At 42.5% G+C, this 218,576-nt stretch overlaps 4 protein-coding genes across 13 annotated transcripts; all 4 read right to left on the bottom strand.

The window, feature by feature from the left end:
* Positions 1–25,125: 25,125 nt before the first annotated feature.
* LOC139564196 (ETS translocation variant 1-like) lies at positions 25,126–43,639 on the bottom strand. Of its 6 annotated transcripts, XM_071383476.1 has the most exons (15): positions 43,482–43,614; positions 43,297–43,357; positions 42,983–43,103; positions 42,461–42,551; positions 42,085–42,132; positions 41,386–41,451; positions 37,315–37,368; positions 32,509–32,638; positions 31,274–31,456; positions 30,737–30,984; positions 28,777–28,848; positions 28,606–28,674; positions 28,301–28,470; positions 27,066–27,167; positions 25,126–26,894 (listed from the first exon to the last, which is right to left on the bottom strand). In XM_071383476.1, exons 3-15 carry the CDS (start codon positions 43,025–43,027, stop codon positions 26,667–26,669), a joined length of 1,506 nt encoding a protein of 501 aa, XP_071239577.1. In that variant the 5' UTR covers positions 43,028–43,103; positions 43,297–43,357; positions 43,482–43,614; the 3' UTR covers positions 25,126–26,666. The 6 variants fall into 6 exon arrangements, with proteins under 6 accessions (XP_071239577.1, XP_071239578.1, XP_071239576.1 ...); XM_071383477.1 differs by lacking the exon at positions 43,297–43,357 and having other exon boundaries at positions 28,777–28,845; positions 43,482–43,639; XM_071383475.1 differs by lacking the exon at positions 43,297–43,357 and having other exon boundaries at positions 43,482–43,639.
* Positions 43,640–47,483: 3,844 nt separating this feature from the next.
* Positions 47,484–108,580, bottom strand: LOC139564666 (diacylglycerol kinase beta-like). 4 transcript variants are annotated; one of them, XM_071384388.1, is made up of 25 exons: positions 108,459–108,580; positions 103,041–103,166; positions 98,290–98,366; positions 97,902–97,922; positions 97,645–97,792; positions 96,827–96,976; positions 95,040–95,089; positions 90,553–90,627; positions 90,244–90,363; positions 86,168–86,285; positions 85,857–85,945; positions 85,479–85,595; positions 84,915–85,013; positions 84,630–84,734; positions 83,612–83,685; positions 82,757–82,831; positions 81,067–81,152; positions 79,772–79,861; positions 79,281–79,441; positions 74,410–74,474; positions 60,447–60,537; positions 59,240–59,435; positions 51,732–51,852; positions 51,491–51,551; positions 47,484–49,708 (listed from the first exon to the last, which is right to left on the bottom strand). In XM_071384388.1, exons 2-25 carry the CDS (start codon positions 103,108–103,110, stop codon positions 49,601–49,603), a joined length of 2,367 nt encoding a protein of 788 aa, XP_071240489.1. In that variant the 5' UTR covers positions 103,111–103,166; positions 108,459–108,580; the 3' UTR covers positions 47,484–49,600. The 4 variants fall into 4 exon arrangements, with proteins under 4 accessions (XP_071240489.1, XP_071240488.1, XP_071240490.1 ...); XM_071384387.1 differs by lacking the exon at positions 108,459–108,580 and adding an exon at positions 107,983–108,437; XM_071384389.1 differs by lacking the exons at positions 97,902–97,922; positions 108,459–108,580 and adding an exon at positions 107,983–108,437.
* Positions 108,581–127,272: 18,692 nt separating this feature from the next.
* LOC139563913 (alkylglycerol monooxygenase-like) lies at positions 127,273–181,448 on the bottom strand. 2 transcript variants are annotated; one of them, XM_071382924.1, is made up of 13 exons: positions 181,220–181,448; positions 178,124–178,254; positions 177,675–177,826; positions 162,351–162,454; positions 161,347–161,442; positions 159,902–159,968; positions 159,721–159,786; positions 159,559–159,638; positions 158,860–158,994; positions 157,506–157,622; positions 153,202–153,284; positions 152,817–152,919; positions 127,273–127,887 (listed from the first exon to the last, which is right to left on the bottom strand). In XM_071382924.1, the coding sequence occupies exons 1-13, from the start codon at positions 181,337–181,339 to the stop codon at positions 127,807–127,809; spliced, it is 1,335 nt and encodes a 444-aa protein (XP_071239025.1). In that variant the 5' UTR covers positions 181,340–181,448; the 3' UTR covers positions 127,273–127,806. The 2 variants fall into 2 exon arrangements, with proteins under 2 accessions (XP_071239025.1, XP_071239026.1); XM_071382925.1 differs by lacking the exons at positions 177,675–177,826; positions 178,124–178,254; positions 181,220–181,448 and adding an exon at positions 174,763–175,086.
* Positions 181,449–183,378: 1,930 nt separating this feature from the next.
* LOC139563914 (homeobox protein MOX-2-like) lies at positions 183,379–193,032 on the bottom strand. The gene is made up of 3 exons (XM_071382926.1): positions 192,106–193,032; positions 186,775–186,947; positions 183,379–184,239 (listed from the first exon to the last, which is right to left on the bottom strand). The coding sequence occupies exons 1-3, from the start codon at positions 192,650–192,652 to the stop codon at positions 184,021–184,023; spliced, it is 939 nt and encodes a 312-aa protein (XP_071239027.1). The 5' UTR covers positions 192,653–193,032; the 3' UTR covers positions 183,379–184,020.
* Between the last annotated feature and the right edge of the window lie 25,544 nt (positions 193,033–218,576).

Here is a 218,576-nt window from a genome sequence, read left to right on the forward strand (position 1 = left end):
TGGTAAGAATAAGATCACAATTGCATTTAAAGCCCAGAGAGGGAATGAGAGGGAGAGAGAGAGGAAGCCTATGAACCCTAATTGCCAGATGGCGAATATTTTCGCTCCCTTTCAACGGCGCATTAATTGCAGGGCTGCCCGGGGGTTGAGACGCACTGATCAGTGTGGTAGAGGATCCTGACCCTGATTATCCCCCGTTGAAGGAGGGAGGTAGGGAGGGCGAGGGGGGTTGCAACAGATATTCACCCAATCATTTGCCTATCGAGCCACCTGGGCCTTGACACTAGGGGTGGCGAGTGTGGAAGGGGGGACTTGGAGGGTCTGTGGGGGCAAGGGGAAGGCTGGTGGGGTGGTACGGCTGCGGTTTAGGAGGTTTGAGGGGTTGTTTCAACATTCCGTGAACCCCCCATCCAACACAAACTCCCTCTACCTACCTAACCCTCCTTACAAATCCCTCTTACCCCACCACCACCCTAAGGCCCCCTCTGCGACTCGTTTACATATCTCCCAAAGATGTAATTGAATTAAATGAAGCTTTCTTGGGGGCAGCTGCCACAGCTGCTGTTTGTGGCATGTCAAAAGGGCCGCCACTTTAAGAGCACTTACATATGATCCAAATTAGCAGGTCAGATAGGCAGGCGCTCGATGACAGGGCTGAGGCTGCCAGCGCTACGAGGGGCCCACAGCTGGGAGCATTTCATTGGGAGTGAGGGGCCTTTTCAGTTTAGACCCCTGATTATGAAGGGTGAGAGATATACACACACACACACACACAGATGTACGTACGTATGCACGCACGCATGCAAAAGCACACACACACACACACACACACACACACACACACACACACACACACACACACACACACACACACACACACACACACACACACACACACACACACACACACACACACACACACACACACACACACACACACACACACACACACACACAGGTCACTGGGGTAATTAGGGAGCATTAGTTAACTGTCCCATTAGTTGCTCATAAACACAGAAGAGCAGGGGTCAGAGGATGAGCTCTCTAACCAATCAGCTGTGATTACTGTAGGACAGGAAGTGATGCATTGGTAAAACTCCCCCTCTAAAATATACATTGAGGTAAAATGATTAAAAAAAACACACATTTTGAATTCATTCCATTACATACAGTGTTTTTCTGAGGATTATCAAATGTATTTATAGCTGAAATCCGAAATAGGCGCAACAGCGCCACTGTCCGCCCCAGGCGCATTTATTATTGTTTTGAGGAAATGAGCATCTAGCATCGTGGTAAAAAACATCGCTGTTCTATCTCACGTGCAATGATGTCGGACGTTAGTTGTTTGAAGTAACGTCTTTGGTGTTTTAATATCGCAAACGGACATGGCAGTTTACTGCTATGGATTCCAGCATAAAGGATGATGTTATTTCGAACCAATATCTCAATATATGTCCCAACATTAACTGCATTGTTTGTCATTGCTCATTGTGTTGTCAAGTTATTTCAAATGTATACTTTAGTAAAGTCACTGCTTATTATAGTGTTAATAGTTTGCATTAGTTGCGCATCCAGGGGATACGTTTATATTCCAGTAATGCCTGTCATACTAATCAGCTTTCGCAAACAATTATCTAATGACTTGTCACTCAAAATCCGTCTGGCAATTATGTTTATTTTTACTGCATGGCAGCGTGGTGTTTATGACAAATGAACCATTATGTAATTGCACCTCTGTTTTCTTTAAGAGGTGTGCTGTATGATTAGCTAGCAGTAGGATTGACATAATTAGACAAATTAGCCTTAAAGTTAACACGAACATTGCCAACCTTATGTAAACAACCTTGCACTTATAAAGTGGTCATCAAACATGTGATGACAACGTGTGAAAATGTAAAAAAAAATGGTGTCACACCGCTATGAAAATGTGTTAAATTATATATCTAAACTATTAGATAAGTGCTTTAAAGTGTATGTATAATTACAGCGAAGCTATAGGTCATGATTCCCACTGTATGTTAAAACTCATGCCATTTATTATCTAGTTCATTCAAGCCTCGTTGCATTGGTGTATATTGAAGAGTTTATTTCCAAAACGCTATATCCGTACTCTATCTTACAGTAAGTGCATTCATCTTAAAGCTATCTTAAGATGAATCCACTTACTGTTAAGTCTTTCTTGATAAGAGCATCTGCTAAATGACTAAAATGTTAAATGTAAATGTTTTACATACAGATATTACTTGATTTAATTATTTGTTGAAAAAAATATAGAATATTGATGTCACATGTATCATTGTACAGTTCTTTATTAAACATAGTTATTTGTTACATTTAAATGTGTAAAACCTAGCAGTACTACTTATTTCTCTGAGCGTGAGGAGGATATATAGCATTTTGCAAAAAAACATGATTATTTGTCTCTCTGTAATGAAACCATCAAGTGATTGATTTTAAAACAAATACATGCAATGTCATTGAACAACCCCATGCCATGATTAGATCATGAAAAAACACACCAATCTCTTTCATAGTTTATTTCAACAATAAAAGCTAATTTACCAACATTTCAACATAGTGTTTTGGAATGAAACTATTTATCTGCCTTTATCAGACTTATCATCTATGAGTTCTACCTGTCCCCTCCAAAGCCTATCATATTTCCTAGCTTCTACCAAAGCTAGGAAACACCACTACTAACCAAGAGTATGAGGAATGAAGTTGAGGTATCGTTACCCATTTTTGTATTTTTTTGTCTTATTATTTTTCTATTACTTTTTTTTTTCTCTCTGCATTTTTGGGAAGGGCCTGTAAGTAAGCATTTCACTGTTAGTCTCTAAACCTGTTGTTTTACGAAGCATGTGACAAATAACATTTGATTTGAATCTAAGGCGGTTTTGTTTTTTCCCGTCCTGTGGCGAGCAGAAAGCCTGTGACTCAGCTGTTTCCATGTTGCATTATAGAAAATGAATGTGAAGGCACACCAAACAGGCCCTTTAAAAATGCATGAGCGCTCCCCAAACCTCCCTCTCCCTCCTTCCAATAGAGCTATCACTGGGGCCTGTTATCTCCCGAACCCCCAGGTAGAAAATGGTAATGATACCACTTAACATCGCTGCACATATGGAGGGAAAATGGAAATGCCAACAGCACCTCAACTATAAAGCAAATCAAATTGAAATATTAATCCACTGATTAATATAACATTATGAGAGCCCATTCTCTTTGTTGTTTAACAACAAAGGGTTGCAAAATAAGCAACTGCCTAAGAGGTAAGGGGTTTAAAAGAGTCCCACAGAGGTGCTAAAGTCCCTTTCAAACATCATTACTGTGCATAATGTATTCACTTCCACAGTGCTGAGATTTGAAATTGATGTTTACTCATTTATTTTTTAATTCATGTTCGTTGTTAATGAATTCTTTGATGAGAGGCATTTTGTAAAGCATTATCCAAGGAAGAGAAAAAAGGGGTGCAGCATTTCTCGGCCGTTGAACTGGGAATAACAATGCTAGGTGTAAGGAGAAAAAGTTGATGAAAAGTGGGGTCATTGTCAACAAAAAAATCCCCAGCGATACATTTTTTTGTTGTGGGTTTGTGATGGCAACTTCAATCCACGCGGGGATGTGTGTTGAGAAGTCAACTGGGAGTTGCACGGGAGTGTTGAGCGAGTGAGATACTTAGCTAATTAAATGAATCTTACTCAGGGCTCCAAGAGGAGGAGATACAGGTTGGTTTCTCCACAGAGCCTTTGGTGGAGCCCTGTCCTTCCCCTCATCTATATTGATCACTGGGGATCTTATGGAGGACAGAAAGTGAGCAGGGAAAACAGGAAGTAAAGTGAAACCACCACCGCTCAGCATCAGCAAGAGATGGTTGAACAAACTGTTTACTCTGAGTTTTACCAACACCTCTTGTATTATTGGTGAAGTACTGTAATGTATGTGCCTCAGTTACCACCAAAGAAAGATTGTCCTATGGCCTTGGATGATACTGAATCTGTGGAACAGTAGGCGGTTTGTACCATTTGGCCATTGGTGAGTCTCGAGTCCCCTACCCATTTGGAGACCGCTTTGAGGAAGCAGAAACCTGGACCTCGTTAGACAGCTCTTGGCAAGGCCAGTGCTGTCTCTCTACAGATACTGTACGAGGCTGTTTAAGGCTCTAATCCTACCAAACAATTAATTGAGTAATTGGATCAATTAGGCATCCCAATTGGTCACACTGATCTGCCCCAGTTGCATTCTGGTTTATAAATTCATGGAAAACTTTAACGCAATATAACAACACGTTCCATTCTGCTACTATTCTCCTACATAAAAAAGAAAATCCGCCAAACGTTTACTCAAAAATGTTGAAAAAGATTGTATGAAGTGTCTCTAAAGTGGAATTTGAATTAATCCTTGATCCTTTCTAGGTCTTAGGCAACACTTGCAGTTTTGTATTTAGTAGGCTTTGGTCTGTATCACAAACATTTTAATTCCATTTCAATCATGAAAGCACTTTTGAAGTTGACATGTCTTGTCATATTGCAGTATATGTTTTTGAGACAGAGGGACAATCTTTGTGACTTATTGTGTTTGCAATATCTCAATGTTCATACAGCTTCTTTTCTTTCTATCCTTCCAGCCAGTCTCAAATGGAGCCCAGCCACACCGCTTTAACGGCACATTTATCAAAATGTAAAAGCGAGCATGGTGCAGATGTTACGCGTGTCGTAAATGATTGCTCCCACTTTCCCCAAAAAATGTCGCAACTAGAATTACGGCTTTTCATCAGCCGATATATTTCACTTGTGATTAATTGCAACACTCACATTCGGATCATTTCTGCACAAGAGAGAGCATTTCTGCTTTGTGAAATTGATATAAAAGAAATGCAAATCGATGGTGTTCTTGGCACCAAACATATGCTGCCACAATGCCAACAAGCCTGCCCCTGTCAACCCCAGCTGGGGGCTTGTAAGACTTGCTCTTGGCAAAAGACGTTTTTTTTTTCAGCCGCTTTGCAAATGAACACCAATTAATACGAACAGCATCCAATTCTAGTGCTGCACCTGGTTAAGTCTCTGAGATTCTCCAAATCTATTACATGCTAAGGATCCAATGGATTGAAATTCCATAAAGATCATCATTGTCTTGGTGAGTATGTGAAATCCTCCTGAAATCCAAACCGAGACAAATGACTCTGGCCCACCATCTCAGTTCAGTTTTTTTCTTGATCATCAGGTACAATGTAGCATTTTTGTCCTGTCCTTTATAGCTCACCACTAACCTAGTTGCCTCTCAGCAAATGCATAGACATCTCGACTAGTCAGTTTCCCATTGACCAAATTCTGAGCTGCTGTGGTAACATCCTTCTCTCTCTCTCTCTCTCTCTCTCTCTCTCTCTCTCTCTCTCTCTCTCTCTCTCTCTCTCTCTCTCTCTCTCTCTCTCTCTCTCTCTCTCTCTCTCTCTCTCTCTCTCTCTCTCTCTCTCTCTCTCTCTCTCTCTCTCTCTCTCAAACTGATAGTCACCATATGACTTATGATGGATAGGAAGCTTTAATGAGCTCTTACAAGCAATTAAGTAATCAGGGAACCCCGCTGCTCGGCGCTGGAGCTAGCAAGAGTGGTGACAAATGGAGGCCCATCAGTACTGTAATCAACACAGGACAAGTTCCTCTCCTCCGCTCACCACTCCCAAACAATGACACGCAAGGACAGCGATGGGGCAACCAGCATGGACCAATCTCATGTTGTTGTTGTGTCTCCAAATAGGATCTGAACCGTTGGACATTCCAATGTACTCTTTTAAAATTGTACGCACATTAGACGTTACTTGCAATACCTACATGACAGGTTATAGGCACTGAGTGGAAATAAGCGCAATGTCCATGCTATGTGATGATTTTTCTGCATTCTGATCAACACAAACATATTGCTATGCACGATTCCTATCAATGATATCAGTGTACAGTTACATTACCACTTCAGTGGGTTCCAGATGTACAGGTTTACATCTCAACATGTTGTGACAAGGAAAATGGAATCTAATTGCAAGACTTGGCCTGCTCAGCTCCCAGTCCGCCTGGGGCTACAGTATGTATGTAGTGAGGCTCTACGTTCTCAGTTTCACATTCTCACCCACCCAAAGCATGGTGTGCACCCCAGGGTGGTATGACACCTCTCCCACACTCCTGATCTTCCCTGAATAATTCAACTCTTACCATACGTCTGATGTCGCCGTGTTGGATATCAGATCAGAGTTGGAGCCCGACACAATACGTTGCATGTTGAAAATCAAATATGTTGCTTATTAACAGGGTGGCTTTGGCGAACGCTACCTGGAGAAATGCCTAAGGGAGGCTGAGAGAAGTGCGCCCATAGGGTAATGCTCTCTCATGTGAGTGAGGGAAACAGCTGAGGGTGCAGATTTGACATTACTGAAACTGGCACAGTGAACACACACCCACACACACACACACAAACGTGCAAACACGCACTGTATGGAAATCAGAGAGTTAGGCCAGCCATGCATGACAAAGTGTGTGTGTGTGTGTGTGTGTGTGTGTGTGTGTGTGTGTGTGTGTGTGTGTGTGTGTGTGTGTGTGTGTGTGTGTGTGTGTGTGTGTGTGTGTGTGTGTGTGTGTGTGTGTGTGTGTGTGTGTGTGTGTGTGTGTGTGTGTGTGTGTGTGTGAGAGAGAGAGAGAGAGCGAGAGAGCCCTGTTTATACCTGGTGCTAACATGGGTCCTTTGTCCTGATCTTGTCTACATTCTGATTGTGCCCACATTTCCAGAAATGTGTCTACACATTTAAATTAAAATGTGTCTGTTATCCACTGTGTCCAGATTTCCTGGTCCCTTCCTTTATGCAAATTATTTCACAGCTATTCTTTAAAAAAAATAAAGTATTTATTGTAAGACACATATTGATATAATCAGGCAATGGTGCCACCTTTCAATGATTTTAGATGTCAGAATAATGATGATTTAAATGGTTTCTCTGTCCAGATCTATCTACACATGTAAGATATCCAGACACTATGCATGTCTGACTACCCTCCGGTGGTGGGCAAGATGATCTAATCACAATCAGATCACAATGTGTCTTTTGAATGCCTACACCTGTCTAAAAATGTAGGCACAATCAGAATGTGGACAAGATCGGGACAAAGGATGCGAGTTAGGGAGAGGTAGAGAGAGGGAGGGAGAGAGAGAGATAGGGAGAGAGAGAGAGCTGGGGGACAAAGAAAAAGGCAAGCTGGCAGGAAGTGAGTCCAACCCTCAATTGACCTCTGCTTTGAGTCAACGCTGAGGGACAACACTATGACAGCACACAATCAAAACAAGGTTTGATGTTTTGGGTGGTTGCAGAATCACAATAAAGCACCGGACCAGTTATGTTTTGGTTAGCTACCATCTGGCCCGGTGCCACATGGATTGTGTTCCTTCCAATTCAAATTGGCTCGGTGAAGGACTCATGTCCTTTCATATACTGCTCATTACATTAGCCACCAAACTGAAGGTATAATAATTACCCCATCCACTGCAATCATTTCTTCACATTTTTCACTTTAAGTCATTGTGTAAGCAACAATGTTACTGATGTCTGTGGGTCCTTACAGTGAATGTACACACTGAAGAGTGAGCTCTGTTGCGCTGCTAACTTGGCGTCATTTCCTCAGATTCCGTACAGATTGCACCAGCTAATTATGATCTAATAACTGGCAGACTGTCTGTCTCAATATTATTACAGGAAGAGTAGGTTAAATTAATAGCTCATCATCTGCCCTCAGTATCAGTCATGTTGTTTTAATGATCATAATTCCACCATTAAATCTTAATAATATGTCAAGATCTTAAGGGAAGTATGTCAATTTGCTGCTTCAATTGGAATTAACCCAAGGATTGCTCAAGTTAGGTCTGTTTTTCCAAGGAGGCTTATTTTGTTAGCTATGTACACAGCACGCGAACAGACGCAGAGTCATATCATTCTTCAATCAGAGACACAAAAATGTATGTCCATTCCTTTATTAATCTGTTGATGTAACACAAGATACAGACAAACCAAGGGTTTTCTCCTTTGATTATTTGGGCACTGGCATGTGCAAATACTCAACCATTGAAATGTTGGAAAAATTAACTCTGTTTTAAAGAGCTCCGTGTGGTTTCCATTTGGATATGCATCCCTAAATGAACTGATTTTCAGAATAAATGTGCATCTCTGATTTATAAAACAACCATAAAGACTCAAAGGACCCATGGCGCTTTTGGCTGGACTTTCAGAATCTCTAAAAACACTGCTTTGAGGTGTAAATCTGTAAGATAACTGGTTTTCTCCCCAAGGCGTTCTATTTGTGACGGAGACAGACACTGCAAACAGCTTCCAGCTAAGAATCGCTGTAGGAGACAGAGAGAACAAGAGAGCAAGAAACAGAAGGGAAAAAATAATAAGAGAAAAGAGAGGGAGAGGACGTGGGAGGGAGAGAGAAAGAAAGAAAAGAGAGGGAGAGAGAGAAACAGAAGAGGGAGAGAAATAGAAAGAGAGAGAAAGAGTGCAAAGGCGTCTGATATAGTAAACATCATCACTGCCATCCGGTAGTGTCTAAGTCTGTCTAGCTCCGCGCTATACATGTCACTAGAACACTAGAGGGGCGGTGGAGCACCAGCAAGACATCTAAATCAATCGGTGGGGAGGAGGGTGGGCGGGTGGTAACAGGGTGTACACAGCCCCAGGCCCAGGGGTCACCACGGGCATGGGAGGGAGACCAAGGGAGAGGGTGAATGGTGCACAGTGTCAATCGCCCTATTGAGGAATAGCATGAAGAGACAGTGCTAATGAGAAGAGCACAGTGTAAAACTTACATTAGTGTTGTATTGTGCAGTAGATAAGAGGGGGAGAGACTGTTTTATAGACTGCTGTGTTTAGCAGCTTTAACTTTATGGTAGTCATAGCCATCATGTCCATGTTACAGTCTTATAATAAGTTGCTGTTTGACTTAGCGAGAGTGGGCTCATGATCTCTGTCATTACACTGTGAAGACAGATATGTGGTAATAGGTCATCGATGAACCTATGATGAACCTACATACTGTACATACAGTACTTCAGTCAAAACAGTGGAAATACTATTTTTCCATTCCTCTGAAATGCCATGAATAGAAAGGTGAAATATAGACTACATGGTAAAAATAAAAATGTTTCCTAACATGAGATTTACCACACTCAAAGGCAGAGCCCATTAGAGCAACAAAGTCTCACGAACTGAGAAACACAGTTATCTCTGAACCACCCCCCCCCCCTCCACCAGATCCTCACCTGCTAAACAACATCCCCCCAAAACGAGGTGAACGCTTGCTAAAAATAACCATAAGCCATTACACCACCAACACCAATTGATCAATTGTAATTACCTACCTGTGGATTAGCCTAGCGCTGCTAGTGCTGCTTCTTAGGCCCCTGGGGCCGGTTCTATAGACAGACCTGGAGCCTGAGAGCCAGTCACAGGTAGAACTCCATAGGAAGGAGGGTAGAAGGAGCTTTTAATTGCTTTGTGCACTGTGTGTAATTGAAGGTTGAAGTGTGTTTGCCATGAGGAGTGTGACTTCACTTGGCCCTGTCTAATTAATCCTGTCACATGAGCCTTCTGCCTTCAATTTTCACTTTGCCGCTCAGCATCGCGAGGTGAGAATACAACTGGAAATATAGGTTGGCAACTGTATATCGCTCACTGGGCCAGATGCAGCACAAAAACAGCTCTGTCGCATGCTGGGTATGTACATAGTCAATGGTAGGCTCTGAGGGGAATCCTATGGTAGGTACACCTATAGCTCATCTCTTTGCAGTAGTACTGTAGACTACTTTATCACTGACCTCAACCCAGAGTCTCTCAGAGCGTTCACAGTCAGCCCACTGACACCCCTATCGGATCACAGCAAAATCACAGCCTACTTGAACAGAGCAATTGTCAATCATGAGGCATCAAAGCCAAAGGAACTGAGTAATATTAAGAAATGCTATAGCTGGAAGGAATTTAGTGTGGAAACCTACCAAAAAACAATTATGCAACAACAAATTCAATCCTTTTTAGGCAACTTCCTGGACAAAAGGTTCCACTGTAATAGTGAAGGTGTAAATTCTCCAATTACCTTGAATGAACTACAGGATAAAATAAAAACCCTCCAACCCAAAAAGGCCTGTGTTGTTGATGGTATCCTCAATGAAATTATAAAATATACAGACAACAAATTCCAATTACTAAAACTCTTTAACATCATCCTTAGCTCTGGCATCTTCCCCAATATTTGGAACCAAGGACTGATCACCGCAATACACAAAAGTGGAGACAAATTTGACCCCAATAACTACCGTGGGATATGCGTCAACAGCAACCTTGGGAAAATCCTCTGCGTTATCATTAACAGCAGACTCGTACATTTCCTCAGTGAAAACAATGTACTGAGCAAATGTCAAATTGACTTTTTACCAAATTATCGTACAACAGACCACGTATTCACCCTGTACACCCTAATTGACAAACAAACCGAAACAAAGACAAAGGCTAAGTTTGTTGACTTCAAACAGCCTTTGACTCAATTTGGCATGAGGGTCTGCTATACAAATTGATAGAAAGTGGTGTTGGGGGAAAAACATACGACATTATATAATCCATGTACACAAACAACAAGTGTGCGGTTAAAATAGGCAAAAAACACACACATTTCTTCCCACAGGGCCGTGGAGGGAGACAGGGATGCAGCTTAAGCCCCACTCTCTTCAACATATATATCAATGAATTGGTGAGGGCACTAGAACAGTCTGCGGCACCCAGCCTCACCCTACTAGAATCTGAAGTCAAATGTCTACTGTTTGCTGATGAGCTGGGGCTTCTGTCACCAACCAAGGAGGGCCTACAACAGCACCTAGATATTCCGCACAGATTCTGCCAGACCTGGGCCCTAACAGTAAATCTCAGTAAGATCAAAATAATGGTGTTTCAAAAAAGGTCCAGTCGCCAGGACTACAAATAATAATTCCATCTAGACACCGTTGCCCTAGAGCACACACAAAACTATACATACCTTGGCCTAAACAACAGCGCCACAGGTAACTTCCACAACGCTGTGAATGATCTGAGAGAATGTCACATGAGTTGACGCTGGAGAGACGAAGCAGGTATGGGGAGTAAAACATTTAATAAAGACGGACATTGAATGAGACAGGAACAGCATCAGCAAACTAATATTAAAGACAATAAATATATAATGCAGCAGCGGCGAACAAAGCTGGGGAACTGACAAATATAGGGGAGGAAATAAACAGGTGATAAGTGAGTCCAGGTGAGTCCAATAACGCTGATGCGCGTGACGAGGGAAGGCAGGTGTGCATGATGGATGGCAGGAGTGCGTGATGGAGGGCAACATGGCGCCCTCAAGCGTCAGGGAAGGGGAGGGAAGAGCGGGAGCAGACGTGACAGTGCCTCCCCCTCTTGGGGCGTCACCCGGCGTCCCACCCGGCGTCCCACCTGGGCGAACCGGCCGAGACATGGGCGCTGGGAAAGCCGGTTGGGGAGTGGAAGCCCGACGAACCGGCAGGAGTGTGAGAGCCTGATCTGGTGGAGAGTGACGTAGGATGGGAAGTCGCCGAGCCAACCGAGGCAAGGAAACCTCTCGAGCCAGCCAGGGCGTGGAAGCCCGACGGGCTGGCTTAGGCACCCCCGGTTTCATCGGCGGCGGAATCCACCCCGACGTCACCAACAAAACAAAAAACAAAAGAAACTCCTGGACCGGCTGGGCGAACAAGAACTGACGATCCGGCTGAGGCTCGACGTGGGATGGGCACCATCCAAGCCAACCGGGGCAAGGAAACCTCTCGAGCCAGCTAGGGCATGGAAGCCCAATGAGCTGGCTAGGCACCCCCGGTTCCATCGGTGGCAACCCAGAGCCTCTGTCACCATACCAACCGGAATGCCAGTACTCCCCAATGCTTCGTATGATGGCTGCTGCATTCTGTCACATGAGTTGACGCTGGAGAGACGAAGCAGGTACGGGGAGTAAAACATTTAATAAAGACAGATATTGAACGAGACAGGAACAGCGTAAGCAAACTAATATTAAAGACAAAAACTATACAATGCAGGAGCGGGGAACAGAGCAGGGGAACTGACAAATATAGGGGAGGAAATAAACAGGTGATAAGTGAGTCCAGGTGAGTCCAATAACGCTGATACGCGTGACGAGGGAAGGCAGGTGTGGTAGGAGTGCGTGATGGATGGTAGGAGTGCGTGATGCAGGGCAACCTGGCGGCCCCAAGCGTCGGAGGAAGGGAAGAGCGGGGGCAGACGTGACAGAGACAAGGCAAGAAGGGCATTCTATGCCATCAAAAGGAACATAACATTTGACATATCAATTAGGATCTGGCAAAAAATACTTAAAACAGTTATAGAACCCATTTCCCTTTATGGTTGTGAGGTCTGGGGTCCGCTCACCAACCAAGAATTCACAAAATGGGACAATGGGACCAAATTGAGACTGCACGCAGAATTCTGCAAAAATATCCTCAGTGTACAACGTAAAACACCAAATAATGCATGCAGAGCAGAATCAGGGCGATACCCGCAAATGATCAAAATCCAGAAAAAGACGTTAAATTCTACAGCCACCTAAAAGGAAGCGATTCCCAAACCTTCCATAACAAAGCCATCACCTACAGAGAGATGAACCTGGAGAAGAGTCCCCTAAGCAAGCTGGTCCTGGGGCTCTGTTCACAAACACAAACAGACCCCACAGAGCCCCAGGACAGCAACACAATTAGACCCAACCAAGTCATGAGAAAACAAAAAGATAATTACCTGACACATTGGAAAGAATTAACAAAAGAACAGAGCAAACTAGAATGCGATTTGACCCTAAACAGAAAGTACACAGTGGCAGAATACCTGACCACTGTGACTGACCCAAACTTAACGAAAGCTTTGACTATGTACAGACTCAGTGAACATTGCCTTGCTTTTGAGAAAGGCCACCGTAGGCAGACCTGGCTCTCAAGAGAAGACAGGCTATGTGCACACTGCCAACAAAATGAGGTGGAAACTGAGCTGCACTTCCTAACCTCCTGCCAAATGTATGACCATATTAGAGACACATATTTCCCTCAGATTACACAGATCCACAAAGAATTCGAAAACAAACCCATAACTCCCATATCTCCTGGGTAAAATACTACAGTGTGCCAACACAGCAGCAAGATTTGTGACCTGTTGCCACAAGAAATGGGCAAACGGTGAAGAACAAACACCATTGAAAATACAACCCAAATGTATGTTTATTTATTTTCCCTTTTGTACTTTAACCATTTGCACATCGTTACAACACTGTATATATACATAATACGACATTTGTATTGTCTTTATTCTTTTGGAACTTCTGTGAGTGTAATGTTTACTGTTCATTTTTATTGTTTATTTCACTTTTGTATATTATCTACTTCACTTGCTTTGGCAATGTTAACATATGTTTTCCATGCCAATAAAGCCCCTTGAATTGAAATGGAATTGAATTGAATTGAGAGAGACTCTGTTTTTCTCAATGTGGGGGGAACACATATTGGGAGATGTTTGATTCAATCAAGCTTTAGTGAAGCAACTGTCCCAGTACACACATTTGATGCCAGTTTTTTTTGTTGCTATTGGACCAATACTGTAGGTTCAAGTGTATCAATTTAATTCATTAGCATAGAGATTAATTACGTTTTTAATGAGTGAAATCTCAAATAAGATGAAGATGACTCATTCATAGCGTCTGGCTTGAACATGTAGAGTTGAAGTCTGAAGTTTACATACACTTAGGTTGGAGTCATTAAAACTCGTTTTTCAACCACTCCACAAATTTCTTGTTAACAAACTATGGTTTTGGCAAGTCGGTTAGGACATCTACTTTGTGCATGACACAAGTAATTTTTCCAACAATTGTTTACAGACAGATTATTTCACTTATAGTTCACTGTATCACAATTCCAGTAGTTGACTGTGCCTTTAAACAGCTTGGAAAATTCCAGAAAATTATGTCATGGCTTTAGAAGCTTCTGATAGGCTAATTGACATAATTTGAGTCAATTGTAGGTGTACCTGTGTGCATCTTTGCTTGACATCATGGGAAAATCAAAAGAAATCAGCCAAGACCTCAGAAAAAAAATTGGAGACCTCCACAAGTCTGGTTCATCCTTGGGAGCAATTTCCAAACGCCTGAAGGTACCACGTTCATCTGTACATACAATAGAATGCAAGTATAAACACCATGGGACCACACAGCCATCATACCGCTCAGGAAGGAGACGCATTCTGTCTCCTAGAGATGAACGTACTTTGGTGCGAAAAGTGCAAATCAATCCCAGAACAACAGCAAAGGAAAATGCTGGAGGAAACAGGTACAAAAGTATCTATATCCACAGTAAAACAAGTCCTATATTGACATAACCTGAAAGGCCGCTCAGCAAGGAAGAAGCCACTGCTCCAAAACCGCCATAAAAAAGCCTGACTACGGTTTGCAACTGCACATGGGGACAAAGATCATACTTTTTGGAGAAATGTCCTTTGGTCTGATGAACCAAAAATAGAACTGTTTGGCCATAATGACCATCATTATGTTTGGAGGAAAAAGGGGGAGGCTTGCAAGCCGAAGAACACCCTCCCAACCGTGAAGCACGGGGGTGGCAGCATCATGTTGTGGGGGTGCTTTGCTGGTCGCAAATGGGTCTTTCCAAATGGACAATGACCCCAAGCATACTTCCAAAGTTGTGGCAAATGGCTTAAGGACAACAAAGTCAAGGTATTGGAGTGGCCATCACAAAGCCCTGACCTCAATCCAATAGAAAAGTTATGGGCAGAACTGAAAAAGCGTGTGTGAGCAAGGAGGCCTACAAACCTGACTGAGTTACACCAGCTCTGTCAAGAAGAATGGGCCAAAATTCACCCAACTTATTATGGGAAGCTTGTGGAAGGCTACCCGAAACGTTTGACCCAAGTTAAACAATTTAAAGGCAATGTTACCATATACTAATTGAGTGTATGTAAACTTCTGACCCACTGGGAATGTGATGAAAGAAATAAAAGCTGAAATAAATAATTCTCTCTACTATTATTCTGACATTTCGCATTCTTAAAATAAAGTGGTGATCCTCACTGACCTAAGACAGGGAATTTTTACTAGGTTTAAATGTCAGGAATTGTGAAAAATTGAGTTTAAATGTATTTGGCTAAGGTGTATATAAACTTCCGACTTCAACTGTATATATCTTTCTTATATGATGAAATCTTATCTAAAGATAAGACGTTTACAGATGTAAGATCTTAATTTAACCTATATTGTCACAGCAAAATCAGGATTTGAACGTTTAGTCCATAATGTTGCTTGATCAGCGTTAGGCTATTAGCTGGCCAAAAGTAGGCTACATGAAAAGTGCAATACTGTTAATATAAGCATGTTGTGTTCAGTGTTCAGTGAATTTATGTAAATCATGAAGCTCATCTGCATTTCCTGCAAAGAAAATTCTCAGCAACAAAAGAGTAATCAAATTAAGATCCTACATCTGTAGATAAATACTTGACTTACTTCTCACTACACTAGAAAATAAACACATACACATAAAGTAATCACACATCATACCCTCTCCAGCCTACAGACACTGAAGGGCAGAGCCAGAGACAAAACAAACAACCTCCTTGCCTCCCAACAGACTTAATGCTGACATGTTTGGCCCACATTCTGCACAAAGTGTTGTGATCATCATCACTTTTTACAATTTTTTCCCCATTTCCACTGTTTTCCCTGCCTGGACTTGCAGGAGGAGTGAAGATGAGCCGTTGCCCACAGTGAGTCCCCCTGGCACAGATAGACATGGGATGTCCGTGCAACAGTATGTACAGCCTGCCTTCCTTCTGTTAGCAGTGCATCTGAAGATAGCAAACTGCACTGTTGCTCGCACTCCCCGATCCTGTTGTTGGCGTTGGCCAGCAGCCACCACTATAGCGAGCCAACTGAGTTAACAGACACTTCCGCTCGGCACATAAGGAACCATCTGTTTAAAGGCAAAAAATAAATAAATAAAGAGCCTCTCTATACCACCCGTTTCCTCCCTCCTCCCATCCTTCTATGACCATGCTACAGTAAACAGTGTTTTACAACAGGGCTACTCCTCATACTTCACTGAATAGCCAATGAAATAGCGTTAAAAGTGACTACTGTGCCTATTGTCTCTATCTTAACGGAATGACTTAACAAGTACTCCTCGACACCTAGATGGCATTGATTCAGGACTCTCCTCGCTGTTTAATAGGCTTTATTTAACCTCCCATATTTTTTTTGATTCTCTTTTTCTGTCCGCAACATTATTCATTGGTTGACTTCACACAATACGTGTTGTTGTCTCTTGTCTCATTGTCATGTTACTTACTATGGCAGAAATGACAGACTCCTGCCAGAGTCTTTGAGCAGTAGATTACTGTGGTCAATGTCAAGTAGGGTTTTGAAGCCTGATGATCCTAATGTCTTGTTGTGTTTAAACCATGGTTCCACAGTAGCCTTGGCTCTGTAAATCTCTTCAGACATGCCAGCTTGTAGCTAAATAAATATTGGCTGAGGGGCATTTGAAAAAACATATTGTCCTGGCTCGGCATCCATTCCCTCGGCCCTCTGTTGCCAAAACAAGACGATGGGGGTCAACAGCAGAATTGATCCTCACATGAGTGGGTTTGTAATGGTCAACTCAAACTCACTGCCATGGCTGTCTCTCAGGCTTTGTTCAGGTTTTGTGTATATATCATATACTGTATATGCCATATATAGGCATATATTACAGTGTCATATATATATGACGTTACATCATGTAAGCTTGTGGAGGAGCCTGGGTGTGCCAGTTACAATATCACACAACGCCTTTGTTGTTCCCAATATGGTTGACGAGAAGAGGAGGGTTCTTGGTCTTCTGTCTTCTGTTTACACCTTGAAAGAAACACATTAAGAAATATATTTGTCTCCCTTGTTTATGACATGTATTTTGAGATGGTGTTCCAAATCTGACAGGCACCACATTTGGGTTTATTTTTCATCTTTAGATATCATTGGCCAGGGTCTGTGTAGGCCTCCGCAGACAATTGTTTGCTTGTGCCATTTCATATGTACACTATTTGGAGCATTTTGTTAAGCTTAAAATCATAGTGTTTCTATTTTTGTTTTCGCTTACTTTATTGACTCTGTTAGGTTCAAATATCTGCACATTTTTAGAATCTAGCAAGATCCTGGATTTAGCTAACAATCCAAAGCAAACTTTTCTCTGCCTACCTTATTTAACATTAGGGAAACTTTAATATTGAGCTACAAAAGAATAAGATAACTTTAAGAGAGTTATGACTAGAATACTACCACCTGTACTCAATCTCACAGGTGAATGTCCCATAAATTCTCATCATAAAGAAATGAAGGTGTATTTTAATAGGTGCATTATTTAGTAGATTTGATATGGCTGCCATGTATTAGCACAGCGACTGCGTCTGTAAAAACTCCACAGAGAAAGAAACTGATCATTTTCTCTGAACCTATTTCTAGTTCTCCTCTTAAGTCTATTTTAAGAGCATTAGGTCGTTATAAATGTGAGGTGGTCTACATTTAGCCATGCAACATCTATCATCATCTGACTACATTAGTGTACTTTCCAGGCTCTGCACTGACTAAACTCTCTCTAGGAGTTAAATTAGTGGATTCCCTGACTCTTATATTAAGACTTATTTTTATTTAAAAAATGTTTACTTCTCCCAGATACATTTTTCTTAGCGTTGTCATTATTATTATTTACGCTACTGTCTATATGGCAGAAAATATTTGTTAAACGGCTGAGGAAAGGCATTTAAATGGTTGAAAAATGAATTATGTATGTATACACTGAAAAGCAGCCTTATGGGAATTATGTAGCTAGGACTCCATTTTGTGCCTATTAAGAGCCCCTCTGAGGTACACTCGCTGTATGTAGCAGAGCTAATGGTCCAGGGGAGGGGAAACTGTGCGTGAGTAGGTTGGGCCCTATACTGTTAAGGTCTCTGGGCCCGGCGACAGATGGTTGGCCACCACACTGACACTGGGTGGCTTTGTGTACTAGGGTCTGTCGTGAGACTGATCTGTGGTGTTGGCGTGGCAGAGATCAAACGACATTGTGGAAGGTGAAGAGACGGGTCGAGCGCCAGGCCAACAGTGTGACACCCGGAGAAGGAGATGCGAGACGAGGCGCCGTCGTGGCAACCCTGCCTCGACTGTTGGTTTTGACAGCCTTCCGTTTGTGTGTACAAAACGTCTCCGGAGTCGAGCGTTGGCTGGCAGGGAATGTGGCACACCACATGGCGTGTTGGGGCTGTCGTGTGAGAGTGTTAACCCTCACCACTCGTAGTGCAGGTAGGAGACAAAAAAAAGTAGCCACACTAACAATAAGTACAACAACAAATGATCACCATCATCATCATCATCATCATCCTCATCCTCATCACTAAACACAAAAACAATTTGCAGATGCAGGCAGTAATCATGACTTCAAAGCTATGTGAACAATAGATGCCATGCTGCCATACAATCACAGATCATCATCAAGACACAAACACAGTGTCAGTAAGGGGTTGTTTAAACACATCACCCATTTTGACAAAGGATATTGTGTAAACGGTAATAAAGATAGGCCTACATATTGAGAATAGACTTTGAATGGCAAAGTACGTTTGTTTTCATTTAATGGTAGTAGACAAAATGAGATGATTGTGAGAAGTCCCCATTGAAAATAAGCAGGGCATCCATTCTACAACAGATCCACCCTCTGGATAAAGGATAGGACTGTCAAGCGATTATTACCCCGTCTTACATTCCCAATGATCCGATCATCTTGTGCCCACAGTCTAGTCAGAAACTACTTCGACCCGACGCTCCCACCTAAAAGCATCTCAATATCCGATTTCACAGCTTTCTAAACATGGATCACACCCCTATTTATTACTGCCATGATTTTGGTGTCAGTTTCTGTCAGTCAGTCTGCTAGTTTGTGTTTCATCTGCTCCAGAAAAGGAAGATGGCAACCAGATCAACAGGGGGAACAGTGTAATGAGTGTGGATGGAACCACCGGCGATGCCTAGATCTGAGAGGGCTCCTCGTAAATTACAGACGACGCTGTTCGTCTCAGGAGTCAGCAGCTTCTCTGAAACCTTTGAACCATTCGCTGTGAGTGAGTGGCTACTGGAGAAAACAATTACGTCAGCCTATACAGTACACGACCTGGATGGGCTCGATGCAATTGATGAAACTGTTGTAGATGTAGACCCACCTACATTGTACATTGAAGGGCCAATGTGTATTTCTGAAAATGAATGTTTTCATGTTTTACTTTCATTCTATTCCCCATGATCAGTGGATGAAATATGATTGGTGTGTAAAAAAAAATATATATATATATACAGTACCAGTAAAAAGTTTGGACACACCTACTCATTCAAGGGTTTTTATTTATTTTACTATTTTCTACATATTAGAACAATAGTGAAAACATCAAAACTATGAAATAACACATATGGAATCCTGTAGTACCCAAAAACTGTTAAACATATCAAAATATATTTTAGATTTGAGATTCTTCAAAGTAGCCACCCTTTGCCTTGATGACAGCTTTGCACACTCTTGGCATTCTCTCAACCAGCTTCACCTGGAATTCTTTTCCAACAGTTTTCAATGAGTTCCCACATATGCTGAGCACTTGTTGGCTGCTTTTCCTTCACTCTGCAGTCCAACACATCCCAAACCATCTCAATTGGGTTGAGGTCGGGTGATTGTGGAAGCCAAGTCATTTGATGCAGGACTTCATCACTCTCCTTCTTGGTCAAATAGGCCTTACACAGCTTGGATGTGTGTTTGGTCATTGTCCTGTTGAAAAATAAATGATAGTCCCACTAAGTGCAAACCAGATGGGATGGCGTATTGCTGCAGAATGCTGTGGTAGCCATGCTGGTTAAGTGTGCCTTTAATTCTAAATATGGCACTGACAGTGTCACCAGCAAAAGCACCCCCACACCATCTCACCTCCTCATCCATGCTTCACGGTGGGAACCACACATGCGAAGATCATCCGTTCACATACTCTGCATTTCCTAAAGGCACGGTGGTTGGAAACAAAAATTCTCCAATTTGGACTCATCAGACCAAAGGACAGATTTCCACCGGTCTAATGTCCATTGCTCGTGTTTCTTGGCCCAAGCAAGTCTTTTCTTCTTATTGGTGTCCTTCAGTAGAGGTTTCTTTACAGCAATTCGGCCATGAAGGCCTGATTCACATAGTCTCCAATGAACAGTTGATGTTGAGATGTGTCTGTTACTTGAACTCTGTGAAGCATTTATTTGGGCTGCAATTTCTAAGGCTGGTAACTCTAATGAACTTACCCTCTGCAGCAGAGGTAACTCTGGGTCTTCATTTCCTGTGGCGGTCCTCGTGAGAGCCAGTTTCATCTTGATGGCTTGATGGTTTTTGCGACTGCACTTGAAGAAACTTTCAAAGTTCTTGAAATTTTCTGTATTGATTAATGATGGACTGTCATTTCTCTTTTCTTTTTTTTCTTTTCTTTTTTTTACCCCATTTTCGTGGTATCCAATTGTTAGTAGTTACTGTCTTGTCTCGTCACTACAAAGCCCGTACGGGCTCGGGAGAGACGAAGGTCGAGAGCCATGCGTCCTCCGAAACACAACCCAACCAAGCCGCACTGCTTCTTAACACAGCGCGCATCCAACCCGGAAGCCAGCCGCACCAATGTGTCAGAGGAAACACCATACACCTATATCTCTACCGGCCAAACCCTCCCTAACCCGGACGACGCCAGGCCAATTGTGCGTCACCCCATGGACCTCCCGGTCGCGGCCGGCTGCGACAGAGCCTGGGCTCAAACCCAGAGTCTGGTGGCACAGCTAGCACTGCGATGCAGTACCTTAGACCACTGCACCACCCGGGAGGCCTCCTCTTTTCTTTTTTAAGCTGGTCTTGCCATAATAAGGACTTGGTCTTTCACCAAATAGGGCTATCTTCTGTATACCACCCCTACCTTGTCACAACACTGATAGGCTCAACACTGATAGGCTCAAATGCATTAAGAAGGAAATACATTTGTCAAATTAACTTTTAACAAGGCACACCTGTTAATTGAAATGCATTCCAGGTGACTACGTCATGAAGCTGGTTGAGAGAATGCAAAGAGTGTGCAAAGCTGTCATCAAGGCAAAGGGTGGCTACTTTGAAGAATCTCAAATATAAAATATATTTTGATTTGTTTAGCACTTTTTTCGTTAATACATGATTCCATATGTGTTATTTCATTGTTTTGATGTCTTCACTACAATGTAGAAAATTGTTAAAATAAAGAAAAATCCTTGAATGAGTAGGTGTGTCCAAACTTTTGACTGGTACTGTATATGGAACCCGTTCAGGGAACAGAACAAAAAACTGGCAAAGAATGACATTTTTCAAGGAACAGAAATGGAACCTGGAACGAAAGTGATCCATACTGTTTCGGAACAGAATCGTTATTTTAAAAGCATAGGAATCAGATAATAATGTTATTTTATGTTCCAAGCATTTTTTTTATATTCCCACAACAAAACACAACAAAGCACCTATGTAAAGCCCTCACTCTGTCAATCAGAAACTTATTCTAGTGTCTGCCTGCAAGCTGAAAATCTTTGCCTGTGCGTGTTTAGGCTACCTGCCCCTCCCCCCTCCGAAGCATAGGCTAATGTAGCTATTGACGTTGCAAGCATGATTCAGAGATTATGGAGAGAGATTTTTTATAAACTAGAGAAGAATGGATTAACTTTTTCAATGTTAGTTAAGGATACTATAGGTCAAGTTATCACTTTTAACGTTGGATTTATTAACTACGAAAGGTAAGATGTGTTTTTAATTCTGGTGGCGCTCTGAACACACAAGCTTTCTAGCTAGCTAGCTCAAACTTGTTAGCTAGCTGACTCAAAGGACATTCAAAGTTCCTCTATAGAAGTGGCTTCTCCTAGGTATAATTCTGTAGACCTAGTTCATATAATGCATGTCATAGCAAGATGCCAAGCACTTCAAGCCTCCTCCTCAACCCTCCCACGCTATTAAATATATATTTTTGAATCAGCAGACAGTGCCTTTAACTGTACCAAAAGCTGTAATGGGCCGCTATTACAGAGGCTTTATTATCTCCCTGCTTTTCCTTGTAAAACTACTGTTGTTCCTCTGATTTACCCCTGAAGGATTTATGCTCACTGGTCTGGTCACTGATGGACCCTGGCAGGAACGACACCCTGGCAGGAAAGATAGAAACACACTTAGGGGCTTTCTCATGGGTAAACACACCATATTAAAAGCACACTTGTTTCGAAAGCCCAAACACATTTGCTACATGGGGGTGGCCCAATGTCATTTCACTTGTCAAATACCACAGTGTCAGAGCCAATCAGGCGACTCGGCTGGCAACACAAGCCATTTAACCTGAGCAAACACGGCGTGTCATGAAGCCCAAAGAGAACTTACAGCCTCTGCAAACACCGGCGAGGTATAGCGAGGACCATTGGGCACGAATCAAGGCAGCCACGGTGAACACGAGTCACTCCCGTAATGGGTTTGTGATGACTCAAGAACCAAGGGCCATCTGCTTGCTCCAGTGGGGGAGGACAGAATGGACAGAATCACAGTTCAGAGACACACGAATCATCCCATATTAGCATGACTGGTAGTAAAGGGGAAAATGTAGCTACTGTCACACAATGCATAAGGTTTAAAAAAAATGAAAATCTTAAAGTGATAGTTTAGTGATTTGACATATTAAGATACGCGTTCTCTTTGAAAAGCAGTATATGGACAATGACAGAAATATGATAAATTAGCTGAACTATCCCTTTAAGCCATGTTCTATGTATTGTAACCAGATAACAGGATTAGCATGGTGATTTTCAGCTCCTATACATGAAGCCTAGAGGACTTCACAAAATTAACTCCTTTCTCTGAAACCTATTTATTTCTTGGTGAAATAAAATGTTATAGGATCTCTATAATCTCTCTTGCTTAGTGCTCTTTTGTAGGGCATTCAATTTCCCTGATGACATGAACGCTCACCACGTATTTAAAACACAGAGGTTTGCATGGGATTTCAATGTGGAACTTTGAATAAACCACAGTCATTTGTGTTCGCTCTGGAACCGTGAAGTTCATTTCAACAGCCAAAGTCAACCACAGCCTTGGACACACACAACTGAGATGAGGCACCAAAACTAAAAGTATTTTCTCCGGAAGCACAAGTTTGACTATACGGTCGGTCCACGAAAAAAGTGCCTTTTACGTTCTTTTGATATTTTAAGTAGAAATTGTGAATCAATATTTAATTTTAAAAGCCTGTTATATTATATGAAATTACCTTTAATATAGACCATATAATCACATTTGTAATATGAACAGAGGCTTGCTAAAGTGAAAAAAAGTCCACGTTTCGTCATCATTGCAAAGCCCTAGTTATTTTGTTGCTTTGATAAAGTCATTTCTGAAGACTATTATTTATTTAATGTGATTAGTGACTCTGTCCCTCATTTTAAGGTCAACCCTGTTACATGTACTGAACACTCATTTTAATATGGTGAAACTATTCCTTTGAAAAAAAAATTCCAAAGAAACATTGAACATCCAATAGTAAAATCATAGTGTCAAATCAAAAGAGCTGGGTCGACAATTTTTTGGCCACTTTCTGATGTTTTGTGGTGAAAAACTGAGCGGGTTGAGCATATCACGTTAACCCTGTTACCCATAGATAGACAGGCTAGAAATATTTTAGCAATTAAATTGCCACTCCCTGTTGCACACAACAAGCTTCCATTCCTCCTGTCACGAGGGGATTTATGGCTGATTTAAGATGAAATCTCCAACCCTGTTACGGTCAACCTAGTTTTTTATGTATACTGAACAAAAAGGAGTATTTCTGTTTGTAATAAAGCCCTTTGTGGGGAAAAACTCATTCTGATTGGCTGCGCCCATGTGAAATCCATAGATTAGGGCCTAATGAATTTATTTCTGTTGACTGATTTCCTTTTATGAACTGTAACTCAGTAAAATCGTTGAAATTGTTACATGTTGCGTTTATATTTTTGTTCAGTGTATTTGAACATCTGTTCTTTATGACAGAATGTAAAAATTATGTCAAATCAACTGTTTTTTACCAAGTTACACTTCTCAAAGCACTGAATTGGTGGAACGACCATGTAATCAAATAATATGTAATTCATCATATTAAAAGTTAGGTGTTAGTAAATGCTTCAAAAAAGCAATCAGATGGATAAAGTTAAAGGGGCAATACATTGCACTATAGGCAATCAATAAAAACATCTAAGACTAGGACCTATAATAGGGTTTGCCTGTAACCTGGCCTGACAAATTAAGCCAAACTGTGCTTTTTCATTACCTACACATCCGTTTTCATTTTTCCCCCAGTGAAACCAATTAAACAATGCTTCCTTAAATTAGCCATTGATTTTTTGCAAGTGACACTTTACAAGAGGCAATAATAACTTTAAGGCAGTGTTACTTTTTCATTACTGACACTCCAGCTTTTAAGAGTAGGAACAAAAGACACCAACAATTGTCCAACATGAAAAAAATACTGTCTTAAATTAGACATTGATTTTTCTTTGGGTGTCACTTTTGGCTAAATGCTTTGCGGTAGAGAGTATCCCCACCAACCTGGAAATTGCCGAGTTACTTTTCTCCATTGCACTTCTCTACACCAACCCACTCATGCTTGGTTGAACTGCTCTAAATTTGTCTATGCCTGTCAGTAAATCTATGAACTACAACTTCTTATCCTTACTGAGTAATGTGGTTTTGAAACCTTACAGAATATTTGTGTTTTATGCAACACGAGGTTTTGTGGTAAGATTGGCTGTGGAAATGACAACAAAAATGATATGTTCTATTTCAGTAGTTGCCATAGATAGCTCACCAAGATCCCATACTTCAATTCTCTTTAAAAATGTTTACTTGCTAATAAATCTGAAAATATTGTATTCATGGTAAAGAAATATGTATATATTTTCATGGGTGACAATCACGCATATACCAGTTTTTCAGCACTATTTTATTACAGAATTTTGGCTATTGCTAATTCCATCCCAACCTGTATACTTTTTACAGAACTTCATCGTGGTGACTTAATTTTTTTCCTTTTTGAAGAATATAAAACAAAACATATGACTAAACAAAACACATAAACATTGAACGCAGAATTGCAGATTGCAGTTGCCATTATTTTTAGACTATAAATAGACAGTTACAATTAGAAGCAGCAACCAATGTGCATTTACCTGATTATACATGGAAACCCTATTTCAGATATAACATGGATCTTTATAATACTATAAAATAAAAAATATTTCTGATACCTTTTTATTAAAATGCAACCCCCGTATGCAACACGTACATAATTTGTCTACAAACAAAAAGGAAAAAGTTAGATATGATTTGAATTCAGTTAGCATGTTTTTCTCTTTTTTGTATGCATTCCTCACATTACATTTGATTTTAAAAGGGGACGGCAACATCGTGTGATAGGATTTAAAATGAATGTTTGTTTTGTACAATTCCCACATTGTGGCCTTGAAATATCGGATAACTAGTGTTATGGCTGAATTAATACACATCATTAACATAAAAAACATTTGTGTCATATAATGTAGGACAAATCAGAATTAAATGTTTGTTATAAATATGTAATTCATTAAGTTGACCGCTGGTGTGATATACACAACAATGCAAAGACTAAATAAGGTACAGTCTCTGCTTCATTTGTCTTTTAAATACAGGTCATTTGCATTACATATAATAAAGTATGTTTAGGGTGAATTTGATTGCATCTGACCGTTCGTGTCGAATTCCTACAGGTCTACACAGTCAATGCAGTTTTGAAAAGGAACCCAAAACTCAGTCATATCATGATGCACTGTGGGTCAGTCAGTACTGGCAAAGGGGCACATTTAAAACTGGTAGCAAGGCAGCATGTAGATGTCAACTAAGATTGTTATAATTACATTACTGTTTCAAGTCTAGAATTATGTCACTTCACCATAAAAGTATCTTAAAAGCATGTCATTACAATACATTGCATTAATCACTTACATGAGTAAGAAAGTACACATGATGGAGATGAAAGGGCAATTGAACAAAAAGAGGAATGAAAGAAATAATTGAGGATGCTTCCTGTAGCTGTCAAAAAGATCAGGAGGATTTTTTTTCCTTCAAGCTCTGAGGATTCACCTGCCTAGACTGCAGGAATATGTCCATATGTGACCTTTGGCTTTTGAGTCCTGTCTCATACGAATACGGCATGCTCGGGGGGGGGGGGGGAATCCCTCCTTTAATATCAACATAAACACCTGAAACGACCCAATTACATAGCTAGCCCCCGCAGGTTCACACACTGTCAGTCAGTCCATAAAGTGCACTCTCCATCCTGCAGCACAGCTTGGACGTAAAAAAAAAATGGAAGAAAAAAGGTGGAGTTTGTGAGAGAGGGTGACTCGGGGTCCTCTGAATGACAAAGTCTTTCCCCCCCGTTCGTAGCGACTGTGAAGTACACCAGTTCGGCGTCTTGGGGATTTACGTTAATAAACGTAGCCCTCGCTGTACGGGTGTGGCGGGTTGCAGTAGGGCCCCGCCTCCTGCACATAGGCCATGTTCTCGTCAAAGTGTGACAGCGGCACCGTGTCCTCCTCGTTGATCTGCCGCTCCATGTCCGTCTTCAGCACGGGCCGCTGATTGTCAGGGAAGGCCATGGAGAACAGAGCCTCGGGGTCGCACACAAATTTGTACACGTATCTCTCCCCTGCCACCTGGAGATAAGATAAGATTAGATAAGATAAAATGAGATTAACTTTATTGTCCCCAAAGGGACAGTTGTCAGAGCCCATGGTTGACTATGGAGAAGAAGGTATTACAGCTAATCAAACGCAGAACCATCGTCATATGTCTCTTGTCAGGGTGCAGCCTTAGGCCTCTTTTACCTTCTGCATAATGCCTTTTTCGTAGTAATAGCGTAACGATCGGCTGAGTTTGTCGTAGTTCATAGCAGGTCGATTCTTCTGGATTCCCCATCGACGTGCAACCTTTGTTACACACATCCATGAACAGACAGACACACATAAACAAAGGGGAAATGGTTATGGTGAAATGAATAGAACCAGAATGTCATAGAAAGATCACATTGTACAGATTAGTGACTTCAGTCTTGTAACATATTCTTTGTGCATAATAAGAGGTGAGAACATAACACACCCCCTGTTGCACAACTTCCCGGTAAGAATGAAATGACGTTGTCTAAATGTCAAAGCTTACTAATCCATATTTCCTAATAGCAATTAGAGTGGAACCAGACTCCACAGCCCTTGACAGGGATGTGTTCATTAGGAACTTGTCACCCAGTGGAGCAGGCAGCAGATGTTACAGCACCTGTCTACCAGACCACACAACCTCCCATCCTCCATTCTAAAGCCCTACTCCCACTGTCTCTGTATACCACTCTCTCTCTCTCTCTCTCTAACCCTGTCTCTCTTTCACTCTCTCTCTCTCTCTTTCTAACCCTGTATCTCTCTCTCTCCCTCTCTGCCTGGACCCAACACTAAAAACGTTGCACCCCCTTTCATGTCCTCATGCTCATTCATGTGTTACACCTGCCCGGGCCAAATGCAGAATTTACGGCCACCCAAAGCCCAAAGTTAGCGCGTTTGGTCACCTGATGGTATGAATGCCCCCCCTGTTCGCTGCAGCTGGCTGGTTCCACTGAGTTGGGCCATGTGGACCGATGCCAAGTTACCCCCCCAACACACACATACACACACTCCTCTAACCATTACCCTACCAACACACCGGACACTGACTGTGCCTCTCTGTCTGTAATGTGAGCGCACAAACCCAGACCTGTTCCATTTCAAAGGGCAGAACCGTCAACACCGTTTATATTTTTAGGAACAGGTTCATTGAAATATTTAGTAGGCCACTCTCTGGTTGACAGTGTTTGATTTGATCAGATTTCATACTTTTAGCACGGGGTGAGGCAATAAAAAAGGAACGTCAGTACGGTACATTGCCTCGTTCAAACGTTTCCTAAAACATTATTCTGACCGTTTGAAGAACAGATTTCACCTCAAACTCACTTCAATGATCAGAATAATCTGGTCACTGTTGCTTGAAGGGACTAAGATACTCCATGTGGAATATGATGAGACAGACATGCTCTCACCTCCTCTGGCTCGATGAGTTTGAACTCCATGCCCCGGCCGGTCCAGGCGATAAAGTGAGAGTTGGACGGGTCGTCCAGGAGAGCCACCAGGAACTGCCAGAGCTGCAGTGAGCCTCGGCGCTGGTAGGTTGGACCTTCACGGTACAGACCTGACTCCTGCTTTATGTCACCTAGAGGGGGGATGGAGGGACAGGGGGATGGAGGGAGGGAAGGGAGGAGGTTGTTATTTCACGTTTCAATTAATATCTTTGATTGAAATTACAAGTGAAAGCAGCAGTTTATGTGCCGACTCTTGGACATCTCACCTTCGACCTTTTCGGGGACCACGCAAGTGTCGTCGTAGAAATGTCTTGCGACTTTATCGAACATGCAGCCTGAGAGACGAGACAGTGTTGAGAAATCACGTTAGGAAAACGGCAACTTGGACGGGATGAATAACCCAACCAACATACATGTCTCCGAGCGTCATCCCTCACCTTCAGTCCTGCTGCTGTGAGCCAGATAGCCGTCTTGCCTCAGGTAGACAGAATGGCAGCTAGGCACTTCTGCTGGAGACAGGGAAGAATGGGTGTTAGAAGCCCTTAGGACAGTGGAGCATTAGGACAGTATCAGCTATCTGAGAGCAGTCAGTTACTGCTCACTCACTGCACCACTGCCCCTGATTAAAGAACATGTCTTCTAGCATGACACTGGATCTCAGCCAACACTAAAGCGCACAATATGACACTAGTACTGAACAGTGCAGTGTCGTAGTCTAGGCTAAGCTCAAAATAACCTATTAGCAGCATTGGAGTAAATGTAGCATAAAATGTTGGGCATGTTTTCTGCTTGTTCTGTTTCTTCAGCAGTGAAGCATGATGGCTGTGATGACTTTGTTTCACTGCCGACAACTTCACCGGTACTATTTACAACAGTATAATATTGCACTGTATATGTCTGGCCCTCCTATAACATTACAGCTGCTGGTTACAATCAAAGGGCCAAAACAGTTACAAAGTGAATGGTCAATAAAATGACTAACCCCGTTAATTTAGGGCCATCAACATTTCTCTGAACTTCATCAAAGTAATGGGCTTGTAGAGGAAATTACTGCTAATGAAATTACCAGGCTCCCCTCCCATCCTCTCAACAGGCCTGGTCTAGTAAACAAGCTGCAGAATGACTGCTAATAAATTCCCCTAAATGGTCAATCTGGGATATAAAACATGCTGGAAAAGGGCTCCCTCTGTTCATCCACACCATCGAGATACTTGGAAACCTGTGTAAATGTTTGCAGGGTAGTGTTCATTAGGCACCAAACTGAAGATAACAGACCCATCCAGTGTGGCTCAGTTGGTAGAGCATGGTGCTTGCAACACAAGGTTTGTGGGTTCTACTCCACGGGGGAGCAGTATGAAAATGTATGCGCTCACTACTGTAAGTCATTCTGGATAAGAGAGTCTGCTGAATAACTCAAATGTAAATAGTGAGGACTACCGGGATATAGAAACGTTTGTTTTCTGTTGCAAATGTTTTCTGTAGCGCTCTCTTATGAACATGTCCCTGTTGAAAAGGGCTCATGTTACAGAGAGAAGGCCAACTCAAAGGGAGCTCAGTGCTGTTTATATTGAAATCTTTCTCTGCATGAGGCAGCAGAGTGGACGCCACATTCCACCCTGACTGGGCACACTATTACACCACTCCACAGTAATCTCTCCTTGGCTCTAGCTTATGAATGAAGCCAGCAGGATTAGAACACCCCACCACCCCTTCTGTGGGGGCGGACTGTGACCAGGCACAGACATTAGAGCACCACAGGAAATGGAGCCCGGCACAGACACCCAAACCAGAACCCCCTGCACTAATAATGGGTTAATCCAATCAACAGGCCCATTCCTCAAATGACAACTATCTGGTCTGATTAAAAAGAGGGTGACTTGATGCTGTGGTGGGTCCAAATGCTCAAGTATTTGGTTATATTATTGAGTGAAATTTGTGTTTTTTGGTCGAATTTGTCATATTTCTCTAATGATGGACACTAAAATATAAATATACAGTAGGCTACATTTTTCTATAGCTCTTACCCAGGTTATAGATTCAATGGTCGTAAAGATGAGGAGAGGTCTGTCCGTAATAAAGAGATGCTTTTTTGACACCACACTCCACAAAGCAAGTCCTGCAGGCTGTATGTATAGATACGTAGGCTATGTGTGTCGTTTTTAAATGTATGTAGTTCTGTCCTTGAGCGGTTCTTGTCTATTAATGTTCTGTATTATCTCATGTTTCTTGTTCTGTGTGGACCCCAGGAAGAGTAGCTGCTGCTTTCGCAACAGCTAATGGGAATCCTAATAAAACACCAAAGACCAAAGACCACAATATTAAATACAACATATTTTACTGTATCTCTATTACCACCACCTCCTCCCCAAAAAAGAAGAGGACAACACACCCACTCACCTGAGTCATAGGTGAAATCCCTGGGCTCCTGTTTGATCATCATGGACGGGGGGTACGTGGGGGGAATGGGCGCCCCCACCATGGCAGGGTGCTCAAACAAGGGGTCGGGGTACTCCTGCTTGAAGCCTTGTGGGGGGAACAGGATGTTGGGCTCAGACATCTGTCTGTGGTACATGGGCCTTCCGTCCCGAGACATCGACGGTGGGGAGGGGAACGAGTGGCAGGGCTCCGACAGCTGACGTCGAAATCTGAAAAGGCAAAAAAATTACATTTTCACAAATTTTCATGATAACCGATTGAGACAGATAGACTGACATCAATACACATTTTTATACCTAAAGCTTGACAATTTATACAACCCATTGTGTATAATTAGAATGGTACATCTAGATTCTGGTAAGCTGTACTGAATGTACTAAAATGATCAAATAAACTTAAAACGTGCACTTGAAACTATGTCGATAATGTTTTGTTAGTGCCAGTTTAAAGATGATGTAGTGGTAGCCTACAGTATACAGTAGCTGTGTAGTACAGTACCTGTGGTCCATGGAGTAGGTGCTGTCCGGGAGGGGCTGGAGGTGGGGGTACGTCCTGTCTGGTTTGGGGGTGGGGACGGCCGTGGGGGAGCCATTATGAAGGGGGGACACGGGGGTGCTGCAGGGGGGCGTCGCTGGGCTGGAGGGCTTCATGCCTGTTGGGTGTTTGTGCTGCTGGTAGGCACTGAGAGACACACGGGGTGGAGGGATCAGTCTGTTGTTGTTTTTACATTATGTCGACGCATGCCGTTTGACAGAAGCCATTGTACCCCCCCTCCGTGCTTCTACACCTGCATTGCTTGCTGTTTGGGGTTTTAGGCTGGGTTTCTGTACAGCACTTTGAGATATCAGCTGATGTAAGAAGGGCTATATAAATCAATTTGATTTGATTAGTGTGGCCTAGTATTTGAACGCTATCCTTTTACATATCCAATCGTCTTTTATGTTATAGTTATTGTCAAAATGACAGTTTAAAAACTTTTTGCACCAAATTTTGAATTTGAATTTTGACACATTTTCCTTCTTTAAGAAAATATAGATATTTTAGCGTATGTTTAGGGTTTAAAATACTTTTGTGTTTCCTCTTCTAGAATACATCTTCAAGATGACCCTTGACGTACACGGCACTGTAATATCGCAAGCATATACCACAATGCCATATATCACAAGTCAAATCAATTCAAGATTTGACGTAACTAGGCAATTATTGTGCCATCGGCATTTTGGTTCATTTGAAAAAGCACCTTAGGTAGACAGTATATTATCCTAGATCTATTCCCCAAGTCAAGTGCATCCCACTTGAAACATTTAGCACAGCACCTGGCCTTTTGTTTCATAGGGAATGGCTGCAATTCCAATGTCTTGAATTCTCAAAATGGAAGTAATACAACTTTGAAAACAGGGTGGGAAGCCAGTAGTACTGTAGTTTATCAAGCAATCATAATGAAGCAGTCATTATCCATCTAACAGCGTGGAGATATATTGGACTTGTGGAGATGAAAAAATACTGTACAAAATGTGATTCATTTTAATTTTCATCAAACCACATTTACCTGCAGAATCCTTGTGAGATTTCGCTACAGGTAAAATAAATACTACTTCAATATCCCACAGGATATTTTACAAACCACCAAAACCTATGATGTTCATTTTTGGGTGTTAGTCTATTTCTTTGTATGCAATCTGGCTCTGTTGGTTCCAGATAGGGGAAAGTGACTGGTGCTGTGGCTTACCTACCTGATGTTGTACAGGCACTTCTCCCCATAGTGGAGTTTGAAGGGCCGCTCCTGGCCACAGGTGGAGCCCAGCTCGGCGCAGGGGCTGTGGGGCTCCTTCTTGATCTTCAGCTGCAGTCCGTGGAATGCCACTATGACATGTATGGGAGGGAGGGAGGGAGGGAGGGAGGGAGGGAGGGAGGGAGGGAGGGAGGGAGGGAGGGAGGGGAGACATTAGATTGGTGACGTTGAAACATTTATTCAGTAACTAATTCATTATTTATCAGTACGCTATATGTCCAAATGTACAATAGTCATATAGTCCCCATGAAAAGTAAACCTAGTTTAAAGGCCCTTCCACCACATACAAAATCCTTATTCAACATTTGGGTAATAGGTATACATGTCCAGTACTTCATCTTACTCCACTGCTATCCCTAAGGACAGGGCTGGGAATATCTATGCAGACTATTTCTATTTCTAAGTCCAGAATCCCAGTCTTCATCACTCACTGTAACTCACTTCTCGCAGTTACACAATGGGAGTCTCTTCCTTCCTGAAATATGACAATCTCAAAGCAGGGCTAGACTCCACTAAATCCCTATCACGTTTCAGCTAACTGCCAATACTGTCCAGACAACACTAACAAGGCCCATTGATTTGAACCCACTCTCTGTACCTATGCCCAGTTTCCCACAGTGGCCTGTGCATTTAAGAAGCTGTTAAGTGCCAAATCAGTCCTGATTAACATCCCATCATCTTGAGTCATGATCAACACTAATTCAATTGGCCACGGTGATGAAAACCCAGTCAGTCAGGATCAAGTCAGTCCTGGGTACCTGGAGAGCTAGCGTGTCACCGCTAATAAACACACGTAGGCTACGTACGTGCACAAACATGCACACGCGGTTGCACCAGGCACATGCACAACTACTGAGGAGAGTATAAACTCAAAGTGCTTTACTTATGCAGAGAATAGGGCAAAATCATTTCCTCGTTACCATTGAAAGGAAGAGGTTTGTCAATCTTCATGTTAAAATCCGCATCAGACACACTGTGACGTCAAAACAAAGTAGATACCGATCATGAAGGGAAGTGAAAATCAATCAAACTAGACAAAAAACTAAAATTGCTTGTCTTTTCTCTGGTTATTTAGGGCTAGAACCATGCTCAACTGTCTACCTGGGGGATTGCCGGGCCAGTGTATGTTTTTCTAGAATGGGCCTTAAAAAACAAGTCCTTTCCAGGGCTGATGACTGAAGAAGTAGTTTAGGGGTTGAGGAGCTGAGAGAAGCGGATGTTTTGAGTTTCTCACTGCTGACTGACAGCTTGGCCTGTGTGACAGTGTCACAGTCTCTCTGTGTGGAGGAGGCGATCTGTCAACACCCCATCTGACGCCTGGGTCCCAGGGGACTGATGCACGGGGCATGTTGGGGCAAAGCACAGGGGATGTTCACAGGTCTCGCTGGCCTCGGCGGGGCGCGACCTTTACGGGTCATCGATCGGTGGTCAAAGTGGTACCTCCTGAGGGGAGACCTTTGACGAGGTCGAACGGCGTCACAGGCGTCGCAGACACAGAGGCTGCAGCCTTATCTGGCTAATTAAAGGCTTACGGCAAGAGGGACAATAAGTAACAGAGACGTATTGTTTACTGTTTTGTGATGTACATGTATTTATCAATGGACATACACTGAATAAAAATATAAACGCAGCATGTAAAGTGTTGGCCCCATGTTTCATGAGCTGAAATAAAAAATCCCAGACATCCCAGACAACACAAAAAGCTTATTTCTCTCCACCTGACAGGTGTGGCATATCAAGAAGCTGATTAAACAGCATGATCATTACAAAGGTCCACCTTGTGCTGGGGACAATAAAAGGCCACTTTAAGATGTGCAGTTTTGTCACGCAACACAATGCCTCAGATATCTCAAGTTTTGAGGGAGCGTGCAATTGGCATGCTGACTGAAGGAATGTCCACCAGAGCTGTTGCCAGAGAATTTAATGTTCATTTATCTACCATAAGCTGCCTCCAACATCATTTTAGAGAATTTGACGTCCAACCGGACTCACAACCGCAGACCACGTGTAACCACGCCAGCCCTGGACCTCCAAATCCGGCTTCTTCACCTGTGGGATCGTCTGAGGGGGGTGGGGTTGGGGGTGCTGAGGAGTATTTATATCTTTAATAAAGCCCTTTTGTGGGGAAAAACTCATTCTTATTGGCTGGGCCTGGCTCCCCAGTGGGTGGGCCTGGTATGCCCTCCAAGGCCGACCCATGGCTGCATCCCTGCCTAGTCATGTGAAATCCATAGATTGGGCCCTAATTTATTTATTTCAGGTGACTGATTTCCTTATATGAACTGTAACTCAGTAAAATCTTTTAAATTGTTGCATGTTGCATTTATACTTTTGTTCACTATAATTATGGTTTATGAAATTATGTTTTTGTTATACAACACAGTAGGTTAATATGCAAATGAACTGAATGAACTACAATGTTAAGAACAGCTCATGCGCTCTAAGAGAGGCACCTAAAATAGAGATGGAAATGTCACAATAGATTTATCAGTGGGGTGCCAAGGTACACCAATCAATATGGAAGACATCACCTGTAACGAGAACAGATAAACCTTTTTGAATGTCAGGTCCATCAATGTTAAATTGCTGTGATTATCTACAGATTGATTTATCTAAATGACTGTGTTTTTTAAGAACAAGCATTTCTGACAGTTAATTACATAATTTTGAATGCTTTCATTTGAATTTCTCAAATATTCTGTCAACTTCTTTGGCTGGTTTTCTGCACAAAATTAACATGTGTTATGCTTGCCGACATTAATTGCATTTTAATATTTTGATAACAAATTACTATTGTTTGTTTGGCCCTATTCCTTATTTAGAAACCAAACCATACATTTGATTCAAAACAACACTTTGATCATTGATTTTTATAAATACAGATTTGAGTGTATTTGCATTTTGTCTGACTTTACGCTTTGCAGTGCACACAATCTCTTTCCTTGATTATTTTGGTTCCCTTATTTAAATCATATCTGAAATACTCCCCAACCAGCTATGCCGTTCACAGTGAATTTTCTCAATACAGCCACTATATTAGCTGCAAGCTAAGAAATGTCATTTTGGTGCCAATCATTCCTAATTACCACAAAACCCCCTTGAGGGCAACAGTTGTGTGCATTGGGTTACAAACTGTGTATTTTGGCATTTAGAGTGAAGTCTACTTTTGGCAGATATTTCTCCAGTCCATTCATAAAATATCAGTCTTTTGGCAACAGGGGGAAAAAACGTCAATTTTCACACAGTGTAAGTGCTTGCCATTACTGTTAATGTTAGTAGCCCCTATCCGCTGATTACATGTGGTCTCATTTTACACCATCTACAGTACTTCTTCATACCCTGCTAAGTTATGCTAATGAGAGCTTGGAAACCACTAAATTTGAAGGTATTAGACAAAGAACATGTCTCCTCCATGTGCAAAGCCTTAAGATTCAATGTCTGGAAGTTTCCCCTTCAAATGTGATGTTAAGTATGGTTGATGAACATGGAAAAATTGTCTACAAGTGAGGTGATAAAGTGAGGACATGAATGCTTCTCTATGTCAAAAATATCAGCAGTGATCTCAAAGTCTATTTCCATGTTTCCACCTGTTCTCTATGTCTATTTCCTCATACTGTAAGAATGAATTGACTGTACATGTCATACACCTCGTTTTACCTCTATTGACCTCTAAACAATCCCACCATCCTCTCTCTCTCTCTCTCCTTGGTGAAACCCATATTGGAGTCCTGCAGGCTGGGACGCCTGCTCGAGAGCCCAACCACAGTGCCCTCGCCCTCCCACCCACCATCTGTTTGTGCCTCTCCAGTCTGCTCCAGCATGCCAACAGGACATTTCCTATGGTCAGCAGTCTCCTACTACAATGGACACGATGGGCCCTGGATGGCTTTGAAGGACATGGGGACCTCAAGACCTTATGGATGTTACTGTGCAACCATTTTGGATCCTATAGTGGATATGTACCATACTGTACATCTACAGAGCTCAGAAAAACTGGTAAGAGGTTCCTCAAAGGCAAACAGTTTCTTGAGACAAATGTAGAAATAAAAGTATTAAAATTAATAAAATATTCTGAGGTGAATATCAAACATGTGAGTGATAAATGGGGGGTAATGGTCATTACAGACACAGTTTCCTGCTTTCTCACTGTTGCACAGGCCTTTTGGCTCATCTAAAAGACATGTGCTAGCACTGGATCCCACTGAGCTCCACTCACTCCATGTCTGTCTCCATGCTGGCTGACTTCCTTCATAACCACACTGTGCCAACAACAGCCTCGTCTCCACTCACTTTAAATGCTCATTGTACTGTGCCACCAAGTGCATTATAATGTATAGCGCATTTATGTCAAGATATATTGGATTTCTTCCAGTATAACCACCACAACAAATACTGACAGTTACAGAGGATAAAATACTGTTGGAAAATATTGAGTTTGAGATTATTAATATATATATATATAAAAACACTATCTGATTATTATCACTCATTGCAAATGACTCAAAATATTTGGATGTTTTCCTACATAAATAAACCCCAGTGCTATAATATCATAGCTCCCTCTTCCACCCCCTCTCTTCTGCACCTGTCTGCCAACCTGCAAGACTAGCTCTCCGGAGACCACATGTGAGAGTGAAGGTGGGGGTACTGAGAGACATGGAAAAACACACACACACACTCACACACAAACACATAGACTCACACATACATACACAAATACAATAACATTGTGGCATCATATACTCACAGTTTTCAGTCTGGTAGTCTGGGACAAACTGCTCGTCATTGTCGGGAACTTGAGCTAGAGAAAGAAGCAGAAAGGAAAGGAAAAAGTGATTTTCATGCCGATGGACAACACCAGACTCATAATATCCAGTCTAACCGTCTCAATCCTTTCTTTTGGCAAAAATCCTCTAAAGACATAAAAAATCCCTTTATGGACATGTATCTATTCATGAACAAAGCTATGTAAATGCAGAATCCTCCCAATGTTTATCCAAGTTATAATGCACCAACGTACAAATAGAATGCAAATGGAACAGCTAAAAGCTAAAATAACGGTCTCTAGGGAGAACGAATATATTGTTCATCCCCTCTTTCTCTTGATTGCATATGTCCTGAGGTTGTCTAGTCCGTTTTTTGATTATGCTGTAGCTTCAGGAGTTTGCTATCTCCACGCCGATAGCAATAACACCCATTGTTAACAGTAGCTAATTGGGTTCTTCCCCACTGCTGAATCCACCTGTACCTGCCGAGTTATCTCTGCTCCAATCCAGAGTGTTTCACCTATCATTCACACTCCTGTGCTTTCGGCTAATGCTAAGACAATGAAGGCTCTGCACAGGGTCCAATTAGGCATGTATATATTTATATCACACATATTTGCACTTTTTAGGTCCCTGAAGTTTGACGAGTTTGGAGAATTGTGGCAAACGGCAATATGAGAGATTTAAATGTGTCATTAGCACGTCTATTTTTACGCACAAAGAGGTGGATTCTCATTATCACTGAATCAGTATCATGTCGAGGCAGGTCTGTATCACATGATCAAGTTTTGTATTTTCACCTTTCAAAATGAGAGAAAAGGAACGATCCAACAAAATAGAAAAAGAAAAACCTATTTTCTCACAATATACGTGGTGTAAAAACAAGTGAAAAACTATTAGGTCAAGCCTTGTGTGAACTAATGTTCACTGTAAAACAAGTGTCAATACAGTAGACTGTTCTGATACACACATGGAAAGATGAATTATATTGTATGGTGCAATACTGTATAGTGATAAAGATCAACATAACAGCAACTGAAGTATAATTGTAAAACCCTGTGCACCTGCTGACTTCAATTCTTTGTGCCAGCCAAGCCCCCTCTTGCAGTGGGATTGTGGTGTGCACTGTGATTTCTGCATCAATATGGCCATTGTAAGAACTACAAAGCACCTTTTCGTGCAAAATAATGTCATACCTTGCCACTACAAATAATTACAGACCAGAACATTCTCTCAATTCAAAATACTGGCTCCACCACAAAACCATGACTGGAAAACATTCATCCAGTGCAAGCCTGACCACTCAAAGAAAAGGAAACAATGTCTCCACCACAACCGTGTACAACTTCTTTCTACCTCAAGTTCGCTAGCACTGTGTAACACACACGCACTGCAGGCATCACAAAGACGCAAGGTTCAAAGCGAGAGGGGAAGAAGGATGGAGACGGACAGGCGGAAACGAAAGGAGAGGGGAGAAAGTGATGTTGCAGCCGGATGTATGAGTCACTGGACCCAGTCTGTGAATGGGCCAGCTGATCCCTGCAACAATTCCCGGGGAGAGCACCAAAATTAGAACTCTGCCGCCATTCACAAAAAGAGAGAGAGAAAGAGAGAGGGAGAGAGAGAGAGAGAAAATAAGAGAGAAAAGAAAAACAGCCAAGCCCCATACACAGGCTCTGAGTAGTAGTGGCACATCCTTTGTCTTTTCCTCAGCCCGTTCTTTTCATCCCAGCCCAACACCATTAGGCTCCTGTACCTACAAGTGCTGTGTGTCTGATGGTGTTGGGTTTCAAACAAATCTAGCTAGCGCACCAACAACAGGGCTGAGATGAAAAGAACGGGTTGAGGAAAAGATTTACTGTCTCCTTTTAAAACTTTGAATTCAATAGACCAGACTGCATCGGCTATCATTTTCACATTTGTGTCAACATTTTATTTTAAAAAATTACAGTACTCTAAAATTGTGGCAACCTCACCAAATAGATCTCAAAGTGAAATTGATACTTGAAGAACTCCCAAAAAGAGAGAGAGAAAAAGCCTTGGCCAAAATGGCCAGGTTAAGAACCTTAAGAACCCTTCAACCTCTCGGTTTGTGATGTCGGAAATTCAGTCTGTCTCCCATAATTCCTCCTCTTATTTCCAATTACCTGAATGAATAAATCTTTGAAATAGGTAGGTAGGTAGGTATTCCTTTTTATCTTAATGGACAGGAAGTCATTTATTAAATCTACTTCAATCTTGAAACGTACATCACAATGATCCACGACATGCAGAACTGTACTCCTTACAGTAATATCTATATCAGGAACCAAGGCCTTTTTCCCCCACTTAAATACTAAAATATTAAAACGACATCTTATTCTTTTACAAGCCCTGCGGTATATACTTCATAATCTAACTGGCAGAGAGTAGCTGGTAAAGTATTCCAATATCTATTTCAAAGCATACTTTTCATTTTTAAAACCCCTAAATTACACTGCAAGCATTTTTAAATGTATTAAAGAATAGATGAATCTCATCAATGATTAAGTTGCCTATCCACCTGTGCAAAGCAGGGAGAAATATTTTTCTACCTCTTTGGAAAATGTAATAAGATAACCTCAAAAAACTTACCAGAAAAACATCACAGTTGATAGAGTATAATAAAAATGTATATTATTGGTTAAGGATCTACACTTTAGACCTTAACATTACGACTAGAATTATCTGCCAGTAGAGACTAAGGCCTACTGGATAAAGAAACAGGTTGTCTTGTTCAATACTAATATACTGCAACAGTAGAGCTGAAGAAAATATCAATTTACCATAAGTACACATTTTTCTAGATGAATTTCAAATATGTGCTCTGAATATAAATCATCAAAAGTTCAATCTGTCATCAAATGTCGATTCCCCTCAAAGCTTGAGAGACCAACAAAGAACAAAAGCCCTGACACTGACATAGATTGAACAACAAAAGAATGATGGCATTATTGATACCAAATGTAGCCTAATTCTAATCCAAACGATATTTGTATTAAATAGTTAGCTGACACAAGATGTTGGCATGTTTTTGTCTTCCATAATGCAGTCCACATAAATCAATGATGTGTAGTGCATATAAGGAGAAAAGTAAATATGCAGTGCATTGGGGCGGCAGGTACCCTACTGGTTAGAGCATTGGGCCGGTATCCGAAAGGTTGCTGGATCGAATTCCTGAGATGACAAGGTAAAAATCTGTCGTTCTGCCCCTGAACAAGGCAGTTAACCCACTGTTCCCTGGTAGGCTGTCATTGTAAATAAGAATTTGTTCTTAACTGACCTGACTAGTTAAATAAAGGATACATTTATTACATTTTTTTTGAGAAAGATGTCCCACATACAGAGATAAACTTTGTTATATTATGTGTAGAAAGGGAACTCATGGTGCATTTACAAGATGAGTTAAGATGATGGGACCAAATTATACAGCACATAATGTTGTGGGCTTGTTTTGTCCCTAAGCAAGCGGCAAGTACAAACTTCAAGATTTGTCATGCATGCATACAATCATATTGACATGGGAAATTAAAATGATTAAAAAGTAATGTAGATGACTTTTATAGAAGCTACAAAGAACTCACACGTTGAATCCACATCCTACTTCATATTTACACCCCTATTTACTCAGTCAGAAACTTTGTGATTTCATTTTTTAAAACCTAATGCCAATAACATAGATTGGACATACTGCATATTATAATTTATAGGTCACTCTAAATGTAATCAAAGCAATAATAACATCCAGAAATGTAGTAACAAAAGTTTTAAAGAATAAAAGGCCATGTTTTTCTGTTAATGCATATTGCAGCTTATTAGCAATCAATTGTAAAGAAGAAACATTGCAAACTAATGCAAATGTCCCATGCAAAGAAAAGCATTTTCAATATGTAAATGATATTCAAGAGAAGAAGATCAAATGTAGATACAAACAGCAGACTAATAGATTTACAAACTTAGACATGCACAAACACATGAAACATGCATCTTACGAAAATGGTACAGGCACAATATGATCAATATTCTTTACTAACCAAAACTTCTGTGCTGCAAACAGGGCGGAAAGAAGACACCCGCGCTTAAATCCTGAAGCATCACGTCTGAGTTATACCACACAGAGCAAGTCTTGCCATTAGAAAAAATTATTAAATAAACAAAAACAAAAAATAAACTCTCAACAAAAAACAAGTAAATCCGTTATTTTTCTTCCAAAAGAAAAATAAAGAAACGGAGAAGACAGCTGATACTACAGCTATGGAGTATGATCTTTAGAGAGATGCGCTGAGAGGAAAAGAAAGAGAATGAGTGAGGGAGTGTGAGAGAGAGAGAGAGAGAGAGAGCGATAGAGAGTGAGTGAGAGAGAGGAGATGGTAGAGGACCGGTGGAGGTGGTGCGGTGGTGGCGGCTTGCGTGCGTTAGCTCTTGCCAAAAGCAGAAGAGACAGTGAGCAGCGGAGAGCTTTCTCCTGGTAATTTGTGATGACACTCTGGGTAGAGCCTCCTCAGTCTCCCTCAAGACCACGCTCATCACAGTCTCTAATGTATGCATGACACACAAGGTGCCTCTTCCACACAAGCTTTAATTGGACTGCACGTTAGTAGGAATGGAACTTGAGGCCAATTTTTTCTACATCTCTACCTTTCCCTTTCCCTTTCTCCAATTCTCTTACTCTGTCTTTTAAACCAAGTGAGCTTGTTGAGCTTTGACACTACAGTAAATGTGTAAACACTTACCTTCCGCCAGCCAGGTCTCTTGCAGCTGACTGAGGTCCTGGAAGAGTTCTAGGAGAATAAAACAATGGAGGACAATCATCGAGGGGAAGAAAAAACATGACAAAAAAGCTTCAGAAACAATTCCCCCCACTATGACAGGCTAATAGGCTTAGAGTGCCATTGGAGGCTTGGCCAGATGATTCAGAGGCACGTGTGTAACTAATAACAACTCAATTTGGGTCTGTAGCCACTGACAGATGCTACTTGCAATCTTCACAGGTGAATGTGTTGTAATTGAGATTTTGCTTACGAGTGCAGGTGGCCACAAACCAATTGAATTTTGCCAAATGTTAAGAAGCCGTGAAATTAACTTTTCCCTCCCCTCTGCTCTACCTACCTTCAGTGTCCAGGGCCAGGTCAGAGTTAATTAATTTTCTTTTTCTGTCATTTGCTGGTCTCTCGCTGCAAGACGTCTTCCCTTGTGGCCTCTAAACGGGAGGAAACAAATCAATGTTTCCCACTGGAGTGATTCTGTTGTGTACTAGCACAGATGACAGCTGAGAGAGCAATAGATGGCCATCAATCACACATCTCACACACTTTTAAACTTGCCCCTGTCCCTTTTCTTTACCTATAACTACAGAGGGAATGCAACACTTTAGTACTAGTAATAACGTTATTACAATATTTCTTAGAATATATAACATCATGTATTACACAGTAATAGTTCAAATATTATGCTATCCGTACATACATCTGCACATGGAGGAGGTGACTGAGCGACCAACTGAGTGACCAGCTTGCAGGTTTTACATCAACTTAATAACACAGTAATGAATAACAATTTCCTGATATCTAAGTGCTGTTTATTTGTTATTTGGTCTCGGGTTATACGTAAAAAAACGTGTCTCTCACTCACATTGGATTTAATATAAGGCACTTGTTGGTCTTGAATCCCATCCATTCTCCAACGCTAATGCTCTACTTTAATTGATAAGCAATTAGCCAGAATTGTCCGCGGAGCGTGCCGTCCGACCACCCTATATCAAGATGGATTGGGGGAAGAATAAAATGAATGGACCGTCTAAACTTGCCGAGGTAGTCGACCTGAAACAGTTTAATTCATAAAGGTACAAACACCTCCGCAGTGAACTTGCACTACGATTATCCCACTACAAACGTAAATAATTGATATATTAGCTGCATAGCTCACAATGAGTTGTGTTCACTCACCTTTGTAAAGAGGTAGGCTATGCATAAGGTTGTTTACAAACGGTCCACTTCTAGCTATAGGCTGTGCGCAAGGATGGCGATAAATATAGAGAACAACCACCTAACGTGACCAAAAGCTGTACTAAATAATACTCTAAAGCATATCGTAAACACAAAACAGAAAATAAAAGAATAGGGACACTCACCTAATTAATATGCGCCGCATTCATTCACGGGTTTCTGTCTTTATTTAGTAAGAAACAAAAGTCAGCGATGTGAAGCCCGCTGCTGAATCTGACGGCTGAAGCTCGCGCTCACTCAGCTCTAGTGTTGCTTTCGCGCGGCTTGGCTTCGCCTCCTGGGGCCTCCCATGAAAAAAGAAGGCGCTCCGTTTCCTATTGGTTGTCAGTCTTTCACTGGATCCGATTTCCACCCTTCAATCAGGCACATTTTTAATCATGTGTGTTTAACTTCTAAAGAGAACAACTTGTGATGAACAGTGTCACAACTGTGTGTGTGTCTGTCTGTCTGTGTGTGTGTGTGTGAGTGTGTGTTTGTGCTTGCTTGCGCATGTCTGTTTTAAACTTTTGTCACTTTGCACAATGTTTCTCAAAAATTGGACTTTTAAAAAGCCACTTATTATACTTTTACTTTATGCTACATTTAAAGAAGGAAATAAAGTGGGGCAAAAAAGTATTTAGTTAGCCACCAATTGTGCAAGTTCTCCCACTTAAAAAGATGAGAGAGGCCTGTAATTGTCATCATAGGTACACTTCAACTATGACAGACAAAATGAGAAAAAAAAATCCAGAAAATCACATTGTAGGATTTTTAATGAATTTATTTGCAAATTATGGTGGAAAATAAGTATTTGGTCACCTACAAACAAGCAAGATTTCTGGCTCTCACAGACCTGTAACTTCTTCTTTAAGAGGCTCCCCTGTCCTCCACTCGTTACCTGTATTAATGGCACCTGTTTGAACTTGTTATCAGTATAAAAGACACCTGTCCACAACCTCAAACAGTCACACTCCAAACTCCACTATGGCCAAGACCAAAGAGCTGTCTCAAAGGACACCAGAAACAAAATTGTAGACCTGCACCAGGCTGGGAAGACTGAATCTGCAATAGGTAAGCAGCTTGGTTTGAAGAAATCAACTGTGGGAGCAATTATTAGGAAATGGAAGACATACAAGACCACTGATAATCTCCCTCGATTTGGGGCTCCACGCGAGATCTCATCCCGTGGGATCAAAATGATCACAAGAACGGTGAGAAAAAATCCCAGAACCACGCGGGGGGACCTAGTGAATGACCTGCAGAGAGCTGGGACCAAAGTAACAAAGCCTACCATCAGTAACACACTACGCCGCCAGGGACTCAAATCCTGCAGTGCCAGACGTGTCCCCCTGCCTAAGCCAGTACATGTCCAGGCCCGTCTGAAGTTTGCTAGAGAGCATTTGGATGATCCAGAAGAAGATTGGGAGAATGTCATATGGTCAGATGAAACCAAAATAGAACTTCTTGGTAAAAACTCAACTCGTCGTGTTTGGAGGACAAAGAATGCTGAGTTGCATCCAAAGAACACCATACCTACTGTGAAGCATGGGGGTGGAAACATCATGCTTTGGGGCTGTTTTTCTGCAAAGGGACCAGGACGACTGATCCGTGTAAAGGAAAGAATGAATGGGGCCATGTATCGTGAGATTTTGAGTGAAAACCTCCTTTCATCAGCAAGGGCATTGAAGATGAAACGTGGCTGGGTCTTTCAGCATGACAATGATCCCAAACACACCGCCCGGGCAACGAAGGAGTGGCTTCGTAAGAAGCATTTCAAGGTCCTGGAGTGGCCTAGCCAGTCTCCAGATCTCAACCCCATAGAAAATCTTTGGAGGGAGTTGAAAGTCCGTGTTGCCCAGCAACAGCCCCAAAACATCACTGCTCTAGAGGAGATCTGCATGGAGGAATGGGCCAAAATACCAGCAACAGTGTGTGAAAACCTTGTGAAGACTTACAGAAAATGTTTGACCTCTGTCATTGCCAACAAAGGGTATATAACAAAGTATTGAGATAAACTTTTGTTATTGACCAACTACTTATTTTCCACCATAATTTGCAAATAAATTCATAAAAAATCCTACAATGTGATTGTCTGGATTTGTTTTTCTCATTTTGTCTGTCATAGTTGAAGTGTACCTATGATGAAAATTACAGGCCTCTCTCATCTTTTTAAGTGGGAGAACTTGCACAATTGGTGGCTGACTAAATACATTACTTTTTTGCCCCACTGTAGGCTACCTGTGTACAGAACCTGTTTTGTTTTGTTTGAGAACATGTTTTCTCAGAGCACGTTCTTGATCAAACACACACACACACACACACACACACACACACACACACACACACACACACACACACACACACACACACACACACACACACACACACACGCACACACACGCACGCACCTTATGTTCTTCTATTTTACCTAACCTCTAACACTAAACCTAACCACTAACCCCTTATCCTAACCCTAATTGTAACCCTAACCCTAAACCTAACCCCTAACCTTAACCCTAAACCCCGTATAAATAGCATTTGACCTTGTGGGTACCAACGAAATGTCCCCGGTTGGTCAAATTTTGGTCCCAACAAGTATAGTTAAACACACACACACACACACACACACACACACACACACACACACACACACACACACACACACACACACACACACACACACACACACACACGCTCCCTCTGTCCTTCTTTCTCATTGAGGCAACACACTCAGATGTGAGCACACACACTTTGTGACCATGGAAACAGCATTTTGAAGTGTTTCCAGAGGGACTTGCTAAAGCTGCAGCTATCCCCTAATGTAAGGGATGCATTGTTGTGTGCCTCAGACCTGCAGAAGGCACTGACCTGTAAGTAAATCACAGGTCACTGGGCAACTGAGGACAGGTTTGCATCACAGTCAATAGGACACTAACACACAGTGAGAGCAGTCTGGTGCTTTACAAAAGAAAGATATCACTAACACTTACACCTGACCCCCCCCCCCCCCCCCCTTACTAGCTCTGACTTTGCTGATAGCTACTTTATTGAGGAAACATGTACTTACTATGACTATGATGTGTGGTTGTCCTAGCTAGCTATAAATACACAAAATGAATGCACTAACTCTAAGTTGCTCTGGATAAGCTGTCTGCTAAATTACTAAAATGTTAATGTCAAATATAAAAATCTAATGATTTGGAGGAAATTCTAAACAGTTATTCTAATATTATACAAATTGGTTATTACATGAATCAAAACACTTGCATGGCTGATGAAAATATCACAGAAACACATGTAATGTTCAGTTGAAAGGGTGTTATGTGTCAGTAGAAATCTTGAAGCCGTCCTATGGCCATTATTACATTTTAAAAATATATGTGGTATTGATACACACAATGGAAGACATTGATGGGGATAGGAAGTGAATTATCTTGTCACTCCTGTGGAACCCCCCGGAGGCCTGAGAAACACAGGTCAAGCGTAGGTGTCCTGTCCATCTGACACCAAGCGAAGAGGTAAACACTAGTGCAACACTCATTTGCCTCATCCCTAGAGAGTTAGGAAAACAAGCATTAGCTATGTGTTCCAGTTGATATTTTACATTGTATTGAATTAGTAGCAACACCATGTAGTTACTTTGTGCAGAAAGCATTCATTGTTTTATGTATAACATAAGCCTACAGTAAAGATATACATGAGATCATAATGAATGAGGAGTTAAGAATGAAATTATGTAATATAATCACAATTATTTTCATTATTTTAAAAGTAATATAGGCTAAAGGAAATGATTAGATTTGGTAAGGGACATTTATATTAAGACTAATCATATATTGATTTAGTTGACTCAAGCAACAAGACAAAAGCATGTTACAGGGTCATTGAAGGGTCATCGCAGGATCAGGGTGCAAACTGTACACAGCACTGTCAAGTGTGACATACTATGAGCCATAAGAAAGTTTGACAGGCATCTCTCATGACTTGAGTGTATCCACTGTATAAATAGCTTTAGAGCAGGTGTAAAAACACTAACAGGATCGTGAGTCCCCTGTCGGTGACAGTCAACCCGTCTCAGGTGACATTGTGCCATTGAGTGCATTAGGTGTCAACAGGGTCAAAGGTAAAAACACATGTCGGTGAGCATGTCAAACGACAACAACATTTAATTGTTTTCATCTTCTGTTCAGTTTTTGAACAGAACTACACATTGGCGTGATTTACAGAGAAGAGCAATGCTTTATGCAGAAAAATAACATTGTGTACAAAAATACAACTTCACTGTACAAAGCAAACACTGCACATACAAAGCAAAGTAATGGAAAAGTTGGCGGAACCAAATCTTCCATAAGCAGGATGGCACTTTGAACAGAGACAGAAATCCAATACAGTATTCTTCTATCATTGAATTGTACTTAGAAAACATGCAGGAATGCATTTCAGTTGAAAACTTGTACCTATTCATGTACTGTTTGGGTGTCATTCATGTGTAACAGATTTGAAGAATTTCAGATAGTGTATGGATCTGATCTGAATATGTGATCTGAATATGGCCTTCGTTCTGTTTATCTTTGGTAGTATATTATATTGAGGTATGGGTCAGTGGTTTTGGTGAAAACTGGAGGAATGATGTCAATATAGTAAAAAGTCACTATAGATTTCTGAAATTAAAAATACAAAATACTGTTCAGGTTAACAATATCAGGACATTCTTATGGTTAGTCTTACTTATATGCACATCATGTGCAAGACTAAATAGCCTCTGCAGATATCTAGAGGGAGAATACAGAGCTTCTTCTTGTCTCTGAATAACCCAGTCATGCAAATTGATTAGACTGATTCTCAAGATTGATTCTTCAATTCCAGCTCAAGTATGTCAATAGTAATTTCACATTTGGACTTGAGTTCTAATTGGTTAATGTATGCATGTATGAGTGATGTATTGTAAACATGCTCAATGGCAAACAGCTGAAAAAGACTGAACAAATCAATAACCTAAAGAGGTCAAAACCTGCTCTGGAGTCTTGACTGTGATAATTGTACTACATGATGTACTCAATTCTATTCTTTGAAAGGTTTTTCTATAATAATACTTAAGTGTATAAACCTTTGAGCAATATTATATCTTAACAATACCTGAGTACCTGCCCTTGAAAAACAGGACTCCCTGACCACAAAAGGTTGATTTCAGGTTGATATGATTTCATATAGTGGGAGAGAAAGGCAGTAGTTGAACCCTGACAAAGTGCTTTACTTCCAAAATGAACAACACAGTGCAATTCCACGTTCAAAAATAGATCTTGGTTATCCATGCAACTCAAGATATGCACAGCACAATTAGAAGAAATTGTCTGTATATCCCGTGCAATATAGAATATAAAATTGTATATGTCATGTGACATGTGCATGCATTTGTTACCAATTCATTTTCCTTAATTGGTCTATGAGCCTTAATGGAAATAGTTTCTATGATCCAGCTGCAAGACATTTGAGCAATAACCTGTCAAACATGTTTTGTGGGAAACCTAACAGAGCCTTTGAGATTCTTAAATCCATTCTCTGATGAAGTCAACATTGAAGAGATAGTCAGTGCCCGAAGAAATGCGAAGCAAATAACCTGAAACTTTACTTTAGACCAAATGCTATTAGTATATGTTAACTCAATGTCATCACTGTCCTTATGCACCCTGAAAGATATGTTCACCTCATAAACAGTAATCCAATGTCCATCATGCATTGGGGTGTTCAAACGCAAACACATTCAAAACATTGATGCAGCATAAATCAATACCTTATCATACAAATGATTTTCAATGATTGACAGAAATGTGTCGCTTCCTTCAAAGGACTTGATCCACATGGCACATTGCACTAGACCACTATAAAAATGACATTTTGAAAAAAACATGCCATTGTAACAGTATAAAGTTGAAATCTGGAAAGGTAAACAACTGTTCCAGAGGGACAATACCACTGTGTTGGCATTGTGGAGTGGCACCGCATCATGAACCAAAGCCTCTGTCCTTGTAGTTCCTCACTCTAAATAAGTAAGGGGGCACTGACATTTCCGTGGCAGAAGTAGCATGCGCAGCTATAGTATGTTATTGAACGGAGCTAGGCTAACAAATTGGAATCCTAGCATCATAACCTAGCAACCCAAATGGAGCTAGGCTAGCAAATTAGCATTCTGGCATCAAACCTAGCAACCTCCATGGGTAAGACGGCTTGATTCTCTGGAGAAGAGGCCGGAGGCTAAGTCTCTCTCTCAGTCTTTGCTCTCGCTGCATGTTCGTCGAATCACAGAGGAGAAGAAGCTGTTGCCTTGTGGGGGACCCATCAACATCGGGGCCTGGTTCTTATGCACTATTTCAATCTGGTGTGGACAGAGAGTGAGGGAAACAGGACAGAGTTACATGGTGGTATGCTACGGTTGGGTGAATGCTTTCATAACATGGAGCACATGGACCCACTGAACATACCTGTACACTGTACAGCAAGGGAGGTCATGGCCTGTGTAATAATGTAATCTTGCCATTCCAATAAGCGACCACAGAGAAAAGCTTGATGCTTGAATTCTATGAGTATTAGACGCTATTAGTATTTCAGAAGAAGAAAAAGTGAAACTACCACAGATCAATGAAAAGGTAAATATCAACCATCAAGGTATGCCCTGACCTGGACGTAGCTCATTATACTATAGCCCTTGCAGTATAAACAAGAATAATGAGCAAGGTGAACAGTATCATCAGCATAAAATAAACCCTTCTACTTCAAAGAGAAGCATGCCATTCATCGTTCATGAACTCTAACACTGTAGTGGTCGCTATTGTGCGTGGGCTTGATGTCCAAATCATATTCAACATGACTGAACTGAATGTTACTGGAGTATCATTTAATTGACAAATTAACCTTTCCATGAGAAGTGAGGTCAAAAAAAGGTTCAGCACAAAATAAGGACTTGAAAGAGAAGCTGACCGTGTTTGAAAGCTTAAAAGGCTATAAGAGTTTGTATTTTATGGTAAAGAAATTGACACTAATTTTCAAATAGATTAATTAAAGGGGCAATCTGCAAAGCATAACAAAGTGGCTACCCTACCACTGTTTTGGTAAATAGCTGAGGGATGGGGCTGGAGAACGTAACCAAACAAAGCTATCAATACTGGGACTGACCATCCATTAGATCAAAATGATCGTTTTAACCATGTTTTAAAGCTACACAGTCAGTGTTTGTTTACAATTGAATGGTTTACAAACAATGGAGTAAAACAAACGTATATTTTGGGTTCTGATGGTGTACAACAGTTAAACTAAGACAATTAAGGAATATATAAGTTATAGTCGTCAATAATCAATGATTATATATACTTTCAAAAAATGTATGGACCTTTAAAGGTTATTCCAGTGTACAATAGAGATGTAGTAATACATGTTATAAGTGCAAATTAATGGGGTTAATTATCTTATGCATGCAAGACATGATTTGCATAACTGTTGTTGTTAATAATTAGTTGGATAACATCCCATTTTAATGAACTTTTAACAGGTTGACTGATTCAAAATTCAGCATCGAGACGTCTGTAACTCACCATGGAAATCATCCAACACACAATTATGTATTGTCAGAGCCTAACTTTGATTTGTGGAGTTTTGCCAACAGACACAAGTGCACTTATAAACTACTTGTTTTGTCATGCACTAGATTCTCCCATAATGACTGAAAGATCTGTATGTAAATTCTGGCTCCACTTCATCTGTGATGCTGTCAGAGGAGTCACATTGTAATTAAAAGGAAACACTGGATTAATCAGCACAAATTGAGCCATTTCATTTTGAAAAGTGAACAAAACGTAAAACAAAACAAACACTTGTACTTGTGCAGGGGAGTAGTTTGAGGGACCAGGTGAACACATTCAAAGAAAGGGTTGTGTTATTACATATTAGTTCTGATAAATTACAAATATTTCAAACAATGCAACTTCCCTCTCAAGAACTTCTGCCGGGGTACTTTAAAGCGTTCATATCTTATGTGGGAGCATAGAGACAATTAGATTATGAACTTTCTATTATGAACTTTCTCTTTCTCTGAACTTTCTATATGAACCACCGGTGTGCAGCACATTAAAACCACAATACACGGGACATTGACATGACTTACAGTACAGGGAGTCTGCATCCAGGGCTCTCCATCAATCTGCATGGGGAGGGCTTTGGTGGTCCTGACAACGACAAACAAAAATCCCTCTTAAAACATTATTCTTGACTTCTGTTATGTCTTCCATCTAGATTGTTTTTATGTTGTTAACAGTGTTCAAAAAGGCAGAATGTTGAATGGATGGGATTAAAGAAGGGGACTGTGGTCAGACAGTGATCAGTGGTTGTGGTCAAGGGGTACTGACCTGATGGTGACCGAGGAGCACTGGGCCAGGCGTCTTCCTGCGCTCCTCAGGCCGATGTGGATCTGTCCCATCTCCATGGCTCCCTCCAGACCCACCACTTCTAACAGCTGGTCTGACGGGTCTACAGACACAGAGACATGAACACAGCTATACATAGAACTCAGACCATCTCTCGACCATCCTGTTGATCTGAGCATTACAGTTTGAATTGATCCTAAATCAAGCCATTGGTTAACTCCGGAATCCATGCATCTTGAGTAAGAAGAAGAAGGAGAAGAAGAAGAAGGAGAAGAAGAAAGATGGTGAGAACAGGAGGGATAAAAGAGGCAAAAGGGAAGTGTGCTTCTTTTTCAAGGTGCACAGTTTGCCTTCCGCTCTCTGAAGTCTGAATATTCACTGTTGAAAGGAAAAAAGAAGCAACAAGAACAACAACCAGCAGCCATAAACAAAACACCTATTAATTAGATTGCGCCGGCAATGCAAAGCAATCTTGTCTTCCTATAATTATTAATTTATTTTCTGTTTTGAAGTTATGAGCATTGATTTTGCCCCTGCTGGAAGCCCAGTGTCGCGCTGAGCCCATCTGTTTCAGCGGGCCTGTTACTCCTCCTACTCTCAGACTACTCACCCCTCCGCAAATTAAGCCCTGTTGGGAGTGCAGAGAGACACTAATTGAAACTAAGACCCATTTTAGGGACTTGGTGGGTAAGGTAGAACAAACTAGCATGCTGTCATTGATCATGCAACTGTATGGTGCTGTTGCTAATGCTAGGTTGCTGCTGCTAGGGCCAGGCTGATGTTCAGGGCTTCTAAGATGTTTGAGTGATGCCTTAGATACAGTATATGAATCAACCACATTTGCATTTCTATGGATGTTACTGTTGAGGGGTAGTGTCCAGCTGTCACTATAGCAACAGGCTGGGTTGTGTTGTGAATTGTGAATGGAGAGCTTGCCCTGGCATGAGAGCTAAAAAGAGAGTCTGTGTGCGTTCGCACGTGCGTGCTTGTGTGTGAATACGTGTGTTCACACCTGTGTGTGTATGTGTGTGTTTATGCCTTCATGCCTGTGTGTGTGTGTACACAATGTGCTAGCCCCCTGATACTGGGCCCTCCCTCCCAGCATGCCTTCTCACGTTAGCGCTGCTGGCTCACAGAGCCCCTGGCTGACACGTATGATGGACAGCGTCACCACGGCGATGGATAAACGTGTGGAGATTCCTGGTTGCCCGGGGCTACACACAGGTCATATAGTATACCCCAGAGTGCTTACTGTGGGCAAGGCCAGGAGCGTGCTCTGCTCTCAGCAACCAAGGTCAGGGCAGGGAGATCGTCAATGGACATAAGGCTTCATAAGGCTTTGAATTTGCCTATTTTTGAAAATAACAAATGATTGGTATATGATTATCATAAACAGTGGTGGTTGTATTAGTATTTTCATGAGGCTACTTCAGTTGTTTAAGTATATGCCGTTGGGGGAGGGGTGGGGGACTAAGCTAACATTTGGAATTATTTTAAGATGGCCATACCATGGATCATTTAGCTATTTGATTTAGAATTGAATCCCCCAAAAATAAAATAAAATAATTTGAGAAAATATTGAATATGGCCTTTACTACTATAGTCCATAGAAATGCATGAATAACACATTCATGAATTTGCTAAATATTTAACTATATTTTTTGTGGCACAAAACTACCTCCATACTTCCATTAGTTTGTACTTCAGATGAGTCCCGTGACACTTGTGGAGGTCGTAGAGCAAAATGAGGAACATCGCGTTTGCGAGAGTCTTCCTTTTCCATAGTGGGGTCATAGTAGTTTGTAGTTCAAACTGTTCAGGACACTACAGATGTTTTCTTGAAAAGACCGATTTTCAGGATGTCTCATGGTCTGACAAACACCTCTGTAGCTCTGCCACCTTCCAAGGCCGACATAGGCGGATGAGGTGGATTGAGACACAGCCCGTGCAAAAAAAACTGAAATCTCTAGCTTAAACTGACGGATTTTAATGGGGATTTTATTATTATGTTACTTAGATTGAGTCAAAGGTGAGTCAATAGACACTTAAGGATGAATGAATGCCTGTATAATACTATCTTACAACCAGTGCAGTGCTCAATTAATAATAATAGTGATGGATGCATAACTATAGCCTGGTCTGAAGTCTATACTCATGGAAGAAAGAACAGACTCCAGTTTTCCCAGATTTCAAAAGGGTGGGCTCAGAGGCACTGGTTGCACGTGTCAGACGAGAGAGACCGATTAAAGATTTATTTTTCTTTCTTCTTTTCAAGTGATTTTTTTTAAAGGGCAACACTAGTTACACCAGCACTTCCGTACAGGTTTCCCTAACTCAGAGCCATGTAAATATATGGCTCTGCTCTCACTTATCTGTCTACTGCATTCTGGTCAAGTGTTATTGGTTGAGAGTTGGTCATAGCGGAGAGGTTTTGGAACAAATCATCAAGGGCTGTACTCTGGGAGAAGACCGTCATCCACTCATCATGCAGTGTTGAAACGGGCAAAAGGTGGAGGGTGAAGTGGAAACATAGATCTTGCAAAAATAAAAACTTGTTGGTGTAGAGCGATTAGTGATTTTTGAGGTCGGTTCAGTTTCTGTTCAATTACAAAAAAATAATTGGTTTAGATGTATTTTTTTAAACATGAAATGCATTATGAAATAATGACATTCAAATGATTTTAGAGCTTTTTAGTGGAAATTCCAAAGCCAAAAACAGTGATCATTCAATCGCCAAAACATTGAAAATATTCCATTGTCTCTGTTAGGTCCACACTGGGTAGACATCAATAGAAACATAGACATTTACTATGAAATAATACAACATTTCAGTTGTGTATATTACGTAATTTTTATTTGATGGCTTTATTATTTTTCATTCCTTAAAGTCATCATCTCATCTCTGCTCTGGCAGTAGAAGCCATACTGTACTGTCTGTAGCCATCCTATTTAGCTAGGCTACCCTGCATAAGTATGCTGCAGAGCTGTCTGAAGAATTCATTTTACGAGTTCTTCAAAGTAGATAAGGCATACTTTCACAAACTGTCTCTATCTCTATCACTCGTAGTAGTGTTGTGTACATTTCTCTCTCGTGTGGTTTATGTGGTCTCTGTGTATCTAAGCTAATGTAGCAGGCATAAAAGTCAATCCATCTCTGTCTGAGCCAGAAAGAACAGGCGCAATAGATTATGGTCATTGTAGTTGTAGAACAGGGCTCCGGGCAGCCGAGCGGAAATGGAGGAAAACTCGCCTCCCTGCGGACCTGGCATCCTTTCACTCCCTCCTCTCTACATTCTCCTCTTCTGTCTCTGCTGCTAAAGCCAATTTCTACCACTCTAAATTCCAAGCATCTGCCTCTAACCCTAGGAAGCTCTTTGCCACCTTCTCCTCCCTCCTGAATCCTCCTCCCCCTCCTCCCCCCTCCTCCCTCTCTGCTGATGACTTTGTCAACCATTTTGAAAAGAAGGTCGACGACATCCGATCCTCGTTTGCTAAGTTCAAACGACACCGCTGGTTCTGCTCACACTGCCCTACCCTGTGCTTTGACCTCTTTCTCCCCTCTCTCTCCAGATGAAATCTCGCGTCTTGTGACGGCCGGCCGCCCAACAACCTGCCCGCTTGACCCTATCCCCTCCTCTCTTCTCCAGACCATTTCCGGAGACCTTCTCCCTTACCTCACCTCGCTCATCAACTCATCCTTGACCGCTGGCTACGTCCCTTCCGTCTTCAAGAGAGCGAGAGTTGCACCCCTTCTGAAAAAACCTACACTCGATCCCTCCGATGTCAACAACTACAGACCAGTATCCCTTCTTTCTTTTCTCTCCAAAACTCTTGAACGTGCCGTCCTTAGCCAGCTCTCCTGCTATCTCTCTCAGAATGACCTTCTTGATCCAAATCAGTCAGGTTTCAAGACTAGTCATTCAACTGAGACTGCTCTTCTCTGTGTCACGGAGGCGCTCCGCACTGCTAAAGCTAACTCTCTCTCCTCTGCTCTCATCCTTCTAGACCTATCGGCTGCCTTTGATACTGTGAACCATCAGATCCTCCTCTCCACCCTCTCCGAGCTGGGCATCTCCGGCGCGGCCCACGCTTGGATTGCGTCCTACCTGACAGGTCGCTCCTACCAGGTGGCGTGGCGAGAATCTGTCTCCGCACCACGTGCTCTCACCACTGGTGTCCCCCAGGGCTCTGTTCTAGGCCCTCTCCTATTCTCGCTATACACCAAGTCACTTGGCTCTGTCATATCCTCACATGGTCTCTCCTATCATTGCTATGCAGACGACACACAATTAATCTTCTCCTTTCCCCCCTCTGATAACCAGGTGGTGAATCGCATCTCTGCATGTCTGGCAGACATATCAGTGTGGATGACGGATCACCACCTCAAGCTGAACCTCGGCAAGACGGAGCTGCTCTTCCTCCCGGGGAAGGACTGCCCGTTCCATGATCTCGCCATCACGGTTGACAACTCCATTGTGTCCTCCTCCCAGAGTGCTAAGAACCTTGGCGTGATCCTGGACAACACCCTGTCGTTCTCAACTAACATCAAGGCGGTGACCCGTTCCTGTAGGTTCATGCTCTACAACATTCGCAGAGTACGACCCTGCCTCACGCAGGAAGCGGCGCAGGTCCTAATCCAGGCACTTGTCATCTCCCGTCTGGATTACTGCAACTCGCTGTTGGCTGGGCTCCCTGCCTGTGCCATGGGTTTTACACTCATAGTGGTTTCAAAACAATCTGTTTTAAAAGAGGGGACCAAATAAAGACCAAATCGTTCCTGATCGCACATCAACATCACTTATCTCAGATAGAAGACAAGACTGAGTCACAGAGATGTTACAGTGGCTTACACACACAGCCAAGTCCTATATTAGGCAGCCCACGCCTCATAATCGAGTTGTCACAGTGCACGATTAGTCCCAGCATCCTTGTCATTGTCAAATACCTGTCCAGGGCAGTCTCTACTCCACTGACAACATGCAGAGTGACAGAGAGGGAGTGGGTGAACGACGTTGAGACCACCTTTAGAATCTCCATGGTACATGTCTCAGGGCATCAGTCCCCCCCCTCCCCCATTACCACTCCCCTCTGTCCCCGTTCTAAATAATTCACCCATAGCCATTCCCTTCCACCTGAGGGGCTTGTCTCCTGGCGTCAACAGCGGGATGACTTAACAGCTCCAGAAAGGTCAGTCGTTTTTTCCCCAGTTTGATCCGCACTTCGCACTCTGTGCTCTGGGTACCTTGTACAGCCCCCAGCCCACACGACCCCCAGCCCCACCACAGCCCCCCAGGCTAATGCACTCGGTGTTTATGGGCCCCTCTAATAATCCATTCTCTGATCTGACAAGTTGGGCCTCTCATCTTGAGCACACCTTCAGCAAGGGCAACCAGCCCTCACTCACTGGCCACTAAGTGCCTTTTCAGGTTCAGGGTTAGGATAAAACAAAAAAAATCCTTTGCACCAAATCAAATGATTTTTGGCTGAATTAATGGAAGGGAGGGACTACTGTAGTGTATCGATGGGGTGTTAATTGATCATCTCCGACCACCACTACCATCTTAACCCCCCTTGCCAAAGCTGTCATTTCTAGGGCTCTGTCCATTGCCTTTCTCCCAGTCTATAAGAGTAGAACTCAGTGAAATGGATGATGCCCTATGTTATTAGAAAGAACATGCATGATCCAAATGGGTGCATTCATCAGTGCTTGACTCGTATTGACTGAAATTAAAGAGCAGGGGGAATCTCCTCGATACACCACTGTTGGCGAAGCACACAGGCAGATAATGGATTTGGTACTTTGATTTTAACTGAGGAGGATACATCCCAGAATATGTAGTTAATGGGTTGCCTATTTTACAGTGCAGTGTACATCGCAGTGGTACTAATTCATGAAAACATCCTTGGTATGATTGCACATTTGACAATGAAAAATTGTCACATACCCGGTCTTGTGTTATTTGACTTTCACTATGCACTGTATGAATCTGATTTGGTTGATCTATGATCTAATCAAGCCTGGACATAATACACCAGCAAAATACTACCACATTCTACAGAGGTAGAATCTTAATTTGATCACTCTTTTGTTGCTGAGAATCTTCCTGCGGTGCAGGAAAGGCAGATTAGTTTAGTGATTTACATAAATCCACTGAAAACCCGCACTAAAACACGGTTGTATTAACAGTATAGCACTTTTCATGTGGCCTACTTTTGTCCAACTAATAGCCTAACCACCAATCAAGCAACATTATGGACTAAGCGTTTAAATCCTGTTTTCTATTATTTTGCTACAACAATGCTGGTCAAATTAAGATCATATATGTGTACAATGCCCTTGCAATAAAATACTGTACACCTTCGTATACAAACACCTTGATTACAACTACAGCATCATTGCGCAAAATTGTACGTAGCATTATCTGGACATGTGTGCAACAAAAGTTTAACACTCACCATTTCTGTCAAGCGGTCTACGCATACAATTTGATGATATGTTTGATAAATCCAAAGTATGCACCTCACAGAACTCACTGCAACTGCCTCTGCAATGGAATGCTGCAAAGCAAACGCAGCGTTCCATTGGAAATGAATGTACTTCTGGTGTACCAAAACGCAATGACGCTGTCGCTGTGATCAAGGTGTAAGCGGTAGCCCTAGTCCACTGTGAATTGCACTTCCCTACATTATGCTGCTCCATGTGAGGACAACCCTCTACATAGTATTGCCTAAGAAGGTTATAAATGCGTGTTTACAGTAACTTAACCAGTGACTAAGGTGATCATCCGCAAACTAGACATGAGAAGACAATTTACCAGTTTACCGGCTGACCTTAACTCCTCCTAAACAATAATCTGTGTTAATTCATAGATTCTCCTTGATGAGCTCCCATCTGACATATTTATGTGTTCAGTGCCCATAAAGGCAGCAGAATTGACACTGAGCTCCCTCAGTCTGCTCCTATTAGGCCAGGTTGTCCACTTCTACCTACACAAGCCATTACCAGTCAAGTGACATTGCGAAACAGTGACATTAAACCGCACCCCTTCATCATAAAAAACCCAATCTAAGCACTGTGATTCAACTTGTCATTGGTGAAATATTCATACCAGCGCCAGGGAAAACGTTGTCCCAAAGTTTGTCTCTGATCTGTCTAATGTGAGCTTGGACAAGGTCTTGCCTCTTAGTGTCACAGGTTATTAGGAGAAAGTGTCTTCTATGCTAACAAATCTATACACAAAATGGCAGCCGATCAGCCATTGAGTTGTAGCATTTCAAGCCTGTTATCCTGTGTATGTTTGGTTGTAGTACTGATCTGTAAGAGGCATACCTGAATATGAGCAAGCCTTTGACATTTTAAAAGACCTTAAAGGACCTATGTAAAATACCCCATGTAAAATAAATGTGACAACGTGAACAATGTTTCCTCAAAGTTGGAATTGCAATAAATACATTTCAAATTCACCAGTATCCATCGTTACGATAGCTACCTTGGACAGCAAATTGAAGCTCTTTGGGGTCCAGCACTGTTGTCCTCTTATCCTGGGTCTTCTTCCCTCCCCGGCGGTTGCTCCGCCTTTTCCTGCTCTCACCCCACAGGTTGGAGCCGCCATGCATGCTGGGAATGTTTAAAATGGCGATGCCTTCCAAAGAGATGCTGTCTAGGTCCAGAGTGATGCCATCGCACTTTACAAAGGACAAGGGTCAGGAAAGAAAGCGAGAGAGAGAGAGGGAAAATGGAGGGAGCAAGAGAGAGAGTGATTACACCATATCAATAATCAAAGTGTTCCTCTTGAAACATTTGTGTAGCAATAAAATAACGTTAGGTAGATCATGCCAATTTTGCTTGAGCCAGAGCTTCTCAGTTATCGCTCATCTGACAGCGTTCACTGCTGAGTGATGATTAACAGTTTATGTCGAAACCATTTGATCTGTGACAAGCTGGAAATGTCCACCAGAAGGGGACCTGCCACCAGCCATGACTCCTAACAACCTTATACTATTACGGCATACAGTTGCCAGCTGTATAATAACAGGCCACTTCTCTGTCCTCTCTCAGTGGAGTTTAAAACATGGCCTGTATTCCACACCGAACCTGCTCCCCTTCAGTACCATACTAAGTAGCCATCCCCGGCTAATTAATGAAGACCTCTGCCACCGCTGATGGCTCTGAGGAGGGGGAGATGGATCAGATAGACACCACCTTCATTATCCCTCAATATCACACACAGCAGGGCCGTGCCGGGATAATTACCTGTGTGTTGGGCTGAGTATCCGTTAGGGGAGTGGGAGGGGTAGAGGGGAGGCCTCCCTCCCTCCTCAACACTTCCAGAGTGAAATTGGTACAAATGGAAGGCTATTTGTGGATCAGGAGGTGGCTGGTGCTCAGTGTCTTAAAATGGTGTGCACTAGATTAGAGGCATTATTCTTTCTCCCTGGGAGATTGTACCTAGGTGTTTGACTTTTTGCCTCTTGTTCTCACTGCATTGTGTCTGCTTTCAAAAGACTTCATTTTGCATGTTAATAACAGTAGGTGTTATTGTTGCAGAGAACAGTACAAGTGAGAGTAGTGTATGTTGAATTATTACATATTCATTACACAGTAGTGCAATTCAAAAGTGACAAGTCATAGCATTAAATGGCATAAAAATACTTAGTCCCAATCTCCCAAAATTGAAAGCAGGCAGCTGTATTTACCTCAACCTCCAGAAAGTCGTGGAGCTTCTTGCATGTGGCCGAGAAGGTCTCAGAAGTGCCAAACTCAAAGTACCACAGCTTATTCTTTGTTCTGAAAAACAAGACAACAAGAAGTGTAAGGGGACTAGGAGGAAACAAAAATCTATCTCTCCCCACATCAAAATCTACTGCCATGCAGTCAGCAATACAAAGAGTGGATGAAGCGATTTCCCTCTCTCTCTTCCTCTCTTTTAGTTAGTCTGGGTTTTATGGAATAGCTCTCTGTCTATAATAGCTTTAATTCATGTACAGTTTGTATTTAAATGTATTTATTTCAGACTTTTCACAATTGACTTGGAAGTATTCTCCACCATTGTGTATCAACAACAAAAATTATCTAATAATAAAATACGTTTTATCGTCACATACACAGGAGAGGTGCAGTGAAATGTGTTGTTTTACAGGGTCAGCCATAGTAGTACGGCGCCCATGGAGCAAATTAGGGTTAAAGGCCTTGCTCAAGGGCACATCGACAGATTTTTCACCTTGTTGGCTTGGGTATTCAAACCAGCAACCTTTCGGTTACTGGCCCAACACTAAAACCACTAGGCTACCTGCTGCCCTATAACCCGCTACAGTGAATACCATCCACTATTGTTTGAGAATTTAAAATACATTTGATATTGGATTTAAAACATATTCACAAAATCCAATCTCCAAAAACATACGTCATTCATTAATCATAATGCCTCACACACGTAGAAGCCCAAAGACTAACGTAAAGCCGATTAACCACTAGAGTATGTGGGGTGGATACCTTGCATTAAAACACAGCAAGGGGTGAGAGAGGGTAATCTAACTGGCCCTTCAATTAACTGAGGACTGGGGTGCTGCTCCCCTGGTTCCTAGGGACACATGATCCCAGTGCTAAGCCTGATGATCAATGACCCTGCTAGTTAGAGTCACCATCTGTCTTTATAACAGCGTGATACTCTGTATAGAGCCTGTATGCTTTTACTTTACTGAGCCGGCTTGTATTTATTAAGCGTCTCAGAGTAGGAGTGCAGATCTAGGATCTGGTCCCCACTGTCCATTCATTACAATCTAAAAGGTCAAACTGATCCTAGACCAACTCTCCTACTCTGAGATGCTTTATGAATACAGTCCCAGACGTTAATCTGAAGATTGATGCAGAATGTAGGCTACATCTTAAGACAGAGCAAGCTGTAAAACAAAGGAAATAGAAACTCTGAAATAATCCACGTGGACCGCTGAGTGAGAATGGATAACTGTAGGCCTAATACCCAAAGGGAAATGATCATACAGAAAAGAGAACAAAAATCTCTATGAAGACAGGATTTCTTATAGACTCTCCAGGCTTAAAACGCCTACAAGGTGAATCAATATTACTAAACGCTCTGGTAGCCACAGTTTGGCCAGCAAAGATTACTTGTCTCAACTTATTGCACTCTGCCCATAGAGTTAGTGAGCCTTGAAAAATTCATAATAACTCACAGCTCATCCCCCTTTGAGCAAGAATTAAGTGGGGAAAGAAGATATCTATCAACATGTGTTAAGAAAGATGTTCAAACCTCCTTCGCCTGGCAAAAACAGATGGAGCAGTCTTTGAATGAGGAATATTAGCTACTCTTTGTAGATTCTGTACTGTACATGTAGTACACATTGGAGTTCAGTTTAATAAGTGAATTTAATGAGGCATTAATCAAACTCAGGAGGCTGAAGAAATTTGTCTTGTCACCTAAAAACCTCACAATTTTTTACAGATGCACAATTGAGAGCATCCTGTCAGGCTGTATCACCGTCTTGTAAGGCAACTGCACCACCCACAACCTCAGTGTTCTCCAGAGGGTTGTGTGGTCTGCACAACGCATCACCGGGGGCAAAATACCTGCCCTCCAGGACACCTACAGCACCCGATGTCACAGGAAAGCCAAAAAGATCATCAAGGACAACAACCCCCCGAGCCACTGCCTGTTCACACCGCTACCATCCAGAAGGCACGGTCAGTACAGGTGCATCAAAGCTGGGACCGAGAGACTGAAAAACAGCTTCTATCTCAAGGCCATCAGACTGTTAAACAGCCATCACTAGCACAGAGAGGCTGCTGCCTACATACAGACTTGAAATCATTGGCCACTTTAATAAATGGAACCCTAGTCACTTTAATAATGCCACTTTAATACTGTTTACATATCTTGCATTACTCATCTCAAATGTATATACTGTATTCCATACTATCTATTGCATCTTAGCCTATGTCGCTTTGTCATTGCTCATTCATATATTTACAGTTGAAGTCAGAAGTTTACATACACTTAGGTAGGAGTCATTAAAACTCGTTTTTCAACCACTCCACAAATTTCTTGTTAACAAACTACAGTTTTGGCAAGTCGGTTAGGACATCTACTTTGTGCATGACACAAGTCATTTTTCCAAAAATTGGTAACAGACAGATCACTTCATTTATAATTCAATGTATCACAATTCCAGTGGGTCAGAAGTTTACATACACTAAGTTGACTGTGCCTTTAAACAGCTAGGACAATTCCAGAAAATTATGTCATGGCTTTAGAAGCTTGTGATAGGCAAATTGACATAATTTGAGTCAATTGGAGGTGTACCTGTGGACATATCTCAAGGCCTACCTTCAAACTCAGTGCCTCTTTGCTTGACATCATGGGAAAATCAAAAGAAATCAGCCAAGACCTCAGATTCTTTTTTTTTAGACCTCCACAAGTCTGATTCATCCTTGGGAGCAATTTCCAAACACCTGAAGGTACCATGTTCATCTGTACAAACAATAGTACGCAAGTATAAACACCATGGGACCACGCAGCCGCCATACCGCTCAGGAAGGAGACGCGTTCTGTCTCCTAGAGATGAACGCACTTTGGTGCGAAAAGTGCAAATCAATCCCAGAACAACAGCAAAGGACCTTGTGAAGATGCTGGAGGAAACAGGTACAAAAGTATCCATATCCACAGTAAAACGAGTCCTATATCAACATAACCTGAAAGGCCGCTCAGCAAGGAAGAAGCCACTGCTCCAAAACCGCCATAAAAAAGCCAGACTACGGTTTGCAACTGCACATGGCGACAAAGATTGTACTTTTTGGAGGAATGTCCTCTGGCCTGATTAAACAAAAATAAAACTGTTTGGCCATAATAACCATTGTTCTGTTTGGAGGAAAAAGGGGGAGGCTTGCAAGCAGAAGAACACCATCCCAACCGTGAAGCTCGGTGGTGGCAGTATCATGTTGTGGGGGTGCTTTGCTGCAGGAGGGACTGGTGCACTTCACAAAATAGATGGCATCATGAGGAGGAAAATGATGTGAATATATTGAAGCAACATCTCAAGACATCAGTCAGGAAGTTAAAGCTTGGTCGCAAATGGGTCTTCCAAATGGACAATGACCCCAAGCATACTTCCAAAGTTGTGTCAAAATGGCTTAAGTACAACAAAGGCAAGGTATTGGAGTGGCCGTCACAAAGCCCTGACCTCAATCCTATAGAAAATTAAACAATTTAAAGGCAATGTTACCAAATACTAATTGAGTGTATGTAAACGTCTGACCCACTGGGATTGTGATGAAAGAAATAAAAGCTGAAATAAATAATTCTCTCTACTATTATTCTGACATTTCACATTCTTAAAATAAAGTGGTGATCCTAACAGAACTAAGACAGAGGATTTTTACTAAGATTAAATAGGAATTGTGAAAAACTGAATTTAAATGTATTAGGCTAAGGTGTATGTAAACTTCCGACTTCACCTTTATATATTCTCATTCCATTCCATTCCTTATTCCATTAGGTAGTTGTTGTGGAATTGTTAGATATTACTTGTTAGATATTGCTTCACTGTCGGAACTAGAAGCACAAGCATTTCGCTACACTCGCATCTACATCTACTAACCATGTATGTGGTATGTGACCAATAACATCTGATTTAATTTGATGGTGGACTGAATGCTGCTCTAACATTCATAGCATCACATCAAATCCATATCGAGAAAGTTTATGAGCACCAATGTCTCTTTACAGCTAAATGCTTGACTTTCTTTAGAGATTTCTTTGAAAGAACACCTCACAGCCATTGGTTAATTTAGCCAGAGACTCCAACAGATGATTTATCATCATGGGGGATTTTGCGAGAGAGAGAGAGAAAAACAACCTTACAACAGTGCTGACATGCAGAACTGAATGCAATAAAAAATGTTCTTCTTTTCGCTGGAATCAAAGCCTTACTAGCGGGATGTATTAGTGTAAGCAGAGTAACAATCACTAAATTATTGATTTCCTCATTAGGAGTTTTGTCAGGACCATTTAGCCGCTTTATAAATTAGCTTTCATTAGCCACTTGCAGGATAGCCCGGCTCGATGTTGATTTATAATGTGCAAGATGGTCAATAGGTGCGGGAAGAGAGGAGTAAAGGAGAGAAAGGGAGAGCAAAAGAGAGAGCGAAAGAGAGAGACAGTGGAGGGAGACATGGGGCATGCTGAGAGGGCCTACTACACAATAACACATCTAGCATCTCTCAAACATGACTCCCAACAGCTGCCCTGGGCTCCATGTGCAAACCTCACCATAAATATGTGTGCTTAGCAGACCTAGGTTCAAATATTATTTGAAATCATTTAAAATACTAAAATTGTGCTTGATTGAACTTGCCTGTTGAAATGTACTAATAGAAAAGTCCCAAAAGTGCACAAACCCCACCCTCCTCCCCCTCCCGACCTAGGCTAAAGCAGGCTAAAGCAAATGCGCAATGTAGGCTATTTCAAATACTATTTGAATCCAGGTCTGGTTCCTTCTCTTGAGAAACTTGTCTATGGCAGCCGAGAATGAAAACACACTCCTGTCGTAGACAAAACACAAATACAGACGTGAGCATAATTTGCAAGCAAACAAATGCGGTGGCCTATTCACGAGTCTATTCAAAAACAAAGCAACTTGTGGTGTGACTGAAACTAAACGATGTGCAGTCTTTACACCTGCAGTGAGCTGTTGGACTAATAATTTTTCTTGGTTTGTTTTTGTTATTTTCAAGAGGCTCTCGCACATCTGAAGCACTGCGACCTTTAAGACACAGGGGAACTACCCAGGTCTCCAAGCAGCTGTATTATTTGGTTGCCAGGCGGAAAGTTTCTCTCTGTTTACATGAGAGACAAACTCAAGAGGCTATTATTCTCCTCTGACATACACTACATTTTTGTACAGTGCACCCCATATCATCACAGTAATAGGCTTAATACAGCATGTCTAAAACACATAACATACAGTACACACAGCACATACAGTTCAATATAACCAAAACCAAACACAGCACTTTCTAGACAGTCTCAAGTCGACTTTGTAGTAGTTAAAAATGGGAATAGATAGCTGATATCTGAATGTCCTGTTTGTTCCCTCCACTTAACATAGGATGTCTAAAACACTTGTAAAACATACAGTGGTTTATACAGCAAATTCACTCTTACAGTACAATATCAAGGTTATATTTTACTGTAACCAAAACCAAAACGCAGCACTTTGTCGTCCTCAAGTCTACTGAATGTAGCTAAACAAGGGAATAGATAAAGTCAAAATCAACATATACTACTACACATTGACTTCTTTACAGTACAATATAACCAAAACCAAAACGCAGCACTTTGGCGTCTACAACTTTGTGTAGTAGTTAAACATGGGAATAAATGGAATTGATAGAGTCGACATCTGACTGTCCTGTCGATTCCCTCCACTTAACCTAACAAGAGAGCCATGGCAACAAATCACGGCCTTATCTCCCTGCTCATTAGATAATTAGGAGCATCCCACTGGCCCCATCGGATTCCCATCCTTTATGTGCTGATAGACTGGCGCTCAGCACCATGATCTGAAACACAGCTAGAACAGGGAGAAGCTCCCTGGCCATTGAGGATCAATGGAGAATCAACTGAAAATTATCGTCTGAACAGGTTGATACTTTTACTGTGGGTCAAGAGGTTTGACTTTGCAATAAAAGTGAATATAAAGGGGTTTCATTAACCAGAGTGTGTCCATAATATCATAACTTATAATATATCGCAAATGTAAGTTCATTTTGAAGATCAGATAAACAAAGAAAGGTACTTTTTCCACCACTGAGTGCACGAGAGACAATTTGTAGCTACAACTGCAATGTCAAAGACAACACTGTCTCAGGTTTCACCAACCACTGAAGCAAGCAGCTCCCTGCGCAGACTTAACACAGTATTATGCCCCTGTTCTCTCCTCATCAGTCAACTCATCTACTTTATAAACCCCTGTCTTGTCACTGTATTAAAAAGTGTCAAAGGCAAACAGGCTTCAGTGTAGCATGGCTAGGCTATCCCCAGGCCACAGCACCTTGTAATACTCTTTAATGCTCTTTCTACTGTCCACTGTTAGCATGAGGCACAGAGCCATTGATTTTCCCCTCTGACACTTAATCTAAGCCCCCGTGATCTATGACCTTATTTTCACACTAATTTATTTTTGATCAGAGGTGATAAATATCACATTGACATAACCAACTCTTTGTGCATTGCATCAATGCACTGTTTTGTTTAACATGACACCGCCCCGAGTGCTACAACTCTGACTGGCAGCTTGAGAAATGGCCTGTGTTGTGTTGTCTCGCCTTTCTTAAAGAGATATTCCAAATAAAACAGCACAATGAATGTTTTTTTTTGAACTACAAGAAAATGATCCCTGGGTGTATTTATAATATCAGTATCATCCCAGCAAACCAAAATTGTTCTCATAACACAAAAACTGTTCAGTCTTGCTAATGATTATACAATGTTTGTATAAAACATTCGCCTGATGTTGCAAGATCGTTCCCAGAACACATTTAGTCTGTTCTTTAAAGGTTCCCGGAATGTTTCATTAGATTGTGGGAACATTGTGGATATATGACAAGGTTCCCAAAACATTAAAACTGTCCAGTTGTGCTGACATTCAGATAATGTTTGTATCAGGGTGCAAGAATGTTGACAGAGCAGTGTGTGAGTTCTTTAAAGGTTCCCAGAACATTTAATTAGGTTATGGGAACAGTGTGGGTACATGATATGATCAGTTGTGATGACGTTCATACAATGTTTAAGTTAGGTTGCACACGACATTCCCTTAATGTTTTAAGAATGTTGACAAAACACCTGGTAAATTTTTTTTAAAGTTTCCCAGAACATTTAATTACGTTATGGGAGTTGTCTGGGATGTTGCAAGAATATTCTTGTGATTCTCACATACTGTACTTAAAAGGCTGCACAGAACATAACCAATGTTGCACACTGTTCCACAATTTCCAAATGAGTCTGTTTTTATAATTTTTATTTGTTTTAGGTTTAGCATACTATTCCATTGATGTTCACAGAAGATATATTTTACCTTGTCTTGGAGGTACCCTGATGAAGACAGCTTGTCTTTCGAAACATTGGTTATTACATTTTTGCATCTGAACTCCTAGAGTGTGCGGCTCTCCTTATCTTTTTCAAGTGTTCTACTCCGCTAGCCAGCACCTCGCCTAAACAGCTGTGAGTTTCTTTCGCCTCCAGATTAACATTGTCTTGGAAGCCCTCAGAACATTTCAAGAACATTTAGAAAATGTTATATTAAAGTTTTACCTAATATTATCACAACATTCTCAGCATACATATTTCTAGTTTCTTGAAGCATAAGAAAGCAGATTGGAATACAACCCAATTATGTTTCCCTATAGATTTAATGGCAATTTACATTTGAAGATTGTATTGTAGGCCAACAACAAAGTGATATAGACACACAGCATTTAATTTAATTATTTTAATGAAATGTTATCAAAAACATTATTTTCACGTCACCCCGCTCCTCCGCTCTCTCCACTGGCTTCCAGTTGAAGCTCGCATCCGCTACAAGACCATGGTGCTTGCCTACGGAGCTGTGAGGGGAACGGCACCTCCGTACCTTCAGGCTCTGATCAGGCCCTACACCCAAACAAGGGCACTGCGTTCATCCACCTCTGGCCTGCTCGCCTCCCTACCTCTGAGGAAGTACAGCTCCCGCTCAGCCCAGTCAAAACTGTTCGCTGCTCTGGCACCCCAATGGTGGAACAAACTCCCCCACGACGCCAGGTCAGCGGAATCAATCACCACCTTCCGGAGACACCTGAAACCCCACCTCTTTAAGGAATACCTAGGATAGGATAAAGTAATCCTTCTAACCCCCCCCCCCCCCCTTAGAGTTAGATGCACTATTGTAAAGTGGTTGTTCCACTGGACATCATAAGGTGAATGCACCAACTTGTAAGTCGCTCTGGATAAGAGCGTCTGCTAAATGACTTAAATGTAAATGTAATTATTTTAATGTTTTGGGGATGTTATCATCATAATGTTAATAAAACCCTAACTAGAACTTAATGGGAATCTTAGCTAATGTTCTGGGAATGTTCCCGGTTTGCTGGGATAGCTCTAATCATTTTATCTGTGTTTATAAAAAAATGTCCTTGTCATTGGAACTTTTCTGTTACAAAGCTCAGCTCATACTAAACTCAGCAAAAAAAGAAACGTCCTCTCACTGTCAACTGCGTTTATTTTCAGCAAACTTAACATGTGTAAATATTTGTATGAACATAACAAGATTCAACAACTGAGACATAAACTGAACAAGTTCCACAGACAGAAATTGAATAACATGTCCCTGAACAAAAGGGGGGTCAAAATCAAAAGCAACAGTCAGTATCTGGTGTGGCCAACAGCTGCATTAAGTACTGCAGTGCATCTTCTCCTCATGGACTGCACCATATTTGCCAGTGACTTGCTGTGAGATGTTACCCCAATCTTCCATCAAGGCACCTGCAAGTTCCCGGACATTTCTGGGGGGGAATGGCCCTAGTACTCAACCTCCGATCCAACAGGTCCCAGACGTGCTCAATGGGATTGAGATACGGGCTCTTGGCAGAACACTGACAGAACACTGACATTCCTGTCTTGCAGGAAATCACGCACAGAACGAGCAGTATGGCTGGTGGCATTGTCATGCTGGAGGGTCATGTCAGGATGAGTCTGCAGGAAGGGTACCACATGAGGGAGGAGGATGTCTTCCCTGTAACGCACAGCATTGAGATTGCCTGCAATGACAACAAGCTCAGTCCGATGATGCTGTAACACACCACTACAGACCATGACGATCCCGCTCCAGAGTACAGGCCTCGGTGTAACGCTCATTCCTTCGTCGATAAACACGAATCCGACCATCACCCCTGGTGAGACAAAACCGCGACTCGTCAGTGAAAAGCACTTTTTGCCAGTCCTGTCTGGTCTTTGTGCCCACAGGCAACGTTGTTTCCGGTGATGTCTGGTGAGGACCTGCCTTACAACAGGCTTACAAGCCCTCAGTCCAGCCTCTCTCAGCCTATTGCGGACAGTCTGAGCACTGATGGAGGGATTGTGCATTCCTGGTGTAACTCGGGCAGTTGTTGTTGCCATCCTGCACCTGTCCCGCAGGTGTGATGTTCGGATGTACCGATCCTGTGCAGGTGTTGTCATATGTGGTCTGCCACTGCAGGGACGATCAGCTGTCTTAAGCGTCTAATAGTACGGACATTGCAAATTATGCCTCCTTGCAGCATGCCTAAGGCACGTTCACGCAGATGAGCAGGGACCCTGGGCATCTTTCTTTTGGTGTTTTTCAGAGTCAGTAGAAAGGCCTCTTCAGTGTCCTAAGTTTTCATAACTGTGACCTTAATTGCCTACCGTCTGTAAGCTGTTAGTGTCTTAACGACCGTTCCACAGGTGCATGTTTATTAATTGTTTATGGGTCATTGAACAAGCATGGGAAACAGTGTTTAAACCCTTTACAATGAAGATCTATGAAGTTTTTTGAATTTGTACGGAATTATCTTTGAAAGACAGTCCTGAAAAAGGGATGTTTCTTTTTTTGCTGAGTTTATAAAGAGGGGTCTTGTTTTTTTTAATCCAATATTGAAATACAAATAATCCTAGATTCATCACAATAAATATACTGAAGTAACAGAATGGCTTGTAAGGGATATGGTCCTATCAATTGTTATAATATAGGGACTACAATAATCAGACACATAAAATCTAAAAACTATCTATTTATTTAATGTACATTATTTTCTGTCTGTTATCTCTCACCCTAGACGTGAACATACTGCTGGTGGGAAGGTGTGAGAAGGGAACCGTGTAGCCAGCTGGTGGCTCTGCAGGGGCTATGAGGGCTCGACAGAGGATGGGGGACACAACAGGGACTAGGAGACTTTTGTAGGAGTGATGGGGAGTCAATATGTGGTTGGGGTCTTGGACAGTAAGAGCTGCTGCTACAATGTGAGAAATCAGAGGGCATTGAGACTACTATAGGGCTTTCATCTACAATCTTAGAACAAAAGGGTTCTACGGATGTCCCTATAGGAGAACCCTTTATGGTTCTAGGTAGAACCCTTTTTGGTTCCATGTATCACCCTCTGTGGAAATGGTTCGACATGGAACCCCAAAAGGTGATATCTGGAACCCAAAAGGGTTCTACACCTTTTCTTTCTAAGCCTGTTTAGAAGTATCATATGAAATATTACATACCAACCATTGAATTAGAGTTTATGGAATTTACTGAAGAAGACTGGTGGCTCACTTCTGAGGTCCAGACAAGTGTGAAACTATGTTTATATAGGATACGGCTGTGTGTGTGTGTATGTCCATGCATTAGTGAGTGTGTGCGTTTGTTTATCTTTGTGTGTACAGTATATGTATGCGCTCACTTGCCTGCGTATGCGCATGTGTGTGACTGTGTGTACATTCACGCTGGGCTGGGGACAGGGCCACAGGTGAGATCTCTCTAAATTACACTCACAAGTGGCCATTAATTATAGATGACATCCTGGTCAGACAAACGATTTCATCCTCAAATGAGGTCCGAGGGCGGCCCTTAACCGGGTCCACAGGGGCCCTGCGGGGAAGCAGAATGGGAGTGTGTGTGGCAGTGTGCGAGTGGATCCAGTGGGCCCTGCGCACACGGCAGGCTTTGATGAACACACTCATTATGCTAAAGAGCGCTCCATGCCTGGGCTTCCCTGTGCCTCCAGGAAAGGTTAACGCCGGAGTGGTTCAACAGAACAGCCACAGGCTACATAAGGGAGAGTGGTAATAGAACCCGTGCTTAAAGACAGTAGTAGTAATAGTAATAGACTGCCATACATCATATACAATACCTCAGGCTTAGAACACAGACCCGTGTCGGTGGCCATTGAACTGTTGCTAACAGATTATTGAAAATGGCTGAAAGTGTAACTGCTTTTGAGGGTACAAAGGCAAAGACGACGACAGAATCTATCTCGCTATAATCATGTATTTTTCTTTCTTTCCATCTCTCTCTCTTTCTCCCCCCCCCTCCCTTAGTTTCTCTCTCTCTTTCTGAGGCAGAGATTAGTGTGTAATTACATGGGGGATCAGTAACAAGAGAGAGAAAAAGGAGCAGTATGTTTTAACTAGGCAGAGGGAGGTAGTGTGTGGCGTCGTCACGGGTCGACTGATTGTCTTACTTTTAATCCTCGACCTCATTATCACCTCTTGGTCAGGCTGCAGTCAGTAAATGAATCTATCTGCCGACGTGTCAAATCTTCACACATTCTCCCTCATAATCACCCAGAGGTGCCAAAACAGAGAGGGAGTCACCCCCGGCCCGGCCCCAGCATTCATTACATTCATCAACCAAATCCCCTCATTCCATAATTTAAAAAACAATATGCCATTATTTTGTTGCTAATTAAACCTGATCAAATATGTATGTCTTCTTTAAGGTCAACCTGATGACAAATGTAAATGACATGCTCTGAAGAAAGAGAGAAAGACTGAGAGAAAGAAATGAAGAAAGTAGTGCAGAGTCGGTTGTGATTTCGATGGGGGAAGAAGGGAGGAAGTGAGTGGGGAATGCTTCTTCCACTCATTGGACGGCTGCTGAAAGACTCTAATACAGTAACTGAGAGATGGTGAATATATCTGATTTGGAAGAGTCCTACATTTATGTGCAGTTCAACTGTGACATGTGGGAATGTGTGTCAGGCTGTGTTTTTGAGTCGGGACTGCTGTAAACTTTTAATGTGTCTTGGGGTTGGCTTTACACAGGCCTAAATGTTCTATCCCGTACAGACAGTGTTCTCTGCCTTACACCCGCCATTGAACACTGTTCATACACTCGGAAGGAAATGGCTCCATGATAAGTTGCATTCTACTTGCAATGGACATGAGCCCCTTGGACAAATCCAACAAAATATACGCTACCTTGAAAAACTATAATCATGCATTATTCAATTGGCAAGGATAGTGTGTAATAGAGAGATCCTAAACCCATTCCCTCCTGTAAATTATTCATTGAATTCAAATAACAGATGGTACAATTTTCTTTAAATATCTCAATCATTTTTCACATGGGCTTAAAATGGTATAAAACAATATCTTTGATGTCTTTGTATACATTTTTTTTGTCCTGTGTATTAATATGTACAGACATATCGTGTTACTGAACAGTTTGTGAATTGAGATGTAACCCAATTCAAAAATATACATTGTGGCTAAACCTGTACCTTCAATGTATGGCAACAGTAGCATTGGAATATGCCTAAAACACACATACTGTTCAGAAAAAACACAAACTGCAATGTAAGGAAAATTTGAGTTCTCTCCCATATATCTCTTTGCACTGCAGCAACCCTTGCAGATCACGTAGCCTAAACAAACCTTTGGATAATAGTTTGCTGAATGTTGAACTAAAGTCAGAGTAAACATGATAAATGAGTACAAATGGGATTATTAGGAGACTGTGTGTCATCACTCCGGCAGAAGCATGATGTCAAACTACCCAAGCAAATTCAATTACCCACGCCATTACTCCCTACTGCTAGTGGAGACGTATTGGTCGTGTTAAATATTGATGGGAACATAGATGCCACATTTGTTCATCTCCAAAGGTGAACACATCTATTTAAGGTAATCACAGATGCTAAATATGAGGCAAGTCCATTTACTGTATCAAGTGACTACTGAAAAAAGAAGAAGAAGAGTCTATTGCAATGAGGGTTCCGGCCATGTTTTTAGAGCTTTCTGACTTGGTGAGTATTTCTGTTCATAGATGTCACACTACCAGAGGTTTTGAATGCCACTTTTTTCCCATATTGCTAAATGAATGATCAACTTCAGAACCAACCATGTTTGAACTACATACTTTTTATTATTATTATTATACTTTCTCTCCCCAATTTCATGGTATCCAATTGTTAGTAGTTACTGTCTTGTCTCGTCGCTACAACTCCCGTACGGGCTCGGGAGAGATAAAGGTCGAGAGCCATGCGTCCTCCGAAACACAACCCAACCAAGCCACACTGCTTCTTAACACAGCGCGCATCCAACCCGGAAGCCAGCCGCACCAATGTGTCGGAGGAAACACAGTACACCTAGCGACCTGGTCAGTGTGCACTGCGCCCGGCCCGCCACAGGAGTCGCTAGTGCGTGATGAGACAAGGATAACCCTACCGGCCAAACCCTCCTTAACCCGGACGACACTAGGCCAATTGTGTGTCGCCCCATGGACCTCTCGGTCGCGGCCGGCTGCGACAGAACCTGGGCTCGAACCCAGAGTCTCTGGTGGCACAGCCTTAGACCACTGCGCCACCCGGGAGGCCCTGAACTATATACTTTGACGGAACCCACTGTATACATTGACCAATCAAACAATCTAAAAGTCCCCCTTGTACCAATGCAAAATCCTCTTGACTCATACATATATTTGTTGTAAACAAAATAAATTCAGTAAGATATGGGCTAAAGTATGAGGAGAGAGAGAGGGAGGAAATACCAGTGCTAACCATATACCAGTTAGAAGTGGCAGCTTCACAGGTGCTGACAGTCAACAGGGGGGGAGGAGTTAACATGCGGTGTTGGTGAAGTGTTGGTTAAAACCCAACAACACATACCTGCTGTTAAAGCGTTCAGGGTGTCTCTCCCTCATCATGTGGAACCGATGTGCAATGGAAGCATCCTAAATAAGGGAGAGAAAATAACATGGATTCAGCAATGACTTTTACTTAGATACTCATTTATACAGTGGAAAAGGCCTATTAGCCAATGGACACCAATGGACACACCTACTCATTCCATTTCTTTTACTTATTTGGTTGCTACATGATTCCATATGTGTTATTTCATAGTTTTGATGTCTTCACTATTATTCTACAATGTAGAAAATAGTAAAAATAAAGAAAAACCCTGGAATGAGTAGGTGTGTCCAAACTTTTGACTGGTACTGTATATTAGGGGTATAAACCTATATAAATATTTTCATTTTGAAATAAGCTACACAACTGAAATAGTTTAAATTTCTGTGGGATATTGTTATTTCAATTAATGAATTGATGAGATATAAAGATCGCAAAATACAGGCAAGATGTTGGTACTAAAATCAATACGATGGGTTTTTAACACCAATTAAAGTCAAGTTCTTCCCCTCTGCTGATAAGCATCTCAGCCAACTGTCTATTGCACCCAAAAAACGACACATATGCCCGATGCATATTGATATGCCTAAACAGAACCAGGGTGTTTTTGAATTCCTGGCCAACTGGAAGGCGGGCGGTGGTTGAGGTTTGAGCCAGGGATGAGGGTATTGACAGAGAGCTTGACGAACAGCACGCCGTCTTTCCACACAGGCTAATTAATTAAACACACATTGCTAGTAATCACAGCTCCCAACGTACAGGATGCTGCCGGCTCCCCTGGCAACCAACTTGTTCTCTCTCTCTCTCTTACTCTCTCCCGCTCTCTCTTTCTCGCTCGCTCTCTCTCTCTCTTTCTCTGACCCGGGGCTAGAAGTGCACCACATTGGTAGACTCACTGGCATTGTTGAGTGTGAGTGTGTGTGTGTGTGTTTGCGTGCAGGCATGTGTGATGAGAATGACAGACTGTGAGATTGACAGCTACTCTATTAATCAAGAGAATCTAAGGAAAGTAAATCTGTGCCTGTTTGTTGAAAAATCTGTGTGTTCTATGAAATGCTACCAAAAAGTATACTACCCCTGGGCCATTTGAAGATGAAACCTCACTAGAATTTACCATGGTCTTTGTGAGTCACGATGATTGCCAAGTAAAAACAACAACTGACGAATAGTCTTCAACCACAAAAAGGGGGGAAAACTTCAGGAAACTTTTCGGGTTTGTTCCTATCCCCCCACTTGAGCAATCTGTTTTGACCCGCTCCATGTTGAGTGGCTCTATTGAAACACCAGCCACAGGGAGGACCCCCTGCTAGCTCTCAGTACAACATGTAGGAGAAACCCAAAAAATCAATGCCGTTTTCTTGATGTCTTTTCAAGACGCTGTTAAATAAAGACCAAAGAATTTCCAAGATCCCCGCAGACTCTATTTATCTTCAACATGAGCCCGAAAAGGTGAGATGATGGATATATCTGGAAGATTGTAACTTGATTTTCTTACAAACAGGACAATAACTGAAAACGAGAGAGCGAAAGGAAGGAGGAGTTGTTTGAAAATATACTGTAGCTCAGAAAGCAGGGAGGATCCACTTCAAGTAACCTCCAAATTGAAGAAGGTACACTATAACCCTGTATACAGTATGTTAAATCAAATCAAAGCAAATTTTATTGGTCGCGTACACATATTTTGCAGATGTTAACGCTGGTGTAGCGAAACACTTATGTTCCTAGCTCCAGCAGTGCAAAACAATACACGCTAATACAAAAAATACAAATAAAGGAATTAAGAACGAGCAATGTTAGAGTCCGGTGTGTATAGACATTGGTGTGTACAGACATTTTAGACAGTATATGAATGGAAAATGTGTGCACAGTAGTAGTTATATAGGATGAGCCTTGACTAGAATACAGTATATACATAAGAAGTAGATAAAACTGTATGTAAACATTATTAAAGTGACCAGTTTTCACTGACTATGTACATAGGGCAGCAGTCTTGAGTACCGCGTGTTAGCCGGCTAGTAACAGTGACTAAAGTTCAAGACAGGGTACTGGGCAGAGGCCAGCTAGTAGTGACTATTTAACAGTCTGATGGCCTGGAGATAGAAGCTGTTTCTCTGTCCCAGCTTTGATGCACTTGTACTGTCTCCACCTTCTAGATGGTGGCGGGGTGAACAGGCCGTGGCTCGGGTGGCTGAGGTCCTCGATGATCTTCTTGGCCTTCCTGTGACACCAGGTGCTCTAGATGCCAGCACCCTCTGGAAAGCCCTGCAGTCCCGGACGGTGCAGTTCCAGGCGGTGATACAGCCCGACAGAGTGCTCTCAATGGTGCGCCTGTAGAAGTTCCTATACTTCCTGTAGAAGTTCCCGTCAGTCTCGAACTGTAACTAGATGGACTGCTACTGCAACTACATTCCACTAAAGCTACTTTGTCCCTTAGGGCCAATGTAATGTAGAGCAAGTTCATATGTACATTAAGAGGACATTAACAGCAGATCATCTGAACTGATGATACAAACATCTTCAACCTCAATCCCCAAACAGCAGTAGGACAATGAAGTCTCTCTCTCACGCTCCCTCTCACTCATCTTGGGGCCGCCTTCAAATAATTACCATTGTAAAACTCTGGCACCCAAATTAATACAGTACATGTGTAATGTAATATGCCCTCATAGCTCAAAGTTTAGTCCAATTATGAGTGGTGCTCAGGCAGCTGATGACTCTCCTTCACGGGGAGAGTAATGACTTTGACATGCGAGCCTGGGTCATTAGACGAACTGACTGCATCATCTTAGGACCTCCTCTGTGATTAGGTCTGTCCCTCAGCACACTAAGCCCTGATTGAGATCATTACACTTCACGTCACTTTAACGTCCTCATAAAGGGATGACGCCATTAATTCCATTCAACTGGACGGAATGGCTAGATTGGAAGGATAGGAAACAGGAGGTGTGCTAAAATAGTTGACGATGTGGTCGGATGATGGTCTATTGGGAAGATTTTATGACTTGAGTTTGGTGTAAATCTTGTAAAAATGGAATAGGAAGTTGTAGGTGATCCTAGTACTTTGTGAAGTTTGACAGGAATGGTACGTTTTGAAATATACTCTCCCCATCCAACACTTTTACCCATTCATTCACCAACCCCTGGGCTTGTACAAGTTCAAACAGACGCCTTTCGGTTTGTGCAATGCCCTAGCCACCTTCAATGACTGATGCAATGGCAGGTTGATGCTTATTGTCATGAATCTTGCCCTGGAGGCAGAAATTAGCCATTTCCACTAGATGGGCCAGCTGCAAAGTCAAAATTGGCTATATTGTAAAAATTCAGGCCAACATAAATTATATTTTTGGTCTTAATTTAAGGTTAGGTTTAAAATCAGATTTTATGACTTTGTGGCTGTGCCAGCCAGTAACCATTCTGCAGAGCTGCCTCTAATGCAATAATGACAATAAATGCCAAACTGTGATGCAATGCTTAGAATTTCTAAGATGAAAAAAATGTGCACGCTGTACATAAAATGTTTGAAATCCAAGAATAAGATGCTTATGATTACACTTATCTGTGGCTCGACATAGTGAAACCTTTTGGTTACGACGGATCCTCAGAGTTTGACTCTACAGAAATGTCATTACAGAAACAATCTTTCTTCATCTGCATAATCTCTGAGGTAATTATTAGCTTGACTTGTTTTGTAATCTTTATTGTATTCAGTGTTTTTCTTCCAACGGAAAGCAAAATTTGATGTGAAATGTGACACAAAATATATCACACTCAATTCCATCGAGAGCTCAGAATCTTCCTAATCCTGGGCAAACAACTCAATTTGTCAACACGTTCGTTAGATATTAATCCCACTGTTAGAAGGCCATGAAAATAGTGTTATAACAATGAAGTCGATTGGTTGCAATGGCTTAAAGTAATACTTCTGCTAAGGCTACTACTGTTGTTTGGTAGAAGGGTATTGCAATATCTGTACATACATTCCGAAAACATGTTTTGCCTCAAGCCATGACGAATATTGAGGAATTATGAGAGAAATGATTCCAACGCTTACAGCCCCTTCGTCTGTTAAGTGGACCTACCTTCGTCAATACGGGACAAAGCCAAGGCATTTATTTGACTAACATTTGTAAGGACATGCATCACTCATTTCCCCGTCATGTTCGAATGTCACAACACCAAGATGCCAGCGTCTCCCAACCTGCAAATGTCAATTACCATATTTCCCCTGACATTTATCAGTAATGACCCACATGAGCAGGGTGTAATCAGTGTCATTATGTTGAAGATGGACAGAGATGGGCCTGACTCTGCTGTAGATGAGTTTAAAGGTGCGTAACACCACGCAGATGCACAAAATACTACATATTCTTCAATCAGAGGTGGTTTAAGCTTAAGCACATCTCAATAAAGGCTTATTAACTAGCATTTGATCAAAATGAGTAAGATTACTCAGAAGAACATATGATTACGTTGCTGCTTTAAATTCGGTATACAGTGTTCTCCAATTGAGGACTTTATATAGATTATTCGATTGAAATGGATGATCCACGATAAGCATGAAGTTGTCAGTCTTGTTGTTTTAGGTGCGAGCCTTAGATCAAACATGGCCCTCTCCTATTGACTAGTCCAGTTTGTTGACCCACTCTTCTTGCTTAAAGGGCTAAGTTTTAGATATTTAGACATGTGTTTACTTATCTTGAAAGCCGTCTATGGACATGGAGCGACTGCAATCCACACTTTCGTTTTGTTAAAACAGCCACAGCCAAGATTTGCTAGTATTAGGAAACACATTTTTCAAACCGCTAAACTATGCCTTTATAATGCTCTGTATATTAGTGTAGGTAACTCACCACCCCAATAGAGAAATAGTTGTTGACGATGCTGTAAGGCACAGGGTCTCCCCTCTCTTCTTTGTCCGTGGGTGTGACGTCAATCTTCCAGCGGTCCAACATCACCTCAGAGCTGTTCTCTATGTCCCTCAGGATGTTCAGAATGCTCTCTCCCTCATAACCTAATACACAAACAACATAGGATAGCTTATGTTGTAGATAATACCCCAGAACATAAGCTAAAACATATTATAGTATAGGCCATAAGTATTTTAATATAACATTATTCTCTGGAATTTTAGCTATTCTAACTATTTACTTATACTGATTTATTCCTACATGAAAACATAGGCAAAATAAAATATAGTCAAATCTAAATTCAATATCATGAATCATGTACTTGGACAAAAAATAGAGGCCACACATTTATGTTTCCTTAATTTAAGAGGAATAATATAATTCATTAAACATTTTTTGCACACTTTGGGTCATTAAATTGCTATTAAACATACCTCCTCCCCATCGCAGACACCTTGCCAGGTCATTTCCTGTTCCAAGGGGAAGTACACACACAGGGGGGTTCCTGTCCAGGTTGGCCTTATCTACACAAGAGGTACAACAAAAACATCATACTTTATTATTACTACTATGCCATTTAGCAGACACTTTTATCCAGAGCAACTTACAGTCATGCAGGGCTCCCGAGTGGCGCAGCAGTCTAAGGCACCACATCTCAGTGCTAGAGTCTCACTACAGGCCCTGGTTCGATTCCAGGCTGTATCACAACCGGCTGTGATTGGGAGTCCAAATAGGGCGGCGCACAATTGGGCCAGCATCGTCCGGGTTTGGCCGGGGTAGGCCGTCATTGTAAATAAGAATTTGTTCTTAACTGACTTGCCCAGTTAAATAAAGCATTTTACGTACAGGTGGTCCTGGGAATCAAATCTACTATCGTGGCGTTGCAAGCTCCATGTTCTACCAACTGAGCTACAGAGGACCACACCCCCACATTCTGACCACAACAACAAAACTGAACACGAATCCACTTTAATATACTGTATTTTTAAAAATGTGATTTAACTTTGATTTGCCCAGGTCTCTGAGTAAAGAAAAGAAATCTCAGTCAGTGCAGCACGGTTATCTGACCATCATTCAAATCTAAAATCTGTGCAACAACAGATAGACCTTGACTCGACGTGAATGTCCAGTCTCACAGGCTATTTCAGGAGTACTGTACCATTCATTCTGTCCATGTTATTACTTCTCTTTGTTTTGATTGATAAAAAATTGAGGCAATTTTTAAAGGCAGAACCAGGAATATGTCTTCAAGAAAAAATTGACTTCAGGCAGGCTGTTTCTCAAATGACGACTAATATGCCGATTTTGAACTCACATAATCACCCTATTTTACCTCCCTTGAATACGCAGGCTTGGACGATAATGAAAATATTTATATACAAATCATAAAAGTATATTTGATGATTTCTTGCAAAATAACGAGAGCACTGTTTATTTCACCAAAGTAATACAACATTATAATAATCAAAACGCACAAAAGATTTCACTGTACAGCACAAGGTTCTGAAGAGAGCACAATGAAATGTTAAGGAAAGGGGAAAACTGTTATAATGCAAAAGTTATATTTAGAATGTAAATACAATTTTTATTATGAAATTGTGAGGACCAAATTCATACTTAGGCCTAGTTCCATTCATCCCACTAGTATACTAACTAGTATATACCAGGATGTGTTCACCAGTCTGTTCACCGGTGTAACACTGGTGTGGCAGTGGAAGTGCACACTCACCTATGAAATCCAGAATCCAACCGACTGTCCCATCCCCACCACAAGCTAACACTCTGAAATCTGGAATCTCTCGGAAGAAATTCAACCTTGAACACAACCAAAAAAATCATATACACAATACCAGTCATGTAATGCATGAAATAATCCCCTTTCAGAGAGAAACATATTTTCTTTATCTACTATAAAGTCATTCAAACCTTTAGACATTCTGCCCTGAAAGAATGTACTATTATGTCCAATAGTAAATTTAACTCAAGGCTACCTTATTCAAAGGTACTGTAAGTGTTTTATCTCCATACTTATCCCTATTTTATCTCACATCTATATTGTAACTCTGCTGCACTGGAGCGGCTCTGCAAAGGCCGCCATAATCTCACAAAATAACACAGATCACATTGACAATTATTCCTTCAGCCAGCTAGTCTGTTCAGAGGCTAATCGGATCAAGATGGCCAATGTTCAGTCCAACTTCTTCCGTTCCTTCACAATAACAAAGCCCTAACTGAATGAGGGAGCCTCCAAGCCTCATATGGCGGATAAATTATTCGCTCAATTACTCTCCAACTGGGACTGCAAACCGTATTAGGTGCAAAACAGACGGCCGCGAACATGAAAGGCAACTTTGGGGATATTTAAATACCAAGAAACAAACACTTAATTTGGGCTAATTGCGTTAGCACTAGTGCTAATTGACAGCAGTGTGTGCGGCTGCCTCAGCCTGCTAGTGGCCACGGTGACCAGTCACCTTGTTAATGCCAACCGCATTACATACACTTCACCAAATATTAACATGGTTACAGCCGGGGCAAGGTCATCTGGAATGTTCCCAGCTAAAGATAGAGAGGGGCTTCTTCTGAGTGCAACACGTCTCTAAGAGCCTCGTCAATAAACATGGCCTTCCCAGCCAACAAAGCTCCAAACACAGAGAATCAACAGCGAAGACACAACATGGCCGACAAGGTCAATTTCAAATCTTACGACCGTGTAAGATAGATCTATGGAGTAAAGCCATTATTTTGCCCCTCTGGACCACTGTAATTATGAGCACAAACTAAACCATCTACAAAAGTTTATATTGGACTTTTCCTCTTCGCAAACCATTTACATTCTGCTTTCAAAACCTAATCAAAATCCAGCAACATTAGAGCACGGCAGCGATGTGTTCCTGCATTTTAGAATGCTCCGAAAGTGATGTGTCTAAAACAAAAGGGGCAGAACCTTGTGCATTGAAATGATCTGCTCATCTTCTTAATCACAGACACGGATAGTCCAACAGCCCCAGACCCATGCCTGTGCAGCCTACAGCGGTATGCGTGATCACACATCAGCATGCCTCGCATCACTCACAATATATCGCTATTCCCACCCACTGTAACCAATACTAGACTCAAGCACAGTGTTGTTGTCTCACTGCTTGTGATCTCTGATCTCACCTTTCAATCACGTCTGCATATGAATCCTGATTGAGTGAGAGGCTCAAATTGAGAGGCCTCTCTTGCATGAGATGTTAGATATTATGACTGGGCAACAGCGGAATACATTAGGGCTTTGTAAACAGTCGCTCATCCACCACTCTGATTCCACATGTAACTTGGGGATAATAATGATAGTTGAATCATGACTGTAGAGTGTTCTGTGCACTTTAGGTGATGTTGCAGAGTCTATGTGAGATGATTAGAGCAGAACTTACCCAGGCATGGGTCCATTCTTGGCCAGGTTGTATACCTGCCGAGGGTTTAAGAGGTACTGGAATTTTCTGTAGATCCTGGAGGAGAGGAGAGGAGAGGAGAGGAGAGGAGAGGAGAGGAGAGGAGAGGAGAGGAGAGGAGAGGAGAGGAGGAGAGGAGAGGAGAGGAGAGGAGAGGAGGAAAGGGGAAAAAGAGAAACAAGGAAAGGAAGAAAGAAGAGGATGAAATTGTGACAACCAGCAATGCAGTGTTGAGTTGACCCACAGAAACCTAATGAAACATCTCCCCCTTACAGCTAACACAGAACATCTGGATTTTGAAGAAAAGTCCAAATGCAAACTTACTGAAATATGATCAACTGAACCCCTGTACATTGTCTGTATGCTGTTTTGCTACAGTATGATTGACAGCTCCAATGCCCTATCCCAGTGTCATTGTCAGCAACTGGGAGGGCTATAGGAAGAAGTCATTAGAAAGACTAATTCATTTTAATTTCCATTTCATTATATCAACTGGCTCAAGTCATATTTTGATCTCATCATTTAAACAAATGAGGACTGGATTAATAAGGATTAGAATGAATATGTTCAGTAATAACCCAATTAGGCCCTGGGTTAAAGAAGAAGGTCTAACCTATACACTGACAACCAGGGATGTGACAGTCAACGACAGCGCCATTGAAGAACCTCTGCTGAATCATGCAGGAGTCCGTAGGTAAATGTTATTGTGTTTCTATTTGACTAACTAAGCCTTGAGCACTCCGTGTGCAGCCGGGCTACGCAGCTCTTTGATTGAAGAGCAGTTCTGAGAATCCCTTTTTTACAGAGAGGTAGAGCGTGGGGAGAGAGTGTGCTTACCTGTCACCTTGCTTCCCTCCACTCTTTGGATTCACAAACACTAGCAGAGGATGACTTCCCTCTATTGTTGTGATCTATAGGAAAATATATCAAAACAGAAAGCCATTTCAGTCTAATTGCTTATAATGTAGTAGGCTGATCTTACGTTAAAGTATAGCGTAAAATCATTATTATAAACTGTGAATAAAAAATATTTATATATATATTCTAGTTACTGGTATCGACAATTAAAAGTTCAAACATTTCTCAGGGAAACAACAGACAATACCCAACAAAATCCCAGGAAATCAACTGAACAATACCCCTCCTAATTCAAGTTATAACCATCACCATCTCCTGATTGGGAGAAGCAGTTTGAGTCTTGAGTGACACGGGGGCTATCCTTAGAGACAAGCCTCTCTATCGCTACCTCTGGTAGAGCAGTGGCTAGAGAGAAGCAGTAGGCCTCTACCACGCTGGAGGCAGCCAGGGCTGAGGCGAGGCATAAACAAAACAAGCACTAATCGCAGGCTGTAGCCTACGAGTTGGCCTTCCTGCCGCTCAGTGGCGGGCGGCGGTGACAGTGCGCCCGTGCAGCTCCCTGACACAGATGAAGCTCTTAACTCTCCCTGTCTGCTATCCCAGCAGGCCGAGCGGTGGATTAATGAGCTCCCTGTCCAGCCAGGAGTGATCCATTACTTCCTCTAATTATAAATAATAATCCTGATTATTATGCTGGTTAGCCGGAGAGGGCAGAGATGGATGTGGCGGGGAGATGGTTCAGGTTGATTGTCACCGGTTGTCTGTCTGTTAGATATTAGGGAGGATTTGGATGGAGCTGATTCTTGTTTTGTTCACCAGTAGAAACTAATCTCATATTAATCCTAACAGAGTCATTTTATATTATCCTGCGCCCATCAAAGTTTAAATTGTGGTTAGATTCGAAATTTCAATTTAAAGTACACATTTTTCACAAAATTCTACAAAATGTTATCCTGATGCTTCTATAGAAGAAAAATAAAAAGGTTTGGATTGTCACCTGTAGTCCTTGGCCATCCACTGTGACTGAGTTGGCTCTCTGCATCTTCCCTCTGCCTCCTGATTGGCTGGATCTGGAATCTTTCCTCACCGTAGACTGTCTTTCCTGGGGGTCAAAGTGCAGACAGTAGAAATGGGCATCTTGAAAACAATCTAATACACGTTATCAAAAATATGGGAAACTGTGATCTATGTATGAGGAAATATACATATCTTTTCATAAAGCTATTCTGTGGTAAATTTGTATATAAGCAGAATATGGTATCGTTTTGAAAGTTAAATTCACCAGTATGACAGGACAGATTGTGTTGGGGGGCAGGACATGGTCCTTCAGTGGTCCACAGTCACACTCAGGTTTCACATGGGAGGCACACTTATTATGAAGCTGGATGAGGGGAATCAATTACAACCATATTAGTATTAGGGTGACATTCAAGATCATAACATATTATTCAATGTTACCTTTCATTTGATTGTCATTTGTAATTTGATATTAGAGTTCAGTTCCTTTAAAATGTATGGGGGCCATAAAATATAAAATTCAGTTATAGCTATGTAGAATTGTTTTTAGCTAAACACCAAGTGCTGTTGAGTAAAAAGCAAGAGCATGTTGTGTAATTTACAAAAACACAACTCCTAACATTGGGTTTATTTTAAAAAGACTGATATCAAAACACATTTTAACTGTGGTTTATTTTCCATTAGCAGAATACTGGAAATAACTGTTACTTGGTGTAAATTGGTAAAGTGAGAGGCCTTGGATAAAAGGTGCAAAAACTAAATCATAAACAGCAAGAAACTGTGGAAAATAATGAGGAGGTGGCTGATTCTCCTCGGGGGGGAGGGGTACCGTGATTTGGCACCACACACAGTGAAGCCCAGTCAGACCCTGGTAACACTTAATGGTTTTGTGACACTTGTCACACTTGGTCGGGCAGTTTCCCTCCACCCAGAAATGGTGCATCACCTGTGGAGCGAGAAACAGAGAGAAACAGAGGAGAAAAGCAGAACAGCAAACAAGTGAGAAATCCATAATAGTAAGAAATATGTAACAATGTTGTTTGTGTATTGGGCATGTATTTAAACCAGACTAAATATTGTAATTAGCTATGCTTAATATCAGAATGACTTGTTTATTCCATTAGTGAGGAAGGGGCCCTGGATCTAAGCTCCGTGGAGCATCACTGATCCGAGCGTGCCGATTAGTAAACACTCCAATTGGACGCACCTCTGTGTTTTTCTTGCTCTTCACGTAGGTTTTGATGCACGACGGAGGAGCACGGGCCACACAGCGCTCATGGACAGTGTACTTGCAGACTGGGAGAGGTGGAACACACATTTTGACAACAACAAAAAAATCACAAAAACAAGTAAAAATAGCAAACATTAAATTGAGGTTGGAGATCCACATTTTCGAAGGGTGATTTGGATCACAAAAATGCCTTCTTAATGATGAAAAAGTGCATGGAATAAACCTTTTATGATTGGTAAAAATTAGAGTAGACATGAGGAAACAACTGTTACTGTTACCATACTCACATGAGCAGCACAGCCCTTGCTTGCCCAGGCCTATAAGCATGTTCAGACACAGGTTACAGTAGGCCGGCTTGTTGAAGTGCTTCAGTCTCCACACGTGCTGCCCATCGTCTTTCACATTCTGAAGGAAAGATGATTGATTGGTTTGATTGGTTAATTATTGACTGGTTGATAGTTGGGCTATTCGTTATATGGCAGATATAAATAGGCCATGTAAAACAAACATGCCTCTCTGACATGTACAATAAGGAATCACATCGGCTCTATTCGTGGCATTTTGATCTGCAGTGTTCGACAACGTTTGGCAACTGAATGTGGCCCATGTGAAAGATTTAGCTAATTTTTAACTGTTCTCCAAAGCCATCAACTTTAGTGGGGAGGATTGCCTGGGTTCTTCCCTTTAATCCTGTGTCATTAATCATGTCATCTATTATGTCAATCACAGCAAAATGACAGTCTGACGTCACTGTAAGATACTGTCTCATTAGCCTGTGATAAGTGATGACTTGTTCAAGATCATTGAAATCAAAGGCAGCAAAAAAATGAAAAGATGACTCCATCTAGTGGACAAAGAGAGCTAGGACATCAGTGGTGCCATCTGACGAAGCAATTGACTAGTTAGGCAGTGGTGGGAATGTCCAGACCTTGTACCTGATTCACACAATAGGGCCCACCCCAACCATGCTGTGCTGGCTCAAATATTGTTTTCCCACATTGTCCTTTCCAGCACGGTTCCAGCAACTATGGTGGATGAGGAATCAGGCTGGCCTAATACAGCTGGCTTTGACTCGGTTTGGCCAGCCCCGTCGCGGACCAGGATGTCTTGCTCCCAGACAGACTAAACAACTTCTTTGCTCGCTTTGAGGACAATACAGTGCCACTGACATGGCCCACTACCAAAACCTGCGGACTCTCCTTCACTGCAGCCGACGTGAGTAAAACATTTAAACGTGTTAACCCTCGCAAGGCTACAGGCCCAGACGGCATCCCCAGCCGCGTCCTCAGAGCATGCGCAGACCAGCTGGCTGGTGTGTTTACGGACATATTCAATCAATCTTTATCCCAGTCTGCTGTTCCCACATGCTTCAAGAGGGCCACCATTGTTCCTGTTCCCAAGAAAGCTAAGGTAACTGAGCTAAACGACTACCGCACCGTAGCACTCACTTCCGTCATCATGAAGTGCTTTGAGACACTAAACATCAACAAAACAAAGGAGATGATCGTGGACTTCAGGAAACAGCAGAGGGAGCACCCCCCTATCCACATCGACGGGACAGTAGTGGAGAGGGTAGAAAGTTTTAAGTTCCTCGGCGTACACATCACGGACAAACTGAATTGGTCCACCGACACAGACAGCGTGGTGAAGAAGGCGCAGCAGCGCCTCTTCAACCTCAGGAGGCTGAAGAAATTCGGCTTGTCACCAAAAAGATGCACAAGATGCACCATCGAGAGCCTCCTGTCGGGCTGTATCACCGCCTGGTACGGCAACTGCTCCGCCCACAACCGTGAGGTCTGCACAACGCATCTCCGGGGGCAAACTACCTGCCCTCCAGGACACCTACACAACCCGATGTCACAGGAAGGCCATAAAGATCATCAAGGACAACAACCACCCGAGCCACTGCCTGTTCACCCCGCTATCATCCAGAAGGCGAGGTCAGTACAGGTGCATCAAAGCAGGGACCGAGAGACTGAAAAACAGCTTCCATCTCAAGGCCATCAGACTGTTAAACAGCCATCACTAACATTGAGTGGCTGCTGCCAACATACTGACTCAACTCCAGCCACTTCAATAATGGAAAAATTGATGTAAAAAATGTATCACTAGCCACTTTAAACAATGCCACTTAATATAATGTTTACATACCCTACATTACTCATCTCATATGTATATACTGCACTCTATACCATCTACTGCATCTTGCCTATGCCGTTCTGTACCATCACTCATTCATATATTTTTATGTACATATTCTTCATCCCTTTACACTTGTGTGTATAAGGTAGTTGTTGTGAAATTGTTACGTTAGATTACTCGTTGGTTATTACTGCATTGTCAGAACTAGAAGCATAAGCATTTCGCTACACTCGCATTAACATCTGCTAACCATGTGCATGTGACAAATAAAATTTGATTTTATTTCTAGCCTGGGTTGATGTGTTATGTCCGACCAGCTCCGTTTTCTACCACAAAACACCAGAAAATAGCCAAAAAGAGTAGAACCAGCTCACCTGCTTGTACACTATGATCTGACTATTTGATGTTCAATGTTTCTTTAGAAAAAAATATTTTCAAAGGAGTAGTTTCACCATATTGAAACAAGAGTTCAGTTCACGCAACAGGTTTCTCCTGAAAATGAGGGACATACGTAAATGAATCACTAATCACATGAAAGAAAAATCATCATCTTCAGAGATTACTTTGTCAAAGCAACAAAAATAACTAGGGCTTTACAATAATGATACTTTGATAAATTTTTTGGATTAAGTAGATTGAAATCTTCATAGAAGTGACACAGGGTTGATGGAGGGACATGTGAAAATGCTGAATTTTGGCACTTTAGCAAGCCTTTATTCATATAAAAAATGAAATGAGATTCATATAAAAACGATTTATTGAATTCCTCATGTGGTTTATATTAAAAGGCACTTCATTTAATATAACATGCTTTTAAAATTCAATATTGGTGCACAATTCCTACATAAAATATTAAAGGGATGCAAAAGGCACCCATTTTGTGTAACGTCCCAGTTGCTGGTTGAAAATGCAATCTACACAGGATCTTCTAATCAGCAGTTTTTGCATGAATGGCAGTAAATAAGTTAATAGACCAATAACAAAGAGAGTTCCAAACCTGCCTGCCAATAACAGCTGGTTTTCAGTTTCCCTTCAGACCACTACCAGACAGTCCTAGCTAAATTCTTGCTTGAGAAATAGCTTTTGCAGTAAGGTACTTAATTGTTTCCCAGATATGATATTGATATAAAAATGGCTGCATTGGCCCTGTAACTCAAATCAAATCAAATCAATCATCAATCAAATGTATTTATATAGCCCTTCTTACATCAGCTGATATCTCAAAGTGCTGTACAGAAACCCAGCCTAAAACCCCAAACAGCAAGCAATGCAGGTGTAAAAGCACGGTGGCTAGGAAAAACTCCCTAGAAAGGCCAAAACCTAGGAAGAAACCTAGAGAGGAACCAGGCTATGAGGGGTGGCCAGTCCTCTTCTGGCTGTGCAGGGTGGAGATTATAACAGAACATGGCCAAGATGTTCAAATGTTCATAAATGACCAGCATGGTCAAATAATAATAATCACAGTAGTTGTCGAGGGTGCAGCAAGTCAGCACCTCAGGAGTAAATGTCAGTTGGCTTTTCATAGCCGATCATTAAGAGTATGTCTACCGCTCCTGCGGTCTCTAGAGAGTTGAAAACAGCAGGTCTGGGACAGGTAGCACGTCGGGTGAACAGGTCAGGGTTCCATAGCCGCAGGCAGAACAGTTGAAACTGGAGCAGCAGCACGGCCAGGTGGACTGGGGACAGCAAGGAGTCATCATGCCAGGTAGTCTGAGCTTGAACTAAATCAGTTTACCAGGTAAACTGAGCTTGAACTAAATCCTGCACACACTCTGGCCATCCAGGCAGTGGCGGTTCTAAACCATTTCAACTGGGGGGGCCAAGCTGGGGCCAGTTGTACTGTTAGAGGGGCCAGTTACATTAGACGTTATTGTTGTCATATCGTTTTCTTCACTGCATTGCAGGCATTAGCAGGCAAAAGACCATGTTCAATATCATCATCGTTGCAACTGTCTAATAACGGATGTAAAAAAAGAACGATAGCAAAAATGTGTTATGTAAAAAATATTTCATACTCCACATTTAGGGGGGCCACAAGGGGGTCCAAAATTGTTGTCACAGGGGCACTGCCCATACCCCCCCCCCCCCCCCCTGAACCACTAGTGCATCCAGGACCAGAACTGAATACTTCAGAGCCATACATAGAGAATCGCTTGGCTCCGGTCTAGAAAATCTGCCATTGAAAGTAAAAACAGTGATGATGTTTAGGTAAAACACTCACCGTCTCTAGGCCCAGTAGTACCAACAGGGGGATGGTCGTACTGCCTCCCTGGATCCACTCCTCCAGAGACACTGTGCCGTCATGGTCATAGTCAATCTCCTGCATCATCTCCTGCAGAATCTACTCACAACCAATCAGAGACAGTACAGTGGGATCTGTCAACACAGATTATATATGACACCCTCATTCAAGCTATACAAAAAAAAATAAAAAGAATATTGTTCATATATCTGAAACTAGGGGGCCCTAGAGCTTTATGTCTATGGATCTGCAGTATATTAAATGTTTATGAAAAAATATGTATTTTACCGGCTTCAGTTCTGTCACATCCCATTCCAAGTACTCAGCAACATGCATCATTTGAGAGATGATGTGCTCCAGTTCCTAGAAGTGGAAAACAAATCTTGCGTCAAAATATATCTATGGTACAATAGCCATTCTTCAATTGATGGTTTTAGACTGATGAACAGCATGTAATGGTCAGTTGGTACAATCTTCTCTCTCCAAAAGAGAGTGGTACAATGCACAGCAAAAGCAGCTTGAAAACTGATACAGGCTTGATGACTTTAATTACAATGGTTGCCCTACGGGAGGGCAATTATCGTCTAGTGGAGAGTCATCACATGCAGACCAGAGCAATGAACATGAGACATTTACCCGCCTGCTCCTCCGTAACAAGCCCAAGCTTTTTAGAGGGCTTGTGTAATGTTACTCTAGATTATATTGTACAAGATATTCTACATTTCCATATGTCAGTGTCATGGTTAGAATGAGATTAAGGTAAAATTCAGATTTCCAGAAGGTCCTCTACTGCAGAATTGTATTTATAGAACATTAGGTAGCTATCATGTACCATTGTACCCAGCGTGGTCTCATAGACTAGACGTAACATAGTAAAATAAATCTGGGACACTCAAATTAGTATGATATGTTATGTTTGGTATAGTTACATAAGACAGAAGGTTACTTAAGGCAAAAACGAAAGCAGGGTGGTTGGTTGGGTTGGATGGGTAGACTTATAACACGAACGTCTAGCAACCCAAAAGGATTGCGTGTTAGAATCTCATCACAGACAACTTTAGCATTTTAGCTAATCAGCAAATTTACAACTAATGTTACTTGCTACTTTTTAGCTACTTTGCAACTACAAGCATGTTAGCTAACCCTTCCCCTAACCCTAACCTTAACCTGACTCTTAACTCTAACCTTAACTCCTGCTCGCTATAGCAGCTTCATTCACTCTTCTTCTTCTTCTTGCTAGCGCTTGTTTTGGAGAAAACTGTTGTGGAAAACTCAGCCAGAAACTAGCAAGTGTCATATGAATCCACAACATCACCACAAACGTCTTTTCAAGCCAGGTAAGTTACAATCGTTTGAGATACTACCTAGTGATGTAATAATGTCACATTTTATTATATAGATAGATGATCTGCTCTATACGGTTTTAAATAGGTTATGCTAGCTAACGTTAGCTATGTAGACTAAGTTAGCTAGTTAGGTTAGGTAACTACTGGTAGCTAGGTTTTAAAAGATTCACATGTAAACATGCAGTGGACGGGCTATTTTGATAAGATAATTAAGATAATGCACCATGAATTATTAGAATATTTATTTGTTGATTACAATTTTAATGGTTTGCATTATAATAAGTATTGTGAAAATATATTTAGACATTTTCATGGACAACATTAGCATAATGTTTTCTGTTAGAGAGTGGAGAGGAAGGAGAGGAGGAAGACTGGATAGGAAGAAGAGTGAAGGAGACAGAGGAGGAAAGGTAAATATATGGTTACAGAGCCTGCCAATGTATTATTCCAAACAATGTTTTTAAGATAAAATACAAAAATGAGGCAAGCAATGGGAATCTGTTAACCAAAGTATTTGATCTAATAGTGTACTATTTATTATTAAAGATTGGAGAGGAAGGAGAAGAGAGTGAGAATGAAAAATGAAGGGAGTAAAAAGAGTGAAGCGAGGAGAGTGTAGAAGAGTGAGGTGGAAAGGTAAAGAGAAGGAAAGGAAGAAAGATAAGGAAGACGAGTGAAGAAAAGAGGAGGAGAAAGATTGGAGTAGAAGAAAAATTTAAGAGAGTAAGAAGAGTGACACAAGGAGAGTGAAGAAGAGCAGACAGAGGAGGTACAATGACTGTTTCCAAGAAACGGAAATGTCATTTTAATGACAACATGATGAGATAATTTCCATTTATACGCTCAGGTCAAGACGATAGAATGGTTCACTGCACCCTTTGTAATTCCTCTCTTTCAATTGGCAGCGGGGGAAGAACGGCAGTGGTAGAACATCAACAGACGAAAAAGAATAAGGCCTCTCTGATTGCCTGTGCCTTCTGTCACCACATTCTTCAAGAAGGTAGAACCTTCCCAAGAAGAATATGATTTAGTTGTGCAGGAGGGTGTCTTTGCATACCACACTATGTGACACAATCATAGTTACAGATCTATGGACTGCACAGCACAACTGACACGGAAGCTTTATGAGTCAAAGTTTACATGTGCTAGGACAAAATGTGAAGCCATAGTGAGTAACGTGTTAGCACCATGGGCAACTACTTTGGTAACACAGGACCTAGACCAGGTTGAATTTGTGTCCCTGTCCATTGATGCGTCCAATCATGGACATGTAAAGCTGCTGCTAATAGTAGTCAGATATTGTAAGATATATGATGGCAGCACATCTGTGGTAACAAAACTGCTTGGTTTTGTTGAATTGAAAGGGGAACAGCAGAGGAAATTGCAGTTGAGGTCCTAGTGGTCATCCCAATTTTTTACCTGGAAAACAAAGTCGTGGCATTCTCTGCCGACAACACAAATACCAACTTTGGAGGACTGAATAGGCTGGGGAGGGTCAATGTCCATATCGGAAGTTAAAAATGCTCTGCTGCGGGAGGTGATTGGTTTAGGTTGTCCTGCCCACATCATTCATAACACGGCCAGAACAGCTTTGGATATGATTCCCCTTGATGTTGAGTACCTGCTCACAAAGATATTTTCATATTTTCACCGTCAGAGTAGAAAGACTGAAGAGCTTTTGTGAGTTTGTTGGCCAGGAGTACCATAACATTTTAGGACACAGCAATGTTCGCTGGCTGTCCATGCTCCCTGCTCTAGAAAGAGTGCTGAAAATGTATGTGCCATTGAAATCCTTTTTTCTTTCTGAAGACAAATGCCCTGTTGTCCTGCGAACAATGTTCGAAGATCCACTGACTGAACTTTGCCTGGCCTTTGCCCATGGAAACCTGACCGTATTCAGTGACACGATCAAGATGCTTGGAGGCCAGGACCGCTGTGTTGTGGAGTCAGCTGCAATCCTGAGAAACGTTGAGGCAAAATTGACTGCAAGATGTGATGAGAACTTCATTCCAGTTTTGGTCAGAGGACTTCTGAGAGAGCTAGAGGAAAATTAAGCAAAGTCTAAGGAGAGCTTTCTCAAAACATCCCAATCGTTCTTCACTACGGCTGTGAACTACTTGCAAGGATGGGGAAAGCACACAGATAACCTAAAAGATGTACATTGTCTCCTGTTAAAAAGGCAACCTCAGCATGAAGAGATCCAGAAGGCAGCAGGCACACTGCAGGAAAAATGCCCCAATGTGACCATCAATGAGGATGCATTGTTTGACGAGGTTACTGGCCTGCAAGAGTTCATAAAGGGGGGATCTCTTGAAGAATGGAAAACATCTGAGACACTTCTTAGTCAGAGATGGAGCACGGTGGTTACCCACTTCAAAGAGAATGACATCCCACACACTAACCTGGCTGATTAGCATCTGTTGTCATGTGCTTACCTGGAAGTAATGCACCAGTCGAGAGAGTGTTCTCCCAAATGAATGGTATATGGACAGCAGCAAGAAATAGGTTCACTGTTCCTACCATCAAGGCCATGCTTATTGTGAAGACAAACTTCAACCTCCCCTGCGCCAGGAGTTCATGGAGAAGCTGGCCAAAGACAGAGCAATCCTGAAGAAAATACCTTCTTCTGAGAAATATACAGATTAGGTTGGTATAAGTATATTATGTAGTTACCAATCTCATCATCATTTTATTTCTTTATTATGTTGTTAAGTATTTCACATATACTATTGTCTGTTTTTTCAATTTTGCTCATGTTTTCTTCTGCTCGTATTCTACCCAGACTACCAGGACCAGGAATGGCTGTTCAGATCGGACAGTTCTGTCTTGTCTGTAGTGTTTCTGTAATATAGTTGTTTTCTCTATCACAGTGTGCCTGTTAGACTAAATACATGAAACCGGAATTGTCCCCCTTTTTAATTTCATAGATAATAACATTGGATATTTTAATGATATATTGACTGTCGAACTGGAAATGTCCCCGGTTTTTATTTCAGAAATCTGGTCACCCTAACCCCGAGCCTAGCTAATGGTAGCCACCTAGCTAAAGTTAGCGTTAGCCACCTAGCTAATGGTAACCACAACAAATTGGAATTCGTAACATATCACACGTTTTGCAAATGTGTAACATATCATGCAAAATGGATGACATACATCCACAAATTAATACGTACCATACCATACGTAACATATCATTCTAATTGGAGTGTCACGGATTTCCATTTACTATGTTAAATCTACCCTTGAGTTCAGGTTGCAGCAGCAATCATTTTTCAGTACAGTAAATAACATGGCGTGTATAGGACAGAACCAAACATGGCTCTGGTATAGGCTTTAGCAAATAACAAAGATGATGTTTCATGTAAGGCTGTGTTCAAACAATTTGTTTGGCATTTTTTTGAATATGTATGAAGAGGGAAAAATGATTACCGAACTATCCAGAGACCCATTCCCATCTGTATCATAGAGACGAAACATAACTGTGAAGAAAGAGATCAAACATTTATGAGTATCAATTGGTGTTTGAGATGCAATAGATGTCATTGAGACACATTTTTACTACCAATTTAGTTTCATGGATGCACTTTACTATGTTGAAGAACTAAAACTTCCTTTAGTTTAAGGGTACAATCAGCTATTGCACTCCCATCAATTCAAAGCAATGTTTCCCCATATAAAAGTGTTCTTAGCATCTCAGTGTTGAAGTCTGATTGGTTCCTCCACTAGCCCCCAGCCACCACTCAACACCATCACCATGGAAACAGACAGCTCCCTCACCAGAACAGTGATTGGCTATCCAATACAAGAGTGACTGACAGAGATACACACACACACACCAGTTCTATAGTAATATAATCATGACAACACTCTCCTCTGCCCCAAGTAATTTACATACTAATGGCTGTTCCCAATACGTGGAAAAGTGTTTTTAGCCCAGTCTCAGCAAGACGCTACCCCCTCCCCCAATATCAGTAGTGGTGCGGCTCGTGACAAACCCAGCTGGATTGAGGAGGGTGAGCCGGTGAGTTCACTAAGGACTCGAAGAGGGGGGTTGTTCATTTCATATGGGGTTGACGTCAAGCTGCTGTTTGTCAGACACTAATTAGGAGCTAATTGACAGCTTCCTGCTGTGGTGCGGTCAGGAGGAAGGGGAAGTGAGGTAGATGCCTGGAGGATTGGGAACTCTGCTGGAGCTGGGAAGGTGTTTGTGGTGGTAATCCAACGTGGCCACAGGAAGGTGATGGTGTGTAGAGAGATGGGAGGAATAGCATACAGTCGAGTCACTCAAAAAAAAAGCATAGAGCTAAGTTGTCTAACCATATGAACCTACAGTATAAAGACTGTTCTCTGTCGTTGTCCTCACCTGCTCTTCAAAGCTGAACTAGTACTAGTTGCAGTAACTTTTACTGAATCCACTGTAGTGACATAAGGTATATTTCCTCAGTCATACAGAACCTAGGGAATTTAGCTTGCTGCTGATGATGATCAATACTCACTTTTTCGATGTTTCTCTTTTTGCCATGCATTCCCTGACTTTGCGCAACGTATGTAGACCTACAGATATAGCAGCTAAAGTGAATGCACTGTAAGTTTAAATTGAAACCAGTCATTCTTAGAAGAACCAGCAGAGGGCCCTGTTTAGCACCCCAAAACATCAGCGAGGCTAGACGGAAGGAGGGGTAGAGTGGGATTCTCTACAAGGAGAGATACTGTAGCATCCAAGGCTAAACCAATGATGTGCTCCCTGGGCCAGACCTGCTAAATTATTAAAACACTTAATTTTTAATGAACGGCTCTGCTCTTCAATTATTCAGCAGTTGGATGAGAATTATAAGAACACATAAAAAGTCTGATGTTCAATTATCTAATATAATGTCATAAATAAATAAGTACACATCTAAAGTTTAAGTAGAATAAAGAGATACCATGGCAACGCTAATAAGGGCTTTCAGTAAACATAATGATTCAAGTAGACTACAGTGAAAAGGGTAACCTGCTGCTCCTGCTTAGGTAATGGGAAATGTATAGCAGTGTATTGGGATGAAGCTCTAACTTGTTTGGCTATGAGTGTTTGTATTTACGGTACACAAATGTCATTATTCTCATGGGTAAACCCCAAAATAATATTATTTTTCTGTAAATCCCAATTCTGCTTTATAGCCAAAGGAGCTGCAGTATATTCCCCTTTCAGAGGAAAAATAATAATTAGTCCTCACACTCCAGTTTGTCCTCGGGTCGGCCACCCTCCAGCAGTGAGAGGTAGCAGACGATGTCCTTCAGTTGAACCATGCCTAGAGGTCTGGGCAGAGTCCTGGGTAGAGGGGGCACCTTCAGAGGGGTCGAGTTCCCTTTGATCAACTTGAGGCCTGCAGAGAGAAGAAGGCCGGAGAAGAAGGTCAAAATGTAGGCCGGTTATGATCATTGCTGAGCTTATGCCTCTAATGTCAACCTCAAACTGTCTACCAATAAATCGAAATTCATGTTGTGAAATTGATTGCAGATGATATATAGGTGTAGTTTTTGCCAATATTACGGTAGTAAATGTTGACTAGACAGCAAAGTTTTAGTTTGTGAAGATTGTAGTTAGTACCTCAGGACACGTACAGTTTGGACATTTTGTGAAAAAGTACAAGCTGATGCTACAAATGCTGCACTCAATGACTTGCCTGTAAGCTACAGTCCACGACAACAAGGCAATCTGGGGTGGTCTGACGACAGAGTTAACAATACTGAACCAATTACAACAGTATCACCCAGTGACACTGCTCTTTGTGGTAGGAGTACAAACTAAAGCAGACCTAAACAACTTTAGGCTTTTATTTGATGTTAGAAAGATTGTTTGTCTGCTGCTGAGGTCATAGTTTCTATGCCTTCTTGATCTGTTGCTTTGTTTGTGTCTGAAGTGAAGGTGCGGTGGTCCTTAAGGGGCAAAGTAGCTTTAGAAATTCAGTAACAGCGCACACAGACAATATAAAAGCTACTTTGCCTCTTAGGGACATCATCTGAAGGTTATAGCTGAAGTGCAGGGTCTTACCAGTAACTCTGGGCTTGTCTATGGAAGAGGGGCTGGGTTTTGGTCCCTTGTTACTGAATGATAAGAAGAGGTGTTGACAGAACTCCTCCGCCAGCTCGCTCTCCAGAAACGTCTGCATGAAGACCTTGAAGCCTTCAAAGTCAATCTCCTGAAACAAGACACAGAACATGATCCTGGTTGGTATAATTCCCATGAGGGGAGATTTAATAACCATATCATTACCATATCATGCCTGGGAGAACAAGGAATTACATTACCTGATTGAGTATGTCTTGCTTCTATGCAGCATTGAATAAAGACATTGGGCATCTCAATAAATCAAACTTTTAAAAAGTCAGTTACTCATATCCTGAAAAGCTGGTGTGACATTTTCAGCATCCCCTCTATAACCAAAGTAAGTAGTGCCTCTTCATTTCAAATGCCAAAACGTACAAAGATATTGGTTTGAGGTGAATATAGACTGATAACATTGTTGAATGTTGTTGATATCAAAATGACCAAGAATTGGTAGCAAGTCTGAAGTGATGGTAGTGTTCTACATTACGAAGAAGCCTCACAGTAGTTCTGCAATGGTTCATGCAATGCTAATGATGCCACATCACTACCAGAACAGTCAGAACAGTGTCTTATGGAAAGAAAGACTACCTCCTCTGGGTTATATTTCGCCAACACTCCATCTCCATGGAACTCCTGCAGCACATCTTTCAGCTTCTTGGTTGAGTCTAAAAGAAAAACATTCCGCACATGTTATAACCATAAAGACTTCCCATTAAATAGCAATTGATATCATCATGTCCGTGAAGGGAGATCCCACTGCGAGATCTCATCTAAGAGTCTTTAAAAAGGTTCAGTCTACAACTCAGGAGAAATCAGATCTGACACCCACCAGACCGCATCAAAATCACAGGGGGAATCACCAGACTTTGGAACGGGTAGCAGGTTAGACTCCTCTGCCTTGTCCGTTTGGTCTGGTTCCTGTCAAGATCTCTTCCTGTATTTTCAAACTATGGGAGTTTAGCCCCAGGAGTGTCCTGGCAGGACTGGTCCATTTGGGCCCCTGGTGTAGACATTGTTTTATTATATTATTCTAGCTCTTCCATTATGGTATTTGTAGTGGATAATGGTGTGTGTATATAGATTGTGTATAGGCTTGTCAACCGTATGAATCTTCTCTTTGTGTCAGACTGGGTTCAAGTGACTTCTGTTTCTTTTTTTTCTGTATTTATTTGTCTGAATATGGTATGTACAGTTGAAGTCGGAAGTTTACATACACTTAGGTTGGAATCATTAAAACTTGTTTTTCAACCACTCCACAAACTTCTTGTAAACAAACTCCAGTTTTGGCAAGTCAGTTAGGACATCTACTTTGTTGATGACACAAGTAATATTTCCCAAAATTGTTTACAGACAGAATATTTCACTTATAACTCACTGTATCACAATTCCAGTGGGTCAGAAGTTTACTTCACTAAATTGACTGTGCCTTTAAACAGCCTTGGAAATTCCAGAAAATTATGTCATGGCTTTAGAAGTTTCAGATAGACTAATTGACATAACTTGAGTCAATTGGAGGTGTACCTGTGGATGTATTTCAAGGCCTACCTTCAAACTCAGTGCCTCTTTGCTTGACATCATGGGAAAATCAAATGATATCAGCCAAGACCTCAGAAAAAAAATTGTAGACCTCCACAAGTCTGGTTCATCCTTGGGAGCAATTACCAAACGCCTGAAGGTACCACATTCATCTGTACAAACAACAGTATGCAAGTATAAACACCATGGGACCATGCAGCCGTCATACCGCTCAGGAAGGAGACGCGTTCTGTCTCCTAGAGATGAACGTACTTTGGTGCGAAAAGTGCAAATCAATCCCAGAACAACAGCAAAGGACTTTGTGAAGATGCTGAAGGAAACAGGTACAAAAGTATCTATATCCACAGTAAAATGAGTCCTATATCGACATAACCTGAAAGGTCGCACAGCAAGGAAGAAGCCACTGCTCCAAAACCGCCATAAAAAAGCCAGACTACGGTTTGCAACTGCACATGGGGACAAAGATTGTACTTTTTGGAGAAATGTCCTCTGGTCGGATGAAACAAAAATAGAACTGTTTGGCCATAATGACCATCGTTATGTTTGGAGGAAAAAGGGTGAGGCTTGCAAGCTGAAGAACACCATCCCAACCGTGAAGCATGGGGGTGGCAGCATCATGTTGTGGGGGTGCTTTGCTGCAGGAGAGACTGGTGCTCTTCACAAAATAGATGGTATCATGAGGATGGAAAATTATGTTGATATATTGAAGCAACATCTCAAGACATCAGTCAGGAAGTTAAAGCTTGGTCGCAAATGGGTCTTCCAAATGGACAATGACCCCAAGCATACTTCCAAAGTTGTGGAAAATGGCTTAAAGACAACAAAGTCAAGGTATTGGAGTGGCCATCACAAAGCCCTGACCTCAACGCTATAGAAACTTTGTGGGCAGAACTGAAAAAGCGTGCGCGAGCAAGGAGGCCTACAAACCTGACTCAGTTACACCAGCTCTGTCAGGAGGAATGGGCCAAAATTCACCCAACTTATTGTGGGAAGCTTGTGGAAGGCTACACGAAACGTTTGACCCAAGTTAAACAATTTAAAGGCAATGCTACCAAATATTAATTGAGCGTATGTAAACTTCTGACCCACTGGGAATGTGATGAAAGAAATAAAAGCTGAAATAAATCATTCTCTCTACTATTATTCTGACATTTCACATTTTTTTAATAAAGTGGTGATCCGTAACTGACCTAAGACAGGGAATTTTTACTAAGATTAAATGTCAGGAATTGTGAAAAATACTTTAAATGTATTTGACTAAGGTGTATGTAAACTTCTGACTTCAACTGTATGTATGTATGTATGTATGTATGTATGTATGTATGTAGGCATATATGCAGTGTGTATGTATGTATGTATATATTATTGTATATTATCTTACTGCTCTATGGATATAATTATTCTTTGGATTACCTTATTTACTATTATTTATTAATTTACTTTTTAAAATGTTTCTTTCATTCTTTATGTGATGTGCATACGGAGAACGCCAGAAGAATAATTAACATTTAATTAACACAGTGAATTATTGTAATGTTTGTTTATGTGTCAATTAATCCCATAAGGGACGGGTTGCCAATTGGAGATTTGACACAAAAATAAAATGTCATTAATTCATTCATTTCATTCATTGTAGCTTCTGGAGCAACAAGACTAGATTTGGAAGGATGACCACGTGAAACCATGAAATGTGTGACTGGGTGCCTGTGTGATAAACCCACCAAAAATAAATTAAAAAGTATTAACTCGTGCACTGTTTTCTTATCACTCCTCTACATGGTCAAAAAACTGTCAAGTTGTCATCCTAATGCTAACACATAAAAGGAAATTACTTAGCGTAGGTTACTTTAGGCCAAAATGCATGTCACATCAATGTTCTTTTACACAGCACCTGGGAAAATACACACCGCAATATCACTGAGCAAAAAAATCCATTCTAATAATCGTCTCTGATTATGAAATCATAACTGCAGTGAAGTAGACTGTAGAGTATTGGTGCTCATGCAGTATGTGAAGTGAGGAAAGTGTGCAATAGAGCTCATTTCACCTTTTAATGAGAAGAGGGGGGGCTAAAGTGAGCTGGAGGGACTGAAAAGGAGGGAGGGAGAAGTGGAAAGGTCCATTGTTGCACCTCGGAGAATGGGATATTTTATAACCTTTCGCTGCACAGGGAGCATAATGACTAGCTGTGAGCCAATTTGAAACACGATTATCCAAATCTCTCTATCACACACTGTCCCTCACTCTTTCTCATTTACCCCCGGTCCCGTACCCTGTCTCTTCTCAGACTTTCGACATTATAGTGGAGCTGGATTTTTTTTAGGTGGTAGATCAGCTTTAATATTGCAGATAGATTGTGGCTTCCATCAATGTAATTGTCTGCATCATTTCCAATCCCCATATATTTTTTGGGTAAATATATATATACATTTATGGAAAATATTTACAAAAAATACATGGGGGATTGGAAATGATGCAGGCAATTACATTGATGGAAGCCACAATCTATCTGCAATATTAAAGCTGATCTTATGTCCCCCCCACTTCTAAAACCAAAGTTGCGCCCCTGGTAAACATTTCAGAAGAAGAAAAATCGATCCCAATCAGAGACAGTAAAGGCTGGAGAGCTGCTTACAGTTGGCGAAACAATGTTGTCAAGACGTGTAGAGCAATTAACGAGAGAGATGTCATGGCCAAGTGAAACCCTTTGCCTGCAGAAGAGATCTCAAGCAAAAAGCATTAATTATTTAGATTTGGACTGAGGTCTGTGAATATCTAATAAAATAACCTCCAGTCAAGACGCTATATAGATTTAGGGTCCTTATTGCTGCTCAAACTAGCTCTGTTGTTTTAGTCTTCTCTAACACACTGAGATGAAGTTCTTATTGTTGTGGATATGTGGGAAGTCTTTTGAGAATCCTTCCTTTTCCGAAAACCATTTTAAAACCAAAATATAATAAATATAGAAAATAGTAATGATACTAAACCTAATTGTTATCCTGGAAACAACCAATGCAAGAAAAGTTTCAGTGTTTCTCACTATTCCCACTGAAGGCAAGAAAAAACATCTCTCAAAACATGCACAGTCAAATTTTTCATTTCCCGAAAACCTGAATACTTGCAGTAACATTCTTGAAAATAACTTCAAGACGTTCATAACGCTCTTTGGCCTGCAGGGGATGCTTTTGTGTTATGATTGATCATGTTTTAACATAAACAGCACCAGAGCACCAGACAGATGTAATGCTTGAGCTGGTATTTCTGCAAAATCAGCAAGGGGCTCCAATAACAGATTACAGACATATGGATGATTCCAAGTCATCAGAGAAAGAGGGGGTTTTGTACTGTTTGAGCTTTACACCAAATCAAGTTGGATTAGGCTGGGTTTCGTAACGCAGTGCCAGTGCATGGAGACATTCTCTGCTCTTAAGCAGTCACCATTACAGTAACTGGGCTCTGTTATCCTGCCATAGTCAAGCAGTAGGTAAAATCTCTCTCTGTATGAGGTGGATCAGGACATACTCCTGAGATGGGATCAACAGCAGTTTACTAATCCAGTGTCACATTTTATACCTGACTAGATTCAATTTTCAATGAAGTTTAAACTTGATTGCGAGCGTAAAGTGGCGGTGTACACGTGCACACACACGCGCACGCACGCGCACGCACGCACGCACGCACGCACACACACACACACACACACACACACACACACACACACACACACACACACACACACACACACACACACACACACACAAACGCTCACACACTCACACCCACTGTCAGAGACACAGACTTACATTGAGCGTACTCCTGCAGAAGGGAGAATTCAGCTGGGGTCAGAGTGACCCACTTGTCCTGGTTGGTCATTGTGATGAGTCCTCTTCTCCCTCACATCCCCAAACTATCAGCCAACAGTCCACTCTCTGGAACAGAACATAGAAAAAGTTGTTAGGCCTCTTTCATTATAGTCTCTTGTGGCAGGCTGTTAACAGAAAGATATTTGGTTTGGGTTCTGACATTCATTCCATCATCACTGGTCATAAAATTGCATAACATTATTGTATATTGATCCTCACATCATTACATTGCTATAGTATAGTATAGTATAGTATAGTTTAGTTTAGGAGAAACCAAGAAATGCTTATGTCCATCTGTAACCAAAAAGTATATCAGTCAGTCTGTCAGTCAATTAGAGACTGAGGCTAGGGACTTGTTTGATTCATAATACTTACTGAATCCCCTAATCAATCATTTTTCATGCTATCATAAGTATTACATCAGACAAGTACATTAATCTTGGTATGACTGACAGCCAAGCTAATGCAACCATGTCCTATCCAGCAATATGTGCTATAGCTAGCTAGTAATTTTCTAACTGGCATGTCAATGTCCAACATGAACTCACCAACTCACTGCATTATTTGACATATGTCTTACTTACAGATGTAGGAGCTTAATTTGATCACCCTGTTGCAGGAGAGCTTTCCTGCAATGCAGGACATTTAAAACATGTATTGTAATTGAGGTTTAAAAATGCTGAAATTTCAGACTTTGTTTTCCCTTATAAGAAATATATCAACCCCTACAAAAATGTCCATTAATTATAATTCACATTTCCTGTTGCCTGCTTTAGCAAACTGGCTCAAATTAAGATCCTACAGCTGTACCTAGGACAACATTTAGTTTATGTGTAAAGAAGCATTTATGACAGACAGTATAAGGGACATGTAAGAGTTTAAGTCATGATTGTCCAGGACTGCTGCGTGTCCTGTTGACAACAACAGAATGATGGGCTGGCTGCCAGGGGACAGCCAGCTGGCATCACTGATTATGGACAATGCCATGGTGACAGAAGATTGGACAGTGTCAGAAAAGAGGGGATGTTATGCCACTTTTCCCTTGCTGTAGAGCCCCCCCACCAACACACACACACACACACACACACACACACACACACACACACACACACACACACACACACACACACACACACACACACACACACACACACACACACACACAAAAAAAACAAGATATGCTTACTGTAAACTTAATCCGTTCTACATTGTAACTACTGTAACTACTGAGAAGGGTTCAAAAAGCATTACACATTCATGTAAGGGAATTAAAAAAATGTGTGAGTGTGTGTGTGCATGAGTATTTTGGGGTAGTCGGTTGCTACAGTATATAGCCTAGAGTATTGTGTTCTGTGGACTACTGAAGCTGAATGTTCCACTGCTCCCTGCTCTCTTAATGCACCTGTGTTAGTCTCAGAGCCAGCTTCCTTCCTTTATGACCCAATTCCCTCTGACCAATTATAAAACTTCACAGCAACAAGTGCATGTGACAGTATTTCCCCCCCTCAGTTCACAACTATTTCCTAATGAAAGAGCTGGCATGGAATCATCCGTGTGTGTACTAGTATGAGTGCATGCGTGTGTGCGTGCATGTGTGTGTCTGCGCATATATGTGTATCTGTGTACGGGCATAGTTTGTATGTGGATGTCCTGAACATACCCATAGTAAACGCACATGTCTAACCTTAAGGAACCCCTGAGACACTTGAATATGCATGGACACGTACGGTGCATTCGGAAAGTATTCAGAACCCTTCCCTTTTTCCACATTTTGTTACGTTACAGCCTTATTCTAAAATGAGTAAATTATAATTTTTCTCATCAATGTATACCCCATAATGACAAAATTAAAACAGGTTTTTATGATAAATAAGGCATGTATTCAGACCCTTTGCTATGAGACTCGAAATAAAGCTCAGGTGCATCCTGTTTCCATTGATCATCCTTGAGATGTTTCCATAACTTGATTTGAGTCCACCTGTGGTAAATTCAGTTGATTGGACATGATTTGGAAAGGCATACACCTGTCTATATAAAGGTCCCACAGTTGATAGTGCATGTCAGAGCAAAAACCAAGCCATGAGGTTGAAGGAATTGTCCGTAGAGCTCAGAGACAAGATTGTGTCGAGGCACAGATCTGGGGAAGGGTACCAAAAAATGTCTGCAGCATTGAAGGTCCCCAAGAACACAGTGGCCTCCATCATTTCTTAAAAGGAAGAAGTTTGGAACCAAGACTATTCCTAGAGCTGGCCGCCCGGCCAAACTGAGCAATCAGGGGAGAAGGACCTTGGTCAGAGAGGTGACCAAGAACCCGATGGTAACTTTGACAGAGCTCCAGAGTTCCTCTGTGGAGAAGGGAGAACCTTCCAGAAGGTCAATAATCTCTCCAGCATTCCACCAATCAGTCCTTTATGGTAGAGTGGCCAGACGGAAGCCACTCCTCAGTAAAAGGCACATGACAGCATGCTTGGAGTTTGCAAAAAGGCACCTAAAGGACTCTCAGACCATGAGAAACAAGATTCTCTGGTCTGATGAAACCAAGATTGAAATCTTTGGCCTCAATGTTAAGCGTCACGTTTGGAGGAAACCTGGCACCATCCAGGTATGGTGGCAGCATCATGCAGTGGGGATGTTTTTCAGCGGCAGGGACTGGAAGACTAGTCAGCATCGAGGGAAAGATGGACGATGTCCTTGATGAAAACCTGCTCCAGAGCTCTCAGGACCTCAGACTGGGGCGAAGGTTCACCTTTCAACAGGATAACGACCCTAAGCACAGAGCCAAGACGAGTGGCTTCGGGACAAGTCTCTGAATGTCCTTGACTGGCCCAGCCAGAGCCCGGATTTGAACCCGATCTAAGATCTCTGGAGAGACCTGAAAATAGCTGTGCAGCGACGCTCCCCATCCAACCTGACAAGGCTTTAGAGGATCTGCAGAGAAAAATGGGAGAAACTCCCCAAATACAGGTGTGCCAAGCTTGTAGTGTCATACCCAATTAGACTTGAGGCTAGGTGCTTCAAATCAAATCAAATCAAATGTGATTGGTCACATACAAGTGATTAGCAGATGTCATTGTGGGTGTAGCGAAATGCTTGTGCTTCTAGCTCCGACAGTGCAGTAATATCTAACAAGTAATATCTAACCAATTTCACAACATATACCCAATACACACAAATCCAAGTAGTAATGAATTAAAACTATATACATACAGACGAGCGATGTCAGAGTGGAACGGACTAAGATACAGTAGAATAGTATAGAAAACAGTATATACATATGAGATGAGTAATGCAAGATATGTAAACATTAAGTGACTAAGATACCGTGAATAGTATAGAATACAGTATATATATATGAGATGAGTAATGCAAGATATGTAAACATTATTAAGTGAATAAGATGCCGTAGAATAGTAGAGAATACCGTATATACATATGAGATGAGTAATACCAGATAGGTAAACATTATTAAAGTGCCTAGTGTTCCATTCCTTAAAGTGGCCAGTGATTTCTAGTCTATGCCTATAGGCAGCAGCCTCTCTGTGCTAGTGATGGCTGTTTAACAGTCTGATGGCCTTGAGATAGAAGCTGTTTTTCAGTCTCTCGGTCCCAGCTTTGGCGCACCTGTACTGACCTCGCCTTCTGGATGATAGCGAATGATAGCTTTGCTTCAACAAAGTACTGAGTAAAGGATCTGAATACTTATGTAAATGTGATATTTCAATTGTTTTATTTTTTATAAATGTGCAAAAATTTCCATTATGGGTTATTGTGTGTAAATCAATTTTAGAATAAGGCTGTAGTGTAATAAAATGTGGGAAAAGTAAAGGGGTCTGAATACTTTCCGAATGCACTCTATATACATTATCGATGCAATTGTACAGTATAGACAGATGACTGAAGAAGAATATACTGTATATCTCTGAAATACATTCAGCATCTGTGGCTAAATAGACTATAATGTGGTGCCATGTATGCATTATTATGCTATTTAGACTGCGAAAAATCACAGTAGTCAATCGAATCGCTATAGGCATTGTACTCCCTCCCATAATCTTTGATCTATTGCTTGTGTGACAAATACATATCGCTACTCTGCAATCCCTCTCTAGGACTTATACTTATTGCTATGATAAATACTAGTTGTTATATTTGTCTTGTAATTCACATTTACAATCCATTCCCTATATGAGTGTTAGATACACAGAAAAGAAACATTCTCAAAATGATTCTCATTCTCTATTGTTTATAATCCGTTTACATCAGTGGAGGCTGGTGGGAGGAGCTATAGGAGGACGGGCTCAACGTAATGGCTGGAATGGAATAAATGGAACGGTATCAAACACATAAAACATATGGAAACCACGTTTGACTCCCTTCCATTTAGACCATTCCATTCCATTACAATGAGCCCGTCCTCCTATAGCTCCTCCCACCAGCCTCCACTGATATACATACAGTATAATGCACATATCCTCATCATAATGTCCATAGAACTGCAACGACATTAGCACAGCAGTATTTCAACCCTATAGCACATTTCTCAATGCTGCGAGTCTAATTCCACGAGCAGTGTACAGTATCTATAGTAGCAGCACTGTGATACTGATAGGCTTGATTCATTTCCAGTGGTGCAACAGTAGGTTATCAAACACTGTTGCTGTCCTCCTCTCTCTTAATCTCAGTATCTATCAATGAATTCATTGGTTATATCACGCCCGGTAGAGGATTCTACTGCAAGAGACACGAGCGATACAACTAGAGAGTAGCTTACACTACACATTAACAAATACACCCACTACATTACACACACACACTATATACACACTCACATACAGTCAATGAACGGACAAAGAATAGAATGCAGTATCAAGATGATACTCACCTGCTGGATAGCCAAGGCAAACTGCCGGGAGCAGGGAGTAGTCTTCCAGACAGATGTTTACAGATGACGCTTACACACTCTCACACACACGCATCTTGCTCTTTCTCACACGCTCACATACAAATACACACACTCACTCACATCATGTCCCCGCTGAATGTACTGGAGGAGAGCGTAGAGGGTTTGTCATCAGATGGTGTGTGTGTGTGTGTGTGTGTGTGTGTTTGTGTGTGTTTGTGTGTGTGTGTGTTAGACCCCCCCTCTCTGCTGTGTGTGTAAGAGTATCTGTGTGTGGCTGTGTTTGTGTGTGTTTGTGTGTCTAAGTGTGTGCTTGTTCAGAAGCAGGATAGAGGATAGAAACTCCAATAGAAAAAGGGTGAGTGTGTGTGTGTGAGTGAGAGAGAGAGGGAGAGAGTGATAAAAAGCACAGAACGATCTACCGCTTGTCCGCAATGATAATCAGTTCTCATACTCACTGCTTACGTCACCCTTATCCCTCCTCTCCTCCTCTTTCTGCTCCCCCTCTATTCCCTGGTGAGGCTGATGTCCTGAGCTCCCGCTCTCTCTCTCCCGCTCTCTCTCTCTCTCTCTCCCACTCTCCCACTCTCTCTCTCCCTCCCTCTCTCTCTTCCTCACTCTCTCTCCCACTCTCTCATGCTTTCCCTCTCCCTCACTTTCTTTCTTTCGGTCTCTCTCTCCCGTTGCCGTGGCGCGTGTCGCCATTAGCATTCAGCAGGCAGGTGGTAACCGCGGCGACCTGTGGGAATACCTCTTGATTGAACTGATGGGATGTGAAAGGGGCAGGGGCCGGGGGTCTAGGGGAGGGGGTGTCGTGTTCAACAGACATGAATCAGGAGTAATATTCTCTCATCACTGTGGTGCTGCAGCTGTGGAGGGCTATTTAACAGCAGCCCAAGGCCAATTACATTCAGAATCAATAGGAAAAAGGATAGGCAGGGCCCTTGACATTTTAGATACCTCAAATACAGTACATGTTTTCTATGGCTGTAGCTGAAATGCAAAGGGAAAAGACTGGAGAGCCACAATATATTATAGTTTGACGACATGTGTTCACCAAGGAAGCACACAACATATGAATACAATAATAGCTATTGCTGAAAAGCAGCGACATTATTTCTACTCATACAGAATGAACAACTTGCTGGTGTTATATACCAGCCTTACAAAAGAGAGAACATGTCGGACAAAACACTATGCCTCCCAGCAGTCTACTCTGCTATTTGGACCAAAGCTAATACCCACCAATTCATTTAACAGCCTCGGATTACACGTAGTCAGCTATCTATCGCCCCCACACCTTTCACACAACCTTCCAAATAATGGCTGTCTCATTTGACACTAAGGTCTCAGTGTATTGAATTGAATATCAGATCCCTGAAACGATGAGTGAAAATAGAGGCGAAATCATTGACCAATGTGCCAAATCTGCCAATACCGTTTATGTTTTCAGAAACACTTACAGGCTCTCTCTCAGTCTTTAGCCGACCGAGGCCAAGGGTATTTGTGTTGTTTGCCAGTGGGCCTGGCTCCAGTCTAGGTATTGACATTTTCTCCCATGTGACAGTCGGGGGTTGGGAGAATGCGCATCACATTGACGTAGAGAACATACCATTCCCTAGCAGTTGTTTATCACATTTTATCAGCAATAAAGAACATGTACTTGTCACATTCCACTCCAGGTTTCAAATTGAATATGGATTTACTATACAGGGTATGTCAGTGCTAACCCATGACTGTGCAATTATTGTATATAAACTCAGCAAAAAAAGAAATGTCCTCTCACTGTCAACTGCATATATTTTCAGCAAACTTAACATGTGTAAATATTTGTATGATCATAACAAGATTCAACAACTGAAACATAAACTGAACAAGTTCCAGACATGTGACTAACAGAAATTGAATAATGTGTCCAGGAAACAAAGAGGGGGTCAAAATCAAAAGTAACAGTCAGTATCTGGTGTGGCCACCAGCTGCATTAAGTACTGCAGTGCATCTCCTCCTCATGGACTGCACCAGATTTGCCAGTTCTTGCTGTGAGATGTTACCTCACTCTTCCACCAAGGCACCTGCAAGTTCCCAGACATTTCTGGGGGGAATGGCCCTAGCCCTCACCCTCCGATCCAACAGGTCCCAGACGTGCTCAATGGGATTGAGATCCGGGCTCTTCGCTGGCCATGGCAGAACACTGATATTCCTGTCTTTCAGGAAATCACGCAGAGAACGAGCAGTACGGCTGATGGCATTGTCATGCTGGAGGGTCATGTCAGGATGAGTCTGCAGGAAGGGTACCACATGAGGGAGGAGGATGTCTTCCCTGTAACGCACAGCGTTGAGATTGCCCGCAATGACAACAAGCTCAGTCCGATGATGCTTTGACACACCGCCCCAGACCATGACGGACCCTCCACCTCCAAATTGATCCCACTCCAGAGTACAGGCCTCAGTGTAACGCTCATTCCTTCGTCGAAAAACGCGAATCCGATCATCCCCCCTGGTGAGACAAAAACGCGACTCGTCAGTGAAGAGCACTTTTTGCCAGTCCTGTCTGGTCCAGCGACGGTGGGTTTGTGCCCATAGGCGGCGTTGTTGCCAGTGATGTCTGGTGAGGATTTGCTTTACAACAGGCCTACAAGCTCTCAGTCCAGCCTCTCTCAGCCTATTGCGGACAGTCTGAGCACTGATGGAGGGATTGTGCGTTCCTGGTGTAACTTGGGCAGTTGTTGTTGCCATCCTGTACCTGTCCCGCAGGTGTGATGTTTGGATGTACCGATCCTGTGCAGGTGTTGTTACACATAGTCTGCCACTGTGAGGATGATCAGCTGTCCGTCCTGTCTCCCTGTAGCGCTGTCTTAGGTGTCTCACAGTACGGACATCGCAATTTGCCCTGGCCACATCTGCAGTCCTCATGCCTCCTCGCAACATGCCTAAGGCACGTTCACGCAGATGAACAGGGACCCTGGGCATCTTTCTTTTGGTGTTTTTCAGAGTCAGTAGAAAGGCCTCTTTAGTGTCCTAAGTCTTCATAACTGTGACCATAATTGCCTACCATCTGTAAGCTGTTAGTGTCCACAGGTGCATGTTCATTAATTGTTTATGGTTCATTGAACAAGCATGGGAAACCATTTACAATGTGAAGTTATTTTGATTTTTATGAATTATCTCTGAAAGACAGGGTCCTGAAAAAGGGACGTTTCTTTTTTTGCTGAGTTTAGTAGGGTGGTAGTGGCTGGCTTCTTTTTGGAGGGAGCATCCACGCACACGCATCACCCATCCATGCTATGTCTGGATCCAGTGACGCAGACCAAAACAATGGCGGCTGAACGACATAAAAGCCCCACTACGTAACTGCTAATAAAATTGCATACGATCAACATGCCGTGCTTACGTCATCCCAACTATGAATGAAAACAGTCAGTCGCCGTGGTGATGAATAGTCACTCAAGCAAAGTATGAGCCAGGGCATAGACTAGACCTACGTCATTCCACTTCCTGACACAATCGTTATTGATCTTAGCATCACTATAATTGAGTTTTGTCTTCCGTAGATCATCCACCACACAGATGAGGCTTTAGCCTGTGGGCTTAGTAATCAATATTATTACTTAGCAAATATAGAGCAATATGATAAAGCTATAAACTATACAGTTGAAGTCGGAAGTTTACATACATTTAGGTTGGTGTCATTAAAACTCGATTTTCAACCACTCCACAAATTTCTTGTTAACAAACTATAGTTTTGGCAAGTCGGTTAGGACATCTACTTTGTGCATGACACAGGTAATTTTTCCAACAATTGTTTACAGACAGATTATTTCACTTATAATTCACTGTATCACAATTCCAGTGGGTCAGAAGTTTACATACACTAAGTTGACTGTGCCTTTAAACAGCTTGGAAAATTCCAGAAAATGATGTCATAGCTTTAGAAGCTTGTGATAATATAATTGACATCATTTGAGTCAATTGGAGGTGGATGTATTTCAAGGCCTACCTTCAAACTCAGTGCCTCTTTGCTTGACATCATGGGGAAATCAAAAGAAATCAGCCAAGACCTCCACAAATCTGGTTCTTCCTTGGGAGCAATTTCCAAACGCCTGAAGGTACCACGTTCATCTGTACAAACAATAGTATGCAAGTATTAACACCATGGGACCACGCAGCCGTCATACCGCTCAGGAAGGAGACGCGTTCTGTCTCCTAGAGATGAACGTACTTTGGTGCGAAAAGTGCAAATCAATCCCAGAACAACAGCAAAGGACCTTGTGAATATGCTGGAGGAAACAGGTACAAAAATATCTATATCCACAGTATAACAATTCCTATATCAACATAACCTGAAAGGCCACTCAGCAAGGAAGAAGCCAGTGCTCCAAAACCGCCATAAAAAAGCCAGACTACGGTTTGCAACTGCACATGGGGACAAAGATCGTACTTTTTGGAGAAATGTCCTCTGGTCGTATTAAACAAAAATAGAACTGTTTGGCCATAATGATCATTGTTATGTTTGGAGGAAAAAGGGGGAGGCTTGCAGGCTGAAGAACACCATCCCAACCGTAAAGCACGGGGGTGGCAGCATCATGTTGTGGGGTTGCTTTGCTGCAGGAGAGACTGCTGCTCTTCACAAAATAGATGGCATCATGAGGCAGGAAAATTATTTGGATATATTGAAGCAACATCTCATGACATCAGTCAGAAAGTTAAAGCTTAGTCGCAAATGGGTCTTCCAAATTGACAATGACCCCAAGCATACTTCCAAAGTTGTGGCAAAATGGCTTAAAGACAACAAAGTCAAGGTTTTGGAGTGGCCATCACAAAGCCCTGACCTCAATCCTATAGAAACTTTGTGGGCAGAACTGAAAAAACGGGTGCGAGCAAAGAGGCCTACAAACCTGACTCAGTTACACCAGCTCTGTCAGGAGGAATGGGCCAACATTCACCCAACTTATTGTGGGAAGCTTGTGGAAGGCTACCCGAAACGTTCGACCCAAGTTCAACTATTTAAAGGCAATGCTACAAAATACAAATTGAGTGTATGTAAACTTCTGACCCACTGGGAATGTGATGAAAGAAATAAAATCAAAATCATTCTCTCTACAATTATTCTGACATTTCACATTCTTAAAGTAAAGTTGTGATCCTAACTGACCTAAGACATGGGATTTTTACTAGGATTACATGTCAGGAATTGTGAAAAACTGAGTTTAAATGTATTTGGCTAAGCTGTATGTAAACTTCTGACTTCAACTGTATATAAGCCGTATACTGTAAACACATTATATAAGGTATATATAAAGTAACTGTTCAGTGTTTCCAGATTTCTATGAAATATGACCTGTAATTAATTACAATATGAGTGAAATAGTTTCCCTTTCTAATTATTTTTAATTAAATATGTTAAAAATAAGCTTTTCTCTGTTGGAATGGTGTAGGCGTACTCCAACAAACAGAATGGTGTGGGCGTATACCGGTCATTAAACATATTCATGTGAGTAGACCGCTGATTGGCGATCTAGTATGGCTGGCTGGCTGTGTATAATAATAGGATATTACATAAGTGCCATCCCCAGTATACTCCAGCAACTACAATACGGGTCCCTAGTGGCTGGCGGTCTGTTTTGATAGTTACCTATTGGACAGTTGGGCCTCACACTGTGTAAATGCCCACAGAGAGGTGCATGGGAGCATGAACTTTGAAGGGATTGACAGTTGTTCTCCACAGACCTCCTCCACACTGTCCTCATGTCATCACTCGTTCCAAATAGGCCTCTATATTCTCTCAACTTCTTCATCTCACCATCCATCACTCAATTCTACAGTATAAGACAGGGCACAAGAGCACAAGACAAGACAGAGTTATGGTTTGGAGAGATTGAAGATGGATGGGATGGGGTAGTGGAGCTTTGTCTGATCGATGTGTCCTATCGAATGTGTGTGTGTGTGTGTGTGTGTGTGTGTGTGTGTGTGTGTGTGTGTGTGTGTGTGTGTGTGTGTGTGTGTGTGTGTGTGTGTGTGTGTGTGTGTGTGTGTGTGTGTGTGTGTGTGTGTGTGTGTGTGTGTGTGTGTGTGTGTGGTATGTGTACTACTCCTTCCAGTGCCATGCTGACAGTTGGTAGCACAAGGCTATAACCATAACATGAGTCACTAGAACATTTTATGGCAGTGGGAGAAGAAAAATCACATTTGCTCTGTCCATCTGTTGGCTGGTGCCGTAGAAGAAGAAAACCCCAGAAAAAGAACACATCTATTAGATATCCATAATTATATCATATCCCCAAATTACATTTACATTTACATTTAAGTCATTTAGCAGACGCTCTTATCCAGAGCGACTTACAAATTGGTGCATTCACCTTATGATATCCAGTGGAACAACCACTTTACAATAGTGCATCTAACTCTTTTAAGGGGGGGGGGGGGGTTAGAAGGATTACTTTATCCTATCCTAGGTATTCCTTAAAGAGGTGGGGTTTCAGGTGTCTCCGGAAGGTGGTGATTGACTCCGCTGACCTGGCGTCGTGAGGGAGTTTGTTCCACCATTGGGGTGCCAGAGCAGCGAACAGTTTTGACTGGGCTGAGCGGGAACTGTACTTCCTCAGAGGTAGGGAGGCGAGCAGGCCAGAGGTGGATGAACGCAGTGCCCTTGTTTGGGTGTAGGGCCTGATCAGAGCCTGAAGGTACGGAGGTGCCGTTCCCCTCACAGCTCCGTAGGCAAGCACCATGGTCTTGTAGCGGATGCGAGCTTCAACTGGAAGCCGGTGGAGAGAGCGGAGGAGCGGGGTGACGTGAGAGAACTTGGGAAGGTTGAACACCAGACGGGCTGCGGCGTTCTGGATGAGTTGTAGGGGTTTAATGGCACAGGCAGGGAGCCCAGCCAACAGCGAGTTGCAGTAATCCAGACGGGAGATGACAAGTGCCTGGATTAGGACCTGCGCCGCTTCCTGTGTGAGGCAGGGTCGTACTCTGCGAATGTTGTAGAGCATGAACCTACAGGAACGGGTCACCGCCTTGATGTTAGTTGAGAACGACAGGGTGTTGTCCAGGATCACGCCAAGGTTCTTAGCACTCTGGGAGGAGGACACAATGGAGTTGTCAACCGTGATGGCGAGATCATGGAACGGGCAGTCCTTCCCCGGGAGGAAGAGCAGCTCCGTCTTGCCGAGGTTCAGCTTGAGGTGGTGATCCGTCATCCACACTGATATGTCTGCCAGACATGCAGAGATGCGATTCGCCACCTGGTTATCAGAAGGGGGAAAGGAGAAGATTAATTGTGTGTCGTCTGCATATCAATGATAGGAGAGACCATGTGAGGATATGACAGAGCCAAGTGACTTGGTGTATAGCGAGAATAGGAGAGGGCCTAGAACAGAGCCCTGGGGGACACCAGTGGTGAGAGCACGTGGTGCGGAGACAGATTCTCACCACGCCACCTGGTAGGAGCGACCTGTCAGGTAGGACGCAATCCAAGCGTGGGCCGCGCCGGAGATGCCCAACTCGGAGAGGGTGGAGAGGAGGATCTGATGGTTCACAGTATCAAAGGCAGCCGATAGGTCTAAAAGGATGAGAGCAGAGGAGAGAGAGTTAGCTGATGTTGTTTTAGTTTCTTACTATATGGCTATCGATGTTGGAAAGGTGTTACGGCTATTTCAGACAGCATATCCTGCAATTACTGACATGTCAGATGTGAGAGATACTGAAATGCATTGCACAGGGGAATGCCACAGTGTGTTTCAGCTGACTGCTAACGTGAGTTAGTGTTGGTCGACTGAGCGGAACACTCTTAGACTCACACAAGTGCTTTGATGATATCACACTGGCATAATGTTATCTTCATAGAGAGTCAGTGATGTAGGAAGAAAATGCAGTGTCTGTAATTCATCTCCTAATGCTGAGAGCAGGGAAGCAATGGAGGGGAGATTAAGCTACAGAACACTACATGACCAAAAGTGTGTGGACACCTGCTCGTCGAACATCTCATTCCAAAGTCAAGGGCATTAATATGGAGTTGGTCCCCTCTTTGCTGCTATAACAGCCTCCAGTCTTCTGGGAAGGCTTTCCACTACATGTTGGAACATTGCTGCAGGGACTTGCTTCCAGTCAGCCACACGAGCATTAGTGAGGTCGGGCATTGATGTTGGGAGTACGCAGTTGGCGTTCCAATTCATCCTAAATGTGTTCAATGGGGTTGAGGTCAGGGCTCTGTGCAGGCCAGTCAAGTTCTTCCACACCGATCTCGACAAACCATTTCTGTATGGACTTTGATTTGGGAATGGGAATTGATGGAAATTATGTAAAAATGTACCACTAGCCACTTTAAACAATGCCACTTAATATAATGTTTACATACCCTACATTACTCATCTCATATGTATATGTATATACTGTACTCTATATCATCTACTGCATCTTGCCATCTTTATGTAATACATGTATCACTAGCCACTTTAAACTATGCCACTTTATGTTTACATACCCTACATTACTCATCTCATATGTATATACTGTACTCTATACCATCTACTGCATCTTGCCTATGCCGTTCTGTACCATCACTCATTCATATATCTTTATGTACATATTCTTTATCCCTCTACACTTGTGTGTATAAGGTAGTAGTTGTGGAATTGTTAGGTTAGATTACTTGTTGGTTATTACTGCATTGTCGGAACTAGAAGCACAAGCATTTCGCTACACTCGCATTAACATCTGCTAACCATGTGTATGTGACAAATAAAATTTGATTTGATTTGATTTGATTTGTGCACGGGGGAATTGTCATGCTGGAACAGGAAAGGGCTTTCCCCAAACTGTTGCCACAAAGTTGGAAGCACAGAATCATCTAGAATGTCATTGTATGATGTAGCATTAAGCTTTCCATTCACTGGAACTAATGGGACTAGCCCGAAACATGAAAAATAGCCCTAGAGCATTATTCTTCCTCCACCTAACCTTACAGTTGGCACTATGCATTCAGGCAGGTAGCATTCTCCTAGCATCCGCTAAATGTCGGACTGCCAGATGGTGAGGCGTGATTCATTACTCCAGAGAATGTGTTTCCACTGCTCCAGAGTCCAATGGCAGCGTGTTTTACACCACTCCAGCCGACGCTTGGCATTGTGCATGGTGATCTTAGACTTTAGTGCAGCTGCTCAACCATGGAAACTCATTTCATGAAGATCCTGACAAACAGTTCTTGTGCTGACGTTGCTTCCAGAGACAGTTTGAAACTCGGTAGTGAGTGTTGCAACCGAGGACAGACGATTTTTACACGCTACGCGCTTCAGAACTTGGCGGTCCCATTCTGTGAGCTTGTGTGGCCTACCACTTCGCGGCTGAGCCGTTGTTGCTCCTAGACATTTCCACTTCACATTAACGGCACTTACAGTTGACCAGGGCATCTCTAGCAGGGCAATTATTTGACTTGTTGGAAAGGTGGAAAGGTGGCACGTTAAAAGTCACTGAGCTCTTCAGTAAGGGCCATTCTACTGCCTATGTTTGTCTATGGAGATTACACGGCTGTGTGCTCGATTTTATACACCTGTCAGCAACGAGTGTGGCTGAAATAGCCAGATCCACTCATTTGAAGGGGTGTCCACATACTTTTGTTTATATAGTGTATATTACAATCCACTGTGCCATTCTTGTCCATACTATAGGCGTTTACTCAGAATTATTATTATTCAGTGGGGGACGTTTAAGACAAGAATAGACCAGAGATTGAATCAAGCTTCCCGACGAAGAAGCTTTCAGTCTTGGAAGACACTATGACAGTAAATAGCATTCGTGTCTATGCATATTCTTATTGATGTCTGTCTGTTATAAATTCACAAGAAGGTGATGAAAAACACATTTTTATATTTATTTAACTAGGCAAGTCAGTTAAGAACAAATTATTATTTTCAATGACGGCCTAGGAACAGTGGGTTAACTGCCGTGTTCAGGGGCAGAACGACAGATTTTTATCTTTTCAGCTCGGGGATTCAATCTTGCAACCTTTCGGTTACTTGTCCAACGCTCTAACCACTAGGCTACCCTGGTTAGAACAACATATCTGAGTTAGAAAATGGCTTCAGCAGAATGTTGTTTGCTACTGACGCAGGTCATGTCACAGCTGACATCTTGTGTTGAAGGCTTGGTGTTCCCCGCGGGAGATGCAGAGATGCTTTACTCACCCACTAATTCTGTCTGCGAGTGATAAACGGGGGCCTGTGGAAGACCTTCATTTGTTGGATGTTATCGTGGAGCTGTTTGGATCGTTTTAGACTGAGATGGAGAGGAAACAATGTTTTCTTTAGTCAGAGAAAAAAAAGGCTTTTGTAAATTTCGATCATAAACGTGCGACAACTGACAAAATGACGCTGTCGTAACACAAAACATTGATGTGTTGAAATCAGCTACAGGTATAACATGCTGTCTCTCACTGCAGCTACTGAAGAGGGCAAAACAAAACAATTCAGGTACAATACAATTACTGTGTAACATCTCATACAGGAAATCTCACAAATAGTGGTGTCGTGTAATAGGTTTGACACCAATGGGCATCCTTAATGTGTGATGTCACTACTTGATACATAGTATTCTTGGACTAGGGAACAGATGCACACGGTGTGCCATGCAGTAAAGTGGACATTCATGCAGTCATGCGGTCTGAGTCTTATTGCATTCATTTACGATTTAGTTCAGTCCGTCTAATTTTTATTTATTTTTTATTTAACCTTTATTTAACCAGGTAGGCAAATTGAGAACACGTTCTCATTTACAATTGCGACCTGGCCAAGATAAAGCAAAGCAGTTCGACACATACAACAACACATAGTTACACATGGAGTAAAACAAACATATAGTCAATAATACAGTGAAAAAAAAAAATAATAAGTCTATATACAATGTGAGCAAGTGAGGTGAGATAAGGGAGGTGAAGGCAAACAAATATATGTATAAATAAATAAAAATATAAAAGGCCATGGAGGCGAAGTGAGTACAACACAGCAAGTAAAATAAAAACTAAAAAAACAATGGAATGGTTGGTTTGCAGTGGAAGAAAGTGCAAAGTAGAGACAGAAATAATGGGGTGCAAAGGAGCAAAATAAATTAATAAATAAATACAGTAGGTAAAGAGGTAGTTGTTTGGGCTAAATTGTAGATGGGTTATATACAGGTGCAGTAATCTATGAGCTGCTCTGACAGCTGGTGCTTAAAGCTAGTGAGGGAGATAGGTGTTTCCAGTTTCAGAGATTTTTGTAGTTCGTTCCAGTCATTGGCAGCAGAGAACTGGAAGGAGAGGCGTCCAAAGGAAGAATTGGTTTTGGGGGTGACTAGAGAGATATACCTGCTGGAGCGCGTGCTACAGGTAGGTGCTGCTATGGTGACCAGCGAGCTGAGATAAGGGGGGACTTTACCTAGCAGGGTCTTGTAGATGACCTGGAACCAGTGGGTTTGGCGACGAGTATGAAGCGAGGGCCAGCCAACGAGAGTGTACAGGTCGCAGTGGTGGGTAGTATATGGGGCTTTGGTGACAAAACGGATGGCACTGTGATAGACTGCATCCAATTTATTGAGTAGGGTTTTGGAGGCTATTTTGTAAATGACATCACCGAAGTCGAGGATTGGTAGGATGGTCAGTTTTACAAGGGTATGTTTGGCAGCATGAGTAAAGGATGCTTTGTTGCGGAATAGGAAGCCAATTCTAGATTTGACTTTGGATTGGAGATGTTTGATGTGAGTCTGGAAGGAGAGTTTACAGTCTAACCAGACACCTAGGTATTTGTAGGTGTCCACATATTCTAAGTCAGAGCCGTCCAAAGTAGTGATGTTGGACAGGCGGGCAGGAGCAGGCAGCGATCGGTTGAAGAGCATGCATTTGGTTTTACTTGTATTTAAGAGCAGTTGGAGGCCACGGAAGGAGAGTTGTATGGCATTGAAGCTCGCCTGGAGGGTTGTTAACACAGTGTCAAAAGAAGGGCCAGAAGTATACAGAATAGTGTCGTCTGCGTAGAGGTGGATCAGAGAATCACCAGCAGCAAGAGCGACATCATTGATGTAAACAGAGAAGAGAGTCGGTCCAAGAATTGAACCCTGTGGCACCCCCATAGAGACTGCCAGAGGCCCGGACAACAGACCCTCCGATTTGACACACTGAACTCGATCAGAGAAGTAGTTGGTGAACCAGGCGAGGCAATCATTAGAGAAACCAAGGCTGTCGAGTCTGCCAATGAGGATGTGGTGATTGACAGAGTCAAAGGCCTTGGCCAGGTCAATGAATACGGCTGCACAGTATTGTTTCCTATCGATGGCGGTTACGATATCGTTTATGACCTTGAGCGTGGCTGAGGTGCACCCATGACCAGCTCTGAAACCAGATTGCATTGCGGAGAAGGTGATGAAGTATTAAGTCGCAGACAGAACAAGTGGAAGTGGAGGAAAACATATACAGAGGTTTCATTGAGGTGTCATTATGTTTGTAGGCGAAAATGACTGTTCCTAATTGCATTGTGTTTCCTTTGGCACAAGGGTGAGAGCTTATTCTTATTGTCTTTCCTTTTTCATTAGGGTAAACCTAGGGGGAGAATTCTCCCACAGCCGTATAACTAACAAAGCTTTGTGTAGAGATGCAACAAGCCCAATTCTACTACCTATAGTTAGGATTCTATTTCAGATATACATGATAGACCGATACACAGAAAACACGCTTAATTGACATTTAAAGACAAACAGTACACATCTAGAAGCAGCATAACCACCAGCCTCGCAAATGTATGTAGCCTACACGCTCTGTACATAACGTAGAACGAATTGCAACACTTCTTCTATTGACACATTATATTCAAACATTGAGTCTGGCATTTGTATGCCTTTATTTCCCAATAGAGCCTCCGAAAGGTGAGAAATTCTTAGAAATGAGACGGTATGCTTTGGCTCGTCTCAATCATGAAGTGATGATAGGTGGAGTGAGTTGGAGAAGTAATCCTGTCAAATGGGATTCTGAAGCCTATGGTTGTAGCTTAATTTCTATCTAAAAGAGACATTGATCGGTGTCACAGAGCTTGTGCCCTACTCATTTAAAGGTTACGCTACTGCAACAGAGTTAATAGCGTATCGTAACATCACTCCACAGCGAGCTTTTGTATAGCTCAAACGACTCGTACGTTGTCAAGCGGGTGGTCATGTGTATTGGCGAGTTAGAGGACCTTGGTTCAAGTTCAGGGAGGAAGCTCTACATGGTAAGCCAGCACACTGACACCGGTTATACTACTTTTGGACTCTTAAATTAATTATATGTACCAATTGATTCTTGAAGAATATAACTTAGAAATGCTTCATGGGTTTAGTTCAATTTTTGTAAATGTTTGTAAATGTAAACAAAACACCATATAGCCTTAAAACTATCCTTTTGATATCTCGGATGGTTACATTTCTGCTGCCTGCTTTGCTGACTATCCTTTGTTGTTTAACGCAACGTTCTACATGACATTCCAAAATGGCTGCTGTGGCTTCTGCTACCTAGCATGAGGATGAAAAATGCAGTTGAATTAAAAACGAACAGTATTTAAATCATCTAAATTTGTCAACTGGGATAAGCAGCAGTACAGCGACATCTTCCATCCCTGGATTGAGGTACGTTGTCGAGCCATATCCAGCCCCAGCTCTGGGACATGCTTCAGAAGTTTAAAGTTAGGGGAGTTAGTGTCTTTGCCTGTTTTTAAGACTCTGATCGACAACACTGTTTGTGATAACTGCAGTTGTTTCTAATCTTCAATTGTATCTTTAACTTGTGACACTTTGTCTTTTGTGTGTATTCTGTATTTTTCTGTAATGTTTTATGTACACGCTGCTATTTGCCTGTTTTGCCTTCTTGCCAGGTCACCCTCGCAAAATAGTTTTTTAACCTCAATGGGTTTTACCTGGTTAAATAAAGGTACAAAAAAAATAAAAAAATAAATAAGACTAAATTGAAAGAATTTGAAAAATAAAATACAATTTTGGCAGCCAAGCGTTCTGACCTGTAGGGAAAAATGTAGGCCTACTTACTGCGACCCTCAGGCCAGAACTCTTCTGGTTTTGTTTCAACTGATGTTGTTGTTTCAACTGATGATTGCTGATAAATGAGACATTTATTACAACTGTTCATTGGATATGAGAAAGGCATTTACTTATTGTATAATGTCCGATATTATCCCGAAGTTGCATATTGTTGATCCCCTGTGAAAAGAGAAGAAATGAATGTTTGTGGTCGGAACGCCGGCAATAGGATTGTTACCAAACAACATTCTGCACGTCCCCCAGTACAAATAGGTTACCCTTCCTGTTCATGCATTTTATGATCTAATGTTGCTACCAAAACGGATCATGTTTATCAATTAAAACGCACATAGTTAAGCTAAAGTAATGTTAATGCTTAATTGTTTTTCCACTTAATTATAGAGAGAGGTCCTTCATGTTTTCTGGTCAGAGATTGTGACAGGCAAGCCGGCTTTGTGGGAAGATGGTAATTGGGGAACATTAGGCTAATGGCATGTTCCAAAGCGAAATGCATTGTGGGTAAAATCTGTTCAAACGGTAGATGCTAAGAGAGATCCTTGGGACGACCTTACCCTAAACCCTATCCTTAACCTCATCCCCTACCCTGACCTGCATGTTTAGGTAAAACCAAAAATAATGTCCCATTTGGAACACTGACAAGTAGAGCATTAAAAAAAATATAATAATGTTTTTTTGTTGCTAAATCTGATTGGGTGGGCCTGGCTCCCCAGTGGGTGGGCCCGGGTCCATCCGTGCCTACGTGGCTGTTTCAAGTACCTATATGCTGGAGGGGGAGAGGTCTGATGCTGCCCAAATGCTCTGTCTAAACGTTGATACTTTCATATCGACGAGAAATCATTTTCAAAAAACAAAATGTTAAATTATTGCACACCTTTATATGGTTAGGTCCCCACATGGCCAAATGTCCACATTACAGCGCTTGTTTACGAAAGCAGAGACGACCAGCTGTTCTTAAGAGATATCTAGCGTCTCTGAACACCTGTGTGTAATGGAAGGATGTCAAAAAAGTTTTGTAACTGAAAAACACTGTTAAAACAGTGTTAAACTGTATATTTTGCATTTTTGAAATTATTTTGATTTGATATGAAAGTACAGGGCTTTATGTTTCTAGAACCGTATCTCAATGAAAATCAATTCACATTTAGATGTAGTATTTGGCTGTTTTGGCTGCCAGAGCCAGTTTACCTCTGAACATAAGTCAAGGGCCCTGTGTTTTGGTTGATCATGTCACCTGACCTGGATCAGATGGTCCAGCACCATCCTATGACAATTGCTTCATTTTTTTGTGTAATTATCATTTCTGTAAAAGGCTTAAAATAAAGGTTAAAATCCAGGTCAAGTGACAGGATCAACCAAACACAGAGCTAAAATGTACATAACAAATAAAGTCCTTGGAGGTAAAAAGGAGTAGGCTTGCCTATTAACTGTGTATCTCCAAATAACAGTGCATGTGATATCCTTTCATACACCAAAACAACCTGCAGTAAATACTACTGACTGAGTTGAACACATCTTTTATTTAGCTTTATTTGGCATATGCTGTGTAAAATACTGGCATTTTGAAAAGCAACAGTGCAATATCAAACAGTGCTGAGGGAATATGTGAGACAGAAGCCGTCTGACAGTTTACTATCCTGTATGTTTTGGAATAATTCACAGTGTTTTCACACAACAACAAAACAAACAGTAGCATCAGAGGACCAGGGATCAGCTGCTGATTCTAGTGGCTCTGATACACTTCTATACCAACCAGAGACATTGTTTCAAGTGTCATTAGTTGTATGTACGGGATACGAACGCAACAACAAGAAATAATAAAATATAAGAATACGTACAGTAAATAGCTCAGTAGATTTTTTTTTTGTGCATAAGTATAATACAGGAATGCACAATGTATAGTCCAATATTTACACGTGTTTGGGAGAAGTGGGGATTGGGGGGAAAGTGTTTAAATTGTGCAGTATTCAGCAGTCATAGTAAGAGTATGGTAGCAGCGGTTGTGATGTGTGTATAGCATGAATGTATATGTGTGTGTCTGTGTGGATATACACTGCTCAAAAAAATAAAGGGAACACTTAAACAACACAATGTAACTCCAAGTCAATCACACTTCTGTGAAATCAAAATGTCCACTTAGGAAGCAACACTGATTGACAATAAATTTCACATGCTGTTGTGCAAATGGAATAGACAACAGGTGGAAATTATAGGCCATTAGCAAGACACCCCCAATAAAGGAGTGGTTCTGCAGGTGGTGACCACAGACCACTTCTCAGTTCCTATGCTTCCTGGCTGATGTTTTGGTCACTTTTGAATGCTGGCGAAGCTTTCACTCTAGTGGTAGCATGAGACGGAGTCTACAACCCACACAAGTGGCTCAATGCGAGCTGTGGCAAGAAGGTTTGCTGTGTCTGTCAGCGTAGTGTCCAGAGCATGGAGGCGCTACCAGGAGACAGGCCAGTACATCAGGAGACGTGGAGGAGGCTGTAGGAGGGCAACAACCCAGCAGCAGGACCACTACCTCCGCCTTTGTGCAAGGAGGAGCAGGAGGAGCACTGCCAGAGCCCTGCAAAATGACCTCCAGCAGGCCACAAATGTGCATGTGTCTGCTCAAACGGTCAGAAACAGACTCCATGAGGGTGGTATGAGGGCCCGACGACCACAGGTGGGGGTTGTTCTTACAGCCCAACACCGTGCAGGACGTTTGGCATTTGCCAGAGAACACCAAGATTGGAAAATTCGCCACTGGCGCCCTGTGCTCTTCACAGATGAAAGCAGGTTCACACTGAGCACATGTGACAGACGTGACAGAGTCTGGAGACTCCGTGGAGAACGTTCTGCTGCCTGCAACATCCTCCAGCATGACCGGTTTGGGGGTGGGTCAGTCATGGTGTGGGGTGGCATTTCTTTGGGGGGCCGCACAGCCCTCCATGTGCTCGCCAGAGGTAGCCTGACTGCCATTAGGTACCGAGATGAGATCCTCGGTTGGTGCGGTTGGCCCTGGGTTCCTCCTAATGCAAGACAATGCTAGACCTCATGTGGCTGGAGTGTGTCAGCAGTTCCTGCAAGAGGAAGGCATTGCTGCTATGGACTGGCCCGCCCGTTCCCCAGACCTGAATCCAATTGAGCACATCTGGGACATCATGTCTCGCTCCATCCACCAACGCCACGTTGCACCACAGACTGTCCAGGAGTTGGCGGATGCTTTAGTCCAGGTCTGGGAGGAGATCCCTCAGGAGACCATCCGCCACCTCATCAGGAGCATGCCCAGGCGTAGGGAGGTCATACAGGCACGTGGAGGCCACACACACTACTGAGCCTCATTTTGACTTGTTTTAAGTACATTACATCAAAGTTGGATCAGCCTGTAGTGTGGTTTTCCACTTTAATTTTGAGTGTGACTCCAAATCCAGACCTCCATGGGTTGATAAATTTGATTTCCATTGATAATTTTTGTGTGATTTTGTTGTCAGCACATTCAACTATGTAAAGAAAAAAGTATTTAATAAGAATATTTCATTCATTCAGATCTAGGATGTGTTATTTTAGTGTTCCCTTTATTTTTTTGAGCAGTGTATGTACACTGAATATACTGTACCAAACATTAGGAACACCTTCGTAATATTGAATTGCCCCCACCCCTCCTCCACCCCAACCCACAAGGTCTCAAAAGTGTTTGACAGGGATGCTGATCCATGTTGACTCCAATGTTTCCCACAGTTGTCAAGTTGGCTGGATGTCCTTTGGGTGGTGGACCATTCTTGATACATACGGGAAACTGTTGAGCTTGAAAACCCCAGCAGCGTTGCAGTTTTTGGCACCTACAATCATAGCCGGTTCAAAGGCACTTAAATATTTTGTCTTGCCCATTCACCCTCTGAATGGCACACATACACAATCCATGTCTCAATTGTCTCAAGGCTAAAATATCTTTCTTGAACCTGTTTCCTCCCCTTCATCTACTCTGATTGAAGTGGATTTAGTGACATCAATAAGGGATCATAGCTTTCATCTGGATTCACCTGGTCAGTCTATGCCATGGAAAGAGCAAGTGTTTTCTAAATGTTTTGTACACAAAGTGTATGTCTGTGTGGATGTATGTGTGCTAAGGTGAGGAGAATCAGAGCAGGTGGCCAGTCCAGTTCAAGTGTTCAGCAGTCTGATGGCTTGTAGGTAGAAACTGTCTCTGAGCCTATAGGTATCAGACCTCATACTCCGATACCGTATGCCCGATGGTAAGTAAGTGAACAGCTCATTGGACATTGAATAACAGGCACCAGAGATATGTACCCTAGGCCTACGAGTCTACTCACGTGTTTCTGCAGTTTGACTAGGCTTCTATTGGGTAGGGTACCAACATTTTTTTTTTTTTTTTTTTTAATTCTATGACCAGGCCAGCTGCCCACAGTGTGATGTACAGGTAACTACCAAAATAAAGGAAACACCAACATGAAGTGCCTTAATAGGGCGTTGGGCCACCACGAGCCAGAACAGCTTCAATGCACCTTGGCATATATTCTGGAACTCTGTTGGAGGGATGCGACACCATTCTTCCATGAGAAATGCCATCATTTGGTGTTTTGTTGATGGTGGTGGAAAACACTCTCTGGTATCGCCCCCACAACCGCTCCAGTGACAACTCTTGCCCTGTGGATGGAGGCATTGTCATCCTATGGGGACATAGGCATGGAAGCCAAAATAATGGTCAGCCCAGCTTTTTTATACAAGACCCTAAGCATGATGGGATGTTAATTGCTTAATTAACTCAGGAACCACACCTGTGTGGAAGCACCTGTTTTCAATATACTTTGAATCCCTTGTTTACTCAAGCGTTTCTATTATTTTGTCAGTTACCTGTATTAGGCAACCCCAGGTACAGATCTTCCTCCTCCAATCCATACCTTAACTATTATTTGGGAAAATACAAAACTGATCCAAGATCAGAGTCTAGGGGCAACCTTATCTATAAAATGAATGCAGTCTTAAGGCAACAATAGTGCCACCTGGTGCAGAATCCTGAAACTATTTTCCAGCCCATGGTAGTGAAGTAGAGAAGGCTTCTACTATAGTGTTACTTATTCAGATGCCCTAATACGAACTAATCACAGTTTCAGTTATATAAAATACATGAATATCTAATACAGCATTTTCCCCCAGAAATGTGTCTAATTTAGTCGAGCATGCTGTACTGCTGGCCTACAGACCAGCTAAAATGATGAGTGAGACTGGTAACAGAAAACTGTTTAGTCAAAAATGGAACTGAAAAATATAGAGTTAAGAAGTATTACATGTCATGAAAAAAGGGATCCTAGGAAAAGTTACCCTGCAGTTTTAGGAGGTATTTGTTGTACAGGTAAAGGTGTAGGTGAATACAGTTTTAAAAGTCATTCATAATATTCTCAATGGCTCACTAAACAGGAATGTATTACATTGATTGTAATCAATCAATCACTGAATAGCACCATATAATAGTACAATTTGAACAAAATCAGAAAAGCTACCTTCCATAAGAAGCGTAGAAACACTAAGCGTGGCCATAAAGGTATAGTGCCTATGGCCATTCATACATACTATGCTTGTCCGATTAAAAACATAAACAAATATTATTATGAGGCAAGATATGCACATTATATATAATATTTGATTCATAGAAGCTTGTATGTTGGTTAATATGTGGGAAAGTGTAGCTACATAAAGTCATGGCTAAAGTCCTTCAAACATTTGATGGAGCCAGGTACAGTAAGCCAATGGGACCTGACAAGCTCATGTTGTCTTCTTCTTGACTGCAATCAATTGGCTGAATGTCTGCAGGCCCCAGTACAGCAGGGAGATGGAGACAAAGGCCTACAGAGAGAGAGAGAGAGAGGGAGAGGCGTTAGGCCAATTTGTTCTTTACTTTATTAGGTGTCTGTGAGTAATGACTGACTCATTTTACACCTACATCTTGTTGGGACTAGATGCTGTTCGTGAGCACTTACCCCAAACAAACGTTACATTTTTTTACGTATGTTTCCAAAATACTCTGGATTGCTTCAAAGTAGATTTGATTTGCTTCATTCTCTTACCCTCATTTTTGGTGTACCATTGTATGCATTCATTCATGTGCACTGGACATGATGGTCAGACTGACAGATCTAGATACATAGGATAGTAAGGAAGGATCGATATTATATCCGCCCCACAATTGATAAAGGAGAAGAATAACACAGCATCATCTTTCACTTCATACATGATTGAAAGAAGAACTGCGAGCCAGACATATTAGCACGGGACACATAAGGAACGGCAAAGGTTAAGGAGTAGGGCAAAGTCATCTCCCATGATGCTCTCATGTTGGGGTCAAGAAGTCGAACGCCACGGGGGAATATGCCAGAAAATTCTGCCAAAAGCTGTCCTGTGGCGCCTGTCCCTCCTCCCCCGACCCCCTTTCCCTCTGTGATCTGGCCCATAAACTGCATCCTACCTCGCAGAGCAAGCCAAACCAGGCCCCTGTCCATCACAGGCAACGGCTTGATGGGAAAAAAGCAGCGTTTCCTCTGGACGCCACAGCTGTTTTCCTCCGAGAGGGAGAGTGGGAGGGAGTGAGAGAGCACAACAGGGCCTGGAATGTCCCACCGCTTTTCCGCCCCTCACTACCTGTCCTGGCAACAGGTTCCCCACTGAGGGAAGGAGAGGACGGAGGGAGGGAGGGAGGGAGGGAGGAGGGGGGATTGAAGAAAAGAGAAAAGAAGGAGAGGGAGGCAACCTGGGCCTGAGACCAAAGCCTCAACGTCTAGGGCGGACATACCTTTTTACACTGCAGCACTTTACAGAGACATGACGTTGTGATGTGAGCTGTACCCATCCTGGAGATGGGTTGGGATCAAAAGTGAAGCAAGGCCTCAGGAGTACCCCACAAATCACATAACAGGCCGAGCTGTCTGTTGGATCGACCGGGGGTGCTGTGTTGGTTCTACTCCCATCTCTCTGTTGGCCGTACTAAGCTACATTTTAATAGACTTCTCTGGGAAAATACTGCATGTGGGATAGATTACATGCGGAAGCGGGGGTTTGATCGTCTGCAAATAAGCACTACGAACAGAGAACACTGGTTCACCAAGTAGGAATCTCAACAAATCCACTCTCACTCACTTTGTTTTGATTTCAAGAGAGGGTAGTTCGTTAGAGCACCAATGAGTCAAACAAATGGGCTCAGAGCAGGACAAATAGAAATGCATGTGGTAGATCTTCATTTCTGAGTAGTTTCTGTTTTCTTGGGTCCAAATCAAGATACGGAACATACTGTTCTACGTTTCTGAGCAAGGAGGATACACTTCTACAGTATTGTCGAGACTGCATTGACTATTCTGCCATCATGTGATAAATAAAGTGATATATTGAATAGTCAAGAAAGCCACTACCAGGTGAGAGGGTAGCCTTTCCTCTCATACCTTTGACTCCCAACCTCCCTACATTGGGGTACCTGTGGCAGTCGTGGGCAGTAGGGGGTTAACATGGTGGCGCCCTGAGTTCTCCCATGCAGCTGCACTCATGATTGAAATGAAAACAGCGCAGAATGGGTGCTGTCAGGAGTGTGATATATGACTTGTAATGAGATGTTTCCAGAGCTCCCCTCCCGTCCATATGACTAGCCTGCCTGCCTACAGTACACATTAGGAGAGAGAGGGAGGGAGAGAGAGAGAGATGCAATACTCAAACATCTGCATAACAGGGCTAGGAGATTCTTAGACACAAACACATACTCCCTCAATCGCAGGCAGGGATACACACGAGTGCACACACACGCATGTGTAAGTATGTATGCATGCATGCATGCATGCAGTGCATTCAGAAAGTATTCAGACCCCTTGACTTTTTCCCAAAACGTTAAATCCTTATTCTAAAATGTATTAAAACACATTTTTCCCTCATCAATCTACACACAATACCCCATAATGACAAAGCGAAAATGTATTCAATATAAAAAACAGAAATACTTTATTTACATAAGTATTCAGACCTTTTGCTATGAGACTCGAAATTGAGCTCAGGTGCATCCTGTTTCCATTGATCATCCTTGAGATGTTTCGACAACTTGATTTGAGTCCACCTGTGGTAAATTAAATTGATTGGACATGATTTGGAAAGGTACACACCTGTCTATATAAGGTCCCATTGTTGACAGTGCATGTCAGAGCAAAAACCAAGCCATGAGGTTGAAGGAATTGTCCGTAGAGCTCCGAGACAGGATTGTGTCGAGGCACAGATCTGGGGAAGTGTACCAAAACATTGATGCTGCATTGAAGGTCCCCAAGAGCCCAGTGGCCTCCATCATTCTTAAATGGAAGAAGTTTGGAACCACCAAGACTCTTCCTGAGCCATCGGGGGAGATGGGTCTTGATCAGGGATGTGACCAAAGACCCGATGATCACTCTGATATAGCTCCAGAGTTCCTCTGTGAAGATGGGAGAACCTTGCAGAAGGACAACCGTCTCTGCAGCGCTCCACCAATCAGGCCTTTATAGTAGAGTGGCCAGACGGAAGCCACTCCTTACTAAAAGACACATGAAAGCCCACTTAGAGTTTGCCAAAAGGCACCTAAAGACTCTCAGACCATGAGAAGCAAGATTCACTGGTCTGATGAAACCAAGATTGAACTCTTTGTCCTGAATGCCAAGCGTCACGTCTGGAGGAAACCTGGTACCTACGGTGAAGCATGGGGGTGGCAGCATCATGCTTTGGTGATGTTTTTCAGCGGCAGTGACTGGGAGACTAGTCAGGATCAAGGGAAAGATGAACGGAACAAAGTACAGAGAGATCCACGACGAAGTCCGGAGTGCTCTGGAGCAGGTTCTCAGACTGGTGCGAAGGTTCACCTTCCAACAGGACAACAGCCCTAAGCACACAGCCAAGACAACGCACGAGTGGCTTCGGGACAAATCTCTGAATGTCCTTGAGTGGCCAAGCAAGAGCCCTGGCTTGAACCGGATCGAACATCTCTGGAGAGACCTGAAAATAACTGTGCAGCGACGCTCCCCATCCAACCTGACAGAGATTGAGAGGTTCCGCAGAGAAGAATGGGAGAAACTCCCCAAATCAAAAATCAAATCAAATTGTATTAGTCACATGCGCCGAATACAACAGCGTAATGCTTACTAAAAGTAACAAGTAATTAAAGAACTGCAGTAAAATAACAATAGCGAGACTACATACAGCGGGGTACCGGTACAGAGTCAATGTGCGGGGGCACCGGTTAGTTGAGGTAATATGTACATGTAGGTAGAGTTATTAAAGTGACTATGCATAGATGATAACAACAGAGAGTAGCAGTGTTGTAAAAGAGGGGGGGATGCAAATAGTCTGGGTAGCCAATACTGTACAGGTGTGCCAAACTTGTAGCATCATACCAAAGAATACTCAAGGCTGTAATCGCTGCCAAAGGTGCTTCAACAAAGTACTTAGTAAATGGTCTGAATAGTTATGTAAATGTGATGTTTCAGTTTAAATTTTTTATTAAATTTGCTAAAATATCTAAAAACCTGTTTTTGCTTTGTCATTACGGGGAATTGTGTGTAGATTGATGAGGGGGGGAAATTATTAGTCTATTATAGAATAAGGCTGTAACTTAACAAAATGTGGAAAAACTCAAGGGAGTCTGAATACTTTCCGAATGTACTGTATATGCACTCAAATACACACACATGCTCGAAGGTAGGTACATGTACATATATGTAGCAAACACACACACGCTCCTCTCCTGCTTGCTCTAGTTCCTCCCTCTTCACTATAAGCAGACACACTTGACTTCTGTCTTTGAACCCAGTCAACAGAGAGATGCTGAGCAGGTTAATGTCTCTCCAGAGAGGCTACTCTGTCTGGGGCTTAACAACTGTACAAGAGCCATGGGAAACACTACCCAACACACACATACAGAAACACAGATAAACGGACACACACACACAAATGCACGTATGCACGCATGCGCAGACACCCACATAACACACATATTGCTTGTGCAGTAGTAACGTAGCAAAATAGTCATGATTAAGTCACAAAGGGACTCCTTCCGTGTCTCAGTCTACTCTTTCCACTCTTATTATCAGCACTATTTTCTCCAAGGATGTCAGAGGACAGATCCAAGGTCACTACAAACCTATACGGTCCATGAGGCCTTTCCCCTTTCTACTGTTCTGGGGTCAGCGAAAGTGAAGAATAATTCACCATCCCGACCTCCTGGCTGTGTGTGTCTACACACTATTACACTGTCATTACTGCAGAAGCCATAGGCTTGGCACATTCTAAAGCCTCGGCCATGGAAGTTTAGGGCCATGTCTCAAATGGCACCCTGTTTCCTTGATAGTGCACTACTTTTGAGCATAAGGCCATAGGGCTCTGGTCAAAAGTAGTGCACTTTATAGGGAATAGGATACCATTTGGGATACACATTGTAAGCCTCAGCCATGAAAGTCTCGATCTTACTAATACCCATAATGCTCTGGGTGGCTCCAGCGGTGAGGCGGCCCACTCCGGAGAGCGCAGGCGGAAAGTTGGCAGCCGCGGCGCGACGGGAGCGGGTCCAGAAATAAGGGATGAAAAAACAAAGGAGCGAGACAGAGAGAGAGAGAGAGGGGGAGACTTCTGCCTTGCAAAATCAAGCCTGGTGTGCTTTGATGGAGCAATCAGGCCAAGGCAAAGCCCTGGAACTAGAGTCTCAGCGGACGTTCTGTAAATCAGTTCAATGGGATTCCACAGAGAAGGGCGAAGATGGATGGAACCCCAGGGGCTTGTAAGAGAGGGAAAGAACAATCCTTCCCTCCCTCCTTCCCTTCTTTCGCTCCACCTCCACCTCTGTCTTCTCCTCCCTCTCATCCTCTACTCTGTCAGCGTACTGTAGGAACCTGGAGCATGATCACATTCAAACATCCTGGCTAGTGGCTAGTAGTTGCCGGGGACTTTAATGCATGGACATTTAAATCAGTTTTACCTCATTTCTACCAGCATGTTAAATGTGCAACCAGAGGAAAAATAACTCTAGACCACCTTTACTCCACACACAGAGATGCGTACATACAACGCTCTCCCCCGCCCTCCATTTGGCAAATCTGACCATAATTCTATCGTCCTGATTCCTGCTTACAAGCAAAAAATAAATCACCAGTGACTCTGGTTCGATTCCAGGTTGTATCACAACCGGCCGTGATTGGGAGTCCCATAGGGCGGCACACAATTGGCCCAGCGTCGTCTGAGTTAGGGTTTGGCCGGGGTAGGCCGTCATTGTAAATAAGAATTTGTTCTTAACTGACTTGCCTAGTTAAATAAAGGTTACAATTCTTCCGATGGCATTGAGGAGTACACCACATCAGTCACTGGCTTCATCAAAACAATCGATGACGTCATCCCCACAGTGACCGTACGTACATACCCCAACCAGAAGCCATGGATTACAGCAACATCCCCACTGAGCTAAATGGAAGAGCTGCCGCTTTCAAGGAGCGGAACTCTAACCCGGATGCTTATAAGAAATCCTGCTATGCCCTCAGACGAACCTAAAAAAACGCAAAGCGTCAATACAGGACTAAGATTGAATCGTACTACACCGGCTCCGATGCTCGTCGGATGTGGCAGGGCTTGCAAACTATTACAGACTACAAAGGGAAGCACAGCCGCGAGCTGCCCAGTGACACGAGCCTACCAGACAAGCTAAATTATTGGCAAGCAACACTGAAGCACGCATGAGAGCATCAGCTGTTCCGGACGACTATGTGATCACGCTCTCCGTAGTCGATGTGAGTAAGACCTTTAAACAGGTCAACATTCATAATGTCACGCCCTGACCTTAGAGAGCCTTTTTATGTCTCTATTTGGTTTGGTCAGGGTGTGATTTGGGTGGGCATTCTATGTTCTTTATTTCTAGTTTTTGTGTTTCTATGTTTTGGCCGGGTATGGTTCTCAATCAGGGACAGCTGTCTTTCGTTGTCTCTGATTGGGAATCATACTTAGGCAGCTTATTTTGCCACATTAGGTTGTGGGATGTTGTTTTTTGTTAGCTCTGCGTAGCCTACGGAACGTGACGTTCGTTGTTCTTTTGTTGTTTTGTTTAGTGTTCTGATGTAATAAAATATCATGAACACGTACTAAGCTGCACCTTGGTCTCATCCTTCCGACGAGCTTAACACATAAGGCCACAGGGCCAGACGGATTACCAGGACATGCACTCCGAGCATGCGCTGACTAACTGGCAAGTGTCTTCACTGACATTTTCAGTGGTTAGGGTAGGTAACAACACATTCTACTTTTGAGAATGTGGGAATGGTTCATGGACACTTAAGGGACAGTTATGACGAATATGTTTCATTTGGGGATCTCATGAAGGACAGGAAACACACTAAATGGTATCTCTTAAAGTGTACATTTCCCATTTCTAAAATATTGTGAAATGTATGTGATTAAACATGAAACTATTTGTGAAAAGATGTAATGAAATATTAACCTTCTACATGAGAGTATGGATTTTCATATAAAGATTAACTAGTCAGTGGCCACACCCCCATGAGCCCAGACATCACATTAGGCGTCATAGAACCACCCCTTCTTCGACAGCGTATAAAACCCACTCCTGAAGAAATTCACACCAGACTAGAAAACATGCAGCTGACACGACATGTTTAAATAGTTGGCACTACAACTCTACCAAAGGACAAGACCATACCACGTGGAGCATTGGCTACACGGCTGGAAATAAACTCTGAGACTATCGATCACTACAGAATAAGAGCAAATCTTAGACGTATAATTACTAGTCGAGCTAGAAGTTACGTAAATCTAGAACAAGAATACCGACAACCGCCGAAGCATCTATTCCATGACAACATTTCTGAATGATACTCTGAAGTATCCATCCTAACCACTTACAACCACGAAAGACATTGTGACTTCTGGGAAAGTTAACCAGAGACTCTGATGAACCCTACAGGACGATCGAGGATTCCAACAGAGAAGACAACAACGACATACGGGCGTAAATATATATACATTGCAATTATTCTCGAATGAGCGGACGTTCACGTGCAAAGGATTAGCATTTCAATGTATATAATTATAGACTGTGTGTAGTGAATCCATTTTGTCTTTCCCGCTCTCTCAGTCCCCACCCCTTTCCTTTGACTACCAAGCCATCATATCGGCTTAGCCCACTAGGGACTTTTCTGTCATTGCTAGTAACCAATATCTACTGTTTGTTTGTGATGTATTTCTGTGATTATTTAGTTAGTAAATAAATAATTAAGCCAATTTGTATATTTCTGATTCATTATGGAAACTAGGGTTCGTGCAGATAACCAAGTATTTTACGAAGTTCAGATGAGACTGATAGAAGGTAAAGAATAATTCACGACTGATTGATGACTGAAATGTAAGAGATTTTTAGATCTCTAAGAGTTCATTCGGAAGACGGAACTCCTAAAATAAACTTCTCCGTGGTGCCCCAGGTTATTAATGAGTTCATTGTTGCATGATTTAATTAAATCACTTAATCAATTAAATGTTAGTTATCAATTTGATAAAATAGCATGTCATCACATTAATGATAGTCACAGACACAACAACCGACAATGGACCTCCTCCTATAGGGAGGAGTTCAGAGACCTGGCCGTGTTGTGCCATGATAACAACCTCTCCCTCAACGTGATCAAGACAAAGGAGATGATTGTGGACTACAGGAAAAGGAGGACCGAGCACGCCCCCATTCTCATCAACGGGACTGTAATGGAGCAGGTTGCTTGGTGTCCATATCACCAACAAACTAGCATGGTCCACACACACCAAGACAGTTGTGAAGAGGGAACGACAAAGCCTATTCCCCCTCAGGAGACTGAAATTATTTGGCATGGGTCCTCAGAAAGTTCTACAGCTGCACCATTGAGAGCATCTTGATTGGTTGCATTACTGTCTGGTATGGCAACTTCTCGGCCTCCAACCGCAAGGCACAACAGAAGGTAGTGCGTACGGCCCAGTACATCACTGGGGCCAAGATTCCTGCCATCCAGGACCTCTATACCAGGCAGTGTCAGAGGAAGGCCCTAGAAATTGACAAAGACTCCAGCCACCCTAGTCATAGACTGTTCTCTCTGCTACCGCATGGCAAGCGGTACCGGAGCGCCAAGTCTAGGTCCAAAAGGCTTCTTAACAGCTTCTACCCCCAAGCCATAAGACTCCTGAACAGCGAATCAAATGACTACGCAGACTATTTCTTACTTATCTATTTTTTACCTAACACTTATTTTTCTTAAAACTGCATTGTTGGTTAAGAACTTGTAAGTAAACATTTCACTGTATGGTCTACACCTGTTGTATTCGGCGCATGTGACAAATAACATTTGATTTGATTTAGTACTGGGGTTTGTGGTCCTCCTTTACTCCTCGTCATCCTCTTTTTCCTCATCTACCTCCTCATGAGTCAATGACAAAACATCTGTGACGAATTCCCAAGAACAACATAAGGAGAAAGTTACAGAGCACAAATATACCCCCCCAGAAATGCTAATCTCCCCTGTTATTGTAATGGTGAGAGTTTAGCATGTCTTCGGGGTATGAATTTGTGCATCTCTAACATTCTCAATTCCAAAGTGCTGGAGTAGAGAGTCAAAATAATGTAAAAAATTGTCACTGTCCCAATATTTTTGGAGCTCACTGTATATGTTATTACATTGATTAGATTAGAAAGTGAGTATGTGTGTTTGCATGTGTGCATGTCTGTTTTTCTGTTTCTTTTGGGGGGGGGGGGGGGGGGGGTAAGCTCCCCTGCAACAAAGATTGCCTTGCATTATATGATTCACTGTGATCAAGGATCTCTACACTTAAAAAAAAGCGGTCCAAAAGGGTCTTTGGCTATCCCCATAGGAGAACCCTTTTTGGGTTCCATGTAAAAACCTTCTGGGGAAAGGGTTCTACCTGGATTCAAATAGGATTCTACCTGGAACCAAAAAGGGTTCTTTAAAGGGTTCTCCTATGGGGACAGCCAAAGAAACCTTTTAGGTTCTAAACAGCACCTTTTTTTCTAAGAGTGTCGGCCTTAGAAATAAACACTTCTATCCCCAGTGTCTGTCTGTATCTATGGCTTCAGTTTATTATATTGTGACTAATACATACAGAACTTGTTCTGAGAGCGTTGTTGTTGTCTCGGCATGGTTTTTGGACCAGTGAGACAACAGCTGGATTTCAAGGAGAAATGGCGTCTGAGTCTGTAAGTACATAAGTGTTTCTTTGGATTGTAAATTTACCATCTAGTCATGTTGTATATTGTTGGTAATGGTTTTGTATTTCATTGATTAATCATTTACGATTAAGGGTCAATTAATTATTTAAACTCTTAAGACAACAATTATGGTGTGCTTTGGTTTTTGAGGATATCAAGTCAGAGCCATTATTCATAAAGTGTCTTAGAGTAGGAGTGCTGATCTAGGATGAATTTTGCCTTTAGATCAGAATTAATCATATTATATGGACGGGGCGCCTGATCCTAGATCAGCACTCCTACTCAGAAATGGCTTTCAAGAATTACCACAAAAAACAAGCAATCTATTTAGATTTCCATGGCCTTACCTGGCATGAGCCTTGACAACACATTTCTTACTGTTGAGTGACATGAACCCCAGCACATTGACTGATACTATTTCACACAGGCAGTAGTTTGGACTGTTTACTTGGAGAAAACACTATTAGCCCATACTTCTTTCAAATCCCTTCATTTTTGCCAAAGAGGAGATTTGCTTTCCATCCCTGGGAGCATTCAGATGATGTCATTCTCTCAGACTTTCCATAGCCCAAAATGATCCCTTAACCTCAGGCGTTTCAGTGTGTTTCTGCTACCAGGCATTCTCTCTCAAAGGGCTCTAACGCTAACCTCTCACACCTGAAAATGAGCTAGTAGAAGCAGATCTCTCAGATAACAGTGAATTTTCACTGATTGCTGTCTTATCTTTCATTCAGGGTTGGGGTGTCAACAATGGGTGGAACTATGGGTTTATGGGACATGTTGTTTTTGTAGATGGGTCAGGTGTTGGGCTAGATAAGAGCTGCCATGAGCTGAGGTGAGCTTTGGTGTTCACGTGAACTTGATAATATTGTTCTGACTCAATGGAACATTTTTTCCCCCTCACAAATGTTGAGAAAATCTAAATAAGTGTTACACAAAATAGAAGAAGAGATCAAATATGATGAATTAATAAGTTATGATGATTTCTGGCATACTTGTGGATTCAGTTACAGTGGGGAGAACAAGTATTTGATACACTGCCGATTTTGCAGGTTTTCCTACTTACAAAGCATGTAGAGGTCTGTCATTTTTATCATAGGTACACTTCAACTGTGAGAGACGGAATCTAAAACAAAAATCCAGAAAATCACATTGTATGATTTTTAAATAATTAATTTGCATTTTATTGCATGACATAAGTATTTGATCACCTACCAACCAGTAAGAATTCCGGCTCTCACAGACCTGTTAGTTTTTCTTTAAGAAGCCCTCCTGTTCTCCACTCATTACCTGTATTAACTGCACCTGTTTGAACTCGTTACCTGTATAAAAGACACCTGTCCACACACTCAATCAAACAGATTCCAACCTCTCCACAATGGCCAAGACCAGAGAGCTGTGTAAGGACATCAGGGATAAAATTGTAGACCTGCACAAGGCTGGGATGGGCTACAGGACAATAGGCAAGCAGCTTGGTGAGAAGGAAACAACTGTTGGCGCAATTATTAGAAAATGGAAGAAGTTCAAGATGACGGTCAATCACCCTCGGTCTGGGGCTCCATGCAAGATTTCACCTCGTGGGGCATCAATGATCATGAGGAAGGTGAGGGATCAGCCCAGAACTACACGGCAGGACCTGGTCAATGACCTGAAGAGAGCTGGGACCACAGTCTCAAAGAAAACCATTAGTAACACACTACGCCGTCATGGATTAAAATCCTGCAGCGCACGCAAGGTCCCCCTGCTTAAGCCAGTGCATGTCCAGGCCCGTCTGAAGTTTGCCAATGACCATCTGGATGATCCAGAGGAGGAATGGGAGAAGGTCATGTGGTCTGATGAGACAAAAATAGAGCTTTTTGGTCTAACTCCACTCGCCGTGTTTGGAGGAAGAAGAAGTATGAGTACAACCCCAAGAACACCATCCCAACCGTGAAGCATGGAGGTGGAAACATCATTCTTTGGGGATGCTTTTCTGCAAAGGGGACAGGACGACTGCACCGTATTGAGGGGAGGATGGATGGGGCCATGTATCGCGAGATCTTGGCCAACAACCTCCTTCCCTCAGTAAGAGCATTGAAGATGGGTCGTGGCTGGGTCTTCCAGCATGACAACGACACGAAGCACACAGCCATGGCAACTAAGGAGTGGCTCCGTAAGAAGCATCTCACGGTCCTGGAGTGGCCTAGCCAGTCTCCAGACCTGAACCCAATAGAAAATCTTTGGAGGGAGCTGAAAGTCCGTATTGCCCAGCGACAGCCCCGAAACCTGAAGGATCTGGAGAAGATCTGTAGGGAGGAGTGGGCCAAAATCCCTGCTGCAGTGTGTGCAAACCTAGTCAAGAACTACAGGAAACGTATGATCTCTGTAATTGCAAACAAAGGTTTCTGTACCAAATATTAAGTTCTGCTTTTCTGATGTATCAAATACTTATGTCATGCAATAAAATGCTAATTAATTACTTAAAAATCATACAATGTGATTTTCTGGATTTTTGTTTTAGATTCCGTCTCTCATAGTTGAAGTGTACCTATGATAAAAATTACAGACCTCTACATGCTTTGTAAGTAGGAAAACCTGCAAAATCGGCAGTGTATCAAATACTTGTTCTCCCCACTGTATATACTGTTATATGAGCCCTGCTCACAGCGAAAAGTGCCAACTGCAAACAGACCCTCATTGGCAAAGTAGCCTGCTCATGATACTGAATCCGACTACAGACAACAACTCTTTTCTCATTGATAGTGCAGTGAGTGACGCATTTTGAATACAAAGTGATTCATCATTCTCACAGCAGGGCTGAGAAGAGCCCATCAGAGGTTCCTTCTCCAATGCACCGGTCCACGGGAGGACAGGTGTATTTTTATTAGCTCTCTTAAATTGCTATGACATCACTAGTCAGGGAGTTAACCTGTTGGAAGAGTATCTCCTTAATGACTGTGGTACAGAGTCCAACCGGGCTCTACAGCACATTCCCTTACGCCTTCAAGCCTTCAGGCAGACAGACCATGAGCCTAAAAACCATATGTTACATCATTACAGGCCAGTCCTCCCAAGTCTCAACGCCCAGCCCCTAATCATAACCACACATGGATACATGTACGCACAAACACACACACATGCGGTGTACACGCACGGGCATACACACGCAAGCATGCAGGCACACGCATACGCACACACACACATACATACATACAGTATACACACACATATATATATATATATATTCTCTCTCTCACACACACACAAACACACATTTATATACACACACAAACACATACAGTATATACAAATATAAATACAGTTGAAGTCGGAGGTTTACATACACCTTAGCCAAATACATTTAAACTCAGTTTTCACAATTCCTGACATTTACTCCTAGTAAAAATTCCCTGTCTTAGGTCAGTTAGGATCACCACTTTACTTTAAGAATGTGAAATGTCAGGATAAGAGTAGAGAGAATGATTTATTTCAGATTTTATTTCTTTCATCAAATTCCCAGTGGGCCAGAAGTTTACACACACTCAATTAGTATTTTGTAGCATTGCCTTAAACAATTTAAACTTGGGTCAAACGTTTCGGATAGCCTTCCACAAGCTTCCCACAATAAGTTGGGTGAATTTTGGCCCATTCCTCCCACAGAGCTGGTTTAACTGAGTCAGGTTTGTAGGCCTCCTTGCTCGCACACGCTTTTTCAGTTCTGCCCACACATTTTCTATAGGGTTGAGGTCAGGGCTTTGTGATGGCCACTCCAATACCTTGACTTTGTTGTCCTTAAGCCATTTTGCCACAACTTTGGAAGTATGCTTGGGGTCATTGTCCATTTGGAAGACTCATTTGCGACCAAGCTTTAACTTCCTGACATGTCTTGAGATGTTGCTTCAATATATAGACATAATTTTCCTTCCTCATGAAGCCATCTATTTTGTGAAGTGCACCAGTCCCTCCTGCAGCAAAGCACCCCCACAACATGATGCTGCCACCCCCGTGCTTCACGGTTGGGATGGTGTTCTTCGGCTTGCAAGCATCCCCCTTTTTCCTCCAAACATAACGATGGTCATTATGGCCAAATAGTTCTATTTTTGTTTCATCAGACCAGAGGACATTTCTCCAAAAAGTACGATCTTCGTCTTCATGTGCAGTTGCAAACGTTTTACTGTGGATATAGATACTGTTGTAGGTCCTTTGCTGTTGTTCTGGAATTGATTTGCACTTTTCGCACCAAAGTACGTTCATCTCTAGGAGACAGAACGCTCTCCTTCTTGAGCGGTATGACGGCTTGTGTGGTCCCATGGTGTTTATACTTGCGTACTATTGTTTGTACAGATGAACGTGGTACCTTCAGGCGTTTGGATATTGCTTCCAAGGATGAACCAGACTTGTGGAGGTCTACAATTTTTTCTGAGGTCTTGGCTGATTTCATTTGATTTCCCCATGATGTCAAGCAAAGAGGCACTGAGTTTGAAGGTAGGCCTTGAAATACATCCACAGGTACACCTCCAATTGACTCAAATTATGTCAATTAGTCTATCAGAAACTTCTAAAGCCATGACATAATTTTCTGGAATTGTCAAAGCTGTTTAAAGGCACAGTCAACTTAGTGTATGTAAACTTCTGACCCACTGGAATTATGATACAGTGAATTATATGTGAAATAATCTCTCTGTAAACAATTGTTGGAAAAGGTACTTGTGTCATCCACAAAGTAGATGTCCTAACCGACTTGCCAAAACTATAGTTTGTTAACAAGAAATTTGTGGAGTGGTTGAAAAACGAGTTTTAATGACTCCAACGTAAGTGTATGTAAACTTCCGACTTCAACTGTATATATATATATATATATATATATATATATATATATATATATATATATATATATATATATATCTTACAATTCCAAGATGGCGTAGCAGTCGGACGTGTGTTTTGTCTTGTCCCGTGTAAATAATCGTTTTCCTCGTTTTTTCCGTTTATATTTTAATCTCACTTTCCATCTACGGACTGAATATACTCTCCTGCAACCCCCAACACCCAATGTGGTACGGATCTGCTATTTTTATACTTTAGAACCGGAACCCCCATCAGAAGCTAGCCAGCTAACTAACTACTAGCTAGTTATCAGTTAGTCACTGCTAGTGGTCTTTACCGTTAACTCGGACACCAGCCAGCCTCAGCTTGGTCAATACATGCCAGTCTGCACAGCGCGATATCAACCCAGAGAATATCGGACTGCTTTTTCTCTACCAAATCTCCAGATTACTACCGCAAGCTCTGGACCTTTACACCGGATCAGATAGCTAGCTGCAATCTGAGTGGCTACTCCTGGCTAACGTCTCTGTCCCGAAGCAAGCAACAGTTAGCCTTGAGCTAGCCTCGAGCTAGGCCAATCTCCCGGCTAGCCGAAGAGGTCCTCCGGCTAATTCTTGTGCTACAATACATATTTTGCCAATTGGCCTGGACCTTTTTTTGCCGACACAGAGCCCTGCCAATCCATCACAACTGGTCTAAATCAGCTACAAGCTAATTTAGCCATTTTTTGCCGCTGCTAGCAGCTTTTACCTTCTGCACAGACACCAGCCCTGTTATTAGCCTGGATATTACTCACCAATTTACCAGCATCGGACTGTCTCTCGACAACAACGCCGGATTCCTGCCGTAATCCCTGAGCCACTACTTCTGATCCTCACAGCTAGCTTGCAGCTAGCGCAGCTAGCGCCACTGCCACGAAGCTAGCACCAGTTAGCAAACACAATTCTACAATTCACAACCTCTCTTTCGCCATCGCCATCCGGCTTGGATTCTCTGTCGACACGACCACGTCTGGTCTGCAGACGAGTGCCCCACCCGCTTTGCCCTCAACCGGCCTCCGTCTGAGCAGACCCCCTCCGTCTGAGCAGACCACCCCCCGGGCTACTAACTTTAAACGCCGCGTGCTAGCTTAGTGGAGGCCTCCCTGCTCCATCTACGGCTGCCCCCTGGACACTATGATCACTTGGCTACATAGCTGATGCCTGCTTGACTGTCCATTAATTCACGGTACTCCATTCTGTTTATTTGTGTTTTATCTGTCGGCTCTGTGCTTTAACTCAGGATCTGTGTGTAGTTAATCCGACCCTCTCTGCCTAGTCGTCGCCATTTTTACCTGTTGTTGCTGTGTTAGACTAGCACCCTGTTATTGCTGCTGTTATCTTACCTGTTGTTTTAGCTAGCTCTCCCAATCAAGACCTGCAATCACTTTATGCCTTATTGTATGTCTCTCTCAAATATCAATATGCCTTGCATACTGTTGTTCAGGCTAGTTATCATTATCATTGTTTTGGTTTGCAATGGACCCCGTAGTTCCACTCTCCGTACCTCTGATACCTCCTTTGTCCCACCCCCCACACATGCGGTGACCTCACCCATTGAGACCAGCATGTCCAGAGATACAACCTCTCTTATCATCACCCAGTGCCTGGGCTTGCCTCCGCTGTACCCGTGCCCCACCATACCCCTGTCTGCACATTATGCCCAGAATCTATTCTACCACGCCCATAAATCTGCTCCTTTTATTCTTTGTCCCCAACGCTCTAGGCGACCAGTTTTGATAGCCTTTAGCCGCACCCTCATCCTACTACTCCTCTGTTCCTCGGGTGATGTGGAGGTAAACCCAGGCCCTGCATGTCCCCAGTCACCCTCATTTGTTGACTTCTGTGATCGAAAAAGCCTCGGCCTCATGCATGTCAACATCAGAAGCCTCCTCCCTAAGTTTGCCTTACTCACCGCTTTAGCACACTCTGCCAACCCTGATGTCCTTGCCGTGTCCGAATCCTGGCTTAGGAAGGCCACCAAAAATTCTGGGATTTCCATACCCAACTATAACACTTTCCGTCAAGATAGAACTGCCAAAGGGGGAGGAGTTGCAATCTACTGCAGAGATAGCCTGCAAAGTTCTGTCATACTTTCCAGGTCTATGCCCAAACAGTTCGAACTTCTAATTTTAAAAATTAATCTCTCCAGAAATAAGTCTCTCACTGTTGCCGCCTGCTACCGACCCCCCTCAGCTCCCAGCTGTGCCCTGGACACCATCTGTGAATTGATCGCTCCCCATCTAGCTTCAGAGTTTGTTCTGTTAGGTGACCTAAACTGGGATATGCTTAACACCCCGGCAGTCCTACAATCCAAGCTTGATGCCCTCAATCTCACACAAATCATCAAGGAACCCACCAGGTACAACCCTAAATCCGTAAACATGGGCACCCTAATAGACATTATCCTGACCAACCTGCCCTCCAAATACACCTCTGCTGTCTTCAATCAAGATCTCAGCGATCACTGCCTCATTGCCTGTATCCGCCACGGGTCCGCGGTCAAACGACCACCCCTCATCACTGTCAAACGCTCCCTAAAACACTTCTGCGAGCAGGCCTTTCTAATCGACCTGGCCCGGGTACCCTGGAAGGATATTGACCTCATCCCGTCAGTTGAGGATGCCTGGTCATTCTTTAAAAGTTACTTCCTCACCATATTAGACAAGCATGCTCCGTTCAAAAAATGCAGAACCAAGAACAGATATAGCCCTTGGTTCACTCCAGACCTGACTGCCCTCGACCAGCACAAAAACATCCTGTGGCGAACTGCAATAGCATCGAAGAGCCCCCGCGATATGCAACTGTTCAGGGAAGTCAGGAACCAATACACGCAGTCAGTCAGGAAAGCAAAGGCCAGCTTTTTCAAGCAGAAATTTGCATCCTGTAGCTCTAACTCCAAAAAGTTCTGGGATACTGTAAAGTCCATGGAAAACAAGAGCACCTCCTCCCAGCTGCCCACTGCACTGAGGCTAGGTAACACGGTCACCACTGATAAGTCCGTGATAATCGAAAACTTCAACAAACATTTCTCAATGGCTGGCCATGCCTTCCTCCTGGCGACTCCAACCTTGGCCAACAGCCCCGCCCCCCCCCGCTGCTACTCGCCCAAGCCTCCCCAGCTTCTCCTTTACCCATATCCAGATAGCAGATGTTCTGAAAGAGCTGGAAAACCTGGACCCATACAAATCAGCTGGGCTTGACAATCTGGACCCCCTATTTCTGAAACTGTCCGCCGCCATTGTCGCACCCCCTATTACCAGCCTGTTCAACCTCTCCTTCGTATCATCTGAGATCCCCAAGGATTGGAAAGCTGCCGCGGTCATCCCCCTCTTCAAAGGGGGAGACACCCTGGACCCAAACTGTTACAGACCTATATCCATCCTGCCCTGCCTATCTAAGGTCTTCGAAAGCCAAGTCAACAAACAGATCACTGACCATCTCGAATCCCACCGTACCTTCTCCGCTGTGCAATCCGGTTTCCGAGCCGGTCACGGGTGCACCTCAGCCACGCTCAAGGTACTAAACGATATCATAACCGCCATCGATAAAAGACATTACTGTGCAGCCGTCTTCATCGACCTGGCCAAGGCTTTCGACTCTGTCAATCACCATATTCTTATCGGCAGACTCAGTAGCCTCGGTTTTTCTAATGACTGCCTTGCCTGGTTCACCAACTACTTTGCAGACAGAGTTCAGTGTGTCAAATCGGAGGGCATGTTGTCCGGTCCTCTGGCAGTCTCTATGGGGGTACCACAGGGTTCAATTCTCGGGCCGACTCTTTTCTCTGTATACATCAATGATGTTGCTCTTGCTGCGGGCGATTCCCTGATCCACCTCTACGCAGACGACACCATTCTATATACTTCCGGCCCTTCCTTGGACACTGTGCTATCTAACCTCCAAACGAGCTTCAATGCCATACAACACTCCTTCCGTGGCCTCCAACTGCTCTTAAGGGCTAGTAAAACCAAATGCATGCTTTTCAACCGTTCGCTGCCTGCACCCGCACGCCCGACTAGCATCACCACCCTGGACGGTTCCGACCTAGAATATGTGGACATCTATAAGTACCTAGGTGTCTGGCTAGACTGCAAACTCTCCTTCCAGACTCATATCAAACATCTCCAATCCAAAATCAAATCAAGAATCGGCTTTCTATTCCGCAACAAAGCCTCCTTCACTCACGCCGCCAAACTTACCCTAGTAAAACTGACTATCCTACCGATCCTCGACTTCGGCGATGTCATCTACAAAATAGCTTCCAATACTCTACTCAGCAAACTGGATGCAGTTTATCACAGTGCCATTCGTTTTGTTACTAAAGCACCTTATACGACCCACCACTGCGACCTGTATGCCCTAGTCGGCTGGCCCTCGCTACATATTCGTCGTCAGACCCACTGGCTCCAGGTCATCTACAAGGCTATGCTAGGTAAAGTGCCGCCTTATCTCAGTTCACTGGTCACGATGGCTACACCCACCCGCAGCACGCGCTCCAGCAGGTGTATCTCACTGATCATCCCTAAAGCCAAAACCTCATTTGGACGCCTTTCCTTCCAGTTCTCTGCTGCCTGCGACTGGAACGAATTGCAAAAATCTCTGAAGTTGGAGACTTTTATCTCCCTCAACAACTTTAAAAATCTGCTATCCGAGCAGCTAACCGATCGCTGCAGCTGTACATAGTCCATCTGTAAACTACCCACCCAATTTACTTACCTCACCCCCCATACTGCTTTTATTTATTTACTTTTCTGCTCTTTTGCACACCAGTATCTCTTACATTTACATTTAAGTCATTTAGCAGACGCTCTTATCCAGAGCGACTTACAAATTGGTGCATTCACCTTATGATATCCAGTGGAACAACCACTTTACAATAGTGCATCTAACTCTTTTAAGGGGGGGGGGGGGGGGGGTTAGAAGGATTACTTTATCCTATCCTAGGTATTCCTTAAAGAGGTGGGGTTTCAGGTGTCTCCGGAAGGTGGTGATTGACTCCGCTGACCTGGCGTCGTGAGGGAGTTTGTTCCACCATTGGGGTGCCAGAGCAGCGAACAGTTTTGACTGGGCTGAGCGGGAACTGTACTTCCTCAGAGGTAGGGAGGCGAGCAGGCCAGAGGTGGATGAACGCAGTGCCCTTGTTTGGGTGTAGGGCCTGATCAGAGCCTGAAGGTACGGAGGTGCCGTTCCCCTCACAGCTCCGTAGGCAAGCACCATGGTCTTGTAGCGGATGCGAGCTTCAACTGGAAGCCAGTGGAGAGAGCGGAGGAGCGGGGTGACGTGAGAGAACTTGGGAAAGTTGAACACCAGACGGGCTGCGGCGTTCTGGATGAGTTGTAGGGGTTTAATGGCACAGGCAGGGAGCCCAGCCAACAGCGAGTTGCAGTAATCCAGACGGGAGATGACAAGTGCCTGGATTAGGACCTGCGCCGCTTCCTGCGTGAGGCAGGGTCGTACTCTGCGAATGTTGTAGAGCATGAACCTACAGGAACGGGTCACCGCCTTGATGTTAGTTGAGAACGACAGGGTGTTGTCCAGGATCACGCCAAGGTTCTTAGCACTCTGGGAGGAGGACACAATGGAGTTGTCAACCGTGATGGCGAGATCATGGAACGGGCAGTCCTTCCCCGGGAGGAAGAGCAGCTCCGTCTTGCCGAGGTTCAGCTTGAGGTGGTGATCCGTCATCCACACTGATATGTCTGCCAGACATGCAGAGATGCGATTCACCACCTGGTTATCAGAGGGGGGAAAGGAGAAGATTAATTGTGTGTCGTCTGCATAGCAATGATAGGAGAGACCATGTGAGGATATGACAGAGCCAAGTGACTTGGTGTATAGCGAGAATAGGAGAGGGCCTAGAACAGAGCCCTGGGGGACACCAGTGGTGAGAGCACGTGGTGCGGAGACAGATTCTCGCCACGCCACCTGGTAGGAGCGACCTGTCAGGTAGGACGCAATCCAAGCGTGGGCCGCGCCGGAGATGCCCAGCTCGGAGAGGGTGGAGAGGAGGATCTGATGGTTCACAGTATCAAAGGCAGCCGATAGGTCTAGAAGGATGAGAGCAGAGGAGAGAGAGTTAGCTTTAGCAGTGCGGAGCGCCTCCGTGACACAGAGAAGAGCAGTCTCAGTTGAATGACTAGTCTTGAAACCTGACTGATTTGGATCAAGAAGGTCATTCTGAGAGAGATAGCAGGAGAGCTGGCCAAGGACGGCACGTTCAAGAGTTTTGGAGAGAAAAGAAAGAAGGGATACTGGTCTGTAGTTGTTGACATCGGAGGGATCGAGTGTAGGTTTTTTCAGAAGGGGTGCAACTCTCGCTCTCTTGAAGACGGAAGGGACGTAGCCAGCGGTCAAGGATGAGTTGATGAGCGAGGTGAGGTAAGGGAGAAGGTCTCCGGAAATGGTCTGGAGAAGAGAGGAGGGGATAGGGTCAAGCGGGCAGGTTGTTGGGCGGCCGGCCGTCACAAGACGCGAGATTTCATCTGGAGAGAGAGGGGAGAAAGAGGTCAAAGCACAGGGTAGGGCAGTGTGAGCAGAACCAGCGGTGTCGTTTGACTTAGCAAACGAGGATCGGATGTCGTCGACCTTCTTTTCAAAATGGTTGACGAAGTCATCAGCAGAGAGGGAGGAGGGGGGAGGAGGGGGAGGAGGATTCAGGAGGGAGGAGAAGGTGGCAAAGAGCTTCCTAGGGTTAGAGGCAGATGCTTGGAATTTAGAGTGGTAGAAATTGGCTTTAGCAGCAGAGACAGAAGAGGAGAATGTAGAGAGGAGGGAGTGAAAGGATGCCAGGTCCGCAGGGAGGCGAGTTTTCCTCCATTTCCGCTCGGCTGCCCGGAGCCCTGTTCTGTGAGCTCGCAATGAGTCGTCGAGCCACGGAGCAGGAGGGGAGGACCGAGCCGGCCTGGAGGATAGGGGACATAGAGAGTCAAAGGATGCAGAAAGGGAGGAGAGGAGGGTTGAGGAGGCAGAATCAGGAGATAGGTTGGAGAAGGTTTGAGCAGAGGGAAGAGATGATAGGATGGAAGAGGAGAGAGTAGCGGGGGAGAGAGAGCGAAGGTTGGGACGGCGCGATACCATCCGAGTAGGGGCAGTGTGGGAAGTGTTGGATGAGAGCGAGAGGGAAAAGGATACAAGGTAGTGGTCGGAGACTTGGAGGGGAGTTGCAATGAGATTAGTGGAAGAACAGCATCTAGTAAAGATGAGGTCAAGCGTATTGCCTGCCTTGTGAGTAGGGGGGGAAGGTGAGAGGGTGAGGTCAAGAGGAGAGGAGTGGAAAGGAGGAGGCAGAGAGGAATGAGTCAAAGGTAGACGTGGGGAGGTTAAAGTCACCCAGAACTGTGAGAGGTGAGCCATCCTCAGGAAAGGAACTTATCAGGGCGTCAAGCTCATTGATGAACTCTCCAAGGGAACCTGGAGGGCGATAAATGATAAGGATGTTAAGCTTGAAAGGGCTGGTAACTGTGACAGCATGGAATTCAAAGGAGGCGATAGACAGATGGGTCAGGGGAGAAAGAGAGAATGTCCACTTGGGAGAGATGAGGATCCCAGTGCCACCACCCCGCTGACCAGAAGCTCTCGGGGTGTGCGAGAACACGTGGGCAGACGAGGAGAGAAAGGTATATAAGCTCTTCTTGCACATGATCATCTGATGATTTATCACTCCAGTGTTAATCTGCTAAATTGTAATTATTCGATTTATTGCCTACCTCATGCCTTTTGCACACATTGTATATAGATTCTCTTTTTTTTTTTTTTTACCATGTTATTGACTTGTTTATTGTTTACTCCATGTGTAACTCTGTGTTGTCTGTTCACACTGCTATGCTTTATCTTGGCCAGGTCGCAGTTGCAAATGAGAACTTGTTCTCAACTAGCCTACCTGGTTAAATAAAGGTGAAATAAAAAAAAAATATATATATATATATACACCAACGTTCAAAAGTTTGGGGTCACTTAGAAATGCCCTTGTTTTTGAAAGGAAAGCACATTTCTTGTCCATTAAAATAGCATAAATTGATCAGAAGTACAGTGTAGACATTGTTAACTTTGTAAATGACTATTGTAGCTGGAAACAGCTGATTTTTAATGCAATCTCTACATACAGAGGTCCATTATCAGCAACCATCACTCCTGTGTTCCAATGGCACGTTGTGTTAGCTAATCCCATGTTAATCATTTTAAAAGGCTAAAGAAGGCCAGTTTTATTGCTTCTTTAATCAGAACAACAGTTTTCAACTGTGCTAACATAATTGCAAAAGGGTTTTCTAATGATCAATTAGCCTTTTAAAATGATAAACATGGGACTAGCAAACACAATGTGCCGTTGGAACACAGAAGTGACGGTTGCTGATAATGGACCTCTGTACGCCTATGTAGAGATTGCATTAAAAATCTGCCTTTCCAGCCACAATAGTCATTTACAGCATTAACAATGTCTACACTGTATTTTTGATCAATTTGATGTTATTTTAATGGACTTTTTTTTTTTTTGCTTTTCTTTCAAAAACAACAAAAACAGACATTTCTAAGTGACCCCAAACTTTTGAACGGTAGTGTATACACACACACACGCACACGCACACGCACACGCACACACATTTATTCTCTCTCACACACACACACACTACGCCCGCCCACACATCACCAATCTACCTAATACAGCCTGGCTCCATGTGTGCCACTCAGACAGTGAGTGTGGGTGGGGAAGGGAGGGTGAGAGGTACCCCAGCCTCCGCTTACAGGTCAAGCCTGCAGCTTTACAAGGGAAATCTCCAGAGCCACTATAAATACCACAGTGAGCTTTAAGGGTGCTGTATATCACGCCAGTGGGCTTTAAGTGCTTCAACTCAACCTATTTTTTTGTAGTTATTTTTTAATAGTGGAATCGAATGAGTGATTACTTTCAGTCCCCAGCATTAATTGATCGGTGCGACTTCAAAACGCCTCCCGCCAGCAACTGAGTTGGCCGTTCACCTCACACTTCAGGACAATATATCATTACTGTACCTCGGTTTCTTTGCTGCCTCACTTGTAGTAACGGGGAACAAGGTACAAAGTCAGGAAACGTTTCATGAAAATCGTAATGCTTTTCAATGGGCACCACTTGCATAGGCGACATTTATTACGCTCCAACTGAAATACTGAGACATCGAATAGGACCTAATGACTCATTCGCAGAAAGAGTACATAAAACAAAGATGTCATGGAGAAAATACTGCCATGTAGCATGTAGTGAATAAATCACAATGAAAAGGTTTTTCAAGTTTTTTTATTTGTTTTTATCATCTTGAAAAAAAAGTGTCTGGGAAAAAACTCCAGTCTCCTTTTTGAACACCTGAGTGTGCAGATGTGGAGTCACGCAATAAAAGTAGCGATTCAGCCGCAGCGCTCACGTGCGAATCTCATCAGCCAGCTTTGGTTAGCGGCAGACTAGACTAATTGGTTCCAGAAGTGTTGCAGTTCGCACTGCCTGGGATGGCAGGGGACAAGGGAGTGTGAGTGAGAGAAAGTGTGAGAGCGTGAGAGAGAGAGAGAGAGAGGCCAGTAATGAAAGGTCAGCCATGATCTAGAACTCCGCCGCAAGTGTCATACATCACAGTTAAATGTGGGGCCAGTGACGGTTCACTCTCTCTCACACACACACACACACACACACACACACACACACACACACACACACACACACACACACACACACACACACACACACACACACACACACACACACACACACACACACACACACACACACACACACACACACACACACAAACACACACAAACACACACAAACACTACTGTTTTGGCCTACTGTTACACCTAAACACAGTGCATCTTTATCCACAGAGCATGGCTGGCTACAGGAAGGGCCAATGCTCAAACTAGACCTAATGGCCCCTAAAGACTCTCTCTCTCACACACACGCTAACGCACAAACACAATGAGGCACACTGGACACATACAGGGACACACAAACACTACTGTTTTGGCCTACTGTTACACCTAAACACAGTGCATCTTTATCCACAGAGCATGGCTGGCTACAGGAAGGGCCAATGCTCAAACTAGACCTAATGGCCCCTAAAGACTCTCTCTCTCACACACACGCTAACGCACAAACACAATGAGGCACACTGGACACATACAGGGACACACAAACACTACTGTTTTGGCCTACTGTTACACCTAAACACAGTGCATCTTTATCCACAGAGCATGGCTGGCTACAGGAAGGGCCAATGCTCTAACTAGACCTAATGGCCCCTAAAGACTGGCTGTCGACTCCGCTTATCATCAAGTGGCAACTCCCCCCACACACCACGCCCCACCCATCCCACCATCGCCTGGAGGGCATTCTGCTAGGTGCACTATTTTCTGACACTCTTTGACATGGTCGTCGTTAAAAACAACATTCTTATTGATTGGTTAATAGGGTTGTATTCCACTAATTGTTACCTCTGAAAGTATGTTTCGGTCTCCTTGTCACGTACTGTATTTTCTAGTAAAATGTTTGGGACAATGAAATGGTGTAGATAAATGCCTACTTATATCTCTAGCTTTCCATTACAGTAGGATACCGTTATCACACCTCTATGCCCTCAGACGAGGGCATAAATGTTCGATTAGCACATCGTATCATTCTCTAAAAGGGGTTTCTACAATGTTTTGTGGTAGCAGCACGTTCAGTCTCCTACCTCAATGGGCACAGCCAGTGGTGCTGGTGCCGTCATGTAGCCATATCGCAGCAGCATCACCATCAGAACACAGCGCAGCAACTCCAACATGGATGCCGTTGGCCTGCATAGGGAAAGAACGTAACAACCGCCAATAAGGAACTGGTTGAAGTGGCATTTCGACTCAATTGATTCAAGTCATTTCAGTCATGGTATTGAAATCCAATAGATATGAGAGAATCTATTGATCATTCATTATTGAAGTGTTTTCCATGTCAATTTTCTAAATTGTTAGATTGGGTTGGCCCACATAACCTTGAAGTGGACCAATCTGTGTGTGCAAATTCCAAGCTATTTACAGTGATAGATAACATTACAGTAACAGTGATATGTGACAGTACAGTACCGTTGGTCGATGATGAAGCCAATCGATGTCAGACTGAGTAGAATGTAGCCAGTCATCATCAGAACAGTCAGCTGGGAAAGCATCTATAACATAGACACACAAATAATGCTTATCATGAGAAAAGGTTATGGGAAAAATACATAAACATCAAGTACAGATGTAGGATCTTAATTTGAAAACCCTGTTGCAGGAGAACTTTCATGCAATGCAAGAAATATAAAACTTAGTGTATTCCAGGTTTAAAAATGCTTCTGATGTTTGTCTTTCCTCGTTGAAATTTCAGACTTGATTTTCCCTACAAAAATGTCCATAAATTATAATCAACATAATAATTCACATTTCCTCTTGCTGTAGGATTCTTTTTCTGTTGAAGCAAACTGGCTCAAATTAAGATCCTGCATCTGTATGGTGAATTATGGGCACAGGAGATTTGACTACGAGTGAAGTCATGAACCATGTCCCTTTTAATAGCCCAGACTACACATCTATACACAGTAAGCTATTATATTACATCTAGGTCCTCTACACAATGTAGTGTAGAGTCTTGCCAGTAGCTGTGACTCACACAATTAAAGCAGCCCCAGCACCTCTCTGATTCAGAAGGGTTGGGTGGAATGCGGAAGACACGTTTCGGTTGAAGGCATTCAGTTGTGCAACTGACTAGGTATCCCCTTTCCCTTTCTCACGCTCAATATAATAGGGATATTACCTCTGACCATGTCTGTTGAGTCCCGCTAAGGGACTTGACCAGAGTGGAAGACGTGGCGGTACATAGCTCTCAGTACCGCTACACATCAAGCCAAAGCAAACACTATGAAGAACACTAGTCCTATACTGTACACATTGACATTGACCTTGGTGAGCTGTTTGTGTTTTGTTCGCACACAACCCCAACCTGTGGATGGATACATGAGTGGTGAAAATACATGGCCTTAAGTTCCTAACCTAAAAGACAGCTGTAAGACTAGCTTCTCCTAAGGGACTAGATTGGTCTGCCAGAGCAGGGGTTGGATCTTCAACACTCCACCCAGAGGCCCTGACATGCAAACCTCACTGGTCTCCTTCCATGCAGTGCATAGACAACAATGTACATTCCCAACAGGCCATATATGGCATCAACATATCAACAGGAAGCAATAAAGTAGTATTTCTTCATGTTTATATGGTACAGGCCCTATAATCGTTATACCCCATATTCCCCTAACCCACACGTGGGAAAGTATAGGCAGGGCGCTACTATATGTATTCAATTGAGGCAAATAAGAGGTTATGAATCAACTATACTAAACCGTTTCCATTACATGGATTCCAAAGACACACAGTAAACTTAACCATCACTAGAGTCAGTAACGCTTAAGGCGAGGTCTAAATTGGCAGTAATACAGTAACTACACAGTTATTGTAAGCTAATTACCAATCTATTCAGAATTGTATTATTTGGTAATTGTATTTTATTTATTTATTACACTTTATTAGGTTATTATGCTGTCTTGCACCCACTGGTACTGTTACCCAGGAGACAATGCAGGTCAGTTAGGTTACATGATCTTTACTTTGGCTATCTCTACCCTGGGGGAATGGACCCTAGACACAACTTCAATGATTGGATTTTCATGCCGGCTCAGTGCGCACATTTTTGATTTTGTCCCATATCATATTTCAACAATAACAGTGAGTGAAAATAAATGAAATTCACCATCTGTTGGTGCTTCAGTGACTCCAGCACTGGACTGATAATGTTATTGTTTCTATATCCCCAGAGACCTGGAGATTAACTTGTTATTATTATGGTTATCATCACTACCATTATTCTTTTCAGGACAAGAGATAGGTTGGTCAATTTACCTGTCTGTTCTCATCGTAAAATTACCCAACCTGAAATAAACTTGTAGCGACACGAGGGCCGTGCATCTTGTAGCGACACGATGGCCCTGCATCTTGTAGCGACACGATGGCCGTGCATCTTGTAGCGACACGATGGCCGTGCATCTTGTAGCGACACGATGGCCGTGCATCTTGTAGCGACACGAGGGCCGTGCATCTTGTAGCGACACGAGGGCCGTGCATCTTGTAGCGACACGAGGGCCGTGCATCTTGTAGCGACACGATGGCCGTGCATCTTGTAGCGACACGATGGCCGTGCATCTTGTAGCGACACGATGGCCGTGCATCTTGTAGCGACACGATGGCCTTGCATCTTGTAGCGACACGATGGCCGCGCATCTTGTAGCGACACGAGGGCCGCGCATCTTGTAGCGACACGAGGGCCGCGCATCTTGTAGCGACACGATGGCCGCGCATCTTGTAGCGACACGATGGCCGTGCATCTTGTAGCGACACGAGGGCCGTGCATCTTGTAGCGACACGATGGCCGTGCGTCTTGTAGCGACACGAGGGCCGTGCGTCTTGTAGCGACACGAGGGCCGTGCGTCTTGTAGCGTCACGATGGTCGTGCGTCTTGTAGCGACACGAGGGCCGTGCATCTTGTAGCGACACGAGGGCCGTGCATCTTGTAGCGACACGAGGGCCGTGCATCTTGTAGCGACACGATGGCAGTGCATCTTGTAGCGACACGAGGGCCGTGCATCTTGTAGCGACACGATGGCAGTGCATCTTGTAGCGACACGAGGGCCGTGCATCTTGTAGCGACACGATGGCCGTGCATCTTGTAGCGACACGAGGGCCGTGCATCTTGTAGCGACACGATGGCCGCGCATCTTGTAGCGACACGAGGGCCGCGCATCTTGTAGCGACACGATGGCCGCGCATCTTGTAGCGACACGAGGGCCGTGCATCTTGTAGCGACACGAGGGCCGTGCATCTTGTAGCGACACGATGGCAGTGCATCTTGTAGCGACACGAGGGCCGTGCATCTTGTAGCGACACGATGGTCGTGCGTCTTGTAGCGACACGAGGGCCGTGCATCTTGTAGCTGTCAGGACCCGGTGCGAGAAACAGTCACTAATAATCGTCAGAACCCAGAAGATGAGGCAGACACAGCAGTACTAGCGATAGTGGTTTAATAAAGAACAAAATCTCCAGGCAAAGAAACTAAAACCACAATGTCCAAAAATCAAGCCAAAAGGCACAAAAAAAAAAAAAAACCTCAAAAGACTACTCAAATAATACACAAAACTAAACCAGAGAACCTCTGGAAAATCCAACAAGAGAAAACACTGAATAAAACAAGGCTTGGGCTGGGGCTGGGTGCTAACTTACAAACACAGAGCAAGGAACTAAGGAACACACAGGGATTAAATACTAACAAGGGAATGACCTACAGGTGCAAACAATAATTGGAGCAAGAAAAACAAAAGGTACAAAAAAGGTGCAATGGGGACATCTAGTGACCAAAAACCCGAACAGTCTTGGCCAAAACCTGACAGTAGCGACACGAGGGCCGTGCATCTTGTAGCGACACGATGGCCGTGCATCTTGTAGCGACACGGGGGCTGTGCATCTATACCCATGATGTAATTAAAGGCTAACTTCATTTGTTTGAAATTTTTTAATATCTTTGAATTAACACTAAGATCCTGAGTTGTGCTACACTGCATCATCAATAGTCACGGTAAATACGTGCCTAGTGAACATGGAGGTATACATACATACATGGACATTGTTACTAACTTTGTTATTTTCCCTGGAAATCCTGATTACAGCATCCTAAAGGCTATTTAGGTTGGGAAATGTTTGGGAAATGGTTGACTTGGCAATTAAGGCGTTTGTGTTCACTGTTAGACCACCAGCTGCTATGCTGCTGTTTCATGCGCTGGTGGCCAATAAGAGGAGGGAACTCTTTGACTGTGGGCCTATGTGGAGGGAGGACCACAACTAAGGGAACACCATGGAGGTAGGAATCACATGAAGACAGGCCATTTTGTCTCAGTTTGAAGGGCTGGGTGGGACAGCACATTTTGGCTAACCAAAACTATGCCTGGGGAAAAAAGCAGTCCAAAGATAACTACTGAGGAAACCTGACTTTCATTTTTTTGAAAGAGGAGGGGGGGGATTTTGGCTCTGAGAGTGGAAAATAATAGACAAAGGTTATTTTAAAGAGGACTGACAGTGAGTCATTCTGACTTGATGGTAGCCGAGTCACTATTTTTCTGGGTAAATACTGTAGAAAAACAACCCAATTAAGAATGTCATAAGCTAAAATAAACAGAATGTTTGTGACTTCGTTCCTTCGAAGAAAATGAAAATGACATTATTTCAAATGGCTAAAATAAGATAGAGCCCATGTTTTCTCAATCCCAGTTGATTATCTATGACTGGTAACTCTTGGGATTGACAATACATACCAGCCTTGACTCAAACAGATCCTGGTAAACACCCAACAACATTAGACCGTGTATGCACACATAGACTTTCAGAGCCAGAGGCCAACTGGGATTGTATGGCAGCTCTTCTCCAGTAACCTGTCAATGACATAATAAAAAAATATTAAAACAGCAATATAATACAGCTATACAAAAAGATGAGACAATATAACATCATTCCTGAATGTTGCGATTTTTTAATGGGCCATATTATCATGGCTTATCTATACGCAGATAATAAGATACTTTGAAATTATTCACTACAGAACATCTATACTGTTTGTACCTTAAACTTTGTTTAAAACACCAAATTGTAGAGAACTACATGTTGAATTGGTACAGGTTTCTTGCAGGGGGTCTTGGGTGAGATTTCCTTCACATTACTTCCCTTGTAGGTGTTCCAGCCCACAGCTCTGCTTAGCCTCAAAAGCCAACACATTCGACCCCGACTCTCTCTCTCACTCTCTCTCTTTCTCTCTCCTTAGAAAATATCAACGCACCCGTCTAGGCCTACAATGGCAAGCCTTTCAAGATATTTCAGTCAAATTCCAGCACCCTCCACATGTTTAGAATCACCATGCAAGAGTTTAGGGGCCAATTTAATCATAAAGTCGAGGGGTGGAGTTTTTTTTAAGTGTGAAGGGCCTAAATACGTGCCACCATCAGCGCTATTTCAAAGCCAACCGCCGGGGCTCCTGATTGGCACTATAGTAACACACACACACACACACACACACACACACACCCTTTTGATCCCTAGCAGGGTACCCACAGACTTACTATTTAAAGTGAAAATTAGCTTATTGTGTTCCCCCCTTTTGGGGTGGCAGGTAGCCTAGTGGTTACAGCGTTGGGCCAGATCAAATCCCTGAGCTGACAAGGTAAAAATATGTTGTTCTGCCCCTGAACAAGGCAGTTAACCCACTGTTCCTAGGCCGTCATTGTCAATAAGAATTTGTTCTTAACTGACTTGCCTAGTTAAATAAAGGTTAAATACAAAAATGTAAAATAAAAAAAATATGTATTTGGTGTGGTGTTTCCATGTAAAGGCTGTGTAAAATGTGAATCTTTCATGTGAGAACACTGTGAGTCACTTGGATAGTAAGGATAGTGTTTTTCTTTACGTCATAGTGATAGTTAATGAAGTATGAAAGTGTCAAATGTGTCCCTTTTGGGAATGTAGATACACCAAAAATGCTAGAACACTGTCTTCAACTCCCTCTTCACACTCTCTTCTCTCCATGATTCCCCACGTCTTACTCTCTCATCTATCACTCTCTCGTTTTCTCTCCCCCTCTAATGACAAAACGTGTTTTCATTTTGAATGTGGCAGTACCTCGGGTACCTCTGCGTGATCACCCAGCCTTGGTTTGCCAGGTTTCCAACTTGGTCCTTTCCAGAGGACGCCCAATTTATTGAAGATTTTCTTGTATCTGTTGAACCTCCTCCACAAGTATTTATAGTAATGGAACTAAAGGAAAAATATAAAAGATATACCATCACATTACAGTCACATTATATTACATAAGCAGTTTTACTATAAAAGCCCTGATATTACTACATATTCATGGTTGTCAATGCTAATCTGTGCGTTAGTTAATACTGTGTGGAGAATGGTCCTCCATTTGGAAGGGATTGCTCATGCACTAAGTTGCCAGCGGTAAGGGCAGTGAAAATAATCAAACACAACTTCTAGTATTTCATTTTATTGGATTCTTTCACCTCTGCTGGGCGGTTTGTTTAAGGTTGCGTAATAATGTTATGGTTAGAGCATGACTGTTCCAGTGGTAACATTTACTCGTACAAAGTGATTGAGAGTAACTGCTCTACAAATGGTTTGATTCCACTGATGTAATACAGAGACAATCAGACAGTTTGCATGCAGTGTCAGCTCAGTCTAAACACTGTGACAATTTGCTCTTTGATAGCTTGTATATGCATTTATAGTCTAGTAGTTTATATCTTACAGTGTGCAAAATAAAATACAGCAAATAAGAAAATGATCTTGTATTTCGTATTTTCTCTTGGGACTAACCTGAATCTGGAGGATTTCATATGTGTTTATTTTGTGTACGAGACCGTAGACAACTTTATCGCCCTCTGGAGCAAAGGTACCTGATAAATCAATATAAGAGAATGTAGTTATAACGACAATGCCATATTACAACAAGCACTCACCCTGTGAACCTTTACTTACCGAATAGTCTGTCCCATATTATCAGAGCTCCCCCGTAATTCTTATCAATGCAATACTCATTTCGCCCTGCCAATGAAATGCAACACATCATTTTCCTTTTTTGCCACTGCACTGATCAGCTCACGTCAAATATGGTAAGAATATGTGTGTTTGAGAGAGAAGAAGAGGCTTTCTTTCTTACCGTGGTGAACTCTGTGGTGACTGGGGGTGTTTAGGACCCACTCCAGAGGTCCCATATCTCTGATCACCTGAAAGACAGAGAATGTACATACATTAAACAAAAAATAATACAAAAATGTATAGCCTAGCTGCCACAATTTGGGTTGGTTTCCCGGACGTAGATTAAACCTAGTCCTGGATTAAAAAACTATTTTAATAGAGGTTTCTCGCAAATGTATGTTTTAACTGGTAGTGCACTCCTTGGGTCTTTGTTTGGCAATTTGGTTAACATACAGTAGCAACTAAATGTATCTGGCTAGAAACCTTTTTTATAAGACTAAAGCATTTTCTTATTTGATGAGTTAGGTCTAATGACAGAAATCGTGAGGTGGCCAAATTCCCAGATGGAAAAAACAATATTTATAAAATGGAAGTATAAGCAACACTAGGATGGAGAGCGGTGCCAAGACCAAAACGCAGTTGACACTGTTGATAATGCTCTTACATACACTTGAACACACACACATGCATACACGCATGCTTGTAATAGTAGCTACTAGCTAATATGAACGCACACACTTCCTTCCAGACAAACAAATGAATGCATGCACAAGCATTCCAAAACAATATCTCAGTCATTCATAATCAAACACGTATGGCTGTTCAATCACTCTATTAAGCAGACACACACACACACACACACACACACACACACAGAAAATTCTTACAGATCATGCCATAAGGCACATATTTCAGAAGAATCTGATTTTTCTTTGGGTGCAACTTTTACAGACATTTTGATGTTAAAGTCTACCACTGATCGTACAGTCAGTCTGGGAAATTATTTTTAAATGATTCATTATTTCCATGTAATGAGTGGTCTGGCAACAGCCAGAGTTTAATCATGAATGAAAAACTTTCATTCCCAGATCAGGTCTGGGAATCGCGTGCCAATAAATTATTCAACATCAAAAAAGTCTATAACGAAATCATAAATTATACCCCCCAGAAAATTGTGATTTTATGACTGTTTTCACTAATAGTGTACTAAAAGATGGAAGTGATTCCAATTCCATTCATTCCCCTAACGATTGGGGATTGTAAAAATGATACTACCAATCACTTTAAAGGAGAATGATTGGTCTTGCTTCTGTTTGGAATATTTCATCAAATCTCATTATTTTTTATTAAACACAGGTTTGACTTGAGCTCCCCTTAACAGCAGTTAGTATAGGGACTAGAGTGAGATAACTTTTAGCCAAAGTAGCTTTATCTCTGAATTATTTTACAGTTTACGCTATTACAGTAATTGGGAAATATGCACAATGAATCTTGTAGAATATTGACTACATGAATAATCATCATTAAACAGGGACGCATTCACTAGGCATGAAAATAAGCAAACGGGCCGAAATGAGGAGAGATAATGGTAACCTGAGACTGGGTGGTACTGTGGGCTGCATCTACCTCAGTGTGGATCCAGAACTGGTAGAGCAGGTTGAATTGGATGTGAACAGCGAACACAGAGGGTGGCACTGCCAACGCCATGGGGAGATAGAACACCTGAGGACAGACACAATGAATATCCTTAAAAGTACACAATAAGATGATCATTGTGGATAGTCAGATTAATATAATAGTTCCATTTAATCATTTAGATGCTTTGCAAGAAAAACTATTTCTCTAATAATCCTGTGGACACATCCCGAAATCACCAATCAAAATAAACATTCTACCACAGCGACAATGTTATTTTTGAGAAGCCTATTTGATTCTGACATATAAAGTTTGTATGTGAAACTACTTCAAAGATGCATACTTTCAGTTGTTCTGAATACACTTCACTCGCGCTAAAGAGAGAGGCACGCTTGGCTGGTGCTAGCACATGCGCATATCAAATACACCACTGGAACTACGATTAAGGTGTTTACATGTCCTAATAATTCAAAAGATTGCGTATACTTATTACCGTACGCCGATTAAGGCAAGCAGAGTCATGTCAAACTCAGCCTACTGCCATAATCAGTTAATCAGTTTAATATCAAATTATTAGTGTACATGTAAACATACTCAATGACTATGGATAAAGAACAGTATACCATACGTTGTGCATAACACAGCATACATTGTGGTGAAGGAGCAAATGTTGGACTTATCTGCATTTCTAATGCGGCAGGTAGCCCAGCGTTTAGAGCGCTGGGCCAGTAACTGAAAGGTTGCTGGTTTGAATACCCGAGCCGTCAAGGTGAAAAATCGGTCGATGTGTCCTTGAGCAAGGCACTTAACCCTAATTTGCACTATGGCTGAACCTGTAAAACAACACATTTCACTGCATCTATCCGGTGTGTGACAATAAAACCTGTTTTTCTTCATCAACCTTTGCCATCTCCAGCATCACACAAAAGTATGTTGTTCACAATAGAATAGAATAAAATAGCATAGATGTTCCAGTGGTTGAGAAGGGCTCTTACCCATGATGAGAACTGCTGTGTGAGGGATTGTCTGAGGGCTGTGGAAAGGTTGTAGTACTCTGAGCTGTGGTGGACCTGGTGGGCAGCCCACAGGAAGTTCAACTCTGTCGTGGGAACACACACACACACACACACACACACACACACACACACACACACACACACACACACACACACACACACACACACCCTTTTGATCCCTGGCAGGGTACCCACAGACTTACTATTTAAACCCCTTTTGGGGTGGCAGGTAGCCTAGTGGTTAGAGCGTTGGGCCAGCAACCGAAAGGTTGCTAGATCAAAGTTTCTCTTTGAATTAAATATGTGGAACTCAACATCCGCTGCACCTTGGTCCCGTTCTTACGACAGCCGTGACAGAATATCCCACCAAAAGAGGACCAAACAGCGTATCCACGAGGTAAAGGAGTTTTGGACATGGGAAGAAGTGATGGGTGGATGCGAGACCCTTCCTTGGAGGCAGACGGAAGGTAATAATGGAGGACAGCGACGACGACCGGGTTCGCGTCCACAGAAAGCCCAAGGAAAACCCCAAGATTTTTTGGGGGGTGGCACAAGGGGTGGCCGGCTGAGCCGCGGGAAGAGCCAGAGCACATGGAGCAGGCGATAGAGAAGTGGTCAGTCGACCCAAGGAGAGTGCCAGAGCCCGCATGGGAGTCGATGGAACAGTGTGAGGAAGGATACCGGAGAACGGAGTTGGCTAGGAGTATGCGGCAGTGCAAGCGTGCTGAAGAGCGGGTCATCAGTCCATATGTGACGGCTCCACACACCAGATCTCTAGTGCACCTCCTCAGCCCGGTATGTCCTGTGCCGGTTCCTCGCACTCGCCATGAGGAGCGTGTCATCAGTACGCTGCCAAAGAAACCCCAAGATTCTTTTGGAATTCTCTTTTTCATGGAGCTGGCGGTCGAGCAGCGGAGAGTGCCAGAGCCTGTGTGGGAGTCGGAGGAAGAATTCGATGAAAGATTCCAGAGAGAGGTGATAGCGATGAGAATGCTGCAGCACACTCGTCCTGAAGTGCGTGTTCCCAGTCCGGTACGTCCTGTGCCTTCTCCCAGCACTCGCCCGGAAGTGCGTGTCCCCAGTCCGGTGCCACCTGTACCGGCTCCACGCACTAGGCCTCCAGTGCGCATTCACAGTCCAGAGTTTCCGGCGACGGTTCCCAGTCCAGAGCTTCCGGTGAAGGTTCCCAGTCCAGAGCTTCCGGTGAAGGTTCCCAGTCCAGAGCTTCCGGTGAAGGTTCCCAGTCCAGAGCTTCCGGCGACAGTTCCCAGTCCAGAGCTTCCGGTGAAGGTTCCCAGTCCAGAGCTTCCGGTGAAGATTCCCAGTCCAGAGCTTCCGGCGACAGTTCCCAGTCCAGAGCTTCCGGTGAAGGTTCCCAGTCCAGAGCATCCGGTGAAGGTTCCCAGTCCAGAGCTTCCGGCCACGGTTCCCAGTCCAGAGCTTCCGGTGAAGGTTCCCAGTCCAGAGCTTCCGGTGAAGGTTCCCAGTCCAGAGCTTCCGGCGACGGTTCCCAGTCCAGAGCTTCCGGCGACGGTTCCCAGTCCAGAGCTTCCGGCGACGGTTCCCAGTCCAGAGCTTCCGGAGCTTCCAGGAAAGGCGTCCAGTCCCACTCCATGGCAGGAGCCTTCCTCTGTGCCGATGCCCAGTCCAGGCATAGTGTTCAGTTCCGCTCCAGGGCAGGAGCCTTCCTCTGCGCCGGTGCCCAGTCCAGGCACGGTGTCCAGTCCAGCTCCAGGGCAGGAGCCTTCCTCTGTGCCGGTGCCCAGTCCGGGATACGGTGTCCAGTCCAGCTCCATGGCCGGAGCCTTCCTCAGCACCGGTGACCGGGCACGGCGACCAACCCAGCTCCAAGGCGGGAGCCTTCCTCTGCGCCGGTGCCCAGTCCAGGCATGGCGGCCAGCCCAGCTCCATGGCCGGAGCCTTCTTCTGTGCCGGTGCCCAGTCCAGGCACGGCGTTCAGCCCGGCGCCATGGTCGGATCCGGGGTCTGGGGGAGGCTACGACCCGCACCGGAGCCGCCACCGACACTAGTCACCCCCCCCTAACCCCCCCATTTGGTTTCAGGTTTTGCGGCCAGAGTCCGCACCTTTGGGGGGGGGGTACTGTCACGCCCTGACCATAGAGAGCCCTTGTTTCTCTATGGTGTAGTACAGTGGTTCTTAACCTTGTTGGAGGTACTGAACCCCACCAGTCTCATATGCGCATTCACCGAACCCTTCTTAATTGGAAAAATAAAATATGATTTTTTCAAATTCAAAACATAGGTATATATTTTACTGGTGCACAAAATGAACCGTGCATCAACATCAACACCGTGTGTTCAAAGAACAAAATCATCAAAACATGATTTTCCCACAAAAACAAAAACATAATAATGAATATTTACTGCAAATCAGTGTGACTTCTGCTGTTGCCTTTCAGAGACCAGTTCAGAAATGCGCGGCTTCACCTTGGCAAGTGCCACTCTCATGTCATTTTCGCAACAAAGTCTGTTCCTTTTCTTCGTTTTTATGTCCAGCATCCTCGAAAAGGATTGCTCGCAAAGATATGTTGTAACAAACGGTATGAAAATCTCCAGAGCTTTCTTAGCAATAACAGGGTACGTTACCATTTGTTGACACCAAAACGTTGAAAGTGTTGTTGTTCTGAAGAGTTGCTGTTGAACCTGGCTCTGCTGAATTTCAATGATTTCATCGAGGTATTCATCATTGACATCTGTTGTCTCAACACTAAACGTGAACGGCTGTCTCACCCATGCTGGATATGACTCTCTTGTAGGGAAGTATCCGTCGAGAGACTTTGCAAGCTCATCTAAGTGCGTGGCAATTGCTTGCTTCAGTTCCGCGGGTAAAGAAATGTCTCCGATTCCAGATACATCTTCGATCTTACTTACACAGTCGTCCAGCAGGGGAAAGTTTGCGAAGTTATCGTTCTCTGTTCGTCGTTTCCATAACGGTAGCTTTTTTTGAAAAGCCTTCAGGTTTTCCTCCGCTTCGATGATGTTGACTCCACCGCCCTGCATCTTTTGATTGAGATGATTGAGAGCTGCGAAGATATCAGCCATGTACGCTAAAATGAGAATGAACTGAGAATTTTTGAAGCAATCTGCATGACAATGTTGGTGCTCTTGCAAAAACAGGGCTAATTCCACACGCACGGCAAAAACACGATTCAGCGCCTGTCCCGGGGATAACCACAGAACGTTAGAATGGTACAGAAGTACCTCGAATTCAGAGCCCATTTCTTTACACAGCTCACTGAAGATGCGGTGCCTCAGAGCACTAGTTCGCACATAGTTCACGCATTCCACTACAATTTTTAATACTTCTGCCAGTTTTGGAGGCAAGGTTTTTGTTTCCAACGCATGCCTGTGCAGAATACAATGCGTAACAATGATGTGTGGTGCATCGGCTTTCACTAGCGGACCAAAACCAGACTTTCTTCCCAGCATGACTGGAGCTCCGTGCGAACAAACTGCAGAAACCATATCCCACGAAAGATTGTTGTCTTTGAAGAAGTCATCCACAAGTTTCTTCACATCGGCTGCCTTAGTTGTTGTTGTAAGAGGCTTACAAAATAAAAAATCTTCCTTTATCACGTCGTCTTTCACATAGCGCACGAATACAGCAAGCTGGCTTAGATTGGAAACGTCTGTGGTCTCGTCGAGTTGAAGGCTGAATTTTGCCAGGCTTGAAATCAGATCTGCAACTACTTGAGCCAAGATGTCTTTGCTCATGTCCTCTATTCTGTCGCTGATGGTGTCATTTGAAAGAGGAATTTGTGATAACTTAACTTCAGCCTCTTTTCCCAGCATGATATTCGCCATCTTCAACACAGCTGGTTTTATGAGTGTTTCACCAATGGTGTGTGGTTTGCCCTGCTTTGCGATCAGGTAAGCAACTTCGTACGATGCTGTGAGGATCGGTTTGTTAATGGGTACAAAGCCGAGAACAGGCAGAGTACCCTTTTCATCGAATCTGGCTCTCTTCACCTTGAATTCAGCGAGCGTTGTGTTCTTGTATTTTCCATCTCCATGCAGCTTAAGGAAGTGGTCTCTTAGTTTTACCGGTGCTAGACTAGAATTGCTCAACTTGGCATTGCAAATCATGCAGTTAGGACGCTGACTCCCATCACGTTCCGTTATACATGTGAATCCATATTGTACATATTCGTCCGACCACTTTCTTTTTTTGCTCGACATAGTAAGTATGAAGGGATTAAAATATTAAGAAAGAAATCACAAGACGTACCATCACGACAGTCACAAGTCGACTACTGAGCGCACCAAATTCCCTGCAGCACAGATAGGCCAAGCGATGTAGCGTGATCACCTGCAGCCAATGATGGCCAAGCGGGGCGTGTCATCACGAATCATACGAGTCGGATGTGTGTCTTGACCTCCGCCGAACCCCTGAGACTGACTCACCGAACCCCTGGGGTTCGATCGAACCCAGGTTAAGAACCACTGGTGTAGTAGGTCAGGGCGTGACTAGGGGGTATTCTAGTTTATAATTTCTATGTTGTGTTCTAGTTTATATTTTCTATGTTGGTGTTTTGTATGGTTCCCAATTAGAGGCAGCTGGTAATCGTTGTCTCTAATTGGGGATCATATTTAAGTAGCTATTTTTCCCACCTGTGTTTGTGGGATATTGTTTTGTGTTTGTGCATGTGCACTACGTAGTCACGTTTAGTTGTTCGTTTATTGATATATTTAGTTTTGTTTAAGTTTCTCTTTGAATTAAAGATGTGGGACTCAACATCCGCTGCGCCTTGGTCCCGTTCTTACGACAGCCGTGACATGTTGACCATCCAGCCATGTCCCTGTGCTGCAGTTTACATTCCTCTGCTGTGTTGTGATACGTGCTACATTAATATTACTATTACACTTCATTTTAACATCCAAAGAAACACGCTTGTTAAGTTTCACTGGATCTCCTGTTTCCGGACCACCCATTTCTCTGTGCTCTTTGGCACCCCTCAAACGCTTTGGCTTCATCTACATGGGAGTAGAGGAACCATTGCTAAGTCTGGACCACAAAGCCCCCATATAGGCTATCTATAGTAACGTATACTTTTCATTAAAAGCAGTGAAAGTTACTCAATGCCCATTAAAATCCCATGTGGTAGCCCTGAATGATAACACAAACAACTAATTCAACTCTAATTAAAGTTGACAACAAAGCTGGGTTTTGAAAATGTAGGGAGGTACATTTTTGCCTGCTAAATATAGTCATGCGTACGATGAGCGGGATACTCACTGGGCTAGCTCTCCATTCGTTCTATTACGAGAGTTCATTCTAAAGAGACATCTTGAAGGTACTGTATGGCTCTATCAGTGTTTAATAAACTTGTGAATTCTATCGAAACAGAGAGCCATAAAACCCATAGGGTCGAAAGACGCCACCTGAACAAACACACCGTGTAGAAAGTGTGTGTGAAGGTGTGTACAGTAGGTGTCTGTGAAAAGAATGCCATGATCGGTCCTCGAACGCCTAAAATTAAACGTCCAAGAAGCTGTGGCCTAACCATCAAAATCAGCAATCCTTGTCTATGAGGAACTCACAAAGCCTAGGAGACAGGGAGAACCCTCTCACCGCTTAGAAGAAAACTGCCTGCCAGTACTCGACACCTCTGTAACGTCAACAAGCTATCAACTAGTGTGAGCGGACAGATGGTTAAAACAGTGAGAGTACAATTTTGGTTGAAAAGTTCAATGATATTACTGGACTGAATTTCAAGCTTAATTTCCCTACTCCCCGGAACAGAATTCAATCTGTAGTTCCACCATAAACCTAACAGGAGGGTGAAGAGGAATGAGAAAGAGAGAAAGAGAGTAATCGACATGTGTAATAACTCCAGTCGTTTACGTGTGCTTTTACACTTCTTCCTGTCAGAGCCCATGGAGGAACTAGATCAACTGTTAAACACACAGAAGAAGTTATAATCCAGCCATTGTTCGATTTTTGCTAGCCCCCTTTTTTTGGTTTGAGGGGCCGGAGCGGGCTAAGATTAATGCTGGGTGTCACTAGTAGGAAGTATGAACTGCTAGGCTTGGTTGCAAGCCATTCCTCATCCTGCGGCTCAGCAGGACATCGCATAGTTTGGCAGGCCCTATTCAGGAGGGAACTCCTTTAATGATGAGAACGAATGCCACAGAGAACCTTTCCCACCAAGAGCAGAAACGCTGAGGACTGCACATCCACAGGTCTCAAGTAGGGCTTTGCAAATTTTTTGAATATCAGTGATAAGTAGATAATGACGCGCTAATATGCAAAACGGAACAGAGAGTGTCAATGGAAGTAATAATAACATGGTCAGGTCTGTATTTTTCAGGGAAGAATCTCTGCAGGTTTGGTTTGAATGGTAGTGGGTTAAGATCAGACATTACACTGTACTCAAATGAACACGTGCTACTAATGTGTTGCAATGTGCATCATATGACTTCAGGTCACACAGGTGTGTGGACTGAGGTGAGAGTAGAGTTTGGACGATAAACCACAAATGATTTTGCTGATATCGTTCATAACGATAAGTAGCCTAGGCTAGAGAAATGTGAAATGAAATAAGTTTGCTATTTGTGATTGTTAATGGTACAATTGATGGCGACAACCATCAAACTAGTAGTAGTAGTTTAAAGGACAATAAAAATAAAAATAAATGCAGTGCACATTGTTATAAACGTATCATTCTATTTATTGTTCAGGCAATTTATCGCAATATGGATTTTAGTCCATATTGCCCAACTCTAGGTGAGAGCGAGTTGGACTTTGATCAAACAAGACCATATTTAACCTGTAACTACAGTTCCAGGGACTGTGCTTATGTAAGATATGTCATAAACACAGAGTACTGTAATCCAAGGTAAACATTGTGTAATTCCAGAAAGATGCAACAACAGGTGATTACTAAGTAATGTATTAATAATAGCGTTGGGCCAGTAAACGAAAGGTCGCTGGTTCAAATAACTGAGCCTGAAAGGGGACAAATCTGTCGATGTGCCCTTGAGAAAGGCACTGAACTCTAATTTGCTCCATGGGCGCCGTACTACTATGGCTGACCCTGTAAAACAACACATTTCACTGCACCTATCCAGTAGGTGACAATAAAACATATATTTTGAATTTTTTCCCCCTTTAGTTTATTAACCTACAGCAAGATAATAAGGTCACCTACAGCTATAGTGGGACATCTATAGCCTAAAGTCCCAAATCAATAGAACACAGACTATTTTAGAGCAATAATAATCGACTGCTTGAATTGCCACCCTCCGTGACCAGACCTTGGCATAACGTTTTGTCTTTGATCGGCAGTCCTCCGAGTGGTTGGGTGCCCTGTCAATCACGTTAGTAATGGCCTGTAAAGGGCCTTCAGTGTTTGGATTGGAGGTCCTTACATGAAGTGCCAACTATAACACAATAACCCCTACCCTGGGACAGCCGACTAGCTCCCCCCTGTCACTGCAATACTTCATGCTGTCCTCAATCCCCAGTCTCACGCACACGCACACACACACTCACACACACACACCCACACACATAATTCTGGATTCTGAGGAATTCTTACTTCATTTTCTCCCAATCAACAGTGACTTGTGAGTGACTGAATGTCAAGCACATACGATTCATAACCTGTAATTCATGTCTTAGTGCCACTGCAACATAAGTCTGTCTATTCATCTAAATCCAAACTAATCTTGTTAAAGAAATGACATATTAATGAAAATGTTTAATGTATACGTAATACAGTGCATGATTTACACCTGATCACCAACGTGTCCAAGCTCTGTTTTGATAGGTATCCCACTAAACCATGATTCACCTTTCCTGTCAACATCATTAGGGACACTTGTCTGTCCTACAAAAACAAAAGTGACAGAGAACAGTCGCAAATGACCAAACATGAGGGCAGTAGACCCCTGGGCCACAGAGCGCTTAGCTCAGCTCAGCTCAGTCACTTAGCTCATCAGGAAGACTGAATTTCCTTACTTAGCCCAGTCTAGCCCCTCTAAGCACACATACTGTACAGACAAATACCCCCCCACACACACACACACACACACACACACACACACACACACACACACACACACACACACACACACACACACACACACACACACACACACACACACACACACACACACACACACACACACACACACACACACACACTCTCTCTCAGACAGTGACCTGAGCTTCGTGGCCTACTAGCCATTGTTGATATTATCCCTGGGTCCCAGAGGTGCTAGCAGCCCGGGTCTCTTGTAGCACGGTGAGCGCCCACATCCTGACCGACCGGATTTGGTTATTTTGTACGCACTCCAACCCTCCAACCTGCGCCAGGCCAGGAACTTCCAGTCACAGAGAATAGTTATGAAGCCCTGGCCACCAGGAGGTTAACCCCCGCCCCGCCGCACGGCCAAAAGGAGCTCATTTTAAAACAATAACATTCAGATCAGCAGAGCCTCCTCAGGGAGGCCCCAGCCCCAGCAACCCCAGCCCCGGTGCAGCGCAGCGATGACCAGATCTGTTTGTCTTGACAACTGCTGCTGTCCGTAGGGCTAGGCTATGGTACTGTAGAGAGAGGACGGCCCGGCCAGACACACACTCTCACACACACGCATGCACACACACACCACAGGATGCTATAGAGAGTGAAACGCAGGCACCCATGTGCAACACACTGGAAAACATTATCTCAGGTGAAGGCTGTCATCAGTACAGCGTAGACTATGAGTCATGGCTTTTTTTGATGAGAAAGAACTGTTGTGGGGGAAGATTTTTTATATTTACAGTAATATTGGCAGAAATATACTCCCATATATTATCCCCCCTGTCAACTGAAAACTATAATGGCGACTAATGTGACAGGTAAATAGGAATTAAACTGCTTTTGAGCTGTGTATCCAGTTGTGTGTATCCAGTGCCACCTTCAATCAGTGTGCTAAGATTAACCAAATACCTTCATGGATTACAACAAGTTAGTCTTCATGCTAATCCGGAGTTGACACAGTCCATTTTTTTACAGCATACTTGGAGTACTGTACCAACTGTCCCTGTACAGTAACATGAGTATGTGTTAATACTACTGTAGCTACTACTGGATGAGAACAGAGCAAACAGATCTTCCGATGGGGACAGATTTTGATATGAATTTAGCTGGTGAAGTACACAGACGAAAGCTGGTGTGGTGAAACTCCTCTACATCCATGATCTCACGTAGAACCAATGTGAGGGAGACCTGTGGTTCTGATCTGTGGTTTATGAAAGCTGGCTGGATATAGATGTGTTCTGGGATGATACTAGCTATTAGTGTGATTTATACAGATGTAGGATTTTCATTTGACCTATATTGTCACAGCAAAATAATCCCACAGCAACAGGATTTGAATGTTTAGTCCATAATGTTTCTTGATGGGTGGTTAGGCTATTAGTTGGCCAAAATTAGTCTATATGAAAAGTGCAATACTGTTAAAATAACCATGTGTTAGTGTGGATTTTCAGTGAATTTATGTAAATCACACAAATCTCAGAAAATTGTCAGCAACAAAAGAGTGATCAAATTAAGATCCTATATCTTTAGGTTAGAGGAAAATAAACAGAATCAACAGGACTGCCAACAAGTCAGCCGCATCATCCATAAAAACGTCCCATTTCAACTCGGTACCACCAAAAAGCATACTGCCTTCTGAACATAACTGCCTCTGGACTGTATAATTTCTCGGGTGGAAAGAAGACTGTGAAAGACAATCAATAATAAGCAAATGTTATCACTTTGGAAGAGGTCAAATGAAAAACAAAACATGGTACGGTACATGATTCCCTATGCAGCTTACCTTAGAAGATATTTCTACAAGTGAGTTAGCATACAAAGGATGCAAGCATCCGTAAATAATATATTTTCAATGGTCTGCCAGTCTACTGATGAGGAGAGAGGCCTTGCTGTTGGAACAAGGTTAGAGTAATAACAGATTGCACTGGTAGGACTACTGGCAGAGATACATGCCAGCATAGACTTATTGAGAAAACAGAGATGGTGACTGGAAAATGACACAGGGTAAGAAATGCAGAACTACCTAACAGAAAGGCAGAGCACAGTGAGGAAATAGTGGTGAGACTGGGACTGGGAGTACTATGAATGGTTCTAAGGTTATATTTGTGGATTATTCAATGCCCGAGAACAGTTGAGAAAGTGTCTTGCTCTCTGCTCACGCCGGCAAAAACTACTGTATGCGTTTTAACAGCTAAAAACCTACTGTTTTTGACGACGCCCCAGTGTAGCTCCCCTGTGACAGTGCCTCTCATTGAACCTTAACCAAGCATTGACTAGGGGATGGAATAAAATATATTACATGTTAATTGTGCTTTACTTTGCCATCCACTTTACTCTGTTTTAACTCTGTCATAAAGAATGCCTACAGACAGTTTTAAAAGGGCCTCTATACCTTAAATGCCTGGAGACTATGGCCATTTTGTTCTCTGGTCCCTATCCCCAAGAGCGAACTGGCTGCCCAGAGCAAGGGCAAGTAATGTCTTCTCAATAAAGACAGCATCAGCGAAGAGAGGCCGACTTTTTACTTTCAAAGCTCTTTCCATTCAATTATAATGAGACTGTCCTTTCAAGTGACATGAGGGGAAACTATGAAATGGCCATAAAACTGTTCAAATCCACATTCGTATTTTACAGTTCTTCTAATTAGGATTCACATTTCCCAATGGAGGATTTCACTCTGGCCTCTTCACAGTTTTCTATTGTAATTTCACTTTTAACACAGTATTGAGATTTATAGGTCATATGTTTTGACAGAATAGAATTGCAGATACATTTTCACATGCTCAATTGATGCAGACATTTACGATTTAAACTGTTTGATGTGTCATACCAGAACATTATAAAATAGAGGAAAGTCGTGAAATTACATTTAGGTACACATTGTTAGCTTTCATACTTGTGTATTTACAAGAGCTAAAGTATCCGTGTCTTTTAATGACTATTACAACTAAACACTTATATACTTATATTGTAACGGATTTCCTCTTCGTCTGAGGAGGAGTAGCAAGGATCGGACCAATGTGCAGCGTGGTAAGTGTCCATAATAGATTTTTAATAAATCAAAATGAACACAGAACAAAAATAACAAAACGCGAACAAACAACCGAAACAGTCCCGTATGAAACAGGAAACAACCACCCACAAAACACAATAGAAAACAGGCTACCTAAATATGGCTCCCAATCAGAGACAACGACTGACACCTGCCTCTGATTGAGAACCATACTAGGCCAAACACATAGAAATATAACAGAACAAAACATAGAAAAACAACATAGAATGCCCATCCCAACTCACGCCCTGACCAACTAAAATAAAGACATAAAAAAGGAGACTCTGGCTGCTCCTGACTGACGGGAGACTCTGGCTGCTCCTGACTGACGGGAGACTCTGGCTGCTCCGGACAGGAGGGAGACTCTGGCTGCTCCCGACAGGAGGGAGACTCTGGCTGCTCCCGACAGGAGGGAGACTCTGGCTGCTCCCGACAGGAGGGAGACTCTGGCTGCTCCCGACAGGAGGGAGACTCTGGCTGCTCCCGACAGGAGGGAGACTCTGGCTGCTCCCGACAGGAGGGAGACTCTGGCTGCTCCCGACAGGAGGGAGACTCTGGCTGCTCCCGACAGGAGGGAGACTCTGGCTGCTCCGGACAGGAGGGAGACTCTGGCTGCTCCGGACAGGAGGGAGACTCTGGCTGCTCCGGACAGGAGGGAGACTCTGGCTGCTCCGGACAGGAGGGAGACTCTGGCTGCTCCGGACAGGAGGGAGACTCTGGCTGCTCCGGACAGGAGGGAGACTCTGGCTGCTCCGGACAGGAGGGAGACTCTGGCTGCTCCGGACAGGAGGGAGACTCTGGCTGCTCCGGACAGGAGGCGTTGCTGGAGGCTCCGGACTGACGTCCTTCGTTGGAGGCCTCATGCCATGGATCCTCACAGGAGGCTTCATGCCATGGATCTTCACTGGAGGCTTCGTGCCATTGATCCTCACAGGAGGCTTCGTGCCATGGATCATCACTGGAGGCTTCGTGCCATGGATCATCACTGGAGGCTTCGTGCCATGGATTATCACTGGAGGCTTCTTGCCATGGATTATCACTGGAGGCTTCGTGCCATGGATTATCACTGGAGGCTTCTTGCCATGGATTATCACTGGATTGGAGAGACACACAGAAGGCCTGGCTCTGGGAGAAGGCACAGGACTCACCAGGCTGGGGAGACATGCAGGAGGGTTAGTGCTTAGCACAGACACAGAACTCACCAGGCTGGGGAGACAAGCAGGAGGCCTTGTCCAAGCAGGAGGCCTTGTCCCAAAAAAATTCTGGGGCTGCCTCTCGTGCCCGTTACCTCGCGCCAATTCCTCGTAGTGGCGCCGCTCCGCTCTAGCTGCCTCCAGCTCCTCTTTCGGACGACGATACTCCCCCGGCTGTGCCCAGGATCCTTTGCCGTCCAAAATTTCCTCCCATGTCCAGGAGTCCAGAACCCTCTGCTCCTGGTTACCACGCTGCTCGGTCCTTTTCTGGTGGGTGGTTCTGTAACGAATTTCCTCTTCGTCTGAGGAGGAGTAGCAAGGATCGGACCAATGTGCAGCGTGGTAAGTGTCCATAATAGATTTTTAATAAATCAAAATGAACACAGAACAAAAATAACAAAACACGAACAAACAACCGAAACAGTCCCGTATGGTGCAAACACTGAAACAGGAAACAACCACCCACAAAACACAATAGAAAACAGGCTACCTAAATATGGCTCCCAATCAGAGACAACGACTGACACCTGCCTCTGATTGAGAACCATACTAGGCCAAACACATAGAAATATAACAGAACAAAACATAGAAAAACAACATAGAATGCCCACCCCAACTCACGCCCTAACCAACTCAAATAAAGACATAAAAAAGGAACTAAGGTCAGAACGTGACATATATACTGTAGACATTCACTTACACAGACAACAACCAATATGGAAATGAGAACATTGCATTGGTCAAACTCTACCCTGGAATAGGCCAGGAGGTCAACAACTGGTTAACCAAGATGACCTCACCGGGCCAGAATGAAGAGTGAATGAAGACTGGGTCTGGCCTGTCCTGCGGTGAGGGAGGTAGCTCCCTCTGGTAGCTAAGGGGAAAAGCTTCTGTTCTTCTATCCTGACTGAGTGCAGTGCCAGGCACCAGAGAATTAACTGTGACCCCACTAAGTTCCATACAAGCAAGTCAAAGCTGGAGTGGAGGAAATGAAAGTAAGTGGAAAGTTTCGAGACATAAATATCATACCACACTTCAAAAATAAAATCTGACCAAATAAACCAGAGCTATATAATATTGTATGAATAATTGTTTTAAACAATGGAGAGAATGAGAGAATGACATACACAAGCACTTCATTACAATATACTGTACAAATTCTAATTCAGGACTAGTGAAATGCTATTGAGATCAATCGCCATGGTGACTATACAAATAAGGTAAATAGGCAGAATTGCGGCTGATATTTATGTAACCTATCGCTTCAATCCACTTAGCCTGAGAAGAGTGTCATCTACCTTCATATGCCACAATAAAAACCTGCTTAGCTAAGGTTAACGACCTTCCATTGAGGATAATAAACCTCCGTGGGAGGTTTGTTTACATGTTTTATAGACAGGCAGACCACTCAATCAGGCAGGTTGGCCCTGGCAGGGGTCATTTTCTATCATACAATACAGTTGGTAGGTGTCTCACTCACCTTCAAAAACACAGTTTATATTTACCCATGACTCAAATGTCAACACAGGGACAGTCTGGACTTTAAGCCAGACATATTTGAATTAGAGAAAGATCTGGAGCAGGCTTTGATGTGCCTCTGACATAAATAGAGCTACAATTTAGCACACAAACACAATGTTGCCGCTGCCAAGCAAGTTGTGTGTCAGGAAAAAAACGTTATTTCTGCATTGTCATTCAACACTGGGCACACACTGGTTGAATCAACGTTGTTTCCATGTCATTTCAACCATTGTGGAATAGACGTTGATTTGACATCTGTGACACCAGTGGGACATGTGAGATTTTGTTCTGGGTGCTAAGATTATCATTGTCCAGTACAAACTGCAGTTTAAGTGAGCTGAGATCCCAGGATATTACAGACAGCCCTACATGGGGAGAAGAATTAGAGGGCTTCTTTGGTGCAGCTCCAGAACCGTGCTGCTATTGAGCCATCACTACTTACAGCTTTCTCCCATTGAAGCGCCAGGTAAGACAACATGTCTCAAGAGATCACAGCCTCTCACATCTGGTCAGTTCAAAAGCATCTGGATGTAACTCACAAATAATTGCTTCCTCTCAAAAAGAAAAAAAGATGTGCGCATTATAGAATCATTCATCACCGGATATAGCTCACGCTGCATCCATAAAGAAATCAGTAAAGACAAAACATTTTGTTACGAACAATTCAATCCTCATGAACATGTAGAATTGAAATACATGCAAGACTATTTGCTATTTCATTATAAGACATATGCATCAATACGAGATTTAATATTTGATCAAACCTTCCATACAATACAATATTGTCACGTTCTGACCTTTATTTCCTTTGTTTTGTCTTTATTTAGTATGGTCAGGGCGTGAGTTGGGGTGGGCAGTCTATGTGTGTTTTTTTATGTTGGGGTTTTGAGTTCGGCCTGGTATGGTTCTCAATCAGAGGCAGCTGTCTATCGTTGTCCCTGATTGAGAATCATACTTAGGTAACCTGGGTTTCACTTTTGGTTTGTGGGTGTTTGTTTCCGTGTGTGTGTTTGTTTGCCACACGGTACTGTTTCGTTTTGTTCACATCATTTTATTGTTTTGTTCCAGTGTTCAGTTTGTTTATTAAAAAGACATCAACACTTACCACGCTGCACCTTGGTCCGATCCTTCTTCCACCACAGACGATCGTTACAAATATTTACACAAAAATACAAGTACAACTACTTCCCAATACTTTTAAATACGTGCGTTTCATTTATCTTGACCAGCTTGTTTCGGTAACACTGTAATTGAAGGGGGTGTACATAAGGCATTCATAACACCTTTATGAAACCAGTCATAACAAATCTGGGACTGTTATGACTGTTGTGAATGTCTTACGTATAACACTCTTCAAGTAAAGTGTGACCCTTGCTTCTCATTGGTTCCATTGTACCTGGCAAGCTAAATCAAGTGCACCTCAAGTATTTGACATACTGTATGTATTTGACCCAGGTCAGGAGCTAACCCAGACTGATGGCCTTACCGTGAGCAAAGCGATGGACCCAGTAGTAGCTGAAGTCCACCGCTAGGAAAGCCAGCCACCATGCCCAGGCAGAGTCCCAGGGTAGCTCCAGTAGACGCAAGTTGTCCCACACGTAGATGTAAGTGGTTATTTCAAAACCTCTTGCAAATAGCCTGGGAAAAAAGGACAAATGTATTTAGATAAGCACACAGATTCTCCACAATACATTTCAGGTGCAAAGTTAGAGGATCTTACAGTATACAAAAATAAATGATGCATATACAGCCATACATTATCATAAGAGACGAACTGCTGTTATTACTTTTCTATAGAACAAATTAAGCCAAGTCCTGGACTAAAAAGCTACTTCTATGGAGAGTCTCCATTGATCATTATTTTTAGTTTAGCACAAGGCTTAAGCTTCCCTATAGCAATTCTAGAAACATACCAGAAAGTTATAGTTTACTCACGTGGGCATTCTGGAAATAATACCAGCTGACACTGAGGTGACGACGTCACTGACGCAGGCCAATGGGGTTCCATCCTTCAGCAGGCTCACCACCAGCTCTACAACCATCAAGCCCATAAAGAACGGGGTGGCCTGTAGTCACAAGCAAAGGAGAACAAATACGAATCAACAGTCCAAGCACAATAAAAACTCCACCACTTTTATGTCTTGTGTTTCCTTGAACGCTTACAGTAACCTCACATGTTTGACTTGGAAAACGAACAAGAGGACATGTGGTTAAAAGGTCTTTCATGTCTTGTGATGCATGATGTTTCCCTGATGGCTCTATGGTGAAGCTACACAGGGATAGTCACATATCATCTCTCTCTGAGGATTTATTTCAGCTTCCAGAGGAGAAGAAAACACTTGAACAACCCATACAAATAATATTTGGAGGAACCTTTCATTTCAATAGGTCCCGTTACATCACATGACAGTTCAGACTGAAAACATGTATACCTGATGTGTCTGAATATTATCCATCCATATATAATAAGTAAGTAACGTAAACAAGTGAACCATGTCTTTAATATGTATATAGTATGTTCATGTAACAAAACAGAAAACGAACAAAAATAGCTGTATAAACACAAGTTAATATTTCCTCCTCCGATTAGGGCCATTTTTTAATCAAGTTATTCTATTCTATTCCATTATATAAGTATGCTACATACAGTATCTGCTGCACTAGGTATTATCTAGGTGTGGAGTATGCAAGAACAGAATGAGAGGTACTAGGTACTAGGAAGTTACTAGAGGTTACCAAAAATGGTTTCCATCATGTCATAATTGTGACTTGAACAGTGTGTTGGATCTGTTGGCTAGTATTAGCAAATGACCATGTCACTCCTGTGATTGACCTGACCTGGTCACCTAAACCTTCATCTGGTCACATGACTGCATCCAGGGAGTGTGTGTGCAATGTGGGTCGCGAGGTGTAGACCTGGAGGTGGAATAGGATGTGTGTGTGTGTGTGTTGGGGCGAGTTGGAGGACCACGAGGGACCGACGATCACACGCTACACTCCAACATCTGGCAGAGGACTTGACGGACTGCATTTAACAAATGGGCTCAGAGCACAAGCACTCTCTCTCCAAACCCACTGACTGAGAGAGAGATTATCATTTTGGATTCTGGCTTGAACATTCCCTCTTTTTCTCATGTCTAGAGTATTGTTTTACCTCGTCAGGGCTGTGTTCTTGACAGCTTTCCACTTTATTTGGGAAGGAATTCAGGTTCTCATGCCATGTGAAAAAGCGGACGCCGAGGGAATGGGTTGTTTTGGACTTTAAAAAATACTTCTTAATTAACGTGTGTGTTTGACCTTCACAATCACTGTGTTTACTCTGTGTGGCATTTTCCTCCAAACAACAGGACAAATGAAAACAAGTCCTATGAAGGCTGTAACATACTTTGGGCTTGTGAAAATTGTCAAGGGAGTTGTATATAAATCTCTGTTTTTGGTCTTAGATCTTGCAAGGCAAATGACATTTGTGGAACAGATGTTGGTATTATCCCAAATGGGGCCATTTTTATCAGGTTGTAGATGAGTGAAGTTAGCCACGAATTTGTGAGGGGGAAGACACAAACCCTGTACACTCTTATGAGAGTATGTCCACTTTGTCCTAAAGTAACAGGTAGAATGTATCTTATTGCAACTGGATAATCAATTAAACTATGGCATGAATTAAATCGGACAAGCAATGTTTATGCAGTGTTTTTATTTATAAACATGTTTACATACTGTGCTATGATGATAATCACGCTATACTGGGGTTCAACAGACCAGCGGCTTTTGTAGAGGGACAAGTAATGATGCTTTGTGGGTGACATTTGTTAATGTGATCAGAGGGTCCCAAGTTTGAGCCCAGATTGGGACAAGGAGCGGGATGGAAGCAAGACTGTTACAGGTGAGCTAGTTTGCTACAGCAGGAAAATAATACTGCAGAAACAGGAAATGTGGATTATAATTAATGGCCATTTTTGTAGGGTTTGATACATTTTTTGTAAGGGAAATTCAAGAATAAAATTTCAAAGTGGAAATTACAAACTTCAGAAGCCTTTTTAAGCCTCATACACACTGCCAGTTTTACATTTCCAGCATTGCATGAAAGTTCTCCTGCAACATGGTGATCAATTAAGATCCTACACCTGTACATACAGTCAACCAAAACACAGACTAGTGCACGGAGTGATGACTACATCACAAACAACAACCAGCACCGAAACAAGAGTGACACACCCATGCAAACATCATATTAAACTCTGTAACAATACTGTAGTAAATGAGGTTCTTTCATTACAGTTTGTTTGGAGCAGGATTAACACACTGAGGAGTCCTGCTGTTTGGATAATTGTTTTTTCTCTATTCATATGACTTTATAGAAGCCTGTTAAAATGTGAGCTTTATCCCTCAAATAACAACCGTGCTGATTTTAGGATTTTGTTAAACCTTTATCATCCAGATGCCCCATTAAAAAGTATTGGTGCGTTCTGTTATTTTGCACTGGGTGCTCTTGAGTCAAAAGTGGTCCTAAAATTCAACAATATTTAACAGACATTCCCCCATTGGACTGAAAAGGGCACACCTCCCCACACTCATGAGCAAACACATATTGTTTGTCTAAAACTAAGGATTTGTTAGAGAATTTGAAAATAAATGTACTAATATCATATCATGTGAAAATATGAACCATACAGCCAAAACTCAAGTCCATATATGACATAAACATTAACAGCAACTAAACTTCTATTGTTATGCAATAGGTCTATGGAATCAAGAGATTACTGCAGAAACCTGTGTAGCGACTTTGTCACTCTATAGCACCACTTCCCTGACAGTTCCTACAGGGTTTGTGAGTTGTTTGTGACCATCTTTGTGAAGATTTATGAATATACAGTAGCATATATGATATCATTCAAACTAAGTGTGCAGACTTTATTTCGCTATGTTTAGACATTTCAAGTGTGTCACTCCTAGCATGAGCGGCACAATATCGATTATCAAAAAAACACAAAACACATCAAAGCGCTCCAGCGTTTTCAACAACGAACTCACCTGTTGAACATATGGCGGGACATCCTCCACATTTTCAAATGATGATTCGTTCGGTGTGACAATGTAAAACATGGACCGAATTCCCTTGGTCAATGAGACTACGTCCATGAATTGCGCCATTGTATGCGCCGTCAATCTGTCAATCCCTCTACCCAAGGTGATGCTAAACCGATCGTCTGGGGAATTTTAACTACCGGGTGATACTCGCACAGTCATCAAACGTCATTTGAACTGTGAGATAACTGTGTCGTTTTATTGCACTCTCCAGAGGCGGGATACAGTAAGTGGATCATAGGTGTCACGCCCTGGCATTAGTTATCTTTGTTTTATTTATTATTTTAGTTAGGTCAGGGTGTGACATGGGGGATGTAGGTGTTTTAGTCATGTCTAGGGTTTTTTTATGTTTATGGGGCGTTCTCTAGTCTAGGTGTTTGTATGTCTATGGCTGCCTAGATTGGTTCTCAATTAGAGGCAGCTGTTTATCATTGTCTCTGATTTGGAACCATATTTAGGCAGCCATATTCATTGGGTATGTCGTGGGTGATTGTCTATGTCTAGTTGCCTGTGTTTGCACTTTTGTATGATAGCGTCACGGTCGTTTTGTTATTTTGTATAGTTTGTTTAGTGTTCATCTTCATAAATAAAAAGAAGATGTATTCATATCACGCTGCGCCTTGTTCCTCCTCTCTTCCACCATACGACGAACGTGACAATAGGTCAGGTGCGGGGTTGGTTGTTTTGTCTCAGGAATAACAATGCCTTCAGCTGCCATTACATCTTACCATAGTATCAATTACATAAATGAAAAGATAACAACAAATAAGTCTGGTGGTTTTTCATATATATTATGAACAAACCAGCTGACATTGTCAGACCATTCTGTCTGTGGTCTGTCTTTACTCTTACGTTCCATTGATTTGCATGTCATGGATAATTGTTAGGTATCGAATAGTGAAGCTCTATTAGTTCACATGAAATGTAATTAGCCTATTAATTTATGTTACAATATGTAAACGTTTTTCTTGCTGGAGAGGAGAGGCATTTTCGAAAAGGAGAATGTTGCATCACCTGACATGAAAAGAAGGCAGAGAGCATTAAATAATGAACTGCGCATAAAGAAGATAATGGAGAGATGGGTGACATTTGGTGTACAAACTGGGAGCAGTTATCAGTTTTAGAAATCCTAATTGGAAAAAAATTATTGCATGGGTGATTGCGCATTTAATTTAAAGGTTCAATGCAGCTGTTTTTTTAATCAAAATATCAAATCATTTCTGGGTAACAATTAAGTAGCTTTTTAGTTAAAAAAAGTAGTTTTTTTGCTAGAACTGTCTGGGAGTGGTCTGAGTGGGGAGGGGAAAACTGAAAAATAGCTGTTATTGGGAAAGGTTTGGGATGCTCTTTGCTATTGGTCTATTAACCAACGTACTGCCTGGTGATGTCACCAGGCAAACCTAATCTCCTGCCCATGTAAACCTACTGATTAGAAAGTCTGTGTAGATTGTATTTTCAACCAGCAACTATCAGGAAATAACACTGATCAAATTTCTTCACACTTTTACAGTGTTAGTTTCATCAGCTGTTGTACAATATGATACAAAACAAAGTAAAACAGAATTTTGACTGCACTGTGCCTTTAATAGGTACAGTATGATTGTAATTGATTCATACTGTTTCATCATGTTTACCACACAGTTAGCTTTTGGTCAAAACTACACTTTATTGCTATCTTGCACTAAAAAGTTCACAGTCTCCAAAATATTGTTCTAGCTCCAAATTAGAATGCACACTCACATTGTGGTGAAAAGGAGATCAAGTCTTGAAATTATTCTGTGATTTTGTAATAGAATATGATCCTTTCGCAGGTTCTCCTGTGGGGCTTTGGCAAAAGTCCTAAGTACCGACACTGCCTTGAGGAAAAGGTGAATTAGCTATGCACCCCATCAACAGCTCTCTACACGTTGGCTAATGTTTCATTCATGTCAGTTCACAGCATAGTCCTACATTACCCTGGATTCCTGTGGATGGGAGGCATCGTGAAGTTATTCAACCCAACGTGAATTAGATCTGAGAAGCATTTCAGTAGAACCTCTGTTCGTGCAATATTCAGTAAGTTTTGTTTACAAATACCAGTCAGGCAGAAGAAAATGATCACTAAGAAACATCAGAAATGTTTATTACTGTGTGAGTGGTATAGTGTGTATTAGAAATTATTGCTAGAGCGAAGGTAAGAAAATTACAGATAATTAAGTTCAGAGTATACTGTATATTAGCTGAGCAAATTTGATTCTCCTGCACACTTGATAATAATTCGATTACATCGCAATTTCTATGACATACAGTAGAAACCAATTGAGGCAAGTGTTCAACAGTGCAAATCAAAAGCATGAACTTGCCCCTTTTTCAATGTAAGACACACAACATGGAATGTTCATAACAATTCGGCCAATTCTGAATCTGTCCTAATATTCAAAGAATATTTTCTGCTTCCAAGAGCAGTGTTGAGTGGAGGCACGTTCGTAACGTATGCTTAATGTGCATTGACCTTTTGCAATATCTCATATTCCTGCGTTGGGTTCGCAGTTCTTGAAACATATTGGTGATCTTAGTTTGGTTTAACCAACGTCCTAACATGTATCTTCTTAGATCAAGTAACACACGTCCTTTCTTTGTACATTTGTACACATTTATTTAGCATCGTTGAACTTTGCTAACGACGACCAGATAACATGTCCTTTTAAGGACGTTCCTGAGATGTGAGGCTGAACCCACTTTGCGTAGGAGTGGCCTGCTGCTGTGCATCATAAGTGAGCATGCTCAGAACTCTGGTCGCTTTCGTGACTGTCCTCATTGGCCAGGGAGTCTGTGGAGTGATGAAGAGCCGCTAAGCTGGAGAATTCGGATGGCAGCAATGTCCCCTTTTTCACGTTCACCGGTTCCTTTTCCCTCGCTACAGCCCCCTGTTGACCTCCTTTTACTCGTTTCCACTTCATCCTCCTGTTCTGGAACCACACCTTTACCTGTGGAACAACCACAAAAGACAAGTTGAGTTATTCTAAAAAGAACAGCAAAATGGTAGGGTGGGGGGTTGGGGGGGTACATTTTGCATAGCTGGAGACTGTTACGAATACTGAGTAGAGTCCTATTAAAAGACTATTAAAAGACCTGGATATTGATCAAATGGTAAGCCTGACACTTGATACAGGCGCTGCTGTAAAGGTTTGGCAGCTATTTCTATACTCTAGCAGTGATAATGTGCTGATGTACTGTCACATTCCCTGGCATCAAGACGCTGCTTCCTCTTTTCCCTGACTCGACAACTCCAGTATTTACGTCTCCCAAAATGATGATTAGGTTGTTGCTTAAAAAGGTTTACGTAGCGGATCGGGTCCGAGTAGACGTGAAAGTCAACACTGACTGGGTTCTGGATGAGTCTCTCTTTCTCTCCTTACGTTTGGATGGTTTATTTTGGTGGGTGTCATGCTGTGGGGCCTAGCTGGGTCACATGGGCAGGAAGTCACTTGATTTTACACACGTTTGTCTTAAACCTTCAGCGATACATGCCATGCTGACGATCACATCAGTGGTGGTGATTGATATTTTTTCGGCCCATATGATAGCACATCAGAAGGGCACGTGTGAGCTGTGGCACACCTGCACAAGCTTGCCTTCAAAGCCTTTGCCACCTGAATACAGCCTATAGCTCAATGGGGATGCATGCATTTTGTTGCTATTTTGTTGCTATGTTACCTAATATACAGTACCAGTCAAAAGTTTGGACACACATACTTATTCAAGGGTTTTTCTTTATTTTTACTATTTTCAAATTAGTAGAATAATACTGATGAGTTGGACTGCAGAGTGAAGGAAAAGTAGCCAACAAATGCTCAGCATATGTGGGAACTCCTTCAAGACTATTTGAAAAGAATTCCAGGTGAAGCTGGTTGAGAGAATGCCAAGAGTGTGCAAAGCTGTCATCAAGGCAAAGGGTGGCTACTTTGACGAATCTAAAATATAAAATATGTTTAGATTTGTTTAACACTTTTTTGGTTACTACATGATTGCACATGTGTTATTTCATAGTTTTGATGTCTTCACTATTATTCTACAATGTAGAAAATAGTAAACATAAAGAAAAACCCTTGAATGAGTAGGTGTGTCCAAACTTTTGACTGGTACTGTACATGTTTGTGATATATAACCTATCAAGGTATTTTTAGTTCAGCGACCAATTTCCCATTTGTCATTGTGTCAATGAGTCCAGTCCCATTGAGTTTCATAGTTATAAAATCCCTATCAGGTTGACGGGTAGAGTTCCAACCCCGGCCACCCAGATTTCCTACTGTCATTACTGTAAGTGGATCGTCCTTAAAATACATCTGCAAGCTTGCACTTTTCACTCCTGTTATTGATAGTGCAGTAAGGCCAGGCGCATGTCACCGAGTTTGTTGTCACATGGCTACTGTACAGTACATGTTATTTCTACTAATGCTATCATCAGTTGGCTAATGACTCAATTACTTATAATGTTATTATTATGACTGGTTTGTATGGGTTGTTTTGCAGTCATATTTGTTACAAGAAATTAGTTTCCATGTTACTGAAGGTAAGACACAGGCCTGTCCGAGTCATGTTATGCTTTAGGGATCATGTTGAATCTCTGGAATAACAGGTTCTCTAAGAGTTGGTTATGAATTTGAAATTGACATCAGAAAAATATTGAATGTTCTAAGCGCAATATAAGTACTCCAAAACTGTACATAATTACTAGGCTGTTATGGGGTAATTACATAATTACTTCATGGAATAACCCAATGGTATTCACTGTGGTAAGGGTGATGTAATGTAAAGTGTGGCCATTATTTAATGTTACATTAATGTTTAGATGGTAGGCATAATATTTTTTATCTTAGTTTATTTGGGTATTACATTGAAGCACTTTGTCGAAAATCGAAAACTTAAGGTTTAAGGTTTTGAGTCTCCGATGTTACGTAAGAAACATATACTGTCAGGAACCAGTCTGTTCTATCCATTTAATCCCTACTGTATATAACAAACTACCTACAGCCAGATGTATGCCACATGTGACATATCGCTTCTCTCTGACACCCCAAATAGGTGTTACAGAACAATGTACGATGTTTCCTTCCCCGCAATTTGTCTTCATTTATTTATTTCATGTGACTGTGTTTACAGCGGCCCCTCTGCCTACGCTCTGAGACTAATTTGTCCTAGCTGGGGGAAACAGGAAGTGACTTGCTAGACAGCACCTCCTGCTTTTGTGCCTGTCTCCATTACGTGACTGTAGACTGACTGAAAGAATAGACCCAAATATCTGGAATATGATAGTCCCTCTTCACAGTCACAGCTGGAGCACAACAGCACACAAACCAGAAGTTCTAAAGTTAGGGAAACACTGTTGTTCCGAAAACCTCTGTATGGTCTGACTGAGGCAGTCTTTTCCCACCACCCGGCATTAATGCATTATGCGGTCAATATGTTTGAACCCAAAAGGATAAGTGGGAGAATGAGGTTAGAGTGGTGACATTACATACTTGTCTCTCTGTGAGATCGAGGTTGACTGCTATCTCATAGCGCCTCAGTCTCGTCAGATAGTTGTGATGGGCGAACTCGGCCTCCAGCTCACGGATTTGCTCCTTGGTGAACGCCGTCCGCTCCTTCCTGGGTTTGCTGCTCACATCTGACTTGTAATTCCCGTCTTGGGACTCTGAAATCAAACACGGCACTCATTCTTTTCTATCCAGTCAGGGAGATTTATACTCAAAGAAAATAATGATAAAATGAGTACTATATGGCAGGTGCAAGCCAGAGACACAAATACAGGCAGAGGAGGGAAGGAGTCAGGTATGGGAAACAATGGGAGCTGCCAATCACCTTTTATTGTTGCGGCATTGTTTATGCACACTGTAAGTGGCTGGGAGGACCCAGAAGCGTCTACACATGTGCCTGTTTCTGGCAGCTGTGCTCTCACACAGAGTGGGCTGGCTCCTACTCTTTCCAATGTGGAGTTCATTTGTCTTACTGTTAATGGAATCGGCTGCTACCCTCGTAGTTTTAATATGGAACGAAACAGCTCTGCAGGATGTGTGAAAATATATTTCCTCAGTTTATTTACCTCCATTTTATAAGCGTCTCCTCTTTATGACTAACAAGCTGCCAACTCACAACAATTTGCAAAGGAGTATTTTTCAAATCTCTCGTTTAGATTTGGTGTTGTTTAATTTTGAACAATATTGTCAAACTTTTTAATTTACTGAGAATGGCTAGACTATGAGATGGACTATAGGGAGAGTATGTCAGTCTGGTTTTGACCTATGATTATGACATCATACACATAAGAAAAAACTGTTACGATTCCCCAGATGAACATGAAGCAATGCAGGTACCTTTTTTTGCAACGATATGCAAATCTACCACCTGGTGATTAACTGGAGTGATGGGAGAAAATTGTTTTATTGAGACTTAAAGGATTTATTTGTTCAACCAATGTGGATTAAAAATCTACTTGTCATTCCCATTTTGTTTCAACCTCAGGAGAAGATATTGTTACATTTTTATTTTTCACTGTTTCTCAGAAGGAACATGTTTTGCTAATTTGGTTCCCAAACGTTCCTATTGTGACCAGACTTTGTGGTTGGTCCGTTTGGATATGCTTCAGCTGCACATTGCACTTCAAGGCAACAGCGATTGCATGCTAATTCATCTGCGGTTCTGTTCTGCAGTCTGTGTTAATCCCAACAGGCGGTCCCAAATCCAAACTGTAAATAGGCTGGGAGTTTACAGGCCAGGGCCAGGCCAGGCACACCACTTCGTCACGTCACAGGAGACACTCCTGTGTCTTACTTCAAAATATTTTCTCACAGAAAAAAGCTTTCTTTCTCTTACTCTTCTTACTCTTCTTTTTGCCTCATAGAAAAAATAGAAGAATGGGAAATTATACAACTTTTGTTTGCAAAAAGCCATTCATCATTGATGTTGTGGGAAGAGGGAAAGGAAAATTCCAAGCACATGGTGATATGTCATAGTGCGTAACTGGCATCCATGACAGGAATACACTGCAAATATATAATCCAGTTATTCCCACATAAATTATAAGACTTTCCTTACAGTGTGCTAAAGTAGCTGAAATTCTGTGCATCATTGTATGGTGAATAGAAAATGTCTCAACATGTCTGTAATTTCACCAAGGTTGGCCAACTGTCGGTGTGCCAGAGAGCAGGCCTCATTCAAACATACCTCTTAGATGTATTTACTCTCTGGTAAACACAGACATTGTGTAAGAATAAAGAATAACATGGCCAGCTGCTGGAGACCAGCGCAAAGCCGATTTAAAAAGAGTCTCAAGGTTTTACGACACAGCCACTACACCACAGCAATTAGGTCCTTGCTGGAACTTTCATCTCTCCACACAAAAGGGAATAATGGGAGGAAAATACAGAGCCCAGACACTGGGTAGTTTTAGGGCTCCCAAATGGTCTGAAGCCAGATCAGGGAACCCTTTCAAAAATAGTGTTGGTGTCCATGCCGACGTTTCTGACAGAGGGACTGCAAAAATGAAATGATTACACTTTTCACTCCTTTCGGTGTGACATTTTCAGTTCATTGGCCAATCATTTTGTAGATTTTGTTGAGGATTCTTATCTAGGGCAAACACAATTTCATTGTGACGTAGAATATTGTAATGCTAGATCTACCAAAATAACCTCAGCGTCAATAACGAAAATGCCAAAGCCATGCCTGAGTTAGTCCCTGAGCATCACTTGCTAGAGCAGCACTCAAAAATACACTCCACTATAACAAAATAGGATTCAAGCAATTACTATTACTTCATGTTTAAAATCTATTAACACTTTCCAAATAAATTTTGGTTACACTTTACTTAAAGCCTACATGTATACTGCATTATAATTCAGCTATAATACACAGTAGGAGACTTGACATGAGCATGTATGATGACCCCCTACCAATGTCGCATAATTATATAATGATCCTGACTAAAAAACAGCAATTCTTGAGTCAGTAAAAACATTCAGCCATAGTGATATATAACATTATAAGCCTTTTTGTAAGACATTATGTACATGTGCATAACATAATGCATAAAGCACTATACCTGCAGGCTAAAGTGTTCCCAAACTTTCAAATCTGCCAGGTTGACCCCTAGCTCCCTCAGAGCTCCAGTATACCCCAAGAGGCCAGCCCAGGTTACACCAAACGGCACGGCCATATTCCCTCCAGGTGGGACCCTTAAAATTAGCAGGTTTCACAGAAACCAGACACCCAAATACCAGCCGGACCACTCGTCACGTGACAGTGTATACCCTGCAGGCCACCTTCAGGAAAAAAATCACACTAAATGATTTGTATTTCTTGACCAGGAGAATGTTTTGCATGGAAATCTGGTTTCAAGTGTTTTATTATTGTTTTCGTATCCAATGTAAAGTTTCACAGGCGGATTTTACTCAGGTTTCAATCCAGATGGTGAAACCAAATCAGGGCTATCTCATCGAATTGGCAACACGGTGCTATTTGGACAGCTGATTGGATAAGCTAACTACGCTCAATAATCAGCATGATTGGTATTAGCGTGAAGAGAATGCAAGGCCCACGTAATGAGGCTGCAATAGCCATTGGAACTAGGGAATTGAAATGAAGCTTGGGGGCCAAGTGTTAGTTTCCAAATGATTTGACCAAGGAGAACAGGAAATAGAGGATGTAGTTCTAAATTTGTGAATATATGAGAGGTTAGTATGGTCAAAACAAGAGCAGTATTATAAATAGTATTGACTGCCTTCGAAGTTGCGCTCTCTTAGCTTAGTAACTTTCTGTCGTTTCTCTGGCAATTTCAGCGTGGTGCTGCTACTCGTACAATGATTTGCATAATAATACAAAATAACATTCCCAACGTCTGAACAATTCTATAAGTCAGTTGTGTTAATCATTTCTATGCATCTTTTTGATATTCCTCTACATCCAAATACCATGAGTCCTTATTTTGGTAACTACTTTTTTTAAATAGGATTGTTATAAGCCTCTGTACAATTATAAAGAAACCTATTTTATATGCCGTTGGTCTCTATGCTGCCCATTCATTTCAAACAGAAAGAATACACATTTAATTGCACACTTAAGCAGTTAAAGTCCCTGTGATTTTGTGAAAATGTTTCATCATCTGTTAGAATGAGTCATGTGTCCGAAGGGATCCATGACTGAAGTGGCCAACAGTAATCCTGTGTGAGTCAAGCGAAACAGGGCACTAACCACATAGGGAAAATATCAACCAAGTGTTCAAGTGGTGTGTACAGAACCACAGCCAGGTGACCCACACTGAGGGTGTTTAAACAGACAGAGGTCTAGGCCCAGTGCTGCAGGATGACATTCCAGTGACCCGGTCCAACGGCAGATACACTTTCCATGGAAAACTGATCAGTCCCTACTAATATGTTGACAACAAAATCTTTCCTTTAAAAAACACTTTAACACTTACAAAGTGCTTAATATCGATTAGAAAGGTTGAATAGTAAAAAGTTGATATATTAAAGAGATATTGGTATATTCAGAGTTATAAAGACACTGTTAGGCTATGAAATAATGTAGAAATGCATGTTCCAGTTAACTTAATGTAATAAATGACCATATTTGTATTGCTTATATTTTGTCGATATTTATACACTTGCTGTGTATAAAGTTCATGGTCCTTTTCACAAACGTAGAAAATCTCAATGATTATGAAAGTCACGCCTGTACAGTATCTACTTGAGGTAAGTAACTCATTATTCCAAACCTTATCAATGCAATTAGACCATAATTGCACGTGTTCTTGTAATGCTGGCAAAACCTTTTTTTACGTTGCATATTAATAACTGCTCAATAGTGACTGACAAAGTCATCTAAATTTTAAATGTTTAGTAGCGAAGCACGAAAACATTAGCAGTAAAAATGTGTAAGGTTGGTTGATAGTTCATACATTTTTTAGGACCATTGAATAAACTGGTAGGAAATAGAGAGTATGTTTCTCTGGAGGTTTGAAGGTTAAGTTTTTTTTATAAAATATTTTATTTAAAGACTATTAACATTGCAACAAATCTATTAAACTGTATATCAAATGGTTTACATAATGCTACTGTAACTCAAATTGTTCAATTGAATATATTTATTGATTCAACTTCCCAGTCTCTTTTAGTCAGTGCAATTTATAAAAATTACTGCATCAACAATAATCCTGGAACTAAGCGCACTCCACAGTAAGAAAAGCCTAAATCTTCTTGGGTGTTTAGTGTCATTCGAAGCACTGGTGTAGTCTTTTACAATCCATGACATTAATATTTTACAGTGAGCCTCAATTTCTGCCCCCTAAAATGTGTCGAAATGAAACAGATGGGATTTAGACCAAAACATGCCAGAAGTCTAATGCCCAACACAGAGTTATCGTCTGGCCTGCTCTCCTCTTTAGTCAACATACTGTAATTGCCCCTGTTCATGTCAGCCAACATCTACAAACCTCTCTTCAGACAATATTATACCACATTTTCTATCAGTGAAACATGAACTTCCCTCAATCCATCTCCATGGAAAGCCTTAGAAGTCTGAGTGATTATGGCGTTCTTGAAACCACACCATTAAGGTACAGTTAAGTAAGTTATACCCATCTTGAATAAATGCTCTACACGTGTATTAAATAATGTTTAGTATTTCAACTGTATGACAATTTATGAATAAGATAAAGATATGTAGCTTTAGTTTCCCACTTAAGTTGTGGAACATTATACTCAACACATTTTTACATGCAGCTCACAAAATAAGGAAGAAAAAAGACAAATAAAAATAAATGTCAACCCAAAGGTCGATCTTTCCTCTCGTCTTACCTGAGCTGTCACTTTTCCTCTTGCCATTTCTCTTCTCTGCCTCAGCAGGTGACAGTGTCTGTCTTCCAAAGTCTGCAGGCACACAGTTGGCCCCCGTGGGGGTGCTGCTGCCCAGGTTGGGGGTGCTGGCACAGAGACTGTTCCTGCCAAGGGTGCCTAGGTCTGGGGGTGCGAGGGCACTGTCCTGGGCCGAGTGAGAGTGGGGGTGGGGGTGGCAGAGGTTGTGCCGGGAGCTCGCATTGCCAGGAGAGGGCATCTGTGGAATGTGCCAGCCGGCCTGGTGCTGAGGCGGGTGATGCTGCTGTTGCTGTGCTGGGTGATGCCCACGGTGATGGTGGTGATGCCCGCCAAACAGGCCCTCATCACCGGGATAGCCAGAGATGATGCAGGCCGAAGGGGAGGAGGTGGCGGTGGAAGAGGCCAGGTCAGGGTAGGAGACGTGATCCGTGCGTCCGTGGAGAGTCAGCGGAGACTGGGTGAAGGCAGGGTGCAGGGCCTGCACAGTGGCATGGGGGCTGCGGAGGCAGCCAAAGAGCGTGTGATCCATCGCATGCAAACACACAGCCCTCCAGAAAGATAAGGAGGGGGACAAAAAATGAAAGGTAACAAAAAAGTAAGCCAACTAAGTTAAAAAAAGGGGTCAAACAAAACACAGAATATCCAAAATCCACAACTTGTGCTCTTTTCTTAGCTCACCCCAAATTTGTCTCCTTGATAAGAGTTCGATAAAAAAGTTGTGTGTATGTCCGTGTGTGTGTTGAAAGGGGGCTCCAGTAATAATCCTGGGCATGCAGACAGTTGCCAGGCTGCGCAGGATAAACAGTGAACCCTAGATAAGCTGCCGGAGAGATTCTCAGATGACAGGAGAGAGAGGAGACTGGAGACCTGTGGAGTGGAGGGAAAGGTGGTTCCAAAGAACTGCAGTACGAGGGGAGCCGGCAGAGGGAACGTTATAAATAGGCTGTAACGTGAGAGGGAGGCTGGGTCACAGACTGCGTACACTGACCACATGCATATGATCGCCCTCCAAAAAGCACGGCACAATAAATCAGCACTATTAAAATGACTGGTGTCTCGGGAAAGAAGGCCATTTATTTTTCGACTTTCGCTATCTGACTCCTGGTGGCCCCTTTCTTCTTAGAAAATAGTCCATAATGTTTAAGATGATGATGGTGTTATGTGATAGGGTTGTATCATTTCATACGAGATGGGATGTAAAAATGTGAACAGACATGAGATAGGGTGTTGGTGTCAAGGGATAGCTCGTTATGTATTGTCTTACCTTTGTTGATATCGTTGTGAGGTTAGTTATGTTGAAGCACGTGTTGCTTTTTTTCCTTTGCAAAGCCATCTCATACTAGTATACCTCTGTATGCGTAGTTGGTATACACCTTAAAAACGTTTTACCACAGAATATACATATATATGGTATACAGTACCAGTCAGAAGTTTGGACACACCTACTCATCCAAGGGTTTTTCTTTATTTTTACTATTTTCTACATTGTAGAATAATACTTAAGACATCAAAACTATGAAATAACACATATGGAATCATGTAGTAAACAAAAAAGTGTTAAACAAATCTAAATATATTTTATATTTGAGAAAAAAAACAATGAAATAACACATGGAATCAAGTAGTAACCAAAAAACTCTTAAACAAATCAAAATATACTTTATATTTGAGGTTCTTCAAAGTAATCAAAGTAACATCAAGCCAACCTTTGCCTTGATGACAGCTTCATGAGGAAGTCCCCTGGAAAGCATTTCAATTAACAGGTGTGTCTTGTTGAAAGTACATTTCACAACACAACACAACTGAGCCAATCAGTTGTGTTGTGACAAGGTAGGGGTGGTATACAGAATATAGCCCTATTTGGTAAAAGACCAAGTCCATATTATGGCAAGAACAGCTCAAATAAGCGAAGAGAAACCACAGTCCATCATTACTTTAAGACAAGGTCAGTCAATCTAGAACATTTCAAGAACTTTGAAAGTTTTTTCAAGTGCAGTCTCAAAAATCATCAAGCGCTATGATGAAACTGGCTCTCATGAGGACCGCCACAGGAAAGGAAGACCCAGAGTTACCTCTGAGGCAAAGGATAAGTTCATTAGAGTTACCAGCCACAGAAATTGCAGACCAAATAAATGCTTCACAGAGTTCAAGTAACAGACACATCTCAACATCAACTGTTCAGAGGATACTGCACGATTCAGGCCTTCATGGTCTAATTGCTCTAAAGAAATCACTACTAAAGGACACCAATAATAAGAAGAGACTTGCTTGGGCGAAGAAACACGAGCAATGGACATTAGACCGGTGGAAATTTGTCCTTTGGTCTGATGAGTAGATGAACGGATGATCTCCGCATGTGTGTTTCGGACTGTGAAGCACGGAGGAGGAGGTGTGATGTGTGGAGGTGCTTTTCTGGGGACACTGTCGGTGATTTATTTAGAATTCAAGGCACACTTAACCAGCATGGCTACCACAGCATTCTGCAGTGTTACGCCATCCCATCTGGTTTGCACTTAGTGGGAGTCTAATTTGTTTTTCAACAGGACAATGACCCAAACCACACCTCCATGCTGTGTACGAGCTATTTGACCAAGAAGGAGAGTGACGGAGTGCTGCATCAGATGACCTGGCCTCCACAATCACCCGACCTCAACCCAATTGAGATGGTTTGGGATGAGTTGGACCGCAGAGTAAAAACAGCCAACAAGTGCTCAGCATATGTGCGAACTCTTTCAAGACTGTTGGAAAAGTATTCCAGGTAACTATCTCATGAAGCTGGTTGAGAGAATGCAAAGCTGTCATCAAGGCAAAGGGTGACTACTTGGAACAATCTCAAATATAAAATATATTTTGATTTGTACACTTTTTTGGTGTTATGTGTTATTTCCTAGTTTTGATGTCTTCACTATTGCTCTACAATGTTGAAAATGGTAAAAATAAAATAAAAACCCTTGAATGAGTAGGTGTTATTGGTGTTGTGTGTCCAAACTTTTGACTGGTACTGTATGTATATATATAAACATTAGCTTTTCTATAATAGCTAAATATAAAGATCCTATATTATCTTTACAGAGGCGATGATGATACTACTATATACTATAGAGTATAATATGACCAGTAGGAGTTTATAAAGCATGAAAATACCTAGAGGAGAAGGTATTTCTCTTATCTTATGTCCTATTTCAGTGAGACAGAAGTATTAAAAGTATTAAGCTTGTCATAATCAGATATATACGTAACTTGTTTAGCTCTACAATAGTTGGTTGTATCTAACATATATCTAACAGATTCAATTACATAGGATGAAAGCTGAATCCAATCATTGATTATTTAAATTTAGTAGCAGGAAGGGGTGATAAAACACAGATAAGCCTACAATCAGACTTAAGTCTAATTTTAATATTGTAAAACAAATTGCTGTACAACTTTTGAATTTTTGTGTGCAATTTTTTTAAACAAATAATGATTTGCCTACACACAAAACATTATACCGTTATATTCCAAATTCAGATCAATAAATTCAAATCTCACCGCAAGAATCAGAAATTATAAGCGGCTCATGAATTTACAAATTACAAATTAACAGACCAAATAGCATTAGACTATTAAATTAGCTAAATTAAACAATCCAACCTTTTTCGATCAATCAAGATATTCCAATAGCTGCATGTGTTCACCTGATGTACGGCTAATGCTTATTGCTTCGGTATCATGGTCAGTAGTACACACACCAGAGCTTCAGACACTACGCTACTACAGCTGGCTGTGCCACATGTATGCAGGCCTGCCTGAGCAAGGAAATTAATTACACTTTGAGAGAAAATGACTTTAGCAGATAGAGAGGAGGCAGGCTGTAACTTGGGCGCTATCGCTCTCCCCATTCCTACCGTGCCTTTCGAAGGGAGCAGCACCGTGTCTACAAACTCCTTAGGTGAGCTTGAACCTTCTACTGTTTACCTTTCAAATTAAGGCTAATAGTAGCGTATGAAAGCTAGATGTTTATTCAGCTCTTCTTCTGGTGTTAATACACGTGGTTTCACTCTCTGGACATTCTGTTCGCAGCATTAGTACCCTGTGGCGAGAGTGTCTCAGTGAATCCTACTCTTGTTGCCCCTCGTGTGTTGCTCGAGCCGCCGTGATATGAGTCAAAACCCCCCCACAGGTGGGGATGGTGGAGGGGTGATGGGTAATCCACAGATTTTCTGCTGTGACTAGGAGCCCCGGGTCAGAGATGTTACAGATTAAGCCGGGAAAATGGCACCAATTTGGAGCGTGTCTAATGAGGCTTTAGCCGTGACAGGGCAGATAGCGCAAGGCCAGGATGGCACAGTGCTGGAGACATTAGGTAGAGACCTGCTGCTACTCATCCCTGTCAGTCAGTTAGAGAGGCCCAATACGTCCGAACAATGTGGTTATAGACATAGAGGATGATGTGTAACAAAACAAAAAACACTATGAAATTAATAATAATTCAGTCTGTGTGTATTTATTGTGTAGTTATTGGTGTTGTATGTATTGGCTGGTGCGATCAAATTTCCCCCGTTGGGGATTAACGGTCGGGTAAATTAAATGAAGACCTTGGTCTGACTGTAGATCTGATGGGTTCCCAAAGTCTAATCCGTAGAAGAAGTGTACAAAAAAAGAAGCTTTTGTCAAATCCTTTTGCAGTTTTTTTTGGTCAGTTTTGTCTTACATACAAATTGATGTGGCAATTTAGTGTTTGGGTATAACTGACCATACTAACTGAATATTTCAAGTTAAATGTATTTGACTGAAGAAGAATTATGCGTTTGTGCTTAACATTAGATTAAAAATCTTATGTGTAACGGAGGCCTGGCTATCATCATGAGCTCTTTCTTTTTACTTGATTACCTGCCTCTTACTTAGCTGAGTTTTAATGTTCTGCTTTAGTCAGAAAGTATTGAGTTATATCTCCACAAAAATATCATATATTATGCCCTTTAAGAAGTGTCCATGATCGTTGTCAAAAGGGCCTGAGTTTTTCTGAAAGACAACGAGTTTTTGACAATACAGCATAAAGACTTTCAATCAGGATGCATAAATATACACATATGTAATCTGTTTTAAACCTTGGAATATGAAGCATTAAGCACAAGCAGGCTCACACTTGTATGTTTGTTAATACAACAAACAGTAATCCAATACATCCCAAATTAATACATGAATATAAATATAGGGAGAGAAATATAAAGGGCGTCTACTGATAGTTGTTTTCTCATTCGTGGCAAGTTGGATACGTTTTAATGTGAAAAACATTTATTATGATTTTTCAAACCTGATTTGTCATGTCATCCATATTTAAGAACTGATTATGAGGGACTACAATTTATACACAACCATAATTATTATATGGATATAATTATGATGTTTCTTTAATGTCCATAGGTGAATTGAATATTAATGAGGTTGTTAATTACTTAATTTAATAAATTATTCAACAGCAATAAAATACAATATTTAGTGTGTAAAATTGATTGAATCCAACTTAATATAATTTTTATCTAAATGATACATCTTGTTTTTCACATGGTCTCTACTGTAGTGTTTATACACCAAGCTTTTTAAAATCCTACTTCACAAAACAACTGGTAGTAAAATATTTACTTGAACATAATTTAGCTACACTATACATATGCTTTATATAGAATTTTTCTAAACCCTAAAGACAAGATAATTTAAGATACAAATTAAATGCATTAATTTCTTGACTGTAAAAAAAATCCTATATATTCCTCACAATAAAGTTTGGCATTTAAAGGCTTGTCATGTTGAAATCATTGTGTGGGGACAGTCCCGGTGACTGTGGCAGGGAAATGTTCATCGCTGCTTGTTTTACTTTGAATTTCAGCTTTAGATTTATGACCGTTGTCAGTAAAATACATGTGGACGTGAAAACTATGTACTTGATATATGGTGCTGTGAGGCACTAACTGTTGTTTCTTTACACTCAGCATTTGAGTGGTAGATCTTTAAAGTAAAAAGAGGTCTCAGTTAATTCAAACCAAGTACTTATCCAAAACCTATCTTGTCATCTATGCCTTATAAATATAGAGTTAGACTTATTTACATTATTATCTTATTTATGAACTTATTTATGCAGTATTTTTAAGCTTCTGTTATTTTTAAGCATACACTGAGTGTACAAAACATTAGGAACACTTTCCTTTTGCCCTCAGAACAGCCTCAATTCGTCGGGGCATGGACTCTACAAGGTGTCGAAAGTGTTCCATAGGGATTCTGGCCATGTTGACTCCAATGCTTCCCACAGTTGTGTAAAGTTGTCTTGATGTCCTTTGGGTGGTGGACCATTCTTGACAAACACGGGAAACTGTTGAGCGTTAAAAACCCAGCAGTGTTGCAGTTCTCGACACATTCAAATCAGGTGTGCCTGGCACCGACTACCATACCCCGTTCAAAGGCACTTAAATCTTTTGTCTTGCTCATTCACCCTCTGAATGACACACATACATACACAATCCATGTCTCAGTTGTCTCAAGGCTTAAAAATCCTTCTTTAACCCTTCTCCTCCCGTTCATCTACACTGATTGAATTGGATTTAACAAGTGACGTCAATAAGGATGACCTGGCATAGCTTTCATCTGGTTTGTCATGGAAAGAGCAGGTGTTCCTAATGTTTTGTACACTCAGTGTACGTTGTTATGTTGAGTAGGATTGCAATGGTCTTGTTTCATTTTGTGGGATGTTGGTTGCAGTTGAATATGCTGTATATTTTCTCTTTTGAGTAAGTACTGTACAATAAAGCTAATGTTTATTACTGAATGACAATGCATAGTTAAGGTAATATCTATCATACTGTAAATATGAACTGCCAAATATACTGAATGAATGTCGCTCTGGATAAAATGTAATGAAATGTAACATAGTTTTGTTTTATTACTTTTGATTGCATTGTGTAAATACATTTGATCTCATATCTTGTTAGGATATGATGACTATGATAACTATGATAACTATGATGACTATGATAACTATGATAACTATGATGACTATGATAACTATGATGACTATGATAACTATGATAACTATGATAACTATGATGACTATGATAACTATGATGACTATGATAACTATGATAACTATGATGACTATGATAACTATGATAACTATGATGACTATGATGACTATGATGACTATGATGACTATGATAACTATGATGACTATGATAACTATGATGACTATGATGACTATGATAACTATGATAACTATGATAACTATGATAACTATGATGACTATGATGACTATGATGACTATGATAACTATGATAACTATGATAACTATGATAACTATGATAACTATGATGACTATGATAACTATGATAACTATGATGACTATGATGACTATGATGACTATGATAACTATGATAACTATGATGACTATGATGACTATGATAACTATGATAACTATGATAACTATGATAACTATGATGACTATGATAACTATGATAACTATGATGACTATGATAACTATGATAACTATGATGACTATGATGACTATGATGACTATGATGACTATGATAACTATGATGACTATGATAACTATGATGACTATGATAACTATGATGACTATGATAACTATGATGACTATGATAACTATGATAACTATGATAACTATGATGACTATGATAACTATGATGACTATGATGACTATGATGACTATGATAACTATGATGACTATGATAACTATGATGACTATGATGACTATGATAACTATGATAACTATGATGACTATGATGACTATGATGACTATGATGACTATGATAACTATGATGACTATGATAACTATGATGACTATGATAACTATGATGACTATGATAACTATGATGACTATGATAACTATGATGACTATGATGACTATGATAACTATGATAACTATGATAACTATGATGACTATGATAACTATGATAACTATGATGACTATGATGACTATGATAACTATGATGACTATGATAACTATGATAACTATGATGACTATGATGACTATGATGACTATGATAACTATGATGACTATGATAACTATGATAACTATGATGACTATGATGACTATGATAACTATGATGACTATGATGACTATGATGACTATGATGACTATGATAACTATGATGACTATGATGACTATGATAACTATGATGACTATGATGACTATGATGACTATGATAACTATGATGACTATGATGACTATGATGACTATGATGACTATGATGACTATGATGACTATGATAACTATGATTTTGTAAACCTGCCACCAAGATAATGATCGCTTAATAAATCCAAGAAATCTTCTAATGTTTTATTTTATTTTATACAAATTCATTGTAGCTTACCTATCTGCTAGAGATCCTGGTTTTAGTTTAATTCATATCGTTTTTCAGAAGCTATAATTAACATCTAAAATGCATGGAAAATCAAAATTCAGCTCACAAATTCTGATTCATGCTTATATCCCTGTACTACAGAGAAATGAAGGCGGTAATAGTGAGGTGGCCATTGTCTATCGATTGAACAATTATAGACAGCAGGGGTGACATCACCATCTACGGTGGTGCTTGGAGCTGCGGATAGCGTGAGGGTCCTGCTAGGTTCTCAACGCAGGGCGACAGAGCCAGGCTGGCTGCACGGCTGCAGACTCGTGTGGTACTGAGCAGGGCCTAGCACCAGGCAGACCACACCTCAAACAGCTCAGGGTCACCCACTAAAACTCCATTTAGATCTGGACCAAGTACAACCTAGTATCCTACCTCATTTGCACACACTGTATATAGACTTTTTCTACTATATTATTGACTGTATGTTTGTTTATTCCTTGTGTAACTCTGTGTTGTTGTGTGTCGAACTGCTTTGCTTTATCTTGGCCAGGTCACAGTTGTAAATGAGAACTTGTTCTCAACTAGCTTACCTGGTTAAATAAAGGTGAAAAAAAAGATTTAAAAAATAAAACACTAACACCCAAAGTCCCAGGTTGGCGGGTTCCATACGCATTACTACAGCGCTAAGCCTCTTTCCTCCTAGCTACATTTGTAAATGCCCTCCACCATGTTGCCCCCCACACTTAGTGACCCCTGGAAGGCTTCATACTTCAGATGTGAATGGGTGCCAGAAGGCATTGAGTTGGTTCAGACTCCAATCTGTGAATGATGCCTTCAGTGCCATTAGGCCTTAGTGTTTTTGCGATTGCCTCACCCTTGGCTTGTTTCACAATTTGTTACTGACCCCCACAAATCTCATTCACTCCAGCAGCTTGGAAACAGCGTTGGGCCAATTCCATCACTTCAGCATCCGTCTGATCGTCCAGTACAACATGCTGTTCCAATAAAACAAATTATTCAGAAGAGTGAAGTCAACGTTTTATGATTTAACGGCTTCCTTCTCTCTTTAGGTTCCTGGGGTTTCTGGCATATTCCCAGAGCGCTAGATTCTCCCACTAGTCACTGACTCAAAGCTCTGACTAACACTCAACGTGTCAAAGTGTTTGTAGAACTTCATTAGCAAGACCTAGCACATTATTCTAGCTCTCCAGTCTCCACCATTGATCTGCTCTCAGGGCGTTGCCATACCATACCACCCTGTCAGTGGCAGGTCCAATGCAACTATCAAAATCCATTGAATTGTTAGTGATCGGTGAAGGTGTTTCCAAGTGGTTTAAACAACAGCATGGCCTAGGACTCTCAACTCGCTCATGGTGGGGAGGTATGCTATGCTATGCTATGTGAACGCTGACCTCTACTGGTAAGTGTTGAAGGGGGGGGGGGGGGGGGGTATAGATACAGTCATGCTTCAAGTGATCCCAACTGACCTATAGCTATGAGTAAAGCTAACGCATACTTGACCTCTGGTGCCGATGGGGTTATGCTGATCTCACTTCCATTACACAAGCATCTGGAGAGGAATACGATACTAATAGCAATCAGAAATGGTAATCACAATCATCATTATAGTTTTATTTATGGTAATTATCATATACTGTACAACGTACCAGATGGGAAAGTATCAATGTTTTTTTTACCCATCCCTTATCAGCAATCATTAGATTGATGACTCCAAAACATTTGAAAAGAATGGCTACAACTACAGATTGTCATTAGAATTATTTCAGAATGTTGACATACTGTACTAACCATACTGTAGTATGTCACCTGTGAAGCTGAAAGTGACATAATTTCAATGGTTAAATATCCATATTCTCACATAATCTGATGAGACCATGTTGCCAAGTGAAACATTTTTAAAGTTCAGACATATTTTCTTGACATTTATTCATCTATTATTAGTGTGTGCAGAGCAGATCTGAAGTCAAGGGTTATTGCTGCCCGGTGTCAGTCAGATTTAGCAGCGGCCCAATAGGAACTCTGTGACCTTCGCATATTTTGCACTCAGTGAGGTCATTGGCTGGTCCCCGGGGAGCCATTATCCTCTCTGTCTCCTCTCAAGCTGGGAAGTGGAGTTCCCAAGCATTTCCCTTCTTTCCTCCAGAACAATCCCATGTCTTCCCAATCAGGAGTATCTAGTAGCTGACCCGTTTACTGAGTCCACACGGTGTGGAGATGACGCATGACCAGCCGTCTGGGACAATAGGAGGATATTGAGACATACTGTAAGGGTGTCTGAAATGAAATCGTCCCTAACGCTGATAGCGAGGGCTTAGAGCAGTGGTGCTCAAACCTCTCCTCGGGGACCCCCAGTCGTTCCATGTATTTCATCTATTCTAGAGCTAGCACACCTGATTCAACTTGTCAACAAACATCAATCCCTTTGGTTAGGTGATTCAGGTGAGCTAGTTCAGAGCTGCGACAAAATTGTGATACGTCAGGGGGTCCCCGAGCAGAGGTGTGAGAACGACTGGCTTAGAGAGTATAGGTGATGTTATGGAGGCTCGTTTGGAAATCGTCCAACACAGTCTCAGATTGTGAAAGACTCTGATGTTTTATTGTTTTGTGATTTGCTGTTCGAGAAAACACATTATTGTCCTGAGTCTATCTGAATATCATACAGATCATACAGTAGCTTAATTAACCCTGGAAATAAAACATGTTTTACTCTTTATGTATTAGTTGAACATTAAATACAAATTCCTACATGTCATTCAACATGTAAAATCAAATGCATCCCCATGACATCTGTTGAAGAGAAATGTACAGTAAGACATGTACCTATCTCCTGTCTTTTGTTTGTAGTCGTCAGGTGACAGTGCAGTGTGCAGGAGCTGGGAGGGAGGTTGGGGGTTGAATCGGGCTAGCTCGTTGGGACTGAAGAGTGAAGGGGAGGAGGAGGTTTGTACGGGAAGGAGAACAGCATCACTTCCAGGGCTTTCCAGACCTCCCTGGGGCTTCATTATAAGACAGAGAAGAAGGAGGGGGAGGGACTTCCTGTGACAAATAATCCATCTGCAAAAACAGAAGCACTGAGGGAGACCTGCGAAAGGAACCAATGTCACAGCAAGACTGTGATAGAAAATTGACACTGAGGAAGGAGAGAGACAGAGAGAGAGAGAAAAAACAAAAGTATAAGTAAAGAGAGATGGGAAGTGCAGGAAGTAAGAAGCTGGAACAGAAAGACAGGGTGTGCAGATTTAAAGAAAATGAGTGGGGGAGTTGGACAGACTCAAGAAGGAATTGAAAACTCCCTGTAGCGTGAAAGCTGCAGCTATTAGTCATCCAAAAGGAAACAATAGGGATGTTGTCAATCTGGGAGAGAGGACTTCCCTCAGGAAGAAGCGTGGGATGGGACAGTATTGGATTTGAGACTATTCTTTTAAAAGTGTGTTTCTCCTCTGCAAAATGTAAAAACATTGTAGCCTACATAGCTTGTTTACCTATGAATTAATACCCACATTAGTTCTCCATTAATTGTTTGTATGGGGCTATTAGAAAACAATGGTAAATCAATCATTCGTACTGTAAGCAATGAATAAAAAACATTTAGTTCATAAATGTGAATTTAAAAAAAAACTTTTTGGGTTAGTATGGTTAGTACCAGGGTCGGCTCTAGCCTTTTAGAGGCCCTAAGTGATTATCTATGTACGCGGCGAGATAAATGTACTTTAAAACTAAAAGTTAATGCAATTCTACACATTTTGCCATGGTGCGGAGAGAAATTATAATATAATGTTTTGACAAATTTCATGTAATTCTACTCATTTTGCCAGGGAGGCAGTGAGACATTTTTGCAATTTTAAAGCAAGTTTTCTGCAGTTCTACACATTTTGCCATGACTTATGTATGCCATGTTAATGATATCTGAGTGAGAGTGGGGTCCCCTGGAGGTCAGTGCCCCTGGACACGTGCCCTGCATGTTAAACTAACTGGCTAGACTAACTTACCATTCTAAAAATGATTAGCTGACATGGCTAATTGAGTGACTGTCAGTGACAGACTAACCTAACGTAGTAGGCGTAAAATAAATGCCTGAAACTAGACCCCCCCCCCCCCACATTATGTATGGTCAAAAACTGTAGGGGGAGGTTCTCTTCTGCACTGTTCAACCAATCCAGTAAATGCGGAGGAGGAGTTAAGATGGAGTCACGCCTTTTTAATGTGATTTTTTTTAATAGTAATCATGGCCAGATACGACCGGGCATGCAGGTCACGTGCTAAGGGGCCCTGACCTCCAGGAGGCCCCCATTGATTTTGTTAGTCACTCTCACTCAAGCTCTCTCTTCCATTTCCCCTGAAAACTGGAACATCCGGTTGTTGATGTCCCCGCTGAGACTAATGACTGAAAAAACGAAAGAAAAACCGCTGATGCACAACCAAATGTCAAACTTGCACCTTGTGTGTTCTACAATTCTAACTGTCAACAGTAAGTTGAGTCGGGGGCCCTCTAGCGGCCAGGGTCCCTAAGCGACCGCATATGTTGCTTATGCCTAGAGCCGGCCCTGTCGCTGACTGTTCCTGAATCACACATTGTCTTAACAAATTCCTCACACCTCTTTGAAGAAATAAACTCCTCTCCTTCGACTAGTTTTGACTCAGTGCTTCCTCAGTGTCTTCCCCAGCTGTTTACGTTTACTAATTATAGTTGTTGATATTGAATGACCCACACTGACGCACCAAAGCACCATGCATTGCCAGAGAAGTCCCAGATCAAGTGAGAAAAAATCCCCCTAATTCAGTCATCACTGTTGGCCAGTATGAAGACGGACTGTGGGTTGTAATGTTTATATCTGTCCCCCTACACTTGTTAGCTCCTTTAGGCCTATACGGCTTTTATACATACTCTCTCAACGTCACTAGTAACTGCTTTAACTTCAACTTCAGCATAATTTGAATATATGTATTTATACAATGTATACATTGTATATATATGGTATTTTACAAAGCATGAGCTTTGACATCCTCTAAACACGTTTGACAGACATATAACTACTTTTCCCACATGTACAATGTCCCCCAGTGTAGTTATTGAGGTAACACACATCTCTCAATTCAAGATGAAAGAACACCAAGCATTTACAGGAACATTCTCACATGTCACTCATGTTCACTCACGTCAGTCTTGTTGTTCAGCAATCAACACATCATTTCCCTTTCTCCTCGATAAATAAACCCTATTAAAAGATTGCCTCCTGGTATTAAAATGCCTAACACTGAGTGACACTGCCATAGTTGTGGTAAGTCGTGTAAATAACTGTTCTGCTGAGGGCCTGCTGATCAAACACTGCACCAAGCACCATTTTCTTTCTTAATCGACTGTATCATACAACCCCATCTGTTTACCTTAAACCAGATTGCCATTTTATAGAGCTGATTACTACGTGCTAATTACACTACACAGAGGGTTGGAGTCAGAACACACAGCAGGCAAACAGTACGCACACAGGCTGGAATACACACAGACTCGTACATGCAAACACACAGGCTTGAACACACACAAACCCTGGTTTTCACACAGAGGCTGGTACATACACACACACACTGCTCCAGCGGTTTACATGTGGCCTCCATTTTGCGGTGGCGTGTGATAATCAATATGATCAGAATTCTGACTAACAAATGCTCCAGCAGCACTGGTAGAGTAAACAGGAAGTACATCTAGATCACATCAGTGTAGCATTCTACTGTAAACACTTTGTTCAAAGTTCGTATTTGTGGCATCCCGTGCTGAAGGGAGATGCCGGCTGACACTCTTGGCGCTCTCCACAAGAAAGAGCTGTTGGAGAAATAGAGCTGTGAGTTTATGGGTTTGGCCATTTACGAGTTTCGCCAGAGCATCTGGTGGCTTTAATCACATGGGGGGAAATTAGTCAGAAATGTAGGAAAGGTGAGGAGGAGGCAAAATTTGGGTCAACTGGAGAGGGAGTCTCATAGGCCACCCTCTCTGTGTACTGAAAGGCTGTGTTGATACTTTACTTCACAAATATGACTCATTTTCAATAGACATTTATGCTTATTTATGCAGGGTTGGGGTCAATTCCATTTCTAATTCAGCCAATTCACCTCTTGAATTGAAAGTCAATGTACACATAGAAAACAGGCAATATTCAATTCATGAAATGGAATTGACCCCAACCCTTTGTGCCCATGTAAAGTTGTTCCTCGTCTGCACACGCGTTCGCTGCAGCTATCAAAGGTCACAGTTCACGGTCATTTTAACAGTGAACATCAGGTTCACTTAAAGGAGAGGGGAGGAAGCTGGCGTTTCTAGCAGTGACTGAAACTGATCCCTCTCCCTTCTAAAAGGTGCACACCAGACACATGCAAGTGGAATCACCACAGTGAAATTGATCTCGGCGTGAACTGAATGAGTGAAGTGTATCATAGCCCTTTGCTATGTCCATGTGTGCGTGCACGTGAAAGACCTGCATGCAAGTGTGTGTGTGTCTTAGCATGTGTGCACACGTGCATGTGTAGACGCATGTGTGTGTACGTGCGAATGTGTATGTGTGTGTGTGTGTGTGTGCGCATGTGTGAGTGGCGACTGACATATAACCCGTGGGCTATTGTAATCTGATGGCAAAGAGAGGCGTGATGCGATAACTTCTACCCCTCAAATTAGTAGCATTTTTAACGAGCCTGCCCACACACTGTTAACAAAGTTCTCACGACGGCAGACCTAATAATTAACTGTGGAGCTCCCCAGATGAGCTCCAGGAGAGTAAGGAGCCCCATATATCATCCAACTATAGAGTAAGTCCCCCCTCCTCAGAATGGAAACAATATAATAAAATGTCTCTAGTGACATAAAACAAAACTCGACGGAGGAGAGGTTAGCTCATTTGGGGTTTAAAAAATGAAAACGTCTGAAATGATCCTGTTCTTTATGGCCTGCCTGTCTGTGTAAGTCCCCAGATTTATTTTGGTGTCTGCACAGCAGGGCATAAATCATCTCTGGTCCCTCTCCCTCTATATATGTCCTTCTTTTTCTCTCTCCCTATTTCGCTCTCCCTCTGTCTCTCTTCCTTCCCTCTCTCTCTCGCTCTGTCTCTTGTCCTTCTCTCTCTCTCTTTCCCTCTCTCTCTCGCTCCCTCTCTCTCCCTCTCTGATGTCAGAGCGTGGGATGTGGCCGTCAGCGTCTGTAGCAGGAAAGGGTCCTTTTTTCTCTCCTCCGGAAGAATTAGGCCTTGAGACATTACCACATTGTATTTTGCGGTGCAGTTTGGGGGAACACTCCTGGCGCTGGCCAGGCCTGTGTGCCTCTGGGGCCTCTTTCCCCCTCTCTCTTTAATTAGATTATAACCGGGTCCCCATTTTGTCATTCTGCTGCCTGGGCTCCATCCTCCAATCTGCCAACCCGCTACAGTACCTTCGCCGGCCGCGGCACCGTAATATCTGGTCTTAAGGGTAGGAAATGACTTAAATGTCGGTTAGACAGGATTCTGTTACACCCAATGGTGTGCTGACAAAACAGCCAGGGTAATGGAGATGTTAAAAGTGCGAGAGCAATTGAGATTTACGGCCCAGGTTCTATGAAAAGTGCACACCCGACCAAAAGCACCACAGGCTGCGCTGCTGTGGCCGGGAAGACATTTGGGCCGCAGCTGAGAGAACCATCACCACCCGGGGCAACTCCAAAACTGCCAATTAGATGCGCAGGGACTGTTGCAGATCAATAAATTTCACTCGAGCATGGCGCTGCTACTCAGAGGCCCAGACTTCATTTGTAAGGAATAAGGGAAAGAGGAGGAAAGAGGCAGTCGGTCTGGACGCGTACTGAAGTCTCTGAAGTACAGCCGCTGGAACTCTCGTCTAGCGCAAGTTATGGAATTATCTGAAGTTGTCTACCCAGCAAGAAAAACAACATGGAGTTATTATGGAATGATACATTGCATATAGCAGGGGCCAAACTCCTAGAACAAGCATGAGAAGTCATGGCTCTACAATATATCTCGAAATTGCTCAAATACATTATCCAAAAGCTAGATAGAAAAGATAATAAATATCAACCGCTTGAAGTTGATTCATTGGTAACTCTTGTGGGTTTAAATGATACAAAACATTCACGCAGTGAGACACATGCACCAACAGGCATACATTAAATCCACCCCAGAGCTGTCTATCTAAATGGGACGTGACAGCAGAAGGAAAGTCAGAGCGACGTCTGGAGACTCCCCTCAGGGGAAGTGAACAGTACGACTGATTCGGAGTCGTAAATCATTTCGGGGAGACGCTGGGAGCTGCCAAAGGGAGAGTGTTTTCCATGTAGACTACTGAGAGAGGAGCTCTTCGAAGACGTTCCGTTGCACAGCGTGGTGGCTGGGTGGATGGCTGAAACTGTGTGTTACTAGTCATTTCTTCCCAAAACAATTCAAATCATGACGCTATGATATGATAACAAAGTATGTCGCTTTAGGCTTGAGGGTTTCATCTGGGGAATGGTTGCAATCTTTCACAACACTGCAATGGGAATATGCTCAGGCCCTGAGGCATGTTCTGCTCTCGTGTTTTCAGTTCTGTACAAAAGGGAATTAAAAGTGTGACTGGGAGTTTGCGTAGGTGTGTGTGTGTGTGTTAACTCGACACTCACTGAAGGTGTCCTTGATTGAGAGGCATCCAAGGAGTTGAGGAGGAAAGAAACAAATATGACTGCTTCCTCCGGCGGAGGAGGGAAGATACCTTGAAATATGTTGATATTCCATCCTCTATATTGCATACAGATTTGCAACATGGCCGTCATGGCGATGGGGCTCCTGCCGTGAAAGAAAACTCACAGATAAAACCAGTGCCAGGTCCACAGCTGCTTCCAACTAACAGCTCTCTCTTTCTCTCTCCGTCCCTGCTCTCTCTTTCTGCCCCCCCCCCCCCCCCCCCTCACATCATTACACAGATCACACCGCACATCAAAATGGGATTCAGTAAAAAATGTAATCGTTTCTAAGTGATGTACTTTACCAGACATTCAGTCCAATTAGACCCTCCTACTACCCCATATTTATGAATAGCAGTTACTGCAAGACCATTTGTAACTGAGTGGTTTAGTCTAGAGTCCATGACACACAGCACACTAGAGTGAAATAACTGTAGAGCTCCATCCTAATCCCAGTCTAACTCCTAGACCTCTTCCCTCTGTTTGGTTTCTCAGCTGTTTAGTTTACATAAGAGGGACATCCCCATTTGTAAAGTTCATCACCACATCCCCATCCACACACGACTCACACTCTCCACCTACGACAGAGCACTTCTACCCTTCCAAATACAAATAATCAGCCATGATGAGCGATAGGGCCGGCCTGCGGAGGTAATCGTAGTGGCGGATAATCACAGAGCCCAATTTAGACCACTTTGTTCTACTGAACCAAGCCCACCCTAGGATCTTGGCATGGGGCTGCTATGTCGGCTGGATTTGGACATCGTTCCTGCTGATGGAGTCTTTTGGATGTGTTTGGATCAGGTTTGTTTCCCAAACCTCTCCTCGAGTACCCAAAGCTAGTTCCACATGTTTGATGTAATCCAGCAATAGCACACCTAATTCAGCTAATGATGGGCTTGATGATTAGTTGACTATTTAAATCAGGTGTGCTATTACTGGAATAAATCAAATAAGTGAAACTGCCACGGGGTACTCAAGGAGAAGTCTGGGAAAAACTGGTTTAGGCTGTAACTGGGGTCCAGAATCTTTCTTTGTCAGTTCACACCTGGCTTTACACACATGGCCATGTGAATTGAACACAGTGGGGGATGGGACATGCAGGCCAGGCACAGGAGGTTGGTGGCACCTTAATTGGGGAGGATGTGCTCGTGGTAATGGCTGGAGCGGAGTAGGTGTAATGGTATCAAATACACCAAACAAATGGTTTCCATGTGGTTGATACCATTCCATTCACTCCATTCCAGCCATTATTATGAGCCGTCCTCCCTTCAGCAGCCTCCACTGAGGCCAGGCTATAACTAGGGCCAAGAATCTTTCCTGGTCATGTCATGTGGTCAGGTAAAACTCCTGGCCCTACCCAAGGGCATGTGTGTTGAGCACAGTGGGGAATGGGACAGGCCAGGACTGGGGCTGATGTCAGACAGTACTTCAACAATGTCTGCCCGAGTCTTTGTTTCCTCCAGTTTCATAGGAACCCATCAGAGAGCTGATACCCTGCTGATTCTCATCTATAAAGCTCACTGCATGTGTGGACCAGTGACAGCTCTGCGAGAGAGAATGTGCAATGAATTTATGTGGTGAAAAGCAGAGACCATGTAGGACTTAAGGGAGAGAGTGAGGGATGGAGGGAGTGAGTGATGGAGGGAGTGAGGGAAGGAGGGAGGGAGTGAGGGAAGGAAGGAAAGAAAAGACAATGCTTTAAAAGGGACAGGAAAATCACTGAAGAAAAATATTATTCAACATTTATTTAGAGAGCAACACAGAGAGAGGGGTGAGACAAAGGAGTGTTATCAACAGAATTTGGAGAAGTGAGAAGTGGAAAGGAGCATTTTGAGGAGGTGTTGGAGGAAGAGTGGTTTAAGTGCAATATTTGTAGAGGGCTGAGAGCATGGTGAGCACACCGGATGTGTGTGTAGCTGTAAAACACATGGCTGTATGAGTGAAAGGTAATGGTCCATAGGGTGTGAATGTCTACATTCCAGATGTAGTGTGTGTGAGCGTCTCCCTCCCTCACACACACACGTCGCGATTCTCTGTATCTCTTCTTACATCTATGGTCAAAATATTCTCTCTAGTTGCAAATGAGCATAAGACAAAACTGGAGCCTTTTACCCACTGTAAGCTGTGTTACTCTGTCTGCTGTTTGTGTTAACCATTTACATCCTCAGTACTCAGTTCATCTCACCTCAATCATTTTCTCCTTTATCTGGTTGATTTTGATGAATGTGTTGTATACTGGAAAACGTAACCCTCCATGTCAGTCTTTTATACACCAATATAGTTGATCCCATAACTGTGGTCATTGTGTGTATAAAACCGACCCTGAGACAACAACCATGCACTTGGTACTGAAGGATGACAGATACTGTTTGCATTTGTTGGCCCAAGGGCTGGTGATTGCTGTAATTATAACCGATCGAATAAACTACCTCAATCTCCTCGATTATAATTCACACACACACACACTCCACTAGAAGGCAGTATTGATGTATGCAAAACTGCTGACCCTGCTGAATTTGTGGTGTATTTTGATGGTTATATTGGTTCGCTAATACAGAACTAGTATATTTTATTAATATATATTTTTAATTCAGATCTTTCAGCACCCTCAGCACCCCTACTTCCCGTAACTATGCTTTGTACCTCTCATAATAGCTTTATTGACGATCTAGATTTGGAATGACATCATAAGAGGCACTCAACAGAACTGACCTGGGTTCAGCTCACTAAATACCTCACCTCCTGACTGTAAATAACACTGTTGTACTTGGCACCATATCGCCTACACACCCTGACCTGTGCATCCCGTCTGTATACGGTATCCTCTACACTTTGACTGCTCTTTTTCCCCTTGATATATTTGTTTTTCAGTATCCAGGAAGAACGGGTTTCTTGTGGTCTGTGGGTGTATTCTCTGCTGCTTTGTGTTCTAAGGGACCCTTTGGCCCAGAGTTCCTAAACTTAGTGATCCAAGTAGTGATCCTAGTTTAGAGGAAACTCTAACACTCACACACACACTCACACACACACACTCTCTCTCACACGCGAGCACACACACACGCGCGCGCGCAAGCGCACCCCTCGGGGCCTCCAGGAAAGCGCCAAGGCCATAATCAAACCTGTCTGGTGAGGGTGATGACTGGCTGTCTGATCTACAGACCCCCATTTAGTTGGAACTGTGTTAGTTCTCCTCCTATTAGCGATTACCAACAACGACGAGACGGCCTACAGGGAGGAGGTGAGGGCCCTTGGAGTGTGGTGTCAGGAAAATAACCTCACACTCAACGTCAACAAAACAAAGGAGATGATCGTGGACTTCAGGAAACAGCAGAGGGAGCACCCCCCTATCCACATCGACGGGACAGTAGTGGAGAGGTTAGAAAGTTTTAAGTTCCTCGGCGTACACATCACGGACAAACTTAATTGGTCCACCCACACAGACAGCGTGGTGAAGAAGGCGCAGCAGTGCCTCTTCAACCTCAGGAGGCTGAAGAAATTCGGCTTGTCACCAAAAGCACTCACAAACTTTTACAGATGCACAATCGAGAGCATCCTGTCGGGCTGTATCACCACCTGGTACGGCAACTGCTCCGCCCATAACCGTAAGGCTCTCCAGAGGGTAGTGAGGTCTGCACAATGCATCACCGGGGGCAAACTACCTGCCCTCCAGGACACCTACACCACCCGATGTCACAGGAAGGCCATAAAGATCATCAAGGACAACAACCACCCGAGCCACTGCCTGTTCACCCCGCTATCATCCAGAAGGCGAGGTCAGTACAGGTGCATCAAAGCAGGGACCGAGAGACTGAAAAACAGCTTCTATCTCAAGGCCATCAGACTGTTAAACAGCCACCACTAACATTGAGTGGCTGCTGCCATACATGTAAAAGAATTATCACTAGCCACTTTAAACAATGGCACTTAATATAATGTTTACATACCCTACATTACGCATCTCATATGTATACTGTACTCTATACCATCTACTGCATCTTGCCATCTTTATGTAATACATGTATCACTAGCCACTTTAAACTATGCCACTTTTATATGTTTACATACCCTACATTACTCATCTCATATGTATATACTGTACTCGATACCATCTACTGTATCTTGCCTATGCCGTTCTGTACCATCACTCATTCATATATCTTTATGTACATATTCTTCATCCCTTTACACTTGTGTGTATAAGGTAGCTGTTGTGAAATTGTTAGGTTAGATTACTCGTTGGTTATTACTGCATTGTCGGAACTAGAAGCACAAGCATTTTGCTACACTCGCATTAACATCTGCTAACCATGTGCATGTGACAAATAAAATTTGATTTGATTTGATCATTCAGCTCTGTAAAACAGTGAATAACAGTGAAAAATTGGCCTAGCTCTGCGATGTGGTGGCCACGGTCTCCATATCTGGCTAGAGTAAAACTCTGCTCAGACATAACAAATGTCTATGACAGTGATTTCAGTCAGACGCACTCTGGTAGACCATGAGCAGGGTTGCGTAGGTTACTTTCTAAATGTAATCCGTTACAAGTTACAAGTCCAAAATTGTAATCAGTAACATTACTTTTGGATTACCCAAACTCAGTAACGTAATCTGATTACATTCAGTTACTTTTAGATTACTTTCCCCTTAAGAGGCATTAGAAGAAGACAAAAATGTATGTTACCAATTGAAAGACATCTATTGCAGGATAAATCAATGTTAAAGTTGACATAGCTGGCCATATATGGATGCTACATTTTACTTTATGGATTGGTTATGTAGGCTTCTTCTAACCCATCGCTTTCTACTACATATAATAATACTATTCAATGATATCTTTACATTAAAAACCAAAGTCTATCAGAATTCCAGTCAACGCAAGAAATGTTATACCCCTTGATCTTCAAGAACAGGACTTGGAAATATGGAAGAATAGATTAGCCAAATTGTTTTACCTGAGCATGACCCCAAAACTAAGGACTTATTAGCCAGCCCTACTCTGTTGTTACTGATTTTGTTGTCATGGAGGACTGATTTGGCTCATTGATTTGAGTTGAAAAATAAATGCTGCACTCATGGAATGGCATGCTTTGCCAAAAGTGTGCAAAGCTGTCATCAAGGCAAAAAGTGGCTACTTTGAAGAATCTAAAATATAACACTGATTAACACTTTTTTGGTTACTACATTTACATTTTACATTTAAGTCATTTAGCAGACGCTCTTATCCAGAGCGACTTACAAATTGGTGCATTCACCTTATGATATCCAGTGGAACAACCACTTTACAATAGTGCATCTAACTCTTTTAAGGGGGGGGGGGGTTAGAAGGATTACTTTATCCTATCCTAGGTATTCCTTAAAGAGGTGGGGTTTCAGGTGTCTCCGGAAGGTGGTGATTGACTCCGCTGACCTGGCGTCGTGAGGGAGTTTGTTCCACCATTGGGGTGCCAGAGCAGCGAACAGTTTTGACTGGGCTGAGCGGGAACTGTACTTCCTCAGAGGTAGGGAGGCGAGCAGGCCAGAGGTGGATGAACGCAGTGCCCTTGTTTGGGTGTAGGGCCTGATCAGAGCCTGAAGGTACGGAGGTGCCGTTCCCCTCACAGCTCCGTAGGCAAGCACCATGGTCTTGTAGCGGATGCGAGCTTCAACTGGAAGCCAGTGGAGAGAGCGGAGGAGCGGGGTGACGTGAGAGAACTTGGGAAAGTTGAACACCAGACGGGCTGCGGCGTTCTGGATGAGTTGTAGGGGTTTAATGGCACAGGCAGGGAGCCCAGCCAACAGCGAGTTGCAGTAATCCAGACGGGAGATGACAAGTGCCTGGATTAGGACCTGCGCCGCTTCCTGCGTGAGGCAGGGTCGTACTCTGCGAATGTTGTAGAGCATGAACCTACAGGAACGGGTCACCGCCTTGATGTTAGTTGAGAACGACAGGGTGTTGTCCAGGATCACGCCAAGGTTCTTAGCACTCTGGGAGGAGGACACAATGGAGTTGTCAACCGTGATGGCGAGATCATGGAACGGGCAGTCCTTCCCCGGGAGGAAGAGCAGCTCCGTCTTGCCGAGGTTCAGCTTGAGGTGGTGATCCGTCATCCACACTGATATGTCTGCCAGACATGCAGAGATGCGATTCACCACCTGGTTATCAGAGGGGGGAAAGGAGAAGATTAATTGTGTGTCGTCTGCATAGCAATGATAGGAGAGACCATGTGAGGATATGACAGAGCCAAGTGACTTGGTGTATAGCGAGAATAGGAGAGGGCCTAGAACAGAGCCCTGGGGGACACCAGTGGTGAGAGCACGTGGTGCGGAGACAGATTCTCGCCACGCCACCTGGTAGGAGCGACCTGTCAGGTAGGACGCAATCCAAGCGTGGGCCGCGCCGGAGATGCCCAGCTCGGAGAGGGTGGAGAGGAGGATCTGATGGTTCACAGTATCAAAGGCAGCCGATAGGTCTAGAAGGATGAGAGCAGAGGAGAGAGAGTTAGCTTTAGCAGTGCGGAGCGCCTCCGTGACACAGAGAAGAGCAGTCTCAGTTGAATGACTAGTCTTGAAACCTGACTGATTTGGATCAAGAAGGTCATTCTGAGAGAGATAGCAGGAGAGCTGGCCAAGGACGGCACGTTCAAGAGTTTTGGAGAGAAAAGAAAGAAGGGATACTGGTCTGTAGTTGTTGACATCGGAGGGATCGAGTGTAGGTTTTTTCAGAAGGGGTGCAACTCTCGCTCTCTTGAAGACGGAAGGGACGTAGCCAGCGGTCAAGGATGAGTTGATGAGCGAGGTGAGGTAAGGGAGAAGGTCTCCAGAAATGGTCTGGAGAAGAGAGGAGGGGATAGGGTCAAGCGGGCAGGTTGTTGGGCGGCCGGCCGTCACAAGACGCGAGATTTCATCTGGAGAGAGAGGGGAGAAAGAGGTCAAAGCACAGGGTAGGGCAGTGTGAGCAGAACCAGCGGTGTCGTTTGACTTAGCAAACGAGGATCGGATGTCGTCGACCTTCTTTTCAAAATGGTTGACGAAGTCATCAGCAGAGAGGGAGGAGGGGGGAGGAGGATTCAGGAGGGAGGAGAAGGTGGCAAAGAGCTTCCTAGGGTTAGAGGCAGATGCTTGGAATTTAGAGTGGTAGAAATTGGCTTTAGCAGCAGAGACAGAAGAGGAGAATGTAGAGAGGAGGGAGTGAAAGGATGCCAGGTCCGCAGGGAGGCGAGTTTTCCTCCATTTCCGCTCGGCTGCCCGGAGCCCTGTTCTGTGAGCTCGCAATGAGTCGTCGAGCCACGGAGCAGGAGGGGAGGACCGAGCCGGCCTGGAGGATAGGGGACATAGAGAGTCAAAGGATGCAGAAAGGGAGGAGAGGAGGGTTGAGGAGGCAGAATCAGGAGATAGGTTGGAGAAGGTTTGAGCAGAGGGAAGAGATGATAGGATGGAAGAGGAGAGAGTAGCGGGGGAGAGAGAGCGAAGGTTGGGACGGCGCGATACCATCCGAGTAGGGGCAGTGTGGGAAGTGTTGGATGAGAGCGAGAGGGAAAAGGATACAAGGTAGTGGTCGGAGACTTGAGACTTTACTACATGATTCCTTATGTGTTATTTCATAGTTTTGATGTCTTCACTATTATTCTACAATGTAGAAAATAGTCAAAATAAAGAAAAATCCTTGAATAGGTGGGTGTGTCCAAACTTAGTAGGTGTGTCCAAACTTTTGACTGGTACTGTATATATAATTTATACGTCCAAAAATAGATGTAGAAACTACAGATTGCCCCTTTAAGTCTATCAAAAGTGTGCAAGTTTGAACATGTGTCCATTAGGCCTATGGATTTCATTAGGCCTAATCCGTTACTCCCCAACCCTGACCATGAGACTGGAACCATGAGGCTAAAGGAGGGAGAGGGTAAGCCAAGGTGTCTAGATCAGAAACACTGATTACCAAATAACCACATATTTTGTTAAAAAACAAAGAGATAAAGATCAGTGTTCACACCTCTTTTACAAAATAAAAATATGTTTATTGCCTGTACAACTGTTTTACGCTAAATGTATCGTAACTCTTCAGATCACGGTGTGCTACATCAGTGTTTTCCAACCCTGGTCCTCCAGTACCCCCAACAGTACACTTTGTATTATTTTATTTTTAACCCCCTTTTTCTCCACAATTTTGTGATTACGAGCTTGTGTTATCGCTGCAACTCCCCAACGGGCTTGTAAGAGGCGTATGTCGAGTCATGAGTCCTCCGAAACATGACCCGCCAAGACGTGCTTCTTAACACCCGCCCGGAACCCAGCTGCACCAATGTGTCGGAGGAAACATTGTTTAACTGACGACAGAAGTCAGCCTGCAGCTGCCCGGCCCGCCACAAGGAGGCACTAGAGCGCGATGAGAACAGTACACATTTTTATTGTAACCCTGGACAAGCACACCTGATTCAACATGTCAACTCATCATCAAGCCTCAATGAGTTGTGTGAGGTGTGTTTGTCAAGGGCTACAATAAAAATGTGTACTGTTGGGGGTATTCTAGGACCAGGGATGGGAAACGCTGTGCTACAGCAAATACCACCATGGAAGTGAGCTCAATGAGAGTCCCTTGTGGAGAATGAACAAACTACAACTCTAAAGAGCTCATGCTGTACCATGATTATCCACCAGGTGTCCCTATATTGTCAGAGATGAACGATAATGTAAATCTGAGTACACCAATGTTTCTGATTAGTGTCTAGCCCTCAGACAAGCAACTAATGAACTGAAAGACAAGCAAATCAAATATAGAACATTTTGAACACAAAGACAAGTCATCATATTTTGATAAAACCTTCCCTCTGAAAACTGAAACAAGGTAAATACATATTTTTTTAAGTCATTCCCTCATGTCTAGAAGCATGCAGAGTGGAGTGATCCTGACTCTCCCTGAGGCAGCATCCTTCAACAGTCAGTATTCCACTACATTTTGGAGGATGTAAAATGTTGGAAATCGGATCCGCCCTGGAAGTGTAAATGGCATATACAAAGCAACAACAAAACCAATCGCTCTCCACCTCGGTATGGTTGCTGTGGAATGTGCCAGGATCAAGAGTAAAAAAAACTTTGATGTTGAGACTTTCTTCCACTCCTGTGAGAAAAACATTAACCTGAGGGAATCCTTGTTCTCTCTCTGGGATTCTCTCTCTTTCACAAACACACACGTTATCACAAGCACACTTACAACACACACACTTAACACACACACTTACAACACACACAGGTGTGAGTGATGGCTGACAGAGGAGGGATAAACAAAGTTACACTACTAACCTGGGCTCTGTATACCTTTGTACTATGCCTCACTTAAAGACTTACAGTAGGATGATAGACTATTGCCTTGGGCTCCCTCTTACTGTGTATGATTAGTCCATACAGCTCCAGGAAGT

This window comes from Salvelinus alpinus, chromosome 35 (genome assembly GCF_045679555.1).
Source record: "Salvelinus alpinus chromosome 35, SLU_Salpinus.1, whole genome shotgun sequence".
Lineage (NCBI taxonomy): Eukaryota > Metazoa > Chordata > Actinopteri > Salmoniformes > Salmonidae > Salvelinus > Salvelinus alpinus.

Bases quoted from the DNA above. Each gene is read 5' to 3' on its own strand.
- LOC139564196 (XM_071383475.1), bottom strand. From the start codon at position 43,027: ATGGATGGGATTCAAGACCAACAAGTGCCTTATATTAAATCCAAT. The intron at 32,639-37,314 runs GTGAGTATATGA...TACATGTCATAG, and splicing joins AGACTACCAGACTGAAAACT to TGGCATTCCACGGACTGCAG. The intron at 28,849-30,736 runs GTGAGTGGGTGT...CCCTGTCTCCAG, and splicing joins GGATTTCACCTATGACTCAG to CAGAAGTGCCTAGCTGCCAT.
- LOC139564666 (XM_071384388.1), bottom strand. From the start codon at position 103,110: ATGACCAACCAGGACAAGTGGGTCACTCTGACCCCAGCTGAATTCTCC. The intron at 90,628-95,039 runs GTAATCATTTTT...TTCCACTTCTAG, and splicing joins ATGGGTCTCTGGATAGTTCG to GAACTGGAGCACATCATCTC. The intron at 82,832-83,611 runs GTAAGCACACTC...CCTCTCCTCCAG, and splicing joins GGAGGGAAGCAAGGTGACAG to GATCTACAGAAAATTCCAGT.
- LOC139563913 (XM_071382924.1), bottom strand. From the start codon at position 181,339: ATGGCGCAATTCATGGACGTAGTCTCATTGACCAAGGGAATTCGGTCC. The intron at 158,995-159,558 runs GTTAGTCCCAAG...TTTTTCCTTTAG, and splicing joins ATGAAATCCTCCAGATTCAG to TTCCATTACTATAAATACTT. The intron at 127,888-152,816 runs GTAGGAGACTGA...CTCTCTCTGTAG, and splicing joins CACTGGCTGTGCCCATTGAG to GCCTTTGTCTCCATCTCCCT.
- LOC139563914 (XM_071382926.1), bottom strand. From the start codon at position 192,652: ATGGATCACACGCTCTTTGGCTGCCTCCGCAGCCCCCATGCCACTGTG. The intron at 186,948-192,105 runs GTAAGACGAGAG...GTTTGATTTCAG, and splicing joins GAGGAAAAGTGACAGCTCAG to AGTCCCAAGACGGGAATTAC. The intron at 184,240-186,774 runs GTATGTAATGTC...GTTGTTCCACAG, and splicing joins TCGATCTCACAGAGAGACAA to GTAAAGGTGTGGTTCCAGAA.